At 39.1% G+C, this 210212-nt stretch overlaps 2 protein-coding genes across 3 annotated transcripts; both read left to right on the plus strand.

Moving 5' to 3' along the window:
* Positions 1–352: 352 nt before the first annotated feature.
* Positions 353–159096, plus strand: LOC127434715 (transcriptional activator GLI3-like). Of its 2 annotated transcripts, XM_051687628.1 has the most exons (15): positions 353–669; positions 27875–28048; positions 61247–61492; positions 81751–81856; positions 106118–106323; positions 110603–110758; positions 116427–116628; positions 122750–122966; positions 134555–134668; positions 136469–136609; positions 149299–149448; positions 149650–149814; positions 150394–150687; positions 152401–152803; positions 152964–159096. In XM_051687628.1, the coding sequence occupies exons 2-15, from the start codon at positions 27916–27918 to the stop codon at positions 155324–155326; spliced, it is 4896 nt and encodes a 1631-aa protein (XP_051543588.1). In that variant the 5' UTR covers positions 353–669; positions 27875–27915; the 3' UTR covers positions 155327–159096. The 2 variants fall into 2 exon arrangements, with proteins under 2 accessions (XP_051543588.1, XP_051543589.1); XM_051687629.1 differs by lacking the exons at positions 353–669; positions 27875–28048; positions 61247–61492; positions 81751–81856 and adding an exon at positions 89809–89886.
* Positions 159097–167239: 8143 nt separating this feature from the next.
* Positions 167240–181336, plus strand: LOC127434723 (serine/threonine-protein kinase PRP4 homolog). Its single transcript, XM_051687660.1, has 15 exons — positions 167240–167318; positions 168091–169329; positions 171141–171299; positions 171409–171564; positions 172636–172717; positions 172813–173023; positions 173246–173319; positions 174426–174516; positions 174649–174796; positions 174998–175135; positions 175269–175422; positions 175560–175674; positions 177670–177821; positions 178333–178419; positions 179826–181336. The coding sequence occupies exons 1-15, from the start codon at positions 167272–167274 to the stop codon at positions 180027–180029; spliced, it is 3057 nt and encodes a 1018-aa protein (XP_051543620.1). The 5' UTR covers positions 167240–167271; the 3' UTR covers positions 180030–181336.
* The last annotated feature ends 28876 nt before the right edge of the window (positions 181337–210212 follow it).

Below are 210212 nucleotides of genomic sequence, written 5' to 3' on the forward strand. Positions count from 1 at the left end.
TTGCTTGTTCTCACTTTTTGTTACAATATCTATGTTACTCATAATTAACATAGTATAATAATGCATTACAATAGTAGCAACCCTAATTTACAAGTTGCTTGACCAAATATTTACATAATAACAACATGTGTATCACCTGACACGAATACTAATGAAAAGTGTGACTGGTTTTCACTCTCCAATAACTCAAAAGTGACTCCACCGTCTCAGGAAAGAGCGCTGGGATAAGTGAAGGAGGGAGGGAGTGAAAAAGGGGGCAGAAAGAAAAAGAGGGAGGAGTTACGCAAAGGGAAAGGGCAGCTGGAGCTCCACAGCACACTTCAAATCTTCTTCCCCCAAGAAACTGTCCGTTACAGTCTTTATTGCGATAAACATTTAGGAGTTTCACGAGTCGCAGTACTTTTGGTGGTGGTCTTTAGGTATGTAGGCAAAGACAGGGCGTTAGTTTAGTGCTCGGGCTGCCCCTGCCAAGCGCACTTAAGAAAGAAAGGGAAGACTAGGGAAGAAAGAAAAAGAGAAATCTCAGCAGAGCAGTTTTGGAGTTTTAAGTGAAGAAGCGAAGAGTCGCTCTCATTCTGCAGCAAGCATCTGCGCACGAGCGAGAAGAAAGTCTTCGAGGAGAGGAAAGAAAAGTTTCGGAACAAGTGGAGGGAAGTCACCTTCGGACGAGTAAGTGCAAGAAATCTGGAGCTGTGCCTCTTTGCCTTTGGTTGCATTAAAGTTTTGACAAAAGAAGAAGAAGAAAAGGGGGGAAAGAGTATGCACCGTGCTGTCAGGGGTATCGCGTTTCAAATAAGTCGCAAAATGCGCAATGCGATACCCCTGACAGTTTGGTGCAAATGAATACATTAAGTCAATGGGACGAACACATGAAGAGAACGTTTATTGTCAGATGTGTGCTGTTATTTTGGTTTTCTTTTTTATACAGTGCGGCGCAAGTTCAGCAGAGCCGTTTTTGCACACTTTGGCCACTTATTGACAAACTTGCGGCCCCTATTGGTCTGCTAATATTTTGTGTCCCAATGTTTTACGCCTGTCTGATAATTTCTCCAAATAATAACATCCATCAGGACGCAACGGGCTTCAGTGCAGCATGTCATTTTCAATGCACTTTTCATTGGTGTCCATTGCCACAGTTGAATTATTATTATTCTTTTTTTATGTGCTAAAGTAAGTTCAGAGGGGGCTTTTAAAAACGTTTTTAAATATAGCCCTGAATAAAAGCTGGGGCATAATATTTTAATTGCGTCATTTTCCTGCCAGTAGAATTTTAAGGTATTTCTCACTTCACTATATGGAGAGGGTTTCTGAAATCTTATACGTTGCAAAAAAATTAAACGGATTGCATGATAGCCTTACAATGTAAAAAAATAAAAAAATGAATAAAATAAAAATATCTCTTTGGATGATAATAATAGGCGGGCCAGCCATTTTAAAATAATTATGTTCGATTGTACTGGGACTATGTAAAATGTATGATTTACCTATTTAGCTAAAATTAATAAAAATACTGTTTTGTTTTTTTACATTAATTGTCGGCTCTGCGTGATGATAAACACCCTTAACAGATCACTAATTGAAATAAGTGCACATGACTTTAATTTGATAAGAATGTGTGCATCAAAGCCAAGATTAATTAAAAGTTTAATAGTGGAAATGATCATTTTCCGTTTGAATATGGTGCAAAGTTAATGCACTAATGTGCCACATTACTTTAGATATTCGCTTGCAGCTTATGTAAAACTTTTTGGCTTTAACCCGTCTCCACTCAAGGAACATTCATTCCAGAAACGTGCAGTTTTGCAGATCGGCAACACGCATGAGAGTGTTTGGAATGTTCGTGCCTTGACTGCCCCGCCAAATCCCTTCTAACACCTGGCGCGCAATTAACGGTGTCTCAGAACGCCTCAAAATTTCAAATTTAAATTCAAAAATCAGAATTCAAATTAAACACGTTACAGTGTTAATGTTACTGTGTATTACAAAAGTATAAGCTCTGAGCCTAACAGTATCGAACAACATGTTATATATATATATATATGAAATTATTATTTTGCAGATATAGTTGCTTGTTATTGTCATTGTAATTATTAATAATACATGTTTAACATGGTCACTGTAATGTAAAGTTTACGAAATGCCATACCCCAAACAAGTATATGAGGCCTGCTCTTTCTCTATTATTGCTTGTTTAAGTCGCCCCCCTCCAGTTTATTTCTCATTTTGGTCTTTTATTACATTTACCTTTTTTCAAGCATTTGTTGTTTCCAAGTGAATTGTTGACATTTCATTGAATAGGTCTATGTAGAAGTCTGTATGATTGACCCAGGGCTTCAATGGGTGATTTTAAATTTCCTCAGATATTTAAATGTAATTCAGAATTAGCTTTTTTGTAACATCTCTTCATGTTAAAAGTTATACAGTGTCCTAGTGAATTTGCATGATCTTAGTCACACCGGATATAAAGAAAATATATCATATAATCTGTAATCTGTTCTGTCTTTGATGTCATATTCAGTAGTTGGTCGTAGTAGAGATTTATGATGTTTTCCCACCTTTAGTTAATTTTGTTATAAAATAAGAATCCATTTGAGATCTTAAGCTCACTGATAAGGTGTTTTCTGATAAGACTCAAACCGTAGTGTGATTACCAAAAATTCAACTGCATGAGTTTGTGTTTATCTCAAGCTTCTATCTTTTCTTTTGGGAACAAATATGTCTTTAGGCTTGTGCTTTGCGTAAAAATAAAATTAAGTAGTTTAAAAATTAAATAATAGAATAGATCCACTGAATTGAAAATCTGATCTCCCAAAATATTAATGAATCAAGCAAACATGTTTGTAATTTATAGTTTAACATAGATGCATTTGTATTATATTTGGTTATTGGGATATGAATTTAATTAGACTCAAGCTTTACAACATGAAACAGGACAGAGTATATTATATTTAAATGCTAATGGTTGCATGTGCTTAAAGTAATCTAGAACAGACATCCAGTAAATGTGTAGAATGTGTATAACATAAAAAAAATCTACAAATGTGCTTAAATGAAACAGAAAAGGCTTTGATCAAACAGGTGTAATTTTGCAAAAATACTTGCCTCATGAATTATTCACCCTCACTGAGCCATGCACAGAGGAGACAGCCAAGATAAAAAATAGACTTCATATCTTTATTAACATACTCTCAGTTCCTTGCAAGAGTCCCTCGTCAAACAGGAGTTTATCATGGTCTACTGTTCATATATGCATGGCTGCATTGCAGAACAGAACTGAAGGTTAGCAGGTCACTCCTGCCTGCCTCCCCTTTCCCGCCCACCATACTGAGCACACTATGTCACTGGCTAATATTAACAAGCGGAGATGACACACGATTATCCTCAATGTCATCCCATTACCCCCTTCTTCCCCCCCACTCCGCGTGCATAAACCCTCAGATTAGGCCCGGGCATTTGAGAGGGACGCCTGTACCCTTCACCCAGAGGGTCCTTTAGCATCCTAAAGCAGTTTTACCTGTCATTAGGTGCATATGGGAATGAGATGACTAACAGGGGGCCATTGAGATGCTAATGCAAGTTTGAATAGCACTGTGCTTATTGTCCAAACCAATAAGGAACAAATGGATGGGAAATTTGTGTGTTTCTTTGAGGCTGATAACAGATTGAGGTTGTGGAAGTGCTCTCGGGGCATTTGGAAGCTTCTTCTTTTATCTTGTTACGCAGTGGTTTTTGAGTTTGACGTCTTAGCAGCTAGGATGGGCTGATTGCTTTTGCACTAGGCATAGAGAGTGATTTGTTATGATGGATCTATAGTGGTATGAGGCGACTACTAGGCTTTTTGTGAATGTGGTATTTCATCAAAAATCTAATTCCGATCAGCTCCCCCCTCTGTTGTCAGATTTGTCCGATTTTTACATCTTGCCTCCAGAGAGAGAGAGACTGAGGAGTAAAATTACTTTTTTATTTTTTAAACCTAACTGATGTATTTGCCCATGTTTAGCATTTTTGACCCTAACAAGCAGCACCTGACTACAATTGCAATGAAATCTTTGTTGTGCGGTACTGTGGTGCTCTGCTTCCACTCAACGCTGTCAACAAGCCATGACTTCCAACTGAAATTTCTCACTTTGATGATCCTCAACTTTGATACATTCGACATCAAATGAAAAGGACACAAAGAGGGAAAGAGAGAGAAAGTAACAAGTGAGAGTGTGTAATTGAGGAAAAAGGCATATAGACAGATGGAAAGGTAGAGAGGGAGAGGTTCTCGAGCTGTGGGACAGGTTAGAGTGCGGATCGTTGGGTGAGAAGTTGAGCCATCGTGGAAAAGTAGAGACATGTCAAAAGTGTTCATCTATATTTGTGTCTCAGTAGTGGGGGGCTTGTTCTTATGGGCTCTCTCTCTCTCTCTCTCTCTCTCTCTCTCTCTCTCTCTCCTTTTCTCTTTACCCCCTTCTAATCCCCAGGCCCAGTCATCCCTTCAGGGCATGCCTCAGATCTGCCTCTATGTCAGGACGACCCCTTCCTTCTCTTCTTTCTTTTTCCCTCTCTTTCTTTTATTCTTTATCTCCCTTTCTGTTTTATTCTATCTTTATATACAGCAGGGTCCAGGTCTAAGACTTCTAGTGAAAATGCAGTTTTCTGATTGTATCCAAATTGTTTGTTACAAATTATATAGTCAGCCTAACAGTTTGAGTGTAAATTGAATTGAATGGAAATGTTTACATGCATTTTAGAATTTTGTAATATATGGTATGCCCCCCCTTGTACTTCAGTGACAGTATGCACTCGAGGTGGCATGGACTCCAGAAGTTTGTGCAAAAGCTAACGATCTAAGTTATCAAGCATGGTATGACATTGTTCCAAAATGTGAGAATCTTGTCTGCTTCATTGGAAGTTTTTCCAATTTATATTTAGTAAATTCATATTCACTTAAAAATGTTTGATAACTTTTTAAGATTTTATATTTCCATGATTTTTCCAGGCCTATAAATCATACATTTATAATTTACTGTTATTTCCAGGTTTGTCATATTCAAACTTTCATCTTATTTCCAGGTTTAAATGAATGAAATCTCTGGACCATTGTCAGAATTTTTTTTTTTTCATAAGGGGCAATATTTTCTCCTGGAATTGATTTTCAGTGGCATTTTTACCTTTATGATCATATATGACCATAATCATATAAAAATGTGTCATCGTTTCAAGTAAAATAATTTTAATCAATTCATAAAAATACATTTTCATTCCAATTAGGTTGTTACCTATAAAATGTAATCAGCATCAACTCTTTTTATTATGATATACTTAACAAGGCCTAGAATAAAACATATCAGACAATACAAAAAAAAAAAAAAAAAAAAAAAAAACGGGCATATTTTGCACCCATATTTTGAATTTTGGGGGCCTTTTATGAATTTCTGTGGCAGTTTTGTGGACCCCACTGTATCCTTTGCCTTTTCTTTTCACTCTCTTTCTTTCCTTGTACATAGTCCATGTTTCATTATAATTTTTTTTCCCTATTAATTATGCCTTGTGTTGCCCTCCCAGAGTCCCATTATCTCCTCAGTTATAATAACTTGCTCAGGACCTGTAAGTAACCCAGCTAAAAGCTCCTATCATGCATCGTATGGGACTCAGGGGTAAGAAGACATGCTAATTTGCATGTTTAGTCACATACAACTCCCCTCTTTCCCCTTATTTCATTCTCTCTCTCATTCACATACAGCCTACAGGCAGTCACAGGAAATGAGCAGGTCCGTACCAAACTTTGAGAGTGACAGGTTGTTTTCACTGGCAGCGCTGGCTGCTGGAAACTCAAAATTGACCTGCCAATTAGCCTGGCCATTTACCCTTTTAGAGAAGGGTTAGAGACTGGGAAAAAGAGAGAAAAAAAGAGTTATTTCACCCCCAGTTGGTCACAAGCATATGTTGTGTTTTGCATGCTGGTACCCAGCACAGGATGCTTCTGAATTAGCTTTACCAGTTTGGTTTTATTTAGGCTGCTTTCAGGTTCACTTGACCCTGATCGGACATGTTTCTTAAGGGCCGTTTAAATAAGATGGATTTTTGCATTCTTGTCACCAGCATATGTTTGCATGCTGGTGTGCTGGTGTCACCAACAGGCTTCTTAAGAAGCTTAACCAGCAAGATGTCCTTGGTCAACCAGCTTCACCACAAAAATCATGTTGGTTAACCAGTTTCACCAACTGAGGTGAACAGTATGAGTATACTTAACCAACTAGCTAAAACATCACCAAACCAGCCTAAACTACCACCAAAATTCCTGCTTCTGGAAGAGCTTCTGGATGTGTGTGTTTAAAAAAAAAAGTATGGCATGGTTAAAGCTAATGTTTTCTTTTCTCAAGTAGGTGAGTGCAAACAGCTCAGGTAGTGTGTTGGCAATAACTTCTTGGTTTGCCTCATCTATTTGCTGTCCTGGTCGTAAAACCATCTGTAAACCTGTGTGTGTGAAGTGCGGCAGCAAGAGAACTAAGTACTTACCCATTTGGTGGCAGGGTGTGTGAATGACTTCTGGTGACGGTGTGGTTAGTGTGTTGTAAATGTCCCGGGACGTCAGCTTTGATGTGAGTTATTTTGAGCAAATGTGAAGACGCTGCACACATACACACACGCAGAGGGCACAAATGACTTGGTCCCTCAGTGTGATCGATGTCTCTGACTTCTGCACTGCTGGTCTCCAGAGTTAACACCAGGAGATAGTCAGGACTAAGAAGAATGGGAGTTCTTTACCGTTCCATAGAGGCTTCAATAGCCCGTTCTGATTCTAATGAATTGGAAGGAATGTTCCGGGTTCAACACAAGTTAAGCTCAATTGACAGCATTTGTGGCATAATGTTGATTACCACAAAAAATTATTTAGACTCATCCCTGCTTTTCTTTAAAAAAGTAAAAATCAGAGGTTATAGTGAGGCACTTACAATATAATGGAAGTGAATGGGGGCCAATTTTTAAACGTTAAAATACTCACTGTTTCAAAAGTATAGCCACAAGACATAAAGGATATGCATGTATATATGCATAAAATCGCTAACTAACCTTTTCTGTGGAAAGTTATAACCAATTTTACAACTTTGTTGCCATGACGATGTAATGTCACAAACCCTGAAACCCTAAAATGACTGTAAAAATGTCTATTTAAACAATTGAGATAATACATGAGTTTTAACAGAAGAATTAATGTGTGCTTTTAAAAAATTATAAGCTTAAAATTTCTGTGTTTAAGGCCTCCAAAAAATAGGCCCCAATCCCTTCCATTGTCCCCATTCACTTCCATTGTAAGGGCCTCACTGTAACCTCGAAGGAGGGACGAGTCAAAATAATTTTTTTGTGGTTATCAACATTATGCCACAAATACTGTTGATTGAGCTTCACTTGCACTGAACCCAGAACATTCCTTTAATTAAATTCATCACATCAGTATTTTATTTTATGCTGTATAGGCAGCATAAAGGATATAGATAAGATTTTAGAGCATTCCACATTCAATAGAAAAGATAAACCATTAAATCTCTTTTCTAAGTATTATAATCATCCACACTTTTACTGACTTAATCTTTAACCCTAAGGTCAGGCTCATAAGACCTCAGGAATAACTGAATATCAGATCCATATGTAGAAAGGTTAAACAGTCGATGAAGGGGAATGTGTACTCCCTAAATCCCTCAGCAAAACTCCTCTCCTATTTGCCTTTTCTGCCCTGTATGTTTTGCACTGACTCCTTTACTCTCTCTGTCCCCTCTGAGTACTTTTAAAAGTAAATGTCAAAGCCCTTGCCCCCCTGTCCCTGAGATAAATAATGTCCCTATTTACAAAAACAAAATAGGGGACTCAACTATATGAGCAAATTTCAGGCAAGCCTGAAAGACTTACCCATTGTCATCACAGCATCGGAAGACTAATCGCTTTTTCTCATGCAAAGTGTGCTGGTTTTAAGGGCCCGGGTTTAGATGGAGCGAGAGAGAGAAGGAGAGGGGGGGAAGAGGTGTGTGTTTGGGGGGGGGGCTTTGTTTTAACAATACTCCACAGGGAGCTTTGAAGGGAAGGTAGGGGCTATTGGAGGGGTCCCTCTCCTGCTGAACAAAGACCAGCTCCTTTCAAGCAGGGAGAGAGGGAGAGGGGGTGGAGGCAAAAGTTTTACAGACTAGTTCCCTCAAGGAGCTTTTGGAGTGGAGAGGAGGAGAGGGGAGGGAGAGAACGGGTCTTCAGAGTCTGCAGTTGTTTATAATGACACATATACTCTCAGAGGGGCAAGAGAGGAGGAGTAATAGAGTAGGGTTGGGCGGTCTGACGGTGTGTACTGTACACCATGCGGTGGCAGAAATGTGTCAACCAGGGAATATTTTGCTGTACCATTTATGCCGCGGTAGATATTTGCACACAGTATTTGCACCTGCTATCAGTAGGCAGGGATATGTTATGTTATTTGCAAACGAGAGTGACGAGAAAACAAGGAATAATGTGAAAATACAGAGCGGGATGTGTCCCAAACAAGTTAAGATGAGGGGTGTTGTTTGGCACAACGTGAAGAGTTTAATAAAGCGCAACAGTCTTGTTCCGGAAGTCAAAATCCCATTCATTTTCTCCATAGGCGAATTGATTTTTAACTACTGTATACATTGTTAAACTTTTTAAGACAGACCTATTGTGTGCTAAAGTTACTAATCAATGGGATATGCTTCTGCTGAAGATAATAGGCACATTATTTCAATGTATATTGTTTTAAGTCATGCTGGTGCTCTATCCATGATCCAGCAGAGAAAAATCCTCCAATCAGAGAATCACTGCTGACAAACTGCGGCAAAAGTGTCCAGCAGCAACTGCCCACTTCCATGACATAATCCCTACACTCTCAAACTGTTTATATATTTGAAAATGTATGCAACAAAATTTAAATATATCTCTATACTTATACTAGTTTCTATACTTTTCATCAATAACTTTTTAAATCAGTAGCTTTATATTTTTTTCATAATTTTTAATTAGATTATGTCAGTCGCAATGATTCATGGGATTTTAGTTTATTCCCTCATGAAAGATGTTAATTACTTAGTCATATACCCAGAGGATAAATTGGGCCGGTATGGTCCGGAACACCGTTCCATCACCTTCGATTCCAAAAAGAAAAATAAATGCTTGTTTGTCAGTCCATTCCATTTATTTGGTGAGTGTGCTTGTTTAAAAATATTTCAAGCTCACTATACTTCGCACTAGTCAGTTATGGACACTGGTAGAGGGTGCATGTAGCCTCTACCACTGTAGCGGCCCCGCATACAGATGCACTTTTTGTTTCTGTTCGCACCATGGTCCGATTTCTAATATGGAATCAACTGCTCACCCTTTTCTTAGATCCACTGATATGCAGAAGGTATTTTGCTTAGTTTATTAAAAATCTGTATACACGAAGGGGTTTTGTAGCACTCATGCAATGCAATATCAACATAGATATAAAAAATCAGTTGAGATCAAAAGACCACTCGTACATATTATACAGTGGGATTCACTTCACGCCACAGTGAAGAATTTTAAAACTCTTTTATAATGTAAAGCAAATGTTTTCATTATAAATAATATCATCAGAATAACAATTTGAGTAAAAGGTAGTTGTGTAGAAGGTGTTTGATTCCCCCGTTAAGAACAATGTGCATTTACTTTTAAATTGTAACATAACTAGATTTAGGCCAAAGTTTAGCATGTTCTATAAGATGACCCCCAATCTAGGGCAAGAAGAAGGTAACTTGTCCCAGCTGTCATCTGATTTTTATAAAATGTGTAAAATGCATTTGATATCATTTTTAATCTAGTTTTTTGTCATCAAATATAAAACACTAAACCAAATATTCTATATATTTTTTCACAATTAAGTTAATTAATTAATTAATTAATTACATGATACATAAATAATGACAGACAAATAATTATACCAGTAAAATGTATTCATCTGAAAGAAAAAAGCTTACTATATGAATTACATCCAGGCCTATTAATAAATCCATATTTAGACACCCGTTTATTTTATTAAAAGTTCATAAAATACACGGGCGGGTGGCATGATTGCGACATAACCCGATTTTAGGGTTCCCCCACCTCTGAAATCCCAATTTAACCCCTGCATATACCTTTGTCTTTTTGTCTGATTTTCAAATACTTTTTTGATTCAAATCAAAGTTTGTTATTTTATGAGTCACTTTGGAGCTTACTGGTTCTTGGCTTAGAATGCTTTTATGACGGATTTATGAAATCCCTATGGAATAAATTAATGGGAATTATGCTTTCGGAACGAAAAAAGCTGAAAAAAAATGGGAGGGCACTGCTGTACTCGATGGTTGCAATGGCACAGCTTGCTGTGTTAATATAGAATTCAAAAGATTTGCGGTCACAGGTGTGTGTAAATCAGCTTTTTTACATTGGCCTAGAAAGTGGCTCATCCAGTCAGAATTTAATGTCTGACTCTGAACTAACCATTTAATAATATTAGTTTTACTTAGTTTTGCAAACCGCGGACATTGACGCTTTTCACTTGTCAATAATTTTGCTTGTTCTCATAGTGTTGTATTTGAAGCGGATCATTGAGGCTATGAGTCATAATGTTTGTCAGCTGAGGGCGCTATTGTGCCACTGTTGAATTTGACAGCCAGTCAACAATGCTGCTCTTTTGCTCGGTTTTGGTCACAAAATTATCTTTGGAGGGCGGGGTATTGGAATGAGGGGGCGTGGCTAATTCAACGGCTCGGTCACGTGAAAGCTTCAGAATGCTAAAATCGCTTACAGCACTTTTCATTTACTTGATTAATTAAAAATAGGCATGAGTTTTTAATAGATAAATAATTTCACATACTGCATGTACAAAAATAAATATAATAAAGGCCTACTGTGATGTATTCTGTTACCGTGATATAGAATTACTCATACCATGATATGCAATTTTGGTTATTCCAACCACCCCTAATAGAGGCAAACATTTAGAGAGCAAAAGCAGGATAAATGTGCACATGAGCGGTAAAAGGGCTCTCGCCACACCACACCACTTCTGAAGGATGTTTTTATCAAGAGGGCCCAGCTTGCTTGGAAAATACATCTTATTCTTGTAGGAGGACAAGGTTAGACTTTGCAATGGAATATATTATTCAGCCACACTCACAAACACAGGTACACACACACAATTGGCCTCTTTAGGCTGCAGCGTGCTCTCGGCGGACAGTAGCGTGCCATGTGCCGTAGGAAAGGCTCTTCCAGCAGCCGCGGTTTAGAGCGAAAGGTTCCATTTGTCAAAGGCGCTCGCGAGTGCTCCCCCTCTCTCGCTGCCCCGCAGTTTGGCGGCTACTTGCCGAAGTCATTGTCTGAGAAGAGGCAGGACATTACTCACTGCTTAGGGAGAGAGAGAGAGAGACTAGAGGCCCGGGGCACCCGGACTTGCAAGGTTTATGAATGGGGAACTGAGTTTGCATACTATGGGTTAGTTACTGGGACAAAGGGGCTCTTTAGATGTGACATTGTTCAGACAGATTTCCACCATATGAAGAACAGACAGAGACAGTGAATCATAGAATGGGTAGCACAGATGTGTATGTGTGTGTGTTGGCGGGGTGGGGGTGTTAGTGCATTTTGGATTGTGGTGATGTGCTGTGTAGACTTTGATAACTGTAAGATGTCCAAAAGTGCATGTTGGATGCTGGTCTTTGCTGTAAATGTGTAGTTGAAATATGAAATACTTTTGGGAAGTTGACAAGTTACGGTGTGATATGCTAAACTTATTCTTATACCATTTTTTAAGAGAATTTTGCAATTCTTTTATAATTATTATGCATGCAAATGTTATGACCATTTTAATTGAGAGATTACAATTAATACATTTATCACACTGCAGGACCATTTAAAATTAACTATTGAAAGCAAAAAGATGATAATAAATGGGGACTTTAAATGCCTAATCATGTACTCAACGTCATGTTGTCCCAAACCTGTATGGCTAATATGGCATTATGTTCAAAGTCCTATGAAAAACTAAAAAGATATGGTTTGATATGATTTAATTGAAGTCCATTTTGGGGAAAAAAGTGGCAAGGAGAAAGAGGAATGCAGAAAGGACTGTAAAGAGATAGAAAAAGTGTCAGAATGAGTTTGGAAGACAACGGAAAAGAAAAGAGGGTAGAGAGATGTAGAGAGAAAGAGTTGAGTGGGGAGTGTTTTTCTTCCTCAGAGCTCAGTGTGTAAGCTCCCTTCTACCCCCCCCTTCAAAGTCTGCTTTCACAAAGAGATTTACAAGACTCTACCGCCCTGCATTTCAAGCATGTGTGTATGTGAATGTCTGCCCACCTGTGTGAGGGATTTCATGCATATAAAGTGCATGTTTGAGTAGAACACAGTGGAGTTTCATGTGCACGTTTCAGGTCGTTCTGTATTTCAGCATGTGCAGGCATTTCACGACAAAGATCACCCAAAAATAAAAATTCAGTTGTTTACTCACCCTCATGTTGTTCCAAACCCACATAATTTTTTTATTTTTTTATTCAGTGGAACACAAAAGGCACATTTTTGATGAATATCCTTGGCTGTCTTTTTCATCATAAAAGTAGTCTCAAGAATTGTGTGCTCTATTCCAAGTCTTCTGAAATTATATGATAGCTTTGTATGAGGAACAGTTCACAAGTTAAAGTTGTTGCTCATCATCAGATTATCAGTGAATAACAACTTAAATGTCTGTTATCATATGGAAAAGAGTGGCCAGGATGTTCTCCAAAAGTTAACTTTTTGTGTTCCATGGAAGCATGCAACAAGCGGGTGAGTAAATGACTATATTTTTAATTACTGAGTTAACTTTCATTTTAAGTATGATTGCATGTGTAAAAGAAAGAATACTGTATGCATTATTTTTGTTCTTTATATGACCAGTATGATATCTAGAACAGGCATACTGACATCCGTATTATAGATGTCCTCTCTCTCAAAGGCTTGAAAAACCCCTCAGATGCCAGGATATGTGTGTGCGTCATGTGTTGGCATGTGTGTATGTCGGCACTGTATTCAGGGGGTACTTCCACATACAAAGGGGGCTCCTTAGCTTTTAGAATTATTTATGTTGTTTGGCTTTTTGTGCTACAGTCTAAGCACTTGTCTCCTCCTATTAGACTGAATGACTCTACTGAACTCAGAAGAAATCTCTTCAACTCCTCCCTCCAAAATCCCTCTCTTCTGCTGAGAGGGCATCTGAGTACCTTCCGAGAGGACAGACACTTAGTTGACTATATATCTTGCAGCCTTACTTGTTTGGAGCATGTTGTTTTTTATAATTCTCATGCACATAAATCAAAATGATCAGCAGTTAATGTGGTATGCATATTTTAATAAGACATTTACACACCCAGAATAAAAACTGTTAAAGCCAATTGCAGCGCCTGTTTTCAGATATACTGTAAGTCTTGCGTAACTGCAATTATTCTTGTCTGCAAGTTACACCCCTTTTGTTAAACTGTATCCCCAGAATCTGTGACATGCTGCCGATTACTATGGAAAATAATTGCGAGCTTGCCCATAAGTTTGTAAAAACAACGAAACATTTTTTTTTGGTCTTTTTTACAGTAAATTACAGTAATGCACTTACAATGGAAGTCTATGAGGCAAGTAGTCCTGCAGCTAAATGGACAATATAGACAACTTAACAGCTCAAAAAAACACCCATTTTTGTATATAAGAATTAAAATAAGCAATTTAACTAAATAAAATATGCAAATCTTTGCTTTTAAGGGGCCGTTCACACCAAACATTTTTTTGCATCCATATGCGCTGTATTAACTTATTTTTCTATGAAAACGTGCCCTAGTCAGATGCCTTTAACCACTGTCTCGTTGTTTTTCAGTGTGTCACACAGGAGGGGCAAATTATTTAGATGCTATGTCAAGTTAAAAAGAACTTCTACTTTTAAAAAAAAGTGTCTTGAGACACTTTCTATTCTATTCGTTGTGCTGCATCTAGCTTTTTTTAAGCACAAGAATGCATTTGGACTAAATGGCCCCTAAACCCTCTGGAATGCTTTGCCCCACAGACTGTATTACTGTAAACAAATATTTTTTTGTTGTTTATCAAACTGAGGGAAGAGAAATTATTTTCTCTGGTAATCAACAGCTTTGTCCAGAATTTTTTTTTAATTGATGTTCAGTAATGGCACTCAACGGTCAAAACCAATTAGTTCTCATTCAGAGAAATGAAACTATGTATTCTCAATACAATAAATCAAATAGGATATTTTGTTCAATGTGTTCGAGACATTTTCAGTCTGCGGAGTGAGCAAAGGCCTAAACGCCGGTGATTATTTTCCCACTGGTTAAACTGTGGGCATTCGTGGAAGTGACATATGTTAATGGCTCGGTTATTGGGAGTGTGTTTATATGATTAGAGTGTGAGAGGTTGAGATGAGAGTCGAGCCAGAGTGATTTGTCTTCTCGCACAGCGAGAGGAGATCAATGCAAAGTGCCTCTTGCGCGCTCAACAAGCCATGTAAACTCATTAACTCTGTGAGACCTGTCTCTGTTTTTACATACACACACACAAACACAGCAGATCAGTGAAATTACATGTGTGAGATTAGTTTAATGTGTTAATGAGTGTGTGTGGGTGTCTGTGTTTTTCTAATTTGATTGTGTCAGTGGGTGTAGAGACGTTTGGATGTGTGTGTGTGTGTGTGTGTTTAAGAGATAGTTGGAATTAATGATTTTCTATGATTAGACAGATGTTTTGCACACCTGTCAATGATTCAAAGTGTAATCTGCACTCTGTAGAATGTGATAATTCCAACATACCTAAAGTACATGTTTGGTACTTGAAGGTAAAGGCCTCGGCATCCTTCATTCGAAATCGAAGAACGAATAGGTGTGACATAATTTAGAGCAAAATCTGTCCAAAACGAATGTGTTGTTGAGTTAGTTTCGGTGGGATGTAACAGCTTTCCAGCGCAAACTTTTAGGAAAACTTTGTACCGGCTGCTAAACACCTTACCTTCATTTGTCCACGTCATCAGTAGGTGTGACCTGGAGATCAGTCAACATGAACACACCGGCTTGGAGAGCGAGCTGGTGCAAACGTACCTATATCTGTACGATTGTTCACTTGACAATATGTCATGTGATGTTTTTTTGGTTTTGTTTGTTTAATTAGTCTACAAAAGGAATCAAATCTACACAAATACTCTATAGTGCCCATGCACTCTGTTGTTTGATATGCTGCTTCACTCATGTGCTGTCTGCTGCCAAAAGCCATTCACACATCTGCCCAAAGTAATTATTTTGTCTGTATTCTACCCATTCACACTCTTTTATTCACCCATCATTGCAGTTGTGTCATAGTCATCATAAAAAACAATAACAGATAGCGTGTTAGCGCATTAGAGCCATGAATTCAGAATGAAAACATGACAAATTACACATTATCTACTTACTTTAAATCATCGTCGAGTTGTTAAAACAGCATCTTTTACTGATCTCATGTGAATTCTACTCATAGAATGAGGCATGAAGTCATTGATAACACATATTAATGTCATATTAGTTGATGTTTTACATGTAGTGTTGTGCATCCTCATATTTAAATGCTCCTCTAAGTGGCTGGTGTCTGGATGTTTGCAAACAGCATGTCGTTGCTCAGCTGTTTCAAACTTCTTTTTGGCTCTGAGCGAAGAACGAAGAAGAACTTCTCTTTCAATTTCATTAGAGTTTGAGATTGTGTGTGAGATTAAATCTGAGGTAATATGGTGGGTTGGAGGATGATGAAAAATATGGAGAGAAGGCTGCGGGAGAAGACAGATGAAGTGAGAAGCAGTTCTTGCCTCTGTGCTTCTGCTTGTGTCTCTCGGTGTACTTGCAGGTGGGAAATGTTTCCGAGCGTGTGTGGGGAGTCACAGAGTTGTTAGAAGTTTCCAGAACTCCCCCTGTGCCTGCCTCCCTGGTGCCTTTGTCCCACATCTTAGTTTGCCTCCCTTCTGTTGGATTCTCCAACTTTATTTGCCTCTGATTTACAGAGGAATATAGAAACTCACTCAATGTTTTCCTCTTGCAGTTAGTGAAAGTAAATAAACTTTAGACACACACACGCACACATAAACCTGTATAGCTGTTTATCATTACACAAGTCACTTTCAGATGAGATTACTTAATAAAACAAACTTCACTGTATCAGGAAAGTTCTCTGACACTTAATATTATTGGTCAAAAGATAAAGACCTTTACAATGTTTAAAAATGTACAGCTTCACGTTTTACTACACATTTATGTGTCTGACTGCTCCTTTTAATATTCTTATGAGTGATTAGACATACTGTATATATCAGCAAGGCAGAATAAAAATAAATAAATAAATAATATCAGATATTTGTCATTTCTATGTTATCAATATTTGTGTAGCCATTGGGGTGTAAATAATCACACAGGATACAAAATTATTTTTGGGGGGTTTTATCTGACGGCCGTTAAAAAACGAAACAAAAAAACAGAACAAATACGTCAATTGGGCCATATATATATATATATATATAAAAGAATGCTGATACATTTCAGCACAATGAAACACAGAAGAATGAAAAACAGTAAAATGAAAAACGGAAATGAAATACGGTAACGAAATACAAAAATGAAATACGGAAATGAACTACGGTAGAGGCTGCTACCCAAATGAAAAGAAAAACAGGGCATTAGCTTACCCATATACTTCAACTCATGCTTAATACATGCTTGTATCATTCACAGCATTTTATGCATTTAAGTACCTGCTAAAATCACTCAAAGCATTTTATGCATTTAACACATGCTTAAATCACTCAAAGTATTTAGCTTATTTTTAAAGCAGGATTTAAGGTCATATATAACAGTTTAAAACAATACAATTCTCATTACACATGTTCACTTTATTGGAAAACACTCTGGGCTATAAATCATTTAAGTGAGATATGATTAATGCTAAATTTACCTACCCAGTACTCGCATGTGTGCAAAACGTGGTCAAACTCCACATATGCAATCCACATGCATCCTTCAAAAATAACCCATAACAAACACTGAATTTTAACATACGACTCTTCTGAACAGATATTTAATGCAATTTATAAACATTTTGGGTAAAATTTGATATTTACCCAAGAATTCTCAACCGATGAACAAAACTGGGAGCTCTCTTGCACAATACATATTCTCATGTTTCTAACCAACACGTGCGCAACACGAGAGAGTTCCGGAAAGCAGGTGTCGCAAAACTCTGGTTCTTAAAAGGGCCATGTCCAATTTATGATAAGAGATAACTTTCATGAAATTTCTCCACTTGGCTACATTTAGATTACAACCATGTCATCTTGGCTGATTACAGAAGGGTAGTTACCACTGATATTCCAAGTTTTAAAATCAGCCAACAGCCTTGCCAATGGATAATAAACTATTTATATTTCCAAATTTTTATAAAAGTAAATATTGTGCAAAATAACTTCATTTAATTTCAGCAATTTAGTTTGTATATCAGTTAATTGCATATAATTGTATTTCGGCATTATATCGGTTATGGGACACCGTGGGCTCATTATGCGGTCCTCTCTTTTTTCAGTAATTTAATTGGTTTGTGCACTATACTGTACATATGTCTGAGCAGATGTATAAGTACTGTCTATTAGAAGATGTCCAGTATATATGATTCAACATCTTTTGGAAGAGCAACCATTCTAGACAGAATATCAGCCCTAAAACTCGCCCCCTTTTCTTCACACTCTCCATCTCGCTCTCTCTTACTAGCCTCTTGCCATCCCTCACTTTCAAAATTTCGATAACATTATCTGGCCTGGTTTGTCGTCCTTCTTTCGCTTTTCTTCTGCTCCATATTTATCTTTGTTTATGTTAAAACTAATGTGCTCACTTCGCTTGACCTTTCCTCTCTCCCCTCTGCTCTCCTCCATCCATCTTTTCCTCCCTCCATCTCACTTTCATTTTCTTCATTTTACATTCAGCCCTCAATGGAAGTCCCCTCCCTCCTTTTCTTTCAACGGCAGAGCCCTATACTGCAGGATGACTTCATCTAGTCTAATTTCTGGGTTGTAATAAACTGTAAATGGCGAGGCTGCCAGGATCTGTATAGGAATTAATAAGAACTAATAGAGCATGCCTGTGGGGCAGCAGCCTGTCTTTAAGTAAACATTATGACTTCTCCAGGGGGCTGTTGGGGGGGGGGGGGGGGGCGACTGTGGGACTGGGCTGTAGCTTGATGAATCGTGAAGCCATGGGATAGATAATTTGCTCCTTGATTCTACACCAATGGGGCTAATAAGGCCTATCTTCTTTGGCTGTCTGACTGGAAAGGCAAGGAAGTGTCTGTGTGTGCGTGTATAAGTGTATGAATTGTGTGTATCTGAAATTTGGTTGGTATCTGAAAATGGTGTGTATCTGAAGTTGGACTTTACTTTAATTTGAACTTCTCTAAAGGAATTTTAGGGGGAAACATCTGAAACAAAACTGATACTTTAATGAAGCCCCATTAAGTCTCCTGAGTTATGAAAGAGCGACCTTTGAGCAATAAAATGTGATTCTGTGTAAGATCATCTGTTGATATAAAGCCAGAGTAAGGCAGTTAGATGTATGTGGGGCTCTGCACCTGTTGTGAGTTTGTAAGGAACTGAGATGAGACAGGTATTGAGGTGTGATCCGAGCCCCTGGGGAGATGAGCGTGAGACCCCCCTAAAAGCCTTAGCAGCCTCACTACAGCTATGTTTGATCTCAGTCAATGCAAGCAATGTGTGTGTGTATGAGATGGAGAAAAAAGAGAAAATGGGCAGACTGGGTGATTTGCATCAGCAAAGGAAACCCTATTTCTTTATCTTCAGCTACCTGAACTTCAGATTCACATACCACAAAACGCAAATACTGAATGTGTGCGCACAAACACTAGATGCAGAATGAGATGGATCTCTCTTCCCCCACACATCTAGATTATCAATGTGACATCAAACTTGAGTGTTGTTTATGACACTTATACACATACACACACTCAGACATCTAGATTCTAGATATTGACTACTTCATAGTTAGGAACCTCAACTTTGAAACTGGCCATGCTACTTTGCCATTTTTATTTCAAACCCCACGGAAAAAAGTACAATGGGGTTATCGTATATACGTACTGGATATATGTATATATATATGCACTGGTGGCCAAAAGTTTGGAATAATGTACAGATTTTGCTGTTGCGGAAGGAAATTGGTACTTTAATACACCAAAGAAATTGGTGCTTTAATACACCCATCACTATTTGAAAAAAGTCCTTTTTGATCAAATCTAGACCCCATTTCCAGGCAAAAATGGCAAAGAAGAAACAGTGTTCTTTAGAAACTCATCAGTCAATCATTGTTTTGAGGAATGAAGGCTATACAATGTTTGAAATTGCCACAAAACTGAAGATTTCATACAAAGGTGTACACTACAGTCTTAAAAGACAAAGGACATCTGGCTCCTACAAGGACAGAAAGAGATGTGGAAGGCCAGATGTACAACTAAACAAGAGGATAAGTACATCATAGTCTCTAGTTTGAGAAATAGACGCCTCACATGTCCTCAGCTGACAGCTTCATTGAATTCTACGCACTCAATTTCACCAGTTTCATGTACAATAGTAAAGAGAAGACTCAGGGGTGCAGCCCTTATGGGAAGAATTGCAAAGAAAAAGCCACTTTTGAAACAGAAAAACAAAAAGAAAAGGTTAGAGTGGGCAAAGAAACACAGACATTGGACAACAGATAATTGGAAAAGAGTGTTATGGATCTTAACCCCATTGAGCTTTTGTGGGATCAGTTAGACTGTAAGGTGCGTGAGAAGTGCCCGACAATACAGCCACATCTATGGCAAGTGCTACAGGAAGTGTGGGGTGAAATGTCACCTGAGTATCTGGACAAACTGACAGCTAGAATGCCAAGGATCTGCAAAGCTGTAATTGCTCCATGTGGAGGATTTTTTGATGAGAACTCTTTGAAGTAGTTTAAGAAGTTCTGAACATTTTTGTCTAATTGTAATAGTAATTTTTCATGTTATTAATGTCCTGACTATACATTGTGATCAGTTGAATGCCACTTTGGTGAATAAAAGTACCAATTTCTTTCCATAAGAGCAAAATCTGTACATTATTCCAAAGTTTTGGCCGCCAGTGTATATATACACACAACATTAAAATCACCTGCCTAATATTGTGTAGCTCCCCCTCATGCCGCCAAAACAGTGCCAACCCGCATCTCAGAATTTCGGAGGTATTCTTCTTCTTACCACAGTTGTACAGAGCGGTTATCTGAGTTACCGTAGACTTTGTTAGTTCGAACCAATCTGGCCATTCTCTGTTGACCTCTCTCATCAACAAAGTGTTTCTGGCACCAACAATCATACCATGCTCCAAATCACTGTGATCACATTTTTTCACCATTCTGATGGTTGATGTGAACATTAACTGAAGCTCCTGACCCGTATATGCATGATTTTATGCACTGCACTGCTGCCACATGATTGGCTGATTAGATAATCGCATGGAAGTTTGTTGGTGCCAGACGGGCTGGTTTGAGTATTTCTGTAACTGCTGATCTCGTGGGATTTTCACGCAGAACAGTCTGTAGAATTAACTCAGAATGGTGCCAAAAACAAAAAACATCCAGTAAGCGGCAGTTCTGTGGATGGAAATACCTTGTTGATGAGAGAGGTCTACAGAGAATGGCCAGACTGGTTCAAACCACAAAGTCTATGGTAACTCTGATAACCGCTCTGTACAATTTTGGTGAGAAGAATAGCATCTCAGAATGCTATTCTGAGATGTGGGTAGGTGCTGTTTTGGTGGCACAAGGGGGACCTACACAATATTAGGCAGGTGGTTTTAATGTTGAGGCTGATCGGTGTATATATTATTATTATTATTATTATTATTTTTTCCACAGTTATCAAATTGGTTGCCTGAAACAACAACCAAATATACATAAAAAGTTTGTGTTTGCTAAATATTTTTTTTTAATATAAATATATTTGACCACAGAATGTCTCGATTTGCCAATCAGAATCAAGTATTTGAGCTGTTTAATAAATTATTAGTATCATACTAAACATATAGGCTACTAAACAGTGTTGATTGTACATATTACGAAAGGAACTTTAAACTGCATTGCATAAAAAACTATTTTTCGTTTCGTTACCAGTGAGTATATAAAACATAAGTACAGTACTTTGATTATTTATCACTTCATGCAGATTTGCATAAGTATATAAAAAACCTTCTTAGTCTTAATTAAGTTTTTGTTTGACTAATAGCGCTAGGGGTGCTAAAAGACATTCTTGGTTTGTGTGAACATAAAAAAAAAAAATTGACTGCTGAATGTCACAGTTGACCAATCAGAATCGAGTATTTGAGCTGGGTAAGGAATCATTTTTATCATATTTGATTTTATCTGTACCATAAAGTTGTATATATCAAAGTACAATAGTATTACCATCTGATATATGGTACCGCTACTGTGCTTTCAGGCTTTTAACTTACACTTTCTGTTTGTCCATTCACATTAGGCCTTGATTTAGATAGTTTGGCGGCTTTCAAACAAACCGCTGAACTTGCATTTCCCCCTTTTCATTTGTCTGAGAGAATAAAGCATGCAAACCATCCAACATGAGCTCTGTGGCACAGCGTGGAAATGAGTCTTGTCAGGAGCATTTGTGAGATGGCTACACAACAGAAACTTCTCGGCTCTGGGGGGAAGAAACGAAGAAGAAAAAAGCTGCTCCTTCATTTCGCCACGTCTTTTGGGTCTCTTGTTCTCTGTGTCTCCGCTTTCCCCCTTCTCTCAGCTTTCAAACCAATGTGGGGCAGAATAAACAAACAAACAAACAAACAAGGCAGCTAATAAGCCAAGTAGCCGGTGCTCACTAGAGGTTTGCTATTGTCATGCGTTCTTTCTTCTGCTCTTATCTACTGAGCAGCAAGTGCAAAAGAGGGACCGTGTAAGCATTAAGATTACATCGTTGCGTGTTTGTTACCCAGGAATGTAAGACGCGGCGGGCTCAATTGCCGGTGAATGTCATTCGTGATCCCTCTCCGGCTCCTCTAAAGCATTTTAAGTGGAAAAGGTTGTACGACACTATGCGTAAAGAGAGAGAGGAAAGCTAATCTTATTAGCGCAATGTGCTCAACGCTCACCGGTGGACTGCACGGCTGGGACAAGGGAGCTTGGCTCACTTATCCTTTAAACAGCCCTTTTTTGCTTCGAAACCTTCCTACTTTTGTGCCTCACTTTCAACAGATATTGTTCACCAAGAGGAAAGCTTGTTTGTAGCTAGTTACAGGGCAGTGGATCGCAAGGATGGCTTTGGAGAGAGTTAATAGAAACTGTTTAAAAATGTCAAACATTCTGGCCTGTTGATAGCTTTGTAAATGAGCTGGAGGAATATCCCTGGTTAAATACAAGTTAAACTCTATTGACAGCATCTGTGGCAATCAGTTGATAACAACAGAAAATAATTTAGACTTTTACTTTGTTGGATTGTCTGTTACTGTGCACTTTAAGTTAAGTTCTGCTTTCTACACACATTTTTGTCCCCCCAAAGGAAGTCAAAACAAAAGGTCTTAAATGAGAGGAACATTTCAACAGCATTTTCAAACTATTAATAAAGGTTACAAATAAAGTGTGTATTTTGCCTCTTTCCAAATAGATTCTCATGAACTAAAGTTGTGTTGAGGTTGAGGCATATTCTGTTGGGATCAGTATCAGTTGGGGAAAAAAAAAAACATTAAAAACATTAAACATTAAAAACAAAAAAAAAGTACTTTCAGTATTTATCACTTAATTACAGATTAACATATCACAGGTATATAAAAATAATAAGTGTTTAGTTTTTTAGAAGTCTTTAAGAAGTTGATGTTTGCATCAACTTCATCAAGCTAATTTTGCATGGAGCTAACTGTGCTAGGGATTGGGCACGCGTGAGCTCATATTCCGGGTGAAATGTCCACGGAGGGGCGCTAGAAGAGAGTTTTGAAGCGCGTTGTTTTCAGGCTGTAATACAGTGAGGAGGAATGCGTATTTTTACAAACTGTACCCCCCAAACCAAACCCCAATCCTAAACCTAATCATCAGTAGAGTAAAAATGTAATGTTAGAGGGAAAAATGCAACCTCCACATCACGCTTGTCACTGATTATACAAATGCAATTATTTCCTGGTTTCAACCGAGATCCGAATCTGGGTCTCCCACGCTGCTGACGCAACATAATTCTGGTCACGCCATAAGGAAAGGTAACAGACTTGAGTCAATGCGAAAATGTATGATGGAAAATGCCGCTTGTCATTGAGTTGGCATAATGTGTCCGATCCGAAGATACTGGAATTCCCAGAAACAACATGCTGACTGCCTGTGTGATCATTTTGTCTGAAAATGGCTTTCAAATAAATTTTACCTTCCTTATAAGCCTTATAGGGTGCTCTACTAGGATATATCTTAAAAACTTTATACTCCTTCCTCCATTCATCCTCTACTCTTTTTATTTTAAACTTCATATGTTCCTCACATATTTTCCCCTGCTCTATGGAGTATGCACTGCTTTAAGTGGAATGTCTTCTGAGGGACAGCTCTGTAGTGACACTTATCCCTCAAACCCAAAGTTTTACACCCCAAACCCATCATTTCAAAAACCAAAACCCCAATTCCTCTATACAGAAATTTCAGCCTTGAACTTTAACCACAGTCTGAACCCTATCATTAGTTTATACTCAAAAACTTTCTTTTAACTTTTGACTATGAGCTAATATTTGCCCTGGAAACATTTCAAACAAAACACTCAGTACCCTGTTTTAAACTAACCCAGTATCACATACCCACTAAACCCAAAATCTGTTCTCTTGACCAGTGGCGCCTGCAGCTGTACGGGCTGTACGCACTGTGCGTACCATGAGCGCTCCGATTGACCTGAGAAACATTTGCTCTCTGAATATTTCATCAATCATGAAATGTGTCCCGTATTTCTGTTGGCCGTTTAAAAGAGCAATGCCCAATCTGAGAATGAATAATTCTTTTGGGTTGGTTCTTTTCTGTGAATTGGTCAAACAGGCTTTCAAAACGGTCTGAATCTATTCGTGATTCAGTGCAATTCGTTCGGTCCGCTCGCTGGAATCATTTGGAGCGGTTTCTCAGACAGTAAAACAGTATTGGGATATTTACGAATACAGCGCTGGATACATTGGAAATGTACCTACAGTCAACTGAAACGAAAGGCTGTCTTTTTGAGAGGCAACTTTGAGAAACTTCAGCTAGTGCTGTGTCATGTGAACAAGAGGCTGTTCAAACTGAATGTGTTTTAGCATCCGCTTGCGCTGTTTTTCAATAGTTTTCCATGTAAACAGTTGCTAGTTGGATGTTTTTTGACAACTGTGTCACGTTTCACTGTGTTTTTAGCATCTCTCACAGGAGCGCTGCATTTTTAGAAGCTGTGTCAAGTTAAAAAGAACTTCAACTGATAAAAACATACCTCGAGACACCTGCGTTCTGCTCTATTCATTGTGATCCATTTTGCTTTTTAAGCGTGAAAATGCATCTGTCTGAATGGTTACTGGAAGAAATGCTTTAGCCAATAGTTACATGAATGCTACTCATCCTCAAGAAAATAAAACAAATGCTTATCTTAAAGTCACCAGAATTGAATGCTTTGGTGTTGTTTTTTGCACACAAAAAAATCTCACGGGGGGAGCATGCCCCTGGACCCCCCTAGATATAAGGTTTATTAGGCAGATTTCTGTGTGTACCCTCAGATTAAATCCTGCAGGCACCCCTGCTCTTGACCTTTAAATTAAAACTCTAATCCGCTCACCTGCACACCAGAGACCATAAATCCAATCACAAATTCCACCGTATAGAAACCGTCTTTGGTTTATAAGAAGTATGCTAGTGAGGAGCATGTAAAAACTCTGAAAGGAAATGATGTTTACATGATGACAAGGTGAAGACGAACACCTTGAAGTTTGAATTTTATCAAGCTGAGTCAAAACAGTATTTCAGTTGTGACTTTGATGTACCATTCACAGCTGACTTTCAACTCCTAGCTTTTGTCAGCAGAGTGTATAATTTATGTTAAATTGATTTGCTTAATGTGCTTAAAATAAGAATTTTTTTTTTTTTTTTTTTTGAAGGCTGAATTACGGTATTTTAAACCTGGTTAATCACTTCTCTTTTTGTGAGAAAGGATTATGGACCAGAACACAAAAAAAAAAAAAAAAAAAAAAAAAAGCTAATTGGCTGTGGAACACTGTTAGTGCAAGGAATAAGCATTAATATGATAATTTACATTTATTTTGGGAAACAGCTGTCACCAAACAGTGGTTTTATGTCATTCTATTGTGTGGTTCTTCGATTCAGGGCTTTTAGATACCAGGATTTAACATACTGGCACTTACATTAAGGCCATAAACTTATCATCTGTTCATTTCATGCCAGCACTACTTAACACTGTGTTATTGACCTACACGCTATACAGTACACCTGTATGTAATAAAACTACAGTATTGAATTTCACAGACTCATTGGGCAAAAGAAAATGACTAAATAATCTCATCTAATGAGCAAATAATCAACTGTGTAATCCGATGGGAAAGAAAAATCACAAATTTGATCTAATTTTTTTCTCTTCTAGACAAAAAAAGAGATTAAATGGAGAGTTGGGATGCACTGTTAAAATATTTGTGTGCTGATACCAATATGCGATTATTTAGATCATCATCTACCAATACCAATAGTATCGTGGTTCTGCTTTTACAATTTTACATTTTGCACATACAATTTATGTGGGATATGCGGAAGAGATAAAAAGATACAAGATAAAAGTATAAAATAATAGAGAAAGAAAGAGTGTTGCTGAGGGGTGAAGTTGGGTGGAGAAGCGTGGAGAATCAGGATTTCTGAACACCTGTGGGAGTAGGTGGCACAGGCCAGGTCAGTGGGATTATGGGTGAAAAGGTCCCGGTATTAATTGCTGCAGTTGTACAGCCGGCCGCCCCATGGAGCACACAAAAGACATGTCAGCTATGCTTGAGTGGACACAATTTCACCGTTTTTGCTTGTCCACAGGAATGTGTATGTCCCGACTCTCGATCTCTTTTCTCGTCTCTCCACACTTTTTTCCTCTTTACCTTTGCTCCACTATCAGGCTGTGTAGACCGACTTTTGGGAAATTTTTACCCTTTTTGACACACATTGCTATGTTTCAACAGTACCACAGTTACTAACCAAACAGATAACCAAACAGATTTGCCTGACCATCCTCACAAGAATTTATGTCAACATTTATTCATCTCCATTAACAAATCAAAAGGCTAAAAAATTTCCTTGCATGCAAAACAAACAACCAAAAGGAAAAATGAAAATCATAAGTCTTGATAATTGCATGGTTGTTCCATTTTTTTCTGTTTTGTAAACCAGGATTGTTAGCAGATGTTGTATCGAGCTGAAAGTGAACACACACACTCGAGCGGTTGAGAAAAAAAGTCCCTAAACAAACAAAGCTAACTGTGTTTGTCACCCCCCCACCAGATTCAAGCACTCTGAAGTTGAATAGCTGTGTTGTAAATCCCAGACAGCTGCCTCTATATTCCCCTTGTAACCTACTCCTGTCAGAGACTTAGAGAACGATTAGAAATGTTGTTAGACCATTTCAATGATTCTATTACAACAGACAGAAAGACTGAACATTTACATCAATTATAGCTGATTTGTAGATTCACAAAGGTGGAATTTGCTTAATGGAAATACGCATATTTCAAATGTGTGTATTTTTAACTTGTCATCTCATATTCCAGTGTGAAATGGATTTAAGAATAAAATTTGACTAACTAGTAAATCTGTATCAAGGCCTTGATGGGGGGGGCCCAGAACTTTTAATGTAGTATGAACCCAAAACCATCAAATTAGGTTTAAAGGGATAGTTCACCCAAAAATGAAAAATTCTCTCATCATTTACTCACCCTCATGCCATCCCAGATGTGTATGACTTTCTTTTTTCTGCAGAAAACAAATGAAGATTTTTAGAAGAATATGTCAGCTCTGTAGGTCCTCACAATGCAAGTGAATGGTGGACAAAATTTTAAAGCTCCAAAAAGCACATAAAGGCAGCATAAAAGTAATCCATATGTCGTCAGTGGTTAAAGCTATATCTTCAGAAGCAATATGATGGGTGTGATGAGATTTTTTTTTTTACTATACATCTACACTTTCACCTTCACTTTCACATTCTGAAAGTGAAAATGTAGATTTTTAGTAAAAAAGGAATTTATCTGTTTTTCACCCACACCTATCATATTGCTTCTGAAGATATAGCTTTAACCACGGGAGACTTATGGATTACCTTTATGCTGCCTTTATGTGCTTTTTGGAGCTTTAAAGTTTTGTCCACCATTCACTTGCATTGTGAGAACCTACAGAGCTGACATATTCTTCTAAAAATCTTTGTTTGTGGTCAGCAGAAGACATAAAGTCAGTCACATCGAGGATGGCATGAAGGTAAGTAAATAATGAATTTTCATTTTTGAGTGAACTATCCCTTTAAGTAAAACACTATCTTTGCTGAGTTGTAGAATTGGGGTGATAAGGCCTCTTAGCACTCTGATATTCCCAAAAGAAATCTCAGACAGGCAGTCATGTGCATGGTTTTACAAATAATGATTAAATATCTGTTCTTGGACATCCATAATTGTTAGTAAATTGTTAAATGGGTAATTAAAAAAAATTAGGCAGCTTCTGTTTTGAAGATTGAAGGTCAGTGTCACACATAAAGGTCTTTCCCAGACTCATCTGCATTCTTCTTACTTTTGACCTCTTCCTTGAACCTGCAGGTATTTTGTCTTGATGTGGTACTGAGGAATGCACAGTTGTCATGGAAACCCAGTCCCAGACCAGTTCTGCAGCAGAGAAGAAGAAGAGAGTGGAGACCATCGTAGCCACCAAGAGCGCATCCTCCCGCACAGACATCAGTGAGAAGGCCGTGGCCTCCAGCACTACCTCCAACGGTACAGCTTCACCCCTTCAACTTTCGTCTTTTCTTTCTTTCGTTTTTAAACCATCAAACAGCTGATCAACCATCTAGGCCTATTTGGTCCAGCTAAAAACCATGTAAAATAGCTACCAGCATATAATGGTTGTAGCTTGATTTTTCAGCAGGGTTGTATCAATCGCTCTCCTTTCTCACCATCTTAAGTGATGAAAAAGTCACACAAATGTATTTGCGTATGCATGCATGTGTGTTTTTGAGTGTGTGTCTTGGTTGATGAGTGGTTTGAGTTTTGTACCACTCCATATGAGAGCCTCTGGTGAAATGGCAGGAAGTCAGAAAAAGAATTTCCTTTTTTTTGTGAAGGAGGGCATCGTTAATTGCTCTTATGAGCTCTCTCTCGTTCTCTCTTTCACTGTTATTCATTCCCAGATGGCCAGCTCTCTTTCATTAATTAGAGGTGGGGGGACGGGTTTGGGGAGGGGTTGGGGGGCAGAGATGGGGGATAGGGCTTTTACTGTTGAGGAAAAAGCATGGATGTAATTTGGCTTGCTGATTGTGGATTTTTCTCTGTAATGCAAGGGTAATTACTCCTCTGAACAACATAAGGTTTGTCTTGGAAAGTTTGCTGCAGCGATCATGTGGCCAAGATTGCAGTCCTACACTCAGGGGAGAAACCCGGGGGTTCACTTCTAAATGAAAACCATCACCCTCAACATGCCACAGAACTCAAGTTTAACATTCCAAGCAAACTGTTTATGAAATAGTAAGGCATAACAAATCTTTCATCCATAATGCGTTTTAACATTTCTAATTTGCAGATTCAAGATATGAAGGATTATATCAGCTGTCAGAGATCATGTGGCACTTTCATTGTGCCTTTTTTAAGGATTACACCCAGAGGAAAATATTACTCATTCATAGCTCAGGAGACTTTATGAAACTGTTATGTTATCAACTTTGTCTTTCTTCTAAAATGTCTTAGGATGTGGATGGCATAGCTCAGAGAAGATCTCAGACTTTTGATTGCAGACTTTGGTATTTTGGCAAATCTGAGCACAAGTGAGACATTGCTGAGATCTCTTGTGAAACTCTGGAGGAGACACGTGAGATTACAGGGGGCTTTTTGTCAAGAGAAAATTGTTTATAATTTGTTCTCTCATTTTTGTCTTGGAGGAATATTCCAGGTTCAGTACAAGTTAAGCTCAATCGACAGCATTTGTGGCAAAAAAAGTAATTTTGACCCATCCCTCCTTTTCTTTAAAAAAAAGCAAAAATCTCGGTTACAGTGAGTCACTTACAATGGAAGTGAATGGGGGCCAATTTCTTGAACATTAAAATACTCACTGTTTTAAAAACATAGCACATGTAATTTTGTAAACAAAATTACACAAAATTACACATTGTAAACAATATGCATGTAAACATAATTTTAGTGTGATAAAATCACTTACTAACCTTCTCTTTGTAAAGTTAGAGCCAATTTTACAACTTCATTGCCATGACGATGTAACTGCGTAAACCCTAAAACGCTAAAACGCTAATAGTTAACGATTTAAACAATTTCACAGCTCAAAAATACACAAGTTTTAACAGAAGAATTAATGTTAAGTGCTTTTATAAAATTATTAGCTTCACATTTCTGGCTTTTTAAAACCTCCAGAAATGTGCCCCATTCGCTTCCATTGGAATTGCCTCACTGTAACCTCAAAATTTGCTCTCTTTTTTAAATTGTTTTATTTCTGTTGTGATCAACACTATGCCACACAAGCTGTCAACTGAGTTTAACTTGTATTGAACCCAGAATATTCCAAAAGAGATCTCATTTGTGATTTTTCTTTCCTGTGGGCAGAGCAAACTGTAGAAGTTGTTTTGGAGGCAGAATGTGATGGAAATTTTTATAAGTTCACATACCAATGTAGTAAACTTGTTCAGTGTTTTCTAAAGCTCTGATTCCAGTAAGCAGCCCTGACCACAAGCCCTAAACAGAACCATAATGAGCTATCCATCACAACAGACCCCAGACCTGCTCCCCGAAGGGCCTTGCCACAGCCATAAGAAAGCTTACACATTCCTGGTGTGGTTATAATTACCCTGCATTCTCTTGGTCTCCCAATACTCATAACCTCTTATCTGATGTAACCTAAACCCCGTCAACTTTAACCCGTGTCACCCGGGCAGCCCCCTCAACGCTAACAAAAGGCAATTGTGAGCAGCCCAACAGTGGCAGCGGTCTATTGTTCCTCCTCTTTCACAGACACAGGATCAGCCAGTTATGGTGCAGTATTAACCTTTAACTTCAAGATAAACACCAGAACTAATCCTAGATCAGTCTAGGCATGTCCCAGTGATGTGCAGAAGGGGAAACCCCAAATAATACAGCGAGAATGTGGTGGTGGTGCAGAGCTGAAGTTTTAAAAAAAGAGATGAAATACAAGCTTGCCAACATGAATGATTCTGAGAAAGAATAGCTTCTAAGGGAGCAAAGGAATCCAGGTGTTTGATAAGACTGTTTGATTTCACTTGGGAAAAGATAACAGATTCACAGTATTTTTTAAATTAATAGAAGAAAAAATGCAAGTATTTCTAGCCATACTGCTGGTAAAAAAAAAAGCTTAAACGAGACTAAGCTGGTCAGTCTAGTCTGTTTGCTGGCTTTAGAGGAGTTTTGACCACTTTTAAGCTGGTCAGACCAGGAGACCAGTTGGAGACCAGCTTGGACAGGCTGGGAGACCAGCTAGACCAGGTAGCTAAGACCAGCAAACCAGCTTAGGCTGGTTTAAGCTGTTTCTTAGGGTTACTAACACTCAATAGTGCAAGCACATTTCTCTTTTTCCATTTTCTTCTCCTTTATCCTAATACTTTTCTTCCTTTCTACTTTCCAAAGTTTATGAAAAAGTTTAGCCGCGCTGTGTGATTGTGCAGGCTTGGTGGGGAGCATTCCCACATGGATAGCTAAAGACTGGCACAGGCCTGCACGGCATTCATCTGCGGACCCGCTCCCCCGGCCTGTCAGCTCAAAGGAACCGACTGTGCCACCACAAAGGCCTGATTGGTCCTCTTTGGAAGGGGCGAAGGGAGGGGGGCTTCCCTCCTCCTCAGCTCACATCATTTGCTAGGCAGGTGGACCACAAAGTCCCCTGATTCTATTGTTGCTGCCTGAACCGTGAGAGGGAGAGAGAGAAAGAGAGAAAGAAAGAAAGAAAGAAAGAGAGAGATGTTCGTACGCTTCGGCTGAATAAACCTGGTCGTCATGGGATAATTTGTTAATTAAAAAGGAGAAAGGGGCGAAAAGGCACCCGCCTTTCAGAGAGGACAGTGGGACAGAGGGAGAGAGAGAATGAGAGTGCAAAAGAGTTTCAGGATTGTTGGTTTGCTGTACTTTGTCATGGATGCCACAATGATGAAATGAACATGAAAGAAGGACACATAAGGAACGGAGGGAGAGACATAGGAAAAAAAGGAGGGAAAAGAGTGTGGATTGTCAGGCAAAGATTGTGCAGTGTATTTCTTGAGGTGCAAGTTTCGCTCCTTATAGGAATAGTTAACGCTGTATGACTTTTTTCTTATGTGGAACACACAGTGTGTTTTTTTTGCACCCTGGTGCAAGTAGCATCTGCCACACAAAAGTATCATAGACTTCTGAAGTCATGTGACAGGTTTGTATAACGAACAGATCTGATTTGAAGTCATTATTCACTGAAAATCTTCCACTCCGCTATAGCTCTCAAATCAAATATGACAACATTGATGTCAATGTTTGGTCACAAGCAGAGATGGGTAGTAACATGCTACATTTACTCCGTTACATTTACTGGAGTACATTTTTGGAGAAATGTTCTTTTAAGTGTAGGTTTAATAGTACATTTCAAATGAAAATGTTTTACTTTTACTTTGTTACAATGGGCGACATTCCTTTCGTTACATTACTGGTTTTAATTAAATAAGTTTTAACAAATGCATAATTTATTGAGAGATTTTTGAATGGGACTTTTACGACAGTGTAACTTTGCAGCTGTGCTCTGTCACTCGATTTGAGCTCATCACTGCAGCTGCAGCAAGCGCTCAAAACAAACACTTTCATCATGCAATGCCTTCATTTACACTAAGACAAGCGGATATTTCAAGATTAGAATTGCAGCTCCAACTTAAGAAAACTCGTTGTGGTGAATTTTGGTGACTGTGATAACGTGAGCCTGTCTGTGTTGTGGTGATGGTCATTTTATTTATGGGCTCTTATGACATCAGTTTAAAAGTATACATTTTTATATAAGTGCTGAAATATATCAGTGCCTACTGTATAAATCCATGTAAACATCCATGTAAGTGTAAATGCCTTTTGCTCTACCGATCACATGCATGACTCCTGGAACATTTTTGCGCGTGCACACTGCACAGCAACTTTGCATTTAACAGATGCGACGTGTTTTTCTCATGGACAACGGAGAACAAGACCTGAACTTAAATACATTAACATTTTGTCTGACATCTCCTTAACTGTGTTGCATTGAAGAAAGAAAGTCATATAGGTTTGGAACAACGTGAAGATGAATGATGAAAGAATTTCCAATAATAATTATAATATTAATAATAATTATTATTATTAAATTATTATTATTATTATGTAATACATGTTAAATGTATATTATGTAATGGAATATTGGGATTTAAACATCCATTATGTTTCATATGAAAGTAACTAGTTACTTGCTACTTGAGTATTCTTTTAATTGAATACTTTTTACTCTTACTAAATAAGGGACATATTTTCTGAACTTCCTGGGTTTTCTTTTAAACGTGCCCCAACAATAAAGGATAAACTGGTGGAAGTTACCTTCCAGCTCCAAGATGGGATACCTGGCTAAGACAACCGAAAGGAAATTTTAGCTGTGGCAGTGGCAACTATTTTATCAGCATGGTTAAAAGCAATTCTTTTGAGGACACAAGACATAAGAAGATGTAAGACATCAAGGACTTTATCAACTGTAATTCCACTTATGTAAGATGTAGACTGGAATGCCCCTGCAAATGCTTTTACATAGGTCTTACCAAGAGGAGGTTAAGTGAAAGAGTGGCAGAACACAGGTACGCAATACACACTGGCAACACAAACTACCCAATGGCTAAACACTACATCCAAGCCGAACATGGAAATGACAGCACTTTGAAAGCATTGGGTATAGAACAGGTGTCACTTGGTACCAGGGGTGGAGATAGGTTAAAAAGACTAAAGCAGCATGAGACTTACTGGATACACACATTAAAAGCTCTTTTGTATCCTGGTCTCAATGAGGACATTGATTTTTCTCCATTTCTGTAATCATGGACTGAACTTGTATATTGTGTTCTTGGTAATATTGAGGTCTGATTTATATGGTAATGTAAAACTGTGCCTGATTCTATGTGTAAATTATTATTATATATATTTTCTTTATACATACATTACACTCTTTGTATTCTGTTTTCTTTATATTGCAATATTAGTATGTCTAAGTGTTTAATTTGTTTTTGATTATTGGTGTTAAATAACTTCAGGCCTCTAGTGGCCAGCACCTGTAGTAGAGCACTATGGTGAGACTATTAATTCACTTCCTGTTTCTCCATTTTGTGACACCCTGATGAAGGCCTGTTTGGGCCGATATGCATTGGTGCTTTTTTTAAGATGTAGCCCCTATAATATAGGCTTTTTAATATTGAAATTCCACATGAGTGCCTGGATGTGGATTTATGTTTCCACAATTTTTTTTTTTTCTTTTAATTGTACTTTTACTTGAGTACAGTTTTTGGCTACTCTACCCACCTCTGGTCACAAGAAACGCAAGAACCAAAGGCATTTGTTGTGCCATTTATGTAATCCATATTTGTAGTCCACTTCAGAGCTTTGGCGAAGGGGAAGGTTATCAGTGAATAACAATTTAAATTTGTCAGTGTTTTGTCATGCAAAGCTGTTGTATGGCTTCAGAAGACTTGAAATATAACACACAAGGCCAAGTCCCCATTCACTTTCATTTAATGGAAAAGCGTGACATTGAGATTCTTTATAAAATAAGTAATATGGGTTTGGAACAACATGAGGGCGAGTAAATTATGACAGAATTTTTTTTTTTTTTTTTTTTTTGTGAACTTTTCCCTTTCAAAAAAGGAAAGAGGATCTTTGTTTTTGCTGATTTAGTGTAGCAATGGACTCTTTTAAGACCACAAATTAGTTTGGGTGTATTTTGAGATTACCTAAAAGCCATTATAGCTCTTAACAGAAAAAAAAAAAGAACGGGCTCATGAAAAGGATAAAAGGAGTGGCAGAGCAAACAGAAAGCGAGAAAGGCAGAGGTGACGTTCCTCTTTCTAGGCAGGCATTTAAATGATCACCAGAAAATAGAGGGGAATGTCATCTAACAGAAATAAAGTTCCTGTTAGCAGAGCGGTCAGAAAGTAATTTACAGATAGTCTGTCCCGGCACATCTTTGTGGCGTGCAGATAAGGGTTCATTTCAGCAGGCGGATAGCAGCCACTCTTCCTCGCTCGGCCCTATTCTGCGACACCTGTGATAACAGCTTGTGGAGCCTAATTGAAAATGGGGCCTCAAAATGGATTTTGTCCTTTCCTTTTCCTGTCTGTCTACCTCTCCGAGCCATTTACCCTGACACTTCTTTCATTTTTACGTCCCCCCAGTGTCCCCTCCGTTTTGGTGCAGGGCTGTTATACTAACATGGAATTATTGAATGGGTAAGCGGATGTGTGTGTGTGTGTATGGGGGGTAATTCCGGTATTCCCAGGAGGGAAGGTTTAGTAAATGTGATGCAGGATCATTTCTCTGATGTCAGTGCGCTGACAGCCATATGATCCGTCTTATTAATGAAATCATTGATCACTTGATGGGACTCATAATCAACTGTTTCGACACTCTGTCCTGCTGTTCTCCACCTCTCTCACGCTCATACAATCCCTCACTCTCTCTCTCTCTCTCTCTCTCTCTCTCTCTCTCTCTCTCTCTCTCTCAGAAACAAATAAACATTAGTGCAAACATTTGTACAGTGTTCATTTGTTGATTTAAGCATTTTGGTAGCACATGGAAAGCAGCAACATAAGGCCAAATGTAGAAGGCTTGTTCAGGCTTCCTGTCACAGAGCGCATCAACGCAAGAAAACCGTGTTTACATGAGACTTGAAATCAGCGGGTTATTCTCTGCTTTTGACGTCAAAACTTAAACAGGCATGCGCACATTGGATAAGCAGTTAAAAATACTTATAATACTTAAACACTTACTGTATATGTAGAACATTATAAGGGAGCCAAGTCTCTGTCATGTTAAAAAAGAAAAGTCCCTGATGTATTTTGTGCTTGTTTGTAGTTAAAAGTCCTGCGTTCCACACCAAATCTGAATTTTTCTGGTTATTATTGGGATTTTGGTTGAAACAACGAACTGCTTTTTGGGACTTTATTCATTTTGGACTCTTGTTGCCTCAATGTCTGTGCCTTTCATAGTAATAAACACTAAGAAATATTTGATCATTCTATAAATCGATTTAAAAAAAAATATTGTCCGATTAATCGGTTATTGACCTTTTCCACCTCCTTAGTTATCAGTATCGGCAAAATCCACTATTGGTCGATCTCTAATCTCCATATGCCCATCCGTTTTTGCTTAAAACATTTAAGAACTTACCCCAATAATGGAAGGCCATTTAAGGCGTTCACATGACCTTAGACGTTGCCAGCTTATTAAGGATAATCGGTGTCAAATTGTGCATGTTTGTTTAGTATTTTATTTAGTTTTTGATTTGTCGACTGTGCATAGTAGAGGGAAGAAAAGGAATAGTTTATCCAAAAATGCTGTTTTTATTTACTCACCCTTATGCCGTTTCAAGCCTGCATGGCTTTCTTTCATGTGTGGAGCGCAAAATGAGAAGTGTAGAAGAATGTTTACACTGTTTTTCCTCCTGATGCGTAGTCATTCGTGGCAGCTCCAAAATGACCTCCAAAAACTCAAAAAATGACCAAAAAAAGAGTACAATAAATGTAGTTGATATGACTTGTGCATTATATTTCAAGTCTTCTGAAGCCATTGATAGCATTGTATATGGAGTCACTATTCACTGAAAAATTTATGTAGTTCTCAAATTTCACACTTTCACACGCATATGCATGTTCATTTATGTGTCGTGAACGAGTATGAGATATCAAGAACTAAAGCCATTTGGTGTCATTGTAGGCTAAAACAGGAACTAAATAAATAAAAAAACCTTTTTATTCACTACTCAACATGCTTTTATTTCACACACAGTCTCTTTTTCATGGTTTTCCAATTTGTTTTTACTTTTTCTTTTTGTTATCTCTCCTTCTTTCTACCCCCCCCCCCCATCTCTGTCTGTCACACGCACACACCTTATCTTTTTTTTTCAATTACACACACACACACACACACAAAAGCTAAAAACTTTTATCCTTTTAGTCTCCTCATCCACACCTCCTCTCCCCGTCTCCTCTGGTATTCTGGCCCAGCTCATGCAGAATGCGGCTGAAATTCTTTAGCATTGTTGGGGTCACGGTCCTGTACCTCCGGGCTGAGGGAGGGGAGGGGTGGCCCTTGTCTTGAGTCTGCCAGTCTCCCCCTGGCTGCTGCTCTTGAGCTCATTTCCTGCAGCAGCAGGGAGACGACCAGGCGGCTGGCAGAGGGTGACGTCTTTCTGGGGCCTCAGGACAGGGATTAGCTCAGGCCCTGCTGGTACAGAGGTGGAGAGGGCTTTAACGGCCCTGCCCTACACACACACACACACACACACATTCTTATGTTCAAATGGTTCTGTATTTGATATGGCCTCAGTAGCTCTCCAAAGGTTCTTATTGCTGTCAGAGTGCAGTGTTTAGGAGTAGACTCACGGTCAGATGTTTTTCATGAACTCACTGATGAGCTGCAGGGTTTCGAGATTTGTGTCTGGAATAGAGAGTGAGGATTCCTGGGGAGAAGTTACTTGCAAGCAGTGTTTGGTAGATTACTCCTGAAATGTAACCTGCAACTGATTACAAATGACACAACTTTGTAATATTTTAGATTACATTATTTAGGTAATATAATCTGATTACTTTTGGATTACCTACTGCATATTTTTATGAAAATCTAATCTAAAGTGTATTAAGTATCAATTTACACTCTTTTCGGATATCAAAGATACCAAAGGCTTTCAAACGGAACTTATACTTCAATATAAACTTAAATGAACAAACTATGAACAATATGAGCACTCTCATAGCCATGGCACAGTGGGTAGGGTTTGTGCCACATGCAGGTTCAAGCCCAGCCCACATTGTGTACCGATCCCATTCCCCATTTCCTGTCTATATCTCAATTTCCTATAAACCTAGGCAAAACAAACCCATAACTTACAAAAAAAAAAAAAAAAACATGTCTCATTATATTCTTCACATGCCAAACTATCAGGGCTATACTTTAACATTAATTTTAAAGCCCTTTTTATACTCTATTTCAACAATTGTCTCATTTCCGTCAAATTTTTGAGCATTAAATAGGAATTGCAAGTGGATGGTGATCAAAAGGTTGAAGCTCTAAAAAGCACACAAAGGCAGCATAAAAGTGATCCATACAACTCCAGTGGTTTAATCCATGTCTTCTGAAGTGATCTAATCGGTTTTGGGTGAGAACAGACCAAAATGTAATTACTTTTCCACTGTACATCTTGCCATTGCGGTCTCTAGGCACGATCATGATTTCAAGCTAGATTACACTTCCTAGTGCTTGACGCATGCGCAGAGCACAAGATGGCGCTAGGAAGTGTAATCGAGCTTGAAATCATAATCGCAAGGGAATTACATTTTGGTCTGTTTTCACCCATAAACTATTAGATCACTTTAGAAGACCACTGGAGTCATATTTACTCTTTTTAGAGCTTCAAAGTTTTGGTCACGATTCACTTGCATTGTACGGACCTACAGAGAGAATTTTCAGATTTAGGTGAACAATTAGAATAGAGGAAAAGAGAAAGAGTAGAAAAAGAGATTATAATTGAGTAGCTTGATAAGGAGAGAACCAATGGAGTCTTGTTTATTGGTTAGTGGACATCAGTGGTGTCGTCCCAGAGAGAGCAACAGAGTGAAAGTGTTCTGACCCTGCAGAGAGAATTTATTGTACTCTTTTCTCCCTCCCACTCGCTTTCTCTCTGTCTCTGGCTTTCCTTATATCTTGCTACCCTTCATATTTTCTCCTCTAAGAGCTCTCTAGTCTAATTGTTTTTCCTTCCCCTGTCCATCAAACCTTAATACACATCTCACTGGCTGCTTTTCCTGTTGTGCCTCTGTCCGTCATTTCTCGCTGTAGTGCCCCTCACTGCGAGCTCAGATCAAACAGCCGTAAAGTATGACTGTGATTTTCGATGATTGATTAGTAACAGCTTGATTCCCACCCCACCGTCCTCACTCCTCATTTCATCTCTGCAGTAAATACTTCAGGTAATGGGTGTGTGAGCCACAGTCATTATTGACAGTGAGGGAAGTGAGCTGATAAGGTAAGCTGTATCCTTGTCAGTCAGAACCTGTTCTCTCTCTCATGCAGCTGAGGGAGGGAGTGTCAGAACATCTATTTGTTGTCTTCATCGGATAAGAGATCGGCCCACGTAATTGCTGGCCCTGGGAAGCCAACACTCACTTAGTTAACCGAGCACCTAAAAAGAGATCGATTAAGCTAAGAACGGAGCACGCAGCCTACTGAACTGAGCTGTGTAGAGGGAGAAGACATGTGTAAGAAACATCTTTCTACCAGGCAGTCAAAGTATCTGTGATTACATTGTAAGGACGTACAGTTTGAACCAGGGCAGGCCCCACTTGTGCAACCAATCAATGGCACAGCTTCTGACTCGTACAAGGCAATTCTGCAGAGGCACTGAAGTTCATACAGTTGATCATAGCATACTCATATACACAGAGTTTTTTTTTTCTCCTTTCAGAGCTCATGAAACTATTTTCTGCAAAGCCTGTTTAGACTTAAGTCGGAGTAGAGCCCATATTTAATTTGACACAAATGAAAAAGAGACTGGAAGGGATGGAATTACAGTCCATTCAGTATATAGGGGATAATGACTGGCTGACTGTATGTTATCCAACGTATTACATGGCTACTTGGGAAATAATAAATAAAAGCAGAGGCTATTTGCACAGCGATATATACACTTAGTGTAAAGAGCAACAAAATTATCTTCTTTGCACTATGGTGTTAGTTGTAAATAGTTGGCAGGTACTTTTTGCACCCCTAATTATATACTAACATACTGTATAGGGGCATCACTGCAACATGTTTATTGTGTTTTTTCAGACTTCCAAAGACACCCTACGCCCACCCCTAAACCTAACCCTAACCTTCCCTTACAAAAATTAACAATGGTTTTACTACAGTAACCATAGTATCACTATGGTATTTTGTAGTACAATCATAGTAGCCACAAAATTAAAACATTGTTACTATATTAACACATATTACTCTAGTAACGCCATGGTTAATTACATTAAAACTCTGGCTTCCACCCAAAAAACATGGTTACTCCAATCTTTTTATTTCTTTTCTCCCTTCTTCTCCCCAATTTGAAATGCCCAGTTCCCAATGCGCTCTAAGTCCTTGTGGTGGCGTAGTGACTCGCCTCAATCTGGGTGGCGGAGGACGAATCTCAGTTGCCTCCGCATCTGAGATGGTCAATCCATGCATCTTATCACGTGGCTTGTTGAGAGCGTTACTGCAAAGACATAGTGTGTGTGGAGGCCCACGCTATTCTCAGTGGCATCCACGCACAACTCACCACGTGCCCCACTGAGAGCAAGAACCACACATTATAGCGACCATGAGGAGGTTACTCCATGTGACTCTGCCCTCCCTAGCAACCAGGCCAATTTGGTTGGCTGGAGTCACTTGGCACGCCCTGGATTCGAGCTCACGACTCCAGGGGTGGTAGTCAGCGTCAATACTTGCTGAGCTACCCAGGCCCCGGTTACTCCAATATTAATAGTAAAACCATGGTTAATTTTACCCGGCTCAAACCTTTCTCTAAACTCCCCGGCCATCAATCACTGTGAGGAAATCAACCTCAAATAAAAAAATAAAAGATGTTTCAACCAATCAGAATAAAAAAAAAATCCATAATGTTGCAATCTAAGTGGCCAATTACACTTGTAACGAGTAGTTGCTGAGATGAGATGCTGGATCTAATTGCAGGCTTTTAATGAAGATGATGAAAGCGAAACAAACAAACGTGAACTCAAATATCAACAAACAAGAACTGACAAAGAGGGAACAAACTAGAGGGTATTTGTACACACAAGGGCTAATGAGGGAATGGAGAACAGGTGCGAACAATGGGGAACAGATGGCAGCGATAAGGGCAGTGCATTATGGGAAATGTAGTCCAGGGGAAACAGAAGACAGAGGACAAAAACTACTTCAAAATAAGAGTCCATGGAAACACAACGGAAACACACTGTGACAACACTGAACACATATTTGTGTCCATCTACGCTGTTTTTCAATTGTTTTCTCGCGCTAGACAGACATTTTTGACTGTTGTATTGTGCCTCACTTTTTTCAAGTGTCTTGCGCAGGAGTGTCGCATTTTTTTTATATAGCATGTCAAGTTAAAGAACTTTAACTTTTAAAAACACGTCTAGAGACACTTGCATTATTTTCCATTTATTGTGCTGTGTCTACTGCTTTTTAGATGCAAAGACTCTTTCTGTGTGAAAGACGTATATACCTAGTTGAGTACCTTTTCACAAATTTCCAGTGGAGGAAAAAATTAATGCGTTGTGAATATTAGAAACTGACAGCAAGGTACACAAGAGTAAGACACAACAGTGGGTGGATAGGTGAAGCGGTGACTGAAGAGGTGGGCATACTGTGAATTAAATATGCCATCTACTCTCACTAAAGTCTATTGAACTAACTCATAGTTTTTTTTTTTAATAGTTTTTGTTCTGTGTACATTTTTTGGTGTACTTAGTTATGGTAGCCACCTCACTTTATACTGTTTGTTAACTTGCATTTTTAATGTAATGGATGTGAAAAATTGCAGTCAGGTTTCCTTGAAATCATAAAAAAGCTATTTATACTCAGTCCAGGACTGTCACAATGTTTTGCTGTCAGACAGTGTTAATATCTCTCTTTTTAATTCCCCTTATTATTTTAATTGATTTTAGTGATATTGAAAATTGTTGCATTATTTGAATACAAGTTTGTGAATTAGATGCCCACTGTATCCACACTTTATGGAAATGTGTGATTTATAGGAAAGAAAGTGATAATAATGAAATGTGACAGCTTTCCAAATTACTGTTTTTTTTTTTTTTTTTTTTTTCAAAACTGAATTAGACGCACACATACACACAGCTTGTCCTGTCTTTCCTGTGAATAATTTGGCAACCTCATGACTTCATTGCTGTGCATTTGAGAGGGGCAGACTGGCCTGTTTTACACCCGTCTCCTCATCAATGGTACCTTTGTATAGTTCTGGCTCTGCCTCCGCTCAGCATGGGTCCAGCGAGAGAAAGAGACCCAGAGAGGAGTAGAGAGAGAGAGAGAGAGAGTGTTAAAAAAATATTGCATTAAAACACATTTTGCATTCTGCTGTACAACTGTGATTCTGATTTGACAACAGCGACATCATTTCCTGCTTGATTTACACCTTGTCTTTTTTAACTTGTCAAAAATGATACCGTGTCATTGGTTAACTCAGTAATGAGACAGCTATAGACTCAAGCTAGACTGTTTTCTACAACATCACGGCTTCTTCGCAGATCAGTTAGCGTCGACAGTCAGTACAGTCATCCAGAAGCACATCCTTTTTTGACAAAGAGAAGAAGGAACAAAACTAGAGAGCACATGTTAGAGATAAAAGCACTGTGAGAGAGAAGCTCATTGGCAGAAGGTTTAAGAGAATTTAATGCCATGTCTTTGGAGATATTTAGGATTGTCAGTAATGATGACTGAGGAGTGTATCTCATTACATTAACAGTCTCTTGGGCTGTACATGTGGGTGGATGAAGAGAGACTTGAATTTATGATCTGGGATTGGGCTGAATACCTAAGCATGATGGGGCAGACTCGGTAGTAAAGCCATGTTGATTCTTATAACCTTTCTACCAAACTATAAACTCATTTTCATTTATGCATTTATCCAAAACTTCCTGGGAATCAAACCTGTGCATTCCCTCTCAATATATTCACCATGGTTTTACAATGTTAATATCTTAGTAATCATGTTTTTTTGGCCGCAAACCATGGCTTTACTGTAGTAGTAACCATGGCAGTTCCATGTTTTTTTCCATTTTTTTTTAACAGAAACCATGGTTTTACTATCATAATATTATAGTAACTATGAAAAGTAACCTTGCTTTTTGGTGGAAACCATAGTGTTAATACAATACTGTATCCATATAGTAACCATGGTTTTACTATAGATTAACCATGGTTAATCTTGTGGTTACTATGGTTTTAATAGCAAAACCATAGTAACCACAAAATTATGATTTTTATTACCACAGTTTTCATTTTCCTGTATTATTACTATGGTTTCACTATGAATATCATGGTTAAAATATGGTTACTGTACTAAATTCTTGGTAAATGTAATGCGAGAGTGCAAAACTTTTTCAGAGGGAACGCAAAACTTATTGCGAGGGCATGCAAATTACTGCGAGGGAATGCAAAACTTATTGCGAGAGGATTCAAAATGTATTGCAAGGGCACGCAAAATGTATTGCAAGATAATGCAAAACTTGTTGCCAGGGAATGCAAACAAATGTGAGGGCATGCTAAACTTATTGCGAGGTTACGAAAACTTCTGCGTGGGAATGCCAAATTTTCCAAGGGAATGCAAAAGTTATTGTGAGGGCACGCAAAACTTTTGCGAGGGAATGCGAACAACTGTGAGGGTATGCTAAACTTATTGCGAGGGCACGCAAACTACTGTGAGGGTACATGAAACTTATTGCAAGAGAATTCAAAACGTATTGGATGGAAACGCAGAACTTGTTGCAAGGAAATGCAAAACTTATTGCGAGGGCATGCAAAACTTTTGTGAGGGAATGCAAACTACTGCGAAGGAATGCAAAACTTTTGTGAGGGAATGCAAAACTTTTTGTAAGGGAATGCAAACCACTGCGAGGGAATGTAAAACTTATTGTAAGGGATAAATCTTGCGAGTGCACTTAAGACTATTTCAGAAAACAAATTCCCACCCTTGATAGGTCAGAAAAACTGCATGCATCATAATTCGTTAAAAAGCAACAACTTTAAAATAGTTTTAGATTAGGAGTCTAGCATGTCACACCACATGGACACATCAAGGCTCCCCAATCTGGACCCCATTTGTGTGTATTTCTAAACGAGAGAAGGCCTAGTTTGAAACTACACTAACTATTATTCCTCTCTTTCTTAGTATCTCAAAGTCTAATAAAAAAGATTCAGTTCAGATAACTGGACCAAATTAAATATATCGTCAATCTGCAAAATCTACTTTTTCTTGTCTAAGTGACAAAAAAGATTAGTGGATGTCCCAAAGCGCATTTTTACCGGATTATGACGCATGATTACCCCAGTTAAAAAGTTTTGAACAATGACTAATATTCTGTATCTTGATAATCTCTTGCAGGTGTCTTAGACTGGAATGAAAATTAAAAATACCAGGACTTTTGTGCAAAAGACACATTGCCTTTACTCACTCATGAAGAATTCGTAGTTTTGAATGTGCAAGATAACTTTATGGAGCTGGTTAAACAGACCAACAACAATTTGGTGTTTTTTTGCCACAGAGGAATTGTCATGTTGTTTTAATGTTTTCATACTTTTTGTTTGGAATCCTGATTGTCGTGTTATTTAACGAGGTTTGGCTTGAAGGTTGGAATTCTGATTGTTACGGTGGCTTGTGAAAGAGGCCTTATGTCTGAACGGGGCAGCTGAGAAACTGTAAGCATCAACAGCTGCACCTTCAAAGGCCTGCAGTGTGTTACACGGTTTCACCCAAAGCTGTCTTCTTTCACGCCGAAGCTCAGACATTCATCAGAGCAGCACAGCACACACAAATACCTCTGCCAACCAACCAGTTTCCTTTCTCTCCTCTCCTCTCTTCATATCTCATTCTCTCTCTGTGAATCATACATTATGGAACTTTCCTTTCTTTCAAGAGAATACATTGTGACTTGATTTTGCAACCTGTAATGAATCCTTTACTAGTGTTTTGACTGTTCATATGTAGATTTTTCTACTAAGATTTTACAAAACCAGCAAAAAGTTTAAGAAATTACATGTTTTACCTATTCTACTTAAGTTGTTTCCTATCATCTGAGTAATATCAATGTTCAGGAGTAAATACAATTAATTTACAGTGTCCCTAATGAGTATTCGGACACTTAAATCATACTTCAAAATTATGAATGTTGTAATTAGATACCAAAATATCAAACCAAGTGGCATTTATTTTAAAGAAAGAAACCACAAGCACACTTTTCAAGCAAAACATTTCACAATAAGAAGCTTGTTAGGTTTGAAATGCTAAAACAATAGATGGATTGTTCAAAATGAGGACAAAAGGTATTTGGACACTCTATGGCTGTGTCTCGTTTGGAAGGCTGCGTCCTCCGGAGGTCGCATTTGTTGGCCGCATACGTCATCGAGGCTGTCTCGTTTCAGTAAAGCGAGTAGGACACTTTGAATGCAGCCTTCGAATGCAACCTTCTTTCATGGGAATGCATGAGGTGTATCCTTCGTGGGCACTCATAACCCACAATTCTTTGCTTCAACGGAAATGTCTAAAAAACATTATGCCAATTTGCCCGTAAATATGATGTTCAAAAGAAAAGAATGTTAATTTCCAAGTTGAAGTACCTCAGTAGATGGGTGCAGAGTATATAATATGTATAATTATATTAATATATAATTAAAATAAAGTATTAGACTAAAAGTACACCTGTAAAATCTATTTTCTTTTCTCTTTACATCATTATAACTCTCCTAAAATGTACCTCATACATTCACTTCTAAAGGGACTTTGTTCCCTTCTCACTCAAAGCGCTCCCGCTTGTTAAAGAGTGGCGTGCTGTCATAGCAACTATGTTATGTTCCATTTCCGTTTGTCCTACGAAGGCTGTCTCGTTTAAACAAGATTTGTTTAAAGGAGGACACTCGGTATACTGCAGCCTTCAAAGGACGCGTCCTACCTAGCACGCAGCCTTCGAAACAAGACAGACTATGGTTTTCAAACATTAGTGGAACATGTCTATAGTTGATGTGATGAACAACACCTGTGGTTACTCCCCTACATTTGTGTGATCTTAAAGGGGAAGTGACTTCATATATCCACTAACATCACCTTGGGACCATTTGTTTAAAAGTAATTTCAAAAATGTTTCAGAAATGTAAAGTTAGTTTTGATAAAAGGTCTAACATCATTTGTTTGCAGATTTGATATTTTATTATCTATTTAATAACATTCATACATTTTTAAGTGTAACTTAAGTGTCCAAACACCTTTTGGGGCCACTGTATATCACTATACTGTATACAAACATGAATTCATTGACAAGAAATGGACTTTGACGTATTTCTTTTCAGTAAAATAGTGAGCAGGACTAAACGATTAACTAACTCATGGAGTGGTTGTTCACCAGTTGACCTGAAATTTCTGCCACTCAGTAACTAGCATAGGGGATGCTGCTCCGCTTTGTGCAGCGCCATTTTGCCGTCATTGATAAAGTGCTTAGCGGCGAGAAAATTAATGAATTTGGCCCGACTGAGAGAGCTTTCTCATCGGGGCGGGGGACGGAAAGAGCGAGAGATCGAGGAGTGGGGGTGGATGGAGGAGGTAATCCCGTTCCGGCTAAACGGCTGATCCTTCTCATTCCTCAGATATCAAATGTCAGAAGTTAAATTAGCCTGCTAGCCCCTGATAGGAGTTAACATGCTTTTAAATGCGAGGGGAGGGGAACGGGCTAGAGAATTCCAGCCCCTGTGGGACAGCGGGCAGGTGCCTTTGAACTGTCTAATTATCCCTCTCCCGTTAACTGTCTTAATAAGGCTTCCGCTGTCCCAGTCTCGTCGGCTTGAATGTATTTACTTGTAATGCAGTGATAGAGCAAAGCAGCTACAAAGGAATTACAACCACAAACAAAATGCTCTGTCTATAATTATTGTTGTTTAGTGTTGTTGGAAGTTTCCAAGCTTGAAGACCCTTAAAAGGTTTTGTTGCTTTTTGTTCATGTCTATTAGTTTTGAGGTCATCTATTGTATATGATAGCATAATCCTAAAAGATGACAAAATGTGTAAACTAGCCGTTATCTTTCAACATAAATACGCATTTAAAATGGACAGTCTTTCTCTTTTGGGAAAGTGGACCAAAATGATCAATGACAATCTTGCGCTGGGCGTATCCAAAATGCTGTCCAATCAAATGCTCTCGAGAAAGAGGATGTCCCTCCTACAATACCACCTAGTCTGACTAGCAATAGCAAGTAGCAAATCAGGTTTCATGGCAATGAAGTAAGCTAAGGTTTATTGGTTATTTAAAAATGAGTGGGATGAGCCCTTCGATATGTCCTCATATCGCCTCAACTTTACTACATTTCCAATGACAAAAAGTCAACTGTCCAGTATTACTACTCATGGATATATTTTTCTTGATACATTCTGACCTTTTACTGTTTTAATAACATTGTGAAAAGGATGTGGTCTGGACCGTGGTCTGGACCGATTTGTGGTGAGCTGTCCATAATCTGAGAGCACCAGGCTTGACCCCGATTTGTACGTTGAATGAGGGGAGGGATATGCTAACAGTCAGGCACAGTGGAAAGCTGGCACACACAGGCCTAATGGGTAATTTGACTGAGTCCACCCAAAGCAGACCAATGCCTCAGTCAGTGCCAGTTCCTCCAGAAACCAGAGGAAACATTCCTTCTTCAAAATGTAGTTTCTCATCGAAAAGAAAAACAACCAAACAAATTACATCCATCAGGTGTTGATTCAATGGAGCCTAGTCAGGATAGACACCATATTTAATATGACGTGAATGAAAACAGGGCTGTGAGAGATTGATGTACAGTCTGTTTGATACTGTACTGGACAGTCTGGTAGTATTGTCTTAACCCATATTTTCGAGTTTTTATCCACTTTAAATTGTTTGGAAATGTAATGGGAGCCAGCTGGTACGAGATAGCTGTGAGGTATGTGTAAACATCACTCCCCAGGCCTCAAGAGGCGCACTAGCGACTGATGATAGGGGCTTTATCCTCCTCATTAGCACACCCGCCTCCCATGCCAGCTGATGCCGGTTCGAATCCCGCACAGAGTGGGTCAAGCAGGACCGGTGACAGAAAAACGTACTTTCAATGTTTTGTCGGCTGAATGATCAAAACATAGGTACACAGCACTGTAACCCATTGAACAGAATCTCATGGCCTCATTTTCTGATTGAATTAAATTGCTGCAAATATGGCGTCTGCACAGACTAAGGTCCATAACATTACTGAAATGCGTGTATTGCTCAGAGGTTGCTTTTTCATAGCTCAGTTATGTTCAATGTAAAGATGATGTGTTTAGTTTCTTCCTTTTAAAATAATTTCTATACTTTATTATTAATTTAAGAAATGTAAGCAATTAATTTAAGCAATTAATTTATTAATTTAAGCAGTTTTTAGGTTTTAGGTTTGTTTTTGCCAAAAAACACTGTGACTCTGTGGCGCTATCAAAACATTGCTCTGTTTGTTTGAGCATCGATACAGTAACGGTCACCTAAAAGGTTTCACTAAAATGGGTTCTTAAAATTTACTGTACATTGTATGTGGTAAAATGATGGTGTGTATTGGAGACGTGCTCCCAGAATGAAAGTGTTTGGTCCCTTTATCCTGTTTGGGTAATGATGTGACAGGAAGTGAACTTTATATCATGTGATGGAATGCTCTCAGGTGATCTGATCATGTGATCAGGTGCTTTAAGGTGATCAGATCACATGATCAGATACTCAGCATTTTCAGGTAAATAGTCCACAAAATACACTCTACATTTATGTGTATATTTATGTGTGTCAGTGTCACACAGCAACTTCGGCTTAACCGATGCAGTGAGTTTGATCTGTCTGAAAGATATTTGAAAATGTATAATTACAGCACGTTTAAAAACTTAATAGCTCAGTTATGTTTAATTTAAAGGGATAGTTCACCCAAAAAGTAAACTTTTGTCATCATTTACTCAGCCTGCTGTTGTTTCAAAACGTACTTTCTTCCATGAAACACAAAATAAAATTATGCAAAATGTTAGCCTAAGTCACCATTCACTTTCATTGCATCTTGCTGTCTAACATCTTGAAGAAAAGTCTGTTTACAACAATATGAGGGTGAGTAAATGCACCATTTCCTACTTTCAGTTCCTTACCTGGGTTTGGTCCATATCTGCTAGCACCGATCACGCTCCATTATGTCCTCTGATCAAGGCCTTGGAATGGCCGGTCAAAGGCTTTAGCAGAGTTTGATGTGAGTACGAGCACTGCATCAGCAACTGCAGTGAAAAGCCAAACTCTGAATAGCCCAAATGCACCATTGTCCCCCCTCTGATAGCACTTCCAGCTCTGCAGCTCTGCATGCGCTTTCTCCAGACACAATCATGTACTCTTGATGGAACGTGTCTGAGTATCAAGACCGGCCTCTCAGAATGCTACTGTTACACCCAGAAGATGTGGATGAGGTTCCAGGAGAGCTTTCAAGCTTTTCAGTGATGCTGATTGGAGTTGAACATGGAAAGAGGGAAGAAGCCTTGGCTTGTCTTTGATTCTATGTTTTCCAGTTCCCCACTTCTGCTGGGAAGGGAATCAGGGATGCCCAGCATTCCTGGGTCCCCGTAGAGACCTAGCGGCAAAATGTGTTGCACAGGACTCAGATGCATGTGCATGGGTGCATGTGCAACCAAATTGAGCTGTTAAATTTGCAAGATGCTTATCATAAGTAGCAGTTAGTGAGGCTGTTTTTGTAAATCAAAGCGAGGGGAATCCTTCTGATAATTAGCCTGACAATGCTTTATTGTAAAATATTATAGGGATAGCTCACCCAAAATGACATTTTGTCATCACCCACATGTTGTTCCAAATCAATTTTCCTTTCTTTCTTTGGTGGAACACAAAAAGAGACTTTAGGAAACATGTTAGCCTGAGTTACCATTCAATTTCATTGCATCTTTTCTTCTGTACAATGAAAGTAAATGTTAACTAAGGCTGTCATTTTGCTTAAAGGGATTTTTTTTGCCAAAAAAATGGGTGAACTATCATCATTTACTAACCCTCATGCCATCCTCAATGTGTATGACTTTCTTTCTTCAGCAGAACACAAAAGAAGATTTTTAGAAAAATATCTTAGCTTTGTAGGTCCATACAATGCACGTGAATGGTGATCAGACCTTTGTAGCTCCAAAAATCACATAAAGAAAACATAAAAGTAATCCAAATGACTCCAGTGTTTAAATCCATATCTTCAGAAGCGATATTATAGGCGTGGGTGAGAAACAGAACAATATTTATGTACTTTTTTACTTTAAATCTATCTCTTTAATAAATGCATTTCACATCACTAAACCTCAAACTAACTTCCTGAAAATTTCCTGTTTTCATACATTGAGATCCCCTGATGCTAGAATCATTTACATTTCTATTCTTACTCGGCTCTCATAGCCTGAATTATATGGCTCATGATAAAACATTCTGTGATTTTTATTTTAAGATATAGTCTGATTTTTCCTTTGGCAGTGCTTAGGCTGTATTTAGAGAAGGTGTAGACATTCTGGAGTGATCTAGACTTAACAGCTTGCTTTTAAATCGGTCTGTTTGTATTTTCACTCTACACCAGTTTCATTTGTCTCTAAGGTTCTCAGTCTGTCTTTCGGGAGCTGTTTGGAAATTTAAATCACAGCGTTTTTTGATAAAAAAAAAACAAATAAAAGGTAATTTGTGTTCTAAAGAAACATTAATTTTGATGCAGGTGTTGTTTTATGCAGTACATAAAACAATGCTGAATTTTCTTCAACAACTGAATGCAGCCATATCAAAAATTTGTAGCGCCCTTTAAATAGTACAGAAAATATTTGTGTTGTTTTAAGAAAAAGATAAATACAATTTGTAGTATGGTTTATAGTTGATTATTATTATTATTATTATTATTATTATTATTATTATTTTCTCTAAAATTATGTACTGTTTCATCTGGGATAGTTCAGCCAAAAATGAAAATTCTGTCATCATTTACTCACCCTTATGTTGTTCCAAACCCAAATGACTTTCTTTCTTTCTTTCTTTCGTGGAACACAAATAAAGATGTGAGGCAAAATGACAGCCTCAGTCACGATTTACTAAGATTCAATGAAAGTAAATGGTATCTGAGGCTGTCAGTCCCTAACATTCTGCCTAACATCTTCTTTTGTGTTCCATGTGTAATGGTAGCCAGCTGGTACGTGATGGGTTTATAGCCTCCTTGTTAGCATGTCTGACTCCCATGCCGGGGATTGCCAGTTCAAATCCTGCTCAGGGCAGGTCGAGTAGGACCGGTGACACTGGTGCAATGACCCAGAGGGGAGTGAGGTTTAGGGGGTTGAGTGTAATGGTAGCCAGCTGGTACATGATAGCTGTGCAGTGTGTAAACCTCACTTAAACCTCGTTAAGAGACATGCTAGCAACTGAGTCTACCATGGCTTTATAGCCTCCTTGTTAGCGCATCCAACTCCCATGCCGAGGATCACCGGTTCGAAACCCGCTCGGGGCAGGTCGAGTATGACCTGTGATACATGGAAAGCAAGAAAGTAAGTAAATGATGATTATATTTTCATTTTTGGCTGAACATTTCTTAGCTCAAAACATGCAAATCAGACCTTCTGCTTTGTTTTCGACAGTGTATTGTAAATACTGCTGCTGTATCACATTATTGTCCTCCACAATGGGAAGTTGAACCCATCTTTGAGGGTGTGTTGGCTTGGCATTAAACCTCTCCTGGTGGGGGTTAAAGGATATGTCTTTGAGAACCTCTTTGCCTCTTACTGTACGAGGAGCCGAGGAGTTGAACGAAAGAATATCCCACACACTTGTGGTAATCCCGTTGCTCTTTTCCTGCTACCGAGTTGTTGAAACTCCCCCTCTCACTGTCTCCTTGAGTATTTTCTAAACGCCAATGATTACCTGGTCTTTAACGCAGGTGCCAAGCTGATGAATCAGGTAAGCTGTTTGGAAAGGGTGGCATTATTATATGAGTGCCAAGCACAGGAATGTCTGCATCCTCTTCACATTGTTAATTGTGGAGATTACAGCCTTTCCTGCAAGTTGATTTGCAAGAGAAAAGGAAAAAATAGACAAATGAGGAGGGAAATATTATTTCACAGGAGGAGGGAATCTTTGAGGAAAGGCTTTTACTTTCCTCCACACTAAGAAACCGTAGGCATTCTTATGCTAAAAAAAGCTAAACGCAGCACAATACTTATAACAGAACCTAGGTGTCTAAAGACTTTTAAAAGCTGACATTCATTTTTACCTGACACAGCGTCTAAAATACTTTACATTATTGTGCAAGACGCTGAAAATGTGGATGTGCAACGGTTGGAAATTCCACATGTTTACCATGCAAAAACGTGTTTGGTCTGAATGACCCCTAACTCCCCACATATCGGCCCTACCAACACCACAAATAGATTCCCCAGCCAAACTAACCTCAATTATTGACAACAAACCCTTCAAAACATCTGCAGGTGGAGATTCAGTCTTAACCTTTTGCCTTCTCCATTGTTTTTTCTTGCCCAAGCCGTTGTTCTCACCGGAAACAATATGCAACAGCCTGCAACTCTGACGCAAATGGCCTCTACGCTACCCCGCTGAATATTGACTGGCATGATCTGACCGCTCGGCAGCGGGAGAGCCCATTCAACTTTGAGCGGCCTGAGAAATTATTGACATTCGTCGAAGAGTGGGCAGAGAGCAGCAGTAAATGAGGAAGAAGGCTCTGCTTTTGAGTTCGCCCTTACACTCACCCTTAACTTAAGAGGCTCCCGTCCCACAGCCAGAAACATCTCTCACTGGTCAATAGAGCAAAGTTCATACCCATCCTAATGGTCTCTCCTGTGTTATTGTCGTCTTGCTATTAACAATAAGCTGAAGTATGGAATTGCTCTGACACTAGCGCCACCAAATAGAATTGCATATAAACTTTGTTTTCAAAACAGCTTTCTGAATACGCCCCCATCTGCTGTTGGTCAAACAAAGAGATAGTCTCGCCCCCAACTCATGGTTAAATAATGTTGTTGGGGCGGGTCTAAGCGGGTCGCTCAAAACAAACAGAGAAATTTTCATAGTGCCACAGAAGCACAGTGCTTAAAGTTTTTGAGAAAATTAACATATGAATAGCTTACTTATAGTTGTCTCTGCATATTAAGCTTGGATAGGGGAAAATATTTTAACAGAAAAAGTTACATGCATAACATGCTGGTCTGATAAATTACATAAATGTATATAAATAAATAAATAAATAAGAAATAATGTCATCTGGTGGTTATATTTTTAAAATAATATTGAATAGTATCTAAATAATATTGAAACTTTTCAGAAGTTTGGTAACACTTAGGTCAACCCGATTAAGGTTGTATTTAAAATTTGTACATGTTAGGTACTGTATCATGAACCTAAAATGAACAGTGATTTTTACAGCATCTCTTAATCTTGGTTAAAGTTCATTGTTAAAAAATACCATTGTTAAATATTCATGTTAGTTCATAATGCATTAACCAAAGTTAATATACAACTTTTAATGCAAAAGAAAAAAGTGTGTTGTCGATATTAATAAATGCTGTAAATATTTTGTTCATTGTTAGTTAATCTTAAAAAAACTGTTAATAATGTTAACAAATACAATCTTATTGTAAGGTGTTACTAATGGTTTCAAAATATTTCGCTATTTCTTAACTTCGAGCTAACTTTGGGTTTCAGTATTCAGTTTTGATTGCAGACTTTGCGAATCTGAGAAAAGTTGTAACATTGAGATCTCTTCTGAAACTCTTGAGGAGACACTTGTGAGATTACTAGTGCCCTTTTCTCAGACGAAAAATCTGAAAAGCAGGAAATTTAAGCAAAAGTTTCCTTTTGCTCTACATTTAATGTAATCTCATTGCTGCCTAGGAGAAAAAAAAGTTTGATGTTATTTTCTTATTTAATTGACTTATTATTTGTGATTTTTCTTTCCTTAGGGACAATTAAAATGGACAGTTTATTTAATCTCATTGCTGTCTAGGAGAAACATTTTCTACTTAATTTTTTTATTTTTTTTTATTTATTCATTATTTGTGATTTTTCTTTCCTAGGGGACAATTAAAACAGACAATCTAACAATTTTCATTTAGGCAGTTTCCTCATAAAACGATTCCTGTTTGAGCCATGCTACAGTGCAGAGTTCAAAAGTTTCCACCAGACTTTCAGATGAATGTGAGTGTGCTGTTGCACTTTGGGCTCAGCGGGCCTCTGATGTTGAGATTACACATGTCAGAAGGCAGATGAGAAGGATTTCCACGGCCCTGACCATCAACCCTTCTCTTTTATTTCCACTAGATTTTCTCTCAGCATTCTTTTATTCCTTTTGCGTTTTTGGTCTCCACCATTGCTCCACAGACTCACCGGTCTATTCACCCCAACACAAAACAGCAAGCTTGTTCTCTGTGGACCAGGGGGGAAACCTTGCTCCACCAAAAAAGAGCGAAAAAGAGAGAAGGAGAGAGGAAAAATGATTGTGCTCCCTTTCTCTCCTTCTGTAGTGATTGAATTTCTTAACATCTTTTCAAAAATCACTTAAATGCCTGGAGGCGAGAGGAAGAAACAAGCTAATGGTGGATGGGGAGCACTGAACAAATTTCAGAGCCCTTTCCTGCTCGCGTTTGAGGTTTGAAAGCGAGCGCCCTGCCTTTCAAGTTTCAAAGTCCTCCTTTTTCCCGTGGTGTCACTGAAGGATTTGAAAAGAAGGTAATTGTGCTCACTGCCGCCCTGATCAGAGGCACACAGCCTAGGCTCTAGTATTTCACCAGCTCTCAGTACAACAGGAATAGACTCGGCAACTCAGCTCCAACTCTTTTCCCCTTTCTCCCTCTCTGACCGGCTCTCTCTCTCTCTCTGCTGTTCTTTGTGTCTGTGACATGCACAGAACGAGGGCAGCAGGGGGAAAGCCCCTGCCACTTTCGTTCACAAATCTAAAGATGCCCTTTTGGTCATCCAGAAAAAGAGATTTTAATAATTAAATTAAAATAGTTTAATAATACCAAATTAAAATCTCGTAATAATCTCACAATAACAGTAATAATGTGTTATTATGAGATTTCTTTGTAAATCTCGGGCGTATTAAAAAAAATTAAGCGGAGGTGCCTTTAAGAGCGCGCGCTACAGCAGATCGGGAGCGGATTCCAATTGCAAGTGATCCTCCCTATGCCCTATACTTACTCTGAAGTGCAGAGCCCTTGAAGTGGGTACTCTGAAAGAAAATATGGCATTACTGTATGAATGTACAGTACCCTTCGCTAACAGTCTTTTGGAAGAGACTTTCGAGAATTCTTTTTTTTTTTTCACTTTCGTTTTGAACAAGCTTTCGAGTGGCATCCCCTCCCGCAGCAGCGCCCTTCAAGGAAGCAATAAATGCAGTTTGGAATTCGCCCCGGAGCATTGAAGTGCCATTACCTCAGGCAAGTAACAGGTCAGATAAAAAGTCCATGTATTGTGTTGTAAGTTCATCAAAAAAATTATAATTGATTGCTACCGCATTTCCGACTTCGCGCACCTGCAGTGTTTTATTAATTAGCCTATTATGGGAGCGGTCGTGTCGCTTTCAGTGATAGACATTAAATTAGTCTTTTATAGAATATTGACATAAACTAAAGTAGATGTCTGGTTCAGCCAAGGCCAGTTTGTTTTTGTTGAAACTAATAAGCCATTAGACTAATCACTTTCAGAAAAATACCATTAAAATTTGTAGGCTACCATGATAACCATTCAAATCATAGTACCATCTTGACATCATTATTGTACAATGATTCCACCATATTATTGGGTTAAGGTCCTGTATATTTATAAATGTTAATGACAGAATACGGAAAATAACATTATAAGAATATTAAAAGAAATGAAGAGAAAGTAATATAAGAAGTGTCAGTTATATAAAGGTGATGACGAGGTCAGAGTGAGGGAGCAGAGTTGAGAGAAAGTGAAAAGAGTGATAAGACAAGAAAAACGTAAAAGCCCTATGATGCCATTACCAGGGTAATGCCATGGTACTGAATGTTCATATTTCATGATACTGTCATGGTACTCCATGGAACTTTAAAAAAATACTATGGTTTTACTATGACACATGTCAAAAACATGGAATTATCAAAGACCATGTCTGAAAATAAATAAACAAGTGTAATACCATGGTGCGTTTTGTGAGAAATATAAGAGGCTATTATTTGTGATAAAGGAAAAAAGGAAGAAAACAAAATATGTGCAGTATATGCTGTATATATAAGAAAATGGTTAAATGCTCAAAAAGCAAAGAAATTAGTAAAAAAATACATTTATCCTTCTGCCCTTGTCCTTGCTAAGGTCTGTGCATGTCACAGCTTTGTGTGGCTCTTGATCTCTGTCTCTCTCTTTTCCACTCAAACTCTCTGAGACTTGATGTGGGCTTCTCTCTCTCTCTCTCTCTCTCTCTCTCTCTCTCTCTCTCCCTCTCTCTCTCTCTCTACCTATTGGATCTCCTTCTTTCTCCCCCAATGTACATGTTTTTCTCTGACACTCTCCCTACACTTTTCTGCCCTCCTCTTCCTCTCTCTCTCCCATCTCTAACCCACTTTTTATTACCGTTTGGCTCCTGAAACAGAAACTCTGGTTTAGAAATGTTCAAAAACATCACCCCATCCCAGAGGTACATTTTATTGCTTAGAGGTTGCTGTTTGTCAGGAGATTAAATGGAGTTCTCAGTCCTATTTAATTAAAGAATAAACTTTGTCTCAAATGTTTCTTCTAAAATTCCTTTGGAGAAATGTGGTAAATATAGACATGAATGAGACAATTGTTGAAATACAGTAAAAAAAAAAAATGAAATTGTATAATTTGGCCTTGGAAAAATTTAATGAGAAATGTTTAAGTTCATATCGAAATCTATGATTTTGATGTCTAAGCACAGTTTGAGACATTGTTGAGACATCATCTGAAGTTCTAGAAACATGTGAGCTTATTTGGTTATTTTTCTTTAGGGGTTTGAGAAACAAGAGTAGAATAATGAGGAGTAGATGAGAACAAATGAGAGCTTGAAGGAGAGAGAGAGTCCGATACAGTATGTTGCTCCTCAGCTGTTTGTTGAATGAATCAAGAGGCTGTTGACCCCCCGCCACTGAATGCTTGCAGAGCCATTAAGAGTGGTGTATCAAAATTTTGAAATCAAACTTGGCCCTATTTACTGGTCCAGGGCCTTGTTTCCAGATAACGAATGATCTTAGCTCGCATTCTTCAGGTGCAAATTGTGAACGTTCTTTCCTTTTTTTTACGTGCTTTTCCCAAAACTGCATTTAACTTGAAAATGCAACGTGCTTCTTTTTTACTTTTTTTTATTTTCTCCCCCTTTCTCCCCAATTTGGAATGGCCAATTCCCAATGCGCTCTAAGTCCTCGTGGTGGCGTAGTGACTCGCCTCAGTCCGGGTGGCGGAGGATGAATCTCAGTTGCCTCCACGTCTGAGACCGTCAATCCGCGCATCTTATCATGTGGCTTGTTGAGCACGTTACCGCGGAAACATAGTGCATGTGGAGGCTTCACGCTATTCCCCGCGGCATCCACGCACAACTCACCACGTGCCCCACCGAGAGCGAGAACCACATTATAGTGACCACGAGGAGGTTACCCCATGTGACTCAACCCTCCTTAGCAATGTGGCCAATTTGGTTGCTTAGGAGACCTGGCTGGAGTCACTCAGCACGCCCTGGATTCAACCTCATGGCTCCAGGGGTGGTAGTCAGCGTCTTTACTCACTGAGCTACGCAGGCCCCCATGCAATGTGCTTCTTAAGAGTTGCTGTCTATATGTCAAGTGCTAAAATGTGACCGTATAGTGTTGTCATTGTAATTTCAGTAATTGCACGTAATTTTATAAACAATTTACCTACCATTGACATCAAATCTGCACAAGAATGCTGCAGGTTGGGCAACAACGCCCTTGAGTCTCTGAAAGGAAGATGAGGATATTAAAAACCTATAAATTATATTTAAATAAAATAAAATAAAAAAATAAAAAACTTGATCACATTATGTACTACTGCATAGATTGTAATGATTTCAACCTAAACTGTATTAAATTGTATTTAGTGTAATTTTGCAATTGTCTTGCAGGTGGCTGCATAAGTCTATGTCCTTACGATGCTCTTAAGCAAGTACTCGTAGATCTACAATGATTTTGAAGTACTACTTAAGTTCTGATGCATTTGGGAAACAGCCTGTAATTTTAAGTTGATTCGTATGATTGTTTTTGCAATCTACTTGTGCTTATGGTGCTTTTGGGAAATGTGGCCTTGGTCATTTTATTCCAGGCCTCATTGCGCACAGTACACATTATTCTGAGGGAATAAAAATAGTTTTTAACCAAATGGTGCCATATTGTTATTGTTTCGGGACGGTAGTAGTGCTCCACAACTGAATGCAGACTATGATATTGAACACCCACTTTTTTGCTTGTGTAACATCCTGTTTCACTCATAAATATGTCACATTAAAGAAGTGGGTAAAGAATGTCATTTTGTGTTTACCTTATGAGAACAAGAAAGACTTAGTCACTGAATCCTTTTGGAACTGTACAGCATCATACAACACAAGCGACATAATTACTTTTTGAAGAGAAGGCAAAAATGAAATTCTGACCTATAATGAGCTTGTAATTTTGGCGCAACACTGCATTAATGTCTTCATAACCCATAGTGAGGTACATAGTCCCAAGAGTTTGCTGTTTCAGCCTCAGGACTGGATGGCATATCTCAGCTATAATGGTCACCATAGTGCTTATACTAATAGAACTTTGATGAAAGACCTTTTCGGTGATTGAAGTCAACCAGATGGGGAATTGGACTCCATTTTCCCCTTTAGGACAGGAAGAGTGTTTATTTACCTCTAACTAAATTCAGAATTGAGTGAAAGTGAAACCAGGGGACCTTTATTCTCCTATATTGTTTTGGATATTAGTTTAGCACAATAATCAGTGTCAATGGGCCCACTACTTTAAAATGTTCTTTACTAATTTAATCTTAACTTTATATTACTTTAGATTGAGGGGAATTCATAGGATTATTTCAATGCTACATAATGGGTGAGAATTGCTCAAGCCAGTGTTGGTAAAATGGTCTCGTTGCGTGACCTGTTTGTATGTGGAATGCTATTTCTTTACTTGTTTAGACTCATACCATAGCATCCTCTTTAAAATCATTGTATGTGTGTCTGAGACGGTAATGGGGTGATATTTAAATCCCTTTATGTTAATATTGTAGTTTTGTGGGAGCTGGCCTATTAATCCCGCTTTAACTGTATAAGTGCTATTATTCCCTCAATAAGATCACTGGCTATGCAGTATAGGATTAAATACTTAAAACGTAACTGATGCTGTCATTTTACATGGATTGAAGAACCTCAAATGCTCTCTCTCTCTCTCTCTTTCTCTCTCTCTCTCTCTGTTGATGAAGTGTATTCCACAGTGTTAAATCAAATACACTCTTTAATCCACACAGACTGCAGTTTTAATTGGTTTTTCCGAGCTACAGCAAGTCAAGCGTTAGTGCTGTGGCATCTCGCTAACCTGAGTTCCAGTGCTACGGGAAGTTTGGCTCCAGCTCCGTGACTCCACGCCAGAGTTTCAGAGATATTTTAAAACAGCCCAGCACTGGAGCAACACTCACATCAACAAAAACAAGCTACTAAACTCCGCCAAACCGGAGGAGGCTTACAGTTTGAGCTTAATGACCTGGGTCACAAATGCTGTCTCATGCCAAAAAAACAAATGCTCCATTCCACCAGCACCCGCTGATTCCATTCATTCTGTCACAGAAGCTCTCACAGGCTTTCCACAGGCCTGTTCTCTTTTTGATTTGTTAATCGTATGGTCTCATATGGTTATATGGTCTTGAATTTTGTTAAAAATTTGTTGTGGATTTAAAGTGCGTTCATTTTGAAATCCAAAATGTTGGGTGGAAAGAAAGCTGGAAATATCAACTTCAGTTGGGATCATCTGGTTCCTCTACAAATGTGAGTTTGTCCTCATTGACCCCAATACAGCAGCAGTTATGAAGTTCTCAACGTTAAAAAGCACTGAGTGATTCTATACAGCAGTGCATTGGGGGGTAGAAAGTTTTTTTAGAGGACTGTGTTGCAACACTTCTCTTTCTAGCCTGAAAGGTTGTGACCCAGATGGGGTCAGGTAATGGGTTACGTGTCTTCAGCAAAGATCAAGCACTAAACCCCGTAAAGCCTGCAAAGCCCTGTAAACTTGGTTCTCCCGGCCCCATTTTAGACCACTGGAGTCTCCGTCCCTGTGGGGAACATGTCCAACTCTGCCCGCCAGAACAGATTACTTACAGACAGAGAAAGAGGGAAAGTACATCTCTTTCTGTGTGTGTGCTCGCCTGTGTGTAGGAGAGAGGCAGGAATAGTGTTAGAAGACTGGTAGAGAGAAAAAGAGAGCGAGAGCAGGCGGATAGCTTGTGGGCGTTGATACTACCCATGAGGCCACTTATTGGGCAGTTTGGAATGCAGGGGAAAGACTCAGCTGCCCTCTCCATGGGATTCCGTGTCTTTGAAAAAAAGAGAATGAGAGAGAGAGCAAGCTTGTGGGAAATCCTTGCCTGACTATTGCTGTGATGTTGAATGTTAGACTGTTTTATTTCACAGACTGTGGCAAGCACAGACACAGAGACACCATTGCTCTTGTGTGGAGCTGTGAACCTGCACATTTGCCTGCAAGAGGGCAAGCCCAGGAGATTTTACACACCAAAACCCATAAAGAGCTCCCTAAAGCAAATGTTAGTAACACTGCCTTTGTGCACTACCCAAGGACTTCTCAGCGTGACCAGGCTTGTTCCATGTATTTATTACTGCTGTCTGTGCGTCTGTCTATCTGCGAGTGTCTCTTTATGTTTGTGTGTGTGTGTGTGTATGCAGGTTTGTGTGAACATGCCTTGTGAAGATTGCCTTTGCTGTGCTCTTTATAAGGCGAGTTATGATATAACAATGATAGTTCATCCAAAAATGAAAATCTTTTACTCACCCTCATGTTGTTAATAAACCCTTTGAAATGCATAAGAAGATATTATATGTGTTTGGAATGACATGAGAGTCAGTAAATGATGACAGAATTTCCATTTTTGGGTGAACCATCTCTTTGAAGGTTAACTGTGTAATTCTGCACCACTAGTGGCTGTTTTCAAACAGGTTTCCCAAACACTCCACCAACATGTCATGAGTTGTACAAACAGGTAAGTCCCACCTTAGACTTATGCCATTGGCTGAATCAGTGTTGTTATTTTGGGCTGCTCAAAAAAACACAGCACTGTCACAGAGCTACAGTGTTTACACTTTTCAGAAAATCAGTCTACAAAAGGCCAACTTAAAGTTGTCTATATAAATTAAACGTGGATTTTAAAAACTAACACAACACGTCTAAGCATCTAAGCAGCAGTCTTTATGTCTTTTTCCACTCCCACATTGTTTGTTGTACAGAAAACACTGTTCATATAGATGTGTCTATGAAGTTTTTGTCATATGTCCTGACATATAGCACAGATGTCCTCCACAGATGCGCAATTGTAGCAGATCCATATGTATTTGAGCCATAACTGAATTGTCCAGAAACCTGAGTGCACTTTGTGATGTATGGCTATAGCTTAAAACTGTACAAATACGGTATTGTGGAGCTTAAAATTCTGCAAACGATCCTTACATTCCTGCATTTGATAATGTAAGATTGTGTTCTTGTATTTAAATGTGCTCTTACACATTGATCTGTTGTGCTCATGTGGGCCACTTGAGTTTGAATCTGGCTTGTGTCATTTCCAGATCCCATTTCTCATGTTTTGTTTTTTTCACCCCATCAATTCCTGTCATCATTCTGTACTGTAATGAAAGTGGCAAAAATTTAATAACAATTCTTTCTCTCTCTGTTTTTCTCTCATTTAGAGGATGACAGTTCAGGTTCCCCGTATCATCGTGAAAGACGTAATGCCATCGGTGGGCAGACCACAGTTCTGGGCACATCAGCTGGAAAACTGAGCGAGGAACCATCCACCTCTACAGAAGAGCGCCCCCAATTGGTGAAGAAAGAACTTCACAGCTCCCTGCCCCACCTTGCGGACCACACCCTGCCCTACCGGGGGACGCTGTTCACCATGGACCCTCGAAATGGTTACCTGGACCCCCATTATAGTGAGTAACTTACAGTACATCTCTCAGCACAGGAAGTTGTTTTTCTATGGTAACTTCTGCACAAACATCCCCTCACTAACATGGTTTTGATGGATTGATCTGTTGGACCGGTTGAACATTTCAGAATAGTTTAATCGAATTAAACTCTCAATTATCTGTTTTGTTTTTTTCTAAAAATATTGTATGCTAGGCCCCTTTCCTAAATCTTTAAGGGATAGTTCACCCAAACCTGTCCCCCCAGTAGTCAGACTAGTGGTCGATTAGTATGGGTTTTTTAATGACTGGTTCTTAAGCGTTTTGGTCATTTGGTCCCCCACTATTGAATACTTGGCTTCATCCTTGGTGTCAAGCAACACAAAGGTGAATAAAAGTACCATAAATGTATCATAAAACAGTCTGTGTGACTCTTGTGCTATATTCCAAGTCCTCTAAAGATATTTGATAGGCTGGTATGAGAGACAGACCAAAATGTATGCCATGATTCGTTAAAAACGGACCTGCACCCTCGGACCCCCCGGCACGAGTTAGATGTGACATCGAGGGAATTGGAGCACTCGTCGCGGCAACAGGCATGGATGCCGTGCCGTCTTCCCCTCACACTCGCCGCAGCCCTTGGGAAGACAGGCCCCTGGAGAAGACGCCGCCCCTCGCACCACGGACCGTGGAGAGGAGCACTTGTGGCCTTCGGACCCCGCCCACATCATGGACCATTCCTGTGGACACTATTCCCTTCCTTCACAAAGCCCCCTTCACTGCGGGGATGTCAGATTCCCCTTTATTTTGCACACTAATTCCCCATGAACACTTTATTCCCCTTTTATTAACATTTTATGTTTATTATTATTTCCAATAAATGCCTCTCTGAGGCTAGACGCCACACACACTGTGTCTGTTGCTTGCTCACCCGGCCACAATATATAAGGCAGTCACTATGAATTTTCCCCCGAAATCCCTAAAGACTCCCTTAAGATATTTTTGTTGCACAAAACTCAAGGACGAACATGTAGTGTAGGGCTAGCATGCTAACTTTTTCCCCTCTGTGAGGCGAAAGGCAAAGCTGCTAACGGATTGATTGGGCCTGACACTTGACTAGTTGCCCTTTCTTTCTCATTCGCTCTCGCTTGCCTTTTAATTTTTTTTTCAGAGGGGAAGTTAGTATGGGGGACGTTCTTCCCTGCTCCCTAATTCCCTCATTAGGGGCCGAGTGTAAGCACACAACTCCAGTCTCACTCATCAGTGCCGTGATCAAAGCACCGCAGGGAGGAGAGCAGTCAGGCTCCCTCCGCCTTGTTCTTTGCCATATTCTCCTGTTTTTCTCTGGCCCACCAGTCTCCCCTGTCATTTTACTGGTAATCATGAGGGACTCTTTGCAGGAGAGAGGACGAGTGAATGGATAGAAGAGAGTGAAAGATCAAAATAAAGGGAGAGTGAGACAAATGAGGCAAGATCAAGGCCTTTTAAGAGTTTAATTTTCTGGACCACCTTTGCCTGGACGTCGCCCATGGACGAGAATTCAATGTGATGGCTTGTTTAGTTTTGCTAAATTGGCCTTGAATTGGGTTTGAAAGTGTGGTTTTAATCCATAGCACTTAGAGAAATGCCCTTACCTTCATTCTCTCGCACACAAAGCCATTTACTGTATCACTGTTCATCTTGTCCACTGTTCATTTAGGAGTTCTTGAGTGCGTAGTTGCTGTTGTTTTGCTCCATCTGTCTTAACACACTAAGGTCAACTATAATAAGACCAATCAAACCCCTCACATATTGACTAATACCAGCTCAGCAAATATGTCACTCTCTGTGTACAGAGAAAGAGGCAGAAATGGAGAGTGTTGTAAAGGGGGGAGGTTACAAGGCAGTGTTGGTTGGAGTCAAGGGTCCAGCAAAAGACATAGAGAAGAAGGGAGGGGCAGAGTAAATTGAATGAATTACAGAGCAAACTAGAAATGAAAAAGTGGAGGGAAGAGAGTGAGTTAGATTGCTAGAGAGAGAAAAAGACTGAAGGAGAAAGAGCGAATCAAGGCAAGAGAGAACGAAAGTGAAAGAGGGGTGTTCCGGGTGGCTGAAGCCCGTAGGGATAGACTGGGGTAGAGGGTGTGGGGCGAAAGGGAGGTAGGGGTCAGAGGTCAGGTGGAAAAGGCAGACACTGAAACCGAGGGGTTGAAAAGCAGCAGGATAAGTCAAAGGGGCCTCTTAGTCTTCGAAAGATCAATTTTCTCCGCATGGGGGATCAGTAGGGCACCAGTGAACTGTAGAGCAGAGAAAGTTGATGATGGAATGAGTTTTGGAAGGAGTGGGAGGCCCTCTCGCCATGTCTCTTTCTCTAGGAAGACATTCTTGCTTGAGAAATGTCTCTCAGACATGGCCTCAGGCATTTGATTTGATTCTTACTAAATGAAAATGCAGTGTAGTAGTACCAAGATTACCATTAGCCCAGAGATGTAGCAACTTTGATGAACACTGAAAAACAGCGTGAAGATGTCTCAAAGTCCTCTTAGACTAGAGTAAATGGTCTTTGCACCTCCAAAAGTTGTATATGCTATTCTATAAACCTCTTTTCTCTCAATAGAAGAATCCCTAATAGCTCTAAAATAGATTTTTACATTTTCTGAAGAGAGTGCCAGTGTAAAACATGCTGCCATATTTGTAGGGTGTTTTGAGTGGTTGGTGAGTGCTGACTTATTGACCCAAGTCAAAAGAGGCCACACCCATGTATCTATGATATTCTTGTCCCTAGGTATGACTTGGGTCGCTCTCTCAATGTAATACTATGGGATTTTTTTGCCTGTTTTATCGTCCACCAGTTGAAAATCATAAGTCTGACAGCTTAGAAAAGTAATAACACACCTCTCATCAATCATTCTCACAATTTGAGGTACCATGTCCGCAGCAATGTGGGATGAGTTGCGTATTAAAATTTAATACTTAAGGGTTAGGTAATTTGAAAAGTATATCAATAGTAATAATAATAGTCTGTAAATAGCTACTTTTTGTGCTCTTTGATGTTGGTAGACTTGGAGTTAGAAGCCTATTTTGTCTAGACTTAGAAAAGCAAATTATGTACTGTAGTTCTGTGAGTGAATAAAGCCTTCAAGGTATGTCGTAGATCAGAGACGTGGCATACACTCCTTACCAGTGGGAGGTTATGAGAGGCCAGGACCCTTTAACTAACCCTCCAGAGCCACATCACCCCTCATCTCTTTAAAACACACCCTGGCGCCATTCACTCACTTCCATAGGCTTTGAGGTGTGAAAAACCCTGAACCCATGCACACACACTCTGCGACAGAGTTCCCCCCCCCTTCCCTTTGGAGATCCATCAGTCCGTAAATGCATCCCAGGTGTGTGCTAGTGTAACCATGATATGGTGTGTGTGTGTAAGTATGTGATGAAGAGCGAGTCGGGGCTCTTTGTGCTGTGTATGCACTAGTAGTGGTAGGTGTGAGACGAGGCAGGTAAAGCGTGATTACTCTTCCTATGGCACGTGTCAGGGCCTAATGCGCCTAAATGAGCCACCACCTTCCGCCTCGGCACACCTGGTCACCACGGCAACACACAGCGGTGCACCTTTTAAGTGGGTGTTAGGAATCAGGGGGCCAAACGACAAGTGCTCGAGAAGGGGGAAGGTACGGATAGTGTCAATACTGTAAGGACCTCTTCCATTCCACAAATCAGTGCTGAGGAGTAACTAATTAAAGTTGCGACACCACTAACTTCACAACATTTTTAAGTGTATGGCAGTAGTTCAGCTATTTTTTCCAAGCTACTTTTCCCAACGACTCATGGTTGACATTTTTGTCATATTCTATTGCACAATTTTAGCATAAAGAGCGTACAGGATGAAAAGCCTTCTTTGTGAGAATTAGCCAATGCATTAGTATTAGCTGTGATTCCTGAGCCTTATCCTCTTTTCTCACACAAACACTGGATAAGAGTTCTATATCCCGCTTAGCACCATACTAATGCACAGTTTGAATAAGACTGTGGGATTGAAAGACGGATTAATGAAGGGAAGAGCACTAAATGTGTGAAAAGCAGCTAGTGCTGCGACATCTGTTTATATTGTCCACTGATTAGCAGGTCATTGGGCCTCAGCAACAGTACGGCACTTGCTAGCATTGCATTATTTATCTCTCTTGGGGAGCGAAAGACCCTGTTCCTCTCTTCGTCCTCTTTCTCCAAGTGTTTTTATTTTCTTAAACAGATGTGCTCTTCACCAGTAAGAGCCATGTCCCATTATGGGAATTAAAGCATGCTGAATTGAATGTTTCCCTTTCATCTTAAGACAGAATGGGAAAGTTTTGAACAAGACATACAGGGAGGGACACAATCTTAGCTGTCCTAGCGTGTTCCAATGCTTTGAAATCTTGGACCGACACGTAATTGTTCCAGCACCACTAAGCCATATCCTTTCCTCAGCAAACTCAACAGAACAATAGCTTTATTCACGTTCAGTCAGTGCACTTTTGGCCGTCCTTACAGTCTTAAAGCATTTGTGCCTTTTTATAAACACTTTCCAAATATCTAGAGAGTTTAGCTCTTTGAAGCCCCTTGTCCTTGACATTCAAGCTCTCAAGTGTCATTACTGCAAAGAGGGTCAAATCCAAAGCGTACTTAGTGTCGGTCTACAAGTTCTCAGTGTGAAATTTTGCCTCTACTCAAAACCAAGCTGTTTCCCACCTTTAGCTTAGTCAGCGGTGTGGGGCTACAGTTTCAGTCTTCTGTGTTCTTGCTCGGATAAGAATCTATCCAGTTCCTGAAGCCTATAATCCTCTACCAAAGCCTCATTGATGCCTCACACCAGAGTCCAGACAACCACAAACGAGGATGGACTGACGATATCCTACCAGATAGACACCTACAGGCCTCTGTCACCGCTTGCATCCTGTCTGGTCAGCTCCGCATTGGTGCGCACCATATCAGAGGATATTCCCACTTCAGTGCCCTTGGTGGAGCATAGCAAGCCACCGTAGACCTAACAAAGGATTTGTCAAGAAGGGCTTTCTGAGATGTTGAAAAGGTTGGGCTTGACACTGATAAATTGCACCCAACCCCACCGCCATCATCACCAAAATCAAGCCTCTACTGACCACTGAACTGAAAGAGTAAGATGTCAATGACTTGAACATGACCAGAACAGAAATTGCCGTTTTCTGCATAACCATTCCAAATGAAGATATGGAGTTGGTTGTGTTTAAAAAGACCTTTTTTTCTAGACAAACGAAATCTAGACTTTAAACATAAATCGATGCTGGCTGTTTGCCAAGTCAAACACTTGGTCACTTCCCAACAACGGAAGTAGATTAGCGATGAAGTTCACCCCTTGTCCCCTAGTAGTGAGTCTAGATGACATGAGTTGTGTAGTTATGACTGAATGAAAAGCAGCCTTGCTCAGACCTACACAACCTTGCCTAGTTCCAATCCCAGTGTAAAAAATTACAGCATAAAATCTTAACTCATGAACATTGCTACTCTGTGTAATGTCTGTCCCTTAAGAGTGTCAAAGCAAATGTGGCTCTTTTTGACACAATAGTTGCACCCCTTTAGAGGTGTTGGTTATTTATATACAGTATATTCAGGCAATTGAAGCAACAATGATATCCATTCAGTGCCCATTTTCACAGCCAATCAACCTGAATTTGATTTAAACCATATGCATTAATTTAGTCGTTGATATGAACTGATATTCATAAAAAGCACTTTTGATCCAAATAAATACCAGTAGATGTTACCGCGACGCACACTATAAACATTACAACATTACAAATGACAAAAGGTATGCAAACACATTTTCCATGGATTTCAGTTGATTTTTTGATGTATTTACAGATTTTTTTCTTCTGTAAAGTGTTTAAGCTTAATATGGAACATGTAGCCATTTTACCAAACAAAAGGGACAATTTGGCCACAGAAAAAGGTGTCTTTATCTGAAAGAGGAGTAGTTTGCACCCCTAAACAATTAAACGAAACAGGTTGATTAACATTTACCATGTCCTGTGCCTTATCGCTGCAACAATAGTATAAATATTAATTACAACCTGACTTCTCATAATCATTATTGTATATTTTAATGATTCCTTACAATGTACATAGTTCGGCAGCGATCTCAGACTACTTCTTTCTTCTTTTAATAGTCTGTCATATGACATAAGAGATATGTCATACAAACATACAGGCTGACTCCAAAGAGCAATAAACTACTTTTCCCAAATACACTATCCATGAGCACTTTCCAGATGCCATGCTTTTTCTGCAGAAAAAAATTGCTTCTGTCCTGCAGCAAAAATTTTTTTTATAAATGAACCACACTCATTGGTGCACAAACGATGTGCCTTGGTGGCATGTTCCTGCCCCACCCACAGTCAGTGATAATTTCAAGCAAGCCGGATGTGTATTTTCAGAGTTTCAAGGCATTAACTCAGCTGGGAGTCCAGACAGTCAAGTGATTAACACCTCCCACTGAGAGGTGCTAATGGGTGCTCTGTATCCCTCTGCCTGGCCACTGATTGTTAATGAAGCTAACACCTGAAAATTATTGGAAAAATCAGCTAGTGTAAAGCCAGCTTAAGAAATCTTCTCCACTCCTTCATCCTGATCCTTTCATGACAAAAGGGAATTGTTCGCTGTTATTAGCACTCTCGGTCTAGTACACCACAGATAACTATGATCCTCCTTTATAGAGCTCATTAAAAGAGGTATGACCATGTATGGCTGTACCATAACATTCCTGTGCATCTTTAGCTTTCCTCTTTTCTCTCTCTTTTGCCTGAAGGGTTCAGAATGAAGCATGTTGAGAGTGAAAATACTCTTCAGCACTGGCTGATACTAGAGTAATGAACTTCCTTGGAAACTTCTTATCTGTATGAGAAATTCCTGCAGAAAACTAGATCTGTCAGATATGCCAATAATTCAGGAGAAGTGTTTCCTTTTTATGCTTCCATGTTTTGCTGGAATTATCATATGCATAAGCCTTCTTACAGTTTTCTTAGAGAGAAAGATGCTTTGAACCTTGGATTTGAAAATCTGTTTTGAATGATGGAGACAACTGCTGTCAATAACTTCAGTATCCACTGTAAAAAATTTGGCTTAAAGATGTGGGAGATAGCAACAGTGGCCTGACAACTATGAGGTCTCTCTCTCTCTCTCTCTCTCTCTCTTTCTCCTTTTGAGTGGACTACTACTGAGTAAATCTATCACACCTCTGGTTTTCACTCTCATCCTAGCATGCTGCTCTTGTCTATTGAATATCCTCAGTGGGTATTCAGGCAGCATTACACTCGCTCCAGGCCTGTGTGTGTTTTGTTAGAAAGGAGAATACAGTTTTTTTTTTTTCCATCATCTGAAAGTTTCTGCAACTTATAGTCCGAAGCGACTTATATACATAATTTATGTGTAACTGATGTCGGCTGGTCAAACATACGCACACCAAAACAGATGAAAACATCAGTTGTAGAGACAGTAGAAGCGTTTTAAAATTGCCAATTCAGAATAATTTGCCTTAAAGTACTTTATGCAACCAGTTTAAACATTTTGTCCATCATGACATTATTGTTCTAACAAATTCTAGATTGCTGTCAAATGTAACTCCTCACATGCCAACAAAATAATGTTTCATCTCACTCATCCTCATATCCAGTGGCTCAAGGGAAGTCGGGCAGCTGCTCCCGGGTCCTAGTGCCTGCCAAATGCAACCTCTGTCAATGTGACTATTACAGAGATGCAACTTATCTGTGTTTTTTTCTCTCAACAATGCGATTTTGAACTGGTGCGACTTATAGTCAAGTGCGACTCTATACCCGGAAAATACGGTAAGGTGGAAAAATTCTAAAATTTTTGTTTGTTTTGTTGAATTATCATTATTATTCAACAAAACAAAACAACATTTTTAGAATATTGCCCTTAAAGTTGTCTATGTAAATAAAATGAGCGCTAATAATAATAATAATAATAATAATAATAATAATGTGTATTATTATTATTATTATTATTATTTGTGCTCATTTTACTTACATGTTCATTTTCTACCCTCTCTGTGACCTGAAGAATTAAACAGGTTGTTTTTGCTGTTGTACCTTTAAGGCTGCTATATGTAATGATTCCTGGTTTGATTGGCAAACCTCCACTTACTGCCGCACTTAACATATCAGAGCTTAGGTGTCATTCATCAGGGCAAGGTAAGTTCTGTATGCTAAATAGAGATTGATAATGTAAACATCATAAGATAATGTGCTCATGTTTGTGACATCAGTACCGGGACGATTTCTGAATGACAGTTTTGCAACTTAGTTTCCCAAAATAGTCTTGTACAAATAATGCTTTTCTTCCTTAATGCATGCCTGCCTCTGGTAATATTCACTAGAAAGACCAAGGTGGAGAGAGGGGTGAAGGAGAGCAATGTTAGGTGGTGGAGGGGGTGTGGGTTGTAACTAAGCAGAAAATGAAGAGAAACATAAAAGAAGAGTAGCTGAAGGAGGTCAGGCCCATCACAGGCTTAGCATTGCCTTCAAAGATGCCTGGGACAGGTGGCAGCTCCAGACAATCTCACTCTGCAGAGCAGCATCCTCTCAGGAGGAGATAAGGGATCCCTCTGTCCACCTCCCCCCTCCCTTCCCATCCCTCCCTCTCTTCACCTCTCCTCTACTTCTCTGTGGTGGAAGCTCTTTGATGTGTGTGAAGTAGGATGACTGGCTGGGGTCTGAGGCGCAGGAAAGGTTCAGCGTGGAGGTCTCTGAGGTGCCCGCTACTCTGCACTCTCATTAAGGCAGTGGGGCTGAGTTAATCAGCTTTAAAGTTTACACACACATGCTTTTGTCTGGCAGTCCGGGCCAGCCACCCCTGGGCACCACCTGCTTGATAAAGAGGTGGAGAGTGAGAGACTTAGGGTGCTTACACACTTGGTTCGTTTGCTTGGACTGAACCCGAGTTGCTAGTGTGAAAACACCCTTAGAGGAAGAGAGAGACAGCGGCTAGTGTGGCGGCACTGGATGTTCCCTCTCCCTGACTGTCTAAGTTCCAAGTTGCAGTGTTTGTTAGGCAGCACTGTATTGATATAAAAAACATGAGTTTTTATGGATTTTTAAGATGCCAGTTCAGTGTCATGTTGACCACAGCACTGATGCAGCATTTAATTTACACAAAATCAAACCCTAAAACCTAAACTTACTCAAAATTTCAGCAGTTTTCTTGAGAGAATACAAGAACTACTACTGTTCTTGTTTCACTCTCTTTGCCTCTCTTTCTTTCTTACGCTTTCTCTCCAAAGGCCTGGTCTCTTGATGAGACCTGTATCACTCAGGATGAGAATGTGTCAAGGATTATTTCAGAAGTATTTGTTTGGTAGGACAGAATAAATGGATTACAACTCCTGCTTGTTTTGTTTTTTTGGCCATAACTATCAGGGTGTCGAGAGGAATGTTGTCAGTGTCAAGGGAGGGAGGAAAGTACAAAATGTGGACGTGTAAACAAATGCCAAATGTGAAAAATGAAAAGGCAGGAGGTTCTGCCCATGTATCTTCTCTTTGAGCACTAAATTAGAGAGCATCAGCCATTAAAGCTGAATCTAATTTGATTCATCTTATATTTAGAGCACAAGTCAGAAAGTGAAGTGGCCTACGGATTTCAGGCAGGAAGAGAGCAATGGAGGGTAAAACAGTGAGAAATTGAGAGTTTGAGAGTTAGAGTGAGACAAATGGAGCCAGTTAGGTGAAGGTCTTAATTTGCCCTGAGTTGCTGACCCTTATCTACCTCTGTGACCTGACCATGATTACACTGATTACTGTGCTACACACTCTAGTCTGCTTCTCTCTCCTCATGCTTGCAATCTCTTGCTAAAAAGAGGCACCAGGGATTATTGCCATACTGTCCCTCCTTAATTTATCCCACTGTGGGATGCTCAGAAATCAATAGAAGGAATCTGCTCTGTGATTTAATTTTATAGAGCAGTAATTAGACCAGTATCTTGTGTTCTGATGAATCCTTTTTGGTTTAGTGGCCAAAATGGTTTTGAACTAGATTCAAGAAAAACGTCATCGTGATTTCCACTTCAGTGGAATTATAGCTACAAACTGACATGTGGTACATCTTGATCCTAGTATTTGAGTGGGATGTCCTTTCTGCTCTGAAAATGAATAAATTTAATCTTTTTGTGCAACGTACAAGGTTGGGTGATCTTTTTTTCCTTGTTAACTCAGTGGTAGGCATACTCTTCTATAGGTGAAATTCTAAATTTTCATTAATACTATTCATTTATGGGACATTTAAGTGGAAGAAAGTTGTTGGTTCACTTAATTTAGTTTTTTTTTTTTTTTGTCTGGCACTGCTAACACCCAACTTACTACAGACAATGGTGAGCTTGTTTTTATGCAACAGGCTTTCTCTGGTGTCTTTAGCTAGTCAGACTAATTGTTAGACAAAGTCTTAAGTTAATGGCTATGTTTATGCAACCAGCCCTAGGAGCATCATTTGAACATTTTATTTAGTAGCCTAAATACAGTATATTGTATAGCATTAATGGAACAATGGACTAAAAACTTATTGTCACCTTTTCACATTACACAGCACAAGATGAAGTTGAACAGATTTACCTTGCTCAGAAGCCTGCTGTGGCAGTATTATGGTACAGTGATGTTACAATATGGTAAAACCTTGGTATTTTTACAATATATCATGGTATTTATATGGTAGGCTACTCCAAGGAACATGTCCAATAAGCATGGTATTGGCTTAGTAATTTTTGGTACTTTTAAGTGCTTTCATGTAACTTTAGTATTTTGATACACTTTTATTTACCTGCAGTAGACAGTTGTTCACAGGCTGCACATGCACTCGCACATGACCTTCTTTATCACTGGCAAGTGATTGAATGCAGCTGCAGGTTTTGTTTCAGAGAATTGTAAGTAAATATCCACTTCATTCAGTGTTGTTTTTGTTCTCTGTCTTTTAAAGCATCCCGTTACTGTTTTACTGTGCGACAAAGCGCTTTAAATTATTCAGCCTGCACGTTAGACAAATTCATCGAGTAGAAACGACTCAAAAGAGTGATTATTTCACGCATCGCTCCGATTCACGAGCCCCGCGCTTGTGAGTCTATGGCCGTGTTCACAATGGCATACTATCCATACTTTTCCCACTGTTTTTGCCAAACACAGATATAACAGAAACAGTAAGAATAGTATTTAGCATTTAGTACATGGTCTATATGTTCCGTGGAGGGCGCCACAACACGTTATTGGAAACACAGGGCGCATTTTGTTTGACACAGATTAGACAGATGCTAAAATTGGCTTGGTAGATCGGCGCCCCAGAAGGGATGCCACCCTAGATGGTCACCTATTTCGCCTAATGGGTTGAGCAGCCCTGATACTATAAGTTAGTGGGGTGTTTATCTGCATTTATGGAAATTTGGGGAATAAATGTAGTTTTATGTGCAGTGAATGTTAACAGTTTGACTTGAGAAGGTTTCTGTGCATTTTTGTTTTATTTTTTATGTCAGCACTGTTTTAGATGGTATTGTTATAATAAAAGTGCATTTTAAATTTAAAAATGTAGAAATCTTTCTTTCTTTCTTTCTCACATATTATTTTATAGCACTGAATTAGTTTGCAATCCATGCAAGTGGAATTTGCTTTGTGTTTAACAGCGTGATGATCCGCAGTTAGAGCCAGAAATCCACAGTCCAACTCACAACACACATTTTAACAACCAAATATATTTTTCTATCCATGCATCCGTCCTCTCCCTCCCTCTCCATGCCTGCACTCCACCACCTCAATTCTGGGTACATTTTGAGCTTTCGCAAAATTTATACAGCTGTAATTAGCCCATTACAGTCACACTAATCTGGAACTATAATTAAACAGAATGCACAAAAGTCAACAGTAACCCCTGCAGAGCAGCGCTCAACAGCCCTCATGTGTGTTTACATGCAGACGCAGCTGGAACCTGCAGCCTGAGCACATAATGCTGTACAAAGCGCATGCTGCTCGCAATATTCAATGTCCTTAAGGTATGCTTCTCATGGGCTTATCAACCGCTTACAAGCATGCACAGGTGTGTGTGGGAGTGTGTGTGCATTTGGTTGCCTGTGATACTTTGTTGTTACTGGCTTGCATTCAAACAAACACATACACACACAGATTGATATAAGTACTTGTTTGCGCATTATCGGCTAGCAGACTCACACACATACAGGACATGCCTGTTTTTCTCTCATGGCAGGGCTTTCCATTGACTTCTATTGTCTGTTGTACTCAGCTAATAATATTTTCTATCCCGTAACCCTAATTTTAAGATTTTCTTAAAATTAAATTAAAATAAGATCTAAAGATTGCATTTTTAAGACATTATTTAGTACTGTATGTTTGAGAAGCCATTTTCCTCATGGGGACCGTTGGCTGCTACCCACAATGTAGGTGATTTTAGGTTAACTATCCTTGTGGGAACATTTCAGTAGAGGCAAATGCACACATTTAATTCGCTGTCAAAATTACTGTTGACTAACCCTAACCCTAAATGAAAAGCTGTTAAATTATAGAATTGATAGGGAAAAGATTATAGATTTTATAAATGAATTGGTTTCCAACTGAGTGTGTCAACGGATGTCTCTAAAGGGTGGTTTGGTGTCAGATTTAGCCCACAATTGGGGAAAATTTTGTCCTCAAACTATAAGCTATAAGTACTTTACTATAAGTAAGTATAAACACACTCACACACAGAGTTTAATGCTCATTGGCCCTTCACTCATCAGGTTTGTGCAGGCGAGCGTGTTTGAGCAGTGAGATCATGAGTGAGTGAAGTGGTGTAATGAAATCTGGCAAAGCACAAGGCGTGTGCACACACACACACACACACACACACAACAGTGAAAAGCACCACAGAGCCATTATATGTTCCACATTACTGATTCACAAAGTCTCCCAGTCTCCAGTCTCCCCCTCTCTCTCCTTTTCCTTATCACTCTCTTCTGTGCACCTTTTGTCACGGTGTCTTTGTACTCTTTCAGCGAGGCAGTGACTTGAGTATGAGCGTGAGTGAGATGTTGCACTGATGATTGGTGAAAGTTTTCACTTCTCCGCTTTGCTTATGACTTTTTAAGTGGCAGTAGAAGAGAACAGTTTATTGTTCTCACAATCCGATCTGTTGGTCACAACACAATTACCTCTCAATCGAGGAGATAACATAACATTAGACCAATCCCCCAAAGAGCATGTTTAATAAAACTTTAATAGAGAAGGAGGGAAAAGAAAAGAAAAGAAAAGAAAAAGTGAGTCTTCATAAAATGATTAAGGGAGTGATTTTAGTAAAAGCTTTAGGCTGTATCATCCTCCTAAAATAATAAGCTGTAATTGTGATCATATTCACACTCTCTTTTCTGAGTGTTTGTGTTCCATCAGAAACTAATGAGTCTGGTCAAAGTTTGCCTTTAATCAGCTCTTTCATTAAAACCCTTTATAATCGTGTCTTAATGACTGAGCCGTGAAATAATGACAGCAAAAAATCGCCCGCTGTATTATGCATGACAAAAAGTGATTGTTGAAAAGCAGCGATGTCGGTAATAGACCAAAAAGCACAGTATGCTTTTAAAAAAAACTCCAGGAAAGGGTGCTACCTATACTTAGTTTGGATTTTAGAGAGATTCTTTAGAGTTTTGGTCTCTGTCTAGGAGCAGTTTCCCTATGAGCTTTGATGAAGTATTTCCTGGGAAGCAATCCAATGGTGTACAAGAGATTAGAAGTCACTTCATTCTGCCAAATACTGATTGTTCTGTTTTGCTTTGGCTCTGGAATCAAGCCATTCGACGTAGTGGCAGTAAACATTTATTTATTAACGAATACAGTAGTTACAGTATGGTCCTCGATGCTAATTGGTCAGTACAACCGTGCTAAAGTGCACAATATATTAACAACTATAATTCGAAACACCAGTTCACCTAGCAAGTGTGTACCATATATCGCTCTATTGAGTAGTAGATATAGTGATACACTCTACTGTATCACACATAGAGTACCATTCTTTATTTGGAAATTGAATTAAGTAAAAGTACAAGTATTTAATTCAAATTGCACTCGAGTAAAGTACAAATCCTCCCAAATAATACTTAAGCACAGTAATGAAGAATAATTACAAGTACTTTACACCATTGGTCCTGACATGGCAAACGTGGGCCTCTGTTCTAATTAGAACCAAATTTGTGAACAGCCACCAAATGAAATCCAGAGTCACATAATTTACTCCATTATTTAGTAGGAGGAGGTTATGGATTTCTGCAGATATATATATTCCATTTTTTTTCTCAGTACACTGTATGTTTGGTTCTCTCCTGGCCCTGGTTGTTTTCTTTTGAAATGGAGTGAGTGGGCCTAGGACAGGAAGACGAAGACAGCAGGCTCTATTTAGACCTTTTCAATGTAAACAACAGAGTGAGAGTCGAAGAAACATCTGTCTGTTATGCTGAGAGTGAGAAAGTGAGAAAGGAGGGGAATGGGTTGTGAGCAAGTGAAATTATTAAGTGTATCGATATGCGATAGTTAGAGTAAGATGAACTGCAAAGACTCACCTGATAGAAGGAACAAGATAAGAAGTGAAAGATGAAGGGATTGATAAAGGACAGGAAGAGGAGGTTGATGATGGGAAAGAAGTAGAGAGGAGTGTACTAAGAGAAGGAACAAGGGAGAGGAGGAGAACGAGAGAGGACTGACAGAGTGCAGAGCTGCCCTGGAATGAGGGAATGATGGCGTGATGAAGTGGAGGAAGCTGAATTTAGTGACGGTGAAATTTTGAGGAGGGAGGGAGAGACGAATGTTGATGTGAGGGATGAACAGAACACTGTGAGTGAAGGAATAGGAAAAGGGAGGTAAAAACGAGTGTTGAGTGATGGAGATGAGAGAAACAGAGGTGGAAGTTTACTCTGAGTGCAGTGCAAGAGCAAATATTTGAAATTATAAATTGATATAAAAAAGAGTGAAGCTGTACAGCGGATGAAAGGTAGTGAGAGAGAGAGAAAGAGCGTCTCATGACAACTAATCATTTGTATGACATTGTGAAATTGTAAGATATTATATGACGTGGCTCATACAAAAACTTTTACTCTTATACAGACTGACCAGTCAATAAATAGAGATTTAAATCGATACAATACAGGCATCGAATTTGAGCTAGCCTCCTATGCAACATTTTATTTTATGAAAGGAAATGTCTGTGAACAATTCTGGATACCCATTCCACATTTATTCATGCAATACAAATGACTGATAGTAAATACGATAACCTGTAATATGCTTGTTGCATCTGATTCCAAACCCCAATGTTTTCTTTCTTCTGATACAAAAAAAGTTATTGTCCTTGTAAAATCATGGTTGGACTAAGGGTTTGAGTTTGGGTTTAGACTTTATGGTTAGGTTTAGGTTTGGGGTTTGGGTTGGGGGTTAAACTCAGAAAAAAATCGCCAGAACACTGTTTCAAAGCACCAATGTTTCTCTTTCTTCATTGGTACACAACAGTGATTTTTCCATTAAAATCATAGTTAGGTTTAGGATTTGGGTAGGGGTTAGACTGTATGGTTAGGTTTAAACTTAGGAACAATCCTGATAACATTGTTCGTTTATTCGTTTATTTTTCTCTATGGAAATAAAAGCCGTAGGTTTTTGTATGAAGTCCTAAGATTTCTTACAATTTCACTATCTCATAATAATTAGTATGATTTGTCATGAGACCAGGATGGTTATTATGAAAGAATGTTTACAAAGTTATTAGATTACCAGAGTAATCTCAGAACAGAGGCTGTTCCCATCGAGAAAAAAATACAAAAATAATTTGTACATCTGCGCTGTATTTTTTTCTGTGTAAGCATGCGCTAGTTCAACGTTTCTGACTGGTGCACCATGTCATCTTGCTGTTTTTGTTGTTGTTTGTTTTTAAGACGCTTTGTTGAGATAAAAGAGCTTTGAAAGTGTTTTATTCCAGTCGTTGCGCTGCATCTAGCTTTTGCTCAGTAAAACGTTTAGCCTGAATGGCCCTTAATACTGTCTCAATTTCCCTGACATTTCTAACACTCCTTCAGTCTCTCTGTTTATCTTTCACTCATTCTTAAATTTTTAAATTTTTGACATTTTTAATAACTAACTGGTACAGTGGCACCTAAAGTTTTTGGACACTTAAGCCACATATAAAAATGTAGATATGGCATTGCATTACAAAACAAAATATCAAGTGTCATCTGTAAACAAATGATGCCTTTTCTCAGAACTAACTTCACTTGTCTTAGCCATTTTGACATTTTGTATTTACATTTAATCAGCTGGTAAAACGTGGTGATTTTTAGTGGATATATGAAGTCAGTTCTCCTCAGGTTTACACAGGTGTCCTAGCAGAGTAATTACAGGTGTAGTTCATCACATGAACGATAGACATGTTCCTCTAATGTTTGACAAATTGAATGTGTCCTTTTTGTCTTCATTTTGTACGGTATATCTATTGTATTATTGTTTAAAACTTAACAAACTCATGTGAAATGTTTGCATGAAAAGTATGCCTGTGTATCTTTCTTTAGAATTCAGTATATACCATTTGGTTTGATGTATTGTTTTTTCTTTTCTTTTTTTTTTATCCCCTTCTCTCCCAATTTGGAATGCCCAATTCCCACTACTTAATAGGTCCTCGTGGTGGCGCGGTTACTCACCTCAATCTGGGTGGTGGAGGACAAGTCTCAGTTGCCTCCGCTTCTGAGACAGTCAATCCGCGCGTCTTATCACGTGGCTCATAGTGCATGAAACCGCAGAGACTCCGCATGTGGAGGCTCATGCTATTCTCCGTGATCCACGCACAACTTACCACACGCCCCATTGAGAGCAACAACCACCTAATCGTGACCACGAGGAGGTTACCCCATGTGACTCTACCCTCCCTAGCAACCGGCCAATTGGTTGCTTAGGAGACCTGGCTGGAGTCACTCAGCACACCCTGGATTCGAACTCGTGACTCCAGGGGTGGTAGTTACCCAGGCCCCAGTTTGATGTATTGTTAATACAATTACATTCATACATTATTAAGTGTGGTTAAATTACCCATTGAATGTCCAATTCACTATAAAGGGTTGAACTGTAAATAAAAAAATGCTTTATACTCTGATAGAAGGATTTATACCAAAGATGTGTTTTCTAGGATGCAACTGCTCATTAATACATGACAGCTTTCTAATGCAGCCCTGTATGAGTTTTTTCCTTCTGCAATGTTGTTTCAGTTCAAGGGCAACAAGTACAATCCTCAAAAACACTTGGGTCCAGTGTCAAGTTCTTTCTTGCTCTATGGACTTTTCGATCTTATCAAGTGTGATTTTCTCAAGGACTAGCATTGGAATGAGAGCTGCGGGACTTGCAGTTTCACCAATTAAGTTTCTGAGTGGTGTCACATGGTGTATGAAAACGCTAACGGTCCCTAATGGGAGGTGAGGAATGAGGTAAAGCAGACCTGTACAAGTGCGAGCTGGAAGCAGCATGGCTGCCTGGTGTTAGTGCCGTGCTTGGCAGCATGTACTAACCGGGATTGAGCCCAGATGTTGGGCATAGGTCCCTGGGTGCAGCCCTTAAACACCTTGGCACACAGATGCCAAATGTTTACAAGCTAAGAACACATCCGCTTCAGCACCCCACCCTTTTACAGTGCCAGAACACACTTCATCTCTGCCTTTCTCCATTGTTCTTTTTCTCTCCATATGCCCTCTTTTTCTGTAAAAGAAAATTAACAACAAATACCATGGTATTACAATTTTTTTAGACATGATACCAAGTCAGTACCTTGTTTTTTGGACATGTACCATGGTTAACCTCCTGAGACCCGAGCTTGACTGCTGTGTGCATTTTCCATTTCCCTTTTTGATTTGTAAGTAGTAGCACCTAATAAACAAGCAAAAAATAAAAATAAAATATATATTTTTTTAGAGCAAATAGTTTTCCTAACAAATTATGTCCACATAAGAAATTACATTTAAATGTATTTATTTTTTATTTCCAAACTAAAGAAAGTCCGATTTTTTTCATCAAATCGTTTATTATGTTTCCAGGAGTGTTGGTTATTCATGTTTTTGAGACATTACAGACATTATTTTTGTAAAGCTGAATAATTAATTCCTATTCAAACTAATGACCAGCATCAACAACTCACTGCCAAGCATGTTAAAATAACATTTAGCATTATAAACTCTAAATCTATGTACTGATTATCAATGTCCTATGTCTGCCAAACATGTTGAGTTGCCCAAATATCATCTGCAGCCTGAAACTGAACTTTTGGTTGGATTTTAGGAGTGAATGCACTTGGCTGCATAGAAAGCTATATGATGCACCCTTGCTCCCTATTTAGAGAATGATGTAACCTCCAGTGTGCTGTCTGTTTGCACTGGTCTCAGAACACTTCAGAATGAACCTTATTTTCATCCTAACTCCATATAAAGCCTCTGAAAGCAACATTTTGATTTGACCCATTGATTCTGTATGTGAAAATGCACAGTAAATATACTGCATAGGAATGCATTTACTAATGTTAATAAATGGAACCGTATTGTATAGAGATAACAAAATTAAATATAATAAAATTAAATGAAGAAAAAGGACTGCACAGATGTGTTAATGTTGAAAGGTATTCAAAATAACTAACGTGTTGTTTCAACTTGTGAGGGAATAATGTCCCAAAATCAGAGTATGTGGACATCATATTTATCGGCGTGCTGACGTGCGAAAAATGAATTTTTTAAAATGGCTTATCAAATGAAAATAGAGACGCTACTGTTTACACCCAAACAGGTTTCAATGAAAAATCTTAAAGCGGTTTCTTACCAGAGGCACTTGCCCGCTCTCAAAACTGTTCTGGCAGATTGTGACGACCCACTTTATCGAGCAGCTGTGATTTAAACACTTCTGAAAGTCAAGAGCTATTTTCAAAGAATTGTGTGCCAAGGTCGGACCTTTCAGTGGTCCAGTCATATCGAGCTATCGCACACTCATAACACATGCACGAATGGTCAAAACACGTCATCGTTATATGAATAAACTGTTTCTGTCACCTGAATGCACATTTTAACTTATGCAAAACTCTAGAAAATCCACCTCGTCCTAGCGCAATCAAGCGTTTCCATTCAGGATTTCTTATGCGCAATTTCAAAATGTGCATAAAAATAGTTGGATGGAAACCCAGCTATTGTATTTTTCCCTAAAAAGTCCATAAAATGTTAGTCATTGTGATGCAGTTTTTCATTACAATTTTACACACTCTTTGACCCTTATATTTAAAATGCTGTTTTTGTTGTTGTTGTTGTTGTTGTTGTTTTTGTTATTTTAAGACTTCTATACATAAATACCCTCTGTTATGATTGACACACTAATGGGTATATTATACAGTATATCTGATATTAGCCTCACGTCCTTAGCTAATTGATTACTGGACCCAGTTTTTAACAGAATCGAACAACATATTTTAACTGGAAGTGATTTAAGCTTAAGCATAAGTTTCTGCATTGAAATATATCTTGTGCTGATGTTTTACAGTGATTATGCGACTATGGCTCCTCTCTGAGGTCTAAATTTAGGCTTTGTGATCTGCTTTCATCCCAGTGTTTTATCTGTATTTTATAAAGTCCTCCCACTTTCTCCCTGATGGTTGTGACGAATCACTTTTTGTGCCCGTGAAGCTCATTGAAATGGAACGGCGCACACAATCCATGCTGCATATATAAACATAAGCACATGTGGGTCATATTACACAGAATATCTTCTCACAAAAGGTTGTCATTGCTGATTAGCCTTGATGCAGCTGTGTGTGTGATGCGAGTGTGTGTGATCACACTCACACACAGTTGCAGATTTGTGTTATGACTGTTTTTAGTTTGTGGATGTTTATGGTTTTCGACTGTTTGATTTTACTGATATGCCCTCTTGTTTGATTGGAACAAACATTCCAAGTCTATGTGTGCTGTCCTACAAAAAAGTACTATGGCAGTACCATGGTACTGTAATGGTATCAGATGGTAATACTATAGAACTTTCATATTATTATACATTAATGTACCATGGTATTTGTGTAATATTCCAAGGTCCCTCTAAACATACCATATTACAACAACCATGGCACATGTCAGAAAAAAAGCGATGGTAGTACCATGGTACTTTTCACAATCTACTCAGATAATTAGTGAATAATTAGAAAGAAATGATAGACAGAATCTCTGGCACTCTTTTTAATACTTTTTTAATACTTTTTATTTTTTATAGCTCCACCTCAGTTCTTTCCTGCTTTTCATCCTCCGGTACCCATCGATGATAGACACACACAAGGCCGGTACATTTACGAACCTTCACCAGTACCTCCGCTTCACATGTGAGTACAACACTTTCATTTTGAATCTGTCAGCACCTACAACTGCCACCATTAATGTATTCATGTCATCTATCCAGTCTAAATATGCATATATGGTAACATAACTTGCAGTACAGACAAGCAAATCTCTTCCTCCTCAGGGTGAATCTTACCTGTCAAGAACCGTCACATTTCGGCCCAAAATTAAAAGATAGAGAAAAGAAATTATATTTGATGTAAAAACCCCATTTTTAAGACCATTAAAATTTTCCTGATTTTCATTACCATAGTGCATAAAATTCTTATTCTTGTTGTGATAATGCAAATAATATTGGTAGATTATTTAAATGTAAAATGTAAAGTATTTGTAGATCATGGAAGTGTTTGTTTTACTGCATTTATGCTAATTTTTTTAAATCATTTTTTTTTTACAGTTACTTTACTGTAATGCAGTAAATGTATTACACTTTTGAGAATCTAATGAAACTCACCATTTATTGAAATACTGGAAATTACAAAATAACTCACTAAAGGTCTGAATGCAGTACGTTAGTGAGCATTTGCGAGGAAAATTACTGTAATGTGTGAATGTGTAATTTTACTCCCAATTTCTTAGTACTGCAATGCGTCCAGACATAATGTGTCAAGAGGCGGAACTTTATGTAAAAAGATACTGAATTGTAGTAATGAAAATCTAATAAAAATCACCACTGAAAATAATGGAAATTACAAAATAATTCAAATATAAATATCTGGATGCATTATGGTAATGAGAACTTGGGAGGAAAATTACCGCAATGCATAAATATGTAATTGTCTTTCCAAATTTTTATTACTGTAATTTTCTTATAAGTAATGCGTCCAGAGCCGGTACTTCATGTAAAAGGATACTGTATTACAGTAATGAGAATCTTATGAAAATCACCACTGACAATAATGGAAATTACAAAATAACTCAAAAGAAAATGTCTGGATGCATTATGATCATGAGAATTTAGGAGAAATTGCTTTATTGTCTTGAAACTAATAAAATAAATCTTAATGGCCTTAAAAATAAACCATGCATTTTAGGGTGAAATGTGACCTGCACATGTTCATGCCTCATTCTAGGACCTTGATGTATGTGTCAATCATTACTTTGTGGTAGATTTCTTTATAAGCTGTGTATGATCATCTGTTCATGTCTAGGCTGCTGAATCATAGGAAGGGTGATTGTGTCTGGTCTTACTGTAGGGATGCGTGTTAGCGCTCTTTCCGTGCTGTGTCATCCATACATCTCTATGGTGATCTCTGGTTTAAAGTGTCAGAGATCAAAGGGCAAGGGAATACACTGTCAGAAACACGCTAATGAGTGCGTCAAACACAGAGACAGACAGAGCAGCCTGTTAGTGCATGATTCTTTTAAAACCGCTCATCAAGCCCTGTCAGAGGAAACGGAACAACTCCTCACTCTCCACAGCTGTTCTACAAGCTGTCACATGTAGCACAACAATGCCCCACCTCAACCCCAACCCAGGAAACTCTTTGTTACTAATGTACACCTACAGTATATGAAAATGCTTATAAAGATGTTACCTTCTTCAAACAGAATTCATGAGATTAGAACAGTAATTTGCTCCTTAAAGGCCACTTTTAAAGGCCGTTCAGACTGACAGCGATTACATTTCTGAGGTTGGTTTTCAAATGAAAATTTGCATAAAGTTGAACTCTATTGCATCACTGTCAAACATGTCGCATCAGAGCTTTCACTGAAAATGAATGACTTCCAGTTTCAAATTGTTGTCACTTTGAACGCCCCTTGAGAATGCAGTTCACCAGTAATTGTGTATTGGTTTACAATCCTAAATAAAGTTAAATAAAAAAAATATTACATATATGCTTTTTTCCCCTTTTAGTGGTAAGGTTAGGGTTTGGGTTAGGGTTAGTCTGTAGTCATTAGAGGCAGGCCGATAAATCGGTTTTACTGATTAATCGGTGCCGATAGTTGCTTTTTGGAACTATCGGTTTTCGGCAAAAATCTATGCCGACAGTTTTTGTTTTTTTATTATTTCACTTGTGTTCCTCTGTGGAATTCTTCAGTTAAAATGGCTTGGTTTTACAATACAAGCAGCAATTTAGGTGCAACAAAATCACTGATACCCTTTGCTGTATCTACATTTTTATTAATATTTGTATCCTCACTTCAGTAGATATTTAGTTATTTTAATTAGATAATCAAGTGTTTTAAATTGAAGCGAGGGCATGCAAAAACATTTTGACTATATAGAAAGGTCCCCCATCAGTATATATACGTTGTGTCTCCAACTTCATACCTTGTGAATAATAATAAACCTTATTCCTCATTAAACTTCATCTGGTGAAATAGTATATAGGCTATAACAATCTTAATTTTGGTTCACACCTAAATATAGAGCAAAGCCAAGTCTCCATCTTGGTTAAAAGTTAAAAATTTTACCATTCTATTAAATCAGTTTTAAAAACTATCAGCTGATTAATCCACAACCTTAGTTTCAGTATTCAGTATCGGTCGACCTCTAGTAGTCATAAGGATTCCTCCGGTAGGAGGAAACCTATTGTTTTTGTTAGTATTCTTCTTATTATTATTATTCCTGTAGCTCTAAATTGCCCAATAACTCAAGATCTCCTTGGTAAAATTGGAACATTGATTCTACAGGCCACGAGTAACTACCACACCAAAAATGGCCCACGTGAGCCTATAGGTGGTGCTACAGGCCACGCCCAAATGTGTCCATTTTCAAAGTGATGCCATTTCCACCCCATAAGTCCAAAATTTCTGAAACCTGGTATATATGCCTCATTTCTCATGAGGAACAAAAAAGCCTCTAGAACCCATAAAATCCGCCATGATGGATTTTCTTGTACAATACAAATTTGTCCAAAACTACAAAAATCTACTCCTCCTGAACCATAGCTCCAATTGGCTTGAAACTCAGTATGTATATGTAGGATACATGTCTTTCAATTTTTATATTTAGCAAAAATGAATACAATACAAAATGGCTGAAAGGTGTGCATTTATGTAAATGTCCACATTGTCTCAATATCCATATGTCCAAAAAATCTAATGCCATTTTGACTAAAGTTTTATCCAACCTAACAGGCTTCAAGATGACATCACTCTGAAGTACTGTGCAAAATTTCACCTTGATATGTCAAAAGATGACAGAATTACAGTTTACTACTCTTTATCGCTAACGCTAAAATAATGCTGTACAAATCCGCTAGTCATAAAACCGATACTTTGATTCAATCACCAGTTCATATGAAGACTCTTGCAATGTTTAATAACAAATTAATGAAAAGTTGTGTACATGTGTGAAGTACATGTCTCTACCATGTAAATATTTACATAATTTGCTGTTTTGAGGAGGAATCTGCATTGCTGCCTGCAGCTTTATTATTAGATTTACATAAAAACACTAGAAGTCTATGGTATGTCCTTATTTAGATAGCTTAGTAAATATGCATGTGTGTGTTTCCTGACGCATTCTGTCAGGTCAGAGATCATGAATTTTCTCTCTATATGGGGGATTCCCCTCAGCTTTCCATGTTCTCTACTTCACATCTTCACTTTTCTAAACTCTCTCTTTCATGTTGTTTCTTCCATTTTATTATTTCTGTTGTCTACATTGTCTTATATTTAATTTATCGTTAATGTCTACCATGTTTCCTTTTCGATTTACCATCAATATGTTTGCTTTTTTTTAATCCATTGCTCCCATCCATCTCTGCTACCCTCTGCTTTTCTCGCTTTTCCACCGTCACGGTAAACCATTGTAGCTCTATGGCGGGACAAATTGAATGGGGCAGCTACTTGGTCCATATTACGTTTCGTATTCTTCATCATTACATCCTCTGCCTCCCCCAGTGCCCCCACCCCATCCTCTGGAGTCATATCTCTCTTGTGCCGTTACACCACAAAGAATAATGAATTTTTTATGTCATCACCTCGCTGTAACCCATGCGCTAAAGAAAGGTGTGAAAAAGGGAGGGAAGGCACGTGCCGAGGGCTTGATTGATGTCCGATGTCAGCATAAATAAAATGGCAAATATAATTTAGCATTTAGCTTATGCGGAGATAATGGAGCAACACGAGACTCAAACAAGACTCAGACAAACATCTGCCACGCTTTATCATCCAGTGGAGAGATGAATGTAACAGGGCACGGCTTAGAGGTGCAGCATGAGTGGAAGAGAGTGAAAGCAGGTGAATTAAATTATGGGGGAGTGGCTGTATTGCTTGACTTGCCACATTTACCTTGAAGTGGACAGACGCACCCTTATGTACAGTACATACTTAACAAAGCAGGAATTGTGCCACAAATCACTTTGCTCTTGAGTCTATGAATATGACTGAGAGATAACAGTGTCTGGGCTCATTAATATAGTTTACTGACATGGAAAGAACCTTTATTTAAGTTTAAGGGACAGAAAACTGATAGTTGGGAGTTAAACACTCCCCCAACTGTAATGTAATGTTTATTGTGTTCAGTCACCATTGACATCTTGTCTTTGAAACCAACATAGCCAGGCTACTTGGTCGGCAATGCACTCTAATTAAAGTCGAGTTAGTCACCCTTATGAGGATCAGATTTAAAGGGAAAGTTCACCCCAAAAAGTACGTTTTGTCATCATTTACTCACACTCATATCGTTTTAAACCTGTATGACTTTCTTTCTTCCGTGGAACACAAAAGGAGAATTTTTGAAGAACGTTCATAATGCTCTTTGCTATACAATGAAAATTAATGGGGGTGTCAACCTCCAACAAGAATAAAACAGCACCATAAAAGCATCATAAAAGTAGTGTGCTATATTTCAAGTCTTCTGAAGCCATACTGTATGATAGCTTTGTTTAAGGAACAGACAGAAATTTAAGTGTTTATTTACTTAAAAATCTTGCATTGAAAATCTTGCTTGACATAGAAGCTTGCATGGGTTTTGTGGTGGAACTATTCCCTTTATGTTAGCCAAGAAGATGTGGGGTTTTCTGCTGTCAATTTGTAATGGGCATCTTTGAAATTCTGGATATTTAACATTTATTCATCAATTCATGGTATTGATTATCATTGACAGCCAAGAAGCTGTGAGGGTGGGCAAAATTGTATTTTACTCTTACAAAATCAAAATGTGTCAGACATCTTCTGGCAATGCAGCACCTTTTCTGACATCTTAAATTCCAAAGTTAATCACATAATAGACTAGCGACAAACAAAGGTATCCAGAAATGGCTGATTATAGTTACATACCTACAATGAAAGTCTATGCGGCAACTGGTTGCCTCATAGACTTCCATTGTAAGTGCATTTAATTTAAGTGCAGTTTCTATCTTTCTCCCTTGGAACACAAAATGTGATATTAGGCAGAATGTTAGCCTCAGAAATTTCATAGAAAAAAGATGAGTAAAGGAGGACAGAATGATATTTTTTGTTGTGAACAATCCCCTATAGCCTTTTTTAATTTATTTTTATACTTAAACTTAAAAAGTAGTATCACATCACAGAATAAAGGGAGATGAGGTGTGTGTAGATGTGTGTTTCCGTGCATGTACAACTCGGGAGCAGTGACAGAGGTGTGGGAGTGAAGGTTAAGAAAGAAAAATTAAATTGTTTAAGACAAGTTCTCCTCGGTGAACAGAATTAATCGTTATTAGCACTCTTAAATATATGCCAAAGAACAGGCGGGATATTATTGGTGTACTTTCCCATGCAGCTCCTCATTACAGCTCGTAATTACAGTAGCTTTCACCTCGCGGCAGTGCCATCAATCTGCACAGACTTGCTCAGCCACGAGTGGGCATCTATGACTTGAAAAAAAATAAACAGCAAAAGAAAGAAAGAAAAACAGAGTAGTAATGACCATCTCATTTCTTCGACCGGTGCTGATTTGATGGTTGACGAGACAGAGTTAGCCAGTCCTGTCCTATTATTTGAGAAAGCTTTAATTGAAACATGTTTATTTATTGCCCCTTTGCTCTGAGTGGAAGCTACCAGCGTATAGCACGCTTAATGTCACTAATGGCTGTGATATGAGGGGACGGAATTAAATTAAAAGCTCATAAAATGAAATATGCTTCATATTAGCAGTTTGACACTTAATTTGCCTCCGAATGAGCAGAGGAAATCACAAATTAACTGTCCTTTGTGTTTTGCTCCCCCTCTCCCGCAGTCTTATTAGGCCATGGGAAAGTGCAATTACTGTGCAGGATAATCGGGTGGGTTATGAATTCATATGGGAGAGGGCACCGGTGTGGTATTCAGTATTAGAGGGGGAGTGAAAGGGAGGGCCAAACACGGGGTGGATGCGTTGACTTGTGTGGTTGTTCAGTTCAGTTTATTTGATCTGCACATGAAGTCATACACTCATACAGGAAGTTAAGTGTTGTGCCAAAACCCAACTTTTTAGCATTTTTCTCATATATAAGAATAAAATAATTGAATAAGAATAAAAGCAAATTTTGATTTAGCTTTTTATGTTTACTGGACTTTGTATGACATTAATTGATCAATGAAAACTATTTATGTCATTTTTTTGAAGACATCCTCACAATGCAACATTTTTCACAATATGCCATATATATATATATATATATATATATAATTTAACTAAACCAGGGATAAGGGAGTTAAAAAATATATATCCATATGTTATACATGTTATACACATGGTATGTTTTATTAAATTGTATTCTCTCTGTTAACGATTTATAAATTGAAGGAACATTTGAATCATTAAGTCACTTTACATCACTCTCTTGACCTTTTCTGAACTGGGATCAGCTCAACTCTATTCATCCCAGTTTAAACTGATCACTTGTGCTTAAACAAATACTTTAAATGCTAAAGAGACACTCTCCGCAGGGCGTCTGTTTGTGATCGTGTGTCTTGCTGACTTGCTCATTATGTTTGGTGCTTAATGGTAAGTGTTCCCTCACAGTCTCAGTGTCTCTGTTGGGTTCAGTGTTATTTCCTCAGCCAAACAAAAGATGCACACACACAAAGCTCAAGTGACAGGATCTGGTCTCCTCGGTGACTGGCTTGGACAAATGGAGGCATTCGCCGCAAGTCAATTGCCTAATGCCAGAGTTTACTCAAGAGTTAGAGTCCCTTGTGCTACAGAGCAAGCAATAAAAAAGCACACTACTAGACACACTTCACACATACTTAATAGACTCAGTGACTTGGCTCACCAGTGAAGCTGTTTACTAGAATTGTGATAAAAGCAAACAAGGGCTTTCTGTCAAGAACTTGGTGCTCGGTGAATTAAAACTCTCCAGCCCTGTTGACCCATGAGATTTGAGTGCATTTTGACATTACCCTTCATCCTGTACTTTGTGTTTTCTGTTGAATTGAGCTTAATGTCAAACCATTAGAGGAAATAACAAGCACCTTAAATTTCGATTTACAGTCACTAATTGAGGTCAAATTAATATCTTCTATAATCTCAGCCCATCTCTGGGTAGGCAAAAAGATCTAGCAGGCCATATTTGTATGATTGCTGTACTAGAATGTGTTTTTGTTCGCAAAAGTATAAAGGTCTGCTGGAGATGTGACCTGGTGGTTGTACATGTTGCACGGAGGTACCTATATAAGTGTGACCCAAGTTCAAATCCAGCTCGGGTCATTTCCCAATCCCTATCTGCTCTCTCTCTCGCTCTCTCAATCAATAAAATTGCATGAATCTCCAAAAATAAATGAAAGTTAAAGGCTGCCAACCTCAACCCCACCCCCCACCCCCCCATAAATGCCTCATGCTTTTTAGCAATATTGCTACTTTGTTGTGTTGTAGATATAGAGATGTATAATTCATTTTAATATGTGAAAACATTTTCATTGTTTCTTCATTGTTTTCGTGACTCCAATAATTCGCAATACTACAATAGAGGAACATTAGTGTATAGGCCGATGCAATATTTTTACCCTCTTCCTTCCTTTTCTCTTACTGCCACTCTAACTTTGGTAACCCAGATTTTTACTGCTGGCTAAGGAATTGCTGCAGTGTTTGTTAGATTGGCTTTCAAAGTAATTTAAGGTAAGCAAATAAACAAAATAAGGTGACTATTTGTTGTGTTGATTGTGATAATACTGCTGTGCATCTCAAGCCTATTTTAGAAAGCAAAACACAGCATAAAATCTGTGTATGCATGCACCATTTGTGCTTTTGTGTGTGTGTGTGTGTGTGTGTGTAAGCCAGAGTGCTTTGAATTGTGTTATTTACATAAATTGTTGTCAGGGTGCCCAATCTGCACACAGAGTGGGGATGCTGTGTTTAGCATAAAGAACAGTCTCTTATCTCAACAGCACCCTGCAGACACAAGCATGTGCACCCTCTCTCTCTCTCTTTATATAGGCCTGCTCTCTTTATTTGTGTATGTATGACCTCACAATGAAAGAAAAAGTACAGAAAGTAACATTATATCACTTAAACTGAAGAGGATCCCATGGAGACAATACATAAACATTTTCATACATTTTCATGACATTTCCAACTTTTTTAATGATCTGTTTCATGATCTGAAGTAATGTTTGTTCATGTTCTTAATGAAAGTTATTTTAAAGCGTTACCGGTAAAATCAAACTTTTAATAACGAGGGTCTGTTAAGATAGAAAACCCTTGATATTGGACGTGCAGATTATGAAAATGTTTGTGCATTACTTGTTTGGGTTTCTGTAGCAGAATATGCAACTATTTTCAATGCAGTTGAAAGGTATGAAGGCATGAAGACTGGCAGTTATGTGCATTGGTATGTGATCTTTTCATTCATACTGTATTTTTTTTTTTTACCTTTATGGCGTTACATATGAATTTCTCCTGGGGCATTTTGCTTCACTAAATGTAGCCAGTTTAACTTAAGAAATGATCTCTAATTATTTTTAATCTCCTCCTTTTCTCATCAAAGTAACAATAAATGTCATATAAAATATTGCAGTTATTCCTGATAAACCAGCTTAATTCCATGATATCCATATTGTAAGATAGAAGTTCCATAAAGCTTTGTAATCTTAAATACTTAGTATTTATGATGTCATAATGGCTATTCTAATATCCCTACATAGAGTTTTAAGTCTAAAGTACAGTATCCTTCATGCCTTCCCTCTTCAGATTTAAGAGCTTAGCTTTCTCTCTCTATCTCTATCTCCCTCTCTCCCTCTTTCTCCCTCTAATTCGTCGCTCCTGCGCTGCAGAGTGAGGACAGCCGGTCAGGCAGTGGCTGGCCTCATGATTAATGATGTTTATACTTGACAGAAAGCTCCTTTATTTATCTGCATTGCTGCTTCACAGATATCATCAGTCACCTGAATGAAAAATATTCACTCATACCAATTTTGCAGTATAATTGAGTGGAGTCACTTCCCTTCTGTCGTCTTTTACCTCCCCTCACTCTTCTTTATCCTCTCTCTCTTTCCTCTTCTGCTATCTGGCCGTCTTATCATCACCCTAGTAATTTTCACACTATGTCATTTGATATGGAGCGGCTGGCTTTAGCCGTATTTGACATTAAGCCTCTTCAATTTTCACGAGAGAAGAAAATGCAAAGAAAGTTGCACGCCACTTTGTGGAGACGTTCAGGAATGGGCAAAATATCTCCCCCTTTTTTCTCAAGCAATTTCAGGATTTGGGAAGAAGTGAGATAAATTCCTTGGGAGAAATGGGAACAGACTGAGGTAATATCTTTTTTTTTTTTTCGTTGCTTTGTAATTCATTGGTTTCATCACTTACATTTATGGCCAAACTTTTCTTTTACTTTTTTCTTTTTTTTTTTTTTTTTGCTTTAAGCCAGTATTAGGAAGGTGGGTATTATGGAGCTATCCAAGAATAATTACAATGAACAGATGAGGAAGAAAAGGAAAGAGGAGGGAGAAAGAGAGAAAGAATAAAGCTCAGTTTTTGAAACCTTCAGCCATCCATGAATCAGTCACATCTTCAAACACAAATACAACAAGCACACATGATTCTGTGACAATGTTCAGCTAATTGAATCCTAATTATTCATAGGAAAATAAAGCTTTCAGTCTGTTTTCTTTATCAAAATTGCACATAAACTGATGATATCATTTCTTAAAATGGTATTAGTATATACTGTATATATATATATATATATATATATATATATATATATATATATATATATATATATATATATAATATAAATAATATACTGTATCTTTAAAAGTATTCCTCTTCCATGTGATATTTTTTCTATTAATTCATTGAACTGAATTTTTAAATCTAAAATGTTTATTTATTAACAGAAATCATGCTGTGTAAAGTGGTTTAATTATTTTAATAAATAGTGATTGAAATAGTAATTACACTTTTTCACCCTTTATTATTAATATTACAAAACAGTTGTTAAAAATATTTCATTCATAAAGATCCTTTAAATGTCATAAAAAATAACATATTTTTAAAAAGCTTCACATGTTACAATAACAAATAAATCTCGAACAGCAGATAGAAATATTGTTCTTTATTTGACAGGCTAAATCCATGTAATCAAATTCAGGCGGTTTAAGGAGTGTGACTGTCAGTCATTCAATGTCACTCAATGGGCCACGTCCTCTTTTAATTGGGCTTGAAAAGACACGCCCCTCTCTCACACACTCTTTCACTCACACACACACACAACAAACTGTCAGCTAAGATTTTGCATTATCTGCTGCTAATTTCAGAATTTTCATTCTTAATTTTCTTTGAAGGAATATTCCGGGTTCAATACAAGTTAAGCTCAGTTAGCAGCATTTGTGGCATAATGTTGATCACCACATACAATCATTTTGACTTGCCCCTGGTTTATTTAAAAAAAGTAAGACCCTTACTATGGAAGTAAATGGGGGAGGTCAATAAACTTTAAAATACAAACGATTTCAATGTAATATTTATGGAGTGGCTCCATTCACTTCCTTGTAATTGTCTTACATTAACCATGATTTTTGCTTTTTTTTAACATTGATTTTTTTATTAAAGAGTGAGTTGAAATGACCTATGTGATGAACATTATGCTACAAATGCTGCTAATTGAGCTTAACTTGTATTAAACCCGGAACATTCCTTTTGTCACAGATTCTGCTGATGAAAATATGACAAATACCCTTTTTTATGTTTTAGAAAGAACACTTTTTTTTTATTAAAAGTAATCATTCTTTTTTTCCTTCACAGCCAGGAATTTGGAAATGAATTGCACTATTCAATAAATCTGCTGTCTTCATGTATAGAAATGTATAAATTTGGATTGCAGTGATTAATTCCCTGTAGTAAAACTGATTCCACCCCAGTGAGCTTTATTTTATTAGTGGATGAGTTAATGTGGAGGAGTACGCCATCTATCCGGGTATTGCTTGTGCTGTTGAGCCCCTGAGGAGGTGAGCGGGCTAGAAATGTGCAGTTTCCATTAAGGACTGCAGAGTTTTGGGCCCTGCTCTCTTGCTCAGGGGGGCAGTTACAGCGTTCAACCAGCTTTACAGAACACAGCTATAAATCCTACCTGCTCTCAGCCAGAAACCCTCTCCTGCACTCTCCCTCTCTGTCCCAAACACTCTCCAACTCTTTCTAACTCTGTGTTTTCTTTTTACTCCTTCAAGCCCCGTTTTATTCTAACATTCTCTGTAAAAGCAGTGTGTAAATGTATGTAACATGAGTGAGGTATTTTATGCTCGACCAGATGGAGCTGCTAAAACATTTGGTGGCATGAAATGAGGTGACCAGACATGTTTTGATGTGTTTAAGGCTGAGGAAAATAAATTAATTTTTACTCCTCCTGTTCTGTCACTTCATTTCTCTAATTTCTCTACCAGTCTTTTAAGGTTTTTAAGCTTTGTTTTTAAGTAGTCCAAACTATTCTTTTTTTTTTTTTTTTATTCCACTGATGTTACAGGTGGTTTTTGTATATGTTATTTGATGTGGGTTTTTCAATCTTGACCAAACCATCTCCTCCCTTTTTCAAGGAGGAACTTTAACTGTCTGTCAGTGAGGTCATTAGGTTAGGTTATGCAAAAGCATTTCCATCAGACTTTTCCCTTTATAAAAATTTCGTACACTCTCATATTCATACACTCAAATGGAAATTCGGGAAGATCCTTTCCATAAGTCCGGCTTTCATAAGGAATGTGAAAGAAAATATATATATATATATATATATATATATTTTAAACAGTATTTACATTTTAATCCCATCAGTTATGTCTCTCAACCCTCAGAGACCCAGCATAGCAGAATTGCAACTTTTGCTAACAGTAATCAAACAATACATATTTTTATTAAAATCATAAAAACAACTGCACAGATACTGTAGGTATAACTGTATCACAAAAACAGTTTTGGTGGGAAAAATGCACATTGAATGTCACAGCTTACTAAAGTAACACAATAGTCACTTCAAAAAGTAATGATATATACTATAAAAATAATACAATAATACAAATAAAATAATACAAATATGCTTAAAGGTATAGTTCACCCAAAAACGAAGATTCTCTTATCATTTACTCACCCTCATGTCATACCAGATGTGTATGACTTTCTTTCTTCTGCAGAACACAAATTAAGATTTTTAGAAGAGTATCTCAGCTCTGTAGGTCCATACAATGCAAGTGAATGGTGCACAGAAATTTGAAGCTCCAAAAGCACATAAAGGCAGCATAAAGGCAATCCATAAGACTCCAGTGATTAAATCCATGTCTTCAGAAGCGGTATGATGTGGGTGAGAAACAGATCAATATTTAAATCCTTTTTTATTATAAATCTCCACCTTTGACCAGCCCCGACCAGTAGGTGGCGAGATGCACGAAGAATGCAAATGGCCAAAAAACAGAAGATAAAGAATGTGGAAGTGAAAGTGAAGATTTGGAGATCATAGTGGAGGTTATATAGCTTCAGAAGACATTGATTTAACCACTGGAGTCTTATGGATTACGTTTATGCTGCCTTTATGTGCTTTTTGGAGCTTCAAAGTTCTGGTCACCATTCACTTGCATTGTGAGGACCTTCAGAGCTGCAATATTTTTTTTTCTAAAAATCTTTGTTTGTGAAAGAAAGTCATAGACATCTGAGATGGCATGAGGGTGAGTAAATAATGAGAGAATTTTCATTTTTAGGTGAACTACCCCTTTAAAATGAATTTTTATTTTTTTTTTCATTTATTTAAAAAAAAAATTACAATTAGCAGCTTCCTAAAAACACGTTCAAGAAGGAAAAAGGAAAATATATTATCAAGGTCTATGCTCTGAGGGTTAAATTATCTTCAAGTTACTAAGTAAATTTGGCTCAAATGTTTCTCCTAAAATTCCTTTAGGAGAAATAAAGACAGAAACAAATGAGACATTTATTAACAAAGTAAGAGAACAGAACTATAGAACTAATAGCATAGCACAGATAATTTGGAAGAATTCACTGAGAAATATTTGAGTTCATATTGAAATCTCAGACTTTTAATAGCAGATTTTAGTATCTTGGCAAATCTGAGCACAGTCTGAGACATTGTTGAGCTCTCTTCTGAAACTCTAAAGATGACACATACTGTAGGAGATAATTGTGGTCATTTTCTCAGGATGAAAACTCTGAGAAGCAAGAGACTTGTTCTGTTTGCTTCTTTTTATCTTTGTGTCTAGGAAAAAAAAGAGATATTACAGAGATCTCATTTGTGATTTTCTTTTCAGGCTATGTGAAAAGTTATAAGTGTGTGTGAATTTGTGTGATGTTCCTTGCTTCTGTGCTGAAAACACATGTGCACATACACACACACACACAGGCACACACACGGTTCGAACCCCTCCCGACTGTTCACTCATGATTAAATATCAACGCGCTGCTCTTGACATTTTATTAGTCGAACAAGATGGATCTGCTGGTGTGACTAAAGTAGGCTATTGCAGCCCACACCCTACCAAAAGCCTGCCTGCTTTTATATGGGAAAAAAAAATTGGATAGACTTTTGGGAGTAAAGAGTTTTTTTTTAGTCTCTGCATCCTGTGGTCATTTTTTTCCCTACCCACACGAAGTCCTCTACTGAAATCTTATTTTATACTGAAAGTCCCTCAAACACACAAACAGAGACACCACGACTAGCCTACATCCTCCCATTGCCTCACCTCTGCTATTACCGACTCTCCTCGCGTTCCTATCCGGCTGTGTTGACTCCTCGTGGAGGTTACGTGGCAGATTGACTCTGTCCAGGGCCCCGTAACCTTGTCTTTGCGTTTGGCTCTGGGCACTGCCTCCATGCCCCATGTCTGAAGACGGGAGCTGCTTTGAGAGGAGGAAGGAGAGAGATATTCCTTTTCTTCCTTTCCATTGCGTTGAAAAGGAACGCTTCTCTGCTCTCCTTCTGTTTCTCTCGCCTCAGGCGTGCTTGAGGAATCGGAGTGCGCCGGAGTGAGAGGTTAACCTCACGTATGCTGCATGTTCAGTCAGAGAACATGCAGGAAAAAGTGTAACTGGTGGAACTGTGAAATATTTAATTGCTCTTTTGAGCTGGAACATTTGTGGAGAGATTACTTTTTAATTCACCATGGGGTAGCTCAAAAAACAATAAGATGTTGCAAACAAATTAAAGACGACTATTTTTCCGTTTTGTTTATTTTCGTTTCTTTTGGTTTGCTGTTTCACATCAGACAAGCCAGGAAAATAGCTAATCTTATTTGTTTCTAACTTGACTTTGATGTCTTGGCTTTAGTTTCCTGTGTAGACTTTGTTGTTTGTAGTGGCTTTATCGCGATGGTTGAAATTACATTTAATTGTGGTGTTGAAATGCTTTTCCAAACAGCTTGCAGGGAACCTTGCATTGCAGCATGCTGGAACATAAACCTTTGGTTTACAAGGGAAGATGATGCTGTTTAGTCGCTCAACTGTGTTTTACTATGTTGTGGAAAAGAAGCCAACAGAGCAGAAGAGATTGTGTAAACTAAGATTATTTGTGTGGAGAAAATGAGTTCCTTTAAAGGTGCACTCAGTAACTTTTTCTTCATGTCATCTTGGACTTTCAGTGACACCTAGTGGTGTGGATGCAGCATCATTCAAAATTACAGATGTCATTGTAGAAATTCACTATTCACATTCGGCCATGATTAATTTAATCCAAGAGTGAAAGTGTCCAATAACAAGACAGTTACTGAGATTAAATGAGTAGTATTCAGCTGGTCATGTGATTCCAAAATGGCAGCCCCGATTAGGGCGCCCCTGCCCCATGTAGAATAAAACAGCTTTTATAAGGTTACTGATATTACTAGAGTCCTCATCTCATGTGAGTGCTCATGATTTTATATACTGTATATGTTTCAAAATTACAATTACATTTTTTTAGGAGTAAAACTTTTTTTATGGGGAAAATTGACAGAGTGCACCTTTAAGTTCAACTGCAACATAAACATTAGAAATAGTGGCTTACACATACACACACTCAAACTCAAGCACTCTAAATATTCTTATTTGAAGAATTCACATAATATTACATTAAAAAGATTCATATTTTTTAATGAATATGAAATCAAAATTGACACTATTTACTACGGGTGCACCACAACAAAATTTGTGTGTCGATACAGATAATTTAAACTAACACCCTGTCTACACCAGACGCAAGTGCCACGTCGCGTCAAAAACAAATGGAACTCATTATAATAAATTATACTGTCTACACTGGATGTGTTGCGCTGCATTGCTCTGCATTGCGTTGCGTTGCGTAGCGCCGACAGTAGATGGATGCCCAGTTCCATTTGCCACAGCGTGCACTGGCACTACTCCTGCCAACAATACAAATAAACTGTGTAGAATGTTCGCTTCGACGCGTCCGGTGTAGACAGTGTGTCATGACATGAATCCAGTACTCTAGGATCGGACACATCATGCCGACTCACTGACAAACGGCATCTCCCGTCAGTAAGTTTTGCATCAGCTCCAGCATATCCACCGTCACCTGTGGCGCAATCGGCTGCACGTTGCGTTAGCAGCGTGGAAATCCTGGGTTTGTATCCATGTTGAAACCAGGAAGTCATCGTGTTCGCATAATCAATGGCGAGTGAGATTCGGAGGTTGCATTTTTCCCACTAACATAAATGTTTTACTCCACTGATGGTTAGGTTTAGGTTTGGGGTTTGGGAGGTACAGTTTATAAAATATTCATTCTTTTTCACTCTGTTACAGCCTGTACAGCTTAAACCAACTCACTTTACAACTCGCTTTTGCCGCTCCTCCGTGCATATTAAACCCTGAAAATGGAGCTTATGCGTGCCCATACGCCCAACAGCACTTACCGCTTTGGCCACTGGGGGCAGTGTTTCACATTTCAGTAAGCACAGACCGATTTCAGCTAAAGAAAAGTCAACCTTCTGTTTACGATTTCACTGTGAGATCAGTCTGTAATATCTGCCGATACCGAAAGTTTGGTGGTTGTGCTTTTCAATGCTACCTAGTTTCAAATCACCGATTACTGTTTTTAAACAATCGGCTGATGTATGGAAGTGCAGATAAGTTCTTTTATCGGCTGATACCAGTATTTTGCAGATACATCAGCACATCTGTACTATTTACTTCATTAATAAATGTCTTATTGTGAATAATTCATTGGTGCGTAGGATTCCAATGCAAAAACATTTGTCTTAGTAATCTTACATGAAAATGTAATGACTTGCTCCACCTCTGAAATGACTTCACAAAAATCAGACTGGTACAATGTCAGTCTGACTAAATTATTTACATGACATTTTAAAAAGACAAATTATTGTTTTTGTCTGAATGAAATTTAACTTGAAGTGCATGTAAACGTACTGATTGTAGGCGTCAGAGTCTCAGAGTCAAGTGTTGTTGTGTGTAGCTAACATAATGTGTTTTTAATGGGAAAAAACCCCCTAGAATCAGCTCTGAAAACACTAAACGTGAAGAAAACATTACCACCAACTCAAAAACTCAGAAACAGCAGTTATCTCAAATTTTACTTTGAATATAAGCAATAGGCTTTGTGTGTATTATATATATAAAAAAAGATCCTCATAAATTCCAGGGGGCAAATAATGCCCCTTAATCAAATAGTTAATTTCTAACACTGACACTAACGTATATGGTCTCAAAGTATATCTCCTAATCTGGCACAAGCATACGTTCATGCTGTTTTTTTAATTCCCACTCTTACTATCGCCAATATTTCTCACCGTCTGTCGTGTTATCTCACCGCCGTGCTAATCATACATCATTCCTCACACCCTGGTCTTTCCTCGACCCCTCTCACTATTTATTCTATCTCTCAAGTTAGCTTTTACACTTTCTAAGCTTTTCTGTCTTGCTCTCTCTCTCTCTCTCTGTGTCTCTGTTCTTTGATCTTAGTGAAAAGAGGAACATTAAAGAGCCGCTGTTTCCGCTGTCAGGGGCCCACTCCCGTTTCCCCTCACCATTCTCCTGTCCTCTCCTCTCTTTCACCACTGTCCTCCATCCCTCGCTTCATGCCCACTCTTTCTTCTGTCCTCTCCTCCTCTCGCTGTGGAGTCTCGAGTTGTGGCATTGTGATCCAAGGAGAATTTGAGCACTCTGGTCAAAGAATTCTAGGATCTCATTCTCTCTCATGTGACTCAGAAAGAATGTTTTAGTCAGGAATCTGCTAAATGCAAACTTCCTGTCAATTTTAGGAAATAAAAGACAGCTGTTACTATAAACTGTCTAATGCATGCCTTAAAGGTGAAGTGTGCAATGTCTGCCTCTAGTGGCATCAAACAGAATTGCAAAAATAATGTTTGTTTCTAAACATACAGAAGCCCACAGAAGCCATGCATGTAAGGGCGTAGATTTGGCTTGGGGGGGGTGGGGTGCAGTGTGAAGCATTTACATGTTTCCATTGATCATGGTATAAATGTTCGGGGGGTTGTACTTGCTTGTTTTGATTATTGGGGGATTACCTCCCCCCCATCCCCCCTGGAATCTATGCCCTGGCGTGCATGTAAACTATTTTTCTGTCTTGTTTTCATAAGATCGCAATTTCTTTTATGGCCTCTGTGGGCTTTTGAATGTAAGACAGGCAACATTATTAAATATGTATTTTGTTTTAGAGCCACGCAGTGGACATTTCACCTCTGAACTGCTGCGATATGTGTAATTAACCACGCAATTTAATTTAGCAAAGGCTGTTACAAAGAGTAGTGCTTTAAAAACAGACTGATCTCACAGTGAATTCAGAAACAGTAGGCTGACTTTTTGAAGCTAAAATCAGTCTGTGTTTACCGAAATGAGAAACACTGCACCCAGTGGCCAAAGCGGTACCCCCCAACCCAAACCCCAAACCTAAACCTAACCACCAGTGGAGTAAAAATTTTAATTCATAGGGAAAAATGAAACCTCTGAATCGTGCTCGTAAATGAGTATGCGAACACGATTTCTTCTTGGTTTCAATGTACGATCCGGACCCAGATCTCCCACACTGCTGACGCAACGCGTAAAACAGGCGAAAAACTCTAAAACAATAGACTTAAAAGAAGACTTGGGATGGGCTCTTTTGTACTCCAGAACACCCTAGCTACCACATAGCAATGCACCAGAAACATTCTGAAAACCTTAGCAACTGCTTAGCGGTGCCCTGGCAAATATCTTTAACACACTATCATTGTGGCAGCGACTTTTGCTTGTGCAAGCACATCTCACATTTCAGAAAGTTTAAAAAAACCCAAATGAAGTTAGGTTTGCAGTTGCATTTGGTGCCACTAGGGGCACAGAAATTACTCACTTGACCTTTAAGGTAAACACAAGCATTATCACTAATATATGCAGCTGGTGTTTGCAGAAATCTGAGAAGAACATCAAAGTTTTTCATGTCCCCCCTCTCGTATTTGTATTTGATACACATTTGAGTGTGTTTCAAACAATGTAAGCAAATGCAAGCTAATATTTATTTTACTCTCACCACGTGCATATATTGGCGGAATGACCGCTCTGATCATAGCAGGGAGCCGTTACGGCAGTTTGTTTAAACTGCAAAAGTTGTTAAGCAACGTTGTTAAGCTCTTCTGCCAGCATAATATTAACATGGCCTGACACCATTTCCTGTCGAAGAATAACACAATCACGTCAGTCCAAATTTGCTCATTTCATCTTTCCACTGCATGAACGGCCATACGAAGAGAAGAAACAGTCCCGAATGAACACGTGAAAGCGTGTAGAAGGAGAAAATGAAAAAGAGAGAAAACAATGAAAGAGTACATGTGTGTTTGTGGATGGGGGTCAGGAAATGGTTTCCATATGTGGCGCACTCTCTCTTTTCTGTCTGTCTTATTTAATCACTTAGGAGCTGCATGAATCACAGATGTAATTTTCTTTACCAGTATTTTTGTCTTGTTTACCTGTAAAAATATCTAAACATTCTTTAAATAAGATAAATTTACTTGAGAAACATGATTGCATACAATATTAAGACCTGTTTTCAGAGAACATGTCTTGAAGTAGGTTTACTTTTCGTACCGCATTAGTAAATTGTTTTTGTTTTGTTTTTATTATTGGTTTTAGTGTAAATCATAGATTTGTTTCATCCTCTGAATTTTCAGAATGTTTCTACTCCCTTTGCCCAGTCTGACCTCACTGAACCCTCATTGGCCTTTAATACTGAGGGGTGTGGTGTTTGATACAGATCTCAAATCAAGTGCAAGTAATTCATCTGGTTGAGAATGTTCTTGCACTCTCTAGTACTCTCTCTCTGTCTCTCTCTCTCTCTCTCACACACACACACACACACACAAAACATTCCTTCATGTCAGACAGAGTTCTGTCTGCTGATTTATGAATCCAAGCTCATGCATGCAGTGTCGAGTCACGAGAGAGATGTACACTCAGTGTTACTCCCATTACTAAAGAATGTTTTCAAATATATAGGCACACACACACACACACACACACACACAAATACATGTTGGTGCAGCTATCCTTAAGCTCTCCATAGACATAATGATTTTTATACTGTACGAACTATAGATTCTATCCCCTAACCCTACCCCTAAACCTAACCCTCACAAAAAACTTTCTGTATTTTTACATTTTCAAAAAAACATCATTTAGTATGTTTTTTAAGTGATTTGAATTATGGGGACACTAGAAATGTCCTCATAAACCACATTTATAGCACAATAGCCTTGTAATTGCCAGTTTGTAACCTAAAAAATGTCCTCGTGAAACCACCCAAACCCACCCCACACACACACACACACACACACACACACACATCCACAGACATGCCTGTGAACGCATACTTGCTCAGTTTTTGGCCCTGCCCTGCCCTTTCCATTACAGTTCACACGCACCCTCTCTCTGTTCTAGTCTTTCAACATCCTTCTCCATTTTTTTCTTCTCCTGACTTTCTCATGCTTGTATTGATTGATAACCATACATCGCTTTCTGCAAATACCATAGTATACATTTGGATGTTCTTTTTTCTCTTATTCTCCCGAGAACAACATTCACAGTGCATTTAACCTCTGTAATGTGGTCTATTTAAGAGTGAAGCAAAATAGTGTTGTCAGCAGCATTTTGGTTCATTCTGAGCAGAAACTGTATTTTTTCGTTCCGGTTCCTGCGTTCCACTTACTCCTTTCCAATTGGTAACTGGTTAGAACTAAATAAAGAACGGTTTATAATGTATAATTTTTTTAAGTCAGTACTCTGTGCTAAGGGTGGTTGATATACCAGTTGCAGAGTTGTCAGATCTCGCAAGAGAAACGAGCGACCTGGTCTGGAAAAACAAGCTAAGGGACTTGCCTCAAACAAAATAAGTGAAAATAAGCAATTCAATTATCAGCATAGAAATCTAAACAAGCAAAGTATAAAGTAGCCTATATAAAACAATATCTTTTCAATAAATGTATTCTTAATATTAAATATATCCCCAAAAATATTTCAAATATTTCAAAAATACATCTGGCCATCTAAAATCAATGAATTGCCAAAATCTTTATCTCCTGCATGCATGCACACACTGTTTGGGCGTGTTTTTATTTTATTTTAAACATTTAATAATTATTATATTTTTTTTTTTATCATTTTATTTCAGTTATTTGTTTGGATAACAGATCTGCTTCTTGGTCAGAATCCGGCAGCATCAATGTGTTAATGTATCATATCTAACAATAATTTAGTGAAGACTTGGAAACAACTGAGAAATGTACTTTTTAACTACCTCAATCTTTTTCCTTGAATCTGGATTAACTGTGCAAGTATACGTAGTAATCATATATAGTTGTCTAAAAGGTCTTCGGCATGTCACAGAACGCTACATCCACAACATGCATTAAGGCAAAGAAATGTGTGATGCAGCAGTTTTCTTCAGGATCAAAGCACATGCTTATAGTGTTTAACTAAAAAGAGAGAAGTCTCATTTTTTGGGCAACAGAAGTGGTGTAATTACGTAAATTAACAGGAACAAAATTAACCATTTAACAGCATTTAAAAATAACGTTCTGCAAAACAATAACAAATAATAATAATTTTTGCCTTTCATTTTCATTCCTTGGAACACTTTCAGTAACAAAATGAAAAATATTGTTAAACGTTGCACAGTGACATCTGGAAACAGTTTTAAGTCCAGTGAAACTGGGTTTCCTACTTTCTTTTTAACCAAACAGATCTCTTAAACTTCCCAAAGCTAAAACAAAATTTTCAGCTGGAAATAATGCAGGACGGGGCTTGATTTTATCCACTGGGATTTGATTGTATTGCTGTCGGATGGCTGTGATATTATTGGTTAATATTATGTTTCTCCACCCACCTTGCCTTGGAAGGGCTCAACATTAAGGATGGCCAAGTCTTACATTTCTTGATCTTGTAAATGTGCTTTTAAGACTTTCAAACTTAAACATTTGGATTTCTGGGATGTATTAAACTTTGTTGCTGCAAATTCAGCTGATTTAAGCCTATCACCGATATAAAATGATCTGGCTGTTACATTGCATAACATAGATGAGATGTGACATGAGATGAACAGCCACAATATGCAACTCTGTTAATCATCACTGTGGTAATAATGATGTTTATAACCTCTTCTGGATGCCCTTTCTATCTCCATCCTGAAATGCCCTATTATACCTAAAACAGAGTAGTCTCACTGGGATAAAGAAACTAAAGGCTGTTTGTCTTCATGTACCTTCTAAAACAAGTTAACAATGAGTGTGTAAAGGATTTGAAATTACTGCAGTCCATTTGTTGGTTTGAGGGGGTGTAAATCCAGCGCAGTTGCTGAGGGCGATTTGTAGTAGTGTGGAAGCTGCTATTGCAAATATTGATTTTGTAGGAAAGTGTCATGATAGGACATAAATAATCGTTGTAGGTTCTTTCGTGATGATGGTCTTGAAAGATGTGTGTGTACGTTTGTGTTGGATTTTTGTGATAGTGGTCATACTCCTTTAGTGCACTGATATGATTTGAGTATTTGTTTGTTTCTGTAGTAGTTTGCTGATATTTAATGATTATGAACACACACACAAGGGTGCTGTCACTCACACATGCATGCCTGCACACACACCTGCTAACAGTATGCTGTACCATAGGCAGTGGAGGGTAGCCTATATATGGGTGTGTGTGTGTGTGTGTGTGTGTGTGTGTGTGTGTGTGTGTGTGTGTGTTAGTGGAAGAAGTACGAATACGTCTTGTGATTACAAGACGTGCAAAATGGCCTACAGCGCCCAGTGAGAAAAGACAGCGAGCTGTTGACTCAGACCTTCTGAAAGCCAAACACATTTTTGCACATATATGAACCTGAACGGATCTGGTAAAACTCAAAGTTGGCAATGCCTTTAATCTCCAAGCCATAACAAAGGTATGTGATATTTAAGATTACTAGATATCATTGAGAATAGCTGTATAGTCGTCATAAAGTCCTTTGGTGAGCCTGTTCTTGTACAACAGGATGATGTTCTGTGACCTTATAACCTTTTTTATCAGATTGGTGAATGAATCATTCTTTTGAATCAGTTATGTTTAATGATTCAGTCGAACTGATTCATAAAGCATTTGAAAATTACTTACAAAATGACTGTATGACTATAAGTTTTGGAGTAAAACTTTGAGGTGGAATCACAAACAATAGGGGTGGATAAAAACAAACTTTCCTATACATCACAATCACACTGGAATGAAATTGAAAAGGAATATCAATAGCAGCCCTAACAAACATTTGCAACATTTGACATGCAACATTTGACACAATCAATGTAAATTAATTGAATATTTAGTGATAAACAGCCATATTTAACTTGAAATTTAGACTCTGTTAACTTAAAAAAAAAAAAAAAAAAAGTTTAACTTTCACTTATGGCTTTTTTTACATGGTTCATTGAAATGAATTGTCCAAATAAGCCAAATTGCTAGAATGAATCAGACTTCTCAATGCTCAATGCTACATGTATACAAGGCCATGCCATATTCCACTGACTTTTACCTTAAAAACCCTTTGGAATTATTGAGTACGGTTTAATGGCACTTACGAAATGTAGCCAATTTTTTTGGTTCCGCTGTTGTCCTTCATTATGAGGAACAGGTCAAGCTCTTTCATTAATGGTTAAAGTTCTGTAGACACCAGAGGCTGACAGGACAGAATTTAGAGGGGACAAGCTTTAGTGTGTAATTGGGTCTATCTGGTCCTTCATAGAGGTCACTTGAAGTCAAAGTGTTCTACTGGACATCACTGTGCTTTTTTTTTCTGGCTATCCTGTTTGAAGGTTCAAGCAAACTGAAATAATAATGCTGGAATAGGGCTTTTCAAGACAACAACAACAACAAAATCCTCAACAGACTGAGTGACACTCACAGACTCAAGAAAATATGGTGAGGCATTGTGGGAAGCAGTGAGAATTCCTGGCTGTCTCTGTCTGATTAAAATGTGATGTGTTGAAAGCTGCCTTTGATCTTAGTTAATGTCTGTGAGGGGAGCCGTTGGAATTTAGCTCGGGCTTTCTCCCTCCCGCTCACTCTGTGATTTGGCCCTGAAGATGGAGCCCGATAGATAGTGTCACCATTCATTTCCTGCTCAATCTCCTACACCATTCTGTGCAGACACTAGACCTGTAACAGAGATCCAAAATGAATAGATCACATGCCGAGCTTTTGCGGCTTGTGTGGAGCTCTGTTTTCTTTTATGACTTTATCTAAATGTATGCATGTGCTATGGTTGTACGTGCACAGTTAACATGACATTTTGCAAATAAACCCAAAGATTTGGAACGTCCCACAGCTGAACGGGTGGAGGAATACAGTATGAAAAAAAAGACTCCTAAGGTGCTTAAATGCTTTTCTTCATCTTTTATTCCAGGCCTCCTGCATTGGCAGCAAGCCCTGCATTTTCGGATATCTCCCTCATCCGGATCTCGCCGCATCGGAACCCTTCGGTGGGGGCGGAGTCGCCCTTTAACCCTCCACACCCATACATTAACCCCTACATGGATTACATCCGCTCGCTGCACAGCAGTCCCTCACTCTCCATGATCTCTGCAGCCAGAGGCCTCAGTCCTGCAGATGGTGAGTACGTTGCATAAGGTTGTCGAAACAATGCCAGGACGAATGCGTGCCGTAATCAAAGCTAAAGGCGGTCCAACTCTATCTATCTATCTATCTATCTATCTATCTAGATTATGATTTATAGTTCTGGTGAGATCTGGGATGCAGCAAATGTGTATATTCTCATATAGACTCAGCTTATCTGTCTATACCACCTCTCTCTGGAGGAGGGAGGCCATAGTGTAATAGTTTGGCTGGGGTCACTGTCTTTGATCTTTGTCTCTTGTCAGCAAACCTCTGGAGGAACATTCAACGTGTCAGGCAGAGCCTAGCGATCACATCCTGAGTTAAGAAAGGGGGGTGAAGTTCAAGGCCATGGTTGAGGGCAGAGGGCACGAGAGGGGGGAACAATGTGAAGTGGGAATGGTTTAGAAGATGGACCCTAGAGGCCTGCAAGGAGCCATTTTTGTTTCTTGTGTGAAGTTAGACTGGGAAATCCATTACAGGGTCAGCAAAAGCCCACTGATTTTAAAGAGTCTCTACAGTATGCTGGCCCCTCTGCCCTCTCCTAAGGCATAGAGGTTTAATTGAAGCCTGGAGCACAAATAGCAAAGGGGGCCAATCAGCGGGGCCTCCAAGAGGCCACAGATAATCATGGCTGTATCAAACTGCAGTGCCATCTTACGTCAGCCAAGTTTAGCTGTGTCAAAAGAGTATTGTAACATGGAACATTAAAAAATGGATAGTTATTAAGGGCAGTAAACTGCTTTTTACTTAAAGCAGTTGGCTTGTTGTGACCTTTTATTTGGGTGAAATGGAATTGTTTTGGTGGATAAACAAAGTTTTGGGTTTTGTATTCAATGCGGACTGGAATATAGACAGCTCTGTTAAACAAATCATGATATGGAATATTTTGAAAAATCTTAGTGCAACTTTGTATTTCAAATAGGGATCCATATATTATTTTTCGTAGAAACAAATCACAAAGGTATCTAATCCTAAATCGAATAATTAAATTGTAATTGTAATATTGTTAGTATTAACTCCCCTTACAAAGAACCTAATGATCGCTATTGCTTAATTTCTCTCTGAGCTGTTTTAAACCCAATAACAATAACATAAAGGTTCAAACAGATATATTGGCCAATCTACCAATATTTAGCCATATTTGATTGTTTTTAGCATCTGCGGATAACAATTAGGGCTGAAACAATTAGTCGACGTTATCGACAACGTCGACAACAAAAAATTTTAGACAAAAATATTAGTTTGATCTCATTTAACGTAACATGAGATCACATTAAGCTCTAATGATGCAGCTCGCACCTGACTGAGGAGAGGAAGAATTACACAGCTCACAGTCCAGATGCACTTCAAACCTTCCAGACAGCTTAAGGTGATGTAGATTGCAAAGTATGAGGGAATTATGATGCAAAAATACAAAATAAGTAAATACAGAAGCACTCTCATTGTGGAATAAGTGGAGCTGGAGCTGCCGCTCCGCTGAAGCAAACTTGTGTGTTGAGCGTCTTTAAAGGAAACACCCCAGCGTTACATCTTTAATGCAGTTATATTTAATGTGTTATAGCTTTAATAAAGTTAAAATAATGCGGAAGCAGATCATGTAAATAACTACAAACTCTGAAACTGCCATTTCTATGTGCAGTCAGCGCCTCTTCTATGAGTTGCGCGAAGTGTCCCGATCTAAGGGGGAGAAATTGAAAGTGCATTCGGCTGATGCACACTCTGTCATGGGGACGCTTGTCCCTCGAGTGCGATTTATTGAATCATAATACATGTGTCACTGTGCATTTCTTATCATGGAGAAAATTGGCAATACGCAGCTTTATTAATAAGAGAGTTTGTTTGTTTTGTGAGTTAAAGATGGATTGAAGTGAACAGAAAGGTGAGAGAGGGTAGTCTTCGCCCCATTATACACAGCAACAAAATGTTTTTTTTTTTGTTTTGGTTTTTGGCTTGTTTATAAATATCTAAAACTCCTTTAAAATAACGTACATTTACTTTAGCAGCTATACTGCAGAAGAAAAACATTGTTATCGGAGAATGTTGAATATAATATTAAAAATATTAATATTTAAAATATCTAAAAAATCCTTTAAAAAAATATCCATTCACCTGAGAAGCAGCATATAAGATATTTAGACTTGCTTTTAGAGAACAGATCTTGAATATAAGTATATTTTGTCTTTACTGCACTCGCAGAAGTATAACTAAGTGAAAGAATACGCTTATGTACAAAATACACTTATATTTAAGATACATTCTCTTAAAGCAAGTCTAAATATCTTATATGTTACTTCTCAAGTAAATGTATCGTGTTTTAAGGATTTTTAGACAATTTTAAATGGAAAACAAGACAAAAACACTTGATAACAATAGGATTTTTTGCAGTGAATTTCTTTACTGAATTAAACTTAATCAAAATTATTTTTCCCTTTAATTCAGTGAATGTCATTCAGAGGTATTTTTAAAAGATGATTTTGTCCTCTTTATTGTTAGTAAGCACATTTAATACAACCTTTTAAGTCTGAGAAAAAGCTGAATAATCGGTTAAGAGCTAATGATTAATCATTGCAATAATCGCAGAATAATCATTCTAATAATCGTTAGATTAATCGATTATCAAAATAATCGTTAGTTGCAGCCCTAATAATAATACACGCAGAGCTTGGACTTCAGAGTGCATGCGTTCCATTTTCAAAATTTTTAGCAAATATTGAGTGCAATAAGTGTTTATTTAATAGTGCCAATTTTGTGCATGTGTCTCATGTATGATCATTTAATTGTATTTCTTATGTAAGAAATTATTTATATCAGCCATTGACCACCTTGCTGTCTAGATATCAGCATCGGTATTGGCCAACGAAAAGCGGCTGATACTAAAAAACTCAATGCACCACTTAACATTATATAATAGCTTCTAAATAATAAAATATAGATTTGTCTACTTTTAAATTATTAATACTTAAAAAATATTACATACTTAGAATCTTTGTAATTTGTATTATTAATAACAAAGCAAATTATTTAAAATAATAATCAATAATCATATTTTTCATTACATATGTAGCTACCAACTGATAATTTATGTTAGTTAAGAGAATAAACATAGGTGGGAGTTTTATCGCTGTTTCACTCTATAGTTTCCTCCCTCGCGTTCCATCCATATTTTGAAAGACATTTTGGTGTGCCATCCCAGATGCCAATGTGCTCCACCAACAGAATGCCTCCTGGCTCTGGTGGCACACCAAACTGAGGGTGCATATTCATCCTTAAAAACTGCCACTCCAGTATCCCACAACCAGAACCCCCTCGCCTCTACCCACTGCCAGTTCTACACTTCAGTGCCAACATCTCCCATTTAGAAATTCCGCAAAGCTCTTTCTACATGTGAGTGGAGAAAGAGGCATATCACGGCTGAGACAAGGCAGAACAACGGAGACAATTAAGAAAGCCCCCCCCCCCCCCCCAGCCCCTCCTTCACTACTTAAGACATAATACCCACATCGAATTAATTTGGAATTTGTTCTTACATTCACACAACCAATCAGAGATGCATATTCCATGCATTCAGTCCAGGCTTCAGTCAAGATCTTTTCATCCCCACAGGAATTAGCCACAACACTGTGCTGCTAAACTGATTTTGTATTTGCATTGAGAAGTACTGTGTCAGGCTTTTTCAGATTTTCTTCCCTTTTTGTGTGTTTATATGTGTGTTTATGTGTGTGCTCTCTCTCAATTGTGTCATTTGCATTGGAAAGTATATTGCCAAAAGTTTATTTTTAGGATACAGTGCAAGGACTATACTCTGTAGGTAAAGAGTGGGAGGGATATAAGAAACACATGAGAGAATGAGAGAGAGACAAAGAACATGATGCTGTTTGAGAGTTTAGATATAAGATTTGGGCCTTTTGTTTTTAAAAGAAGTTTGTCGTTTGGCATCAATGGAAGGCTGAGTAATGTACCACCTCTCTTTCTCTGCAGCAGTTGTTCACATACCGGGTGATCCAGGGCTGGACAACCCCTATATATTGCATATATTCTATATTCAGGTCAATAAATATTGGCTTTTTTATAAAGGCCGATTATTAAACACCCTCCAATCTTGACAATTTGGTTACATCTAAAACTAACGCAAAATGCAGTAACAACACTGAAATTGAGGGAAATGGTTTCAAGACTTAGTCACATAACAGGCAAAAATATAGCATTTGTTGCATTTCCATATGGCAGATGACTTAGTTATTTTATGCCCTGTTTTCCTGGTTTGTCCCACCAGTACCCCACACTGGTTTGACCACAGCAGAGTATTACCACCAGATGGCCCTGCTTGCAGGTCACCGCAGTCCCTATGCTGACATCATTCCCTCGGTTGCATCCACAACTGGGCCTGCAAGCAATGCCCTGCACATGGAGTACCTGCAGGCTATGGAAGGTAAGTTCTCCACTCCCAAACTCTCTTCTGATGGAAGTAACATCCATCTATCCCATGTTAACAGGCTATCTTTAGTTGGTACTTAAAAGTCTCTTCTTGATTACAGTTTTCCTTGTTTGATTATCCAAGAAATTCACTAGATCATTCAAGAGTTACTTGCTTCTAACTTCCTCCAATTCAACTACTATGAAGCTCAACTAGACAAATCCAAGTAGTTCTTCAAACAACCAGTCAATCAGATCAGAATTTGCGGGTTTCAAATTTGGCAACAGTGGCTTAAAATGTTTGACATTTTTTAGTATAATATGCATCAATCATCTATGAACAATTTCGGCGTATGGTCTTGGTCTTAGACTACTTATACCCATATTACAGCCTGAATTATTAGTAAAGCAAAAGCCAAAAGTTTCTACCAACAGAGGTAATCCCCTTCAAAAACCAAGGGGTAAATTGGCCAAACCTGTCTCCTAGTTCCTTACCACTGTGAACTCAATCAAAGCGCTGTTTACTTTTATAATTAATTTCAGAGGAAATAAATGATAGAGATCAGAAAGGAAAAAAATGATACAGCTTTATGTATAAAGGAATTATTCTCTCTTAGAGAAGAATTCTTAGGTAATGAAGTGCTTAAATTGTTCTATTGTCTCAGTGCTTTCGAATATGGGGGAGAGTGTGTGTAGGACTTATGCAAATGAGTTATTTTAAAGTGTAAATAGGAAATTAAAGGCACAGTGATTCTGAGTGAGGTCAGATGGACTGGCCCGTTAGTCTTTGATGAGAATGCTTTTAGTCAGCTCGTCAGCAGCTTCCCCACTCTCCTGTTCTTCACAAACTAATTAAAACTAGCCAAACTTGCATGTGTATCAGAAAATTAATTGCTATTAAGTGGGAATTGGAATGTCCCACTATTCATCACCGGAGAAATCCTTTCTTCTGTGCCACTGTTTAAGATTAATAGACTGAAACAAAACAATTAGGGCCACCATTTTCAAATGGAGACGTCCCCCCTACTTCAAATCGCTCGTGATCAGCTCTTGGTAATAACTCATCCTATTTTAACAATGTGTGTTCCACGCCAGCCAAATTAACACTTTAAAGCTCTCTTTTATGATATATAGACTCTGAGTGAAGAGAAGTGAGTTATCTAGAAGCTTTTGTTAATAATGGGGATGGGATTGCACAGTTAGTTTAGAGCTCAGCTCACATCAGTGTAATTACTTCTCGAGAAGAACTGGCTATAGAAGGAATGAACCTGTCCTGCGTAGCTGTGTTCAGGCAGTGCATTGTTTAATGTGTTAGCAGCTAATTAGCCACCAGCAATTAGATGGTGCATCTGTATTAAAGTCAAACACCTCAATTTAGAGCCCTCTACAAGGCGTAGATTGATTTTACGGTAGAATTACTGGCTTTTGATTTGTTTTCACTGAAAAAGAGGTAACACCAGCACCATGTAATATTTACTCATCCTTGCTCATATATATATATACATATATGTAGATATACAGCACTTCCGTCATGATTATTGACATGAACATTGACATATAGGCTTGTTTTTCACTAAACACAAACCTTTTAAAAATATAATTTTATCTGGAAAGAGTGCCACCTTTATATCTATATATAACTATATATACATACACACACACACACACACACACACACACACACACACACATATATATATATATATATATATATATATATATATATATATATATATATATATATAGTGGTACTATATTTTACAGTAGATTTTCAGTAAAAAAATAAAGAAAATTTGAAATATTTACAAATTGTATATGTTTAAAACAAATATGATTCGTGGTTTTATTCAAAATAATTTTTTGTTCAGAATATAAATGTTGACCTGACTGACAAAAAAATACTTCCACTGATATTGTCCCCATTCATAGGAAACAGGTTACCATTTGCCATAGCAACCTAGTTAATTACCCAAAACACACTGCAAATAAATATCAACAAGTACCAGAAAAATGTAATACAATTTTTCACTTAATTATTGATTCATTCTTGTGAAGAATGCAAATGCATTTTGACCAAATAGAAGATTAAGATTAGCATTTCACTGTTTTCAACTCTTGAATGGGTCAAAAATAACCAGACATAGCAGGAGAGTGGAAAGACAGCACACCAGCATCCCATTTACTTTTTTTCTTTGAAAAGTTAAAAAAATAAGAGGAAAATAGTCATTAGGAAGAATTTTATTCGTAAGAATCTTTTGTGAATCTGGACCAGTGTTGGGTAATGTTACTTTTAAAAGTAACTCGTTAGAATATTGTGTTACTCCTTAAAAAAGTAACTAAATTAATTAAAAAGTTACTTTTTATATAAAGCGTTACATTACTTTTGCGTTATTTTTGCGTTACTTTTTTCTCACAGCTGCTTTCTCTTCTGCTATGCTATGCATTCCATACAAATAAGCCATGCATTGCATATAAGAGACATTACAGGTCATGCTAGCTACTGTACAACACTCTAACAACATACTAAACGAACAGATATTTAGAAAGTCTACAATCAGTAGGTCTTCACGTCATATTTATAATAAAGACTCAATAACAGGAATATGCATGATTTGTTTTTCCATCAACATGGCATGCAGCCAACATGAACACTGAAGAATAACCACTGTCTTACCTAAAGCAGCAAAGTCCAGCACTTCAACCTGCATCATATATGTCATCATGTGCTGTGCCCATCGACAATGCCAGAGTCAGCTTGAGATGTTCTTCAGAAGTCAGGATAAAATTCAGTGGGGAATGCCAGTCTAACATATTCAAGAAATAAGTCTGATGAATAAATGAATATTTTTCACTTAAGTCATCTCAGTGCAAGCATGTTTTGAGTTGATCCACGGTTCGTACTGCTGCAAAAGCGCATGTTGATACTTGAATGGAATCGTTTTTACTGCTACCAAAATGTCATACAAACGGTATGTTTCACAAATCACATTACATGACATTAAGACATTTTCTCTACATACACAATCGATGTAGAACGTTGCTTGGAGTCTCTGATCCAGATTCAACTTTTCTCATCCCATTCTCCCAGTGAGTGGGAGCTGTAACACGGAGCAGTTTGGCTGCATAAGTTAGTGAATTTAGCGAGTACCCTGTATATCATGTCGTGGCCTGTGGAAGACTAGTTTTGTAATCCCTCTGCCTAAACACGTTTACTGATTTTTAAATGCAGAGTGTATTTACACATGAATCAATCGCGTTTCACTCAACCGAATGTTGAATGTCAAAAGCTTTAACAGAGCAGTTCAGATGCGAACTGATCCTCGAAAAGTAGTTACAGGCAGCTTTAAAACAAAGAAATTCGGATGCACAAACAGTCAGTGATCATTCCACATTGTATGGATCTGTATAATCATGCCGTGGCCAAGGAAAACTTCTCCCGGCTTATGTCTGTGCCATATTATACCACGAAAATGTGTGTTTACACACTTTTAAATGCAGCTTGCATGAATCAATCGCGAGAATCAAAGTTTCACTTACCTGAATGTTACATTTTTTTTTTACAAAGTGTTGCCCAATGAGGACACCTTTCTTAACTGTTGCTGTGATTGTCATGACAACAGCAAAGTTTATGACCGCTGCTCATGTAAGCTTCAGTGCACAAAAAAATCAGTCGCTGCAAATGATGAGTACAACTGGATTCTACTGAAGCGTTCAGATTTCCATTCCTTTACCAGCAATATTTTGTCGTTTTGAAAACATAAATCTCAGGGTGGGCTAAAAGAAGACTTGTTCTGCTCTGCCCATCACTGATAAGCATGGCTCATACTCTCTAGAGCTACAATACCCATCATATGCACACTACAGTGCCCACAATGCACTACGTCTCCTCCCCGATGTTTGCACACTTTGACTCCTGATTTATCACAATACAGGGAAAGGAGAGGTGTACAAAAGTAACGCGTTACTTATTTAAAAAGTAACTCTGATATTATGGTCTAAAATAAAAAATAAAAAGATCATGTTAATTTACTCGTTATTCAAAAAAGTCATATGATCACGTAACGTGCGTTACTTACAACGCGCTACCCCCAACACAGGGATGCCAAATCATTATTCAGTCATTAAGAATTATTAATTGTTCAACCACAAGAAACAGCAGTATACCCACCATGCTGAAAAAAACCTAGTTAAGCTGTATCAGCTGGTGACCGGTTTAAATGACCATTTTAAACCATCTTTTTGAACTGCGTTGAACATGTAAGGCATGTTGTGGGCACATTTAAACTGATTTTGGTTGGTCATCATGGTTATGCTGGTAATGCCAATAATATACCAGTATTGTCCAACTGGTTAAGAGCATCTTAGAATTTAAGCTGGTACAATGTATGGTAAGGATGGCCCTGAGACTGCACATAATAATTTGTGTAGTATTGTTAGTGTGTGTGTTCATGTACTGTATGTATACATTTATGTGTGTATACGCTTTTGTTTGATTTTGTGTGTCTGTTTGCATTGTGGTTTCTGTGCTTCACACATCCACAAACATTCAAAGCCCTAAAGCAGAGTTCTAAGCTGATATCAGCACACAACAAGAGTGCCAACAATGTGGAAAGATGTTCCAAATTTGGACACACATACACACATACATACACACACACACACACTGTGATTTAAATGTGAATGACAGACCCTGTAATCACTGTATGTGTCAAACAAGAGAGATCGAGAGTCAAAGGGAGAGACAGAGAGAGAGCGAGAGAGTAATCTTGTTTTGTTTGCGTGCTTTCTGTTCAAAAAAGTACAAAGAAAAAAGAATATGAGTCATAAAGTCATTGTGTCACTCCACCAAACAAAAGACCACCATCTCCCCCCAGCACCCCTCTCTTCCCCTCCTCCTTTCATTTCTCCCTCCATTTTTCCCTTCTTTTTTGTTTGTGACATCTGCCAATGAAAAGACAACAAAAGTCATTTCTTAATCTGTAGGTGCCAGTCATTATGCGTGAGTAAAGGGCCTGTCTGCGTATGATCTGCTTTCTAGTCAAAGCTCTTCAAAAACAGCCAAGTGCAGTTCCATTCAGCATTAACGCACTATTTAGCCCAATTAAACGAGATTAAATGCTGTGGTGATGCTGCCAGAATCATTTGGGAAAGAGCCGCAGTTATGTATTTTTTTTTTTTTTTTACCATGTGTGAAATGCGTGCAATGCAGGAAATGTGGTCATTGTTGAATGCTTTGTTGAATGCATCCAACACTCCCTGAAGAATAAATCACATATAATTAAAAATAGTCATGATTCTTGGTCAGCAAAGCTTTCTGTGTGGTTAATTCACAAAACAATATACTAACCACATGAGAATGGGAATGTTTTAGAAAAGGATGTCAGTAGTGATTTAGTTGTGCTCCACTGACATGACCATAAAATATCTGGCATAAATTTGCTGGTGGGAATTCCCTTTCTCTCTCTGATAGTAAAATGTCTTCTAAAAGTAAACATGATAAATATATAAAAGCACATTATGATGACTAAAATTTTTTGTCTTACAAGATGCAGAAAACAAAATGCATTCAGGGATTCAATGGATATTCTTGCATCAGTTGTCATACCATCATGTTTTAATGCATAACTTAATATGAATGCCCTCTCTCTCTCTCTTATTCTTCTTTCTTTATATTTCTCTCTCAGGTTCTCGGTTTCCCAGTCCTAGGCTCACAGCCCGGCCCAGCAGAAAACGTCCCCTTCCCAACTCCCCTCTGCCTGACCCCAACTTTGACCTGCAGGCTATGATTCGCAACTCACCCAACTCTCTAGTCACCATCCTTAACAATTCCCGCTCTAGCTCATCCACCGGTGGATCATACGGACACCTCTCAGCCGGCACCATCAGGTACCACTACACGCACTGGGCTGACACTTACAGGATGTGGACATTTTACAGCTCCTTCATCTGTCTCTCTGTCCAACTCTCTTTCTCTCTTAACCTGTCAGACTCAAATTTGACTTTGTTGAGCAGTTCATTTCTTGTATGTAAGTTTAGATGGTAGAAGGAAGAGAAAAAGAGAGATACAAAGACGAAAGTGAAGTAAAATACATATTTGGGGGCATTTTGCCTTTTTATTGATAGCAAAAGTGCAGAGATGACAGAAAATGATGGGAAGATTAAGGCGAAACAGGATAGTCCAGAATCGAACCTGAGACAGAATAGGATGAGATGGATCACTGGTATGCATATTAATGGAAGAAATCGTAACCCTGAATATATTAGCTCTAGGAATGGAAGTCCCGGCCTTACAGTTAAAAGAGCTAATCACCTTTTTGACTGAGCATTAGCTGGACCAGCCAATTAATGATATGATTGTTGTTAGATTTTATTGCTGATTTGAAATATATTATTTGCTCCTAATCTCGAGATAGGAACTAATCTTGTATCCATAGAAAATAGAGTCTCGCAGGCAGCCTGGAGGCGTTACGCACATGGTCGCCGAATAACCTGACTTGCCTTAAAGGGACTTTGGTCGGACCCATGTTTCCCAAATGAGCACCACAGCCCAATGTGACTGGAGCACATGTTGCTAACCACCGAACCACAGTTATGACACTAAAATATACTTTAAAATGTAGCTGCAAACCCACCAATGGCGTAAGTGCTGCATAGATTCTTTTGGCTTGGTGTTATGGATTTTACCAAAAAATTGAAAATGTAATAAAAATAGCACAATTAATTGTTATTTTTGACCAGTTGGAGGCGCTATCACTAAATTGGTTTGGTATTGTCAGGGCATAGTGCCAATGACACATCTAAAGTTAAAGTCATTGAAATTGTAAGGAATCAGGGGGAAAAATAATTAATTGTCTAGACCCCACATTTCAAAAGCAGAAACACAATTGCACAAATGGGCTGTTGGTGGCGCTAGAGGGTTTAATATAGAGACCCCAAATTTGGCATGGTAGATCTTGAGACTTTGCCTTACGAGTTTGCCAAATTTCACAACTTTTTACCATAAAGTTCAAGATGCATCCATAGACTTATTACATGCTTAGTTTGCCCAAGTGCTGCAAAAAAAAATAAAAAAAAATAATAAGAAAACTAAGATAGAGGATCAGATAAAATAGCAGCTTCGCACCTTCAGTTCTTGGCCCTTAATAAACAAAATAAGAGAAAAATAGCATTCAATAGGGTAGAGAACATTCTGATGATAGCACCAACTATGAAAATAAAGAGAGAGGTGTGTATGGAAACGGACAAGTTCAGCAAGAGTAGGCAAGAGAGATAGAGAGAAAGAGATAGAGAGGAAAAGCGATCCGTGCTGCAAGTGGGCACTCGAGCGCATCCTCAGCAGTGGAGTGATGAATGAACGCAGGATGTAGAAATAAACGAGGGAACACAGAGAGCGCTATTAGGATGAGGCGTGTGAACACATTCCTCCCCTCCTCCCTCACACTCGTCTGTCTGATATGCATCACCTGATTAATGTTCTCTCCATCAGCGGAGGAGAGCTTTAGCCTAACACTGCCGCCATGCAATCGCTCATGCTGGAAAGCAGGAGAGGAAGGGGGGATGACGAATGAAGGGGTCATGAAGAGGGGGACGGGGGAAGAACGCAAAGTCTGGGCTGAGGACAGTAACACAAGCTTTAATGGGAAAGAAAAAGAATCTGTTGTCGTTAAAGTGAATAAAACTGGCCCACTCACTCTATCTGAGGTGAATTCAAGAGAGCATCACCTTGCTGAAATAAACAGCTTATGCCAGCCTGAGCTTGTTTGCTAGTCTTAGCTGGTTTAAGATGGTCTAGCTGCTCCCAGTCTGCCTAGAGATGGTTGGCTGGTTTTAGCTGGTCTCTCGGCCCGGTCAGGCTGGTCAGTTTTAGAGGGGTTTTAGAGGGGTTTCGGGTACTTTTCAGCTGGCCAGGCTGGGAGACCAGCTTAAACCAGCTATGACCATCTTAAACCACCTAAGACCAGCAAACTATCTTAGGCTGGTTTAAGTTTTAATTTTTTTATTATTATTATTATTTTTTTCAGCAGGATGCCCAAGCTTAAATTCTGCTTTTTTAACTGGTCAGCCAGCAAACCAGATCACCCTGACCAAACTAAGAAACCAGCTAATACCAGTAAACCAGTTTAGGCTGGTTTAAGATGTTTTTTATGTTCAGCAAGATAAACTGAGGGTTGTTCTTAGGCAATAACTGACCATTCTTCCCTCTAATCAAACATTTAATCCGTTTCAATGGTTAATTAGCAGCTGAATAATTAATGTTTTTCAAATAATCTCATTTAAATGGGAACCAATTAGTTGCTGCAGTTCATAGCAGGAGCATGGACAGACAATTCCCTGGTGGTAATTGAAGTAGATAATTAAGTGTTTGTCACATCATTGAGAGGGTTATTGATGTGTAGGGTAATCAATGTTCAGATACTGATCAACCGACTGGTTTAAAGCTTTATCAATGTGCCTTTAAATAAGGATATCTAAATCTGTTCAATTCTCTCAGTCACTAGTAATGGACACAGATTAAATTACTTTAATAAAATCCATTTCCTGCGAGTAATTACAAGTTCTACGAAGACATGAATGGCTTTTCAAGTCAGGAACTCATAATTACGGTAACTCCAACATGACATGAATGCAGCATTTATGCTGTTTGTAAAATGTATGACGTATTTGTAATAACTTCGGTGCAAAATAGATTACAAAAGAATAATGTGAGAACTGAATGGACTTTTGGCAAGTATAAGATACTTGATATTAAAAAATAGAATTTGTCTTGGTGCGGAATTTAGAAACGTGTAAAACTGTGCAGTCAAGCAATATAGTGGTTGAATATAGTAGGTCTTTTAATGGCCAGTACATATAATATTATCTCAGGATGGCTGATAGAATCCATATATACAATTAAAAGATAGCAAAGGATGAGATGTGTACAGAATTGCTAAATTGAGATGTGCAATATCCAAAGACAAGGCAAAATCTACCATCCATTGTTGGTAAATTTTGAAACTGACATCATTCAGAATGGCAGCTTCTGTTAATCAGCCAATTGGCCACAAATACCGTCCAATATATCGGTATATTACTAGTAACAAGTAAAAATGGGGAATTGTGCAATGTGCAACTATAAATGAAGTGCAAGGCTTAATAAGAACTTCATCAGATGTTACAAATGTTTTATGAAAATGATGTCATAAGCATTGCAGAATATCAGAATTTACACTGTTATATTTGAACATAGTCTTGAAACTTCTTTATCAAACTGTCTAAAGAATGGATCTACCAAGAAGGGCAGTGTGAGATACAGCAAGCATCCCTGGCAGTGCATCACTCAGTTTGATGTCTAGCATCCGACACTGTTAAGAAGTGAATTTACCTGTTTTGGGTGGGGGTCTCAGAGAAACAGAAAATGACAGAAATAGACTGTTTTTCCCCACTGAGAGCAATTAATCAGTGATTTGTTTTCGTAAGCTAATCAGTCATATCTCGTGTGTCTATGTGCACATGTGGGGACAGGGGTGGCAGGCAAGGGTCCAAGCCTGATGAGTGATGAGACAGCCAGGTCAGCCATGCTGCGTCTAGGTACATTGATTTCCTCTTGGCCTGTAATAAGACTGGTAGATGTATGAGCTCGTATGGAGCGTCCAGCATGTCCCACGATGAATGGAACCCCCCTGTGAATGTCTGTTATTGAGCATCAGGGCTTTGTCATTAAAGAGATGGTGGCATCTATAGAAGAGGAGGTGATATATGAAAGTTCAATGATGTGCTTAAATACAGCTTTTATTGTCATGTGGTGATTCATCTTTTTATATTATCTATCTCTTACTAAAAAGGTTACAAAGTGTTAAAAAAACAACAGATTTGGAGTATCTTTTTGAGTCTCCTACACATTTGCTTTATTCTAAATTACTCTGTATTCTTTTCAACTGTGTAGAACATCTTATTATAACTCATATTTGTTGTTTAAAGGTAGCTATGTCTGTTCTATAGCATTTAAATATTTTTTATGGTCTTAGTACAAGTGGTATTGAAGTTTTACTTTTATACCACAATACTCTCCTAAACATCAGTCCTCCATTGGGAATATTTCTTGTTAAACATAAATCTAACAAAATTATGCTTAAATCAAGAAAACACACTTTGCCAATTAGGTAAGACAAATGGATAACTTATACTAAGATATGTTCTCTGAAAACAAGACTTTTTTTAATCACAATTTTGTTAAATTATCTTGTTTTAAGGATGTTTATATGTTTACTGTGAAACAAGACAACATTTTTATATATACCGTGTGTGTGTGTGTATGTATGTATGTATGTGTGTATATATATATATATATATATATATATATATATATATATATATACACACACTGGCAGCCAAAAGTTTGTAATAATGTACAGATTTTGATTTTTCAGAAGGAAATTGGTACTTTAATTCACCAAAGTGGCATTCAACTAATCACAAATTATTGTCAGGACATTACTGATGTAAAAAAAACAGCACCATCACTATTTGAAAAAAGTCATTTTTGATCAAATCTAGACAGGCCCCATTTCCAGCAGCCATCACTCCAACACCTTATCCTTGAGTAATCATGCTAAATTGCTAATTTGGTACTAGAAAATCACTTGCTATATCAAACACAGCTGAAAGCTACTTGGTTCGTTAAATGAAGCTTAACATTGTCTTTGTGTTTGTTTTTGAGTTGCCACAGTATGCAATAGACTGGCATGTCTTAAGGTCAATATTAGGTCAAAAATGGCAAAAAAGAAACAGCTTTCTCTGACAATCATTGTTTTGAGGAATGAAGGCTATACAAGCTTGAAATTGCCAAAAAACTGAAGAGTTCATACAATGGTGTACACTACAGTCTTCAAAGACAAATGACAACTGGCTCTAACAAGGACAGAAAGAGATGTGGAAGGCCAGATGTACAACTAAACAAGAGGATAAGTACATCAGAGTCTCTAGTTTGAGAAATAGACACCTCACATGTCCTCAGCTGACAGCTTCATTGAATTCTACCCGCTCAACGCCAGTTTCATGTACAACAGTAAAGAGAAGACTCAGGGGTGCAGGCCTTATGGAAGAATTGCAAAGAAAAAGCCTCTTTTGAAACAGAAGAACAAAAAGAAAAGGTTAGAGTGGGCAAAGAAACACAGACATTGGACAACAGATAATTGGAATAGAGTGTTATGGATCTTAACCCCACTGAGTTTTGTGGGATCAGCTAGACTGTAAGGTGCGTGAGAAGTGCCCGACAAGACAGCCACATCTATGTCAAGTGCTACAGGAAGTGTGGGGTGAAATGTCACCTGAGTATCTGGACAAACTGACAGCTAGAATGTCAAGGATCTGCAAAGCTGTCATTGCTGCACGTGGAGGATTTTTTGATGAGAACTCTTTGAAGTAGTTTAAGAAGTTCAGATTTTTTTTTTTTTTTTTTTTTTTTCAAATTGTTACAGTAATGTTTCACATTATTAATGTCCTGACTATAAATTGTGATAAGTTGAATGCCACTTTGGTGAATATAAGTACCAATTTCTTTCCATAAGAGCAAAATTTTTACATCATTCCAAACTTTTGGCCACCAGTGTATGTGTGTGTATATATATATATATATCAGTTTATGTACTATTATTTGAGTACAGATTTTTTTTTTTTTTTAATTTGAGATCTTCGTTAATTAAACTATTTGGCTTGCTTTCAATATAATATAATAATATGTTTTATAATATAAACGAGTAAAAGATGAACAAGACTCCTCTTTATTCTGCCAGTGTACAGTATATAGGTCATTTACTCATTGCAATAAATTCTTATTCTAAATAAAGTCTAATTGTTGTGCATTAAATAATATTCAATGAATCATGTTCAAACATGAAAAGTATTATGAAAAGGAAATTCCATGCATTTGTAACAATTTTGTTAACTTTCTCATGCATTAATCTCTCATTTCAATCTCTCAAACTCTCATTTGTTTTTGGTTTTGTTTTTTCTCTTTTTCTCCCAGCCCTGCATTGAGTTTTGCATATCCTCCAACCCCCGTAGCACTGCAGATGCATCAGCAGCTGATCAGCCGGCAACCAGGCATCGTAGGTTCTGCGTTCGGGCACAGTCCGCCCCTCATACACCCAGCTCCTGCTTTTGCCACCCAGAGACCGTTACCAGGCATTCCCCCCTCCAGTCTGGCACCTACAGAACGTTCCACTGCCTCAACAGACTCACAGGTCAGTTCTATCTACTGTATGTACTTTTGTACAGTATATAATTTAGTATTTTTTCACAATGTTTTTCAATTTTATTGATATTTATATTGAAAGTGGAGAGATTAATTGAAATTATAAGGAATAGAAGAGACGAAAAGGATATAACAGTGGCCGGATTCGAACCTGTATCTCCCATATGAGCACCAAGGCTCAATTTTTCTATTCGATCACATGTGTTTACCACTAAGCCACAGCACCAGCCTTCACAAGTTAGTTCTAATACTATCACATACAAAAGCTGGATGAACTAAAAAGAGATGAACAGGAATTTTTGTTTTAGAACTAAAGCAACACAGTGCTTTTTTTTACATCATTTAACATGATTGCTTTTGGGTGTTCTTGCATTAAACGGCAACAGAACTCGTTTTGATCACACAGCGATTTTCCACCCTTAAGGCTTAAATTTATTCAGCGCTTATCATCACAAGAGCTGCTGCTATTTATTATTGTGTGTGGCTCATGAAAACACGCACCACCAACACGCCGGCATATACAACAGCCACAAAAGTGTGGCTGTAGGTAGCCCTCCCTTGCAAACGGGCCCCATGGAAGTTTTTCCCATGTGTGTGTTTTCTCTTTTGTTGTGTCTCAACGTGGCGAGCTGGTGTGTTTGCCCAGTAGGCACCTTTGAGAAATAACACCCCACTTGTTAGCAGCAGAAATTCCTCCACCTCCACCATTAATCAGGCACAGATACATTCCCAAACCTTCCATTAGAAGGATGGGCGTAAAAGTGTTTTTTTTTTTTTTTTTTGGGGTTGTTTTTTTACCCAAGCAAGCTCTGTCCATTTATACACAGTGTGATTGGTGGATTAAAAATTGCAAAGTGCAGTTCATTGTTTTTTTGTGTGTTTGTATTGATCCCTGTTTTCGTGGTGCTTTAGTAGCAGCCAGTGTGACAACGAATGAGTTTCCCAGAGATTTTCCCAATGCCAGTCTCTCCTTTCAACCATTAAAGTCGCACTACTCCGTCCCAGCACAATGTCATCCATTTCCTCTGCCTGACCCCGGAGACAGCTCCAGCCTCTTTAATAGAAGGGCATCATGGGACATTTGTCTCACCATGTGGTCGTAAAATAACAATTAATGAAAAAGGAGGGAAGCTCTGAGCATTGCTCAAAGTGACAGACAGAGAAAATAGCAGATCATTGTGGTTTATTGGTGTTTTATTGGGAATTCTCTGCTCTCTCGTGGATCTCACTGACGAGGGTGTATTACTAGTTCCATACACTGTATAGTGGGTGATTCTCACGAAACTGATCAAGAAAATGCCCTGGTCCTGGTGTATTAACAAAATCAAAAGAAACAAATAAGAAATTATATTTTGCATATAGAAAAAAGCCTATTTTTAGTACCATTAAGATTTTTGACAGTTACATGACAGTTAAACCCATTTTACCGCCAAATTCTCATTACCGCAATGTGAAAAGAATGATATATTATTGTGGCATGGGGGGGCGTGGTCATGTGTCTGTCTGCGGGAGAGGGAGAGCGGTAAGGCTCGTCACCTGGGCTGTGATTACTCTAACACCTGTCTCTCATTATAGTGGTGGCGGAGGGAGACCTGATTAGGCACACTAGAGCGTCAGTGTGGGAGAGAAACAGCAGAAAGAGAGCCGAGCTTGAGTCTGTGCCAATGTGCATATTGTGTGTGCCGACAAGCAATACATTGAGTTACACTGAGAAACTGTGGAAAAAATAAAGAATCACGTGAACCTGTTTCATTGTCTCCTGACTCCTCCATTGCCCACAAACTCAGTCCTATCACAATTATTTAAATTGTAAAGTATTTATTCATCATAGTAGCACTTCTTAGGTACTGCCTTTTATTTTTTTTTATTTTAATTAAAAAAATATTTGTACAACAGCAGTTTGTTATACTGTAATGCAGTAATCTAAAAATTACTGTGAGAATCACCTTTGAAAACAATGGTTATAGAAAAGTACAACACCCAGATGTATTATGTTTATGAGAATTGGGGTAGAAAATGTGTCCTGAAAATGCAAAAAGTCTTAATAGTCCTTAATGTTGTCTTTATTTTCTTTATGCAAAATATAATTTCATATTTTTTTTGTATTGATTTGAGGTAAAATATGACTAGGATTTGTGGTTTACAATATATTCCAAAGTATTTCTTTAAAGTGTATTAAAAATCAGGGAACTAGGGAAGGATGCAACCAAATATTTAAGATTGGGGGTGACAAAATGAAAAAAGTTTGAGAATGGATCATTGAAAACATCTCTGTTATGTACATAGCCTTGGTTCCCTGAGGGGAACAAGACGCTGCATATGATCGCTATGGGACCCCCTGCCGAGTGTCACGTGGTCTGAAGCCCTTATACAATCATGCCAATTTATTGGCTGATGGCGTTTCAGCGACTCCCCCTTGGGAGCTACATCACAGGCTCCATAAAGGCACCTGCTTTTGCGCCATCGAGTCAGATTTAATTGCAAAAGGCACAAGCCTATGCAACTGCTAGAGAGTATGGCCTGCTATGTAGCATCTCATTACCCTCAGGGAGCCAAGGATACGTACGTAACCGAGACGTTCCCTTTCGTGGACCTCGAGCTGCGTGTGATTGCTATGGGAATGAAATACATTCACACCATGCGAACAGTAGCTGCCAACTGGCTAAGCCTGTGTGGCAAGCATATAGCGGCACTCAAGCGAGCTAAAGCATCTGAATAAAAGGAATTATGAATTTACTCCTGTTCCAACAGAGAGAACCTGGGAAGCAGGAGTCAAACCCTAGTCCAGTATATAAAATCTAACAAATTTATGCAGAGAGGACCACCCTGCCGCCATACAAATGTCTTCCAAGGATGCACCTCTAGCCAAAGCCCATGAGAATGCCATGCTCCTCGTAGAATGGGCTTGAATCCCCGAAGGCGAAGGTAAACTGCGCGCTATGTAAGCACTCTAAATTACATCAATAAGCCAATGAGACAGTCTTTGCTTGGACACCAAAACACCACTGTTGTGGCCACCAAAGCATATAAACAACTTCTCTAACTTACGACACTGGCTAGTACGGTCAACATAAACTTGCAGCGCCCAAACTGGGCAAAGTATATGTAACCTTTCATGCTCCTCTGACTCAAATGGGGGAGGAGAGAAAACGTCCTGGTTACTTGCGTAACCTCCGTTCCCTGATGGAGTTGTGTTGATGTAGTGACACTAGGGGTCACTCTTGGGAGCCCGAGACACCTCTGGTCTTTGATAAAAGGCCAATGAAAATTGGCGAGTGGTATTTGCATGCCACTTCCCCAGACATACGGGTATAAAAGTAGCTGGTATGCAACCACTCATTCAGGTTTTATGCAGAGTTGCCGAGATAAGGTCCGGCCATTTCAGCGGATAGTTCAGCATTGTGGCAGGAGGGACATCTCGTTCCCTCCATCAGGGAACGGAGGATATGCAAGGAACCAGGACATTCCCTATCTGTCACTCACTCAACGTTGTGTCGATGTAGTGACACTAGGGGTCCTTATACAAAACGCCACAACTGGCTGAACTGTGTTACGTGAACTGGCGGTGTGTGAAGGGCAGACAACTGTGTGCCTCGTAGCCAGCGCACCAGGCCGACATGTAACCTCCCCCCAACATAGTTATGAGTGTCGAACGGCCCTTTGGGGACAAGTCGACTACCCAAAAGAAAGAGACAGGCTAACCCTGTCGTGGCCTCTTTTCCCCTTCTTTTTTTTCTAAAAAACAAGGGGGATTATCCGACTGGGCCGCGAGGTCTAATCAGGGGGTGTCCCTCCCAAGGGGAGGACACCGCGGAGACCACACCTCGCCCAAAGAGAGGGGGGGATATTTAAGTGGAAAATACGTCACATAGTCTTGCCGACCATGTGGAGAAGTCTCATGGTAGATCCTACCCAACGGGGGAGGAGTTACTACAAACATTGAGACTATGGCAGAGGGGGCTCTGCCCAAGGAAGACAAATTAGCGGAAGATATACATCGCATGGCGTTACCTTACAGGGAACCGCCACATGCGGAGCACCTACCCCAGAACAGCGCTCTTAGTTAGCACGTGTACTGGGCCAGCGGCGAGTCTCTACAACAACTCGACTGCCACAGGGCTCGGAGGGAGTCAACCAGGGAACAAAGTTTGTGAACACTACTGGGAGTTAATGGCGCACATCTTCAGCTCAGAGGAGGTGAAAGGCGTTATGTGCAAGCGATACACCCGGCCGGCTATCCAGGGCTTATCCTCTTGTATTGCGTGCCACTACCTGGGATGAAACTGGTTCCACCCGGAGGTTGTAGAACCTTGCAGAGGTGTTGGGTGTTGCCCAGCCCGCTGCTCTGCAAATGTCTGGGCCCAGCAGGCCGCTACACCCCTGGTAGAATGGGCTCGTAGCCCTACCGGGGGCGGCACGTCCTGAGTGTGATATGCCATAGCTATGGCGTCAATGAGCCAGTGGGCGATCCTCTGCTTGGAGACAGTGCTTCCTTTCCGCTGTGCACCAAAGCAGACAAAGAGCTGCTCAGAGATCCTAAAGCTCTGCGTGCGATCCAGATTGATGCGTAAAGCACGCACCAGACAAAGCAACGACAGGGCTGGGTCTGCTTCCTCCTGGGGCAGCGCTCGCAGTTTCACCACCTGGTCCCTAAAAGGGGTCGTGGGAACCTTGGGCACATAGCCCGGTCGGGGTCTCAAGATCACATGAGAGTAGCCCGGACCAAACTCCAGGCACGTTTCGCTGACAGAGAACGCTTGCAGGTCTCCTACCCTCTTGATGGAATTGAGCGCAGTCAGGAGGGCAGTCTTCAAGGAGAGTGCCTTAAGCTCAGCTGACTGCAATGACTCAAAGGGGGCTCTCTGTAGACCCTGAAGAACTACAGAGAGGTCCCATGAGGGAACGAGGCACGGTCTGGAGGGGTTCAGCCTCCTGGCGCCTCTCAGGAAACTGATGATCAGGTCGTGCTTCCCTAAGGACTTACCGTCCACTGTGTTGTGGTGTGCTGCTATAGCAACAATGTACACCTTCAAGGTGGAAGGGGACAGCCGTCCTTCCAACCTCTCCTGCAGGAAGGAAAGCACCGATCTGACTGCACATCTCTGGGGGTCTTCCTGTCAGGAAGAACACCACTTAGCGAACAGACGCCACTTAAAGGCATACAGGCGCCTCGTAGAGGGGGCCCTAGCCTGAGTGATCGTGTCTACCACCACTGGTGGTAGACCGCTTAGGTCTTCCGCGTCCCGTCCAGGGGCCAGACATGGAGATTCCAGCGGTCTGGTCGTGGGTGCCAGATGGTGCCCTGTCCCTGAGAAAGAAGATCCTTCCTCAGGGGAATTCGCCGGGGGGGGGGCTGTCGCGAGGAGCGTGAGGTCTGAGAACCACGTCTGGGTGGGCCAGTAGGGTGCTACCAGGACAACCTGCTCCTCATCCTCCCTGACCTTGCACAGAGTCTGTGCAAGTAGGCTCACTGGGGGAAATGCATATTTGCATAGGCCAGGAGGCCAGCTGTGTACCAGCGCATCTATGCTGAGAGGTGCCTTGGTCAGGGCGTACCAGAGCGGGCAGTGGGAGGATTCTTGGGAGGCGAACAGGTCTACCTGTGCCTGTCCGAATTGACTCCAAATCAGCTGGACCATGTGAGGGTGGAGTCTCCACTCTACCCTGAGGGTAACCTGCCATGACAGCGTGTCCACTGCAATGTTGAGGTCACCCGGGATGTGAGTGGCTCGCAGCAACTTGAAGTGCTGCTGACTCCTGAGGAGGAGATGGCGGGCAAGTTGTGACATACAACGAGAGCGCAGACCACCTTGGCGGTTGACATATGCTACCGTTGCCGTGTTGTCTGTCCAAACTAACACGTGCTTGCCCTGGATCATCGGCCGGAACCTCCGCAGGGTGAGCAGATTTGCCAACAACTCAAGGCAGTTGATGTGCCAACGCAGCCGCAGGCCCGTCCATAAGCCGGCGGCTGTGTGCCCTTTGCAAACAGTGCCCCAGCCCGTTTTCCAGCGATCGTGACCGTCTGAAGTTGAGAGGTAACTACCGCAACCAGGAATAACACACAATCGGAAAGGCATCTTTAAAAAGATGCGTCTTAAAAAGATGTTCCGTGTGTGCCGCTATTTTAGAGAAATATACTCTTTCAGGAAAATATACTATCTTTTTTGCGCTCAGGGGCATTCTCTGCAGTGCATCAGTGCAGAGGAGGGAGAAGCCACTGAAATGCGCCATCAGATCCAGCAGAGGTGAATGAACAGTCGTGAGAATTCAGCTCAGTGAGCATGACCGTTCGGCTCCGAAGAGAATATATGAATGAGTGGTTGCATACCAGCTCCTTTTATACCTGTATGGCCGGGGCAGTAGCATGCAAAGACCACTTGCCAATTTTCATTGACCTTTTATCAAAGACCAGAGGTATCTTGGGCTCCCAAGAGTGACCCCTAGTGTCACTACATCGACACAACGTCGAGTGTGTGACAGATAGGGAACCTGAAATAACCTTAGAAATAATTTGAAATATAAATTAGAAATAACCTTGAGAAAATAGCCCAAACGAGGTCTTAACAAAACCTTTGAACACCTGGTGCAAAATCCATACACAAGGGATTGACCGGCATGCAAATCACTGGCTCTCTTAAACGATGCCAATGCCACTAGCAGTGCCGTTTTGAGAGTAAAAACTTATCAGTAACTGTTGTCAAGGGCTCTAACAGAGCACCCGAGAGCACCTCTAAAACAACAGATAGATCCCAGAAAGGAACACGGACAGGACGAAAAGGTCTAAGCCTGCGTACCCCGCGCTTAAAGCGAGAGACAAGAGAATGTCTACCAATAGAGACTCCACTGATAAGCGCAAGTTCAGCCGCTATACCAGCAACATAGATTTTTTTGCCAGGGCAATCCCGCCCCCAAAACACTCCTGCAAAAATTCCAGCACTGTACCGACAGGGCAGTGAACTGGATTTTCACTTCGCGCTGTACACCAAGAAGCAAAAATACGCCACTTAAAAGTATATAGCCTCCTCGGTGATGGAGCCATAGCATTTAGAATGGTATCAACCACAGCAGGGGATAACCCATCATTCAAAAGAGCACCCTGCTGAGGGGCCATACCCATAACTTCCACAAGTCCGGCGGGGGGTGCCAAATGCTGCCCCGTGCCTGAGACAACATGTTCGTTCTGACTGGAATCTCCCAAGGCGTCTTTTCCAAGAGAGAGACCAGAGTCGAAAACCAAATTTGAGATGGCAAATACGGTGCCACTAACAGAAGCCGAACTCGATCCTCCCAAACTCTCTGCAGACCTGCATGCAGCAGACAGATCGGTGGAAATGCGCCAGCGCATCAATGCCCAGTGTTGCCGGGGGGTGAGAGAGAAAACCAGAGGGGACAGTTCGATGTCTCGCTCGAAGCAAACAGGTCCACTTCCGCTCTGCCGAACCTCCTCCAGATTTGTTCCAGAATCTGAGGATATAATGTCCATTCTCTGGGCGTCAGACTCTGTCTGGACAGGAGATCTGCCCCCAAGTTCAACCAGCCCAGAACATGCACGGCTTGTAGAGATAGTACTTTTTCCCGTGCCCACAGGAGAATGCGACGTGCCAGCCTTAGCATGGCACGAGAGTGTACCCCTCCCTGACAATTGATATAGGACACCACCGCCCTGTTGTCCGACCAGATGAGGACATGACTGTCCTGAATCTTCGAAAGGAAAAACTTTAATGCCAGCAGCACCGTGAGCATCTCCAGTCAGTTTATGTGCCAATATTGCTGCTGGCTCGTCCAGACTCCATAGGCTGTTGCCTGTTTTGTTTTGGTGCAATCTAGATATGGAAATAAGTGTCCTTCAAATTTATTGTCACAAAGCAGTCCCCCGGCTGTACTTGTGATATTATTTGTTTCTGCGTCAGCATTCTGAATTGACATTTCATAAGGGTGAAATTCAAACATCTCAAATTCAGAATGGGACGCAAGCCGCCGTCTTTTTTCAGGACCAGAAAATAACATCTAGAAAAGCTGCATTCTCCCTGGACTCTCCTCTACTGCCCCTTTTTCTAAGAGAGAGTGAATTTCCCACATCAAAAACGGGGCATACCGAACAGAGACATCTGTCGGAACAACCCGATTGAATACTGCCGGTGCCTGCCTGAATTGAATGACATAACCATGCTCTAACGTTCGAAGTACTCAGTTTGAAACGCCCTGCAACCGCTAGACAGGCAGACAGATGAATTAATGCATGGCTCTCGCCTGTAGTGCGACATGTTACCACTAGATGGTACGCTTGGCTTACTTTTGGCGACTGCCCCACAACCAGCATTACAGCGGAGGGGGGTCTTTGCGCCTCTATTACTGTGGCTAGTTGAATGGCATTTAATAATGTTTCTGCCTTTATTGTATTGAATGATGAGCACCCTAAAATGCATTTATAGCAGGGATGCTGACAGAATAAACCTTTTCCCTGGTAATTTGAATGGGGAAGAGTGTGTGAACATTGGGGGGAATTTTGAGATATTTACTTGAGAAAACTGGTTCTCCACAACAGCCCCAGCATTCTTTATGGGGGGACAACATGTGGTGCCCGTCAGGCTCGTGTGTAGACCTATTTTTATTGTACGTTGAGTTATATTACACGTGCCCCGGGACCCTTGGTCATGAAGGCAGAGGCAAAATTCAAGCTGAAAATATTCAATGCTTGTTCACCAGCACAAATTATGGGGGAAACTGAGCTAATTTGGTGTACTGAAAAATAGGTTAGACACAAAACAGACAGTCCCAGCATATAATGGAGGAACAATGTGTAGTACTTTTTTGTGGTACTTTTTTTTTACCTTATTCATGGGGGGGGGGGAGTGGTAGTGGGAGAGATAGACACAAATTTGAGCGTTTCGGCGAACTTGAATCGATAGTAAACTCAGCTTCATCAATAAATACTTTACCGGGCTTCGGCTGGTCAGAAGTACGGTCCTCTGAATGGCGCCAATAAGAACCCCAAGTGCTCGTCTGTGAGACGCAATACCTGTGGGATGGATCATTTGTTAACCTCAATTCATAAAAGCAGGCACAAAGTCCATTGACTATCACCCTTGCAAACAAAAGCATCGCCTTGACCAAGTCGTTCCCCAGATCGAGCCACGGGGGAGGGAAATCGAGGGAAAGTCCAAACGGAGCCGGTGAACTCAAAGGCATTCCTTAACGCGATGCGCTTGGTTGGACTGCATAACCATCATGTGTAGATCCAACAGCTGCAAAAAGCGACATCCATGCCGCCATCGAAAAATCAGCAGAGATAGCAGTGTACGTCTCTTTTCTCACCAGAATACCTGCGTGATCCATGAAACGGGGAAAGAAAAAATAAACAAGTTGAAATACCTGGCATCTCCTGATAGAATCCCGAGAGAATAATGGCACTGACGAAGGACTCCATGTGTTGGTTCGCCATCACTCAGTTGGGGAATATTCTCTTATTCCAGCCCCCTCATTCTGTGGGCGGGCTCACCGGTCCATGCATGATCCCCTCCACCACTAGCAGCGCTTCGAACGGGGAGGGGAGAAAGAGAGAGAGAGGACAAGGCTGCTCCTCCATTGCCTTATTCATGTGCATTCTTCCAGAACGACACAGCAAAAGACAATAGGGACAAAGGGGCCCATTTTGTTTCCTTTCCTTACAAATTCTCTCATACAGTGTTTTTTAATGGCGATGGCTCACGACGCGAATGGTCTTTCGCATGCATTGTTTGTCAGAAAATGGCTGCCGAGCTAGGCCTCAGAGCATGTCCAACGAGATTCACGCATTCGCTCAGGGGAGGGCGACAAACACGAGGAGGATTCCGGTGTCCGTTTGCACTCCTATCGTCTCAGACACAAAGCCGAAATCCCAAATGGCTCCAGCACACAGAGCTCCAAATCTGGAGGCCGTAGAACTGGAACAAGTGGGGATAATGCCTCGTGGTGAGAAATTGCGAGCCTCGACGAAGCGCTGTTGTCCTCGTTGGTCCCTTGTAATGTTTGGGAAAAAACACATTGAAATTGCTCTGACATTCACGCTGTGTCAACGACGTCCTTACATGTTTGCCATTCAAAAGGGAGAAAAATAATCCTCGCTTTAACGTGAGTCGCTAGAAACAAACACTAGCTTAGACGATTCGTGCACTGAAGAATTGAAAGTCTGAATCGATGGCACGAAAGCAAGTGCCTTTATGGGGCCCATGACGTAGCTTCCTATAGGGCATCGCTTAAGCGTTATCAGCCAATAAATTGGCATGATTGTATAAGGGCTTCAGACCACATGACACTCGGACAGTGTCTCATAGCAATCATACGCAGCTCGAGTTCCTCGAAAGAAACCATATATTGACCCACCCCTGTTCTTAATATTGGGTAGAAATGTATACATTTTTGGCTTTAAAAGACTTATAGTGTACGAGTCATATGAACTAAGTTTCTATTTACTTTTATTCTATGGAAAAGTACAGCTTAGACATAAATAACTAGCTACTTTTAATAACTTTCTAGCTAAATAACATTTTGAAAAAATGAAGAAAAAAAATCACACAATATGAGGGAAAGTCGATAATGGCAAAACATTTTAATTGAACTAACCCTTTAATCTAGGCCTTATTTTAAGATTTTTGGTTAAGATGATCTTATACTCTAAAAAAGTCTCTAAGGTCTCTATTTACAATACAAAATAAAATAAAAAAACATTATTCTTCTGGCTTTGTTTTGGGTTGATATCCTTAAGCTTGTAGCACATCAAGGTTAATACGGGAGACACAATAACAACAATAAGAATTTTCGTGCATGTCTCCAGCTCTGAGTATGACAACATTTTGACTTGCTTTAAGAGCAGGAGAAGCTGTACTCCGCTAGAGGAGTCTGGCAGGATGAGACTTCCGTCAGAGCCAAAGAATTGTGCTCTCTCATCCAGGGAATGTTGCTTTTCTCTCCCACTGAGCGCTTTTTCTTTACTGGCTCGGGCCAGTCACAAGGGACTTCCCCTGGCAGAGAGAGTGAGAGAAAGAGAGAGAAAGAGAGGAAAGCTGTGAATGAGAGAATGGAGGGGGTTATTGCTGATAAAATGGTAATAATGTCTGTGTTTGGACATGTCAGTGCCATTTGTTTTTTGTTTCTCTTTATGCATACACATTATTACACTTACGAAGATGTCAATGTTTTTTTGGACATGTTCCATATAACAATACCATGTTTTTTGGACATGTATCATGGTAATATCATGGTTTTTCCTAGATGTACCATGCTAGTATCATCATGGTATTATAATCTTAATACTAAGGCACATGAGTATGTTTTTCATTCTGTACCATAATATATATATTAGAGTAGCCACAGTACTTATCGTTAAAGGTAAGTATCTGTGAAATCTTTTTGAAATGTATTTAAAAAAATCAAACAAATCCATTCCGCAGAATTGTCCAGATTTTCCCGCAAACCCTTTTTTTGGGCCTACTTACGATTTACGGTATTTATTTTTTATTTTGACGATATAGTGGACTGTTTGTGTAGTAATTCACTTATTTGTATGCATTTGTGTGTTTAAAATCTGTTTTCCAGAGTAAACCCACCAGTGAGTCGGCTGTAAGCAGCACAGGGGACCCCATGCACCACAAACGCTCCAAACTCAAACCAGAAGAAGAGCCCCCCAGTCCTGGAGCCATTAGTGTGCAGGTACTCACCTTCATATACATGCTTACATGTACTGTCAAATGCACACATAAACACACACAGAGAAACAGTTCCCACACATGCACACACAGCAAGAGCTCAGGGACCAGTTATGTGACATACTGTAAAGCTATTTATTAGCATGTTTGATTTGGTCGCCTGTTGTGGCTCTGCTTCAGATAAGCCCCATTGATGTCCACGGCTCCAGAAGGAAATTGTTTTTCTTTTAATCAGATGTTTAACTGAATGGAAAAAAAAAAAGAAAAATTTGATATATAACTGATGACTGGCAACTGCTGAATGTATACATACTGTTGAATGCTCTTTCATAACTGGTTTTGCCTTAAAATACAGTGGTTTGATTGGATGCATGGCCTTTGACATCAACAACAAAAGATATCGGAAGCATTTTTTCCTCTCTTTTAAAGGTTGAGAAGCATATTTATTTTGCCATGGCCCTATCAAAACAACATTCTGACTAGTCCATTCACTCTCTGTTTTAAAAAGACAGTGAAATACACCTAGCAAAATACGCTTTGTGGTCCAAATGGAGGCAAATCAGATATATAACTGACAGCTGACTTCAAGCCTCAGAATTCAGAAAACCTGGTTTCCATTTCCAAAGCTGTTAATACTTTTTGAAACCTCAAAACGAACTGCCAATTCTGCATAATTTGTGGCACCCACCAAGCAAAACGCTTTTTCTAGGGCATTATGGATTGTTTTTTTTCCTTGATAAAAAAAATAACAATCCCACCACACTGCACTGTAAAGTCATGCAGAGAAATGTTTTCTCAGGAGGTGTTCCAAATGCCAAATATATTTTTTTATTAAGTTTAGTGTTATGTACATGTTACAAACAAGGTGTGAAGATTCTTCCAGCTGCCATGGACTCAAAGTAACATCGTTTATCATCCACCGTCTTGTCTGCACCATTGAACAGCCCTCATTTACAGTCCCACACTAAGACTTTTATCTCCGAATGGAATAATTTCCTCCATGTCAAACTGCAGTAATGCACAGTAGCGTAATATTTGTGTAGGTGTTGATGTGCAGCAGAGAGCAGTTACATTTGTGGCTAATGCCTGTGATGATTAAAGTCACCCATTTTTAAACGAATACAACAGCAATTTGCAGTGGCAAAGCAACCGGACGGCATTCATTATCAATGAGAGTCACCGATCTGAGGCAACATGAGTGACAGTGAATGTTAGCAATGCAATAATTTGAGCAGTGTTACATTTTATGCAAATGAGTAGCAATGCAGCAACTACTAATAGGAGTGCAGATAATGTAGCTCACGTGGTACTTTAGCCAAGTAGGAATGTGTGTGTATGTGTATATATGTATATATATATATATATATATATATATATGTATTTTGACAGAACTCTCTGTTTTGAAGTTCTGAATATGTATCCTTAACCCAGTGTTATATCCAGTCAATAATATCACAGATATAAGTCTAATAAGCCTTAAGTACATACAATACAACACAGTAACAGTTCTCAGTTAATTTCGAGTGTGACATGACAAAATGTATGACTTGCTGTTCAGTGTGTGTCAAGAAACCCTTTCATGACAGTCCTTTGGTTACAGTATTTTATTTTATTTTTTCTAAATGGATCTGAATAAGAACTGGTTCTCAGTTCCCAACTCTGTAGCCTCCAGATTTAATCGCTGTGAACGGCCCTTAATGAAATTCTAGTTTTCAATATGTATCCCAAAGTTAAGCTAGATGTGTGTGGAGAATATCTCCATCTGTTACGGGCCCTCACAGAGCAGGTGTTTGTGTCTGGACAGGAACAAACGGATGGAATGACTCTGGTAAAAGAGGAGGGTGACAAAGAGGAGGGCAAGCAGGAGCCAGAAGTGGTATATGAGACCAATTGCCACTGGGAGGGATGCTGCAGAGAGTTCGACACTCAAGAGCAGCTCGTACATGTGAGTAGACACATCACATCTATGTTTCATGTATAAAATCATTCTGTATTTTCATTCATGATCAAGTTCAAACTCTCAAATAGGTTAAAACACACACACATACACACTCTTTGAAAGAATATACTTGGCTCTAGGCATCCCATTTGTCACAGCCACTCCCAGGCTTAAGCTGAGACTGAAAGGACATGAAAGCTCACTTCCTGTGAAAATACAACACTTCTCTCTGGCCAACACACACACAGCCATTCTTTTAACCACTCTTTTCTCCTATCATGCACACAAATACACACACACCAACCCCAAAGGCACACATCTGATAGAAAGATTCCCAGTTCTCCACGGCTGTCTATCCCTAGTCTGACATGGCAATCCATGGCGGCCATGCTAACCCCTATCTATAATTGAAAGCCTCAGCTTGGAATGACCTGCCTCCCACATTTGAAGGCCTGTGCTCAAAGCTTCAGGATCTTGACAACTTCTTGTCTGTGTCTTTCTAAGCCATAAGGGCTAGGTGTATATTTCCGTATGTGTGATCAGTAATTTTAAGTTTTCGACAAAATTCTTGAATTTAGTAATCCGGCTGTTGACAGATAACTAGGGGTGTTGATTTAGCATGTTAATTCAGTGCGATTAATTATATATAAAATAACAGGTAAAACAAAATGAATGCATTGAAGAAATTATCTTACCATTGGAGCAATTCAAGCTTAAAGTACCACTTTGTTTTTACTAGTCTCAAACAGCAGGGGGCAGTAAGCGCATCTCCAGCTCTACAGGCAACACACAGCTGTACAGACATTAAACCACACTTCCTGTCAGCAGACAGACACATTGACCGAGTTCAGAATGGCATACTGCTATACTACTCTTACTATTTCTACCATAGACAGATATGGCAGAAGTAGTAAGAGTAGTATTAGTGTAACGGTAGCCAGCCGGTACATGTTGTGCAGTGTGTAAACCTCACTCCCCTGGCCTCAAGAGGCGCACTAGCAACTGACGCTAGAGGCTGTAGCCTTTAGTCTCCTCTTTAGCGCACCTACCTCCCATGCCAGAGACCCTGGTTCAAATCCCGCTCAGCGTGGGTTGAGCAGGACCAGTTACAGTGTTTGCGTGACCTGGCTGGGAGTGAGGTTTAGTGGGGTGAGTGTAAAGGTAGCCAGCTGGTACGTGCTGTGCAGTGTGTGTAAACCTCACTCTCCTGGCCTCAAGAGGCGCACTGGCAACTGATGCTAGAGGCTGTAGCCTTTAGCCTCCTCGTTAGCACGCCCACCTCCCATGCCGGAGACCCTGGTTCAAATCCCACTCAGCGTGGGTTTAGCAGGACCGGTTACAGTGTTGCAAATACAAGTGTATAGTTAAGGTAGTATAACTGGTTACCATTTCTTTTCAGTGTAATCGCCTTCCAGTTCTTTTTTGCAGTTTACTTTAGTCTTGCGGTATGTCAAATGAATTTATAATAGTACAAATATTCTATGTAGTCTCTCAATCAAGAATTCATAAAAAATGTAAGTTCTAAATTATTATAAAAATGCATAATAATTATTCAAGGAGTAGAACATTTTTGTTAAAAATAATCGTAGATCAGTTTGTCAAAACCCAATTAAAACTCTTTTTTGAAGCAGTTCAAATGAGTTTTATTTTATCATTTTATTCACCGGTTTCATTCTATTTAACATGCTTTCAAAAGTGCCAAATAAAGCAAAGATTTTCATGTTTAGAAATCAATCATTATTTCTCATCTGATTTATTCCTCAAATCAAATTTGCATTGCTCTTTCTCATAAAGAGCTGTTTTTGTTTTCCATTTCCATCGCCTTCTTTTGGTTATTGATTTATTTTGCTGCTTTCGATGTTGCCGTTGAAATGGAAGACATGCTAATAAAGATATTTGCCTACAGAGTCCCTCCCCTCTAATTCAGCTGAGTGAGGGATGAGGATTCTTATCACTCTTTCCTCAGTAATAGGATGAGTGCTGTGTGTGGACCACAGTGAATCTCGTCCAACAAGAATCACTGTGGGGTGGAGGGGACTTGGATTTCCATACATCAAAGCAATGTACCACCCCTCCCCCATATCCCACAACCTCCATAAGATTTTTGGAGGGAGGAAAAAAAAAAATTGTGGTCTGTCTTTGATTCGCGTATAAGCTTTACTGAATTTTCCATGTTTACTTTGCAAACAACAAATGTTTCTTTAAATGAAATATATTCAGATTTATCAGACTATATCTTTAATGTGCTAGCAGTTTTCAAATGGTTAAATTTAGTTTTAAAATATCACTGTGGCCCAATAGTTTTGTTTATATGTTAAGATATGTTATATCTTGCTTTTTCCCACATATCACAGTCTAATTTTAGAAGCCTGTCTGGTAATTGTGCAGTGTGTTAAAATGTAGTTTTTCTATGCTGCATGTGTGTGTGTGTGAAAGAGCTGTGTTAAACATGCTCTCACTGTGACTCATGGCTGTGCTCATTTATCAGCACGGCTTTAGCGCTTTCGATAAGATAAACATCAAATCTCTGCAACTTAGCACACTTATCTGCTCTACACAGTCAGCATAAACCAGTCAGGTGTCAATTTGAACTGATTTATTTTTTTATTTTGCCTTTTTTCTTGACTTATTCACTTGATTTCTTTTTTTTTTTTTTTTTTTTTTGCAAACACTCTGACCCATATACCCCCACTACAGGTGCCTGGGTTCTATCCCATTTTATTTTTTTTCTGTCTTTCTCTTTGTCTTTTACCTCTGTTTCATTAGGGGTACTTTATGTACTCTTTAATGTTAGATGATGTGTGTGGGTTTGCTGGCAAACTGTGATGCTTAATGATGAATGAAATAAAAAGACTTAGAAAGACAGTTTTACTGAGAAAGACGAAGAAAGAAAAAGTTTCCAAGAAAAGATGTAAATGTGCAAGAGTGATTGAAACAAAGTGGTCATCTCTACAGTGTACGTTTTAAATTCTAACTATTGCCACCACCCACGGTCCAATAGTAACATTTTTAACATGCCAATTTTGGGTAAATCAACTGGCCATAAACATCAGGGCCATATCCACCATAAACATTGTGGGGGACCTTATCTACAGTACCACAATATTCAGAATAGTAGAAGATTAAAATGAGTTTTTCCATGACCAGTTCTTAAACTTGTACATTAGGTCCCCCCAAACTTCAATATTTGGTAACATCCTCGATAAATATTTATTACTGGCCATAAAAAGTGCATTTTGCAATATTTTTTATAAATATATATTTCATCCCTATGACAAAGGCATTACTTAGTGGTTTTTCCTTGCGAGGTTTAGGAACAGAGAACCGGTTCATATTCACAACTGCGTACAATTTGTTAAAAATACCAGAACCGAATGACGACAGTGCAGCCAGTGAAGTCTGATTCCCAAACGAATTACTTCTATGAGCCTCTTCTTTTGAATTTACTGCACAAAACACAGCACGACCATTGGAGTCCGATTTCCGAACAAATGGCTCCAATGACTCGCTTCTTTTGAATTTACACCACAAAACATACCAAACGAAAGATACTTATCAGCTGGTTCTTTTTAGTAAATGAAAAACGTACTGAACCGCAAGTCATTCATTTTGAAAACTTAAGGCTTGTGAGAACTGCATCAGTATTTACTAGATGGTTATTGATATGGCAATGTGTAGTTAAATATACACATTATAAGTTTAGTTTTTTATAAAAATTAAAATAAAATATCTTGACTAAAAAGTCTTTGTAAACCCACAATTTGCAATTATCTGTTTCGTTCAAATATGAAATGACCTCACATTTTGGAAACAGGCTGCTTAGTAAATTCAGTAAGAATTGCATTTCTTATGTCCACATAGTTTTTTCTCAAAAGTACTAAAAGAATTGTTGATTTAACCATTAAGGAACCGGAGTTATTAAATTCCTACGATTCCTATCCCTATGCCTTGCATATTTGTGACAAACAACAGAGGTCATTGTGTTGTTCTTAGCATCATATTCGGTAACACTTTACAATAAGGCTGCATTCGTTAACATCAGTAAACGCAGTAAGTATCATGAAATTAACAATATATTTTTTACAGCATTTATTCATCTTTTTTAATGTCATTTAATAATTTAAAAAAACAATTGTTCATAGTGCAATAACTAATGTTAACATATTTTAATTTTAAAAATGTATTGTTGAAGTTAACTTCAAAAGTGCACTCAGTAACATTTTGTTTGTCATCTTGGACTTTCAGTGACACCTAGTGTTGTGGATGCAGCATCATTCAAAATCAAATTTTCAGTTACAGATGTCATTGTAGAAATTCACTATTCACATTCAGCCATGATTAATTTAATCCAAGAGTGAAAGTGTCCAATAACAAGACAGTTACTGAGATTAAACGAGTAGTATTCACTGGTCATGTGATTCTAAAATGGCATCCCCCATGAGGCCAGCCCTGCCCCATGTAGAATAAAACAGCTTTTACAAGTTACTGGTATGAACAGAGTCCTCATTTCATGTGAGTGCTCATGATTTTATATATATGTTTCAAAATTACAATTAATTTCTTTAGGGGTAAAACTTTTAGAATGTGGAAAAATTACTGAGTGCAGCTTTAACTGAGATTAATAAATGCTGTAAAACTATTGTTCAATGTTAGTTCATGTTAACTAATGTAGTAAACTAATGCTAACAAATGGAACCTTATTGTAAAGTGTTACCTTATATTCTGTCTCAAACTACACCTGTAACAAAAATGTGAAGAGATCGTGATTTTGTTCCTTATTTTCATTTTGGTGGCTTAATGTGAGCAATATTCCATATACACTGGCAAAGTTTGGAATAATGTACAAATTTTACTGTTTCAGAAGGAAATTGGACCTTTAATTCACCAAAGTGGCATTCAACTGATCACAAAGTATAGTCAGGACATTACTGATGTAAAAAACAGCACCATCAATATTTGAAAAAAGTCATTTTTGATCAAATCTAGACAGGCCCCATTTCCAGCAGCCATCACTCCAACACCTTATCCTTGAGTAATCATGCTAAATTGCAAATTTGGTACTAGAAAATCACTTGCCATTATATCAAACACTGCTGAAAGATATTTGGTTCGTTAAATGAAGCTTAACATTGTCTTTGTGTTTGTTTTTGAATTGCCACAGTATGCAATAGACTGGCATGTCTTAAGGTCAATATTAGGTCAAAAATGGCAAAAGTCAATCATTGTTTTGAGGAATGAAGGCTATACAATGCTTGAAATTGCCAAAAAACTGAAGATTTCATCCAAAGGTGTACACTACAGTCTTCAAAGACAAATGACAACTGGCTCTAACAAGGACAGAAAGAGATGTGGAAGGCCAGATGTACAACTAAACAAGATGATGAGTACATCAGAGTCTCTAGTTTGAGAAACAGACACCTCACATGTCCTCAGCTGACAGCTTCATTGAATTCTACCTGCTCAACACCAGTTTCATGTACAATAGTAAAGCGAAGACTCAGGGGTGCAGGCCTTATGGAAGAATTGCAAAGAAAAAGCCACTTTTGAAACAGAAAAACAAAAAGAAAAGGTTAGAGTGGGCAAAGAAACACAGACATTGGACAACAGATAATTGGAAAAGAGTGTTAGGGATCTTAATACCAGTGAGCTTTTGTGGGATCAGCTAGACTGTAAGGTGTGTGAGAAGTGCCCAACAAGACAGCCACATCTATGGCAAGTGCTACAGGAAGCATGGGGTGAAATGTCACCTGAGTATCTGGACAAACTGACAGCTAGAATGCCAAGGATCTGCAAAGCTGTCATTGCTGCATGTGGAGGATTTTTTGATGAGAACTCTTTCGTTTGAGAAGTTCTGAACATTTATTCACTAACGTAGCATTCAACTGATCACAATGTATAGTCAGGACATTAATAATGTGAAAAATTACTATTACAGTTTGAAAAAAAGTACCAATTTCTTTCCATAAGAGCAAAACCTGTACATTATTCCAAACTTTTGGCCGCCAGTGTATGTTCCACCACAGGGATTTTTATTTTTATTTAATTTTTTGGGAAAAACCTTTAAGCATTCTTCATAAACTTTGAATTGTCCATGTCACTTACGTCAGTACTATCGTTCTGCAATTCGACTCAAACCACGTTTTGTTGCAGTTACCTAAAAAAGTTACCAGTCAACTGGCAAGTCAATTCCTAATCCTAACCAACTCTTACTCTCTCCGGCCCTCTACACACATGGTGGTTGAGACTGATGGTGGCGCTGTAGGGTGGTCTGTGTCAGTGTGTGTGTGTGTGTGTGTGTGTGTGTGTGTGTGTGTGTGTATGGTAAGAAAAGCTCTGTACTCTTTCTCTGTGCCGGGGGAGATAAACTAGGGCTGAGTGGGAAGGCGGACCCCACTCTAGCTGCTGGCAAAGACCCTTTAATTGCAAAATGTAGATTTTTTTGATCAGGCAGAGGATTAGACACCTTATCTGTCTGGAGTATCTTATGCTGAGATGAAAAGGCTGTGCTGAATTACACATGCCAATTTACTCCCCCTCGCACACATTACTATTGTAACTCTCTCATACTCACTCTCTTGCTTGCTCTCCATCTTTTTATGTATCTTGTCAGCTTTTCCCGCTTCTTTCATTGCACACCAGTGACTGAAATGAGAAAAGGGAGCATGATTTATTAGTGTATGTTTGATAATGCTAAACGCTGTTGTGGGTCCCATAGCTTTGTGAAATTGCCGTGTAAACAGGCTCTTTTCATGCATGGCTGCATTTTAATGGTGCAGGCCTCAGCCTAAAAAAATTGCCATATAAGAAGACAACATAGATGAATTGAAGTGACAATAAAGAAGCTGCAAATTAGGGCACTTATGCATGTGTGCGCCATGATGAAAAGCCATGACATGAAAATAGTCTAGTTTAGCTTTTTGCAACGAAATATACAGTGGGGTTCAAAAGACCTCTGGTGAAAATGTTTCTATTTTGCATTTTTCTAATTGTCTGATTTATTTATTTTTTTCCATTACAAATAATTAATAAGAAGTGGAATTTAAAAATGTACATATTTCTTTTTATTTGGTATGTCCCCATTTTGCATTAATGACAGCATGCACTCAAGCTGGATTCTACAAGTTTGCGATCCATATTATCCAGGTATGATTTGAGAATATTCCAAAGAGAATCTTGTGTGCTTCAGTTTATTTTTAGGTCTATATTACATTTTGAATCCCAGATTTTCAATGTGGACTTTGGCACTCCACTGTATATCTGAATTCATGCCTCATTGTGTATGTGTATGTGCGTGTTTGTATTTGCATGCATCAAACAAATAAAAGTAAGCATCTTGTTCCTTCCTTTGAGTCTGGAAGTCCCAGCAGTTGCTCTGTTCTGTGTTGTTGCCCTGTTCTGTGGCATACTGAAGATGAATAGATCTCTCCTCTGAGCCGCTCGTGTAGCATCAGCACCTGTTAGTATATTTTCCCCGGCCGCAGCCCCGTTCGCTTACAACAACGCTATCATCCGCTCAATAACCATTGCCATTACATCAGGCCATTAGGGCATTAGTGTCACATCAAACCCCCCCCCCCAACACTTCCCTCTCTGCCTCTTCCATCCTTTTATCAGTGAAGCCGGGTCATGCATCACGCACGACAGCATTAAGCTCATTTGTACAAGCCAGTGTAACAGCATTCAGGGATGTTTTGCAATCTCTCTCTGCCTCTCTTTCTCCACATTATCGAACGGCCGGCCCAGCAGACGGATCACATGCCACAGGGAATCCCTCTTGGAGCTGGGTATAAAATGAGGGATGAATGAATGAAAAGAGTTTTTACATTGAGTGGTGACATTTATTCATTAATCCAAGTGCCTGCACTCAGAGATTTTACCTTTCCATAGAACTGTATGGAATTGGTGATTTCAGAAAACTTCACAGAATTTAAACACCTTCATTCACAAGGTTGGACGCATTCCCTTGCATGTTGGTTTATTAGATTTCAAAGTTATTTTTAATGTCATTTGCACAGATTACACAAGGTAAGAACTGGGCATTTAAATTCTTGAGGTAGACTCTGCTAACATAAACATGCAACACTTATTATCTCAACACGACAAGAAATTTAGTGCAGCAGCAAAATTAAATAAAACTAGGGCAGGAGTGACTTAATAATAGAAATATATCTGTGTGTCAAGTGCAATATTCAATCAACATAAAACAACATCCACAATATCAGTACAAATGCATCTCTCAATGGTGCATTTTGGCTGATTTAACAATTATTTCAGCTACCTATGAGAATGTAGCACTCCGTTTAACACATTTTATAATGTAAAGTTTATTACACAGAATTCTGCCGAAAGCTTCATAGACTTCTGCAGAATTGGAACGCCCATAGTTCTACACATTTTCCACACCTTGAATGTTTGTGTATTAATAATTTTGGATAATTTGATAATGCATGCAGCTCCATGCAAACCATAGATTTCCCTCCGGAATCAGTGCAGAAAATGTGAAAATATGTGAAGATTATTTGCAAGCCTGCATATGTGTAAGTTTGTGGCACTCATCTTAAGTCTGTTTCAGGGATTTAAGCAGTATTAGGGGCCGTTCAAACTGAACATGTTTTTGCATCTGTTTTTCAATTGGTTTTCTAAGTAAACATGCGCTAGATTGACATCTTTGACCATTTCATCATGTCTCGCTGTTTTTTCAGCATCTTGTGCAGGAGCACCGTGTTTTTTTGGACACTGTGTCAAGTTAAAAAGAACTTAAACTTTTTAAAACGTGTCTCGAGTCACGTGCGTTCTGCTCTCTTCGCTGCGCTTTATCTAGTTTTTTTGTACGCAAGAATGCTCTCGGTCTGAACAGCCCCTTACTGATTACATTAAATCTATGTACTGAACATGGCAATGGAGTGTTGGCTAAAGGCATCACAATTTTATGTGTAGTTGAAGACATTTTCGAAATTCACCTTCCCAGCCAAGAAGACAATAGAGAACTATGTTGATTAATGCATTGTGTTCGATTTTATTAATGTAAAATCATCAGGAGATCAAAAAGGTTGTTTCTGGCTGATATTGATGGGCAGTTACTCTCAGTTAAGATCTGGAATTCTTATGGTGATCAATTGGCATAAATTCAAACCCAGTCTGGTGATTGAAGGTCTTCCCAGACTGCCTTTGTTTCAAAGGATGCAAGGTTTGAATGACAGTCCAACTTGGACGTCTAGTGAAGTGGAAGTGCAAATGTGGAGGGTTCACATGCACACACTCTCACTAGCACACACAAATGTGCATGTTCCTCACCCAAACTCTGTGAAAGTTTGGCTGAAACTGCGGCGAGGTGACAGGGATGGCTGTGATGCAGGCTGCCTTTGTGTCATGAAGAAGAATAGAGGATGAGCTCCTCTCTCTGTCTCTACCGCCACCTCTCACTCTTTTTTAGATGCCGTTTCACTCTCCCTTTTCTTGGCCTTCCTACTGTCACTCTGCTCTGTCCCATCTTCTACTCTGTATGTGAGGGAATTCAACTCACTCGCTTTCTTTTTCTCTTTTGTCTTTCTCTCTCAAGCTCCTCTCTCCCGTCATCCTTCTCTCTGCTTTTGTCTTTCTTTCTCTCACATATTTTCCCTGTCTCGCCAAGATCTTTCTATCTCTTTTGCTCCCACTTGGAGATAGGGATGGGTAGTAGTCGACTAGTTGTCCAACAACCATTTTGACTTGCAAGGTCAAATTGTTTTAGTTTTTATTATTATTATTATTTTAGTTTTTATATTTTTAGTTGGTAATTATTGAGCTGACACACTGTACTTTAAGCCGTGATCACACTAGGCTATGAGTATACAAAATGACTTCCGAACCTGCAATAAATGACATGATGTCATGCTCTACGGCTTTTATTTTTAATAAAAAACTATTCACAAATAAAAAGGGGTCTGTAAAACCCTCTCAGAAAAGTTGTCCTTAAATTAATCTCTTTCAAAGCACTGACACTATAGCAATGAAAATGCTAATGGATGTCTTTTTGAGCGACTTATGCCAGGAACATTGGGTTTTAATAAAAAATGGTTCAAAATTGAGAAATGCCTTGAGGCTGTCTACACTGGACCCGTCGAAACTAACCTTCTAAACCATTTATTTGTCTTGTTGGCAGGAGTAGCACCAGCCCTTGTGGCTCAAAATGGCCATTTACCAGTGGTCGCCCGTGCATTTTAAGTCTAGGCCTTCAGTGCAATTCATGCCATTGAGAAGACATCATTTCACTATTAATAAGACACCCTGTGCCTATGGATATCATACATTACAGTCACAGTCAGCGAATAATACAAATTGACATTTTAAAAACAAGTCCAAGCACGAAAGCCACCACCAAGGAGGTCTAATACCAGGAAAAAGCTATATAATAATATTTGCGATTTAAATGTTGCTTGCAATAAAAAAAAAAACAATTGTAAGGGTACACAGTTACTTTTCAATACTTGAACCGACACTGAATGCTCTGGCCAGCCTGATTTACATGTAGAAATCTCCTGATGTTGCTATAACAATGCAAAAAGCACTTACCAATTTGCTTGAAGTAAAAATCAACCCTCCTTTCCTGTTTATGTCTTGGTTTTTTAAATCCATAAGGATCTCTTTCTCAATGGCGATAGCGGCAGTGATGACAGCCGACTCGTCAGTTATATATAGCTCTCTTCGCTTTCAAATTACTTTAATACAGTTGGTGCGACGGGACTTACGAATCCAGTGTAGACAGCATTATTGTTTATAATGGGAGTGATTTGCTTTTGTCGCACCGCTCGCATCTGTTGTAGACAGGATAAGTTGCGTGTTTGATCGGGGTCAGGGAAACCTAAACCCAGCCTTATTATTCAGAGCCTCCTTAAGACTGATTATTTTACTAGTCATTCAGGTAGCCCACCAACTTTTTCAGTTTTTGAATTGATTTAGAATTTTTTTTTTTTTTTTGCACATTCCCACTTGGAGATGCACCATTGCTTTGGAATGCATTAATCCTTCTTGCTTGAGTCAGGATATTGTGTCTGTCCCTTTGAAATCCAATGGCTTCAGGACAGGAAAAGCACTCATAAGTGCCGCATACTGTTGTCTTTGTGTGGATGCCACATGTTGACCTCATCCGCTCAATGCCTTTCATGAAAGTATGTGTGTTTTCCTTTGAAACCTTCAACCTTTTGTAACTCTCTTGCTGTGCAAGTGTGTGCACAACAGAGACAGTGAGAGTCAACCAGACAAACAGAAAAAGGGGTTATGTAGAGAAAATGAGAAGGACCAAGTCAGAGGCAGCATGTTGAGAAAAATATAGAAAAAACACAACAGGGATTTGATGGCTTGAAACAGAGAGAGGGGACAATTGAAAGTAAGAGAGAAAGTTGATGTTGATATTGGGGTTTGGTTAAGCTAGAGGTGACTGTATCAACAAGACGGGTGAATGAATGTGAAGGGTTGCAGTTGGACAGCCTTGGCATTAGAGATGCTTTCACTAAACTTTTGATATCTTTCACCTCCAAACTCCCCTGTGGCCCAAAACACACACACAGACACACAGACACACAGACACACACACACACATACATACACACACACACACATCCCTCACCCCTGCTCCACCCCTCCAAATGCCTCAGATTGAAAGTTGCTACAGCAGCACAACTGTCAGCACTTGTCATGGCAGAGCCATAGGCCTATAGTGATGGGAGGTGACAGGGGTTTATTTGAAATCCCATTTAAATCGGACACTGAGACTCACAAACCATGTGGTAACCCAGGTCGCTCTCAGCAGACTGAGCATAGAGGGAGGGAGAGAGAGAGATGAAAAGGAAATTGAAAGATAAGGGGAAATTGACACATGAGAGAGAAAAATGTGGTAAGGAAAGGAAGGAGGGGTTAAGAAAGAAAGAAAGAAAGAAAGAACAGGCTCATATAGATGTCTGAATGGCTTCCATTGATGTTAAACAGTAAACAGGCATTTCTATGTTGATACAGATGGCTCTGTAGTCAACTTTAAGTTCCTTTAAAAACTGCTGCTGTTGACCTCTAGAGACTTGGACCTGAGACATACATAGTCTAAACCCGAATTTTATGAGTTTGAAACTCTCAGTTCAGATATTGCACAGATATTTATTGACTCTGCTACAGCAGACCCTGCATGTGCTTTCAGTAACTAAGACATGCGAGCGGTCGCTTAAGGCCTGAAACAATTTTGTGATTCTGAAGACCCCTAGAGGCACAAATAGACCATTACATCATGCACAAACCTACTTGTGAATAATGAGCAATAACATAGTTACAATTACACATGGCAATATTTTTACACATGTCAATACTTTTAAACAGTCAACAACTCTTTGCTTGGCATTTATGTAAAATGTTACGTATACAATTTAGTGAAGTTTTTGCTTAAAACAAGAAGAAGAAAAAAATTGCCAATGGGGTATTTTTTTCTCTTTCTCTTTTTTCCATTTTTAAACATACATCTCACTAAATTTTGTTTGGTGTCTCTGAAGACAGGACTAAAAATAATAAGTTATTATGATTGGCAAGTAAATGTATTTTGTCTTAAGGATGTTTATATATATTACTGTAAATCAAGATTAAGAATTAAGAAAATTATTTTGTTTCAGTGCAGAACATACCATAGAAATAACTTGATGACTGTCACATGGTATGTCATCATCTTCCTCTCACAGCACATAAATAATGACCATATCCATGGAGAAAAGAAGGAGTTTGTGTGTCGCTGGGAGGAGTGCTCAAGAGAGCAGAAACCCTTTAAGGCCCAGTACATGCTGGTGGTGCACATGCGCAGACACACAGGAGAGAAGCCACATAAATGCACGGTGAGAATTATATTTGATACATTCTGCCACTTTTCCAAGTGAAAAGTGCAGCTTTGTTGCATCTATTGAGATTTTATTTATTTATTTTTTCCCAGCTATTGTTCTGGCTTTGGGTTGGAACCACCTGCTGCAACAGACTTGGCCTGTCTTGAACAAATCAATGTAACTGTGACACTTGTGTGACTTTTTATCTCTTCGCAGTTTGAAGGCTGTTCAAAGGCTTATTCCAGACTGGAGAACCTGAAGACTCACTTGCGCTCACACACAGGAGAGAAGCCCTATGTGTGTGAGCATGAAGGCTGCAACAAAGCCTTTTCAAATGCGTCAGACCGAGCCAAACACCAGAACCGCACACACTCCAATGAGGTACATTCACTCACACATAAGCACACAATTGGCCCAATGTTATACAGTATATCAAGCATTAAGCCAGATAAATTGCTTCCACTGCTTTCTGGTTTGAACAAATAGTCATTGAAGTCAACATGAAATCAAAATTGACCATATTTTCATTCTTATTACATGTTCATGGCCTTATCGTGCACAATTGATTGGTGCATGTTATTCAAAAGAAAACAAAATGTTTGTCTTTGTAATCTGGATCTGTATGGGATTACTTGCTCCCTGTTTTTTTAACCCCTCCGGTCCAACCAGCTTTCATATACAGACCATGCCAAGCCCACTTTTCATGATTAAATCAATTCCAGATGAATAAAATCAAGTCATTTTTGCTATGTAGAAAAATATCCTATGTACACTGTAAAATCATGTACATATTTTCCCTAAATCCTGTTTCACTTTGAAATATGTAACATTGCGGATGTAAAATGGGCTGGAAATGCCATCTCCTGTTTCATTTCAAGTAAAAAAAAAAAAAAAGATTAAAGAACTAGAAGACATTTATTAGCATTACATGCTGATGTTCTCTAACTGTATTTCTCTCAGAAACCCTATGTGTGTAAAATCCCTGGTTGCACTAAGCGATACACTGACCCCAGTTCTTTACGGAAACATGTTAAAACTGTACATGGTCCTGAAGCCCATGTCACCAAGAAACAACGTGGGGATACATACCCTCGAGCCCCACCCCAGCCCCGAGAGCCTGGAGGTAATGGACAGGGCCGGTCACCAGGGCAACTGCCCCTCGGAGTTATTACTGACCAAAGGGAGTACAACCACTCTACCTCAAAACAAGAAGAATGTCTACAAGTCAAGTCAATCAAGACAGAGAAGCCCATGGTAAGCCTCATTCCATTTTTAAAACATCTCTCAAAACCCATCAGGAGAATATCAATGTAAATTTATTTCAGCCTTAATTTGTGTATCTAATGTTGGTGTGCTAATAAGAGCTATCATATGTGCATGCTATAGTTTAATCTCTATAAAAAACGGTTTCTCAAAGTTTAACATAAATGCTTGCTAGCAACCACTTAAAATCTTACTTTTCTCATGGCCTTTTGTCTTATTAATATTAACTCCAAACTGATTTGACCTAACTCCCATTTTATCCTTCCTGGTTTCATAACTGCTCAGCTGTGGGGCCATTCAGACTGAATGCATTCTTCTGCGAAAAAAAAGAAGACAAAAAAAAGCTAATTGTTTTTTTTTTTTTATATTATTATAATTTTTTTATAAAGTTAACCTGACGTGGTGTCTAAAAACCATGTCACTCCTGAACGAGACACTGACAAATCAGCGAGATGCAACAGAACGGTCAAAGTCCTCCCTCTTGTGCATGTTTACATAGAAAAAGAATGTAAATAACAGTGCAGACAGACACTTTCAGTGTGAATGGCCCCTAATACTTGCTTACAACCAGATGCATCTTGCTCTGCATGATCTATTTAATAACTGAATTTCTTTTTTTGTCCATTATCCGCACAACTTGTCCTCTCTTACTAAGGACAGTGGGTGATCAGGTGAGAACGGTGATGTCATCGTTGGTATACTCTCTCTCCTTTTCGTTGCTCATTCTGTCCTTGCAAGTCTGGGCCATCTGAATGAATGTAGGCTCATCATTCTTCTTTCTGTCATTGGTCAATAGCATCATATCATCTCTTTTATTATTAGTAGTGCAGGATGCAATGCACTTTTATTAGTTATGTTTTGTTGTCTGTAGCATGGTACATACTGTGTTTTAATAATCTTGTAATCTATTATTATATGGTAACGTTAGAATTATCTCAGCTTGCATGCTAAATCTACCTCTAAAAAGCAACAAGTAACTGTATGGATATTTGAAATTAGCCTCTGTTCGATTTTAAATCAGTGAGATGTGACTGCACTTGTGGTTTTATTGTGTGTTCAGATTCATTCTTCAGCTTCGGGTTGAGAAAATGGCTAATTGAAATCACAGAAAAAATACAAGCTTTATTACAGCATTACAAACAACATTCTTTAGTAGGCATTAACCATTTTAGCACAGCAAACAACCTAATTAGGACCAAACAGCCATGCAAGAAGGTCCATTGTACGTGTGCCCTGTTTTTTGAAAATGGAGCAAACAAGCTTACCTCTACTCCCGCTGTTGGTTATTTAGTTCTGGCTTTGCCAACTGCTGGGGAAGGAGGAAGCTGTTTCTGACAATTTTGTGATTCACTTTGGCTTAAGTATGGGGCAGAAGCAAAGATGAAAGTGGTTCAAAGATTGTTTATATGTAGTCACTAAGATTTATTTAGTATAGTAGTACTTGAGAAAGATATACAATTAAATAGTTGTTGCCACAGTCACTTTAATCATGTATCCAATTATGTCTTGTTACATGATAGAATACAATAATTTTAATTCTTCTCTCAATAAGGTGTTTAAGTTAGTGCAACATTGCATTTCACATTCCTCATTACATGTTTCACCTGTAAAAAATGTCCCAAGAAAGCAGGATATGATCAATATTACATATTAAGTTCTGTGATGAATGCAAGATTCAAAATGTGTTTTCTCCTTCCCTCTCAGACGTCTCAGCCAAGCCCTGGCAGTCAGTCTTCATGCGGCAGTAACCAGTCCCCCAGCGGCCCCCATTTCGGCCGTGGAGTCCAGCTTACTATGAGCAGCATTGTGCTTGCGGGGGAGGCGACAGTGCTTGAGGACCAGGAAAATGAAGAGGAGGAAGAGGATGAGGAAGGAGAGGGAGAGGAGGAGGATGCCCCCATCATGGACTCTACAGTATCCACTGCAACAGCCATGGCGGCAACACTAGCTTTCCAGGCTCGCCGAAGTGTAGGACGGCCCTTACGTTGGATGGAGCATGTTAAGATGGAGAGGTTAAGGCAGGTTAACAGAGCTGTGCCTAGGCTAGGACATCTGTCCCCTACACCACCCCCTAAAGGCCAGGCCCTGCCTGCCCTCACAGGGAAGGGTAAGTTTTTGTTCTACAGCTTTCTCAACATACTGTACCATTAAGTGCAAAGTATGTTCTTATGTACAATCAGGTGTCCTTACAACGTTTTGCATTGGATGTTATTGACATCATAATGATCATTTCAACCTCTTCTAACAAGCCTGTTTCTCATTATCAGGTTCATGCCTTGGTAGGAGTATTTCTGTGGGGGCACCAGTGCCCCAGCCTCCTCTGCGTCCTGAGCCATCCAACACAGAGCTGACAGTGCTGAGTTTGCTGAGTGAGCGCCGAGACAGCAGTGGCAGTGCCACCAGCTCAGCCTACTTAAGTAGCAGCCGTCGTTCTTCTGGCATCTCCCCCTGTTTCTCCAGCCGCCGCTCTAGCCAGGCCTCTCAGTCTGAGCATAGCCAACATCGACGTCTCCACAACCTCAGCGCCACTGACTCTTATGACCCTATCTCCACCGATGCCTCCAGACGCTCCAGTGAGGCCAGCCAGTGTGGAGGAGGTGGAGGTTCAGGTGGGGTGGTGCTTGGTGGAAGCTGGGGTGGTGGAAGTGGAGGTATTGGAGGAAGTGGGATGGGAACAAGAGGTGTTCTGAACCTCACTCCAGCACAACACTATCACCTGAAGGCCAAGTATGCAGCTGCTACAGGTGGGCCTCCTCCCACACCCTTGCCCAATATGGAACAAATTAGCCTAAAAACTCACATGTCTATGATGGAAGACAGGCAGGGTACAAACCAGCTCACACTACCACCGCTGGTTAGGCCACGTCGCTGCAGTGATGGTACGCAACATGTGCATGGCAGCCACACAGTATATCAACGAAGAGGTCTGTACCCTGGTGAAGGTCCAGGCAATGGTGATAGGAGAGCCAGTGACCCTGTGCGGACACGGGATCCTAGTGCTTTTGGGTTGCCACAGGTACAGCGTTTCAGCAGTCTGAATAACTTGAATTCCTTACCACATCAAGCTGGTAATAATTTCTCAGATAGAGAAGATTTGGGTCTGAGCCTGCAGAACTACACCTGCCCACCTGGAAGCTTTCAGAGGAGTCTGCACTCTCCTTGCCCTCCAAGCATCATGGAACAATCAGCACTTGAGGACTTGGCCATGGACCAGGATGGTATTCTGTTAAATCCAGATGAAGACATCTTGCCGGACGACTTGCTGCAGTATCTTCGCTCCCAAGATCAAGAATGGGCTAATAACCAGGAAAACCATTTGAGTGATTCCAGTCCCCATAGATCCAAATTTAAACAAGATACTGCAGATGCCCAGAATTTCCTCAGTCCACAACAGCAGCAGGGAGCACCAGAAGGGGAACACATCAGTAAGGACGTAATGCCTATCCAATGGAATGAAGTGAGCTCTGGCAGTGCTGATGTTTCTCCTCCCAGACAGCAGTCTCAGAGGTGCGGGAGATGGTCGGACAGGAGTGGCATAATAGGCAACCCTTTTGGTCGCTATGAAAACATGGTTGTGCAGCAACAACAACCACATACAGATTTCATAGGTCAGCACTCAACTCTTCATAGAGGTGCCCAACACATGGAAGACATGAGCTATAGGTGCAGACATCCAGACCAACATATCCCAAAGCCTACCCAACAGCAGTCCTTCAGGATGGATTCAAGCATTAAGATAGAGTCTTCCTCAACCTCTCATCTAGAATCAAGGCACAGCAATTTTGGTCGACCAGACTTCTCTCATATCTCTTTGGGCCCCATCCATCCTAGCTGTGCCCAGCAGACAACTGCATCACAAGCTCACCCCCAGCAAAACCACACAATCACACATCAAATAAGTGGCAACTTTCTGCTGCAAAGACCAGCTAATTACAGCTTGTCTCCTGCATCATCACTGCCTCATCATCCCCAGCCTCCTATGACACATCCACCTGTCAACAATGGCCACATAGGACTGTATCATACTCAGTCCTACTCCACTCAGCAGATTATCAATGGTCATAATGCTCTGTCATGCCAGCAGCAAAGCTTAAGTAATGGAAATAGTGCCAATTGCTCCCTTGCCAATCAGGTTTCTGGGCTGAAGCTGGAGGCAAATGATCACTTTCAAACCAACACTTGCTCTTCCATTCAGCGACAACAGCCAGCATTTATTGCTGAGTGTTTTGACCCAGCAGAGTCCAAAACATCCTCACATAACATAGCACAGTCATGTCTAATGGAGTCCTTGACAGCAGAGACTGAAACGTCTTCGGAGGCCCTTCTGTCCCCAGGGGTTGATCAGGTGACCAGCACAGTTGACGGCAGCACAGGTGTCCTAGATAATGTGGGTTTAGGTATCTGTTCCATCCTTGAGGATGGCTTTGAGCAGGGTAGTCTGGTGTCTGAAATTATCAGTCCCAGTGTTCTACAGGGTCTATCTCGGACATCCTCTCGACTGACTACTCCTCGTCTTTCAGCTACATTTCACAGCATACATTCAGGAACTAACAACATGGCAATTGGTGACATGAGCTCCCTCCTCACCACCCTCGCAGAAGAAAGCAAATTTCTGGCTATTATGCAGTAGTCTGTGAACTCCCCCAGCAGAAAAAAGCAGAAGAATGGTAATAAATGAAACAAATAAATGATATTGGGCATGTAAAAATGCAAAAATATAAAATTCTATTACTTTAGACTCATTAAAGTAGTTTAATAGGGGAGGTTAAATATTGGCACACAAGTGTATTTTGTGTATGTGTGTGTGTGTGTGTGTGTGTGTGTGTGTGTGTATATATATATATATATATATATATATATATATATATATATATATACTGTACATACAGGGTTGGGGAGTAACGGAATACATGTAAAGGGATTACGTATTTAAAATACAAAATATAAGTAACTGTATTCCACTACAGTTACAATTTAAATCACTGGTATTTAGAATACAGTTACATTCAAAAAGTATTTTGATTACTGAAGAGATTTCTTTGCATTTTATTGTCATTTGTTTCATTTAATATTTAGTCCTTTCAGATGGAAAACATTTATACATATAAATGATGCGATCCAAAGTGCATTTGAACAGCGGTGAAACACTTTCTTACGATGTGTTACATTCATACGAGCAGACAGAGAAGTAAGTTTTAAGTAAGTTTGGAGCAAAAGAAATAGAAATAAACTTTGTGTAAATTGTCAGCTTTACGCTAAGCTAAAATGCTATTTCTAGCCATTTTACATGCATATGTTACCAGGCACGATCATATTTTTTATCAAGAAAATTCACGTTAGATCATAATTTCTTTTTTCTAGTAAGACCTTTGATATTAGGTCAAAAATCATATTCTTGATGCTAATTTTTTTTATTGTTTTCCTTTAAAAATATCTAAAAATCCTTAAAACAAGATCAATTAGATTTATCTTGTTTCAGAAACAACACTGCATAAGATATTTTGTTTTTTCAGAGAATGTATTTTTAACATGTGTATTTTGTCTTACTGTACTGGCAGAGTTTTTATAGTCAAAACAAGTGAAAAAAATCTACCAGTGCTGAAGAAGTAATCCAAATTTTTTAGAATATATTACTGACCTTGAGTAATCTAACGAAATACATAACAAATTACATTTTACAGCATGTATTGTGTAATCTGCAGTGGAATACATTTCAAAAGTAACCCACCCAACCCTGTGTGTGTGTGTATATATATATATATATATATATATATATATATATATATATATATATATATATATATATATATATATATACTGTATATACTGATATACTGTACAGTAGTTATTCCGTTTCTGGAATAGAATAATTTGAAAAGCCCTTCTTTTATATTGCTGTATGATGATGGCAGCAGAAGACTCTAGTCTTCTTCCCATCACATTGAAACAGTATTTCATGTGTTGTTCTATTTTTATGTTTTGTTGTACACTGTTGCTTTAAGTGCATGTTATTTTTTGTTACGCAGTGTCCACTAAACTGAGTAAATTAACTTGGATTGTGTACAGTATCTTTATTTTTGAGTACATTATCTGCTAAAGAGATGGTGTGAGTACGCACAGACTCATCTTGCATCAGGTTGAGGTCAAATATCAATCTTAGCAGGCCCAAGTGTCATATTTTGATTATTCACATTTTCGTTTGCAAGTGTCTTATATCGATGATGTTGAGGTGATTTCATGTCTTACCAAATATTTGACCAATTTTTCCAACATGGCATTGAGCCCAAGTAATAAAGACCATTTTGTTGTATGAAGGTACAGCAAGTGTGGAATACAACACAGGAGCTGAAAATTCTTGATCTTGATTTAGCTAACTGTAAGCCTGTAAATAAATGTTAATATACTTCTCTTTTTTATATTTTACATTTTTCATTTTGCATCATGCCGATCACATTCTTTTTGATTGGTGCTGACAGTGAGCAGTGCATTATGTGACAACTGTGGATAAAATAAAACAAACACTGTGTCATTTGTTGTCATCAATCTCAACATATCGCTTATTGCACAACAAATTAAAAATTAGTGGCCAAAATGTGTTGAAAACATTGGTATCAATTAATGTTTAAATATATCTAAATGTACAAGTGATTTTATTTGTTATTTTGTTTATAACAGTTGTGTACTGTTTTTGTCACAGCAGTGCAGTGAATCCGTAGTGAGATATCATTTATGTCTTGGTTTTCTAGATCAACATGTTTCTCTATTTACCCATTTGCAATTTAATAAGTGATATGAATACTTATAAAAGATCAAGACACATCAAGCTCCACTACAAGAGCTAAAAGATTTTTAGCAGTATTAAAACTATCGTGCAGTTTCTACCTGCATTTGTACAGTTCTTTTTAAAGGCATACTCTAGTAATTTGTTTTTGTATGGTATTTTGAACTTTTTCTGTAGCTGTGTATCAGTGTCTTGCTTTTTTTTTATTTTTATTGATATGACTCATTCCCATTGGAAAGGACTAAAGGGTTTGGGCCTAAGGTATGTGCCTTATTGATGCCTGTCCATACAAAAGAAACACTGCCAATCTTTTTATAAGGAATTACAGAAAATAAAATGTATATTAAAACTGTGGCAGGAGTCCTATAACTTAACATGTTACACAATATGTTACATTATGTTAGTGGGGCATTGAGAAATGTGAGATCTGTAAAGAATGTGGCAGAACATTGTTTATTGTTGTTGTAGTTTTTTTTTTTTTTTTTTTTTTTTTACTAAAAAATTTTTTTACTAAATTTGTTTTTCCTTTAATTGTTTATGATTGTAAATATTTTAAACATATTTGTTCTGTAGACTATAGCGAAGAGTTTAGATGGCATCAGGGCAGGGGTCAGAATTAGTAATATCCTAATCCTATAAAGCAGGAATCCCTAGGCCCTGTCTTAAATTCAAACAGAGGGATCAAAATGGAGTAACGGTGCCTAGCACCCCCAGACTGGGAGCAAAGTCTCAATGCTCTTTTTATATCAGATTACAAAAAATGTTTGTATGATTTTAATAAAAAAAAAAAAAAAAATCAAAATATACAAAGGATGTCTTGGCTTATCTTTTAAATTTGTCATGTTTGAAAAATGAGGACACAATAAATGAATCTTTATTACTATACATTGAAGGGATGATAATAAGCAGCGCTTAATCCTTGTGCACCCTTCATTATGGGTGCATTCTTGAGGCCTTTGGGTTCAAATTTCACCCCAAACAATAACAGTGTATTTTTGTACCATAATCATGGATGATTTTTTTTTTTTTAAACAAATGTAATAACACTAATTTCACTAATTAAAAAACTCTAGAGTTGTGCAGTTTAAATTACTAAACTACACCATTAATTTTCATATAAAATAAGAACATTTTATGTCACATTCACTTCAGTGAAGATCTACATTTCTCAATTTAATTTAGGGGTAAAAACTAAACAAATTTTTCTTTTTTATTAAAATGTCCTGAAATTATACAATTATAACCAGTAGATTGCTGCAGAGGTCCACTCATTTTAGATCTTATCACAAGTTCTGCATTTGGATATATATTTAGACATTAGCAAAGACATAAAAAATAAAAAAAATCACTATTTTTGTCAAAGTTAAGATTTTTCTTTTTCTTTTTTTTTTTTAGGTTTTTATTTTTATTTTTTAGTTGTTTTTTTTTTTTTTTTTAAGTGGCAGTTTTTGCAATGATGCCACATTATGATTACAAACCATGGTATTACAAAGAGAAGACTTAAGAGTACAATTTTTGTTACCTACTGTATCATTTATTTCAAACATCCCAATTCAATAAATCAATAGAATAAATTAATAAAAAATGTCAATAAATCAACAGCAATAAACAGAAATGAACAGGAAGGAAGAGTGATCATTAATTTTGTGTACAAACATAAGACTTAGAATACATATTCTTTCACACGGTGGGAAAAAAAAAAACTGTCTAAAACTCAGCCTTTGACCTCTGTATGTGTGGGTGTGGGTGTGTGTGTCTGTGTGTGCATGCATGTAAGCATGCTTGGTGTGTGCTAAGTATTATTGCCTCACCCTTTCATTTCTGTGTGTGCGTGTGCATGTTGGTGTGTGTGTGCATGTGTGTAAACATGCTTGGTGTGTGCTAAGTATTATTGCCTCACCCTTTCATTTATGTGTGTGTGTGTGCGTGCATGTGTGTAAGCATGCTTGATGTGTGCTAAGTATTACAGCCTTTTATTTGTGTGTGTGTGTGTGCTTGGGTGGTTTACGAGGAAGTTTTTTTAGGTTACAAACTGATAATTAATTACAAGTGTATTATGCTATAAATGTGGTTTATGAGGACATTTCTAGTGTCCCCATAATTCAAATCACTTAAAAAAAACATACTAAACAATGTTTTTTTTGACAATGTAAAAATGCAGAAAGTTTTTTGTGAGAGTTAGGTTTAGGGGTAGGGTTAGGGGATAGAATCTATAGTTCGTACAGTATAAAAATCATTATGTCTATGGAGAGTCCTCATAAGGATAGCTGCACCAACATGTGTGTGTGTGTTTGTGTGTGTTCTCCGTTCTGGATGTGTTATGGTCTCACCCCTTCATTTCTGTGTGTGTTCTGCATTGTGGCTGATTTTATTTGACAAATTCTATAAGAAATGCTCTCTTTTATTGTCTCACCTTTTCATTCATGTGTGTGACCTCAATCCAGCCCAATTTGTTTTGTGTGTGTATGGACAGCAAATGTAGTAAAAGTAACCAAATCACATGCCACAGCAAAGTTCAAAGGGGGTCATTTTTTACCCCAAAGCTACATAAGGGTTAAATACATTATCTGTACACTGTAAATCCCAATGTTGTCACTGCTGGAAAAAATCAAGTTGTCTTAAACATTAGGCCTACTTGAAATGTCAAGATTTGGGCTCATAACTCAAATATCTAAGTTCCTTGAATTTGAGATCCATATACTTATGGTTTTAAGGGGTAATTGTGGCTATGGGGAATGCCCACAATGCCTTTTTGCCTGCGATTTATTTAATTATGCTTCCTTGTCAAAGGGAACATATGGGGGCATTTAAATAGTTATTAAGAGTTCATAGAGAATACTTTAATAGTATTATTTACGTTGTTTTGTTGCAAATAGTTGTTACATGTAATGACACCATTAGGGTGATCTCTGTCCCCTTTGGTCAAGTTGGTTAACTGTATCTCAGTTCTCCTTGTGCATGTGCAACTCAAGTAATGGCATATATGCATTTTTGTGGATAAATAAGATTTTTTTTAATGATTGATCTAGAATCATTTACAATCTTCATTATCCAAGCTGTGTTATTTATGACCTAAGTTTGAGTCTGATCAGTTAAAATTGTTAAGTTGAAACAACAACTTTAAATATCAAATCTGAGTTAAGTCTACCTGCATCTAGTTACCTTAAAGGAATATTCTGGGTTCAGTACAAGTTAAACTCAATCTACAGCATTTGTGGCATAATGTTGATTACCACAAAAATTTATTTCGACTCGTCCCTCCTTTTCTTTAAAAACAAAAGCAAAAATTGAGGTTACAGTGAGGCCCTTACAATGGAAGTGAAAGGGGGCCAATTTTTAAACATTACATTATTCACTGTTTCAAAAGCATAGCCACAAGACACAAAGGATATGCATGAAAACATGATTTTAGTTTGATAAAATCAATTACTAACCTTTTCTGTGTAAAGTTATAGCCAATTTTACAACCGCGAATCAATGACAATTTCATGTCAACAAACCCTAAAATGACCATAAAAATGACAGTTTAAACAACTTTACAGCTCAAATAATACACAAGTTTTAACAGAGGAATTAATAAAAGTGCTTTTATAATATAAGCTTCAGATTTCTGTTTAAGCCCTCCAAAAAGCGGCCCCATGCACTCCTATTGTAAGTGCCTCACTGTAAACTCAATTTTTGTTTTTTAAAGGAGGAACTCCTTTAAAAAACAAATTGTGGCAATCAACATTATGCAACAATTTCTGTCAATTGAGCTTAACTTGTATTGAACCCAGAACATTCCTTTAACTTAAATAGGCAAGTTCATTCTATATGGACACCAAGTTAAGTGGACATAAATACACATTTTGGAGATGCCATTACTCAATTCATTTGAGGAAAGGAGTTTACGCAATCAATTGAGTAGAGTCAACTTATTAGGGTTTTCAGTATAGGTGACACTAGACAGAGCTTAAATGCAACAATTATTTATGAATAGCTTAAAATAAAATATCAATATGTATAATGTGTAATATTGTAACCTTTGATGGATGTGACGAGAGCAGGATCTAAATGTAGCAACTTTAATGATGAATAAAACAAAATACAAGACTGGATAAATGCAGAACAGGGCAAAACTAGGAACCAGGAAACAAGAACAAAACATAAACAGGCTAGATCTCGGAGCATGAACTGGATAAACACACATAATAAAAGGTTAAACAGACAATATACACACACACACACACACACACACACACAGATAAACGAGGTAAATGGAACACAGGTGAGAATCATCAGGGAACAGCTGGAAGTGATCAGAGCAGGGGATTATGGGAAGTGTAGTCCGGGGGGAACAGATGACAGAGGCAAAACACAAGGCAGACAACAGTGAATCGTAACATAACCCCCCCCCTTAACGGGCGGCTCCTGATGCCCAAGGAGGGCAGGAAGGGGAGGCAGGGCCAAGATGGAGCCAGAGAACAAAGAGTCCAGAGCAGAACAAGCTGGTGGTCAATGGACCCAGGAGACCAGATCAGGCAGATGACCATGGGACCAAGGAAACCAGGGCAGACCAGGCAGATGACCAGGGGACCAAGGAAGCCAGAGCAGATCAGGCAGATGACCAGGGGACCAAGAGAACCAGGACAGATCAGGCAGATGACCAGGGGACCAAGAGAACCAGGACAGATCAGGCAGAAGACCAGGGGACCAAGGAAACCAGGGCAGATCAGGCAGACGGCCAGGAGACCAAGGGAGCCAGAGCAGATCAGGCGGACGGCCATGAGACCAGAGATACCACAGCAGATCAAGCAGAAGGTCAGGAGACCAGGGATACCAGAGCAGATCAGGTGGACGATCTGGAGACCCAGAAGACCAGAGCAGATCAGGCGGATGGCCAGGAGACCAGAGCTGATCAGGCAGATGGCCAGGGGACCAAGAGAACCAGGACAGATCAGGCAGATGACCAGGGGACCAAGAGAACCAGGACAGATCAGGCAGAAGACCAGGGGACCAAGGAAACCAGGGCAGATCAGGCAGACGGCCAGGAGACCAAGGGAGCCAGAGCAGATCAGGCGGACGGCCATGATACCAGAGCAGATCAGGTGGACGATCTGGAGACCCAGAAGACCAGAGCAGATCAGGCGGATGGCCAGGAGACCAGAGCTGATCAGGCAGATGGCCAGGAGACCAGGGATACCAGAGCAGATCAGGCGGATGATCAGGAGACCCAGGAAGACCAGAGCTGATCAGGCAGATGGCTCAGGAGACCAGGGAGACCAGAGCTGATCAGGCAGATGGCTAGGAGACCAGGGAGACCAGAGCTGATCAGGCAGACAGCCAGGGAGACAAGAGCAGATCAGGCAGATGGCCAGGAGACCCGAGCAGATCAGGCGGACAGCCAGGAGACCAGGGAGACCACCTCAGGGTAGGGACTGGATCAGGAGTCCTGGTTGACGGCCACAGAACTGAAACAGGGTCAGGAGGCCTGAGTGGTGACCACAGACTGGAGCCATAGGAGGCTCGAGGGGCAAAGCCGTGGCAGGCGGAGATGTGGCAGGCTCGAGGGACGGAGCCGTGGCAGGCGGAGATGTGGCAGGTTCGAGGGACGGAGCCGTGGCAGGCGGAGATGTGGCAGGCTCGAGGGACGGAGCCGTGGAAGGCGGAGATGTGGCAGGCTCGAGGGACGGAGCCGTGGAAGGCGGAGATGTGGCAGGCTCGAGGGGCAAAGCCAGGGAAGGCGGAGATGTGGCAGACTCGAGGGGCAAAGCCATGGAAGGTGGAGCCATGGCAGGCTCGAGGGGCAAAGCCGTGGAAGGCGGAACTGTGGCAGGCTTGAGGGGCAAAGCCATGGAAGGCGGAGCCTTGGCAGGCTCGAGACAAAGAGTCCTGAATGACTGGGAAATTACCTCAGTGGTTGCGAACATGAGCAGAGTCTTGGGAGCGACCTCTGTGGTCGTGGGCATGGACAGAGACTCGGGAACAACCTCTGTGGTCGTGGGCATGGACAGAGACTCGGGAACGACCTCTGTGGTCGTGGGCATGGACAGAGACTCGGGAACGACCTCTGTGGTCGTGAACATGGGCAGAGACTCAGAGATGACCTCCGTGGTCGTGAACATGGGCAGAGACTCTGGAACAGAAGCCTTTCTCCTCCTCATCCGGGAGGCCGAAGTTGGCAGCGCAGGCTCTGGGACGGACGAGGCTGGCAGCACAGACTCTGGGATGGATGAGGCTTCCAGCTCGCTGGCCATGGTAGGCATGGGCGTCGGCTCATTGGCCATGGCAGGCATGGGCGTGACAATTTGTGAGGAAGGGTTTTTGCGGCCCTATGCACCGATATCAGTGGCGGATCATTCAACTTGGAGACAGGGGCCGAGAAAAGCTTCAAACAGGGAGCCACGAAAGGCTGGGCTGTGACATGGCGAGGAGCAGACTCAGACGTGGCTGTGTCATGGCGAGGAGCAGACTCAGGTATGGCTGTGACATGGCGAGGAGCAGACTCAGGCGTGGCTGTGACATGGCGTGGAGCAGACTCAGGTGTGGCTGTGACATGGCGTGGAGCAGACTCAGGCGTGGCTGTGACATGGCGTGGAGCAGACTCAGGCGTGGAAGACTCGGAAGCCGGGATCGGGATTGAGAGAGGAGGATCCTCTGAAGCGAATGTTTCTAATATTAACTCCACCTATTCCTCCCTTGTGTAATCTCCGGTCTCCAGCAATTCCCTTCACTTGTGAGCTATGAGTCCGATCTGATATAGGGATTTCAGGTGGAAATTGGCAAATCCCGTGTATCTGGCAACGGTGCTAAACAGATGCGAGGACTCCCTAATAGGGATGTGCGCTACGACTAATTTGACTGTCGTTTAAACGGATGTTTTGTAACCGACTAGTCTAAAGAGAAACCAACCTTCTGAAATCAGTAAAAAAAAAAAATAATAAAATAGCTATAGGATAGAAAAAAAATAGGCCTGTGATGTAGCCTGCAATAAACCTAATGTATTCTAAACATGATGTGTACACAGAATAAAAGATAGTTTAACATGTTAAGCAGTCGACACCTCGTTGAAAATAGCCTTCTTAATCAGCAGATTAAAAAAAAACGACATACCTAGTCTAAAACAGTTATTTTCTAGGCTACTTAAAAGCATACATTTTTGATGAGTAAAATTAACACGTCGACATGTTCCGGTGAAAGACGGGACTTGACTCACCTGAGGCGATTATCCTGCGCTTGAAAAAGCCTGCTCAGCGGAAAAATAACGTACAAGCACGCACAGATGTAAAGAAGACTCAAATGTTAAAACATCCTTAGGGACTTTAAAACATTTGGAAAGCTGATTCCCGCACCACCGAAGTGATTTTATAACTACTTTGCGGAGTTTTCTTGTCTAGTCTAATTTCCTGAGGTGAAATTAAACTCTGTATCTGCTCCAGATATCCTCTTTTTAAATAATATTTGTATTATTAATTTTATTTAAAATATGTAACATTAATTTAAGTGCAGCCTCTGTAAAAATATAAAGGCAAACATAAATGTGTAAAAATTATTATCAGTTTAATGGGGGGAAATATTAACCGACTAGTAATTCCAGAGTCGACTAGCAGCATCAGAACCGTTTAATCGACTAGTCTCGCACATCCCTATTCCCTAATAGGTAAGTTCGCTCGGTTCAACTGGATAAAATACGCTGCTAGATCCATTCCGGTTCGGTTAGTTGTTCTGTAACGTTTGAAGGATGTGACGAGAGCAGGATCTAAGTGCAGCAACTTTAATGATGAATAAACAAAAACAAAATACAAGACTGGATAAACACAGAACAGGGCAAAACTAGGAACCAGGAAACAAGAACAAAACATAAACAAACAGACTAGAACTCAGAGCACAAACTGGATAAACACACATAACAACTGACAAAGGTTAAACAGCCAATAGGGCAATATATATATATATATATATATATACACATGGATAAATAAGGTAAATAAAACACAGGTGAGAATCAATAGGGAACAGCTGGAAGTGATCAGAGCAGGGGATTATGGGAAGTGTAGTCTGGGGGGAACAGATGACAGAGGCAAAACACAAGGCAGACAACAGTGAATCGTGACAAATATGTAATCTAACTGTTCATAATTTAATACTATCTACTGTTTTGCTACAGCGAGCTTATGAGTTAATGCTATAAACTCTTTCACATACACACTGGATAACATTGTACTTGTTTCTTTTTCTCATTGTGTTGGTCATATCATATCAAAAGAATACTTCCCTATGGGAATCTTGTTAGGAAGCATTTATAATAACATACATATGTTACAGTAAAAGTGCAATGGTCAAGGACACAAGTTATAAAAAAGAAAAGAAACACATTCTTAGACAGACATATGATATGACTATTATAGTTGTACATTGTTATGGGTTAACCCAAAAAAGCTAAAGCAACACAGTACAGCTGAAAACTCAGACCTTATCCTGTTGAAAAGACAAGCATTTGGACATTCATGCTAGTCTAAGCTGATTTTTTTTCTGCTGGTTTCACTTAAAATGTACGATAGTCCTAGCAGCAGCTACCTAGTTTAACTCTCATATTTGCAGTATGAGATATTACCACAAAACCACAGCAAAATGGGTGGCTCCTCATTACTGTGCATGATTAAATAAGTGTAAGTTTATAACAAATAAACATGTTTAGAAACTACAACTGCCATATGTGCAATAAAAAGCACATTCCATCACATTTCCACCAAATTATAATAGTAATACAGTTAGTGTGTATGGGATCAAAATCTCGTCAAAAGTATTGCGGTCACGGATCCAAAAATAATAAGAATGAATCAAAATAATAAGCATGAATCAAAAAATAACAAGCATGAATAAAAAATATATAAACACATTTAAAATATGCTGCAAAAAAAAAAAAAAAAAAAATTAAAGCAAAGTCATCAGAATTGCAGACAAAATCATCTTTTTTGGGCTGTCTGACCATTTTGCTCATATTTTCATTTTTTTTGTATGCTTACGCTGTGTTTTTCTTTGCTTTTGTTTCCAAGTTCTGCGTTTGGTTTTTCCAAACTTGTGAGTAGAGTTTCATGTAAATCAGGGGGTGTTTTGCGTCCCTGTTGGTCCACTAGTTCTTGATCGACAGCTCCTCCTTTAGCCAATCATTCAGTGAAGGGAGGTGACATCACTCCAATGCAATTCTGATGACTTTGCTTTAATTTTTTTTTTACATTTTTTTTTTTTTGTTTTTGTTTTTGTTTTTTTTTTGGGCAGCATATTTTAAATGTGTTTATATATTTTTGATTCATGCTTGTTATTTTCTGATTTACGTTAATTCATTTTATCTGCGTTTTTTATTTATTTTTGCGCTTATTTATTAATTTTTTTATCTGCGCTTATTATTTTTTGATTCACGCTTATTATTTTGATTCACGCTTATTATTTTTGGATCTGTGACCACAATAGTTTTGGTGGGATTTTGATCCCATACGTGTGCCCCATACAGAAATCTAAGGCAATATATGAACGTAGCATTAAAATTACAGTTCATATATTTGGGTATATATATATATATATATATATATATATATATATATATATATATATATATATATATATATATTACACATACTCAAATTCCACTATGATTTGGGAAACGCAAAAATATTGCACATACGAATTTTGAGCAACGTGAGGTCCCTGCAGTTGTGAATGTAAACACTAGAGAGCACAGAAGCTCCACTTCTCTCTGTTCAGCCTCATAATCTTCCCGCAGAAGAAGACGACAGCGGTTCCGCTGCTGAAATAAAATGGCCGATGTGGAAATGGATTTGCGGAGCAAGAGGTTGAATAACGGGTAAGAGCACGTGTGCAGTGTAACCTCTGCAACAGCGCTGTTTAGCGTCTGTCTGGAAGTGTTTAGAGGAGAAAGCAGCGCTTATACCGGGGCTGTGTTTATCTCAAAGCCAAATATTAGGCATTTGGTAGCTGTTTTTCTGTCACCCTAGCGTTAGCAGGCTAATGCTAAATGCTCGTATACAACAACCAGTTATCAAGATTAATAATAGTTGTATGGGAATTATTCTGTTGCGGTTTTGTGAAATTGTGGGTTTTAAATGTAATTTACTCTGACAAGTTAGCTCCGGTGTATTTAAACCCGTTGTAGTTGATTAATGTTTCGTAAGGTGTCTGCAGCTAATCTTGACCTGATCAACACGCTGAACCTAGTGGTTTACAATCTAAGTTTAAATCCACAAAATTGCGATTTTATTTGAAATCATATCTTTGTATTATATATAAGCACAGTCTCAACGCAGACTAATTTACCTACCCAGATAAATTGTTGACGTGAAGTATGGTAAACATCAGGTATACATGAAGAGTGTCCTTGTGGAAAAACATCGTGTTACTTGAAACAAAAACAAACTGTGACTGAGCATGTTATTTGGCGCCCAAATAAAATAAGCGCGAAAAATGTGCGGGAACTTGCAAATATTTTGTCCTTAATTTCAAGGATGAAGGTAACTCTAATACTTCAGACATTAGAGTTGTTGTTGTTTTTAAACACGTTTAAGTTTTAACATTACTGGTTCTGCATATTACTGTAAATTTGTGATTTATACTTGCAGGCCAGAGGATTTGGAGGGTCCAGAAAAGAGCGGGAATGATAATGAAAACGGTGACATGTCTGGGGAAGACGGAGAGGAGGGTGAGGAGGAAGCAGAGGTGAATGGAGAGAAGCAGCACAGCGGTTCCAAACATCACAGTGGCAGCAAACACAAGAAAAAGAAACACAAGCACCGTAGCAAGCACAAAAAACACAAGCATGCGTCTGAGGAAGATAAGAAGCGCAAGCATAGACACAAACATAAGAAGCACAGACGCAAAGAGGAGGCATCATCCTCAACCTCTGGGGCAGCCAACAGGACGACTGAGGATGGCTTTCCATCCCTGGGCAACGCAACCTTGGATGATAAGGCCCTTTTAGAGGATCTGGAGAAACAGAGAGCACTGATTAAAGCAGAGCTGGACAGTCAACTAATGGAGGGGAAAGTTCAGTCAGGCATGGGTCTGATTCTACAGGGTTACAATTCCGGCTCGGAGGAGGATGGAGAAGGACAGAGGGCGCGTAATGGGGAGCAACGGCAAAGAGGTAGTGGAGCTACAACCCGCTCACCCAGGGACCAGAGTGGTAGGCGGGGTAGATCCAGACGGGACTCGGCGGACACCAGCAAAGCTAGTGCGAAACGACGTAGTCACAGCCGATCCCGAGACAAAACAGGGAAGGACAGTAAACTTGACCGAATGACCAAAAGTACAAAAGAGACTGTCAAGGAATGTAGCAAGTCCAAAGAGAGAAAACGATCCCGGAGCAGGGACAAATCCAAAGAACGTGTGAGGAAATCCCAGTCTCCGTCCACTCGAAGGCGCTCCTCTGCAGAAAGAAAAGTTGACCAGAAGTGCCGTTCAGACCGACGCTCTTCACCTCGTATGGATGAAAAGCGGGAGCCTGCTGGGCAGAAATCAGGTTCACGTGGGCGTAAGAGTCGGTCACAAGAACGGCGGTCTCGTTCCAAAGATGCCCGGGCAGGACGCTCCGAGGCTGACAGAGAAAAGAGGCCGGGAAAGTCTCCATCTAAAGACACTTCTTCTGGAAAAGAGAATCGATCACCTCATCACAGGCGAGCTCTGAGCCCTCAACGACGGCGCAGTTCTTCTCCTCGCCACAGGGAGCGCCAACCCAACCAGCCCCCCTCGGGTTCTGCGGACCGCAGTTCCAAACTGAGCCACTCTCCGTCTAGGAATAGATCACCTGCCAGGAGGGCACGAAGTCGCTCGATTGAGCGCAGGAGAGATTCTCCTTCCAGGTACAAATCGGCACAACCTCTTAATTGACAAACTGAGTTATGGAAGCAAATTGTCATAATGAACGACTAATTTTAAAAGGCTAAACATGTTTGTGTTGGACATTTATAGGATTAGGAGATGTTTAGCCAGTCAACTCGCATGAATCCTGAGCACCTGACAGCTAGAAGTTGAAGTTGAGAGGTAGTTATATTTTGATGGTTGGCTGCACAACTTTTGTCTGCACTTTGGATGAACTGGTTGGAAAAGCACAGGGAGTCAGGGATTATATACAGCTCTGGGAAAAATTGAGACCACTGTGAAATCATCAGTTTCTCTGGATTTACTATTTATAAGTATGTGTTTGAGTAAAATGAACATTTTTGTTTTATTCTATTAAGTACTGACAAGATTTCTCCCAAATTCCAAATAAAAATATGGTCATTTAGAGCATTTATTTGCAGAAAATGACAACTGGTCAAAATATCAAAAAAGACGTAGTGTTTTCAGACCTCGAATAATGCAAAGAAAACAAGTTCATAGTCATTTTTAAACAACATAATGTTTTAACTTAGGAAGATTTTATAAATCAGTATTTGGTGGATAACCCTGATTTTCAATCATGCTTTTTACCAGTCTTTCACAGTGCTGTTGAGTGACTTTATGCCACTCCTGGCACAAAAATTCAAGTAAAAAATTCAAGTTTGTTTCATGGCTTGTGGCCATCCATCTTCTTCTTGATCACAATCCAGAGGTTTTCAGTAGGATTCATGTCTGGAGATTGGGCTGGCCTGACAGGTTCTTGATCAGGTGGTCCCCCATCCAGACCTTGATTGACCTGGCTGGGTGGCATGGAGCATTGACCTGCTGGAAAAAACCAATCCTTTGGTGGGTTATTCCACCAAATATTGATTTCTGAACTCTTCCTAAGTTAAAACATTAGTATTGTGTTGTTTAAAAATGACTATGAACTTGTTTTCTTTGCATTATTCGAGGTCTGAAAACACAGCATATTTTTTTGTTATTTTGACCAGTTGTCATTTTCTGCAAATAAATGACAATATTGTTATTTGGAATTTGAAAGAAATGTTGTCAGTAGTTTATAGGATAAAATAACTGTTCTTTTTACTCAAACACATACCTATACATAGTAAATCCAGAGAAACTGATGATTTTGCAGTGGTCTCTTAATTTTTTCCAGAGCTGTATATATAGCTGAGCTCCAGGGGTTATACTGTAACTTTGCTGGCCTGACTGACATTGAGAGTGTTAGAGAGGATCAGTGCTATTTTTAGGTTTTGATATCAAAGTAAAGGGATATCCACTGAGTAGGAATGTCCTTGCTGAATAAATAGTCACACTTAAGGTATCAAACATTTTCATTTGTGTAATTATTTGTTTTTTGGCAATTTGGTCATCTGTATAAAGACATAATGTGTCATGGATCTATCGGGGACATGCTTTGTGTTTAGCCAAAGCAACTTTCAAAATTTTTACACATGTACACCAGTAAAGGGACAGTCCCTGTTGAAGCAGCTTGGGGCTTGCACATTGCAATCCTGAGGTGGTGGTTTTGTGCATTTGTATTGAATTTTTAATGCTCGTCAGTTGGCTTTTTATGGGTAATTTTTATGTTTTCAGTGCATTACAATGACTGCGTAGCATTGGTTTTGTCCTTGCATCCATTGTGCCTTAACAGACTGCAAGATTCAGCTCTTTGGTTAGGTAAACCGGTCAATGTGTCAATTTGAATGGCTGCTGGTTACAAACGTGTTAAATACAGCTGCAAATAGTTCATGTTTTCTTAAAAAAAAAAAAATTCCATATTTCTCAGGAAGCGTCCCCGTGTCGATGGTGGGGTTGGGAGGTCACGGGAGAAAAGTCCAGTTCGGCGCAGGGTGAGCCGCTCACCACTAAGACGCAGATCTGTTTCACCACGGCGACAGTCTCGCCCCTCCCCCAGGAGGCGGAGCCGATCACCCCTCAGACGCAGGTGAGACTGTAGTGTTTGCAAATACTGCCTTTCTACTGAGTGCTCCTAATTAAGTGTTGATGTTATTTGGTGAAATCCTTCTTAATTTTGTAATGTACTGTTCTGGCAGGTCTGCTGATAGGGATCGGTTTGGGCGCCTCAGACCACGGCGATCCACCTCCAGAGATCGTGAGAGGAGGAGAAGGCGGAGTCGAGATGAAGACAAGTTCAAAGGCAGCCTATCAGAGGGCATGAAAGCAGACCAAGATGATGATTCTGAAGAAGTGTGAGTTATAATATGCAACATTTTCTTAAAGGAATAGTTCACCCAAAAATGAAAAATGCCATATTAACTCACCCTAAAAGCCGTATGACTTTCTAATGTGGAATACAAAAGGAAATGTTTTAATTAATATTCCAGTCTGTCTTTAAAATACAATGGCAGTGGAGAGCATCTAATATTTACTCATCATTATGCCATCTCAGATGAGTATGACGTATTTCTTCTGCTGATTTTTAGAAGAATATCTCAGCTCTGTAGGTCCATACAATGCAAGTGAATAGGTGCCAAAATGCTGAAGCTCCAAAATCCACATAAGAGCAACATAAAAGTACTCCAGACAACTCCAGTGGTTAAATGTAAATATGATAGGTGTGGGTGAGAAACAGAAAAATATAAAAAAAAAATGTTTTACTATAAATTCTCCTCCATGCTCAATCTCCACTTCACTTTCTTTTTTACCTTCTCCTGTTTTTGGTGATTCCCATTCTTCGAGCATATTGCTCCTACTGGGCAGGGAGGAAAATTTATGATTAAAAAAATGACTTAAATGTATCTGTTGCTCACCCAAACCTATCATATCATGTCTGAACACATAGATCTAACCACTGGAGTCATATGGATTACTTTATGCTCCCTTTATGTGGATGTTGGAGCTTAAAAAATGTTGGCACCCATTCACTTGCATTGTTGGGACCTACAGAGCTGAAATTTTCTTCTTTGTTTGCGTTCAACTGAAGAAAGTAAGTCATACACATCTGGGATGGCATAAGGGTGAGTAAATGAGAGAATTTAAATTTTTGGGTGAACTATCTCTTTAAAGCTTAAAGGACCAAAAATGATGAAAAGAGTCCATGCGACTCATGCAACATTGCTTTCTTGGGTGATTGGGTGAAAAACAATTAGAAATGTTTTTGTTCTTTTGTGAAAGTAGTGACGCATGTTATGATTTCAGTTTGAATCAAAGAACCAAAAAATTAATATCCAAACTGTATGTTGCAGTTTATTCACAATTCAGTTACTTATAACTGAATAAAAGCCTGTTGATTGTAAACTCATGTTGATGGTAATGTTTAGGATAGAAGATTTTGATGCCGAGGAGGAGGACGAAGAGGCTTTGATTGAGCAACGACGACAACAGCGGCTTGCTATTGTACAGGTAACGAACGGTACAGCAATCCTCTTGAAGGACAGTTACTTCTTTTGAGAGCGATGACCCATAAAACTCAAACCCTCTGTTTGATTTTAACTTAGAAATATAGAGCTGTAAACGAGGACAGTAATATGGGCTCCATGGCATCAGAGCCCAGCAGTCCTCAGAGCAGCACCCGGAGCCGTTCGCCCTCCCCTGATGACATCCTGGAACGCGTAGCAGCCGACGTGAAGGAATACGAGCGGGAGAATGTGAACACCTTTGAGGCCAACATCAAGGCTAAACACAATCTCATCGCTCAGGAGAAAGAAGGTGGTGTACTTGGAGAGGTTTGCATGGGTTGGGATACTGGCATGTTTCAGAAAATGTTCTGTAATGTTTTGGATTGTAGGGAACAATGTAGGACTTTTCTAATGAATTGTCCCTCACTTGGACAATGGACGGTCTTGTCTCTCTTTTAATGCCATTAAACATGCAGCAATTTTTCCCAAGAAAAATGCTAAAGCATTGTTCTCTGATTGTCCTCTTCTGCAGGAGCCAACCCAAAGAAACCTTCAGCACCTGATATGTTCACTGAGTCAGATGACATGTTTGCTGCAGACTTTGATGTAAGATTTTTGGACTTTCTACTAGGGATGGGCACGAGAACTCGAGTACCGAGTACTCGGAAGTGACCGCAATGATCGATAATGAAAATGCATGATGTGACTTTTCACTGAATTCGAAATTCAGTGACAGCTAACTGACAACTATACACAAACATGTCAAAGAGGGGCCTTATTTTTAATTTTGAGAGATGTTGTTGTGATTTTCAGCAGTACGTTGATTGTCAACAGAGACGTCTCATAGCAACCAAACTAATTAAGGATGCTGCAGTGCTAGAGTTTGTTCTGCCGGTTTACGATAATTAAAAGAAAGTTTAATTCACCATTTGCAGGTGTTCAAAACAAGTTTGCTGATCAAGTTTTATTGTCATATAATGTAGAAACTTTGACTTATTGCTGTATATTATGTAATAAAAGTGAAGGTTTATCATTGACTGTAAATCTCCCTGGGTTCCGACATGTTTGCGCGACATCACACACCTGCATCTCGGCGAAATCAGAGCTGAAGTTTTTCGCACGAGTTTCCAAGTTGTAAGTCCAGAAAGATGTTTGAAATTCCGAGTTAAATAGGAGGAAGCATGAATCATCACAACAGGCTCCAACAGAGCGCAGCATGACATTCTGTCCGGGACAAATTCAACACTCTACACTATGGAGAAGTGCGCGCGCACACACGCAATGCAAGCTCTTTCTTTCAAACATCTACATGGAGCACAGCTGAATGGAACAGAATGCAGGGTCTTCAAAACTATAACTTAACATGCCGTTTTAAAAACACGATGGTTCTGGCATCTCCAGTTACGCCAACCGCAGTTTGCAAATACACGGTTCAGCAACAGTGGTGCGCAATTACTAAGCTTATTACGGTAACCTGTAGGAAGAACAGACGCGCACGTTCTGATTATTGTTTCATTGAATCGAATTAATTGTATCATGCATTGTATTTGGATTCTGCCCTCTTTTGTACTTATTCTAACAGACTACATTATAACAGCAAGTAGACAAAATGACCAAAATGCCATTCCCTTTTTACGACTATCCCTAAAATACACCAGATATTTTCTCTGTTTCGAGATAGAGTTCTGACCTGTCTGTCTTTCCCATCACAGAGTGCCAGGCTCAGGGCTGCAGGCATTGGTAAAGACTTTAAAGAGAACCCCAATCTCAGGGATAACTGGACTGATTCAGAAGGATACTACCGTAAGTCTTCATTTTCAAGGAACAAGAAGTGGTTCATTGTTTATTTCTCTCAGCCCCCTATTGGTATATATTAAAAAGGCAAGATTGAATAGGACCTAAACTTGAACAATGACAATGTCTTTCTCTTGTTAGGTGTGAACATTGGTGAGATACTGGACAAGCGGTATGATGTGTATGGGTACACTGGTCAGGGTGTGTTTAGTAATGTGGTGAGAGCTAGAGACACTGCCCGGGCTGGCCAGGAGGTGGCAGTCAAGATCATCCGTAACAATGAGCTCATGTGAGTACTACACTAAATGGTTGTCACCCTTACTTGAGGTGTGCTGTTTTGAATTGTAATTTGAAGAGCAAAATATGCTGTGTATATGCTTTCATTTTGTCCCTTTTTTTTCTCCTTTGTTTTCTCTTTTGTTTTGTTCAGTGCACTGACTCAGTAGGTTATTTATATGGTTTTTAACGATTTTATTGTGTCTGACTGCAGGCAGAAGACAGGCCTGAAGGAGCTAGAGTTTTTAAAGAAACTGAATGACGCAGATCCGGATGATAAATTCCACTGTTTGCGTCTCTTCAGGCACTTTTACCACAAACAGCATCTCTGTTTGGTGTTTGAACCTCTCAGGTACTTCAGACTTTGTGCTTTGTGTACTGAGAGCCTCCTCAACACAGCACATTTGACAAATGGTTAAGAAATTACACAGTACTCTCATTTTCTGCTTTTTTCCCCCATATTTATCTCATTCACTCTCTCCCAGTATGAATCTGCGTGAGGTGCTGAAGAAGTATGGTAAAGATGTAGGACTTCACATCAAGGCAGTGCGTTCCTACAGTCAGCAGCTCTTTCTGGCCCTCAAACTACTGAAACGCTGCAACATCCTCCACGCCGACATTAAACCAGACAACATTCTAGTGAGCATCTTTACAACCACACACATCCTCCCTGACTAGACAGGGATTTACTGCATCATTCATTCATTAGACAAAGGTGCTGTCAGCCCAGAGTCTTTAATAAATCATTCTTTCATTGACTTCCCACTTGTCTGCAGGTGAATGAGTCAAAGACCATTCTTAAACTGTGTGATTTCGGCTCAGCGTCCCATATTGCCGACAATGAAATTACACCCTACCTAGTCAGCAGATTTTACAGAGCGCCTGAAATCGGTGAGTTTGCTGTTGAGAGATTATTTCGTTTGGTGATTGATGGCTACGTGGAATCTACACAACTGCAGATTTCCACAGAATATGGATGCCATGTACTACACATTCTCCTGCTTTAATTATTTTATAAAAAATAAATAAATAAATCAGCCAATCTGGTAATACTTATATCTTCCAATAAGTGTATAGTAGTCTTAGCCTCATTTAACGCAATTTCCCTTCTTTAATTCCACAGATTTCTTTCAAAAGTCACTGCAGAATATGTGCATAGATTCCGTGTGGGCATGAAGCTTTGACTAGAGCTAATCAAACCGATATATCGGCAGCGATATTTACTTTTTGAAACTGTTGGTTGTCAACCGATAGTTGCACATATTTTTTTATTATTATTACAATTTTACAATTTCATTTTGAGTTTTCTGGTTATTGGAATATTGGTTGCACAATAAACTTCATCTGGTATTTTATTCATTTTGGACTCTCTATGTATGTGCCTGTCACAGTAAGGAAAGACTAAGAAAATTTTTAACATTCAATAAATCGATTTCAAAACTACACTATATTGCCAAAAGTATTCGCTCACCTGCCTTTAGACGCATATGAACTTAAGTGACATCCCATTCTTAATCCATAGGGTTTAATATGACGTCGGCCCACCCTTTGCAGCTATAACAGCTTCAACTATTCTGGGAAGGCTTTCCACAAAATTTAGGAGTGTGTTTATGGGAATTTTTTACCATTCTTCCAGAAGCGCATTTGTGAGGTCAGACACTGATGTTGGACGAGAAGGCCTGGCTCGCAGTCTTCGCTCTAATTCATCCCAAAGGTGCTCTATCGGGTTGAGGTCAGGACTCTGTGCAGGCCAGTCAAGTTCTTCCACACCAAACTCGCTCATCCATGTCTTTATGGACCTTGCTTTGTGCACTGGTGCGCAGGCATGTTGGAACAGGAAGGGGCCATCCCCAAACTGTTCCCACAAAGTTGGGAGCATGGAATTGTCCAAAATCTCTTGGTATGCTGAAGCATTCAGAGTTCCTTTCACTGGAACTGAGGGGCCAAGCCCAGCTCCTGAAAAACAACCCCACACCATAATCCCCCTCCACCAAACTTCACAGTTGGCACAATGCAGTCAGACAAGTACCGTTCTCCTGGCAACCGCCAAACCCAGACTCGTCCATCAGATTGCCAGATGGAGAAGCGTGATTCGTCACTCCAGAGAACGCGTCTCCACTGCTCTAGAGTCCAGTGGCGGCGTGCTTTACACCACTGCATCCGACGCTTTGCATTGCACTTGGTGATGTATGGCTTGGATGCAGTTGCTCGGCCATGGAAACCCATTCCATGAAGCTCTCTACGCACTGTTCTTGAGCTAATCTGAAGGCCACATGAACTTTGGAGGTCTGTAGCGATTGACTCTGCAGAAAGTTGGCGACCTCTGCGCACTATGCGCCTCAGCATCCGCTGACCCCGCTCTGTCATTTTACGTGGCCTACCACTTCGTGGCTGAGTTGCTGTCATTCCCAATCGCTTCCACTTTGTTATAATACCACTGACAGTTGACTGTGGAATATTTAGTAGCGAGGAAATTTCACGACTGGACTTGTTGCACAGGTGGCATCCTATCACAGTACCACGCTGGAATTCACTGAGCTCCTGAGAGCGGCCCATTCTTTCACAAATGTTTGTAGAAGCAGTCTGCATGCCTAGGTGCTTCATTTTATACACCTGTGGCCATGGAAGTGATTGGAACACCTGAATTCAATTATTTGTATGGGTCAGCGAATACTTTTGGCAATATAGTGTATGTGCCGATTAATCGGTTATCGGCCTTTGCCACAAGCTTGGCTATCAGTATCAGCAAAATTCACTATCGGTCGACCTGTAAACTTGATACTGTTGTGTGATATCTACTTCAACTTACCAAAGTAGGATTGCAATAGTACAGAAAAGTAAATTGATCAGTCTTCTATTAATCATTTTCTCTCTCTTCCTCCCAAGTCATCGGTAAGCCATATGATTATGGGATTGATATGTGGTCGGTTGGCTGTACTCTTTATGAGCTGTACACAGGGAAGATTCTGTTCCCTGGCTCCTCCAACAACCACATGCTGAAACTAGCCATGGATGTCAAAGGCAAGATGCCCAACAAGGTAATGAACCAGAGTCCTCTTTCTTAAAGGGATTTAAATATTAAAATCTGTCATCACTCATCTTCATGTTGTTCCAAACCCAAATTACTTTCTTTGTTCTTTGGAACACAAGAGGAAATGTTAAGCAGAATGTTAGCCCTAGCCACCATTCACTTTCATTGCATTTTTTTTACAACACAGTAAAAGATAATGGTGATAAGGCTGACCTGTTTTCATCTTACACAGATGAAATTCATACAGGTTTGGAACAACATGGAGTGAGAATTATTAAAATAATAATAATAATAATTTTGGGTGAACTATGCCTTTAAAGTACCAAGCTGTAATGTCCAATTACCAGTAATAACTTTGCTCTCTTTTTATTAATTTGTTTTGGAAATGTTATATTGCCATATGTGTATATCTGCAAAAGTTATATTTAAATTATTATGCTTAGAAACATTGCTATTTATCACAATTTAATGTCGTTTTATGCTGCTGCTTTTTTCTTCTTTTATTCATCTATGTGCAGATGATACGTAAAGGCCTGTTTAAAGACCAACATTTTGACCAGAACTTGAATTTCCTGTACATAGAGGTTGACAAAGTGACTGAAAGGGTACGTTCCAGTTCATCTGTCTCATTGTATTCTAGCTGATTTAAATGAAAATTTCACCCTTGGATATTAGCACAGGTCTTCTGTTTCACACCCTCCACCTTCTCACACACTTAAATGTACATTTACTGTCTTTTTGTAGCATTTTATTTTTACTCTGTAGTCCTTTTATTATGTTAGTCAAAGTTACTTGCACTAAAACAGCTATAATTTCATTGTACTTGATTTAAACATTTTATTTCACATCTCTCTAGAATACTTTATTCTGGTTTGTCAATTGTGGTATTCTCTAGTCAGAAATTTTTTTGTAATGCCTGCTAAGTAAGGGATAATGTACAGTCAGCAGGTTATCACAAAATAAATCCTGATAGGGTGATCAGGACCCCGAAGCGGAGGACTTTGTATCACCCTAAATGGGTTTGTTTTGCAATAACAACCGGCTGACTGTACATTATCAAGCTTATTACATGGCTACTAACCAAATAAATAAACTGATCTAAAATATTAATTTTCATTGAAATTATGTAATTATGTGAGAAATAATCATTGAACTGCTGAAATCCACCTCTGGTTTGCGTTCTGTTGGTGTTTATTTTATGAAACTGACCATCTAACTGCTCATTATCCAGCTTATTACGTGACTGCTTGCCGTATCATGGCTGACCCTGCGCTTTGACCCCAGCTTAGCTGGGATATCTTAAAAAAGAATTTCACTGTATATGTTCAAAATGTTTAATGTGTGACAAAAAAAATAAAGGCTTCTATAAATGCACAAACATTAAAAATTAGTTTATTAGCTTACTTGTAGAGATCACACAGTGATCTGAGAAGCAGGAAAGATGACTCGCAATACCCGGATGTCCGGTCTGATACGCCTTAATCCCCGGATGTGCAGTTGTTACTCAGAGATATCAGACCGCTAGATGGCGCCATTGGCCGATCAGAATTGAGTATTCCAGAGATCCATGTAATAAATTGTATAATTGACCATTGTTCCAGGCAACTCATTTATTACTTAGTTGTGCTAGCTTCATGTCTCTTTAGTGAATATTTTCAGCTCAAATCAGTATTTCATGTACATGTATTTATTTGGTTATTAGCTGTGAAATAAGCAGGATAACTCCCCTCCCCCCGATCACTCTGTCAGGGTTCATTTTGCGATAATTACTGGCTGACTATACATTATCCCTTGCTTAAAAGCAGAAATTAAAAGCTATTGTTTATGAAGTCTGTATGTAAATTAGCTAAACTCCACATACCTGCTGAGTTAACACTGTGATAATTTCTGAAGGATTCGTTTTTGCAGCTGAATTCCGTATTAAACTTGGTGGAAAAATCCATGTCACCTTTAGTCTTTGTTAATTTATTCCCCATTTATTTTTTTTTATTTATTTATTTTTTTGTTACAGGAGAAGGTAACAGTGATGAGCACCATTAACCCCACTAAAGACCTACTTGCGGACATGATCGGCGGTCAGAGGTTACCTGAGGAACAGAGGAAGAAGGTCATGCAGCTCAAGGATATGCTGGATGGAACTCTGATGCTGGATCCAGCTAAACGCATCAGCATCAACCAGGCCCTACAGCATCCTTTCATTCAGGAGAAGATATGACACCGCTTCTGAACTTTGACCTTCCAGTAGAGCCAGAGATGCTCTGCTGTTCCAGGACTGAGCCAACAGACTCCAGTTCAGAATGTTCAGAACCATCTTGAGACTTTCAGTTTTCTGTTTTTATTCATTCTTGTTTTTCTAGTGATTTTTTTTTTTTTTTTTTATCTTTCAGAATGATCTTGGTTTTTATTGTATATAGACACACATTGTCATTCACTGAGAGAGAGGCACAGTTAGCGGTAATCAGACTTTGTCTTATTTAACTTCAAAATTGACCAAACTGTGCAGAAACAGTTGAGTTGTTTAGGTGTTGAAGGCAAGAATGGTTGGGCAAGCATGACAGTGGGGCATCTAGACATTAAAGACCAATTCTTTTGGAGTTTCTCAAATTGTAATCCAAATCTGTGTCCCTATTGGTGACAGATTAAAGATTCTTCTAATCAAGGCATGCACCATTGACTTTTTGGCTGTGCTTCAATGATTTTTGTGCCACTGATCTATAAATAGGCAGTCTTCGGTTCTGACAAATGTTCACTGGTTCAGCTGGGCCGACTGACCCATGAGTTTTGCTGGTTAGTAATTTCATAAGGCCTTCTCCCTAATTAAATGATTGGACATGTGAAAACAGAAGTTCATCCTGTGCTTAAATGTTGGTTTTGCTGTATTTATCTCAGTTATTCTGTACCTCAAACTTGGTTAGTAGTTTCTGGTCCCTTTTTATTGACATTAGAAGCTGTCTCTTATCCACAAATTTTAGCCATTTAATTTACATAGGACTTAATGGTGTAAAGGATGTCCAAAAAGCACTGGTTTAGGTCCAAAGCTCTTGTTTTAATTGAAACTACTTTTTGGTTCATTAGTCTCATATGGTGTTCATTAGCTAAGACCCTGTTCTAGTTCAGTTTAGGGTGCTAGTTAGCCCCGAGGTGCATATTTGGTTACTAGTAAAATTCAGCATATCAAGCTTAATGAAAGTGTTATGGATGAAAATATTGAGATTCAACGCCCCAAAATTAAGGTTATTTGATATGAAGTGCCTCCCTTTGCGATCAATTTAAAAAAATTGTTTGACATTAAATAGTGTCTCACAGAGAAGCCCTAACAAACTGGTGATCACGTTTATTTTTCAATGTAAATATTTCACCGTTTTCATTATTTACAACATCTGTGTAATTTTCTTACTGGAAAATGAAAGATTTTTTTTGTTTATGAAAATAAAAGATTCGAAAGATTGGATTGTGATGGAACATGAAAACAGCACCTTGTGTGTTATCATTTTAGTAATAAAATGTTTCAAATTTTAATAATGGTATGGTTGGTATGGTTATTACTGGGATTATGTTATAACAAATTTCAGCTCAAGCATGCTCATCACTGACACTTTTGCCGACGTGGTTAAGAACACAAACTTTTGACACTTTTATTAGGGTGGAAATAACGCCACAACTGTGGGACAATCATATTTTTTGAAAAATCATTTTTACACAAATATTGAAACAGTTTGCTTATTTCACTCTTTGTTAGATCATTATCATAATTAAAAACATTTAATAATTTTTATTTTTAAAGTTTAATATTGAATGTCTGGGACAAATCTATGTATAAATCTATGCATAAAGGCATTTGAAAAGTACCCAAAAAAAAAAAATGAAAAGGGCCTTGTAAAAAGTTTACAATTCAGTATTAATGAGACCCTCACAAAAAAATTATAATAATCTGTTGTAATATTTCATTTTTTATTTTCTCCCCAATTTGAAATGCCCAATGCTCTAAGTTCTCATGGTGGCATAGTGACTCTGGGTGGCGGAGGACTCATCTCAGTTGCCTTCATGTCTGAGACCATCAATCTGTGCATCTCCCGTGGCTTGTTGAGCATGTTACCGCGGAGACATAGCGCATGTGGAGGCTTCACACTATTCTTCACGCACAACTCGCCACGTGCCACACCGAGAGCGAGAATCACACATTACAGCGACCATGAGGAGCCCCATGTAACTATACCCTCCCTAGCATCCAGACCAATTTGGTTGCTTAGGAGACCTGGCTGGAGTCACTCAGCACGCCCTGGATTCGAACTTGCGACTCCAGGGGCGGTAGTCTGCGTCTTTGCTCGCTGAGCTACCCAGGCCCCCGTATTATTTAGTTTTAATAAAAATCAACCCTTGGGATATAATATTACCCGAAGTTGAAGAAACACCCAGGATTTTCTCCCCAAACGCAATGCTCTACAGTCCAGTCCAGTTGGTGGCAAAAATGCACCATAATAAGTTGGTTTGTAAACCGCCATCAAACCCAAAACAGATAAAAGATGAACGCTCAGCCGGTGCATGTTCAATGTGTTTTACATTGTTTGTGAGAGGTATGTTTATCTGTGTATGTTGCTTTTTCTCTCGTTGGTGCTATAATCGCTGGTTTGTGGATGACGATCTAAAAAGTTCACAGTTTCAGTAGAAACGAGCAGAAATCTAAAAATATCATGTTTAATTTCAGAGCTGTTTAAAACAGCAGCAGACTTTGTAAATTAGTTAAATGAAGGCGATGATAAGCCTGTTAATGCTTGAAGAAAAATCTGCTGTCAGGAAAATGAAACCAAACACAAAGCACACATTTATATTTGTCATCTCTGATTTGATTTTGTTCTGTTACAGAGATGTTCTTGCCGATAATCATATGATAATCTTGTTGTTAAGTGTCAGTCTATCATGATGTGTTTGTGTTCAGATGTTCATCATGAGAGAGCAGGTGAACAGCAGATGTTGCATATATCATTAAAGATGTGTTCAGTGAAGAGTAGATGAGAGTAGAAACCACAACAGAGGAAGAACAGAGCAATGATGAATTAATTCCTTTAGGTTTGTTTTCTCCTTTAATGTTATTATTATTACCTTAATATATTTCATTCTGTTGGTCACATGATCTCAGCATGGCAGCGCTCATGAATTTGTGGCCAGCTTCATATGTAGTTTTCATCTCATGTGAGTGTACATTAATTTATATATATATATATTTTTTTCAAAAATACTATTCTACTATTACATAATTTACTCTCATGTCATCTCAAAAAATTGCAGTCTCTAGGCACAATCATATTTTTAAGCTCGATTACACTTCCTAGTGCTTGACACATGCACATAGCGCTAGATGGCGCTAAGAAGTGTAAGAGCCTAAACATACTTCACGCAAGTACACAGACGCGAGCGCTTCGCCAACGCATGGTCCTGTTGTACATACATTACTGTACATGCGGTCTTGCATTGCGCAGGCGGTTACAAACCTTGGACCACAAGGGGTCGAAAGAGTTTTAGGCGCCAGGAAATCAGATGTGGTGGAGTCAACATGTTGACAGTTGAGGAGTGTGCTTTTGTATTTGCTAAAAAGACGACAGAAAAGTATGTTTGTACAATCTAACTTGTTCGGCAAGACTCTTCAAATTGCTATGATAGTTGTTGATTGAAAAAATAAAATCCGCTGTAGCGCCCCTTGCGTCAATGCTGAGAATACAGCGCGTACTTGTGTCAGGTTATGAATTGCGCTCTGACACATTTCACAATGCAACAACACTTGAAATCAAGCTTGAGTAGCAAGATGCATCTGCGTTCACATACTTAAGTAGAGTATGTTTGGGCCTTAATTGAGCTTAAATTCATGATCGCCAAGGAGACTCCTGATGTTAAGATTTATAGTGAAAAAGGAGTTATATTTTGGTCTGTTTCTCACCCAAAATTGATTGTATCTCTTCAGAAGACATGGATTAAACCACTGGAGTCTTAAGAATTATCTTTATTCTGCTTTTGTGTCCTTTTTGGAGCTTGAAAATTTGGTCAGAGCTGAAATATTCTTCTAAATATCTTAATATTGTGTTCTGCAGAAAAAAAGAAAGTCATACACATCTGGGATGGCATGAGGGTGAGTAAAATCAAGAGAGAATTTTCATTTTTGGGTGAACTAACCCTTTAAGGAAATTTAAGTGAAGTCATTGTATTAATTCAGAGAACTTGTGTCTTGCAGTGAAATGCAGTGGAATTATTTTCTGTCAGCCTGAGTAGTAATAGTGCTGAATAATTTTAACAGTTACAGAAACAATTATTTCTCTTCATTTTTTGTTGTTTAAACTGTTGACAAAACTACTGAAAAATCTTCCTTATGCTGAAATTTTCACTGAAAACTGTAAAAAATTCTCATTTATTGCATCTTCAAACAGGTACACTAATATATAATGTATTGAATGTGCATCCATTTATTAGGAATAAAAGGTTTTGTGAAATGTTGTATATACGGAGTGACCTTTTTAATGAATGCAGAAGTCTATTATGAATATTATTTTGCAATAATGGCTGAAAAAAGAAATAAATTTCAAGCCTCTTTTACCACTTTTACTGTAATATCTGAATATTTAAAGTATATTTTGTGCATGTAATTTTAGACATAATAGCTGATAAGATGCTAGAAACCACAGCGAGTGTAGGATCACAGAGAAGACATTCTGTATCGTAACCCCATAGCATTTAAGTTGAAGTGTGAAAGCATAAAAAAAATGTAAAAATCACGAAAATGAGCTCAGTTGCCAAATAGGGCTGAATAGATGCGATAACTACTGTTATACAGTGGTTAAGTGTTTACTATATTTATATATATATATATATATATATATATATATATATATATATATATATATATATATATATATACACACTACCAGTCAAAAGTTTTGAAACACTTGACTGAAATGTTTCTCATGATCTTCAAAATCTTTTGATCTGAAGGCGTATGCTTAAATGTTTGAAATTAGTTTTATAGACAAAAATATAATTGTGCCACCATATTAATTTATTTCATTATAAAACTAAAACGTAATAAAAAAATTAAAAAAAAGTTTTTGAAATTGATGACTTGGACCAAATAATAAAGAAAAGCAGCCAATAAGTGCCCAACATAGATGGGAACTCCTTCAATACTGTTTAAAAAGCATCCCAGGGTGATACCTCAAGAAGTTGGTTGAGAAAATGTCAAGAGTACATGTCTGCAAATTCTAGGCAAAGGGTGACTACTTTGAAGATGCTAAAATATAACACAGTTTTGATTTATTTTGGATTTTTATAGTCACAACATAATTCCCATAGTTCCATTTATGTTATTCCATAGTTTTGATGACTTTACTATTATTGTAAAATGTGAAAAAAATTATGATAAAGAGTGTTTCAGAACTTTTGACTAGTAGTGTGTATATATATATATATATATATATATATATATATATATATATATATATATATATATATATTACATGAACAGAACAAAATAATTACAATTACATATCAACATTTACTTGTATATATTAAAAAATAAATTATAATAATTATAGTAAAAAAAAAAAAAAAAACCCAGACAGCGGTCTCTAGCCACAAGTGTTGACTTAGCATCTTGTTGTTGTTATTGTCTTTTAAATAGATGTGTTTCGACTGGTGCCCATTTCTGTTCAAAAAAATCACATTTCAACTGCAATTCAGCAGTCATCTTCTCAAATATATGTATCAGTTTCAATCTTTGCATACATTCTGTTATGGTGGGTACATGCGGTTTCATCCAATTCACAGTAATCATCTTCCTAGCAGACATTAGTAATATATGTATTATAAATAGTTGAGATTTATTAAACTGATCTGGTGGAAATCTGTCAAGCAGAAAATAAAATGGGAGCACAGGTAAATTACTTGCTAAAACGTTGTCTATTTCCTTTATAACCCCCTTCCAATACACCTGTATTTTTGGGCATTCCCAAAATATATGTACATAATCTCCTACCTTCCACACTTACCAGGTACTATCAAAATTAGCAACTTTCAATGGCGTCCTGAAAAACCTCATTTTCATTTTCCAACCAAATTCCCTCCACATTTGACTGTTAATGCCCTTATGACAACCAGCACATATATTTGTCCACATCTCATCCTCAATTACCATATCTAACTCTAACTCCCAGTTTCTCTTGATATATGATGTATCCTCATATTGATCCTGCATTACTTTTCTATAGATATGAGCAACATGATTTTTTGTAGGTAGATGGTGTTCAATTATACTAATAAAATATTGCTCAACATTTACCGGAGTTCTTTTGTGATATAGTGTCTCAATTGTAAATACCTAAATAAATCATTAGATCTCAGTTTAAATCTAACATGTAACTGAGAAAAAGACTGTATAATCTCCCCATCAAAGAGTTGATGAATTATCTTTAAACAACCCTCTTCCCATCTATTAAAGGCACTGTCCCAGATAGAAGGGAGAAAATCTGGATTACCCCTAATGGGTATTGCATGTGGTAAGGTTATTGCTCCTCTTAACTTTTTTTGTATTGTGGACCAAATTATGAGTATGCTGTATCCATATATTCATTTTCTTACCTTTTTTCTGTGCTTGCAGGTCCATGAATGGCAAAACTGTCAAAGAAATTCCAGGAAGTGAATTTTGTTCAATATTAACCAATTCTACATCATTATCCTTACAAATCCAAGCAACTATAGTCCTAAGCTGAGCAGCCCAGTAGTTGTAGTTAAAATTAGAAAAAATATGTTTTAATCATGTTGTGTTGAATCCGTAGTGTGGGCCTCTTTAATATTGATAAAATGTAATAGAATTTTCACTTCTGGTCAATTGTCCAACTTATGTTTTAGCATAGGTAAAACAATTTTTTTTTAAAAACCTGAATTGCAAAAATAATGATTTTCACCCATAATATAGAACGTCCTGTCTAATACAGGACAGTTGGCAATCCTACTTAACCACTTTGATGGTAAACCTTTAGTTTGGTCTTGTGATGCCACTGACATTAATGCCAAAGACATTGAGTCTATTGAGTTATGTGTTCTTTCATGAGGGTTGCTGTTTGAAAATGGAGAATCTCTGCTGTTATTCCAGTGTTTATCACAAAATCTCTACTTGAGGGAGGAGGACATGGGCTCCAAGTATTTGATATATTCCATTACATTTCACTTGATTTGGTGGTGCTCTGTCCTTATTTGCAGTGGGTAGGTTATAGCTGTTTGTACATTATCCTTATGTTTCCATTAGTGAAGTGCCCACTTTCCCAAAAATTCTCTCATCAATTCACTCATCATTTACTCACCCTCATGCCATCCCAGATGTGTATGACTTTCTTTCTTCAGCAGTATTTTCTTCAGCAGTACACAAATTAAGATTTTTACAAGAATATCTCTGCTCTGTAGGTCCATACAATGCAACTGGATGGTGATCAGCACTTTAAAGCTCCAAAAAGTACAGGTAGTCATAGTAAAAATAATCCATATGACTCCAGTGGTTAAATTAGTGGAATTAATCCAGTGGAATCCAGTAGAATCAATTCACGCTGCCTCTCGTGTGATGTAAGCGAGAACTGACACGATACAACCAAAAGTGCAGCACAATTTGTTTACAAGAGAATGCTGTTCACAAGCTTCATCAGGTTTGCTTTAATTTGAACATGCCAATGCACTTACATCACGCGAGAGGCAGCTTGAATTGATTACCCTCATGGACGCACATTGGAGAGCGACCGGAGGTAAACAATTATAGTGAAAAGGACTTAAATATTGATCTGTTTCTCACCCAAAGTGATCATATTGCTTTAGGAGACATTAATTGAACCACTGGAGCCTTAAGGATTACTTTTACTATGACTGTCTGTGTTTTTTTTTAGCTTTAAAGTGCTGATCACCATCCACTTGCATTGTGACCTTCCCAGTCACCGGACCTGAATCCATTGTGATGTGGTAGAAAGGGAGATTTGCAGCATGAATGTGCAGCTGACAAATCTGCAGAAATTGCATGATGCAATCATGTTAACATGGACCAGAATCTCAAAGGAATGTTTCTAACATCTTGTGGAATCCATGCCACAAAGAATTGAGGCTGTTTTGAGAGCAAAGTGCTCAGTGCTTAGTGAGTGTATATATAAAATTTTTACATAATTCTACATCATATATATATATATATATATATACACACACATTTGGGAAATGTTGCTATATAAAAAATGTTTTACATTAGTTTCATTTTTGTTTTAAGAACTATTTTATGTCATAAAATAAAAGTGGATACATATTCCATCGTTAGAACATAATGCATACCATACAGGATTACACCAAAAATTAACTCCTCCCAAATGGAATTGCATCAGTTTATGGAAGTTTGGGGATCCAAAGACAACAAAGGAAATACAGCACATAACAGCTGTTGTTGCCTTTTGTACTGAAATCATTGAAGCTATTTTAGCCATTTTAGCCACCTCCTGATTAAAATTTTTATGAGCCACATTGGCAGTAAAATTTGCATCATCACGAAAGTGAATTCTGATGTGAATTTGCATATTGTGCAGGAATAGAAGATCTCATTTATATCCATTTTGCGGAAACACATATGTGCATAGTCATGAAGTGACTAGGTGTAAATAGGCACTAAATTGTCCCATTAAATTGAATGCAACAATTTACGTAAGAATGATTTTCTGCATGTGTTTCATGAATCAGGCCCATTATTTTGGCAATTCCTTTTGTTGATGTTTAATGGAGCAGAAATGACACACTTCACCTTTAAAACCGATATTATTGATACAGAATAATGAATATTAAGATTAATTATAAAGCTTTACTTTTATAAATTGTGATGCTAAATTTAAATTAATGGCTAATCTTGATTTTATGTGCACCTCATTACATTAATGCCATAAAACATGACAATTCCAAACTGCCATTAGAACACATTAAACGTTCAGACTGTGGGTGTCCGGAACCCTGCCAGTGCTCCTGTCTGTCTGCTTCCATCGGCAGACGCTGCACGCCTGTCCCATATAACATGAAGTCCAGCTGCTGCCTTTAAATTCTGACCACAGTCCATTACAGCATTAAAAAACCTATCCGGCATTCTGTTTGCATTGATTCTCCTTCTATCTCCCCATCCATCTCTCTTCTCTGGGCTTTGTGTGTGTGTGTCTACAAGCATGGCAGAGCTCAGAGTTATGGGTGCTCTAACTTCCCCCTTGCTCCCGGTTGTTGTGGAAGTAATGGTCTGGGTCGGAGCCCCCTGTGCATTGATTGGGTGGAATGCCTGCAGATGTTCATTGTTCTCCAGCAGATGCCTCAGTCCTTTTGTCTTCCTCTTGCTCTGTTTTGCCTTTTCTCGCATCTCAAATGAAGATTTTATGGGTTTCTGCATGGAGGGCACGAGAAGGAGATGGTAAAAGATCTGTAGGAAGATGAAGAGGGAGAAAGAGAGTGTGGGAGCACGCCTTCGGCATATGGCCTTGTCCAGAGGAGGATTAATGCCCTCTACAGGGAAAATGGTGGGAAAAGGTTGTCATTGGTGATTTGTATCCCCTTTTGAGTGATTATAAAATGGAGGCTGCTGCGAATGACATCCTTGGCAAAGGGTTATGGATCATTTATTTTTCAGACTCTTAAGCCCAAGCACAACAAAGATGTCTGACCTTTCTTAACATTAAGAAACAAAACAACACTGTAAATCAAATGAGATTGGGAACTGTGACACAGTTTACAAACTTTGTATACAATACAAAGTAGTTTCAGTAGTTTCTAAACAATCAGTAGACATTCATAACTAAAGGGCCATTCAGACCGAATGTATTCTTCCTCTAAAAAACACTAAAGACAGTGCAGCGAATACAACAGAATGCAGGTGTCTCGAGATGAGTTTTTAAAAATGTAAATACTTTTTCACTCCTGCACAAGATGCTTAAAAAAAGCAGCGAGACATGGCGCAACGGTCAAACAATTATGCTTAGTGCATGTTTACTTAAAAAAAAAAACTGAAAACACCATACGGGCGCAAAAACATGGTTAGTGTGAACGGCTCCTTATGCAGCACATATGCAGCCACATGGGTGGCTGATGCATAACAAGTTCATGGACCTTATTTATCAATATTAAAGGGATGGTTCAACCAAAAATGAGAATTATCTCATCATTTATTCACCCTCATGCCATCACAGATATGTATGACTTTCTTTCATCTGCTGAACACAAATGAAGATTTTTAGAAGAATATCTCAGCTCTGTAGATCCATACAGTGCAAGTGAATGTTGGCCAAGACTTTGAATCTCCACAAATCACATAGAGGCAGCATAAAAGTAATCCATATGACTCCAGTGGTATATATTATATTTCACCATTTTAAACTATTTAATCATTTTAAATAGTCCTGCAGTGTGACAAAAAAAAAAAAAAAAACTTTTTTTTTTATTTTTATAAAAAATATTCCCTATAGTCTCAATTAATATGAGGTCATAAAAGTTGAATGAATAATAATTATATAATAATTAGAAAATGCTGTTTAAAATGGCTTTAGATGGAGTACAGTATGTCACACTGCAGGACATGCAAACTTTCCAAAAGTATTTCATGTCAGCCTCTCAAAAACACGTACAAGACGTTAACAATCACCTCTCTTTCACACTCCCAGAACAAGTTTTGCTGCATCTGCATTAAAAACTACCTTGGGCATGAAGTCAAAATTACCCTAGAGAGTAAATGAGATGTTGTTTGCTTCACAGAGAGCATAATCACAAATCCTACAGATATTCTTGTCTTTGGTCCAAATCTCATAGATGCAAACACAGGGCTTTACACTGCACTGAGGAGCTGTAAAAGGCTTATATGTTGATAGGGACACAGCGGTATGATTCTTTGGGTGAACTGATGCTAGAAGTGCCTGTAAGACTCTATCCAATGCAAGATCTATTTGGTCCCAAAGTTCAAAAGGGGAACTCAAAGATATGCATAGATTCCGCCTTCGCTGCATTTGATGTCTCAAAATCCTGGTTGGTTGAAAGAATAAGCATGGCATCAGAGGGAGCAGGTGTACATCTGCATTAAAATTTCACCAAAAATAATATAATTTTGCTGTCTACCTTGTGAAAGAGCATTCGTGTCAGGAGCAAGTGTAAATGATGTTTTAAAATCCAGTCTAGGTTTTAGAATGTCCGTATTTTCAAATACATGAAACATTTCTATAGGCTATAAGACAAGTTTGGAAAATTAAAAACACAGGGTATAATACAACAGGTTACATGCAATACAATACAGATGTAGAGAACAAAAGCATGAACAATAGTGTGCAGTGGTATTACATACAAATACATGTACAGTTGCAATTGAAATTATTCAACCCCCCTAACCCCCCCCCCCAAGACAGTAAGGATTTACAAAGGTAAGCTTTTCTGATGACCCAGAATTTTTAAACTTTACATCTATATCAGTTGAGTGACACATTCAAAGTCATAGTGTGAATATATAACCTAATATATGTAAATAGCAGGATTTTTTAAAAATACAGCCATGTCATAATTATTCAACCCCTATTGCATGTAGCTGTTTCTTAAATATGTAAGGCTACACAAGTAATTGTTTTAAAACAAAATTAAGTCATCAATCTGCAATGGCACTTATTTAAGTTTTAAAATTTAAGTTTAGCTTTGTAAGCAAAAATGTATTTCTATAATTTCTTATTTAAAAATAAGCTGTCTCAAAAGCTAATAGAGGAGATTATTTCATTACACAAGGAAGGTCATGGCTAAAAGTACATTTCCAAGGCACTTCAGTTTCCAATAGACAAAGTTGACAGCACCATTCATACATTTTTTAAATATGGTACAACAGCAACCTTCTTGGGGTGTGGAAGAAAGCAAAACTTCACCAAGGAAAATGTTGACTTGAATATTCAAGTAATAGGAAGTAATTAGGAAAGACCTGTGGAGTCCTGGAAGAAGGTTTTATAGATGTATGACTCTAAACTAAAAATGAGTTTTAGACCCATGGGTCAGCAGTACGTCTGGAGTAAGATGACAAGGTGATGACAAGAACGACACCATCCCCACAGTCAAGCATGTAGGTGGGTCAGTCCTGTTATGGGGGTGTTTTGCAGCTGCAGAAAACGGCTATCCTGACTATGTGACTGACATCATGGATTCTTTTAGGTCTCAGGCCATTTTGGCATGAAAAATGTGATGCCTTCAGTGTGTAAATTGAAGCTCGGTACAAAATATAAGTAACTGTATTCCACTACAGTTACAGTTTAAATCATTGGTATTTAGAATACAGTTACATTCTAAAAATATTTTGATTACTGAAGAGATTACTTTGCATTTTAATGTCATTTGTTTAATTTAATATTTAGTCTTTTCAGATGGAAAAATGTATACATATAAATGATGTGATCCAAAGTGCATTTGAACAGCGGTGAAACACTTTCTTATGATGTGATACATTCATACGAGCAGACAGATAAGTAAGTTTGAAGTAAGTTTGGAGCAGAAGAAATATAAATAAACCTTGTGTAAATTAACAGCTTTACGCTAAGCTAAAATGTTATTTCTAGCCATTTTACATGCACATGTTACCAGGCACGATCACGATCATTTTCACATCTAACATTACATTTTGCATACATTAATGGTTAAGGTTAGGTAAATGTTTGGGTTGTAAACTTAATAAAACAGGCTCCCCTTATGACTCATTACATTTGACATTGCGTTTATTAATGCATATGGGGAGTGTCTTTTTACACGACCTAGTTGAAACCTCTCTACAATAACACCAGTATTCTAATATTAGCTATGGTGTTTGAGCCCCAACTGTTCACGAAACTGTCCACTATAAAAACAGGTGCACAAACACCATTTCCTCAGAATTTCTTCCTTCATGACAGCGATCATCTCTTGTCTAGAAGCCCTCTACACTTCACCGTCGATATACACGAGTCAGCAGGTGGAATCTTCACAACATTGAGAAGACTCTCCTCTCCCCTGCAGTGCTCTGGTGAACATCACTCCGCCTCACCTCGTGCCGCTTCTCTGGTGAACGGGCCTCAGCATCCTGATTCCCCGCAACGCTTCGACAGGTGTTTTGTATCCTTACAAAGCAATTGTATATTGTGTATTGTATATTGTGTGATATACTGTAAATATAAATATATATTTATTTATATATCTAAAAGAGTCACTTACGTGTTCGCATCTTTTTAAAGATGTCGTTCCATAAGTGTTTCTTGTGCGAGAGGTACATCCCGCTGTCAGATCAGCATGAGAGATGCGTTTACTGTCTGGGCCACACCACCGCAGTCAGCTCTCATGGAGACAGACTGTCCTCACTGCGAGGGCATGAGTCTCAAGACGCTTCACTCGCAAATTGCCCTTGTTCTGAAGGGACGATTCAGCCTAACGCGCCCTCTCACCCGCCTCTTCTGTGATACCGAGGATTCACACGAGGAGGCACAGCGGGGCTGCGAGGTCGAGCAATATGAATTTGAGGTGGTCCTCATGCCGGCACACACCCCGCGAGCCCCTCAATCTCCACGAAGTGCATGTTTTCTGATATGCTATGTGCGAGATGAGCTCCGGCCCTCTGAAAGAGCGTGCAGCCTCGTCTCGTTCAGCGGTTCTGACACTGGGGTTGATAATGATGATGTCATGTCTCTCACTGCATCAGGCGAGTGGTCAGTGGATGATGCATCGCCCCTCCCCCCAGCGAGGGTGAGGAGTGTGCACACGCCACTGACAGGGAGATGCTCCGGGTCCTTACAAGGGCGGTTGAAGAGCTTAACCTTGAGTGGTCTCCCCCAGAGGAACCTGAACAGTCTTGCCTCGATGAATGGTTCCTGCAGTCCGGATGCCGTCAAGCGGCCACATTCCGAAAATCTACCCCATTCTTCGCTGAAGTTCATAACAAACTGTCTAAGTCCTGGCACGTGCCCTTCTCAGCATGCTCGTGCAGTGACACCATCCTCTCTAATGTGGATCACAGGGAAGAAAACAGTTATGCCCAACTACCCCCTGTGGAGGTGGCGGTAGCGGCACACCTCTGCCCAGCAAGTAACAGTGTGTGGAAATCACACCCCATACATCCTTCCAAGCTGTGTCGGCAAATTCCGCACTGGCTGGAAAAGCTTACTCAGCGGCAGGACAAGCTGGATCAGCACTCCATGAAATGGTGGTGCTCCAGGTATTTCAAGCCAAGCTCTGCAAGAAAATGGACAAGAAAGGCTTCAATCCAGAGACATTCAAAGAGCTCCGCATCGCTACAGAATTAGCGATAGAGGTTGTGCCAAATTGTCAAGCCCAAAAATGGTTTTACAGCCATAATTTTCTTGTCCAATCCTGGATCTGAGACATTTGAATTACGCACTCACAAAGCGCCCATTCAAAATGATTACTCAGAAATGGATCTTATTGCATGTACACCCACACGATTGGTTTGCGTCGACAGATCTAAAGGATGCGTACTTTCATATCCAAATTGTATGACATCTCAGGATGTTTTTGAGATTCGTGTTCGAAGGAACAGTGTATCAATTCAAAGTCCTGCCTTGCAGACTGTCTCTGGCTCCTCACACATTCACACAGTGCATAGATGCGGTTCTCGCCCCTCTGAAACTGAGCGGCATGCGCATCTTGAACTACCTTATCGATTGGCTGTTACTGGCACAATCAGAGGCTCTGTTATGCTAGCACAGAGACTTACTGCTTCAGCATCTAAATAGCTTGGGCCTCATTGTGAACTGGGCGAAGAGCACACTCTCCCCAGCCAACAAATCTCCTTTTTGGGAGTCCGCCTTGACTCCACGAGCGGGCGCATGCACCTCACGAGCGAGCATGTTCAGGCCATTCTACAGTGTCACTTCCACTGAAGCTGTTTCAAAAAGCATTGGGATTTATTCCATTAGGTCTCTTAAACATGAGACCTCTTCAGTGCTGGCTCAAGCGCCATTGTGCCATGGCATGCCTGGCGCCAAGGGTGCATGCGCATCACTATATCATGCCGCTGTATAGCTGCTTTAGCACCCTGGACAGCTCCTGCCTTTTACCAGCAAGGTGTCAAGCTGGGACAAGTTGTCAGGCATAAAGTGGTGACTACGGATACTTCCAACACAGGTTGGGGGTGGATGGATGGACGGTTGGTGTGTGATGGATGCCCGACTTTCAGCACCTGGACAGGTGCGAAGAAAGCGTGGCACATCAACCGCCTAGAGCTATCGGCTGTATTCCTAGCCTTAAAGGCTTTTCAGTCAGAAATAGTGAACTGTCATGTCCTGGTTCGCTCAGACAACATGACAGTTGTGGCATATGTAAACCGCCAAGGCGGAATTCATTCACCACCACTGTTGAGACTGACGAGTCACCTCCTCCTATGGAGCGAGTGTCATCTCCTCTCCCTGAGAGCGGCATATGTCCCAGGCTGCCTGAATTACGGCGTGGACCTATTGTCATGCCAAGGGGTGATACCGGGCGAATGGAGACTTCATCCTCAAACTGTATTGAGGATTTGGGAAATAGTCAGCAAAGCAGAAATCGATCTATTTGCCTCAGTGGGGAATACCCACTGTCCCCTCTGGTACTCGAAGTCCCAAGCCCCGCTGGGAGCGGACGCAATTGCCCACAAATGGCCAGCGAAATGCAAATATGCATTTCCCCTGGTGTGCCTGATTCACTCTGTCATATGCAAAGTCTGAGAGGACAAGAAAACGATTCTATTGGTTGCGCGGAAATGGCCCAACCAGCCATGGTTTACGGAAATGATAGAGATGCTGTACAGCTCGCCATGGGAAATAATGCTGAGGAGGGATCGCCTCTCCCAGGTGCAAGGCACAATCTGGCATCCCCAGCCCAAGCTGTGGAACCTGCATGTGTGGCCCCTGAACGGAGCGCACTAAATGTGCCAGAACTGACACATTCCGTCATGAACACCATTTTACAGGCCAGAGCGCCGTACACGAGATGCCTCTACACACTAAAATGGAATGTGTTCACTGATTGGTGTCTCTCACATGGCAAATTCCAGTAAACTGCCACATACATGAATTTCTTCAAGAGCGATTAGACGCATGACTCACTCCATCATCGCTCAAAGTGTATGTGGCGACTATTTCTGCGTATCATGCACATGAAGCCGGCAACACAATAGGCAAGCATGATTTAATCATAAAGTTCCTTAAAGGAGCAAGCCGATTAAACCCACCTCGGCCGGCTACTGTCCCGCCTTAGGACTTAACTTTAGTCCTAAAAGCTCTCGCAGGGCCCCCCCCCCCTTTGAGACTTTGGACTGTTGATTTGCACATGCTCTCCATTAAGGCCGCACTACTGGGGGCAGTCAGGACGCCATGCGAGGATCGGACGTGTGAATGGCGAGCTCTGTGCACTTTGCTAGTTTTAACACTTTTACTGACATAAACCGGTGAGATTCGATACACTCTATTTCATAACTGTTCTAGGAGGACAATATGTCAAAGAATTCAAAATCCTCGGGCTCTGGAGACATAAAAAGACACTTACGTGCTCAAGCTGACACCCCTGAGCAGGCCTTGAACCAGGGAGTTGATTTGGTCGGAGAGATGCGGGAAATGTGGCGAGAGATGTTGAACATGTCGGCAATGCTGACAAAGGTCGTTGCTGACTTGGAGGATCTTGCTGTTATACGTCGATCGATCACCATGGAAGCGAAGTTTTCTGAGATGGTTACAAGAGAGGGGTATGTGGAGAAAAGGATCGATTAACTGGAATCATCGGAGAGGGAATTATCTGCTGTCTAGGAGAAGTTGGAGGACATGGAGAACCATAGCCGGCAGAATAACGTCTGTTTCGTCTGAATTCCTGAGGGCGAAGAAGGACAGGATATGGTGAAATTCCTAGATGGGCTCCTTCCAAATCTGCTCGACATAGCAGGCCTTAAGCTGGAAATCGAGCAAGCTCACAGGGTTCCTGCTGGTCGATCTGCTGAGGGAGACAGGCCCCGATCAATTCTGGCTAAATTTCTGAGATCATCCAACAAAAATCTTGTGTTACGCGAGGCGAGGAGTAAAGGAAGGCTTTCTTAGAAAAACCACAGCATTTTCTTGCTCCCAGACTTTGCAAATTCGACAAGAGAGAAACGTGATCGATTCAAGGAATGCAAGAAACTTTTACATCAATGGAAGATCACTTTTGCACTGCTATTCCTGACTAAATTGAGAATAGATGCTAAGGAGGGCCGTAAAACATTCACATGCCCACAGCAAGCGATGTGGTACTCATGTTGCAGCCGAGTGGACCGGCTCACTGAACATTCACTTGACTAAGGATGGATGGACGCCAGTTGGCGCTGTCGTGCACGGGGTTAATGCGCACGTTTTTCTTTTTTGTGTTTGTTTGGTTATGGGGGAAGTTCGGGTTTTAATGGTCGCACCAATGTTGGAATGTGGTTTTATAATCGTGTTTTTGACATATGATCTATTTTTTCTTAAATGTCAAAACGTCATATGTTAATATGAGTGGATTGTCTCTCTCCACATGGAATGTGAATGGGTTGGGGCACCCCATAAAAAGAAGGAAGGTTATTTCTCTTCTTAAGCGTAAGAAATATGATATAGTGTTTCTTCAAGAAATGCACCTTTCTCCGCAGGAAGTGGAAAAATGTGGAAAGATATGGGGTGGGCATTTTTTTAAAGTGCTGGCTCGAGTAAGAGCAGGGGAGTCATTACGCTGATAAGGAAACATCTACAATTCAAATGTCTCAAACAAAGTAAAGATAAATTAGGAAGAGTTATTATTGTTTTAGCTGAAATTCAGGGGCAAAGTCTTATTTTGGCTAATATTTATGCACCGAACGTTGATGATCAGGGCTTTTTTATAGATCTTGAAGGGATATTGCAAGCCACTGGCACCCCGCATGTTATAATGTTGGGAGGAGACTTTAATCTTTTGATGGACTCAGTCCTTGATCATAGAGAAGCAAAGGTGTACAAGCCCCTTAGAGCAACATTTACGCTTCACAGGATGTGTAAATATCTTGGTCTTACAGATATTTGGAGACTTTTGAACCCATCTGGTAGGGACTATACATTTTTTTCATCAGTCCATAAGATTTACTCTAGAATAGATTTATATATTATATATATATATATATATATATATATATATATATATCTAAGTATATATATATACTCTATACACTCTATATATATACCCTCATTTCATCTGTTGTTGTTTGCTCAATTGGAAACATTTTAGTCTCAGATCATGGCCTGGCGTGTTTAGAGGTGTTGCCACATACGGAGAAAAAGAAATCATATAGTTGCCGTTTTAATGTATCCCTTTTGCAAAATCCTGAATTCCAACAAATGCTAAAGACTGAAATCAGTGTCTTTATGGAGACCAACTGGTCCTCAGTATCCTCTATGGGCGTGGCTTGGGAGGCACTTAAGCTGGTTCTTAGGGGTCGTATCTTACAGTATGCCTCATTCACCAAAAAATCTAAAGCAAAAGAAGGAATTGGATGGGAATATTAAAAGTGCCAAGGCAGAGCTGAAGCACAGAATGTCATCTATTGGCCTCAGGGAATTGACCCGATTTAAATACAGATATAATTCTATTTTGTCGCGGAAGGTGGAGTTTTGGCTATTCAGGGCAAGACAGTCATACTTGGAATCGGGAGACAAAGCGGGGAAGCTTCTTGCCAGATATATAAAACAGAGAGAGTCTTTTTCTACCGCTCCCTCAGTGAAATCTGCTGGTGGTGAAATATTTACCTCAGCCATTGATGTTATTTTAAAGATTTCTATCTTGATCTCTATTGTTCCACGTCTTCGTCTACTGAAGAGGATATTAGAAACGTTGTGGAACCATTTGAATTTCCTAAACTGATCATCTGAGACCGTCAATCTGTGCATTTTATCACATGGCTTGTTGAGCGCATTACCACGGAGACATAGCGCATGTGGAGGCTTCATGCTATTCTCCATGGTATCCACGCACATCTCATCATGCATCCCACCGAGAGTGAACCACATTATAGCGACCACGAGGAGGTTACCCCATGTGACTCTACCCTCCCTAGCAACCGGCCAATTTGGTTGCTTAAGAGACCTGGCTGGAGTCACTCAGCACGCCCTGGATTTGAACTCGTGACTCCAGGGGTGGTAGTCAGTGTCTTTACTCGCTGAGCTACCCAGGCCCCAAATCAGTCTGATTCTTAAAAAGGACAAAGATCCAAGTGAGTGTAAGAGTTACCGTCTAATTTCTCTGATCCAGCTAGACGTTAAAATATTGTCAAAAATCTTGGCTAACAGATTGAGTAAAGTTATGACATCTCTTATACATATAGATCAGGTGGGGTTTATTTGGGGCCGTAACTCTTCTGATCACATCAAGTGTTTCATTAATATCATGTGGTCAGTGGTGAATGATCATACTCCGGTTGCTGCCATCTCACTTGATGCTGAAAAAGCATTTGATATGGTAGACTGGGATTATCTTTTTAAGATTTTGGAAATGTACATGTTCTGGAATACTTTTATTGGGTGTATTAAGTTACTTTATAGACACCCGGTAGCGGAAGTTCAAACAAATGGATTAATTTCATCCTATTTTACTCCTTATAGGGGCACCCAGCAGGGTTGCCCTCTTTCCCCATTATTGTTCTGTCTTGCCCTGGAACCATTAGCAGCCACGATAAGAAGGGAGGATGATTTTCCAGGGGTGGAGGCGGGTGGCGTGGCGCATAAGCTTTTGCTTTAAGCAGATGATATTTTATTATTTGTCTCCGACCCTACTAGATCTATGCCGTGCCTCCACAGAATTATTAATTCCTTTTCTAAGTTCTCAGGATATAGAATGAATTGGTCTAAATACTTGAAAATATAGTTCAACATTTTGGGATTCCCAGGTCTCAATTCTTTAGGTATTTACAGCTGCGCCATCTGCTCTGTACTATTTTTGGGAGTAGTATACACCCCACTAAAGCGGCAGATACTCTGGGATTGGTGATTACTGCTTTTGGAAAAGGTCATGAGGCATCAGTGTATTACTCCCTGTTAATTCAGAGTCTGGGGGAACGGAGCTTCAGCTTCTCTTAAGAGATTATGGGAGGAAGATTTAAACTTGGAGGAGGAAATGTGGGCTAGGATTCCAAAAAACATCAAGTCTACATCTAGAGATGCAAGGGTGCACCTTATGCAGTTTAAGATTTTACATCAATTCTATTGGACCCCCTCTAGATTGTACAGGCTTGGTCTTAAAGACACACCCACCTGCTGGCGATGCCAGTCAGAAGATGGGGAAACAACCCATGTTTTTTGGTGGTGTGCTAAGATCCCAGAATTTTGGTTGAGTGTTTCAGAGTTTTAATTTTGCCCCAGGCTCTGCATTTTAGGGCGATGGGGCGGTCATTAATATAGGGGATAGATATATAAAATGTTGGGTCCTAGCTGGAGTTATGATCGGCAGATGGATCATTCTTAGGGGATGGAAGTCGGCAGGAGCACCCTCATTTCGGTAGTGGTGCACAGAGATGGGCGGGGTGGCGGCATTCAAGGAGGTGACATGTAGAAGGCTGGGAAAATTGAATTTGTTTAATAGGAAGTGGGGTAGATATTTGGCCTTTTTGGAGGGTTCTCAGGGAGGGGCAGTGGAGAGGGATTTGTAGTTTTAAATGTGTGTGTGCATTCTTATTGTTTTTTGCATGTTTGTGTTGGCTGGGGGGGATGTTCAGGGGGAGGGGATTAATTTATATAATTTTATTCCGTATTTTCTGTTATGTTTATTTAATTTGTGAATGGAATCAATAAAAATTGTCAATAAAATTTTATTTTTTTAAAAGACTGCACTACTGCTGGCTCTGGCCTCAGTAAAATGGGTCGGTGACCTGCATGCACTATCAATCGACAATTCATGTCTGGAGTTTAGCCCTGGCCTTTCAAAAGCCACTGTCAAACTCAGAAAAGGCTATGTGCCTAAGGTCCTAACCACGCCCTTCAGAGCGCAGGTGGTTCACCTTCAGGCCTTCTTCCCTCCTCCATTTAATTCGGATGAGGAACAATCATTGCATTTGTTATGCCCTGTGTGGGCGCTACACGCATACGTTGAGCATACACGCCAGTTCAGACTGTTTGATCAGCTCTTTATATGCTATGGAGGACGCACGAAAGGAATGTCCATCTCCAAGCAAAGACTTTCTTACTGGATTGTCGATGCAATTGCCCTGGCTTGGTCGCAGGGTAAGACTTGCCCAATTGGTGTTAAAGCACACTCAACTAGAGGCATGGCCTCCTCATGGGCATGGACAAATGGTTTGTCCTTACAAGACAAATGTTTTGCAGCAGGATGTTCTTCTCATAACACATTCGCAAGGTTTTACAACCTAGACGTAATGTTTCTCTCTTCACAAGTCCTCTCTGTATAGAGCGCTTACTATTCATTGGCCAAATATATATACCTATGCTCCTCCCTTTAAAGATGAGCTCCCCATCTTTTTACACAATTGCCTGCATTCAGGCCATTGTAGTTTACCATAAGTCACAAGCACTTACATTATAAATAAACTCCCTTCCCAACTGTGTTTGTGAAGCAGTTAATTCATGCTATTTGGCTATAGTTCATATATTCATTCTGAGTGCTCCCCTCCTGGCCCAACATGAGGGTCACTCACTGCGGCATACTCACGTCGGTTGCCGTCTCACGAGACTGCGGCGTCATGCTTCCTTTCTGGGAGGTTATGTCATGTTGTGCGGCGTGATGGGATTCTGTTCTCCATATGCGTTAATAAATGCAATGTCAAGTGTACTGAGTCATAAGAGAACATCTCGGTTACGTACGTAACCTCGGCTCCCTGAGACGAAGGGAACGAGACATTGCGAACGCTAGCTGCATTACAAGACTCAGAGTTCTTGAGGCACGAGTGATGCGCTCCTTGTTCTCAGTCAGAAATTCTGAGGAAATGGTGTTTGTGTACCTGTTCTTATAGCGGACGGTTTCGCGCCAAAACAGGCAGGGCTCAAACACCATAGCCAATATTAGAATATTGGCGTTATTGTAGAGAGGTTTCAACTAGGTCGTGTAAAAAGGTACTCCCCATATGTGTTAATAAACACATGGCTCATTCCCTTCGTCTCAAGGAACCAAGGTTACATATGTAACCGAGACGATTCCTCATATGTGCCTGTACAGTAGAAAACAACTTGCTTCGCGGACATTACACCCAGAAAATGGTGCTCACATGTGACCATATGCCCAAGAACACTTACCACTTTGGCCATATGGGGCAGTGTTCCGAATTTCAGTAAGTATACGCCAATTTTAGATAAAGAAAAATCAGCCTACTCTTTCTGATCTCACTGTGAGATCAGACTGGTTCAGCTGCAGGTGGTCTCCCTGCACCACAAAATGAGAACTACTGGTATCTTCCAGTACTTACTTTGATTGTCAATGCAGAGCATTTGCTGGAAAAATCCTTCATGTGCCAAGAGCTTGTGCATTGGAAGTCTGTTTCTTACAGGAATACAGTAGCTCTCACAAAAATGAAAATTCCGTCAACATTTACTCATGACACACTCAAGTCATTCCAAACTCGTATGACTTTCCTTTGCGAAAGACAAATGGAGACATTTAGAATAATGTTATGCTGCTCTTTTCATAGCAACTAAAGCATACTGTGACCAGCAGATGTCAAGTTGTCTGAGGCCTGCCAGGCATTAGAACCTCAGATATGCTTTGAAGAACTCCTCGTAAACTAATATTAATCAGTCACACCAAAGGTACTAGAGTATAATCACAGACAAATGTCTGAAAATTATTAAACCAGGTTTCATCCACTGCATACAGACTGGGTGGTAGAAACACCTTTAGTGTGACCTCACCAAAAAGGCATGCGACGACCAGATCATTGTGGTTTCTAAGACTGCTCAAATGTTTTTGAAGGGGCCCTGGCAAGGGATTAGAGAAGCCTATTCAAGTTACAAGACCTCTCTCTCTTCTTTAATATCCTTAATTCCCACACTTCCCAAGCACCTCCTTTCATCAGATGTTTATTTGTTATTCACGGCCAAAGTCAAATGTGCGAATGTGTTCTAGGTTGACTCGAAGAGCTGTAGACATCAATCTCATTTTAGTTTTTCAAAGGAATGATGCCAAAAGGAGGTGAGAAAAAAGAACTGTTCTCTGTTGAGCTTGCAGAATATCTCAGACCACACTGTGTGATCCTTCTCCAAACAGAGTGTTCCCATTAAAGAGAGATGAGGGGATTTCCACGACAATGACATTCTTGGTTAAGTCTGCGGTGTCAAGCATCACACTTGGTGCTTTTTTAGTTGTTTCTGGTTTGCAGACGCCCTTTGTTTCTTAAAGAAATACAACCCACTTTAACTGCTTGAAGGTCGGTGACCATAAACTATGCGATTCCTTACCATATGATGATGATGTGTTAGCATATTGAGACCAATCATTAACCTTTGGAAAGGCGTCTGTGTGTACTGTTTTTAAAGGGATAGTTCACCCAAAAATGAAAATTCTATATCTCAGTTCTGTTGGTCTATTAAATGCAAGTGAATGGTGGCCAGAATTTTGAAGCTCCAAAATGCACATAAAGACAGCATAAAAGTAAACCATACAACTCCAGAGGTTAAATCCATATCTTCAAAAGTGTTATGATAGGTGTGCATGAGTAACAGATCAATATTTAATTCCTTTTCTTTTTTTTTTTACTATAAATGAACTTTCATACATATGTACTTTTACAAGAGTTCTTCTGTTTTTTTGCCGATTCGCATTCTTTGTGCATATCACCTCCTACTGGGCTGTTGTGCAAATATTATTTATTTTTTCCTTTGCTTTATCTCTACCATTTTTTCTTTTTTCGTCCAGTCCAGTAGATGGTGATATGCACGAAAAATGTGAATTGCTAAAAAACAGCAGAAGGCAATTGTCTGACAATAAAGTCCTCAATATGCTTCCTACGAATTCAAAGAACGAATGGGTGTGACATAATTTAGAACAAAATCTGGCCAAAAAGAAGGTGTTTTTGCATTCATTTCGGTGGTTCGTAACCGCTCGCTGGGGCGAACTTTTAGGAAAAATTCTTATCGCTGCTAAACACCTTCTTACTGCTATTGGTCCACGTCATCGGTAGGTGTGACCTGGAGCTCCACCTACCTTGATGCTGACAGAATGTTCTGTTTATGTTGTTTAGTGATTCAAAAACGGTCAACATGAACACATCGATGTGTAGAGTTATTAGCAACCTGTGCAACTTCTGTATGATCATTTGCTTAGAGACATTTTCCAAGACCATGTCATACAATTTAATTTTGTTTAATTAGTCTACTAAAGGAATCAAATCTTTTCAAATACTCTCAAGTGCCTATTCACTCATGTGCCATCTGCAGCAAAAGCCATTCACACATCTGTCTAAAGTAAGATATGCCCATAATTATTCTTTCGTCTTTATTCTGAACATTATCACTTTTATACACTTATCTTTGCAAATGTATCAGTGTCATTATAAATCACAATAACAGTGTAACCGGCACATACAACGGCCACGTATAGCGTCATCAATTCAGAATATAAACAAGACAAATTAAACATTATATACTGCATATATATTATTTAAAATCATCATTGAGCGATTAAAATGGCTTCTTTTACTGACCTCATGTGAAGTCTACTCATAGAATGTGGCATAAAGTAATTGATGACATATTTTAGTTTAACATTTTATTTAAACCTTTATTTATGAAGGTTTTACATGTAGCGTCCTTTTGTTTAAATATACTTCTAAATGCCTCCCACAGTGGTGTGGCAGGTGTCTGAATGTTCTGAAACATACCGTTATATACCTTAAATATACCATTGCTTGGCTGTTTAGAACTTCTTTTTTACCCCTGAAAGAAAATCTAAAAGGAACTTCTCTGGAAGTATATTGAGGCCTAAAGAGTTTTCCACGACTGCTATCAGGTCCTTCAGTATATATACATATATATGTTTCATACATGTTATTTTGGTTTAAGTAAGTAACATTAGGCATTGATTATATTACCTATTAAAAAAACAACAACACTTTCTTACTGAAAGAAACAAAAGAGTGAAAGGCAAAATAAGAGTGGTCCAAATAAAAGTCAAATGTCCATCAATCAAATATAGGCAGATATAAAAGTGACTGCAGTACTGTATGTATTTTCAATAATAATATCACTCAAACAGTTGAAAAACATATTAAACGTGCAATAGCACTAATGCTTGGCTGTTATATCTCAAAATTTCAGACAATTACACGTGGCTCATTCTCTGTTCTTCAGACTTTTCAGCTCTTTTATACTTGATGGAAGAAAGACATTAATTCACTTTCTCAGCATCAGTTCCCTGAAATCCTCTGCCTCCCATTTTATAATGAACAGCACATCCAAGTTCAGTGCATGTGTCTTAGACTGCCTCTCTGCTGTCCACATATCCAAGATGCATGGCTGCAAATAAGGACGATAAATATTCTGCCGCTGTGAGCAGTTTGGAACATGTGTTCCGCTATGACTTTTAAGTAAGTTATTCCACATCCCATGGCATTACAGATGAGCTTGGGATCTGCCTGCCGAGAAAACACTTCTCCTGTGGATTACTCATGTGCAGCATGTTTAGTATTCCTTGAATGCATCCCTGACTGTATAATTCATCTCACTTAGGCCGGAGTAAAGGATTTATAAGGGTGGTTAATTGCACATTTTTATGCATAATTTATCACACTTCTTATGAGGGAATCTATCAGACTTGTAGGGTGAGAAAGCGTTTTTGCAATAGCCGATTAGTCTTCACTCATACTGGGAGAAGATGGGGAATTTCATGGCTGCTGATTATGCACCTGTAACATTAAATTGCTTTTATGGAGATGAAGATGACATGGTTACTATTAAGAATGAAGATAGCCCTTTCAAGACTGCATGGATATAGGAGTTGACAGGCTGCTGAATATTGTTTTTTAATTTAATTATTATATAAAATATGGAATGCTGCATCACGTGATATTTTAATGTAACACTGGAATGGAATTATCATATAATTATGTAAATGCACTTCATAGATCAATAAAACCTAATGAGCTCATCTATTTAAATGAATACCCAGTATATAATCTAACCCTTGGTCATTCAAACTATTACATAGTTATATTTTTATTGAAATTAATCAACATTGTTAGGATCAATTTACAATATGCTTTTTTACATGTGCTCCTATAGTTTTATAATGTTTAAATAAACATTTTTTTTTCTTATTTTTTATTAAAATGTGCATGCTTTTCAGCTATTTTAATTTGTATTTTAAAGGTCATTGTTTAAAAACCTGTCATGTTTTTCCAGAAACCTTTTTATTTTATTTTTTTGCAATTCTTGTGTACCCTCCACACCATACTATGAAATATAGATAATAGTTGAGCAGGGACTAGAGTGTAAAGCCGATATATGGTGTATGTGTCTAGGTACTGTAGGTGTGAATGAGTGTCATCATGTCAACCATGCATTTTATGTCTCAGTAGGCACTGAGAAACATTAAGTGCACAGGAAGAGACATGTAGACCTCTATATCCATGACAATGGTGTAATGGGTATGGGAGTGTTTCTGAAAACAAATGCAAACATGTCTTTTAAAGACAAAGATTTCCTCCCATGGATGCTGCTGGTTTAGAAATAGAACAATAGCTTGATCCTTATATCCTATTATCTTTTGTATGTTTGTGTTTGTACTGTTTTCTGTACTGTAATGTCCCTTTTAAGGCATATAGCTTCATATAGGCTATCAAAGTTATGGGGTAGTCTGTGTTACATTCAAATTCCAAAATGAAATGTATCATAATGTGCACGCCCATAAGCTTTATACCAGTTAGCAGACAGTTTGTTTAAAGGAATAACTCACTCAAGAATGGGAATTCTGTTATCATTGTCTCACCCTTATGTTACTCCAAACCCTAATTTCTTTGCTGGAACACTGGGCAGCATTTTCAGTGAATAACAACTTCGGGTTATGCCTGTTTCAAACACAAAGCAATTGTATTGTGGTGTCATTTTGTAGCTTGAGAGCCCCAGTCCCTATTCACTTTTGTTATATGGAAAAGAGTGGTCAGGATATTCATCAGAAATACTCCACGGCAGAAAGAAAGTCATATGGTTTTGGAACATGATTCACATGAGGGTGAGTAAATGATGACTTTCTAAAGAGGAACTATTCCTTTAAGCTGTACTTATGACTCAGTGTGAATGATCTGTCAGATCTATTCAGAGACTTCATGTCTAGTAGGTGTGAACATTACTGCTCTATGAATGGACTATGATTCAGTAAGAATTTCTCTGGTGAGGTTCTAATTGAATCTAAAACTTGAAAGGAATGTGCCAGGACAATGTTCACTGTATTCTGTTTCTTCAAAGATTGTACTATAGTGAACTATATTAATTTTACCAAAGATTCATCCTGCTTTCAACCAGTCACAAATGAGCTACAATTATACTTATTTACTGTCAGTGCTTGAAAGCTCATGTAATTCTAAAGTTAAAATGACTTGAACAAGGCTTCATTTGCATCTCTCTGTGACTGAAGCTGTCTGACTACATTAGGTGTTGAATTTCAGCATCTCTTCAGGACGATGTGAGTAATGTTTCAATTCCTGGCAACTTAGACTGCATTTTACACCCTTCTGTGAAGATGCTCTAGAATAGATAAACCTCTATAAATCCTCATATTCAGTAAACCATACAAGAAGTCCCAAACTTCTGAGACCACTGAAAATGCTTCTATTATTCATTTATTGCATTTTTCTAATTGAATAGAAAATGTTTCATTAGCATCAGCATAACAAATTGAGAGTAAAGTTGAAGTTGAGTTGAAAACTGTACATGGATTTTAGAATTTATGTGTATTTGTTGTGCCCTGGTTTTGCTTTAATAAAAGCATGCATTCAAGGTGACATGGACAGCAAAGTCTTGTGCAAAACCCGATGATCCATTTTATCTCACATGATTTGAGAATGTTCTGAAGGGCATCTTGTATAATTAAATGGAAGCAGGAAATGTCACAAACTTGCTTACTTGATTAGTCACCAAAAGTCTTAAATATTTAACTAACCATAACAATTCTTTGTTTACAATTTTTCAAAATCCTATAATGTTTCTGCCTATTTTCTGTTTTAATGAGAATCCCAGATTTTCAATGTGGTTTCAGACTTTGAGAAACCATTGCATATATGACTAATATTTCATGGTGTCATATTTCCCTATATTATACAACATATATTACTGTATATTCCCCTTTCTTAGACAAGGCAATGCATTTCTAATACACTGACTATTAAGACACGTTTTACCTTTTATAACACCCATTCTAATTCATGGTAACTGCTTTAATAAATCAGAACTTAATGTGAAGTATGAAGCCATGTGTGTGAGAGTAAAATCTAAATGATTTGACAATAATTTGTTCTTGCTTTTAGTTACCCTCAGCATTTAAATAGCAGTAATTAGCAGTATCTTCCCTCTGCCTTTGATTAAAGACAGCCCTTAATTATGGCTGACTTTACAGGCTTTTATATGAGGTCATTATGATTCTATGAGAGATCTGTCTCAGACTGGGCTGAGGATACGATCGTACTGGAAGCACTCATAACACCATCAGAAATATAAATTAACTGCACTCTCATGCCAAATGGGCCATGAAAGAAGAAAAATAACTCTCCCTCTCTCCGTCTGTCTTTTCACCTTCCCTTTAGGAATGAAGGAATCCCTAAAGACCTGAAAGGATTGTTTAAATTTTTTCTGTAAATGTATAAACAGTTTTACTGTGCCTTTAAGCAGCTTGGAAAATTCCAGAAAATTATGTCAGTCCTAATTTAGCTTCTGATAGGCTAATTGGAGTCAACTGAAGGTGTACCTGTGGATTTATTTTAAGGCTTACCTTCAAACTCAGTGCCTCCTTGCTTGACATCATGGGAAAATCAAAAGAAATCAGCCAAGACCTCGGAAAAAAAATTGTCGATCTCCACAAGTCTGGTTCATCCTTGGGAGCAATTTCCAAATGCAGATGTACCATGCAAATGCAGATGTACCATGTTCATCTGTACAAACAATAGTACGCAAGTATAAACACCATGGGACCACACGGCCATCATACCGCTCGGGAAAGAGACGCATTCTGTCTCCTAGAGATGAATGTAGTTTAGTGCGAAAAGTGCAAATCAATCCCAGAACAACAGCAAAGGACCTTGTGATGATGCTGGAGGAAACAGGTAGATAAGTATCTATATCCACAGTAAAACAAGTCCTATATAAACATAACCTAAAAGGCTGCTCAGCAAGGAGGATATAGAGGTCTACATATCTCTTCCTGTGCACTAAATGTTTCTCAATGCCTGCTGAGACATAAAATGTATGGCTGACATGATGACACTCATTCACACCTACAGTACCTAGACACGTACACCATATATCGGCTATACACTCTAGTCCCTGCTCAACTATTATCTATATTTCATAGTATTGTGTGAAGGGTACACAAGAATAAAAAAAAAAAAAAAAAAAAAAAAGTTTCTGGAAAAAAGCCAGACTACAGTTTGCAAGTGTACATGGGGACAAAGTTCTTACTTTTTCGAGAAATGTCCTCTGGTCTGATGAAACAAAAATCTAATTGTTTGGCCATAATGACCATCATTATATTTGAAGGAAAAAGTGTGAGGCTTGCATGCCGAAGAACACCACCCCAACCGTGAAGCATGGGGGTGGCAGCATCATGTTGTGGGGGTGCTTTGCTGCAGGAGGGACTGGTGCACTTCACAAAATAGATGGAATCATGAGGAAGGAAAATTATGTGGAAATATTGAAGCAACATCTCAAGACATCAGCCAGGAAGTTAAAGCTCGGTCGCAAATGCGTCTTTCAAATGGACAATGACCCCAAGCATACCTCCAAAGTTGTGGCAAAATGGCTTAAGGACAACAAAGTCAAGGTATTAGAGGGGGACCATCACAAAGCCCTGACCTCAGTCCAAATTTGTGGGCAGAACTGAAAAAGCTTGTGCAAGCAAGGAGGCCTAGAAACCAGACTCAGTTACACCAGTTCTGTCTGGAGGAATGTGCCAAAAGTCCAGCAACTTATTATGAGAAGCTTGTGGAAGGCTACCCAAAACGTTTGACCCAAGTTAAACAATTAAATACTAACAAAGTGTATGTAAACTTCTGACCCACTGGGAATGTGATGAAAGAAATAAAAGCTGAAATAAATAATTCTCTCTACTATTATTCTGACATTTCACATTCTTAAAATAAAGTAGTGATCCTAAGTCAGGGAATGTTTTCTACGATTAAATGTCAGGAATTGTATTTGGTTTTAATTTAAATGTATTT

Source organism: Myxocyprinus asiaticus, chromosome 44, assembly GCF_019703515.2.
Source record: "Myxocyprinus asiaticus isolate MX2 ecotype Aquarium Trade chromosome 44, UBuf_Myxa_2, whole genome shotgun sequence".
Lineage (NCBI taxonomy): Eukaryota > Metazoa > Chordata > Actinopteri > Cypriniformes > Catostomidae > Myxocyprinus > Myxocyprinus asiaticus.

Excerpts from the sequence above, each read along its gene's own strand:
- LOC127434723 (XM_051687660.1), top strand. The coding sequence starts at position 167,272 with ATGGCCGATGTGGAAATGGATTTGCGGAGCAAGAGGTTGAATAACGG. Across the intron at positions 174,517-174,648 it reads TGATTCAGAAGGATACTACC|GTGTGAACATTGGTGAGATA; the intron begins GTAAGTCTTCAT and ends TTCTCTTGTTAG. Across the intron at positions 175,675-177,669 it reads TTACAGAGCGCCTGAAATCG|TCATCGGTAAGCCATATGAT; the intron begins GTGAGTTTGCTG and ends CTTCCTCCCAAG.
- LOC127434715 (XM_051687628.1), top strand. The coding sequence starts at position 27,916 with ATGGAAACCCAGTCCCAGACCAGTTCTGCAGCAGAGAAGAAGAAGAGA. Across the intron at positions 81,857-106,117 it reads CCAGTACCTCCGCTTCACAT|GCCTCCTGCATTGGCAGCAA; the intron begins GTGAGTACAACA and ends CTTTTATTCCAG. Across the intron at positions 110,759-116,426 it reads GTACCTGCAGGCTATGGAAG|GTTCTCGGTTTCCCAGTCCT; the intron begins GTAAGTTCTCCA and ends TTTCTCTCTCAG.